The following is a 283,039-nucleotide window of genomic DNA, read 5'->3' as shown; positions in this document are numbered from 1 at the left end:
TTTGATTTGATTTGATTTGAGGCTGCAATAAGGGTGCCATGGCAACAAATTGACGTGGCAACATTGGCACTGTATATTATTTTCTGAGATACTGAGCAACATGGCTTTGTTGTCTATTGTGCAGTCTGAATATCCAGAACCATTTTGCTCAAAGTGTGCTGTGTGCTACCATAACAACTCTTTTTACAGTGCCTTCATTGTAAGAGTAACACAAGGCTGGCCCTGACAGATACAATATCCAATATTCTCTAATGACCACATAAATCTGTAATGACATATGAAACTAAAAGCATGGTACGTTTGACAGGCACCATGTCATTATGACATTGTTATAGAGCAGAGAGGCATTTTGTCTTTTCAGGTATGTCACCTAATGCCCTACTATCATACTATTCTACAAATGAGCGATATGATGATGGGTATGGTGTTTGATGCGTTTATATGTAAGGTATGTTTCCCAGGGTAGGCCTATAGCCCATTTCCTCTAGTTTGTTAGGCCATGCTTCGCCTGTGCAATAAATACATGTTGTAATGATTCACTTGAGCATTTTAATGAGCCTCTGCCGGGGATGGTTACCATAGAAGCCAGACGTCACAGTCTGGTCTGCTGAGTTTATTGGTTTCTAATAACCTGACTGCTCATAGTGTTTTGGTTAGAGCTACTGTGTAGGCTACTAAGTAGTGACAAAACGGAGCACCAAATCATTTTCTTTTTAAATGTTACATTCATATGGAAATCGCAGGAGTTGATGCACTGTGCTACTATGCAACTATATCTTTGGTAATCAATTTGTGCAACTAAAGTGAATGTGTGGTAAAACAATTTATCTTTCAAATGTGTTTTATAGGTGTGAGGACACAGTCTTCTAACCAAAGGATATTACACAAAGTGTATTTATTGGTTCAATCTCTAGTTATATGGACACCATGATAAAGGAGTCAAAGTTACCAGAGAGCCACTGGACGATGGAAATCCTTGCATAAGCTAGCTGTTATGTGTCACTGTCGGGAACTAATGTTGGAAATCTATAACTGTAAATAGGAAAAATACCAGAGCTAAGTAAGGTTTACTTCTACAGCCAACTAAGGGCTCAGACACACAAATAGCATTTGCGAAACAAATGTGCTCCGATTTTACATGTAGAATCATGTGAAAAATGCCTGCACTCAGATGTCTACTGCGGGTGGTCCCTAAAATACAGCGCGCTAAATGATCGGCAGATGAACGCTCAGTGACCTGTATTCATGTATGCCAAGGGAAGCCAGCCTCCCCCAAAAATTGATAAAGAAAAATAAAAAATAATGGTTTGGCGGTGGGTCAGTCATGGTGTGGGGTGGCATTTCTTTGGGGGGCCGCACAGCCCTCCATGTGCTCGCCAGAGGTAGCCTGACTGCCATTAGGTACCGAGATGAGATCCTCAGACCCCTTGTGAGACCATATGCTGGTGTGGTTGGCCCTGGGTTCCTCCTAATGCAAGACAATGCTAGACCCCATGTGGCTGGAGTGTGTCAGCAGTTCCTGCAAGAGGAAGGCATTGATGTTATGGACTGGCCCACCCGTTCCCCAGACCTGAATCCAATTGAGCACATCTGGGACATCATGTCTCACTCCATCCACCAACGCCACGTTGCACGTTGTTATCTCTGTGCTTCATAATTTTCCTTCAATTCGCAAGAGGCTGAATATATCTCACCGGAGAAAGCATCCGAGCAAGCGAAACAGCACCCCTCTGTCTCTGTATATATAGGTAATCTATCTGATGCTGTCTGGTCAAAAAGAGTATGACATTGTTACCGCCAATAGCATTGAATCCAAGGGAAACCAGCAAGCATTTGGCCTGCCTTGATAAAAATAGTTGTAAAATAATAGCCAATTAGCGCTGAGTTAAACTGATTGAGCTCAACTGTGAATGGTTCTGGCGCACCAAAAAAAGTGTCAAAGGAAGCCAGTTTGGATTTGATTTCACTCCAATCACATCGAGAGCAATACGTCATTGACAGGACAGAAACAACTTGAGTTGCTGCATCTTGTTGTCCTTCGGTGGCTAGCTAGCTAAAATTGTAAATTTCCTAAATTAGCCATGAATGGAGATAGGGATTTGGATTTGTGGTTTTACTTAATTTGCTGTACTGGCCAATGATTATAACAGCGATTCTGTTCCAACCATAAATTCATACATTGTGCCCCTGGCCTGAGAGGATGGAACTTCATTATGTCGCTAGATGTACAGTAGAATGATAATAGCTAGTTAACTAGCTGATGTTGCCCATGAAAGGAAGTTAGGCTAGTGAGCAAGCAATTTAGCCAGGTATCTGAGGACAACCAAAAATAAAAGCATATACTGTATGACAGAGTCATAGACAGTTTCGTCAACATGAATGAGAGGAGGATGGCATTGGTGTTTCTCTACAGGTAGGGTGAATCAACATGTTTTTTCGACTTGCGCACACACACACGAAACATGGTACAAACATTACTGCGCACAGACAACAGCACAAAGGGCAAGAAGGTAGAGACAACGTTTCATGTTATATGGTTATTGTCAGTTTCTTTAAGAAACCACTTGAACTCAAACAACTCATTTTGCTCAGCAATAAATTGGAAACTGTTTAAATTTTCCCGTCCATGCTGATCAATGGTCTAGACCAGGTATTCCCAAACTGGGGTTTGGCACGCGCAATGCCGTTGGGGGTATGCCAAATAAAAATGGGATTCACTTAAAAAAAATATATATATTTAAATCATTTTCAAACAGTACATTTATATTTTCCAACGGGGCTATACATTTGATTAGTTTTTTTTCTTGTCTGAGTTGCCTCGTTTCATAAAATTAAACAGTCTAGTGTTCAGCAAAATAACAACACAATATCAAATATAGGTAGCTTAGTCAAATAATTAACATCCAATCACATTAACCGTTACTCTCTCGAGGGAAACCTTCACTCTTAAGCAGACATTTAGAAACGAAACATGTCAATTTGAAGAAAAAAAGCCACAGGAGTTTTTTGAGCGTGAATAAAGACGACTTTTGAGTAAAAGCAACAGATACCATTAATAAGAAGGGGCTAGAAACGTCTTATATGTTGAGCTACCGAGTGGCTAGAACAAGCAAGCCCCATACTATAGTGGAGGACTTCATTCTTCCTGCTGCCGCGGATATGCCTGGGACAATGCTGGGAGAAAAGGCCCAAAAATCGATACAGACAATGTCTTCATCAAACAACACTGTTTCACGGCGCATCGGTGACATGGCAGGAGATGTTTTGAAACAATTACTGCTTCACATACAAGCCTGTGAATTACATGTGTTACAGCTGGATGAGTCAACAGATGTGACGGACCTGGCACAGCTCCTGGTATATGTCTGTTACGTTTATTGGGGGTTAATTAAGGAAGACATCCTTTTCTGCAAACCACTAGAAACCAGGACAACATGAAAGTATATGTTTAAAGTACTGCACAGCTTTGCGACATCAAATGGACTTTGGTGGTCAAGATGTGTTGGTATCTGTACTGATGGCGCAAAAGCCATGAAAGGGAGACATAGTGGAGTGGTAACGTGTGTGCAAGCAGTTGCTCCCGATGCCACTTGGGTACACTGCAGCATCCACCGAGAGGCTCTTGCCACCGAGAGGCTCTAAGGGAATGCCTGACAGCTTGAAAGACATTTTGGACACTACAGTGAAAAGCAAGGCCCCTGAACTCTCGTGAATTTCTGCATTATGCAATGATATGGGCAGCGACCATGTAACGGTTTTACAACATATAGAAGTGCGCTGGTTATCAAGGGGGAAATACAGTGCCTTGCGAAAGTATTCGGCCCCCTTGAACTTTGCAACCTTTTGCCACATTTCAGGCTTCAAACATAAAGATATAAAACTGTATTTTTTTGTGAAGAATCAACAACAAGTGGGACACAATCATGAAGTGGAACGACATTTATTGGATATTTCATACTTTTTTAACAAATCAAAAACTGAAAAATTGCAAAATTATTCAGCCCCCTTAAGTTAATACTTTGTAGCGCCACCTTTTGCTGCGATTACAGCTGTAAGTCGCTTGGGGTATGTCTCTATCAGTTTTGCACATCGAGAGACTGACATTTTTTCCCATTCCTCCTTGCAAAACAGCTCGAGCTCAGTGAGGTTGGATGGAGAGCATTTGTGAACAGCAGTTTTCAGTTCTTTCCACAGATTCTGATTTTCCACTGTGACTCTTCGTACCAAAACTCCAAATTCTTCCTTCAAGCCTGACACCTTGAACAAAGACGGTTGACATCTATTGGAAGCCATATGAATTGCAATCTGGGAGCTGGAATTACATAGGACCCATAGCTTTCCATTGAAAGAGCATGGGATCTCAAAAAGCAAAACATTCTGGTTGCTTTTTCTTCGGATTTTCGGCTACCATATCAATTGTGTTATAGTCTCATACATTATTTTTACATTTTTACAAACTTAAAGTGTTTTCTATCCAATGATACCAATTAAATGCATATCCTGGCTTCTGGGCCTGAGTAAAGGGCAGTATACTTTGGGCATGTCAGTCAGGCGAAAATTCTGAAGAAAGGACCCTAGCCTGAAGAAGCTTTAGATTTCTAATTAGACTAAGACTCTCTCCAATACAACACAACATTGCAGAGTTATGTGCATCCTTTCAAGCACACCCTTCTCATTAACCTGTGGTGAGTTATTTATACATTTTGATGAACAAATAAGGATTTATATGTAAGGTGGCTAAATAAAGAGCAAAATGATTGATTATTATAATAATATTATTCGTGCCCTGGCCCTATAAGAGCTCTTTGTCACTTCCCACATTTGGGAGTGTGCTGACCCTGGTACTAGAAGGGGTACGCAGCTGGAGGTTGAATGTTTGAAGGGGTACGGGACTATACAACGTTTAAGAAACACTGGTCTAGAGCCTCACTCCGGGAGGCCTTCTGTTGAACTCCATGTAAATAATGAATTCCTTTTCATGTGGGTTAGTGTAAATGTCTGCATGTTATGTTTCTTAGGAGCTAGAGGGAGATCATAGAGGGATAGCACTTGTGTAACAGTATCTCTGACTCAAGCTGTAATGTAGTGCCGTTTCCACCAATAATGTGTAGCTCTCTCTAAAGACAGTGCTGACTTATGGTAATGTTCTTCCAGATTGCATGCTATATTCTAAGATAAAGCACACCTACCAACCGACATGCCAGCCCACTCCATAACATACGTAAACAACTGAAAGCAGTGGGTTTTTATTGTGGGAGTTCTCGTCTAAACGTGATAATCTTCAACTACAGTATATGGCACTTCCCCCTACCTCTAGCGGCTGTCTGTGCGTATGTGTATATATTTCTCTGTGTTTCTAGTGCGTAAGTGTGCATGGGAGTGGGACTGAGTATCTTGTCTGTATGTCAATATCATTGAGTGTTCTGCATGTGTGTGTGTATGTGTACAGTACCAGTGGACATACTCATTCCAGGGTTTCTCTTTATTTTTTACTATTTTCTACATTGTAGAAAAGTAGTGAGGACTTCAAAACAATGAAATAACACATATGGAATCATGTAGTAAGCAAAAAAGTGTTAAACAAATCAAAATATATTTTCTATTTGAGATTCTTCAAAGTAGCCATCCTTTGCCTTGATGACAGCTTTGCACACTCTTGTCATTCTCTCAACCAGCTTCATGAAGTAGTCACCTGGAATGCATTTCAATTAACAGGTGGGCCTTTATGAAAAGTTAATTTCTGGAATTTCTTTCCTTCTTAATGCGTTTGAGCCAATCAGTTGTGACAAGGTAAGGGTGGTATACAGAAGATAGCCCTATTTAACCAGGTAGGCCAGTTGAGAACAAGTTCTCATTTACAACTGCGACCTGGCCAAGATAAAGCAAAGCAGTGCGACAAAAACAACAACACAGAGTTACAGATGGGATAAACAAAACGTACCGTCAATAACACAACATTAAATTCTGTATACAGTGTGAGCAAATTAAGTAAGGAGGTAAGGCAATAAATATGCCAATAGTGGTGAATCATTTATAATTAAGCAATTTACACTAGAGTGATATATGTGCAGATGAGGATGTGCAAGTAGAGATACTGGTGTGCAAAATAACATAAAAACAAAAACAAATATGGAGATGGTTATTTCCAGATGGTCTGTGTACATCTGCAGCGATTGGTAAGCTGCTCTGACTGCTGACACTCAAAATGAGTGATGGAGATTTTTGTAATTCGTTCCAGTCATTGGCAGCAGAGAACTGGAAGGAAAGGCGACCAATTAGGTGTTGGCTTTGGGGATGACCAGTGAAATATACCTGCTGGAGAGTGTGCTAAGGGTGGGTGTTGCTATGTTGACCAGTGAGCTGAGATAAGGCGGAGCTTTACCTAGAAAATACTTACAGATGGCCTGGAGCCAGTCAATCCGGAACATTTCAAGAACTTTGAAAGTTTCTTCAAGCAGAGTCGCAAAAACCATAGAGCGCCATGATGAAACTGGCTCTTATGCCGACCGCCATAGGAAAGGAAGACCCAGAGTTACCTCTGCTGCAGAGGATAGGTTCATTAGAGTTAACTGCACCTCAGTGGGGGTGCTTTGCTGGTGACACTGTCTGTGATTTATTTAGAATTCAAGGCACACTTAACCAGCATGGCTACCACAGCATTCTGCAGCGATACGCCATCCCATCTGGTTTGTGCTTAGTGGGACTATCATTTGTTTTTCAACAGGACAATGACCCAACACACCTCCAGGCTGTGTAAGGGCTCTCCGAGAAGGAGAGTGATGGAGTGTTGCATCAGATGACCTGGGCTCCACAATCACCCGACCTCAACCCAATTGAGATGGTTTGGGATGAGTTGGACCGCAGAGTGAAGGAAAAGCTGCCAACAAGTGCTCAGCATATGTCGGAACTCCTTCAGGACTTTTGGAAAAGCATTCCATGTGAAGCTGGTTGAGAGATTGCCAAGAGTTTGCAAACCTGTCATCAAGGCAAAGGGTGGCTACTTTCAAGAATCTCAAATATATGTTTAACACTTTTTTTTGGTTACTACATTATACGTTATTTCATAGTTTTGATGTATTCACTATTATTCTACAATGTAGAAAATTGTAAAGAATAAAGAAAAACCCTTGAATAAGTAGGTGTTTCCAAACGTTTGACTAGTACTATACGTGTGTACTGAGGTGGTGGGGGGTGGGGGTTCTCTGAGTGTACAGTACATGAGTGAACAAGCACGAGAGGGGTGCTTGGCTGGGGATCTGCTCCAACCTCAGTTGGCTGAAGACCAGCAGCACATTTCCTTATTCTTATTTAGGGTGTGACGTCAATGGCAGTGCCAGGGGCAGTTTCTCAGGTAACTACTTGCAGATGGAGCTGTTTGACTGGCTCACTGGCTGGACCTCCCATAGCACTGTTCCTGGAACTGAGCAGCCACCGGGTAACCTGACAACAAAACAACACACAGTGTAGTACAGTAAACAGAACTGTTTGGTCAGAGAGAGTCTTTACTGTGTGTGTGTCAAGGTTTTTATAGTTTTTTCTATTAGATTATTTAAAATTAAGTTTAGTATCAGTTCGTTTTCATACTTGATTTACTAGTTTTTATCCAGTTTCAGTTTTTATATTATTTAGTTTCAGTTTTAGTGTTAGGGAAAGAAAGTTGTTTTATGCATGGGAGGCTAACACCGGTATACGGAGCCATTTATGTTTTGTAGGCCTATAGCAGGGGTACTCAAGTACTATTTGTGATTGTCCGGTCACACAAATGTCCTAGGTGACAAAAGTCCTAATGGATTTGATCATTTATTGGCATAGTAACAAACCCTTACCTCAAACCCATATGACCCCAAACTGTCTCAAACTGTTCAAACCAGTCTTTTGTTGGCAGAGGGAAAAATTTGCAGTTTTAAATTAAATATTCTGCAATTCTACATGTTAGGCCATCAAGCGAAAAGAACATTGAGAAGTTTTAAAGCTAATTTCTTGCAATTCTACACATTTTCTATGTCTTATTTGTATTCATGTGATACCAGGAGTCGAATTCTGACCAGATTCCAAAAATGTGACCGATTTATATTGCAAAATTTGAAATGGTGTTTTTTACATTGGATAAAAGCAGAGACACAGGGCTATAAAATTGTATATCATACACTGCATTGGATGAACAATGGGAAAGTAATTCTGCTTTGAAAGTTTATATACTTGTAATCTCACTTTTGAGAAAATGGCCTTTGAATGTTTTGTTACCTACTGGAGAACTCTTCTTTGTTTACACCCATTCAGCATCGTTCACATATTTTTAAGCTTTAGCCCCACACATCTCTTTAAGGGTTGATCCAAGCATTCTGTTCTAACAACAGCAGTCAAGCACCCAAGCTATGTTGGCTAGCTTGCTAGCTACTTCCAGACGCAAATGAGAGAACAGCTTGCTGACCATTTTATTCACCCTAGCAGCACTGGTTAGGCTGCTTTTATGTTATCCAGAGTGTTGGTGACTGCAACTGTGCTGCTGGCAAAAATTTGCACTTTTTTGCCAACGTTTACTGACACCGGCCATATTCAACAGGTGTTGAGCGTTTGTAAATTCATCAGTTATTTACCAGCTGCGTCTATCAACAGTTGTCGCAGTGACATTCTATTGATGTGGTTACTTAATAATAATAATAATAATAATATATGCCATTTAGCAGACGCTTTTATCCAAAGCGACTTACATGCATGGTGGAGTCTTTTGTTAAGACATGTAGCTAGCTAGCTAGGTAAACAATGAACCATAATCCCAACTCATGACGTTACTACCCTGCATGAATCTGCAGGTAGCTAACCAACCAGGTTCAATGTTAGCTAGCTAACATTAAGCTATAACAAGCAAAACAAATGGCTTATGTGAATAATAAGATCATACATGTAACGTTATCTAGCAAGCCAGCCAGCCAGCTAACATTAGCTAGCTAGCTAACAGTACATGTTAACTTGAAATGAAAATGACTTTCTGTCAAAATTAAAAACATGTAATGTCTGAAATGGAGCTATCTACACTATCTTACATGGAATGGCTGTCAGGATTTGGCCAGGGTTGTTCCGGTTTTTGGTCACTAGATGCCCCCATTGTGCCTTTTGACCTTTTGTTTTCCCTTGATCCCCATTATTATTTGCACCTGTGCCTCGTTTCCCCTGATTGTATTTAAACCCTTTGTTTTCCTCTGTTCTTTGCTCTGTGTTTGTATGTTAGCACCCAGCCCTAGTACTCTGAGAACTCTTGTTGATCCCGGTGGACTCTCTTGTGGAATTCTGTTTTTTGTTCTTGTTTTTTTTTTGAGTATCTTTTGAGGCTTTTTGTGCTTTACCTTCCACCTTGTGGATTTACCTTTTTTGTCTTGGAGGATTACCTTTGTTCTTGTAGGATTCCGTTTGAGGTTGTGGAGTTACATGTTTTCCTGAAGAACTTCACTTTTTACTTCATTAAATACACCGTCTCAAGTACTGCTGTGTCTGCCTCATCTTCTGGGTTCTGCCGACTATTCGTGGCTCAGTTGGTTAAGTGACTGTTTCTCACTCCGGAGATCCGGGTTCGTAACCGGGTCCTGACAATGGCCACTTCTCCCTATCACTGATGCCATGGTTGCCCTTAGTTTGAAGATGTAATCCGTATACCGGTGTTTTCTCCATCTCCTTAGCTATCACACTCTAATTCCGTAGAATTAGTACAGTGGAGAGCACACTTATGCAGATCTACAATGCAATATATATTTTAAAAAGCATAATTAGACAGGATTACCTACACGTACTGACCCACTCAAATAGACAGAAGCACGCTATATTACCAATCCAAACTCATCTTTGAGCATGTCCAGCCCACTCATTATCTCAGCCAATCATGGTTAGCGGGAAGGTTGGTATATCCTTTTCTGTGGCTAAACCAGCTAGGCTTATAATTTAACCATTTTATTCGTGTCAGGGTTTTCCTGTGGTGAAGTAGAGGAGGACCAAAACGCAGCGTGGTTATATTGACTCATGTTTAATCAAAAACGGATAAACATGAACACTACAAAACAATGAACGTGGAAAACCAAAAACAGCCCTATCTGGTGCAAAACATAGAGACAAGAAAAATCACCCACAAAACCCAACACAAAACAGGCTACCTAAATATGGTTCCCAATCAGAGACAATGACTAACACCTGCCTCTGATTGAGAACCATATCAGGCCAAACATAGAAATAGACAAACCAGACACACAACATAGAATGCCCACCCAGCTCACGTCCTGACTAACACTAAAACAAGGAAAACACATACGAACGATGGACAGAACGTGACAGAACCCCCCCCCCCCCCCCCCCCAAGGTGCGGACTCCGAACGCACAACCTAAACCTATAGGGGAGGGTCTGGGTGGGCATCTCTCCGCGGTGGCGGCTCTGGCGCTGGCGCTGGACGTGGACCCCACTCCATAATTGTCTTAGTCCACCTCCTTAGTGTCCCTTGAGTGGCGACCCTCGCCGCTAACCTTGGCCTAGGAAACCTAACAATGGGCCCCACTGGACTGAGGTAGCTTGGGACCGAGGGGAAGCTCGGGACCGAGGGGAAGCTCAGGAGTGAGAGGAAGCTCAGGAGTGAGAGGAAGCTCAGGCAGGTTGATGGATCTACCAGATCCTGGCTGGCTGGTGGTTCCGGCAGATCCTGGCTGGCTGGCACTTCTGGCGGATCCTGGCTGACTGGTGGATCCTGGCAGACTGGCGGATCCTGGCTGAATGGCGGATCTAACTGATCCTGGCTGACTGGCGGATCCTGGCCGACTGGCGGATCCTGGCCGACTGGGGGATCCTGGCCGACTGGCGGATCCTGGCCGACTGGCCGGATTCTGGTTGACTAGCGGATCCTGGCCGACTGGCGGATCCTGGCTGACTGGCACTTCTGACAGATCCTGGCAGACTGGTGGATCTAACTGATCCTGGCTGACTGGCAGATCCTGGCTGACTAGCAGATCCTGGCTGACTGGCAGATCCTGGCCGACTGGCAGATCCTGGCCGACTGGCGGATCCTGGCTGACTGGCAGATCCTGGCTGACTGGCAGATCCTGGCCGACTGGCAGTTCTGGCGGATCCTGGCAGACTGGCAGATACTGGCCGACTGGCAGTTCGGGCAGATCCTGGCTGACTGGCACTTCTGGCGGATCCTGGCTGAATGGCGGATCTAACTGATCCTGGCTGACTGGCAGATCCTGGCTGACTAGCAGATCCTGGCTGACTGGCAGATCCTGGCCGACTGGCAGTTCTGGCGGATCCTGGCAGACTGGCGGATCCTGGCTGACTGGCGGATCCTGGCTGACTGGCGGATCCTGGCAGACTGGCGGATCCTGGCAGACTGGCGGATCCTGGCAGACTGGTGGATCTAACTGATCCTGGCTGACTGGCAGATCCTGGCCGACTGGCGGATCCTGGCTGACTGGCAGATCCTGGCTGACTGGCAGATCCTGGCCGACTGGCAGTTCTGGCGGATCCTGGCAGACTGGCGGATCCTAGCTGACTGGCAGTTCTGGCGGATCCTGGCTGACTGGCGGATCCTGGCTGACTGGCGGATCCTGGCAGACTGGCGGATCCTGGCAGACTGGTGGATCCTGGCAGACTGGCGGATCCTGGCTGACTGGCGGCACTGGCGGCGCTGGGCAGACTGGCGGCGCTGGGCAGACTGGTAGCTCAGACGGCGCTGGGCAGACTGGCGGCACTGGCGGCGCTGGGCAGACTGGCGGCACTGGCGGCGCTGGGCAGACTGGCGGCACTGGCGGCGCTGGGCAGACTGGCGGCACTGGCGGCGCTGGGCAGACTGGTAGCTCAGACGGCGCTGGGCAGACTGGTAGCTCAGACGGCGCTGGGCAGACAGGAGAAAAAGGCTCTGGTAGCGCTGGACTGAGGAGCACTGGTGCCTCTGGAATGAGGGGCTCTGGCGCCTCTGGCATGAGGGGCGGTAGCTCTGACAACGCCGGACAGGTGGGAGACTCTGGCTGCGCTGGAGAGGAGGAAGGCTCCGGCAGCGCTGGACAGGCGGGACGCACTGTAGGCCTGATGCGTGGTGCTGGCACTGGTATGCCGTGCATACTATGCCAAACCAACAGCTTTCTTTCTACTCTGTCCAATAGATCCTCCATACTCTCAGACTCAGCACTCTGCTTCACCGACAGCTCCAATTCCATCCATGGCTCTGCCCAGGGTCCTTCTCCATCAAGGATCTCCTCCCAAGTCCATTTATCCAAATAGTGCAGCATCTCCCACTGCTGCTGCTGCTGCTCCTGTTGCTGCTGCCTCTGTTCCTTCTCCTGCTGCTGCTTTTGCCCGATACCACGCCGCTTGGTCCTTGGTCCTTGGTTGGTGGGTGATTCTGTCAGGGTTTTCCTGTGGTGAAGTAGAGGAGGACCAAAACGCAGCGTGGTTATATTGACTCATGTTTAATCAAAAACGGATAAACATGAACACTACAAAACAATGAACGTGGAAAACCAAAAACAGCCCTATCTGTACAGTATCCTACTGTACAGTAACACACCTGTCATTGCATGGTATGTGTGTACACATAATTATCTGTCTTTTATATATTCCTGAGGCAATAACACAGTTAGTGAGTAAACCTCTGACAATTCCATATGCTCATTGTAGGTGGGCCTACTCATTGGGTCAATATTTTCTAAAAATCCAGTTTCAAAGATAGCAGATGTTAATCAAGTGTTCATTAAGAGGGTGCTATCTGGGGTGTAATAAGTCCTATTGTCACAGACCTGCATAATCAGTTGTGCTGCCCATTGACGGTAACACTCAAGATATGAACAGGAGTTTCCAGGAAAAGGCCATTAAAGTGTTTTTGGAGTAGGCAGTGGAATCCTTCTGTGACTGGTTTTAATTTGCAATGTGGTAGAAGGGGCAGGCTGACTCGTTCATTCATCTTTGTAGTGTATCTGAGGCCTTTGTAAAATGTGATCTAACACTGTTATACAAGAATACCATTATATTATACAGAGGTTTATGGTATTGTTATAGCAACTTATAATCAGATTTTTTATATAGTATAAGAAAAGGGACAAACATAATTTTTGTATGTAGCACATTAGATAGGCAGCTACTGAGTTCATAATATGATACAGATACATCTAAGTTATATAACCGAGATAAATAACATGCCTCAAGGCACCATCTGATTTACCATTATTTATAAAGAAAGACTCACGGTGGTGGGCTAGATTTTGTTTCGTAAGCGCCATTTTGTCTTTTCAGTTGTGGGGGAGGTGTTTTCTCTCCCACACGGATTGCCAGTGAAGGCAGATGGAGATGTTAACCTTTATTGCTAACATACACTCAGTAATGCTACTGTGCACTGCCATCCTTACTGTATGGGCCAGTGTGGAGACAGGACTGTAATGTCTGTGTCTCTGTGGAAGTGGGAAGGTCTGTTACTGTGTGACTAAACTCAATCCGTGAGGTCCAATAACTTTAACGGGGCTCCTCAAGGTTCAGTATTTAAGTCCACTTCAATTCCATTTACATGAGTTGTTTTTGAACACTGGAACAATGTTTTTTTGTAGAAATGAAACGTCAAATATCCAACTATGTCATTTTGAAGCTGCAACATGAAAGTGAGACATTATTATTACATGTGATTGGTTTGGATAAACCACGCTCAGTTCTATTTGCTATCTATCATACCTTGCATCTAAATAAACAAGTGTCTTTGAAGAAAACTCTGTCTGACAACCTGCTCATTTTGACAGGCACTTGGAGGTTGACTCTCATAGACACACACTTCCAGTATGTTTGCATAAGAACAAAAAAAACCAATGATACCTATATTGTGATTCATTTTAAAATGTTCTTAGTGAACTCAGGGATACATGTAAGTGAAGCCAACAAGAGTGTCGGTTTTATGGGTGATTTGTGTGACCTCTCCCAAATTCTATGTTATTCGCTTAAAGCCATTTGCAATCTGAATTTGCATATTTACTATGGAAAAAATAAAGTAATTTATAATATTAATCATACGTTACCGAAATAGCCATCTTACTGTTTTCTTTCAACTTTATACATCCACAATTTCACGATAGACCAAGTTAAATGACCATAGTGTTGTCTAACAGGTCCCCCGTATTCAGTAAGACTAAGGTATGATCCATAGAAATGAATTTAAATAGAATATTATTTTTATATCAACAGTATATCTATAGGTTTTCTACTTGAAGATGTATTCATAGCCGTAGGCTTCAGTCACTTTCAGTTGACAGTTCTCTATCTGAGCATGAATCACATAACAGAGGGTGAAGCAGCAGTTGTTCAGCAATTGCCTGTAGATGACAGACTTCTACTCCTTCAAACCATATATACTGCTAGTTCTTCCACACACTCATTCATAAGAAAACATGTTCTGTACACTTCAGTGTTGTCCTTCACTGTAGAACAGCATGTTCCTCAAGGGGCCGATTCAGAACCAGGTTAAGCGTGCGTAAATGGAACTTCATTGCTTTTTTATGGACTTTTCTCTCTACGTGTATTCTGACCCTCAACTTAAGCATGAGAATAGCATGCTATTCAGCTGCTATTTGTTTGAGGTGGAGATCTGTGCCGGAGGCGTATCTACAGATATGCCATATTCTGACCTTGACTTAATTCCCCAAAATTCCCCCACCTTTAAAAGTGAGAAAACCATGAATAAGGTCAAGTGAAAAAATATAAAATATGAATAATAGCATTCCCCATACACTGTCATTTATAAATTCATAAGAGCTATTAAAAATAACTAGGTAAAGAAGTAATCCATTTGGAGAAGTGGAATCTCCAAACCCCCTCAGGGTTGCGTGCTTAGTCCCCTCTTGTACGTCCTGTTCACCCACGACTGCATGGCCGCGCACGACTTCAACACAATCATTAAGTTTGCAGACACCATGAAGCTGATAGGCCTGATCACCAAAGACGATGAGACAGCTTATTGGGAGGATATCAGAGACCTGGCAGTGTGGTACGAGGACAATAACCTCTCCCTCAACATCAGCAAGACAAAAGGAGCTGATCGTGGACTACAGGAAAAGGAGGGCCGAGCACACCCCCATTCACATTGGCGGGGCTGTAGTGGAGCAGGTCGAGAGCTTCAAGTTCCTCGGTGTCCACAACACTAAGGACCTATCATGGTCCAAACACACCAACACGACAACGCCTCTTCTCCCTCAGGAGACTGAAAAGATTTGGCATGGGCCCTCAGATCCTCCAAAAGATCCTCCAAAAGTTCTACAGCTGTGCCATTGGGCATATTGACCCCCTTTTTTTTTGCAATGACTCTATGCACACTCATTGGACTCACATATACTACACTGACACACACACACACACACACACACACACACACACACACACACACACACACACACACACACACACACACACACACACACACACACACACACACACACACACACACACACACACACACACACACACACACACACACACACACACACACACACACACACACACACACACACACACACACACACACACACACACACATAAACATACTTTCACACTCTTTCACACACTTTACATACGCTGCTATTACTCTGTTTATTATCTATCCTGATTGCCTTGTCACTTTTACCACTACCTACATGTACATATTACCTCAATTTCCTCAACTACTTATATCCCTGCACATTGAGTCGGTACCGGTACTCCTTGTATATAGCCTCGTTATTATTATTTAGTGTTACGGTTTTTAATATTTTTTTGTCACATTTTTTGTCACATTTTTCTTACTTTTTCACTCTGCATTGTTGTGAAAGGGCTCGTAAGCATTTCACGGTAAAATCTACACCTGCTGTATTTGGCGCGTGACAACTAATTTGATTTGATTTGTTTTTTTGATTTGATTGTAAATACACATTGCAATTTCTGGGGGGGATTTTCCCACTTTGATAATTGGAGACAAATGTGAAACCAGGCAAACTGAAAATCACATCAACATGACATGCATTGTGGCCCCTTTAACACAGTGACATAAGCTATAAATAGCTGGGCCGTTATTCAGAATTTTTATTATGTGCCCTCATAATTTTAGTGTATGAAATTTGGAGCCCCAAGCTATAAGCTTCTTTAGGGCTGAACTTGCCGAGTTGATGTATGCCCTTTAGAATGTTTTAATTATATACCCAGGCTTTTCTCCATTTTATTTTAAAATTTGAAAAATGTTAAATATTAGCCACTATTGGGAGCCATCATCAGTAGCTAATATCCACATACAAAGAAAAACCCTTTTGACTGGTAATATATACAGTTGAGCAAAAATGTATTTAGTCAGCCACCAATTGTGCAAGTTCTTCCACTTAAAAAGATGAGAGAGGCCTGTCATTTTCATCATATGTATACTTAAACTATGACAGACAAAATGAGAAAAAAAATCCAGAAAATCACATTGTAGGATTTTAAATGAATTTATTTGCAAATTATGGTGGAAAATATGTGAGGGTGCCATGAGGGTGCTAAGCACAATATCATTCTCCATCTGCAGTACCCCTCAAGTTTGAGTTTGTTGAGACCGTGTGTATGTTTTGGCTCTACAAAGCTGTCCATCATTTTACACTTAGTTTACCAGGTAAGTTGACTGAGGACACATTCTCATTTACAGCAACAACCTGGGGAATAGTTACAGGGGAGGGGAGGGGGATGAATGAGCCAATTGTAAATTGGGGATGATGAGGAGGCTATGATGGTGTGAAGGCCAGATTGGGAATTTAGCCAGGACACCAGGGTTAACACCACTACTCTTACGATAAATGCCATGGGATCTTTAGTGACCACAGAGAGTCAGGACACCCGTTTAACGTCCCATCCGAAAGACGGCACCCTACACCAGGCAATGTCCCATTGATAATAATAATCAATTAATTGCATTTATTCATGTGATCAATTACCAGTTTTAAACATGTACTTTTCTTCTCTATGCTGTTATTGCTGCCTGTGCCTTCAACATGATCTATTTTACAGTATTTCGTTCAGAGCACTGGGAGCACGTCTCCGGAGCCAGAGGAGTGCATATTAAATCTGCTGCCATTGAGGCCAGCAAGTCAAATGAACAACAAAATGAGAGTCACTCAGAAAAACAAATCATGAGTCAGTAAAAAGAGTTGTTAAAAAAGAATGAATCCTTTGCGAACTGCACATCACTACTGCACAAGGTAAGTCTGAATACCAACTACTGAGAAGTGCGTAGGAAAGGTGTTCAAATCAAATCAAATCAACTTTTATTTGTCACATACACATGGTTTGTGTAGTGAAATGCTTGTGCTTCTAGTTCCGACAATGCAGTAATAACCAACAAGTAATCCAGCTAACAATTCCAAAACTACTAACTTATAGACAGAAGTGTAAGGGGATAAAGAATATGTACATAAAGATATATGAGTGAGTGATGGTACAGAGCGGCATAGGCAATATACAGTAGATGGTATTGAGTGCAGTATATACATATGAGATGAGTATGTAAACAAAGTGGCATAGTTAAAGTGGCTAGTGATACATGTATTACATAAAGATACAGTAGATGATATAGAGTACAGTATATACATATACATATGAGATGAATAATGTAGGGTATGTAAACATTATATTAGGTAGCATTGTTTAAAGTGGCTAGTGATATATTTTACATCATTTCCCATCAATTCCTATTATTAAAGTGGCTGGAGTTGAGTCAGTGTGTTGGCAGCAGCCACTCAATGTTAGTGGTGGCTGTTTAACAGTCTGATGGCCTTGAGATAGAAGCTGTTTTTCAGTCTCTCGGTCCCAGCTTTGATGCACCTGTACTGACCTCGCCTTCTGGATGATAGCGGGGTGAACAGGCAGTGGCTCGGGTGGTTGTTGTCCTTGATGATATTTATGGCCTTCCTGTGACATCGGGTGGTGTAGGTGTCCTGGAGGGCAGGTAGTTTGCCCCCGGTGATGCGTTGTGCAGACCTCACTACCCTCTGGAGAGCCTTACGGTTGTGGGTGGAGCAGTTGCCGTACCAGGCGGTGATACAGCCCGACAGGATGCTCTCGATTGTGCATCTGTAGAAGTTTGTGAGTGCTTTTGGTGACAAGCCGAATTTCTTCAGCCTTCTGAGGTTGAAGAGGAGCTGCTGCACCTTCTTCACGATGCTGTCTGTGTGGGTGGACCAATTCAGTTTGTCTGTGATGTGTACGCCGAGGAACTTAAAACTTACTACCCTCTCCACTACTGTCCCATCAATGTGGATAGGGGGATGTTCCCTCTGCTGTTTCATGAAGTCCACAATCATCTCCTTAGTTTTGTTGACGTTGAGTGTGAGGTTATTTTCCTGACACCACACTCCGAGGGCCCTCACCTCCTTCCTGTAGGCCGTCTCGTCGTTGTTGGTAATCAAGCCTACCACTGTTGTGTCGTCCGCAAACTTGATGATTGAGTTGGAGGCGTGCGTGGCCACGCAGTCGTGGGTGAACAGGGAGTACAGGAGAGGGCTCAGAACGCACCCTTGTGGGGCCCCCGTGTTGAGGATCAGCGGGGAGGAGATGTTGTTGCCTACCCTCACCACCTGGGGACGGCCCGTCAGGAAGTCCAGTACCCAGTTGCACAGGGCGGGGTCGAGACCAAGGGTCTTGAGCTTGATGACGAGCTTGGACAGCACTATGGTGTTAAATGCCGAGCTGTAGTCGATGAACAGCATTCTCACATAGGTATTCCTCTTGTCCAGATGGGTTAGGGCAGTGTGCAGTGTGGTTGAGATTGCATCGTCTGTGGACCTATTTGGGCGGTAAGCAAATTGGAGTGGGTCCAGGGTGTCAGGTAGGGTGGAGGTGATATGGTCCTTGACTAGTCTCTCAAAGCACTTCATGATGACGGAAGTGAGTGCTACAGGGCGGTAGTCGTTTAGCTCAGTTACCTTAGCTTTCTTGGGAACAGGAACAATGGAGGCCCTCTCTTAATTTCCTAAGTCGGAATCCGCCCCCAAAAGAGTAGTGCCATTTACTGGCACACAATGCCAGAGAGACAGTCATGTGCTCACTTCATTCAATAGATCAACACAATAGCTGCACCATGTTTGGTTAAGGTTGGGTGTGGATACACTTGAGTTGGATCTTGTTTGCTCCTGTCACATGGGAGCCACCTCCAGACTGGTTATATGTCCGCAGGTTAGGTTACTGCTACCAGTAAACACTGATGTGTTTATTTTTCATCAGCAGTATTAGTCAGCTATCTTCTACCAATATTATTTGTCAGACCGTAATAGGAGGGAAAGTTTGGGAAAATGTTGTGAAAAATATTATTGTAATTCATGTGGCATGTATTCTGTTAACAAGACCAAAATCATAAGAGGTATGATAATTCAAGGCAATGTACATTTATTTACTGACCTTCACGATTGTTTCCACTGTATGGTTTCTGAAATGGCCTTTAAATGTAACATTATTTCTGAGTTTGTGAATGTATGAGAAGTGAGCCAAGGGCAATCTTAGTGGGCGCAAAACTTAGTGCACAGCCAATTTGCAGTTGGATCAACTATGTATGTATTAGGCAATGGCATTTGCATTTAGGGACATGCCTAAAATGTTCATGAGATCACACCAACTTGTAGTTTGTGTATTCCAAAGTTGAGCAATAGAGGTTATTAAATACACACATAACTCATTGTTCTCATAGCATTGACAGTAAACCATGCCCATATATGTGCACGCACACACAAACACACACACACGCACGCAAACACACGCACACACACACACACACACACACACACACACACACACACACACACACACACACACACACACACACACACACACACACACACACACACACACACACACACACACACACACACACACACACACACACACACACACACACACACACACACACACACACACACACACACACACTTTATTGCAGAGGTTGTACTGTGGTCGATGTTGACACACTCACACAATCACTCTCACACACATGCACGCTTTATTGTGGATGCAGATGTTGACAGTTAGGCTTTGAGTTGTGTAGGTGAATACCCATGACTAGGAATAGGCCTTGTGTCAGCACAGCTGTAGGAGGCTAGCTGGACTGTGTGTGTAGAGTGTTAAACTGGTTGTGTGCAGAGCCGGGACGTGGGTGCTGTCTGGACATGATATCAGATATGTGAGAGGTCTCCCTACATGCTCTCACAAGAAAAGAGGCACCACATCTCACTTGCATGTTCTCTCACTTATATGATGGGGGGTAAGTGATGTGTCAAGATGTCAGGGAAGGTGGTAGAGTCTTTTCCAGAGTTTCTGATTGATTAATGAATGTAACTAGAGTTTCACATTATTATTTCACGTTTCGAATAGTGAACATGGGAACTTCCCCTTCTTCAACCAAGGAGTGTACTAGCTACAATTTGTTTTAATACTTTTGAGTAATTGCTTTTTAATCTTTGAATATGGCATTCAAATTAAACTTCTGGACTTGAGCAGTGTTAGTATGCATATGTCTGTGTAACAAACTATCTTAATAAATTAAATTGGAATGCATCCATTTTAAGTGGGAGTTTTTGCATGGAGCAATCCGCTCAGATATGATGTAAAACGGGGTAGTGTGCATTGACAATGACGGCCTAGGAACAGTGGGTTAACTGCCTGTTCAGGGGCAGAACGACAGATTTGTGCTTTGTCAGCCCAGGGATTTGAACTTGCAACCTTCCTGTTACTATTCCAACGCTCTAACCACTAGGCTACCCTGCCGCAGCCACTTAACTAAGTGTTAAGTGTTCTTTCAAAACTTGGCCAATATAATTATCTACTACTCACTATAATTAAATATCAACTGTCAATAAAAGCGTCATAAAAAATGAAGCTTTTATTAAAATGTCATAAAGCCATTTTCCATTTGAAAATCACAGAAAGGCTGACAATGTAATTTAACTAAAGTAATTATGATGAATAAGTTCCACGGGTATATGGCATGCCGATGGCATGCACAGCTTAAGTTACAGCAAACAGCACAGCATGTCGCACTGCCAATGATATATTCAGAGCTCAGACTTTGTAACAAGACCGAAATTCGATTAGAACATTTTGTTTTACAATAACCCTGTTGCTTCACATGTCTATTCAAAATTTTAATAATCCAACAACAGAATTCTTAAATTGATCTTCATTTTTCATTGTGTTATACAATATCAATCAATAGAAGAAGAGGTCTAAAATTATTCAGAGAACATATACACAACCCTTTTGTTTGAGAAATAACATTGCGCACATGCCAAAATTGACTCCATCTTTGTGTGGCCGTCATCAGTACAACAACTTGAAAAGGGCTGCCTTATTATCTTCAGTGAATATACAGTGAATATGAATTGTATTACAAGTACAGTAGTCTAATGTTTTTAAATATAAAAACAAAATACACATATAGTTTAGAAAAAAACATATAGAGTGCCTTCAGAAAGTATTCACACCCCAGTGTGTGGTGAAAGTAGACTAAACCAGTTTTTCCTCTAGGATTTTGCCTGTGTTTAGCTCCATTTTGTTTGTTTATATTTGAATATTTGTATTCTGTACAGGCTTTCTTCTTTTCACTCTGTCAATTAGGTTAGTATTGTGGAGTAACTACAATGTTGTTGATCCATCCTCAGTTTTCTCCGATCACAGCCATTAAACTCTGTTTTAAAGTCACCATTGGCCTCATTGTGAAATTCCTAAGCAGTTTCCTTCTACTCTGGCAACTGAGTTAGGACGGATGCCTCTATCTGTGTAGTGACTGGGTGTATTGATACACCATCCAACATGTAATTAATAACTTCACCATGCTCTGATTTTTTACCGATCTACAAATAGGTAGAGGTATTCATTAAAAAACTGTGTTAAACATTATTATTGCACACAGTCCATGCAACTTATTATGTGACTTGGTAAGACCTTTTTTAATCCTAAACTTATTTAGACTTGTAATAACAAAGGGGTTGAAAACTTATTGACTCAAGATATTTCAGATTTGACATTTTTATTCATTTGTAAATGTTTTGAAAAAACATCATTCCACTTTGACAATATGGGGTATTGGGTGTAGGCCAGTGACAAAGAAAACTCAATGTTATCCATTTTAAATTCAGGCTGTAACAACAAAATGTGGAAAAGTCAAGGGGTGTGAATACTTTGAAGGCAGTGTACATGTCGCTTTGGCCACAGAAAAAGAAATAAACAATAATCGAGGCCCAAACAGATCCCTTGATAGACATACAACAAAACATAATTACGATAGCTGCTACACCATTACATTCAACCTTATATGCATATTCATAGAATATTTATTTAACTAGGCAAGTCAGTTAAGAACAAATTCTTATTTACAATGACGGCCTACCCCGGCCAAACCCAGATGACGCTGGGCCAATTGTGCGCCACCCTATGGGACTATGGGACCCAAATAACAATTGTCCTTTTCGATAGAGTTAAAATGCAGTAACCACAATGACTGGTATTCCAGTTGAGCTGCAAGCTGGTCAGCAGGACAATGCATTACGAAGCACAACAGTAAAGGCAATCTTAGCTATTCCATAAAATCAAGAAAAAAATACATTCTACATCGAAACTCCAGGCACCATTTTTCATCTACCTATCAATTGAGATTTGTTGCTATTTTGATCCATTAAAATTTTCAAAAAGTAAACAGAAAATGTAAAGATCTTGATGAAAATGTATATATGTATACTTATATATGTATATTTTTATGTATATATGTATACTTATATATGTATATTTTTTCATCAAGATTTTAATGAATTTCAACCACTTTAAAATGGACATACAGCAATCATTTCATAGCTCACTACATTAAATAACACATGATTTAAAATCACATTTCATAGAGAATGTTACACACTGGATTATATTTAGTTAGTAACTTACTCTGAAGAGATAGTGATTGTGTCTAAATAGGCATTTGGTATTTGGTAGTCAAAATTCAGTGTACTTGTCTTTAGCTGCCATTTTCCATAAGTCAGACTCTTCCCACACGCCAGCTTCAGAAGCATCTGCATTTACCAAATTTTGTTTGGTTATCCTTAGATATATTCTCAAGACTTGCCCAGAGGGAATTGTTGATATGATGTCAATTTTGTATTTTCGATAAAAAATAAATCAGGAAAATGCACCAAATGGATGTCTTCAGTATTTTACAGATAGAAAGATTTTTTAAAAGTATTTATCTACAACCTGCTCTGTACATGTCCGGTCCTGGAGTGTCTTAACAAAATGAAACCAAAATATTTAAACTGACTTTATCCAGTGTCCAGAAAAATGGATTTGCGCGATATGGAAATATGAGATATTGCCTCGTTTGTATAATTTAATAAAATATTTTGGAATAATTGTAATACAAAAAAGGATTACATGTGTCTACATTCAACTGGTAAAAGTTGATTGTGAAAATTACACCATGAGGGTGTGGTGCCTAACCTTATGGTGCTGGAGCCGCCACCTCAAAAGCATTCTCATTTGGTAACCCCAAGATCATTCACAGTATGTAAAAATGTCCACTATTCAGACCCTGTAAACACCACACTTGCTGAGTATCAGGCTTGAATTAAAAAATCTGCTATGTTACATTGATCGCAATTATCATCTGTGCAATCGACAGCTTTCCACTTTGCAGATGGATACAGAGCTGATCCATTACAATTTGCAGAACAACACTTTCACCCAGAGGGAACGCTTGATTTAAATACTGGCACCCCTCTCAACCAAAAGCTTGCACAACAATGCACATTGATGGCACAAGAGCCAAGGCAGGAGCGGCTGCTCCAAATTAGAGATGTTCGCTGTCTGTCCACCAGTGTAGCGACTGTCAGTGCACATCACTCAGTGCCACCTGTTTAATGACCAGAAATGACCTTCAGGTGGCCGGTACCATTAGCAACTTTTGCTAGGTTGGGGTAGTGAAGCCCCATTGACTCCATCTCCAACCCCTTCCCTTTCGATAAAACGGAAATTGATTCAATCCTCGGTGTCAGGCTGGACCCCCAGCATGATGTGGAGCTCTTCGGCCGAGTAGCCCAGAAGGTTCTGCAGGTCGCAGACGAAGCGGTAGACGTAGCGTTTGCCCGATGTCTTGTGGATTATGTTCTTGTCGTAATAGTATCGCAGGCCACGGCTCAGCTTCTCATAATTCATCTTGGGTTTGTTCTTCCTGCGTCCCCAGCGTCTAGCCACCTGGGGGGAGAGAGAGAATGATAAACACCAATGGAAAACAGAACCGTTTACTTCATATTGATATTCTCTGATAGCTCGTGTTGAATACTTTTCTGGTCCTGTAAACCCTTTTGGCCATATCCTCCACAACCTGATATACACATATTGTATGAGGACAATTGACACTCACCTCATCTGGGTCGGTGAGTTTGAACTCCCAGCCGTCTCCGGTCCAGCTGATGATGGCCTGACAACTCTTATCAGTCAGGAGCTCCAGCAGGAACTGCCACAGCTGGATAGGACCACTTCCTGTTGAGAGGAAAAAAAAGGCAGAGGAGTCAGAAGGCGATCAAAAGGCATCGTTTGCTTATACTCAACTGCAGTGTACTGTTTTGAACTGGGGTTGACAGAAAGATGGATAGTATTCCATACAAGATGAGATGTGTTTGATTGTGTCACCGGGTTCATGAACTCACCAGTAAAGCCAGCCAGCACTGCAGCAGCTATGACAGGCTTTCCCAATTCCACAGGCTCGTTCCTCTCCTGGACGTAGTCCTTGAAGGACAGGCCCTGCTTCTCCAGACTCAGTGGGCTGCTGTTGTACTCGTCCTCAAAGCTGTCGTGGGACGGCACCCTCTGGTTGTCTGCCAGGGAGGATTGGCTGCCCCAGGAGTGCAGCATGGACTCTGGCCCCTCGATGCTATCCACACTCTCCAATGAACACAAACTCTGGTCCTGGGACAAGACTGTGGTTAAACAAAAAAGAAGAATGTTTAGTTCACCTGAAACTGGATTAGGTTTAGGAACTATCACTGAAACCAAACACCTTTTAGGAATCGCTTACGTGTTGCCTTGTTTTTTTTTCTCTAATGTGACTTTGATGGAAAATGAACACTAATTAACATTGATGAATAGTTTCTAGTCAACAGTGGGTTTGCCTACTCACAGGCTTTGGAGAACTGCCCTGTGCCTGGGTTGCTCCTGACATAGCCGACGTTGACCGTGCTCAGCTGGGGCTTGGAGAACATGGAGAACTCCTGATCTGGAGTCAGCAGGGCGGTCTTGTCTGAGGTCTCAAACAGCTCTCTAAGCAGACTGTCGTTGTTGTCAGGCACCTGCAGGGCACACTGGGTCTCCTCCAGACTAAAGCCTGCAGAAAGAAGAGAAGAACAAACAAACGCCCACTTAGCTCATCTCATCACATCTACCTCAGAGACATCTCTGGACAGCTTAAGGCTTCTGTTGTTCAAATGAAGCTGAAGCCAAACTGTTTTGTCTATCTGATGTTTAATTAGATTTGAAGCCTCTGGTGGTTAGTTTGTTTTTCTAATGGACACTCACCGCTAGAGCTCATCCAGTTAGTTACGGAGGGCACAACACTGCTGAGGCTTATGGATTCTTCTTTCTCTTGACACTCTGGAAGAGAACAATGGAGGACAAAAGTCAGGAACCAGCAGAAATAATGTTATTTGATTTTAGCGTGTATCTTTAAGCCAAAAGGTACAGTAATTCCACAGGACAAAAAAAACATTTCCACCCAAATATAACATTTTGATAGGTGTCAGAAACCTACTCTTTCCGCCATCTGCCTTCCACACAAACACCATCTGACTAAAACGTTCCAATGCCATTGTTACCTTTCATCATCTGGTCCAGGTGCTCCCACAGGATGTCGCCCACAAAGTCTGGAGCCAGGTCCAGGAAGCTCTCCTTACCCAGGTCATACAGCTCCTGGCCGTTCATGTCAAACTTAAAGAAATGGACGTTGGCCAGGCTGAACTCACTGGCCGCCCAGTGCAGCCACTGCATCACATGCTGTTTGGTCCACTTACGAGGGTCTGTGAAAGAGATAAAGTAAAAAGATATAAGGCTTAATATAATTTCAAATGACTAAAAATTTCAAGCACAATTCTATGGACACCTCACCAAAATACACCAGTCTTCATCTTGATTTGACTTAACTAAGCTTACTTTTTAGTGATTAAAGAAAACTCGAAAATGAGCCCAAAATGTCTTTGACCTCCAATCCAAATTGGGTAGAAAATTAGCAGGAAATACAGCAAGGAAACAAGCACAAAGTTAACTTAATAGCATCCTTGTAATAAAAAAAATAGAATGGAAAGTGAGAAAAAGGGAGGACGATAAGTGATAGAATGAGCAGGTGTAGAAGGTGACTCACTGTTGGAGATGCCATAGCAACGTTGGACCTTGGAGAAGCCACTGAAACTGTCCTTCAGGGCCTGACTCATCACTGCCTTACTGCAAGGGGTCAACAGGGGAACAGAGCAGGGGCCCATGTCTGGAGAGAAAAAACAAATGTTTGCTTACTCTATGAATCAACCATTCTAGACCTTTCTTGTGTCATAACATAGTTTAATGTTTCCACAGCACCCGCACCCCTCCTCAACCCAACCCCCCCAAAATAATAAATAATCATTTTAAAAAACTTTTGTGAACTAACACTCACACTTGACTTTGCTACTTTATTGAGGAAAAATATATTTACTATGACTGTGATATGTGGTTGTTCCACCTAGCTACCTTAATATCAATGTACTAACTGTAAGTTGCTCTGGATAAGAGTGTCTGCCAAAAGCCCCAAAATAAATGTTAAACCATATATATTTAAATAGGGTTCAGATAGACTAAAATGGCTAACTGCCATGGACCTGGATGGGAGTTTCACTTACAACGTTTGGGTTAATTGTTAATCAAAAACTATGTAACCACAAATCAACACTTGTTTTTCTGTTAATCATTAATGAAAAATAATTTGTATGCCAGCAATCAGTTGATCTACATTGTTAACTTTGTGACATAATGTCTGGCTAATAACTGACTAATAGAGTTGTGAAGAGTTTGGTCTGACTTTGGGCTAGGGTGATTAGTTGGTATAGGTGTTATGAAAGTGACTGGTGTAAAGTAGAGGGCTCTCTCTAGTGATGTGACACTCATTCGTAGGGTGTGGTGGTGGCATACCGTGTGAGAAACAGTTGAGGCCAGAGGGCACCTCCTGAAGAGACTGGTCATCGTCTGAGGGGAGGAAGTATCCAGAGAACAGAGACATGGGATCTTCAAACAGGTCAAAGGCTGCCTGCCGCTGTAGAGGACAAACACATAGGAAAACAACACACTGTTAGTTAATAAGAAAAGACACAAATTGTTTTCTTTGGCCTGATCATTTGAGAAAGCCCCATACTACTGTATGTCTACATAATTGGATAAATTAGGTGAGACAAGTATAGCCCTGTCCTGATGACCAACAGCTGATCACCCATAGATACTGTGAATCATTTAGGAAAAACTTAATTCACTTCTTCAAACAGAGTCTTATAAGATAACAGAGCAGGCAAAAGCAAAGAGGGAAAAAATGCTTTATGTGGGCACTCCCTTTCAGCAGAACCAATCTGTCATCATTAGTCAAACACATCAGGCTTTTCATATTCTCCCAGCCAGGCTGGACGACCATATATGGTGTTCCTGTTCCGTAGCGTAGCAGACCTAGAATCTTCCCTTGAGGCAGCTGGCATCCGTTCAGCTCTGAGCAGTTCAGCTCTGAGGGTTCACACAAACAGCTTGGGCGGCTGCTGTGTGAGAAGAAAACAAACTCCACCCACTCCTCCCCCTCCATCAGCCTCTCTCTCTTTTCCCTCTCTCTCATCCCCTCTTCAAATCAGGTTAGGGAAACCAGACTCTTCTTCACAATTTGATTAGCTAAGATGGAGCCCCTTTGAGACGAGCTCACTGTTTGAATCTACACTGTAACCATCTCAACATTAGCCCTTTACAGATGCAGATGAGACTTCTAATGACGTTATACTACCAAGCCGCACATGAAACCTTAACAAATCACTAGGACATTGATAGGAGTGATGTACGCTAAAGTGGCATAGATGCGCCTGTAAGTCTAATACTGTAAGGCACTTATGATTTTTTATTTAAAAAAATTGAGGGCTAACTCCCCAGACTCGAGGTGGAGAAACAAACACCATCTCCTTTGATCCATAAAGTGTTTAATGATTCATCTATTCGTCCTTAGAAAAGGTAGGCTGCCACAAACAGGGCCCTCAAGGTCCCGAGAGCCTTTTTTCTTCCTAGTTGCCAAGGGGACTAATTACTTTTGTGGCAGTAGAGAAGGTGGAAAAGACAGAGACTCTCGTCCATCAGCTCCCCAATTATCCTCACGTTTAATATGTTTGGCTTTATCATCTTTCCTTTCATCTCTTCTCTTATGGAGAAGGAGAATAGCAGCCCCGAGTGTGCTGCGAGACATGCTTGATTTGAAAATAAATCTCTGCTGACATTTGATCTTTGGAAATGTACATTCTTAACTAAGTAGCCTCGAGTAAAGGGTGGTCCAACTCCAGTCCTTAAGAGCAATTTGGTGTGCATGCTTTTGATCCAGCCTTGCATTATCAGTTGTGATACAGTAGTCCTATATGTACTATACACAACCATCTCCAGCATTACAATGTATGCAATTGTCCTACTCATCTACTGTAGTAGTGGCACAGCCTTGTGAAGTATCACCTTGAGGCTGGACCGGTAGCAAGTCGACAGAGGGGCCACTTGGTCCATGCTGAGGTCACACATCAGGAATCTATAGGTCAATTCAACAGAAAAACTTTATGAGTAACACTAATACACATAAGTAATGACATCACACTGGATGGAAATTAGTATCATATCTTTCTCTAATGGTTGTAATACATTTTACTATAATGATATTGAATTATATGCAGCCTTTAGATGAACTGTTCTCCTAAATAGTAACAACTGCAACAACTACATATTATATTACAATGTCTTATTATATACCGAGCACATAATGGCTTAATAGAGCCTGAATTGCTAGACTAAATGATAATACATAATATGCATAAAGCCTGCACATTGAATTCAATAGTCTAATGGACATTGACACACCTATTCAAAGGAACCTGAACATATTGATATGGCTAGCTTGGGGAATTACTTACACATGTAAAAATAAAAAAAATCTACAATTTCACACACACCATAATTTCCATTACATCACAAATTGGTGAGACAGAAAATACGCATAATTGTCTCATCGGTCAAAAATGTAATGTTTCTCCGAAATGACTCGGCCCCTCGTCATAGTGCACCGTGGTTCCTCATATTAGATTAGCGGCCGCAAATTCAATAGTGTTTCCATTGATATATTCAATAATTCGTAAAGATTAATATCAGTGTTAAATTAATAATTACCCCACCATAAACCATGGAATCGATTTATCTTTGCGAATTCCACCCCCCAAAATGTTTTCGAAAATATTATGCAGAACAAAAACAAACTATTAACGAAAGCGGTATTGAGTCAAATGCCACATTGACAGATTGTCTGGGAATATATCAAAGAACGGGGGAAGATAAACAAATAAGGGAACAACCTACCTACCTGTTGAATTGATCGGCGGCTTCTTAAAACAGCAACAGTGTAAATTACAATCCTTTTCGATATGGAAAAATTATCCTATTCAATATTGTATGTTCACAAGCCTTTTGTAGCCTACTTTCCAGATACAGTGACCAGTGTAAAATGCAATCAAAACAATGCAGTCGTGTTTGTTCGTGTGTGTGCGTGTGTGTGGCGAGTGTATCCAGTCAACGAGGAAGTGCAGCTCTTTTTGCTGTTGCTCATAGCGCGCTGTGTTGCACATTCAGTGGGAGGAGCGAGCAGTAAACAAATGGCCAGCAGCAGTGCGTGGATAAAATCTTTCAAGCCAAGCCAAGCCAGGGGGGGAAATACTTATAACTAACTGTGTTGTGATAACTGCGTTGTTTGCTATAAAATGTTTCATATGCCTTACCACCGTGATATATGGGCCTAAGGGCAGAACAACAAGAAGACACAGTGGCAGAATACATTCAACCATACCTTTGTTTCATCACAAAACCGGAGAGTCCACAGAGCGAATTGCATGTAAACAAACAGTTAGATGACCTAACATGGTCAATCAAGATAATGTTAAGGGCAGTTTTGGACTAATAAACAACTATTGATTTATAGTGTGTGTGTGTGTGTGTGTGTGTGTGTGTGTGTGTGTGTGTGTGTGTGTGTGTGTGTGTGTGTGTGTGTGTGTGTGTGTGTGTGTGTGTGTGTGTGTGTGTGTGTGTGTGTGTGTGTGTGTGTGTGTGTGTGTGTGTGTGTGTGTGTGTGTGCGTTCGTTCGTCCAAGTAGAAGTCAGAAGTTTACATACACCTTAGCCAAAGACATTCAAACTCCGTTTTTCACAATTCCTGACATTTAATCCTAGTAAAAATTATTCCCTGTCTTAGGTCAGTTAGGATCACCACTTTCTTTTAAGAATGTGAAATGTCAGAATAATAGTAGAGAGAATGATTTATTTCAGCTTTTATTTCTTTCATCACATTCCCAGTGGTTCAGAAGTTTACATACACTCAATTAGTATTTGGTAGCATTGCCTTTAAATTGTTTAACTTGGGTCAAACGTTTCAGATGGCCTTCCACAAGCTTCCCACAATAAAATGGGTGAATTTTGGCCCATTCCTCCTGACAGAACTGGTATAACTCAGTTAGGTTTGTAGGCCTCCTTGCTCGCACACGCTTTTTCTGTTCTGCCCACACATTTTCTATAGGATTGAGGTCAGGGCATTGTGATGGCCACTCTAATACCTTGACTTTGTTGTCCTTAAGCCATTTTGTCACAACTTTGGAAGTATGCTTGAGGTCATTGTCCATTTGGAAGACTCATTTGCGACCAAGCAATAACTTCCTGACTGATGTCTTGAGATGTTGCTTCAACATATGCACATAATTTTCCCTACCTCATGATGCCATCGATTTTGTGAAGTGCACCAGTCCCTCCTGCAGCAAAGAACCCCCACAACATGATGCTGCCACCCCCGTGCTTCACGGTTGGGATAGTGTTCTTTCGGCTTGCAAGCCTCCCCCTTTTTCCTCCAAACATAACGATGGTCATTATGGCCAAAGAGGTTTATTTTTGTTTCATCAGAGCAGAGGACATTTCTCCAAAAAGTGCAATCTTTGTCCCCATGTGCAGTTACAAACCGAAGTCTGGTGTTTTTTATGACGGTTCTGGAGCAGTGTCTTCTTCCTTGCTGAGAGCCCTTTCAGGTTGTGTTGATATTGGACTCCTTTTACTGTGGATATAGGTACTTATGTACCTGTTACCTCCAGCATCTTCACAAGGTCCTTTGCTGTTCTGGGATTGATTACACTTTTCTCACCAAAGTACGTTCATCTCTAGGAGACAGAATGCTTCTCCTTCCTGAGCGGTATGACGGCTGAATGGTCCCATGGTAATATAATAATAATAATATATGCCATTTAGCAGACGCTTTTATCCAAAGCGACTTACAGTTATGTAAGTGTGCATACATTCTACGTATGGGTGGTCCCGGGAATCGAACCCACTACCCTGGCGTTACAAGCACCATGCTCTACCAACTGAGCTACAGAAGGACCAATAGTACTTCCGTACTATTGTTTGTACAGATGAACGTGGTACCTTCAGGTGTTGGGGAAATCATCCCAAAGATGAACCAGACTTGTGGAGGTCTACAATTTTTTTCTGAGGTCTTGGCTGATTTCTTTGGATTTTCTTTAGATTTGTGTCTGGACTATGTCTTGTGGAAGGATGAAATAGTATGAATAAATTCATCAAAATAACGTTTTTAATGAAAATATGTCAATCATTATTTGAGTATGTATTGGCACGAACAACACCTGTGCCAATATTTTGTCCAAACACCGGCTTCTTGGACATTAACACTTAAGTGTGTGTGTGTGTGTGCTTGGGCTGTGTTCAGTAGAGAACAACATTGTTTAAAGTTCAGATAGAAATGAATTGTCTAGATATGATCTTTTTTGTCTCTCTGTCAAGTAGGTCTAGCAATGAATCATATCACCTCTATTCATTACATATGGACTACTAGTATCTTCAATGTGTATATTGTCATCCACCTGAACTCAACTCTGTTGATGCTGTGCTGTATTGAAGGTTTTTGTTGAAGCTGGGTTGTGTTCGTTAAACAAGCAAGTTCCGATAGTATTATACCTCCTGTTTCACTGTGTTTTCTTACATGTTGTGCCTTCTGAACATTACCTTGTCCTTTATTGACTTCTTCTCTGTCCGTCTCTGTAGAGGCCTATTGTTATTATTGCTGTATTGATGATGTTGTCTTCTGTTGTTATTTCCCCAGTGGCCTGGCTGCGTTGGGCCGGGTTGTGAGGTGGTGGTGGTGGTCTCTTTGCGCTGGTTTAGGTGGAGAGGCAGAGGCTGGAGGAGTGGCTTTGGGTGTTGAGGTGGTGTCCGTGCCAGACCATGCCAGGGGCCAGAGAGGGCTGAGTGGATAGCAGCTGAGGCGCTCTGCTTTGCCCTCCCTACAGACACTGGTAGGAGGCAGCCTCAGCAATGGCAAAAGACCCTGGAACAGGTGAGGAACGGATGAGGGGAGACGACACAGAGAAATACACAAACGGACGTGGTACAGGACTGTACTACAGCAAGCAGGCTTCCCCAAACACGCTCACACACACACACACACACACACACACACACACACACACACACACACACACACACACACACACACACACACACACACACACACACACACACACACACACACACACACACACACACACACACACACACACACACACACACACACATTACTTTTTAGGCAAGGCTCATTCCATTGGAAATGAAATGTGTAGGCATATTTGATCCGACCCCCTTTTGAGAAACAGCTGACTCAGTCTCCAACTACAATAAGACAGTCATATCTTATTCTTTCACTTCCTGACTGTGATTTACATTTTAGTAATTTAGCAGATTCTCTTATCCAGAGCAACTTACAGGAGCACATCAGCAGATGTTTTACCTTGTCGACTCTGGGATTCAAACCAGCAACATTTCGGTTACATGTGACTGAGGAGGAGGAGATATTATTTATCTTGTCTAAAATATTTCCCCTGAGGGGTAACAAGGTATGGCAACACAGATAGTAGGAGAGATATCTTCCACTGTTCTGTTCTCGCAACAACATGCTCTTCCACACTCTCCCTCCCTCACGCACACACGCACACACACACACATATACACACACACATTCTCACACAGTCCTCGCTGCTGCAGATCTTAGCCTGTACCAGTCTGTTTGTGCCATCATGCCAACTCCTTGTCACTCATGGTGATGCCAAATGTTTGGGTTGACAATGACATCAATGGAGTTGGCAAGAGCACAAGTCTATGACCAGGCTACAGACACCTAGGCTTATTCCTGTAACCAACTCACACTGTACCCCATACACACACACTAACCCCACTACCTGTATGTGCCCCTAGGAGCAGTAACTGTGTGGGTGTCTCGGCCCTGCCCCTCTTGGCCCTCATCATGCCGGAAACTGTCCGTCACTCCTGGATCCCTGACCTCCCATTGGACAGCAGCCTGCTGTTTGAGTTCCTACTCTTCCTCTACCTGCTTGTGGTACTGTTCATTCAGTCCACCAACATCTAATGGACTGTGTGGTGGTATCCTTACAGCCATCCTGCCACATCCACGTCTCTGGTGGGTTTTAGTACAGACACACACACACACACACACACACACACACACACACACACACACACACACACACACACACACACACACACACACACACACACACACACACACACACACACACACACACACACACACACACACACACACACACACACACACACACACACTAATATCTACAGGACCGTGTGGTGGTAACGCTATAGTCATCCAGCAGCCTTAACGTCTCTGGTTAGTAGTAATATAGACACACACAGGAGCACGAAGTCACACACACCTGCACGCAGTCACACACACACACACACACACACACACACACACACACACACACACACACACACACACACACACACACACACACACACACACACACACACACACACACACACACACACACACACACACACACACACACACACACACACACACACACACACCTGCTGCCTCTACCTCTCTGGTGAGCAAACACACACACACACACACACACACACACACACACACACACACACACACACACACACACACACACACACACACACACACACACACACACACACACACACACACACACACACACTAATATCTACAGGACCGTGTGGTGGTAACGCTATAGTCATCCAGCAGCCTTAACGTCTCTGGTTAGTAGTAATATAGACACACACAGGAGCACGAAGTCACACACACCTGCACGCAGTCACACACACACACACACACACACACACACACACACACACACACACACACACACACACACACACACACACACACACACACACACACACACACACACACACACACACACACACACACACACACACACACACACACACACCTGCTGCCTCTACCTCTCTGGTGAGCAAACACACGCACGCACGCACGCACACACACACACACACACACACACACACACACACACACACACACACACACACACACACACACACACACACACACACACACACACACACACACACACACACACACACACACACACACATTACTTTTTAGGCAAGGCTCATTCCATTGGAAATGAAATGTGTAGGCATATTTGATCCGACCCCCTTTTGAGAAACAGCTGACTCAGTCTCCAACTACAATAAGACAGTCATATCTTATTCTTTCACTTCCTGACTGTGATTTACATTTTAGTAATTTAGCAGATTCTCTTATCCAGAGCAACTTACAGGAGCACATCAGCAGATGTTTTACCTTGTCGACTCTGGGATTCAAACCAGCAACATTTCGGTTACATGTGACTGAGGAGGAGGAGATATTATTTATCTTGTCTAAAATATTTCCCCTGAGGGGTAACAAGGTATGGCAACACAGATAGTAGGAGAGATATCTTCCACTGTTCTGTTCTCGCAACAACATGCTCTTCCACACTCTCCCTCCCTCACGCACACACGCACACACACACACATATACACACACACATTCTCACACAGTCCTCGCTGCTGCAGATCTTAGCCTGTACCAGTCTGTTTGTGCCATCATGCCAACTCCTTGTCACTCATGGTGATGCCAAATGTTTGGGTTGACAATGACATCAATGGAGTTGGCAAGAGCACAAGTCTATGACCAGGCTACAGACACCTAGGCTTATTCCTGTAACCAACTCACACTGTACCCCATACACACACACTAACCCCACTACCTGTATGTGCCCCTAGGAGCAGTAACTGTGTGGGTGTCTCGGCCCTGCCCCTCTTGGCCCTCATCATGCCGGAAACTGTCCGTCACTCCTGGATCCCTGACCTCCCATTGGACAGCAGCCTGCTGTTTGAGTTCCTACTCTTCCTCTACCTGCTTGTGGTACTGTTCATTCAGTCCACCAACATCTAATGGACTGTGTGGTGGTATCCTTACAGCCATCCTGCCACATCCACGTCTCTGGTGGGTTTTAGTACAGACACACACACACACACACACACACACACACACACACACACACACACACACACACACACACACACACACACACACACACACACACACACACACACACACACACACACACACACACACACACACACACTAATATCTACAGGACCGTGTGGTGGTAACGCTATAGTCATCCAGCAGCCTTAACGTCTCTGGTTAGTAGTAATATAGACACACACAGGAGCACGAAGTCACACACACCTGCACGCAGTCACACACACACACACACACACACACACACACACACACACACACACACACACACACACACACACACACACACACACACACACACACACACACACACACACACACACACACACACACACACACACACACACACACACACCTGCTGCCTCTACCTCTCTGGTGAGCAAACACACACACACACACACACACACACACACACACACACACACACACACACACACACACACACACACACACACACACACACACACACACACACACACACACACACTAATATCTACAGGACCGTGTGGTGGTAACGCTATAGTCATCCAGCAGCCTTAACGTCTCTGGTTAGTAGTAATATAGACACACACAGGAGCACACACACACCACACACACACACACACACACACACACACACACACACACACACACACACACACACACACACACACACACACACACACACACACACACACACACACACACACACACACACACACACACACACACACACCTGCTGCCTCTACCTCTCTGGTGAGCAAACACACGCACGCACGCACGCACACACACACACACACACACACACACACACACACACACACACACACACACACACACACACACACACACACACACACACACACACACACACACACACACACACACACACACACACACACACACACACACACACACACACACACACATTACTTTTTAGGCAAGGCTCATTCCATTGGAAATGAAATGTGTAGGCATATTTGATCCGACCCCTTTTGAGAAACAGCTGACTCAGTCTCCAACTACAATAAGACAGTCATATCTTATTCTTTCACTTCCTGACTGTGATTTACATTTTAGTAATTTAGCAGATTCTCTTATCCAGAGCAACTTACAGGAGCACATCAGCAGATGTTTTACCTTGTCGACTCTGGGATTCAAACCAGCAACATTTCGGTTACATGTGACTGAGGAGGAGGAGATATTATTTATCTTGTCTAAAATATTTCCCCTGAGGGGTAACAAGGTATGGCAACACAGATAGTAGGAGAGATATCTTCCACTGTTCTGTTCTCGCAACAACATGCTCTTCCACACTCTCCCTCCCTCACGCACACACGCACACACACACACATATACACACACACATTCTCACACAGTCCTCGCTGCTGCAGATCTTAGCCTGTACCAGTCTGTTTGTGCCATCATGCCAACTCCTTGTCACTCATGGTGATGCCAAATGTTTGGGTTGACAATGACATCAATGGAGTTGGCAAGAGCACAAGTCTATGACCAGGCTACAGACACCTAGGCTTATTCCTGTAACCAACTCACACTGTACCCCATACACACACACTAACCCCACTACCTGTATGTGCCCCTAGGAGCAGTAACTGTGTGGGTGTCTCGGCCCTGCCCCTCTTGGCCCTCATCATGCCGGAAACTGTCCGTCACTCCTGGATCCCTGACCTCCCATTGGACAGCAGCCTGCTGTTTGAGTTCCTACTCTTCCTCTACCTGCTTGTGGTACTGTTCATTCAGTCCACCAACATCTAATGGACTGTGTGGTGGTATCCTTACAGCCATCCTGCCACATCCACGTCTCTGGTGGGTTTTAGTACAGACACACACACACACACACACACACACACACACACACACACACACACACACACACACACACACACACACACACACACACACACACACACACACACACACACACACACACACACACACACACACACACACACACACACACACACACTAATATCTACAGGACCGTGTGGTGGTAACGCTATAGTCATCCAGCAGCCTTAACGTCTCTGGTTAGTAGTAATATAGACACACACAGGAGCACGAAGTCACACACACCTGCACGCAGTCACACACACACACACACACACACACACACACACACACACACACACACACACACACACACACACACACACACACACACACACACACACACACACACACACACACACACACACACACACACACACACACACACACACACACACACACACACACACACACCTGCTGCCTCTACCTCTCTGGTGAGCAAACACACGCACGCACGCACACACACACACACACACACACACACACACACACACACACACACACACACACACACACACACACACACACACACACACACACACACACACACACACACACACACACACACACACACACACACACTAATATCTACAGGACCGTGTGGTGGTAACGCTATAGTCATCCAGCAGCCTTAACGTCTCTGGTTAGTAGTAATATAGACACACACAGGAGCACGAAGTCACACACACCTGCACGCAGTCACACACACACACACACACACACACACACACACACACACACACACACACACACACACACACACACACACACACACACACACACACACACACACACACACACACACACACACACACACACACACACACACACACACACACACACACCTGCTGCCTCTACCTCTCTGGTGAGCAAACACACACACGCACGCACGCACACACACACACACACACACACACACACACACACACACACACACACACACACACACACACACACACACACACACACACACACACACACACACACACACACACACACACACACACACACACACACACACACACACACACACACACACACTTGCTTATGGTAGTCTATCGTATCCGATGATGACTTTCAGTTCTGAGTTAACGGTGAATTCTTTGGTGACTGTAGAGTCCAAACCGAGAACGTAAAATTTATTGCAGGTGGGGCATATGCAGTCTGTGTTGGCGTGGACAGCTTTCCTGAGCTGTTTTTGCTGTCTCTTTGTGCTCCTCTCCTCCTCCAACCTCTTTACACCGCTCTGTCAGAGCTGCCGTGAGGTGGAATGGTCAGCAGCAGCATCCTCTAGGTCTGTGGGTTTGATGTTGCACTTCTTCAGCCACGTTTTTAGCTGGTCCTTGTAGCGCTTCATCTGCCCCCCTGCAGCCCGCTGGCCAAGATGTAGCTGGCCCCCCCTGCAGGTCATGAAAAGGTCCTGATGTTGTTCACGGCACTTCTCCTGGAGTTGCCGGGCCGTGAATATCATGTCGACCATACTCCTGCTCTTTCTGAAGCCGCATTGTGACTCTGGCAGCAGTTCCTCTGTGATGTTGTTCACCAGCATGTGTATTTGTATTTGTATTTATAATGGATCCCCACTCTTCCTGGGGCCTGGCAAAATTAAGTCAGTTATACAATTTTGAAAACATTACAATACATTAATTACAGAATTCACAACACACTAAGTGTGTGCCCTCAGGCCCATACTCCACTACCACATATCTACAGTACAATGCAAAATCCATGTGTACATGTGTGTATAGTGCGTATGTTATGGTGTGTGTATGCATGTGTTTGTGCCTGTGTTTGTGTTACTTCACAGTCCCCGCTGTTCCATAAGGTATATTTTTACCTGCTTTTTAAAATCTGATTCCACTGCTTGCATCAGTTACCTGATGTGGAATAAAGTTCCATGTAGTCATGGCTCTATGTAGTGCTGTGTGCCTCCCATAGTCTGTTCTGGACTTGGGGACTTTGAAGAGACCTCTGATGGCATGTCTTGAGGGTATGCATGGGTGTCTGAGCTGTGTGCTAGTATTTTAAACAGATAGCTCGGTACCTTCAGCTTGTCAACACCTCTGAGGAAGTGAATCTCTCTTCCACTTTGAGTCATGAGAGATTGACATACATGTCATTAATGTTCACTCTCCATGTACTTTTAAGGACCAGCCGTGCTGCCCTGTTCTGAGCAAACTGCAATTTTCCCAAGTCCCTCTTTGTGGCACCTGACCACATGACTGAACCGTAGTCCAGGTGCAACAAAACCAGAGATGGTAGGACCTGCCTTTTTGATGGTGTTGTTAAGAAGGCAGAGCAGCGCTTTATTATGGACAGACTTATTCCTATCTTAGCTACTGTTCTATCAGTATGTTTTCACCATGACAGTTTAAAATCCAGGGTTACTCCAAGCAGTTTAGTCACCTCAACTTGCTCCATTTCCACATGATTCTTTATTTGTTCCAAATACAATGCTTTTAGTTTTGGAAATATTTAGGACTAACATATGCCTTACTACCCATTCCGAAACTAACTGCAGCTCTTTGTTAAGTGTTGCAGTCATTTCAATCACTGTAGTAGCTGACGTGTATGGTGTTGAGTCATCCACATACATAGACACTATGGCCTTACTCAAAGACAGGGGCCTAAACAGCTACTCTGGGGAATTCCTGCCTCTACCTGGATTATGTTTGAGAGGCTTCCATTAAAGAACACCCTCTGTGTTCTGTTAGACAAGTAACTCTTTATCCACATTATAACAGGGGGTGTAAAGCCATAACACATATGTTTTTCCAGCACCAAACTATGATCAACAATGTCAAAAGCTGCACTGAAGTCTAACAAGACAGCTCCCACAATCATTTTATCATCAATTTCTCTCAGCCAATCATCAGTCATTTGTGTAAGTGCCGTGCTTGTTGAGTATCCTTCCTTATATACGTGTTGAAAGTCTGTTGTCAATTTGTTTATCGTGAAATAGCATTGGATCTAGTCAAACACAATTTTTTCCTGAAGTTTATTAAGGGTTGGTAACAGGCTGATTGGGGTAGCGGATTGACTAGCTTCCCTCCAGGCCTGAGGGCACACAATTTCAAGTATGCTTAAATTGAAGATGTGGCAAATAGGAGTGGAAATTTAATCCGCTATTATCCTCAGTAATTTTCCATTCAGATTGTCAGACCCCGGTGGCTTGTCATTGTTGATAGACAACAATACTTTTTTCACCTCTTCCACACGGAATACAAAAGTACAATTCCTGTCTTTCATAATTTGGTCAGATATACAGTACTTGGATTTGTAGTGTCAGCATTTGTTGCTGGCATGTCATCCCTAAGTTTGTTTTCTTGCCAATGAAAAAGTAATGAAAGTAGTAATGTCGGTGGGTTTTGTGATAAATGAGCCATCTGATTCAATTAATGATGGCGCCGAGTTGGCTTTTCCCCCCAAAATGTCATTTAAGATGCTCCAAAGCTTTTTACTATCATTCTTTATATAATTTATCTTTGTTTCATAGTATAGTTTATTTTTATTTAGCTTAGTCACATGATTTATTTATTTGCAATAAATTTGCCAATCTGTTGGGCTGCCAGACTTATTTGCCATATCTTTTGCCTCATCCCTCTCAACCAGTAGCCAGTAGCCAGTAGCCTCTGTGTCTAGCATCACCTAGCCTCACCTTGGCCAGGACCTTGGGACATCCCAGAAGGGATATCCCCCGTCTGTAGCTGCAGATGGACTTGTCATCCTTGTTCTTATAGATGGTGACAACGTTTGCATCCCGCCACTGTTGGAGGACGATCTCCCGGTCCCAAACCTCAGTGATGTACGGGTGCAGAAGTAACCTCCCTTTTTAAGTAGCTCTCCTGGGATGCTGTCAGCACCAGGAGTCTAGTTGTTCTTGAGGGAACAGATAGCTGATAACACCTCTTGTAAGGTTGGTGAACGGTTGAGGTCTTGAATGGGTGGATGGACAAGGCAGTTCTTCCAGGATGGAGTGGTCTGTAGGAGAGTGCTGATTGAGTAATGCTTTAAAGTGGTCAGCCCACCTCATTAGGATCTGGTTTTAGTCGTTCAAAAGAGTCAGACCATCAGCTGTTTTCATCGGGATGATGGAGTGACTTCTAGGGCCATAGCTTTAATTGAATTGTATAAATTGTTAATGTTGTTTTTGTCGGCATAAATGTGGATTTCCTGTGCCTTATTCGTCCACCATTCGTTCTACAGAGAACGCACAGTTGTTTGCATATCCTTGCACGATGCACACCATTGCTTGGGTATGGTAGCAGATGTGGGGCTGTTAAGAGCAGCCCTGTGCGCTTTGTGCATATTGTCCAGTAAGGTTGTGATGGTGTCAGAGTTCTCATCGAACCAGTCCTGATGTTTCCTACCTCTGTAGCCAATGGAGTGGGCTGCTGCCTGATGGAGCACTGAGCTAATAGATTCTCACTTCTGGTCCATGGGGTCTTCTGCGCTCAGAAGAGCCTCAGCCTCCCTTAGCCTTTCGAGCCGGATACAGTGCAGACGCCTCTTACTGGACTTCTCTAGGTGTTGGGGGGACGTATTCTCAACTGGAGTTTAGCCAGTATCATACGGGGATCTCTCCAGCATTCTGCACCCCTCATGGCACATGTCAGCAGAACGTCATTAGTGTCAGAACGTCTCACTATGACGTAGTCGATCAATCTCTTGTTCCCAGCTTTGATGCACCTGTACTGACCTTGCCTTCTGGATGATAGCAGGGTGAACAGGTCGTGGCTCGGCTGGTTGATGTCCTTGATGATCTTTTTGGCCTTCTTGTGACATCGGGTGCTGTAGGTGTCCTGGTGGTCTGGTAGTTTGCCCCCGGTGATGCGTTCTGCAGACCTCACTACCCTCTGGAGAACCCTGCGGGTTGCGAGCGGTGCAGTTGCCGTACCAGGTGGTCATACAGCCTGACAGGATGCTCTCAATTGTGTATCTGTAAAAGTTTCTGAAAGTTTTAGGGGTCAAGCCCAATTTCTTCAGCCTCCTGAGGTTGAAAATGCATTGTTGCGCCTTCTTCACCATGCTGCCTGCATGGGTGGATAATTTCAGATCGTCTGTGAAACTTGAAGCTTATCACCTTCTCCACTCCGGTCCTGTCGATGTGGATAGGGCCGTGCTCCCTCTGCTATTTCCTGAAGTCCACGATTAGCTCCTTTGTTTTATTTAGATTGATTGAGAGGTTAATTTCCTGGCACCACTCTCCCAGGGCCCTCACCTCCTCCCTATAGGCTGTCTTGTCATTGTTGGTAATTAAGCCTACTACTGTTGTGTCGTCTGCAAACTTGATGATTGAGTTGGAGGCGTACATGGCAATGCAGTCATGTGTGGCACAGGGAGTACAGGAGGGGGCTGAGCATACACCCTTGTGGCCCCCAGTGTTAAGGATGAGCAAAGTGGAGGTGTTGTTTCCTACTTTCACCACCTGGGGGCGGCCCGTCAGGAAGTCCAGGACCCAGTTGCACAGGGCGGGGTTCAGCACCAAGGCCCCGAGCTTAATGATGAGCGTGGAGGGTACTATGGTGTTACTTTGCTTTCTTGGGTACAGGAACAATGGAGGACATCTTGAAGCAAGTGGGGAAAGCAGACTGGGATAGGGAGAGATTGAATATGTCCGTAAACACTCCAGCCAGCTGGTCTGCGCATGCACTGAGGACATGGCTAGAGATGCTTATTTCGTTCATTAGCCTTGTGAGGGTTAACACACTTAAATGTGTTACTAATGTCAGCCATGGAGAAGGATAACCCACAGTCCTTGACAGCGGGCTACATCTGTGTCACTGTGTTATCCTCAAAGCGGGTGAAGGTGTTTAGCTTGTCTGGAAGCAAGACGTTGGTGTTTGCGACGTGGCTGGTTTTCCCTTTGTAGTCCGTGATTGTCTGTAGACCTTGCCACATACGTCTCATGTCTGAGCCGTTGAATTGCGACTCCACTTTGTCTTTGAACTAACGTTTTGCCTGTTTGATTGCCTTACTGAGGGAATAACTACGCTGTTTGTATTCGGCCACATTCCCAGTCACCTTGCCATGGTTGTATGTCGTGGTTTGCGCTTTCAGTTTTGCCTGAATGCTGCTATCTATCCACGGTTTCTGGTTTGGGTAGGTTTTAATAGTCATAGTGGGTACAACATCACAACAATACACTTCCTGATGAACTCAGTCACCATATCCATGTATTCGTCAATGTTATTTTCAGAGGCTACCCAGAACATATCCCAGTCCGTGTAATCAAAACAATCTTGAAGCATGTATTCCGATTTCCTGTTTGAGTTTCTGCCTATAGGAAGGGAGGTGCAAAATGGAGTTGTGATCAGATTTGCTGAAGGGAGGGCGGAGAGGGCCGTGTAGGCATTTCGAAAAGTTTGGTAGCAGTGGTCCAATGTTTTTCCAGCGTGAGTACTACAGTCAATGTGTTGGTAGAACTTCGGTATCGTTTTCCTCAAATTTGCTTTGTTAAAATCCCTAGCTACAATGAATGCGGCCTCAGGATATGTGTTTTCCGGTGTGCACGCCTCCTGAGTCGGGCGAGAAGTCCTCTTAATACCGCTTCTCCGCTGTCGGTGTTTTGGAGCACCCTCTGGGGGGGGGGTACTAACAAAGGATCCAATTTGGGAAGTCATATTCCTGGTCATATGGTTAATGCTCTGATATCCAAAAGTTATTTCCAGCTGTATGTAATAACACCAGCACATTTCTTGGCTAATAATGTAAGAAATAACACACAAAATCCACTAAATACTGCAAAGTTGCTTAGGCGTTAGAAGCAGAGCTATGGTAGCACCCAAGGGTCTAGAATTTTCAATTTAGATTTTGCAGTGACGTGGTGTCCCCATGAGTGACAGAATACTGAGTCAATCAAAGCGCAACTAGAGAACATTACCAACCCCTACGCTCCGTATTTTCCACTGGCTGCCCCACCACCACAGAAAGCAGTGAGCTAGGGTGAAACATCTCCATTTTGGAGCTACCTTACTCAAGAAAGCAAAAAAGAGACCAAGTTTGTATGCGGCTTTATTAACTCAGTGTAATTGTACTTATTTGTACGTTGTTTGCAAACTGATATGTGACACGTATTAATGCCAAATGACATGTAAAAGAGGCACAACAGGTGGTTAAACATGTGGGGCTCTGCAACCAGTCATGGAGATATGTCAGTCACCATGGAAGTTGAAGAATGTTTCCTCTGGCAACGAGGGTCTCCTTGGAGATGTTAAGCTCGGACCCAGACCAGAAATGGCTTTGCCGCCCTGGATACAGAGGTTCTGGCGCCTTCCTCCTTAGGGGCTTCCGATTCGAGATCAGATCCGAAGTTACTTGCACCTTCGTCCTCTGTTCTGTCTCTCTCTCTGATTGTGTCATGACGTGACTAAACATTAATCTGATGACTGTTATGTATTGAATTAACTAGCCAGGCTTAATTGTTACACGATTAAATTAATCATGTAACAATTAACTCATTAAGATTTGGGGCACCACCGAAGAAGTTGTTTAACGAGTTACCATCTCCCGAATTAAACGCTCGATGATATATCAGATACATATCAGTAACAGTCATTTATTAATCATTACCTCATATCAGTCTCAAAATTCTGAACGTCGCATATTCCTTGCATCTGCACAAACCCCAGCTTTACTGAACATTCCGTACCACAGAAATTGATTCAATTATTTATTTACTAACTAATTGATAACAAAGGATACACACACACGGCATAGGTTATTGATTAGAAACTTAATACGATGGAAACAGGTCCTTAGCAGACTAACGACAACATGACTGCTTGTTTATCAAAAGAGGGAGGATTAGAGAGGAACAAAGGGAGAAAGAGAGACAAACACTTGGAACTACGCTCACAGTAATCATAATACTTTGCCCCGAACCGCCGCCTGTTTGGGGTAAGAAGCAATGAATGCATTTACATGTTCCTTCATCATTTATCGCTGTTTGACCAAGGCCTACATGAAAAGGGTTAGAGGGGTCCTCTGAAGACAGCTAACCAGCTGTGTCGGTTATCCCCAGTGGGGTGATGAGAGTAGTGTAGTTGACGATGATTTGAAGAGTGTAACAAGATGGTCTTACTTAAATTAACTTTCTTCGATACACTACTTAGAACAGCTACTCAGCCATAACCTTGATTGTTTTAACATTTATATAAAAATGTCTTCACCTCATGTTGATTTTCAGGGTCGTAACCAATGGAGACCTAAGCTGCAGCTTGAGTCCTTCTGGTCTGATATGTTAATTCTCAACTCATCCTTTATACACTCTGGTATAAAGGGACATTCCCGTCATGCTGACATTCTCTCTGAGCTCCCTCGGGTTGGCTACTTACTGGGCAAAGTCTCATCAAAACTATAATCTTGTTCGAAAACTAAAATCACATTCATATCTTAACAAAAATATAATTATCATCTTTGAAATGTCTTACACAACGTAAAGGATGAAAACCTGACATATACAGTGTGTATATTGTTGAAGTTACAATATTTTCGTTTTAACATTTATATTAAAATGTTAATGACTTCACAAAATCAACATTAGTTTTCCATAGACCATCTCTCACCATTCTCCACATCCAGATGTTAGAAATATTGTCCCAGTGTTCACTTGTGGACGTTAGAGTTTTTGGGCGGCAAAATGTCTCTGTAACAAAGACACATTCCAATCACCACTACTAAAGACCAAAAAGAGTCCTCTGCTGCATATAATTTACGACCGGGCATGAGGTGTCACAAAACCCCCACATCAATCCCTCCTCCCCTCTGCGGGTGAGAGGGATCTGGTAGACATTGATCCATTGTAACCTAATCTTTGGATCCTCACAGGAGAGTCATGACAGTGGCTTCTACCTCAGGTTCAGATCCTCAGAGCTTCCACCCATCAGATCATGAGGCTGCCTGAGGGACCGGCCCATTCATCATCCACGATGGATACTACAGCTGGCTTGGGTCCACTTATGGAATCTTTACAATATAATATAGCTGACTAGAATTTAAAAGCCTGTATGGTTCTTCAAAAGAATCTGCAAAGAACCTTTCAGATCGAGAAAGGTTATTTATAGAACCATTCTCCATAAGGGTTCTCTGTAGCCACAAAAAGGGTTGTAAACATAGCATAACCCTTTTTTGTGCTATATAGAACCTTGTTTAATCTTTATTTATATAACCGTTGGAAAGGGTTCTTTATAGCACCATACAGGTTCCGTTTAGAACCGTATGAGAATGGTTCTTTATTGAATGTTCAAAAAAGGGTTCTTTATACCACCAAAAAGGGTTACACTATGGTTACAAGCCAAAGAACCCATCTGGTACTATTTAGACTTTTTTTGTGTGTGTAGAATAGTAGAGGGCCTGATTTGGGTGGCCTAAATGGTGAATCGTTTATTGGACTTATAACAAGAGGGCTGAAATAAAGTGTTGCCACTTGTGTCTTAGTGAGTATGAGGTATTTCTTCCTATGATGAGATCTGTAATCCTGCAGTGACCTCCTTTAAAAGTCACACTTACATAAAACACCAGGAAAGGTCAGAATAAAAGGAAACCATTTCAGACTGCTGGCACATAGCCTTGGAATTAAGTGCAGATCCACAAAAGATGTGGAGCACAGTGCTAACCATTATAATTGTTACCTTGATATTGTAGACAAAGCCCCAATTTTACATAAATCCTCACTCAAGGACTCCATGCTCAATTTCCCCCTATTCTGCTATTGAAACCAACTTGTTGATTCATACATACTGTATGAGGATGACGATCCCAATGACTATTTGTTCACTTCAATGGAGAGCAGCCCTGTATTGAAATGACCATGAGAGGTCAGATGATTGTGAGAACGTATGTAAAACACTCATTTTTATGTAACATCGTTCAACTGAGGAAAATATAAATCTGGACAACTGAGACCCTTTTTGGGTGGCAGGGCAAGTTGGTCTGCAAAATGTGATTTGTCTGTTCATTGCATTCATTGCAACCACTGTTACTAAGCACCTCACAACCTGCCTTCTCTGTCTGTTTCACTGCTCAATGTGAAAAGGGAGGGTGAGAGAAAGAGAGCGATGAGGGAGAGAGAGAGAGAGAGAGAGAAGGGGATGAGAGGGAAGGGGAAAGACAAAGAGAAAGATTAAGGAGAGACGTGTTGGAAAGAGGGAGTGGGAGAGATTGTGATTGTGGCTATATCAAAAGAAAAAAAGAGCAGCATGTGGAAAACAGTTATATTGTGAACGCTGGCCTCTGACCTGCTCAGTTATGGATGTTGGGAGAGACTAGGTAAACAGTGGAAGTAAAACATTTCTCAGACTCCTGATCAACCATCACGACCAATCACTCATCTTTATGGATTGGTACACATAGTGTCTAAGTAGAGGGAAATGTGTTTAATGTCCCTATACAGAGACCTCTCAAACTACTCCCCCTAAGAAATTCTGTGTTTCCCAGATAAGCTTATACTACCAAATCACGACACGTTATAACATGACTAACACATCACACCCAGAGTGATGCTAGCTGTTTTTAGCGTTGATGTATTTTTAACTGGCGCGGCAGGGTAGCCTAGTGGTTAGAGTGTTGGACTAGTACCTGAAAGGTTGCAAGATTGAATCCCCGAGCTGACAAGGTAAAAATCTGTTGTTCTGCCATTGAACAAGGCACTTAACCCACTGTTCCTAGGCTGTCATTGAAAATAAGAATTTGTTCTTAACTGACTTGCCTAGTTAAATAAAGGTTTAAAAAAAAGCTTTTCTTTGGCCTCACCTTTTGCTTTTGCATGAATCTTCAAGTTTTTTACCTTTTCTGTTCTAGGAGTATTCGCAAAGGCCTGAACGATGGAGCGTCCAAGTTCAACAGAAATAAAAGCTGAGTGCAATGCGCACACAGCAGTGAAATGTGCTCAGGCACCTGGAAGGACAAACCCCTGGCCCACCGTCAGGCCCTTCTGGAGAGAACCCACCGTGAGAAAATCCTCCATAAAATCATCTCTCAGACTTGACCTGCTGCTTCGACAGAAAGCCGACGGCTGTGTAGCGTACTGAAATAGAAGGAGTTTGCATATTTTTGTATTTTCCCCTGGCGTCTTTTTCAGTCCTGAATGCATGATGGCTTTTCCGTGCAGAACGGCAGATGTTGAAGCTGATACTTATTGTATAGTAATGGTTCCCCCTTTCTTGATGTTTTGCTGAGGCGTTTCACACTTAAGAGGCAGTCACTGTTACCATAATGGCTCCTGGAAAGACTGGTGCCATTGTGTACCATTAAAACCATTGTGTATCACATCTGATCATAAATTAGCTACAGTAGGTTGGACTCAGATGTTCCTCTACTTACTGAATATCTCCCCTGATGAGCACTAGTCTAGTTCTCCACAGAAACACATAGCCTCACCAGAGACCAAATAAGGGTTCAATCTGTGCACCTAACGTAAGCCCAAAGGCCATTGTAAAGGTAGAGTACCAAACACATTTAAAACTGGACACTAAATCTAGCTACTCATCTGTCCATATTATTACTGACATCATCGGTCTGTGATCGATTTCTACATCTCCACTCAGCTGACAGCTCTGTGAAAAGAACATGCAGCCATTTGTTTTGATTGTCTGGGGTTGATTTGCTTGGCTATACTTCCCTCTGCTGGCGAAATGAAATGAAAATAGACTGCAAACGTTTGCCCCCCAAAATGACTGCGCTTCATTTTATGGCATTTTATTTCACATATTTATTCTCATATATTTATTCAATATTTTGATGAAATAACACTACTGATCAAGTCTTATCAAGTCCGATCAAGTCTGAAAAATACCACATTTCGGTTTAAGGAGTCCTTGTCAAGGGGCTCACATGATTTGACACACTAAGCGGGGATATTCAACTCTTACCCATCAACAGGATTTCACAAACTCGGTCCTCGGGACACCAAGGCGTGCACGTTTTTGGTTTTTGCCCTAACACTACACAGCTGTTTCAAATAATCAGTTAATCATCAAGCTTTTATTATTTGAATCAGCTGTGTAGTGTTAGGACAAAAAACAAAATGTGCACCCCTGATAATTAATTGCACCCACCTGGTGTCCAAGGTCTAAATCAGTCCCTGATTAGAGGGCAACAATGAAAAAATGCATTGGAACTGGCTTCGAGGTCCAGAGATTAGTTTAGCTGCACTAGAGCAGGGGTGTGAAACTCATTCCATGGAGGGCCGACTCTCTGTAGGTTTTTGGTTTTTCCTTTCAATTAAGACCATGACAACTCGGTGAGGCGAGTTCCTTACTAATTAGTGACATTAATTCATCAATCAAGGTCAAGGGTGAAGCGAAAATCCGCAGACACTCGGCCCTCTGTAGAATGAGTTTGACACATGTGGACTAGAGTTTTCAACATGATATCATAGGAAAACATAATCTTGGTATGTTTTTGAGAAAAGGTCAAATGTCACAGTAGCTATTGCTTTTCTCAGTACATCGCAGTCAATGGGAAAAGAAGAGTTTCACAGGGTTGATATTTTTCTCAATGCTTTGAAGTCAATGGGAAAAGATGAGTATCACAGTGTTGAGATTTTTCTTGTTTATCTCATGTCTCTCTCACTCTCTACCTTCTCTTGATACCACCTTCATTCTCTTCTCTCTCTCTCTCTCTCTCCATTTTTTCAGCCCCTCCACCCTCTCCGCCTCTCTCCCTGTCATGCAGGTGAAAGAGGACCCAAACGCGACTTAACAGAAACAGAGTTTATTAAAGTCCAAAACGGAATAACAGAAATCCTCTAGATTTGTAGAGGGGAAAACAACTGGAGAAGCGGCCACAGACTGCAGGTCGCTTCGGGTAGGCGCAGGCCGTAGTCGACTGAGACACCTGCTCACACGCAGCATCTGATGAAGGCACAAAACACGACAGGACAGGGTGATACACAATCACGGCAAAAACACGACAGGACAGGGCGAAACGCAATCACAGCATGGTGAATACAATACAAGGAACCGACGGAACAGGAACGGATCACAAAGGAATAAATAGGGACTCTAATCAGGGGAAAGGATCGGGAACAGGTGTGGGAAGACTAAATGATGATTAGGGGAATAGGAACAGCTGGGAGCAGGAACGGAACGACAGAGAGAAGAGAGAGCGAGAGAGTGAGAGAGGGAGGGGAGAGAGAGGGATAGAACCAAACAAGACCAGCAGAGGGAAACGAATAGCATGGGGAGCACAGGGACAAGACATGACAATAAATGACAAACATGACAGTACCCCCCACTCACCGAGCGCCTCCTGGCGCACTCGAGGAGGAATCCTGGCGGCAACGGAGGAAATCATCGATGAGCGAACGGTCCAGCACGTCCCGAGACGGAACCCAACTCCTCTCCTCAGGACCGTAACCCTCCCAATCCACTAGGTATTGGTGACCCGTCCCCGAGAACGCATGTCCATAATCTTATGTACCTTGTAAATAGGTGCGCTCTCGACAAGGACGGGAGGGGGGAGGGAAGACGAACGGGGGTGCGAAGAAAGGGCTTAACACAGGAGACATGGAAGACAGGATGGACGCGACGAAGATGTCGCGGAAGAAGCAGTCGCACAGCGACAGGATTGACGACCTGGGAGACACGGAACGGACCAATGAACCGCGGAGTCAACTTACGAGAAGCTGTCGTAAGAGGAAGGTTGCGAGTGGAAAGCCACACTCTCTGGCCGCAACAATACCTTGGACTCTTAATCCTGCGTTTATTGGCGGCTCTCACCGTCTGTGCCCTGTAACGGCAAAGTGCAGACCTCACCCTCCTCCAGGTGCGCTCACAACGTTGGACAAACGCTTGAGCGGAGGGAACGCTGGACTCGGCAAGCTGGGATGAGAACAGAGGAGGCTGGTAACCCAGACTACTCTGAAACGGAGATAACCCGGTAGCAGACGAAGGAAGCGAATTGTGAGCGTATTCTGCCCAGGGGAGCTGTTCTGCCCAAGACGCAGGGTTTCTGAAAGAAAGGCTGCGTAGTATGCGACCAATCGTCTGATTGGCCCTCTCTGCTTGACCGTTAGACTGGGGATGAAACCCGGAAGAGAGACTGACGGACGCACCAATCAAACGACAGAACTCCCTCCAAAACTGTGACGTGAATTGCGGGCCTCTGTCTGAAACGGCGTCTAACGGGAGGCCATGAATTCTGAATACATTCTCAATAATGATTTGTGCCGTCTCCTTAGCGGAAGGAAGTTTAGCGAGGGGAATGAAATGTGCCGCCTTAGAGAACCTATCGACAACCGTCAGAATCACAGTCTTCCCCGCAGACAAAGGCAGACCGGTAATGAAGTCTAAGGCAATGTGAGACCATGGTCGAGAAGGAATGGGGAGCGGTCTGAGACGACCGGCAGGAGGAGAGTTACCCGACTTAGTCTGCGCGCAGTCCGAACAAGCAGCCACGAAACGGCGCGTGTCACGCTCCTGAGTCGGCCACCAAAAGCGCTGGCGAATAGACGCAAGAGTGCCTCGAACACCGGGATGACCAGCTAACTTGGCAGAGTGAGCCCACTGAAGAACAGCCAGACGAGTGGAAACAGGAACGAAAAGGAGGTTACTAGGACAAGCGCGCGGCGACGCAGTGTGCGTGAGTGCTTGCTTAACCTGTCTTTCAATTCCCCAGACTGTTAACCCGACAACACGCCCATAAGGAAGAATCCCCTCGGGATCAGTAGAAGCCACAGAAGAACTAAACAGACGGGATAAGGCATCAGGCTTGGTGTTCTTGCTACCCGGACGGTAAGAAATCACAAACTCGAAACGAGCGAAAAACAACGCCCAACGAGCTTGACGGGCATTAAGTCGTTTGGCAGAACGGATGTACTCAAGGTTCTTATGGTCTGTCCAAACGACAAAAGGAACGGTCGCCCCCTCCAACCACTGTCGCCATTCGCCTAGGGCTAAGCGGATGGCGAGCAGTTCACGGTTACCCACATCATAGTTGCGCTCAGATGGCGACAGGCGATGAGAAAAATAAGCGCAAGGATGAACCTTATCGTCAGACTGGAAGCGCTGGGATAGGATGGCTCCCACGCCTACCTCTGAAGCGTCAACCTCGACAATGAATTGTCTAGTGACGTCAGGAGTAACGAGGATAGGAGCGGACGTAAAACGTTCTTTTAGAAGATCAAAAGCTCCCTGGGCGGAACCGGACCACTTAAAACACGTCTTGACAGAAGTAAGAGCTGTGAGAGGGGCAGCAACTTGACCGAAATTACGAATGAAACGCCGATAGAAATTAGCGAAACCTAAAAAGCGCTGCAACTCGACACGTGACCTTGGAACGGGCCAATCACTGACAGCTTGGACCTTAGCGGAATCCATCTGAATGCCTTCAGCGGAAATAACGGAACCGAGAAAAGTAACGGAGGAGACATGAAAAGAGCACTTCTCAGCCTTTACGTAGAGACAATTCTCTAAAAGGCGCTGTAGAACACGTCGAACGTGCTGAACATGAATCTCGAGTGACGGAGAAAAAATCAGGATATCGTCAAGATAGACAAAAACAAAAATGTTCAGCATGTCTCTCAGAACATCATTAACTAATGCCTGAAAAACAGCTGGCGCATTGGCGAGACCGAACGGCAGAACCCGGTACTCAAAATGCCCTAACGGAGTGTTAAACGCCGTTTTCCACTCGTCCCCCTCTCTGATGCGCACGAGATGGTAAGCGTTACGAAGGTCCAACTTAGTAAAGCACCTGGCTCCCTGCAGAATCTCGAAGGCTGATGACATAAGGGGAAGCGGATAACGATTCTTAACCGTTATGTCATTCAGCCCTCGATAATCCACGCAGGGGCGCAGAGTACCGTCCTTCTTTTTAACAAAAAGAACCCCGCCCCGGCCGGAGAAGAAGAAGGCACTATGGTACCGGCGTCAAGAGACACAGACAAATAATCCTCGAGAGCCTTACGTTCGGGAGCCGACAGAGAGTATAGTCTACCTCGAGGAGGAGTGGTCCCCGGAAGGAGATCAATACTACAATCATACGACCGGTGAGGAGGAAGGGAGTTGGCTCGGGACCGACTGAAGACCGTGCGCAGATCATGATATTCCTCCGGCACTCCTGTCAAATCGCCAGGTTCCTCCTGAGAAGTAGGGACAGAAGAAATGGGAGGGATGGCAGACATTAAACACTTCACATGACAAGAAACGTTCCAGGATAGGATAGAATTACTAGACCAATTAATAGAAGGATTATGACATACAAGCCAGGGTGACCCAAAACAACAGGTGTAAACGGTGAACGGAAAATCAAAAAAGAAATAGTCTCACTGTGGTTACCAGATACTGTGAGAGTTAAAGGTAGTGTCTCAAATTTGATACTGGGAAGATGACTACCATCTAAGGCAAACATGGGCGTAGGCCTGTCTAACGGTCTGAAAGGAATGTTATGTTTCCGAGCCCATGCTTCGTCCATGAAACAACCCTCAGCCCCAGAGTCAATCAAAGCACTGCATGTAGCACCCGAACCGGTCCAGCGTAGATGGACCGACATAGTAGTACAAGATCTAGATGAAGGGACCTGAGTAGTAGCGCTCACCAGTAGCCCTCCGCTTACTGATGGGCTCTGGCCTCTTACTGGACATGAATTAACAAAATGTCCAGCAACTCCGCAATAGAGGCACAGGCGGTTGGTGATCCTCCGTTCCCTCTCCTTATTCGAGATGCGAATCCCTCCCAGCTGCATGGGCTCAGTCTCAAAGCCAGAGGAGGGAGATGGTTGCGATGCGGAGCAGGGAAACACCGTTGATGCGAGCTCTCTTCCACGAGCCCGGTGACGAAGATCTACCCGTCGTTCTATGCGGATGGCGAGAGCAATCAAAGAGTCCACATCTGAAGGAACCTCCCGGGAGAGAATCTCATCCTTAACCACTGCGTGGAGTCCCTCCAGAAAACGAGCGAGCAGCGCCGGCTCGTTCCACTCACTAGAGGCAGCAAGAGTGCGAAACTCAATGGAATAATCCGTTATGGACCGTTCACCTTGGCATAAGGAAGCCAGGGCCCTAGAAGCCTCCCCACCAAAAACTGAACGGTCAAAAACCCGAATCATCTCCTCTTTAAAGTTCTGGAATCTGTTAGAGCAATCAGCCCTTGCCTCCCAGATAGCTGTGCCCCATTCTCGAGCCCGGCCAGTAAGGAGTGAAATGACGTAAGCAACCCGAGCTCTCTCTCTAGAGTATGTGTGGGGTTGGAGAGAGAACACAATCTCACACTGCGTGAGAAAGGAGCGGCACTCAGTGGGCTGCCCGGAGTAGCAAGGTGGGTTATTAACCCTGGGTTCTGGAGGCTCGGCAGGCCAGGGAGAAACAGGTGGCACGAGACGTAGACTCTGGAACTGTCCAGAGAGGTCGGAAACCTGAGCGGCCAGGTTCTCCACGGCATGGCGAGCAGCAGACAATTCCTGCTCGTGTCTGCCGAGCATGGCTCCTTGGATCTCGACGGCAGTGTAACGAGCGTCTGAAGTCGCTGGGTCCATTCCTTGGTCGGTTCCTTCTGTCATGCAGGTGAAAGAGGACCCAAACGCGACTTAACAGAAACAGAGTTTATTAAAGTCCAAAACGGAATAACAGAAATCCTCTAGATTTGTAGAGGGGAAAACAACTGGAGAAGCGGCCACAGACTGCAGGTCGCTTCGGGTAGGCGCAGGCCGTAGTCGACTGAGACACCTGCTCACACGCAGCATCTGATGAAGGCACAAAACACGACAGGACAGGGTGATACACAATCACGGCAAAAACACGACAGGACAGGGCGAAACGCAATCACAGCATGGTGAATACAATACAAGGAACCGACGGAACAGGAACGGATCACAAAGGAATAAATAGGGACTCTAATCAGGGGAAAGGATCGGGAACAGGTGTGGGAAGACTAAATGATGATTAGGGGAATAGGAACAGCTGGGAGCAGGAACGGAACGACAGAGAGAAGAGAGAGCGAGAGAGTGAGAGAGGGAGGGGGAGAGAGAGGGATAGAACCAAACAAGACCAGCAGAGGGAAACGAATAGCATGGGGAGCACAGGGACAAGACATGACAATAAATGACAAACATGACACTCCCCATCCCTCCCCTTTCTCTTTCTCTCCCTCTTCCCCCTCAATTCCCTCTCCCTCCTTCTTTCCATTCCTCCCTCATCACTCTCTCTCAGGCCTCTGTCTGTCTGTAGTCTCTCTCCCCTCTACCCTCCCCCTCCCTCCTTCACCCTCTCCCTCTCTCACCCCTCTTTCCCACTCCCTCACTCTCCCCATTTTCTCTCTCTCCTCCCCCTCCATTCTCACTCCATCCTTCTTTCCCTGTCTCCCCTTTTCTCTCATTTGTTGCTTCCTTTCCCTCCTCTCTTTCTCTCCTCTCTCCTACAGTCAGGCTGACAGACAGACAGACAGACAGACAGACAGACAGACAGACAGACAGACAGACAGACAGACAGACAGACAGACAGACAGACAGACAGACAGACAGACAGACAGACAGACAGACAGACAGACAGACAGACAGACAGACAGACAGACAGACAGTTTCGAGTTTCAATCTAAAAAATAGAACAGTAACCTCTTCAGATTTCCTTCAAGAATTCATAACAAGGCTGATAGTTTCAAAAATAGAGGTCAAAAATATTTTTAAGTCAATTGACTTAAAATTTCATATCCCAGGTCACAAATATGTACAATTTGGTAAGATTAAACCTTTTTAACCCTTCGAAACCCCCCTATGACACCCAATTATGTGACTTCCTGTAATCGCAGGAAGCTGGAATTCAATGTACGACCTGCTGGGAACACACCCTAACGTTGCCCTGAGTTTCACGTCTTTACCTTAAGAATTTACCATTCTAAAGAGGATAGAAGACAGTGTTTTTGTGTAACTGTAGGCAGAGAATGAAGGACTATGTTGAGGATGAATTATGACACTTCCTGTTGCCACAGGAAGCTGAACCTCAACACAGTGCATTTCTATAAGGTCTCGATTAGTTGTATGCAAGGATGGTTAGCTAGCTCAATAGCAATTAACGAGGAGCATCATGGTTATGCAAGGGCTGTGGGTAATGCTTTTATATGGAAGAAAAGCCTCGTTTTCTGTAGGACCCAACTTTTCACTGTGAAGAGTTAGTTTCACATGGTCAGATGTAGGCTTGCATTCATCGGGAGTGTCTGTTGAACACTGATGTCACTCAAAAGCACATTAACCCTTGGTCAGTCTTCAAGTAAGGCTTAACTTTCTGCCATGTAATGCGTGGAGGGGCAAAAATATTAATTGTTAATTGGATTAAGGTTAGGGTTATGTCTAGGATTAAGGCTCTAACCCTAACTCTAACCATAGCTTCATGTCGACATCCCGGTTCAACCCTAAATTTAGCCTAAACCCTAACCCTAGCTTCATATCAATTCCCAGCACAACCCTAACTCTAAACCTAACCTTAACCCTCACTTCATCTCCACATCTTGGCTCAACCCTTCTGCCGGTGTCACTCAAAAGCACATTAACTCTAGGTTAGACTTCAAGTGAGGCCTACCTTTCTGTCATGTAATGGGGGGAGAGGCAAATAAATTAATTGTTAATTTGATTAAGTTTATGGTTATGTCTAGGGTTGAGGCCCTAACCTTAACCCTAGCTGAATGTCCACTTCCAGCTCAACCCTAACCGAAACAGTAACCCTAACTCTAGCTTCTTGTCCACATCCCGGCTCAACCTTAACTCCAAGAGCTGAGTCAAGATTTGCAGGGCTAGGGTTAGGGTTAGTGTTATGGCTCAGGTTGAGCCGAGATGTGGACATGAAGTTAGGGTTAGGTTTAGGGGTGAGTTTAAAGTTTCTCCCTGTCTGCCTCCCTGCCTGCCTGAATTTTGTATTGCTGCTTTTTGTTCTATGTTGCTCTGTCTGTATGCTACGTCTTGCTTGTCCTATGTTGCTCTGTCTGTATGCTATGTCTTGCTTGTCCTATGTTGCTATGTCTATGGTGCTATTGTCTATATTGTAATTGTTTTTAATAACCTGCCCAGGGACTGTGGTTGAAAATTAGCCGGCTGGCTAAAACCAGCACTTTTACTGAAAAGTTGATTAATGTGCACTGTCCCTGTAAAAATAAAATAAACTAAACTAAACTGTCTGTGAGTTTATGTCTGTCTGCCTGCCATCTGCCTGTCTCTGTCATTCTGTCTGTGAATGGATATGTCCATCTGTCTGTTTGTCTGAGTCTTTTACAAATGTACCCATTGCAGCGCTATCTCTAACTTCTTTGCCATGTAAGCAATGTATTGACTTATGCGCCAATACCCTTGATGTATATCTATGCTTCAAGATCCTATCTGTGGTGGTGGGAAAGTGGAGAGAGAGGTGAAGGTAGGAGAGAGAGGAGAGAGAGATGGAGGGATGGAAAGAGAGAGAGAGAGGAGGGTTTCATGTATGTGATGCCTTTATGAGTCCATATTGTGATATTAATCTTTCCCAATTGAATGCTATGTATTGACATAAGCATTAAACCTGTGACACTCATGTTTTCCCATTGAACCCAATGTATTGAGATAAACATCAACCCTGTGACACTCATATTTTCCCATTGACTGCAATTTATTGACAAAAGATTAGATTGGTTGACGCTTATATTCTCCTATTGACTTCAATGTATTCGAAGTAAGCATCAATATTGTGACCCTAATCTTTCCACTTTGACTGAAATATATTGACATAAAGATCAACCCCGTGACACTCATCTTTTCCCATTGACTGCAATGTATTGAGAGAAACATCAACTACTGACATTTTACCTTTTGCAAAACAGGCCAGAATTACATTTTCAGGCTGATAATGGACTGACAGTGTACATGAAACATTTAGAATAAATGTATCCAGGGAAAACCATATGAGTACACAATACATCCATACAGCATATTGCAGGTCAGTTGAGATATTCCAAAACATTGTCTGGGTACAACAACAGCTTATTCAGAGAGCCAGCATGCCCACCCAGTTTTTTATGTTGAGAAAGCGAAAAAAAGCAGAGTGAAAAAATTGTGACCCTTTTCATTTGTAATTAGGCAGTGAAATGTGATCCCTCAGTGCAGAGAGAGAGAGGCAACCCCGAGCTCTGAGCTGGAGTCAATGGCTTCCAGATTTCCATCCTAACCTCCTCTGTCTAGACTTGACGTTGCTCTTTTCTCTACCCCCTCCCACTCCTCTCCCCCTCTTCTCCTCCCTCCCTCCCTCCCTCCCTCCCTCCCTCCCTCCCTCCCTCCCTCCCTCCCTCCCTCCCTCCCTCCCTCCCTCCCTCCCTCCCCCCTCCCTCCCTCCCTCCCTCCCTCCCTCCCTCCCTCCCTCCCTCCCTCCCTCCCTCCCTCCTCCCTCCCTCCCTCCCTCCCTCCCTCCCTCCCCCTCCCTCCCTCCCTCATCCCTCCTTTCTATCTCCAGGTTGAAAAAACAGACTATTTACACAAAATGTCAAGAAGCCAGGAGATTCGGTTCTCTGCCCCCACCCCCCCACATCTTCTTCTCTCTCTCCCTCTCTCTATTTGTAGGGAGAGAGTGATCTGAGACACATTGTGGCAGGGCCAAATGTGAAAGTGTTGTAGCTCTCTCCCTCCTCTCACACAACACATGCCATCTAGGAGAGGCAAGAGTGACTTGTCCTGGGGGCCAGTGTGGGGTCACACAGACCCACCTCTTCACCCATCTGAACAGTCTATCCCAGGTCCCCATCACTCAACACTAACCCCTTGACTACAGATGACATAGCTACTGAAAAATGCCCAAAAGTGCAACGTCAGCAACATTCATGCATTGTGAAAATTTAATTGAGCATATATTTTTAATGTGGAGACAAGGCAAATATGGTTATGAAGGACAACAGATCAACTGTTTTTGTTTCCTTCAACAGATCATTTGATTGTCTTCATTTAACCCAAAAGAGGTCAGTTCAAGGGTCCTGCTGGTATACGCAATAAGATATTGTACATAGGTCGCCATTGCAAATCAAGACTTTTAGCTGTCCGAGCTAAAGCCTAGATATTAGCTCTGGGGACTAACTTCACTATGCAAATGTCAGGCAATGCTACACATTTTGGTAGGCTAGCTCTGCGAACTAAGTGTTATACACAGGTACAACAAAACTATCTCAGACAGCACAGTGTCTTTGAGCCATCTGGGTACTTCTTCATATTGCTTGAGCCAGTGTTCATTCATGCCATCTGGTAGTTGTCAATTCTGCTTCAGCCTCACTGTGCCTCAAGCTACATACAGGAGGATTTCAATTCCCTAAATATTTAACTTTTGTTTGTTCAGAGCGAAGAATGATCTTCTACGTCTGCATTCTTTGTGTACATATGGTTTGATGTTTGTTTCCATGATTTGACTAAAGTGGAACGTCCTCTGCTTGACTGTCTGTCACAGGAAAGGAAACCGTGTCGCAGTCTGCCAAGATTCTGTTTACTGACTCACTGGGACAAGAGATACTGGGAGGAAGGTCATTGCAGTATTTCAAGCACACCTTACCTGGAAGCATTGCTGGCCTGGGACAAATGTATGGAATATGTCTGATGCTTTTTAATATGTCTGATGCACTTTTTTTTTTTAACCTTTATTTAACCAGGCAAGTCAGTTAAGAACATATTCTTATTTTCAATGACGGCCTGGGAACAGTGGGTTAACTGCCTGTTCAGGGGCAGAACGACAGATTTGTACCTTGTCAGCTCGGGGGTTTGAACTCACAACCTTCCGGTTACTAGTCCAACACTCTAACCACTAGGCTACGCTGCCACTTGACCTAGCTTGGCCAGCATAATGGAACCAAAGAACAGTCCCAAACTTGAAAACTCCACCTCTGACTAGCTTGCACTCCGGTCAAGCTTATTCAAGTGCACCACAAGTAATTAAAAGTACTGTATTTAACAAAGGTGCAGTAATGCCCTAATGTCAGATTACAATATACTATGTGATTCACAATTGAACTATCCATCTACCGAGACATTACTGGTGGGTGGATCTTTTCAGTGTGAAAGTGCTCATTATATTCCTCTGGCGTCTCTCATGTTGACAATGGTGCAAATGATTATAGAGCATCTAAAAAAATATGTACAATTGATAAAAGTTTTTTGGGCACAAGCGATAAGTATAACTGTTCTCTGTGTTTTGGAGAAGGTAGAGATCAGAATGATTGAGGGTGTTCAAACAGAGGTGGGGCGAGGGGAAGAGGGGGAGGACAATGGAGAAGGGAGGACGGGGCCCTTCGTGCCTTTTGCGTCTCCCCTGACCCAGACTTGGGGGTCCATGTGTGTGTGTTTCTTTATATTATTTTTAAAATCCTCCTTCTCTGCATTTTATGTCACTGAAAGAATGTCTGGGTGCTGAGGGGATTGAGCCTTTGCTCGTGGTGCAGCATTCTGAAATGAGAGAGGGGGAAAAAAGGGAAAGAGGGAAAGTTAGAGACTAAACCACAGAAATGTAAACATGTCTGGAGCTAAAATAACTTTGCTTTCATTGAAAACACCCCTCCGTCACAAACAGACTTCTGTGTTTTACACCCTGTCCAAAACGGTCACCAAAGGCCAGTTTGTTCTGCAGAAGGGTATTGTTTTACAAATAAAAACACAACAAGTATTTTCCTTTTGGAACCTTAAACCTTGAAAACAGAGTGCTGAAGTAGATATTACTAAAATAATCATTACTAAAGTGTGCTCTTGAGTAATATAAGATTTGTGATTATTACCATGACCTTTTCTGTTTTTCAATGTTTGACAAATAATTATTTGTATCAATAATTGTGGTTATTTCAAAGACAAAAAACTTGCATGTTAATATGCATTAACATTTGGACACTTTTAACATTAAAGATGCACTATGCAGAAATCGCTCCACCATTTCCTGGTTGCAGAAATTCTAATTGTTTGCCTAATTTCAGTTTATGCAACAAAAATAAGCAAGTATAATGTAGAGAAACACTGTACCATCTAAACTGCTGTGAAATATCTTTTCCATAACCAAAAAATATAAGCTGTTGTACAAAACCAAAAATAATAGATGTAAAAATGAAACTTAAGAATGGGAAGCATACAAATAGCACACATAGAACATATCTACTGCATCTTAGACTTGCTTTCAATGAAAATGACAGATCTATAACTCACATTTTTATGTGAATTTAGTCCGGTCACCAAAAAAGTTACATATTTAACATTTTATTTAAAATGTAAGTCAATGTCATTAACATAAATTATTACAAATCATTTTGTGGTCATGTCCTATCATTGGGCCTTAGAATATATCTTGCTTATTGCTGTTGGTTATCACTTCTACTACATCTCTGCTCTAATGGACCTTATTGTTTTAATAGGGAAGGAGACCTCTCTCACCAGGACCTGATGCTTGACCTCACACTGTGGGGGAACTCTTTAAGCCTGGAGAGTTGGTAATTTGACACAATTATGTTATCATTCAAGTCAATTAGCTCTTTCCAGAAACTGGTCAAGCACAAACCAATCTTTGTCTCCAACTCCACCAAAGAACATTGGTGGTCTAGGCACAAGAGCTGGCATTCTTCAAGGTTCTGAAGGGGTTCACTGTAGCCTACACATTCCCATCCACACCCTACCTACCTGTCAATACATTAAATTCCACTTTCACAGGTTGAATCAAAATAGTTTTTACTATTTGATATGAATGAAGTAGTCACATGCCATAATTTTTAAACTATAGGCGTTTTAATATATAGGCTACTTTATACTACAAATGCAGTATACATTTACACATACTAGAAAAGCATGCTCACTAAAACACATTTAGATTAAAAATCTGTTTTTTCAAAAGAGGTAGTCGTGATAAATAACATTCAGAGATAACAAACAAAAAGTTATTGTGCGCTCTCTGTCTCTCTCTCGCTCACGCTTTCTCTCTCTCTCACGTGCGCACAGTGGTGTGTTGTGTATGACTTGCCTCCATTCTCCAATATCATAGTAGTAGATGCCGTTTGGCCGCATTGAACCAGCAGTTAGTTCATTAAGACAACAAAAAACTAAAACCTCGTTCTTTATTTTTTCCCTCGGTGTGGCACCTTCTGTTTCCTTCACCGAAAACGATTCAACGTTTCACGACCAAACTGTAAGTCGAAGCGTTATTATCAAAACTTTTACAACTAAAAGTTGATGTATCGGCTTGTGCCTGTTTCGCCGTAGCTGATCTGGACCGAGCAGCTTTATCTCAATTATAGTGTATTACATTATAAAGTTTCTATCAAACTTTTTCAATGGAAAAGTTTGTAGTGAATTTTAGGAAGGGAGGGCATTGAGCATGTTCAATGATGATGCATTATGCCCCGAAGTGATGGTCCGCGAGTGACAGTTGACAGGTCAGATAGTTTGTTCGCTCCCTGATGAGTAGGCTAGCTACATTTATGGCAGACCTTTTAGTGAAACTGCAAAGAAACCAAAGGTCAATTAGAAACTATAATTTTATTTGATGAATTGTCATTAGTTCATAACATTACAAGTTTCCAATTTCTGAAGCATTTTTAAGAATAAAGAAAGTCCTAAAGGAGATCAAATAAGTAGACTAAATAGGTTAGAAAGACTTCAAATACAATGTGTTATTGTTCTCTTAAAAAGCCTACCATCCTGTATCAAAACCTTTCACATGAGAAGGTTGAATTTCAATTGAGTATGCTATGGATTTGTCACGTAGCCTACTATTATTGATGCAATACTGACAAAAGTTGCTGTGGATATGTGGTAATTGTGGGCTATTATTAGTATTATCTTTAGTGGGTTTTGAGTCAAACATTTCATAGGACATAACAACAATCTGACAATTAGGCCTATATGATGTTTGGATTTTTTTTAAACTAAGCTGAATGCAACAACAGATTTATAGGGATTTTCATAGACTATTCTGAAATATTCCTGGAATATTGAGCAGCCAAGGCCAATTTACTCATGTACTAATCATAATGATTAGTATACGATAGCTCTAGTTATGATCAATACAAGACTGCAACAAACTAACACAACTTACAACTGAAATTGTCTCCCTGTATAATAATATCAACAATGTGAATACTTGTTCACCACTGACTGCTAAATCAGGTTCACACAGAGGGATTCTTGGTAGACTTAAACAAATCTACTTTGAAACAAAAGTATACACCTCAAACACATGGTTATTGGCTTAAAAAAAGAAGACACCTGTACCATGTCAGGCATAGAGTTCAAATGTATTCCATTTTGAGGTTGCATCCAAATATTCTACTTTATATACATCACAGAAGATTGAAATATATCAAAACTGTTTAACATCAAAACACCGGATTTTCATCTGTTTTTTAAAAAGCATTATTTATTAAGTATGATATTATGAAAAATTTGAATAACATTCCACCCATGAGACTATAGATGGTGCTTTTGGTCATTGACCACAGGACAGAGCTATGAGATGTCTCCCACGCTACCTCCGGAGGTAGTGTGGGAGACATCAACACCACATACTCCCCTCTGAGTCGTACAGTAAAGGCAACGACTCTCCCACACCACATGACCCTGCAAGACAGCATTTTTGCTCTGTTAGCCAAATTGAATTAAAGGCTTTTAAAATACCCACACATTTGTGAATAATTGCATTAATCAAGTGTGCAACATTATGTGCAATATGGTTTAGATGAGAAGCTCCTGTATAGTTTGATTTGCTATCATTATTTTGTTTGTCTATATACTATGGTATTTACGGTACGCTAATAGCTGCATTCACACATGAAGCAGCAATGTGGCAAAATACAAGGCTAGTGTAAACAGAGAAGTTGCAAATCTGAGCATGAAGAGAATCCACCATAAGGAAATATACATAGCCTATGTCTTTCATTTGTCAGTTAAATAATGAGTTATCAGTCCATCAGCTGCTTTTATAATGAGAACAGTACAGTACTGTCATAATTTTTAAAACTTAGCTTTCAGTGCAGAATCACAATTTATTATATATATTTATAATTAAATCTACACATTGATTTATATAGTGGGCAGTGAAGTTCGACATGTGTATGTATATACAGTATATTATAAAAACATCACATGCGACTCGTAATGAGACTAAGCAATTAGCCTATTAAAATGTTTATCTGACTCCATAAAGATAATTAAAATATACAGTACAACATTTACATTTACATTTAAGTCATTTAGCAGACGCTCTTATCCAGAGCGACTTACAAATTGCAAGCAAGCATTAGGCAATGAGTTGATGCTGACTAGCAGGAATTGGTCTGAGAATTGTCTATATCAAAGGCAGATATTTAATTAACATTATCCAATGAATGATAACATTATACAAGGCATAAACCTAAAGTTTCAAGCATTAACAAGCATTACAAAGCATACTTCTAGGCATATACACTACTGTTCAAAAGTTTGGGGTCATTGAGAAATGTCATTGTTTTTGAAAGAAAAGCACATTTTTGTCCATTAAAATAACATCAAATTGATCAGAAATACAGTGTAGACATTGATAATGTTGTAAATGACGATTGTAGCTGGAAACGGCAGATTTTCTTATGGAATATCTACATAGGTGTACAGAGGCCCATTAAATAATAACAGCAACCATCACTCCTGTGTTCCAATGGCACGTTGTGTTAGCTAATCCAAGTTTATAATTTTAAAAGGCTAATTGATCATTAGAAAACCCTTTTCAATTATGTTAGCACAGTTGAAAACTGTTGTACTTATTAAAGAAGCAATAAAACTAGCCTTCTTTAGACTAGTTGAGTATCTGTAGAATCAGCACTGGCTCTAACCAGAATAGAAAAGGGAGTTGGTGGCCCCCTGTGCACAACTGAGCAAAAGGACAAGTACATTAGAGTGTCTAGTTTGAGAAACAGACGCCTCACAAGTCCTCAACTGGCAGCTTTATTAAATTATACCCGCAAAACACCAGTCTCAATGTCAACAGTGAAGGGGCGACTCCGGGATGCTGGCCTTCTAGGAAGAGTTGCAAAGCTAAAACCATATCTCAGACTGGCCAATAAAAAGAAAAGATTAAGATGGGCAAAAAAACACAGACACTGGACAGAGGAACTCTGCCTAGAAGTCCAGCATCCCGGAGTCACCTCTTCACTGTTGATGTTGAGACTGGTGTTTTGCAGGTACTATTTAATGAAGCTGTCAGTTGAGGACTTGTGAGGCGTCTGTTTCTCAAACTAGACACTCTAATGTACTTGTCCTCTTTCTCAGTTGTGCACCGGGGCCTCCCATTCCTCTTTCTATTTTGGTTAGAGACAGTTTGCACTGTTCTGTGAAGGGAGCAGTATACAGTGTTGTATGAGATCTTCAGTTTCTTGGCAATTTCTCTCATGGAATAGCCTTCATTTCTCAGAACAAGAATAGACTGACGAGTTTCAGAAGAAAGTTCCTTGTTTCTGGCCAGTTTGAGCCTGTAATTGAACTCACAAATGCTAATGCTCCAGATGTTCAACTAGTCTAAAGAAGGTAAGTTTTATTGCTTCTTTAATCAGTACAACAGTTTTCAGCTGTGCTAACATAATTACAAAAGGGTTTTCTAATGATCAATTAGCCTTTTAAAACGATAAACTTGGATTAGCTAACACAATGTGCCATTGGAACGCAGGAGTGATTGTTGCTGATAATGGGCCCCTGTACACCTATGTAGATATTCCATTAAAAATCTGCCGTTTCCAGCTACAATAGTTATTCACAACATTAACAGTGTCTACACTGTATTTGTCATCAATTTGAATTTATTTTAATGGACAAAAAATGTGCTTTTCTTTCAAAAACAAGGACATTTCTAAGTGACCCCAAACTTTTGAACGGTAGTGTAGATCCTAAGGTTAACTTAGAAGACAAAGCATGAACAAAGAGATGCCTATTAGGCCAGAGGCCTAGAAGCCTAGGAAATGAGGATTGATCATACAACCCTCCTCCATGGACTGGAACCAGGATAAGCGAGCGAACAAAGGTATTTCATTCCATTTATAACATCTGAAGGTGCAACCTTTCAACCCAAAACCAACCACCACTGACCACTCAAACGATACCAATTTTACAATAACCTAAACACTGCCAGGCCCGATCTCCACAGGATGTCACAGCATTTAAAGGCTTGTGTGGGAGATCAGACTAATGTAAATAAGACAGAATTCCTGAGAAGACAATGAAAACCATTGCATAATACAGTCATCCTGTACAGATACAAGTAACCATAGAGATAATACGTCCATATAAATAGCATCACAGTTATCCTCAGTGAACACGTTTCAGGGCGATATCAAACATGGATACTATATCATTATTCAGTCACATTAGTCAGATACTGTAACAGAGAGATACACAATGGTGAATAGTCCTTGGGCATTGTCCTTTGTGCTTTCCTTGTGTTCCTGGACCATTTGCATTGCTGCTCCAGGTGACAGAGAGCACATAAATTATGGCCAAACCTACATTTATAGAGATTATCAACTGTTTATAAGCCATTTATAACACAATAATGTATAGATATATACATTAATACATTTTTTAAACTACTTTTGAACCAGTATAAACTATATAAGATATTTCCACAATATCATGTCTTAAAATTTCCTCCAATCAACTTTTTCTTCTCAAGGCTAGTAGTTAAGGCCCATTTATCCCACATACACATACACGTAACACACACAGCCACTAACACCCCAGACCATTCTGCATAATTAAATCATTTACGGCTGTTTTGTAAGCTTATGTCTTGGTGATTTATGTGGTGGGGATCGCTTCTGCAACATCTGGTTTACTCCTTTATCGTATAAAAATGTAGATCACCATTCCAAAGGCAACATTTAACATTGGGTTGCCAGGTCTTTTCCGGCCCATGTGTCACGTCTTCTGAATTAGATTTTGGCGGAACATTTACCCAGTAGGCTCTTTGTTTCTGAGTGAAATAACTGATCCAATAATTCAACAAAGTGCATGTTCAAAAATTATGACTTCGATTTAGTTTTTTTATTTACTCGTAATTCCAAAATTGGTTACTTATGGGTAATTCCACGGTAACGGAATTACGTTTGAAAAAAAAAACCCATTGATTTCAAAGTTTAACAAACCATACAACTCTATACACACAGACTTATTTTAATAATTTATATCGAAAAATTTCCAAAAACAAATTTAGTGGAAGAACTGTGCAGACGCTAACTTAGGTATCAGAATTCTATAAGAAGTCAAAAGAAAAATTACAGCTGAGCAAAGCTTATGAAAGAAACGATCTGTAGAGGCTTATTTCCATAGCCTATTATTAGGAATGTGGGTACAACCTACCTACAACGTATAGAAGTCTAGACCTAATAATAGAGGAAGATTAGGCAAAAATGCTAATTATTGAATAATTCTGGGGACAGCAGAGTTGCGTACTCTGCAGCCAGGCTCTTTATGATTTGGTCAATAGAGGGCGATACCATTATATATCAGAATGTTTTATGGGTACTTAGTCAAGATAGGACAAAGGTTGACATCGCCCAACTGTACTCAGTACTGTACTGTGTTGTACTGTATTGTACTGTACTATAATGTACTCTACTCACTGTACTGTGCTCTAAGTAGTGTACTGTACTGTGCTATCCAAACTTGTGAAACATACGTCTATAATAGGTTCAGATTTGGTCCAGTCTGGTCTGTCTGTGGACATTGACATCAAGACCAGGGTGGACTGACCAAATTTCAACTACTTTTCAACATCCATGGATATCAAATCAAATCAAAATGTATTTTATACGATATCAAATGATCTCCATCCAACCTCACTGAGCTTGAGCTGTTTTGCAAGGAGGAATGGGAAAAAAATTCAGTCTCTCGATGTGCAAAACTGATAGAGACATACCCCAAGCGACTTACAGCTGTAATCACAGCAAAAGGTGGCGCTACAAAGTATTAACTTAAGGGGGCTGAATAATTTTGCACGCCCAATTTTTCTGTCTTTGATTTGTTAAAAAAGTTTGAAATATCCAATAAATGTTGTTCCACTTCATGATTGTGTCCCACTTGTTGTTGATTCTTCACAAAAAAATACAGTTTTATATCTTTATGTATGAAGCCTGAAATGTGGCAAAAGGTCGCAAAGTTCAAGGGGGCCAAATACTTTCGCAAGGCACTGTATATTTTCAAACCTGCATATTTAGCTAAAAGAAATCCAGAAATCCAGAATTTTATGTAATTATGACATAACATTGAAGGTTGTGCAATGTAACAAGAATATTTAGACTTAGGGATGCCACCCATTAGATAAAATATCCAACTGTTTCGTATTTCACTGAAATAATAAAAGTTTTGTTTTTGAAATGATAGTTTCCGGATTTGACCATATTAATGAACAAAGGCTCGTATTTCTGTGTGTTATTATGTTAGAATTAAATCTATGATTTGATAGAGCAGTCTGACTGAGCGATGGTAGGCAGCAGCAGGCTCGTAAGCATTCATTCAAACAGCACTTTTGTGCGTTTTGCCAGCAGCTTTTCGCAAGCACAGCGCTGTTTACGACTTCAAGCCTATCAGCCCAATGGCTGGTGTAACAGATGTGAAATGGCTAGCTGGTTAGCGGGGTGCGCGCTAATAGCGTTTCAAACGTCACTCGCTCTGAGACTTTGAGTAGTTATTCCCCTTGGCTGTTGTCGATGTGTTCCTGGTTCGAGCCCAGGTAGGGGCGCGGAGAGGGACGGAAGCTATACTGTTACACTTGCAATACTATAGTGCCTATAAGAACATCCAATAGTCAAAGGTACATGAAATACAAATGGTATAGAGAGAAATAGTCCTATAAATACCATATTAACTACAACCTAAAACCTTTTACCTTGGAATATTGAAGTCTCTGTCACGCCTTGGTCATTGTATCTTGTGTTTTTGTTATATGTTTGGGTAGGCCAGGGTGTGACATGGGTTTATATGTTGTATTTCGTATTGGGGTTTGTATTAATTGGGAGTGTGTATTAGTAGGGGTGTGTCTAGTTAGGCTTGGCTGCCTGAGGCGATTCCTAATTGGAGTCAGCTGATTCTAGTTGTCTCGGATTGGGAACCATATTTAGGTAGCTTGAGTGCGCGTTGTATTTCGTGGGCGATTGTACCTGTCTTAGTGTTAGTCACCAGATAGGCTGTTTTAGTTTCACTCGTTTGTTGTTTTTGTATTTTCAGTTATTTCAGGTACCGCATATATCTTCATTAAAAGTCATGAGTAACCTACACGCTGCATTTCGGTCTGACTCTCTTCAAACAGCAGACGAAATTCATTACAGAATCGCCCACCACCATTCACAGACCGAGCAGCGTGTGAACTGGCAGGAGCTAAAGGAGGACGATATGGACGGCAGAAGCAGGGATTATACGACGTGGGAAGAAATCGACAGGTGGGCGGCCGACCCAGAGCGAGTGCAGGAGCCCGCCTGGGATTCCCTACAGCAATGCGAAGAGGGCTATACACGTATGGAATCGAGAAGGAAAGCATTGCTATACAGAGCGAAAACCGAAGGTAAAGGGGGAAAGCGCAGAGAGAGAGTGGCTGAGTCAGAGAATAGACCTGAGCCTACTCTCCCTGTTAATCGTGAAGAGCAGTTGCAATGGGAGAGACTGCATCATTTGGAGATTTGGACATGGGAGGAGGAATTAGACGGTCAAGGACCCTGGGAGCAGCCGGGAGAATATCGCAGTCCCAAGGAGGAAATAGAGGCAGCTAAAGCGGAGAGGCGCATGTATGAGGAGGCAGCACGGCGACGCGATTGGAAACCGGAAAGTCACCCCCAAAAAAATATTGGGAGGGGGCTAAAAGGGAGAATAGTTATGCCAGGTAGGAAACCTGCGCATACTCCCTGTGCTCACCGTTGGGCTAGAGAGACCGGGCAGGCACCGTGTTATGCTATGGAGCGCACGGTGTTTCCAGTGCGGGTGCAGAGCCAGCTGCGACACATACCAGCCCTTCCTATTGGCCGGGCTAGAGTGGGCATCGAGCCAGGTAAGCTTGGGCAGGCTCGGTGCTCAAGAGCTCCAGTGCGCCTGCACGGTCCGGTCTATCCAGAGCCACCTCTACACACCAGTCCTCCGGTAGCAGCTCCCCGCACCAGGCTTCCTGTGCGTGTCCTCGCGCCAGTACCACCAGTTCCAGCACCACGCACCAGGCCTCCAGTGCGCCTCGCCTGTTCAGCACAGCCAGTGCTTTTCTCCCCTCCTGTGCTATCGGAGTCTCCAGCCTGTTTAGCGCAGCCAGAGCCTTTCTCCTCTCCTGTGCTGCCGGAGTCTCCTGTCTGTCCAGCGCCACCAGTGCTACCAGTCGGCCCAGCGCGTCCAGTGCGCCTCGCCTGTTCAGCGCAGCCAGAGCCTTTCTCCTCTCCTGCGCTGCCGGAGTCTCCTGTCTTCCCAGCGCCGCCAGTGCTCCCAGTCGGCCCTGCGCGTCCAGTGCACCTCGCCTGTTCAGCGCAGCCAGAGCTTTTCTCCTCTCCTGCACTGTTGGAGTCTCCCGCCTGTTCAGCGCAGCCAGAGCCTTTCTCCTCTCCTGCGCTGCCGGAGTCTCCTGTCTGCCCAGCGCCGCCAGTCGGCCCAGCGTCACCAGTCTGCCAGGATCCACCAGAAGTGCCAGTCTGCCAGGATCCGCCAGAAGTGCCAGTCTGCCAAGATCTTCTAGATCGGCCAGACAACCTTAATCATCCAGGTCCACCAGCCAGCCAGGATTTACCGGAGCCTACTACCTGCCTGAGTTTCCTCTCAGTACTGAGCTTCCTCTCAGTATTAGGCTCCCTCTCTGTACTGGGCTCCCTCTCAGTACCGGGCTTCCCCTCAGTACCGGGCTTCCCCTCAGTACCGGGCTGCTTCGGTCCCGGGCTGCCCCTCTGTCCCGAGCTGCCCCTCTGTCCCGAGCTGCCCCTCTGTCCCGAGCTGCCCCTCTATCCCGAGCTGCCCCTCTGTCCCGAGCTGCCCCTCTGTCCCGAGCTGCCCCTCGGTCCCGAGCTGCCCCTCGGTCCCGAGCTGCCCCTCTGTCCCGAGCTACCCCTCGGTCCCGAGCTACCCCTCGGTCCCGAGCTGCCCCTCGGTCCCGAGCTGCCCCTCAGTTATGTGGGGATCAGGGTGAGGACTATTAGGCCATGGTCGGCGGAGAAGGTGGATTATCCTAGGACGCGAAGGGGAGGAACTAGGACACTTATGGAGTGGGGTCCACGTCCCGAGCCAGAACCGCCACCATGGATAGATTCCCACCCGGACCCTCCCTATGCTCTTGAGGTGCGTCCCGGAGTCCGCACCTTAGGGGGGGGGGGGTTCTGTCACGCCTTGGTCATTGTATCTTGTGTTTTTGTTATATGTTTGGGTAGGCCAGGGTGTGACATGGGTTTATATGTTGTATTTCGTATTGGGGTTTGTATTAATTGGGAGTGTGTATTAGTAGGGGTGTGTCTAGTTAGGCTTGGCTGCCTGAGGCGATTCCTAATTGGAGTCAGCTGATTCTAGTTGTCTCGGATTGGGAACCGTATTTAGGTAGCTTGAGTGCGCGTTGTATTTCGTGGGCGATTGTACCTGTCTTAGTGTTAGTCACCAGATAGGCTGTATTAGTTTCACTCGTTTGTTGTTTTTGTATTTTCAGTTATTTCATGTACCGCATATATCTTCATTAAAAGTCATGAGTAACCTACACGCTGCATTTCGGTCTGACTCTCTTCAAACAGCAGACGAAATTCATTACAGTCTCATGTTAAAAGGAACCACCAACTTTCATATGTTCTCATGTTCTGAGCAAGGAACTCAAACGTTAGCTTTTTTACATGGCACATATTGCACTTTTACTTTTACATATTGCACTTTGTTTTTGCATTATTTAAACCAAATTGAACATATTTCATTATTTATTTGAGGCTAAATTGATTTTTATTGATGTATTATATTAAGCTAAAATAAGTGTTCATTCAGTATTGTTGTAATTGTCATTATTACAAATAAAAAAATTTAAATCAGATTTTTTTGGTCATCCAATAATCGTATCGGTATTGGCGTTGAAAAATCATAATCGGTCGACCTCTAGTTGAGGTAGTATGTACATGTAGGTAGAGTTAATTAAAGTGACTATGCATAGATGACAACAGAGAGTGGCAGTGCTGTGGAGGGGGGGGTGGGCAATGCATATAGTCTGCGTAGCCATTTGACTAGATGTTCAGGCGTCTTATGGCTTGGGGGTAGAAGCTGTTTAGAAGCCTCTTGGACCTAGACTTGGCGCTATATGGTACCGCTTGCCATGTGGTAGCAGAGAGAACAGTCTATGACTAGAGTGGCTGAAATCTTTGACAATTTTTAGGGCCTTCCTCTGACACCGCCTGGTATAGAGGTCCTGGATGGCAGGCAACTTGGCCACAGTGATGTACTGGGCCGTTCGCACTACCCTCTGTAGTGCCTTGCGGTTGGAGGCCAAACAGTTGCCATACCAGGCAGTGATGCAACCAGTTAGGATGCTCTCGATGGTGCAGCTGTAGAACGTTTTGAGGATCTCAGGACCCATGCCAAATCTTTTCAGTCTGGGGGGAGAATAGGTTTTGTTGTGCTCGCTTCACAACTGTCTTGGTGTGCACGGACCATGTTAGTTTGTTGGTGATGTGGACATCAACGAACTTGGAGTGCTCAACCTGCTCCACTGCAGTCCCGTCGATGAGAATGGGGGAGTGCTCGGTCCTCTTTTTCCTGTAGTCCACAATCATGTCCTTTGTCTTGATCACGTTGAGGGAGAGGTTGTTGTCCTGGCACCACATGGCCAGCTCTCTGACCTCCTCCCTATAGGCTGTCTCGTTGTTTTCGGTGATCAGGCCTATCACTGGTGTGTCATCGGCAAATTTAATGATGGTGTTGGAGTCGTGCCTGGCTGTGCAGTCATGAGTGAACAGGGAGTAAAGGAGGGGGCTGAGCACACACCCCTGAGGGGCACCTGTGTTGAGGATCAGCGTGGCGGGTGTGTTGTTACCTACCCTTACCACTGGGGGCGGCCCGTCAGGAAGTCCAGGATCCAGTTGTAGAGGGAGGTGTTTAGTCCCAGGGTCCTTAGCTTATTGATGAGCTTTGAGGGCGCTATGATGTTGAACGCTGAGCTCTAGTCTATGAATAGCATTCTCACATAGGTGTTCCTTTTGTCCAGGTGGGAAAGGGCAGCGTGGAGTGCAATAGAGACTGCATTATCTGTGGATCTGTTGGGGCGGTATGCAAATTGGAGAGGGTCTAAGGTTTCTGGGATGATGGTGTTGATGTGAGCCATGACCAGCATTTCAAAGCACTTCATGGCTACAGACATGAGTGCTACGGGGCGGTAGTCATTTAGGCAGGTTACCTTAGTGTTCTTGGGCACAGGCACTATGGTGGTCTGCTAAAATATGTTGGTATTACAAACTCGGACAGGGAGAGGTTGAAAATTTCAGTGAAGACACTTACAGTACACGTCCTGATAATCCGTCTGGCTACTACGGCCTTGTGAATGTTTACCTGTCTAAAGGTCTTACTCACATCGGTGGCGAGAGCGTGATCACACAGTCTTCTGGTACAGCTGGTGCTCTCATGCATGTTTCAGTGTTATTTGCCTCGAAGCAGCTCGTGTCACTGGGCAGCTCTCGGCTGTGCTTCCCTTTGTAGTCTGTAATGGTTTGCAGGCCCTGCCACATCCGATGTGCGTCAGAGCCGGTGTAGTACGAATCGATATCAGTCCTGTATTGACGCTTCGCTTGTTTGATGGTTTGTCAGAGGGCAGTATTTCTTATTAGCTTCTGGCTTACAGTTCCGCTTCTTGAAAGTAGCAGCTCTAGCCTTTAGCTCAGTGCGGATGCTGCCTGTAATCCATGGCTTCTGCTTGGGTTATGTACGTATGGTCACTATGGGGAGGGAGTCATCAATGCACATATTGATTAAGCCAATGACAGAAGTGCTGTACTCCTCAATGCCATTGGAGGAATCCCGGGAACATATTCCAGTCTGTGCTAGCAAAACAGTCCTGTAGCTTAGCATCTGCTTCATCTGACCACTTTTTTATTTATCTAGTCACTGGTGCTTCCTGCTTAATTTTGGCTTGTAAGCAGGAATCAGGAGGATGGAATTATGGTCAGATTTGCCAAATGGAGAGCAAGGGAGAGCTTTGTATTAATTTCTGTGTGTGGAGTATAGGTGGTCCAGAGTTATTTTCCCTCTGGTTGCACATTTAACATGCTGATAGAAATTTGGTAAAACTGATTTAAGTTTCCCTGCATTAAAGTCACCGGCTACTAGGAGCGCCCCCTCTGGGTGAGCGTTTTCTCACTTGCTTATCGCGGAATACAGCTTATTCAATGCTATCTTAGTGCAAGTCTCGGACTGTGGTGGTATGTAAACAGCTACAAAGATTATAGGTGAAAACTCTCTCTGTAGGTAATGTGGTCTGCAGCTTATCATGAGAAACTCTACCTCAGGTGAGCAATAGCTCGAGCCTTCCTTAGATATCGTGCGCCAGCTGTTGTTTAAAAAAATACATAGACCTTGTCTTACCAGATGCCGCTGTTGTATCGTATAGCCAGCCAGCTGTATGTTGATATTGTTGTCGTTTAGCCATGACTCCACAAAGCATAAGATGTTACAGTTTTTAATGTCCCGTTGGACATAATAACTTGTCCATTTTATTGTCCAAAGATGGCATGTTTGCTAGCAGAATTGAGGTGAGTGGGGATTTATTCGATCGCCTCCGACTCCTCAGATGGCAGCCCGCCCTCCAGCCTCTCTTTCTCCACCTCCTCTTCATGCAGATCACTGGGGACGGGGCCAATGTTCCCAAGGGAGCCGTATATCTTCCACCTCGGGCTCGTCAGATTTTTGAAAGAAGAAAAAGGATTCTGCTAGTCTGTGGTGAGTAATCACAGTCCTGATGTCTAGAAGTTATTTTTCGGTCATAAGAGGCGGTAGCGGCAACATTATATTCAAAAAATGTAACAAAATAAGTTACAAACAATGCAGATAAACAAACAAAAACAATCGGTTGGGGGCACATAAAACATCTGCCTTCTGCTCTGGCGCCATCTTAGTGTGATGGTGGTGTCAGTCGGGGGCTCAGTGGGTGAAGATGCTGGTTACAGTAAATGGAAAGAGAGGGGGCTTATTGCCACAGACCTCACAATATTATCATAATACTTAGGTGCCGATACAATATGTATTGTGATTCTCACAAATCACCTGATTCTCACAATGTATTGCGATTCGACACTGCGATTCTATTCCGATATGATGTTCCAAACTTATTGCTCACTATATGTCTGCTGAAGAGAGATGAGAGAGAGTATAAGAATGTTTTGATCAGTCATGGAAATAAAAGTGCTGAAAACATGTTGGCTCACTATTTTAAAACAATTTGGACAGCAAGCTATATGATACAAATTCTGCTGTTTTGGCGCAGGTACAGCTGGCTAAAGATGGCTAACGTTACCTACAGTAGAACATTTAAAAAAATATATATATGTACAGTACATTCGGAAAGTATTCAGACCCCTTGACTTTTTCCACATTTTGTTACATTACAGCCTTATTCTAAAATGTATTAAATATTCATTTATTCTCAGCAATCTGCACATACTACTCCATAATTATATTATTTACATAAGTATTCAGACCCTTTGCTATGAGACTCAAAATTGAGCTTAGGTGCATCCTGTTTCCATTGATCATCCTTGAAATGTTTCTACAACTTGATTGGAGTCCACCTGTGGTGAATTCAATTGATTGGAGATGATTTGGAAAGACACACACCAGTCCATATAAGGTCCCACAGTTGACAGTGCATGTCAGAGCAAAAACCAAGCCATGAGGTTGGAGGAATTGTCCATAGAGCTCCGAGACAGGATTGTGTCAAGCCACAGATCTGGGGAAGGGTACCAAGACATTTCTGCGGCATTGAAGACCCCCAAGAACACAGTGGCCTCCATCATTCTTAAATTGAATATATTTGGAATCACCAAGACTCTTCCTAGAGTATGTGGAGATGGGATAACCTTCCAGAAGGACAACAATCTCTGCATCACTCCACCAATCAAGCCTTTATGATAGTGGCCAGACATAAGCCACTCCTCAGTAAAATGCTCATGACAGCCCACTTGGAGTTTGACAAAAGGCAACTGAAGGACTCTCAGACAAATAGAAACAATACTTTTCTCTTTGGCCTGAATGCCAAGCATCACGTCTGGAGGAATCCTGGCACCATCCCTACAGTGAAGCATGGTGGTGACAGCTTCATGCTGTGGGGATGTTTTTCAGCGGCAAAGACTGGGATAATAGTCAGGAACAAGGGAAAGATGAACGGAGCAAAGAACAAGGGAGATTCTTGATGAAAACCTGCTTCAGGGCTCTCAGGACCTCAGACTGGGGCAAAGGTTCACCTTCCAACAGGACAAGGACCCTAAGCACACAGCCAAGACAACACAAGAGTGGCTTCGGTACAAGTCTCAGAATGTCCTTGAGTGGCCCAGCCAGAGCCCTGACCGGAACGCGATCGAAAATCTCTGGAGAGACCTGAAAATAGCTGTGCAGCGACGCTCCCCATTCGACCTGACAGAGCTTGAGAGGATCTACAATGAAAAATGGGAGAAACTCCCCAAATACAGGTGGGCCAAGCTTGTAGCATCATACCCAAGAAAACTCAAGGCTGTAATTGCTGCATAAGGTGCTTCAACAAAGTACTGAGTAAAAGGTCTGAATAATTATGTAAATGTAAATGTAACGAAATTAGAAATTTTTTAAAATTTCAAAAAACCTGTTTCTGCTTTGTCATTATGGGTTGTGCTGTCTAGATGAATGAGGGGGGAAAAACTATTTAATCCATTTTAGAATAAGGCTGTAATGTACTTTCCTATTGCATGTGTATGTAATAGAATAAACGTGTCAAAAACGAATGAAGACATGAATAAATGCATTTCTATAGCTTCCAAAATGTTTGAGTACCAAGATAGCTGCACAGGGGCTTCAATACAGCGCCCCCTGTCATTCATCCAGGATTTATACACATCATTGGTACCGCCCAGGGGTGGAATTAGGGAAAAATCACTCGAAAAACTCACCACTGCCGGAGCACCTGGCAGACAGCTTAAACAATTCAACCTCGATGCCTCGATATTGAGCAACACTTACTGAATGAGTGTGAAAAAGTATGTATGAAAAGTGTGAAAATGTATCCCCTTACTGTAATTCACTCTGGATAAGAGCATCTGCTAAAATGACTAAAATGTAAAAATGTATGGTTGGACTGGTGATGGTGAGAAAGATGTGATGGGATTGCTGAGAGGTGTGGTGTCGCAATGTTTATTCGTAGTTGCCTATGGGGCTGTATAGATTTATACAAGTCATATTGCACCCCAACACCCAATCTATCAACCAGTCTAGCCCAGCTCTGTCCTCGCTTCAGCCACAGCCCTGTCTGGGCACACACAAGCTGTGGCATGTATGGGGAAAGGGAGGGTGCAGAGGACATGAGAGTGGCTCAGGAAGGTCCTCATACAGTAGAAATACAGTAATGATAGTGTGTATACAATTATTGAGGCTGTCCATGAGAATGCATTTTTGTCAGGGTTGTTGGTTCAGTGTCAGAGAAAGAGAGATAGAGAAAATCAAGAGAGAAAGAGAGACTCACTTTCTGTCATTTCCCCAAGTAGCCGACAGATTATATTTTATCTTCCTCTCTTCCTCTTCCATCTCAGGTATAGATGGACAATTGGGAAATATGATAGACTTACTTAGCCAGACAACGGTCAATTACAAAGACCAAAGAAAATACTGTAATGACTGGTTTACTGCAAACATTTTTTTTGTCAATATTGAGATATGGAAACTGTATTTCTTACAATTATGGGTTCAAGTGTCCTCTTCTGCTGAGGTGATGGGAAGGCACTCTGATGCATTCTAATCCTCACAGCCACCATACACTGTATTACTGTGTGTGTGTGTGTGTGTGTGTGTGTGTGTGTGTGTGTGTGTGTGTGTGTGTGTGTGTGTGTGTGTGTGTGTGTGTGTGTGTGTGTGTGTGTGTGTGTGTGTGTGTGTGTGTGTGTGTGTGTGTGTGTGTGTGTGTGTGTGTGTGTGCGACTGTGCATGCAAGAGAGAGTGAACTGAGGCACAGCAATGTCACAGAAAAGGTGCAATAGAATCTTCAGATTCACAGCCATAGGGTAGTACAGTGTGAATACCTGTCTGTGTATCAGGGTAGCTGTGTGCATGTGCACATGTGCGTCTACTTTTATGTGTGAAGTGAAGCGCAGCAATGTCGCAGTCGGCCACTGTGACACAATAGAATGCATGCAGCTACCATATAAAAGCCGAGGAATGGTGCTGTAGACGGCCATAAAGGCCAGGCCTGGCTGAACCAGGGGGAAGGAATGAGGTGGTAAACCCCACACTTGGCCCTGCACATACACAGCAGAGGCCTGGCTGGCTGGCTAATTGAAAACGTGTGTGTATGTCTGTATATGTTTGTGCGTGTGTGTGTGTGTGTGAGTGTAAGTGCAGTGTGAGCCTGTTAAAGTATATGTGTATAAGTGCGAGCGAGACATCGCACAAGTATGAGTCTGTCTGCGCTCATGGCGATATGTCCACCAGTGCCTTAGCCACACCAACGTCACCTACCCCTCTAACCCAGCTTCACCATCCCCATGAACCAGGTCCAGCATCTTTGTTTTTGTCAGCGAGCTGCAGTTTCTTCGCCCTGTGACTGCTAATTAAACCATCCCGTAAATATTCCATTATAGGTAGTAAAACTTAATTTTAGATTTCCTGCTCAGCACAGCGTTGCGTCTGATTGCTAGCACACTTGCAGGAGGGGGCCCAAGGGGTTACGAGAGGGGCAGTGGCTATAGTGTGGCGTGCACAGGGGCCATGGTAAACCTTGGTAAAGAAGGGCTTTACGGGCTGCCTCTCGCCCGTTAAAGGTCTTTTATCACGTGGTAAACCTGCTCTCTGCTGGTCCACACTACTGTACACTAGAGCCTACTGATCAACTCAATAACCACAGGAACAGTAACAGCAAAGAAGGTCACGTTAATGATGAGAGGGTCACACTAATGACAGTACTTACTGTCACTTTAATGACAAGAGTGGCTGATGTCAATAGTTTACAACCCAAAACCAACCCATTGACTTATCGTCAACAAAACTAAGGAGATGATTGTGGACTTCAGGAAACAGCAGAGGGAACACCCCCCTATCCACATCGATGGAACAGTAGTGGAGAGGGTAGCAAGTTTTAAGTTCCTCGGCATACACATCACAGACAAACTGAATTGGTCCACTCACACTGACAGCGTCGTGAAGAAGGCGCAGCAGCGCCTCTTCAACCTCAGGAGGCTTAAGAAATTCGGCTTGTCACCAAAAGCACTCACAAACTTCTACAGATGCACAATCGAGAGCATCCTGGCGGGCTGTATCACCGCCTGGTACGGCAACTGCTCCGCCCACAACCGTAAGGCTCTCCAGAGGGTAGTGAGGACTGCACAACGCATCACCGGGGGCAAACTACCTGCCCTCCAGGACACCTACACCACCCGATGTTACAGGAAGGCCATAAAGATCATCAAGGACATCAACCACCCGAACCACTGCCTGTTCACCCCGCTATCATCCAGAAGGCGAGGTCAGTACAGGTGCATCAAAGCTGGGACCGAGAGACTGAAAAACAGCTTCTATCTCAAGGCCAACAGACTGTTAAACAGCCACCACTAACATTGAGTGGCTGCTGCCAACACACTGTCATTGACACTGACCCAACTCCAGCCACTTTAATAATGGGAATTGATGGGAAATGATGTAAATATATCACTAGCCACTTTAAACAATGCTACCTTATATAATGTTACTTACCCTACATTATTCATCTCATATGCATATGTATATACTGTACTCGATACCATCTACTGTATGCTGCTCTGTACCATCACTCATTCATATATCCTTATGTACATATTCCTTATCCCCTTACACTGTGTATAAGACAGTAGTTTTGGAATTGTTAGTTAGATTACTTGTTGGTTATCACTGCATTGTCGGAACTAGAAGCACAAGCATTTCGCTACACTCGCATTAACATCTGCTAACCATGTGTATGTGACAAATAAAATTTGATTTGATTTGATTTTGATTTGATTTGAATCAGCTGCTGTGAAGGTATTGTTACTTTGGTCCTGTTCTTCACCAATGGTAAGGTGTTAACCTGAGGAGTTTGTAATTTGAAAAACTTGGTTAGCATAATCACCCTTCTCATAGTGGAAGTATCTAGTCTCCATGAGACGAAGAAGCAAAATACACTGCTTTCTTTACATAGTTGAATGTGCTGACAACAAAATCACACAAAAATTATCAATGGAAATCAAATGTATCAATCCATGGAGGTCTGGATTTGGAGTCACACTCAAAATTAAAGTGGAAAACTGTCAGGACCCGGTTACGAACCCGGGTCTCCGGAGCGAGAAACAGTCACTTAACCAACTGAGCCACAAATAGTCTGCAGAACCCAGAAGATGAGGCAGACACAGCAGTACTTGAGACAGTGTATTTAATGAAGTAAAAAAAGTGAAGTCCTTCCAGGAAAACATGTAACTCCACAACCTTAATTCCACAAGAACAAAGGTAATCCTCCAAGACAAAAAGGTAAATCCACAAGGTGGTAGGTATAGCATAAAAGGCCTCAAAAGATACTCAAAAATAAATAAACAAGAACAAAAAACAGAATTCCACAGCGAGTCCACCGGGATCAACAAGAGTACACAGAATACTAGGGCTGGGTGCTAACATACAAACACAGAGCAAATAACTGAGGAAAACTAAGGGTTTAAATACAATCAGGGGAAACGAGGCACAGGTGCAAATAATAATGGGGATCAAGGGAAAACAAAAGGTCAAAAAGCACAATGGGGGCATCTAGTGACCAAAAACCGGAACAACACTGGCCAAATCCTGATAGAAAACCACACTTCAGGCTGATCCAACTTTGATGTAATGTCCTTAAAACAAGTCAAAATGAGGCTCAGGTATGACCTCCCTACAACGCCTGGGCATGCTCTTGATGAGGTGGCGGATGGTCTCCTGAGGGATCTCCTCCCAGACCTGGACTAAAGCATCCGCCAACTCCTCGACAGTCTGTGGTGCAACGTGGCGTTGGTGGATAGAGCGAGACATGATGTCCCAGATGTGCTCAATTGGATTCAGGTCTGGGGAACGGGCGGGCCAGTCCATAGCATCAATGCCTTCCTCTTGCAGGAACTGCTGACATACTCCAGCCACATGAGGTCTAGCATTGTCTTGCATTAGGAGGAACCCAGGGCCAACCACACCAGCATATGGTCTCACAAGGGGTCTGAGGATCTCATCTCAGTACCTAATGGCAGTCAGGCTACCTCTGGCGAGCACATGGAGGGCTGTGCGGCCCCCCAATGAAATGCCACCCCACACCATGACTGACCCACCGCCAAACCCGTCATGCTGGAGGATGTTGCAGGCGTCTCCAGACTCTGTCACGTTTGTCACGTGCTCAGTGTGAACCTGCTTTCATCTGTGAAGAGCACAGGGCACCAGTGGCGAATTTGCCAATCTTGGTGTTCTCTGGCAAATGCCAAACAGGTGGGGGTTGTGCTTACAGCCCAACCCCCACCTGTGGACGTCGGGCCCTCACACCACCCTCATGGAGTCTGTTTCTGATCATTTGAGCAGACACATGCACATTTGTGGCCTGCTGGAGGTCATTTTGCAGGGCTCTGGCAGTGCTCCTCCTTGCACAAAGGCGGAGGTAGCGGTCCTGCTGCTGGGTTGTTGCCCTCCTACGGCCTCCTCCACATCTCCTGACGTACTGGCCTGTCTCCTGGTAGTGCCTCCATGCTCTGGACACTACACTGACAGACACAGCAAACCTTCTTGCCACAGCTCGCATTGATATCTCATCCTGGATGAGCTGCACTACCTGAGCCACTTGTGTGGGTTGTAGACTCCGTCTCATGCTACCACTAGAGTGAAATGGCAGGTGGTATTTCACCCAGTAGATATGGAAGTTTATCAAAATTGTTTTAGTTTTATTTAAATTCTTTGTGGGTCTGTGTAATCTGAGGAAAATATGTGTCTCTAATATGGTCATACATTTGGCAGGAGGTTAGGAAGCACGGCTCAGTTTCCACCTCATTTTGTGGGCAGTGTGCGCATAGCCTGTCTTCTATTGAGAGCCAGGTCTGCCTACAGCAGCCTTTCTCAATAGCAAGGCTATGCTCACTGAGACTGTACATAGTCAAAGCTTTCCTTAATTTTGGGTCAGTCACAGTGGTCAGGTATTCTGCCACTGTGTACTCTCTGTTTATGGCCAAATAGTATTCTAGTTTGCTCAGTTTTTTTTGTTAATTCTTCCCAATATGTCAAGTAATTATTTTGTATTTTTCTCATGATTTGGTTGGGTCTAATTGTGTTGCTGTCCTGGGGCTCTGTGGGGTCTGTTTGTGAACATAGCCCCAGGACCAGCTTTCTTAAGGGACTCTTCTCCAGGTTAATCTATCTGTAGGTTAAGGCTTTGTTATGGAAGGTTTGGGAATTGCTTCCTTTTAAATTGTTCTAGAATTTAACGGCTCTTTTCTGGATTTATATAATTACCGGGTATCGACCTAATTCTGCTCTGCATGCATTATTTGGTGTTTTACGTTGCACACTGAGGATATTTCTGCAGAATTCTGCATGCAGTTTGGTGTTTGTCACATTTTGTGAGTTCTTGGTTGGTGAACAGTTCCCAGACCTCACAACCATAAAGGGAAATGGGTTAACGGATTTAAGTATTTTTTGCCAGATCCTTAATTGGTATGTTGAATTTTATGTTTCTTTTGATGGCATAGAAGGCCCTTCTTGCCTTGTCTCTCAGCTCGTTCACAGCTTTGTGAGAGTTACCTGTTGCGCTGATGTTTAGGATGTTTAGTTTTTTGTGTGCTCTAGGGCAAAGGTGTCTAGATGAAATTTGTATTTTTGGTCCTGGTGACTGGACCTTTTTTGAAACACCATTATTTTTGTCTTATTGAGATTTACTGTCAGGGCCCAGGTCTGACGCTGTAGGCCCTCCTTGGTTGGTGTCACGTTCTGACCTTGGTTCCTTTGTTTTGTCTTTGTTTCAGTATGGTCAGGGCGTGAGTTGGGGTGGGCAGTCTATGTTTGTTTTTCTAGGTTGGTTTTTGAGGTTGGCCTGGTATGGTTCTCAATCAGAGGCAGGTGTCGTTAGTTGTCTCTGATTGAGAATCATACTTAATGGCCGGGGTGGCGCAGTGGTTAAGGGCGCTGTACTGCAGCGCCAGCTGTGCCACCAGAGACCCTGGGTTTGCGCCCAGGCTCTGTTGCAAACTGTAGTCAGGCTTTTTTAATCACAGTTTTGACTGTGACTCGTTTTACTGTGGATATAGGTACTTTTGTACCTGTTTCCTCCAGCATCGTCACAAGGTCCTTTGAGTTTGTTCTGTGATTGATTTGCACTTTTCGCATCAAAGTACGTTCATCTCTTGGAGACAGAACGCGTCTCCTTTCTGAGCGGCATGATGGCTGCGTGGTCCCATGGTGTTTATACTTGCGTACTGTTGTTTGTACAGATTAACGTGGTACCTTCAGGCGTTTGGAAATTGCTCTCAAGGATGAACCAGACTTGTGAAGGTCTACAATTTTTTCTGGGGACTTGGCACTGAGTTTGAATGTAGGCCTTGAAATACATCCACACGTACACCTCCAATTTACTCAAATTATGTCAATTGGCCTATCAGAAGCTTATAAAGCCATGACATCATTTTCTGGAATTTTCCAAGCTGTTTAAAGGCACAGTCAACTTAGTGTATGTAAACTTCTGACCCACTGGAATTGTGATACAGTGAATTATAAGTGAAATAATCTGTCTGTAAACAATTGTTGGAAAAATTACTTGTGTCGTGCACAAAGTAACCGACTTGCCAAAGCTATAGTTTGTTAACAATGAATTTGTGGAGTGGTTGAAAAACCAGTTTTAATGACTCCAACCTAAGTGTATGTAAACTTCCGACTTCAACTGTATGTTGAAGGGGGGGAGGGGGGGGGGCTTAAACTGCATCCCTGTCTCACCCCAAGGTCCTGTGGAAGGAACTATGTCTGTTTTTTGCTAATTTTAACCAATTTGTCTCCACTTTTGTGGATTGAGGTGAACAGTCCTTGGCTCTCTCTCTCTCTCTCTCTCTCTCTCTCTCTCTCTCTCTCTCTCTCTCTCTCTCTCTCTCTCTCTCTCTCTCTCTCTCCAATTCAAGGAGCTTTATTGGCTTGGGAAACATATGTTTACATTGCCAAAGCAAGTGAAATGGATAAATAAAAGTGAAATTAACAATTAAAAGTGAATAGTAAATATTACCTCAAAAGTTCCAGAAAAGTAGAGACATTTCAAATGTCATATTATGTCTACAGTAGTGACTACAGTGTTGTAACAATTTGCAAATAGCTAAGTACAAAAGGGAACATAAATGAGTTGTATTTACAATGGTGTTTGTTCTTCACTAGTTGCCCTTTTCTGGTAGCAACAGGTCATTCTCTTTCTCCTCTATGGTGGATTGATGCACCTTGTTGTCTAACATCAGTGTTTAGTGTTTTGCTGGACATGTTCTATTAGATTGGTAGTCAAGTTCAAAGATATGACGCCTGCCAACAGTCCTCGGGTTACTACCTGAGAACTACATTTATTTAGGCGAATGATACCAGCTACAGTGCATTTGAAAATTATTCAGACGCTGTCATGGAGCGCATGTCGTTTGCCAACAATACTTTGACATATGGCGCCAAAGTTGAGTGTTTGTTTTGCATGCCAGTTACAGGATCTGCATACAGGTGTGCCAAGCTTGTAGCATCATACCAAAGAAGACTCAAGGCTGTAATCGCTGCTAAAGGTGCTTCAACAAAGTACTGAGTAAAGGGTCTGAAAACTTACGTAAATGTAATATTTCAGTTTCGTTTTTTTTTTTTTTCATTTCTAAAAAACTGTTTTTGCTTTGTCATTATGGGGTATTGTGTGTAGATTGATGAGGGGGAAAAAGTCAAGGTGTCTGAATACTTTCCGAATGGACTGTATGTCAGATAATGTCAGAGAATATCCAGTCAGTCAATGTATTGGTGCTGTACCATTTGTTTGATTGTCCCATAGAAATAAATATACACTGACTATAGTATGGCTCATGCATATGTTTCTCTATTTACTTCAATTTGACTGAGTCATTGTATTGTGGTTTAGTGTGTAGGCTATATTTATTTGGCTTAATTGTTTTGCATAAGCCTCTTTGACTCTTATATTATAAACACAGTTTTGATCTTACATGTGATCAGCCCTTCAGATAACCTTTGTTTTTCCAAAGTCCATTTGTCAATGTAAAGTGTCACAGTGTTCAAGCTTTTCCTCGTATGACATCTGATTCCCTTTTAGCTGTATTAAGTCATTAAGTTGTATTCTTGTTTTTCCCTCTCAGAAAACTGACACTGTTACATTTCAAATGAAAGACGTTTGTGGTTAGCTGGAAAGGCTGAATAATTTGGCGCACTGCTCTAGAAATATGTAATGCATGCGTAGGTGGAGTCAAAGCAATGGTATTGTTACAGCTTTCCATGAAGCTTTAAATGCATTTATTTGCCCCAGGCTTAAATTCAACCATCCCTGCTAAACTCAGGGAAGTGATAGAGCTTCTCTGCACATGATCAGATTGTCCATGTATTGATTTAATTTCTGTGAAGCTATGCACATAGACAGACAGGCAAACAGGAAGCCAGATAGACAGCCAGCCAGCCAGCCAGCCAGACATACAGACAGACAGAGATTGACAGACTCACAGACACACAGAGAGCCAGCCAGCTGGCCTGATGGTTGGATGGATTTATGGTGAGCTTTATTAGATTGCATACAAAATCAATCATTTCCACCATGACAAATTCTACCTGGCAGTCCTCTTCCTATACTTGAGAGAGAAAAAAGAGATTATTTGTTAAGTGAAATTTGTCATAATGTTAGTGGTTCACAGGGAGTGAGAAGGCTGGATTCCCTGTCTGTTTTTAGCCTATATGTGGAGAGGACTATAGACCATGAGGGCCACAGGCATGTATGGGGTTAGAATGCTATGCTTTATGACTCCAGGCAGCCAGATGAGATGACGCACTGTGAAAAGCCAAAATAACCCAAAGTTATTGGTGCTCATTATACATTTGTTTAGATCTTGTGTTTACCAGATAAGCATAGTTTTAAGTTGCCAGTTTTATTAGTTGTATGTACAGTTTACACATGGTACACCTTCCAACAAAATGCTTCCTTGCATGTTCCTTCTCAACAATTCAACAATAAGAAATAACAACAATAAGAAATAATAAAAGAGAGGAATACAAACAAAGTAAATGGCTCAGTGGAATTGAATAAATATTTTAGCATCAGTATAATACAGGAAGGCATCATTTATAGTACAATATTTACACATGCATCAGGAAAGGGCATGTGTGCTAAGTTGTGGTGATTCAATGGAGGAGGTCAGTCCAGTTCAAGTGTTAGTCTGATGGCTTGTAGATACAAGCAGGCTCAGAGACTGTTTCTATTAGACCTCATGCTCCGATACCATCTGCCCGACGGTAAGGGAGTGAACAGATCATGGCTGGGATGTGTGTGGTCCTTCATGATGCTGTGGGATTTCTTTAGGCACCGTTTCAAGTAGATGTCCTGGATGGGAGAAAATAACATTGATGTGGATCCCTCAAATGTTAATGTGGATCGGGGCGTTCCCTCTGCTTGCTGAAGTGAACAGTCAACTCCTTTGTTTTGCTGACGTAGAGGGAAAGGTTGTTGTCATGGCAGCACAATGTCAGTTTACTTACCTCCATTATAGACTGACTCGTTGTTGTTGGTTATCAGGCCTACAACTGTTATCAGGCCTACAACTGTCAGCAATGTTGATGATGGAGTTGGTGTCGTGCAAAGCCAGGCAGTCATAGGTGAACAGGGAGTACAGCAGAGGACTGAGGACACAACCCCAGTGGGCCCCTTTTTTAAGTCAGTGTGGGTGATTCTCATGAAACCAACTGAAACCATGTTTGTGATGAATTCAGCTATATCGTCTCTAAAAAGCGTAAACAATTTACTATCATATTAAGGCTCACTATATTTGATTTCTGGCTCTTTAACTTGTTTTGGGCTTAAATCTTATTTTAGTGTTTTTTAAATAAAATGTTTTCTCAAAATCTCATTACTGTAATGCTTCCAGGTCAATTTTGTAGGACTTCACATGCATTTAATTTATAAAAATAACTAACATATTTAATTAAAACCAATTAAATATTGTTTTAAGTGGTACAGTACATATTCAAAGACAGTTATCATTTCTGGGTATTCACATTACAAACTAGTCATATTTTAGAAACAAAACATGTGTCCAAGCCATGGTTCTCATTACTGTAGAATTTCTTCAAGTTCCTGTACAAGTACAGTGTTTTTTTGTTATACATTTTTTTCGACCCATAATACATTTCCAAGAAGAGAAGATCAAATATGTCTACAATTTACATTTGATAATTGCTCTCGTACACCCCATTTACCCATTTTATATTGTCATTACCATAACTGTGTAATACTTGATGTTTGAGCAAAGTTATTTATTTAACAATTTACAGTATAATAGATTAGAAAGAGTATGAGTTGATGATGTCATTTTTTTTGTTGCTGAGTCCTAATTGCTTCTGCCATTGTTAGCAAAATTTGCGAAGGGCTTCTCATTACCGTAATACCCATTTCTCATGACCGTTTCTCATTATGTGTGCAACAGATACACGCTAACCAAACAGCAGTTCTATGTGCATGCACAATTTTATTAAAGGGTAACTACACCATTTTTTTTATTGTTGATTTTTCCCAGACCTAAAACATTGTCTCCTGGTGTGATTTAAGCATTGTTAGCACATGCATTCCTTATTTGAAAAGTGTGATTTTGCTAGCAAAAACCTGAATATATATGTTTTTACCAACCCTGCCCCTTTCACGACACTTTTGCATTTCACCACTGCTAAAATCAAATCTGGGGGAAACACTGAGTTATAATTTATAATTTAGAGACTTTTAAAAGGCACATTACACTTCAAATCTAAAGTTGTATAATGTTGTCAAAACTCAAAGTGGTCTTCTGTTAACAAATGTCCCTATCCTAGACCATCTGTTTTGCTACTCATTCACTCAGCCTATTGAGTCCACTAGTCTCATTCACACAGAACTACCCTACGCCTCCAGGTGACTAGTGAGGTCGGCCGCCCCACAACCTGCCCACTCGACCCCTTCCCCTCCTCCCTTCTCCAGACCATCTCTGGAGACATTCTCCCATTCCTTACTTCCCTCATCGACTCATCCCTGACAATTGGCTATGTCCCCTCTGACTTCAAAATGGCCGAGTTGCTTCCCTACTAAAGAAACCAATACTCGACTCATCTGACGTCAAAAACTACAGACCTGTATCCCTTCTTTCTTTTCTTTCTAAAACACTTAAGCGTGCTGTCTCTGATTAACTATCTCGTTATCTCTCTCGGTACGATCTTCTTGACCCTAACCAGTCAGGCTTTAAGATGGGTCACTCAACTGAGACTGCTCTTCTCTGTGTCACGGAGGCTCTCCGGACTGCCAAAGCTGACACTCTCTCTCCTCTGTTTTCATCCTCCTAGATCTATCCACTGCCTTCGACACTGTGAATCATCAGATCCTCCTCTCCACCCTCTCAGGGCTGGACATCTCAGGCACTGCACACTCTTGGATTGCATCCTACCTGGCAGGCTGCTCCTACCAGGTGATGTGGAGAGGATCTGTGTCTGCACCATGTACTCTCACTACTGGTTTCCCCCAGGGCTCAGTTCTAGGACCTTCTTTCTATACACCAAGTCACTTGGCTCCATCATATCCTCACATGGTCTCTCCTATCATTGCTATGCGGATGACACTCAACTACTTTTCTCTTTCCCCCTTCTGACACCCCGGTGGCGACACACATCTCTGCGTGCCTGGCTGAAATCTCAACTTGGATGTTGGCCCACCACCTCAAGCTCAACCTCGACAAGACAGAACTGTTCTTCCTCCCAGGGAAGGCCTGTCCGCTCAAAGTCCTCTCCATCATGGTTGACAACTCCACAGTGTCGCCCTCCCAGAATGCAAAGAACCTTGGTGTAACCTTGTACAACACCCTGTCGTTCTCTGTAAACATCAAAGCAGTGGCCCGCTCCTACAGGTCCATGCTCTACAACATCCGTCGAGTACAACCCTACCTCACACAGGAAGCGGCGCAGGGTCCTAATCTAGGCACTTGTCTTCTCCCGTCGGACGACTGCAACTCGCTGTTGGTTGGGCTCCCCGCTTGTGCCATCAAACCCCTGCAATTTATCCAGAATGCTACAACCCTCCTAGTTTTCAACCTTCCCAAGTTCTCTTATGTCACTCCTCAACACACTCCACTGGCTTCTAGTCTAAGCTCGCATCCACTACACGACCATGGTGCTTACCCACGGAACAGCAAGAGGAACTGCCCCTCCCTACCTTCAGGTTATGATCAAACCCTACCCCCCAATGCCACCTCAGGTCTCTTGGCCCACCCACCCCTACTTTCTACGCCTGTGATATGTGGTTGTCCAACCTAGCTCTTAAGATTAATTCACTAACTGTAAGTCGCTCTGGATAAGAGCATCTGCTAAATCACTCAAATGTAAATGTAAAATGTAGATTCAGCTGTATGCAATCCAAAATTAATGGTTAAGACTAAACTTCTTGATGATATATTAGATTGTAAACAGTCATGGTCAAAACATATGTATTCTATTGTATTAAAGATGGGGATAGGTTTGTATGTGATAAATAGATGTTCTGCTTTTTTAACCTTACATGCAACCAAACAAGTCCTGCAAGCTTTGGTTTTGTTGCATCTTGACCATTGCACAGTTGTATGGTCAGGTGCGGCAAAAAAGGAACTAGAAAAGCTGCATCTGGCCCAGAACAGAGAAGCACGTCTGGCCCTGAAATGTACATAGAGGGCCAATGCCAATAACATGCAGGTTAATTTCTCCTGGGTCAAAGTTGAGGAGAGATTGATTGCACAATGCTTGTCCTTGTAAGAAGTCTTGATGTTGAAGTTGTCTGTTCAACCAGTTAACACACAGCTCAAAACCTACACATACACGCAATCAGGGTTCTCTTCACAGTCCCCAAGTCCAGAACAGAGGCTGGGAGATGCAGAGTACTGTATAAAGCAATGACTACATGGAAATCTCTTCCATCTCAGGTAACTCAGGCAAGCAATACAATCAGTAAAAAAACAGATAAAACATAACCTCATGGAACAATGCAGACTGTGAAGAGACACACACACACACACAGACTCAACACAGATTCAACAGCCTTTGTTTCTCAAATGACTGAGAGTTCAGTGGATCAAATCGGAGGGCCTGTTGCCCAGACCTCTGGCAAGTCTCTATGGGGGTGCCACAGGGTTCAATTCTCGGGCCGACTCTTTTTTATGTATACATCAATGATGTCACTCTTGCTGCTGGGGATTCTCTGATCCACCTCTACGCAGACGACACCATTCTGTATACTACTGGCCCTTCTTTGGACACTGTGTTAACTAACCTCCAGACGAGCTTCAATGCCATACAACTCCCCTTCCGTGGCCTCCAACTGCTCTTAAATGCAAGTAAAACTAAATGCGTGCTCTTCAACCGATCGCTGCCCGCACCTGCACGCCCGTCTAGTATCACTACTCTGTACGGTTCTGAGAATATGTGGACAACTACAAATACCTAGGTGTTTGGTTAGACTGTATACTCTCCAGACTCACATCAAGCATCTCCATTCTAAAATTAAATCTAGAATCGGCTTCCTATTTGGCAACAAAGCATCCTTCACTCATGCTGCCAAACATACCCTCGTAAAACGGACTATCCTACCGATCATCGACTTCGGCAATGTAGTTTGCAAAATAGCCTTCCACACTCTACTCAGCAAATTGGATGTAGTCTATCACAGTGCCATCCGTTTTGTAACCAAAGCACCATATACTACCCACCACTGCGTCCTGTATGCTCTCGTTGGCTGGCCCTCACTTCATATTCTCACTGGTCACCATAGCAGCACCCAACCGTAGCATGCGCTCCAGCAGGTATATCTCACTGGTCACCCCCAAAGCCAACTCCTCTTTGGCTGCCTTTCCTTCCAGTTCTCTGCTGCCAATGACTGGAACAAATTGCAAATATCACTGACACTGGAGACTCATATTTCCCTCACTAACTTTAAGCATCAGCTGTCAGAGCAGCATACAGATCATTGCACCTGTACATAGCCATCTGTAAATAGCCCACCCAACTACCTCATCCCCATATTGTTATTTATTTTTTTGTTCCTTTGCACCCCAATATCTCTACTTGCACATTCGTCTTCTGCTCATCTATCACTCCAGTGTTTAATTGCTGAGTTGTAATTGTTTCGCCACTATGGCCTATTTATTGCCTTACCTCCATAGTCTTACTTCATTTGCACACACTGTATATATACTTTTATATTGTGTTACTGACTGTACGTTTGTTTATTCCATGTGTAACTCGGTGTTGTTTGTATCGCACTGCTTTGCTTTATTTTGGACAGGTCGTAGTTGTAAATGAGAACTTGTTCTCAACTGGCCTACCTGGTTAAATAAAGGTGAAATAAAATAAACACACACACACACACACCCGTACACACTGACACACATACTCTACACAGACTCACACTGTTATGCTGGTGAATGAGGACCCAAAAGCGACTTAACGAAAACAGAGTCTATATTCCAGTATATGACAAAAGTAATAATCCTGGAAAAATCAAGAAGAAAACAAAACAGGAAAAAACTTAAATCCACTCGTAGTAACGAGGACAGACTGGAGACTCGACCATTGACTGCAGGTTGCATCGGGAAGGCACCGACCGTAGCAGACTAAGACACCTGCTCACACGCAGCATCTGAAGGAGACAAAACACGACAGGGCGAGACAAGGACACAGCACAGCGAACATCATACAAGGATCCGACAAGGACAGAAGCGGAAAACAAGGGGAGAAATAGGGCTCTAATCAGAGGGCAAAATAGGGGACAGGTGTGAAAAGAGTAAATGAGTGAGTTAGGAGAATGAGGAACAGCTGGGAGCAGGAACGGAACGATAGAGAGAAGAGAGAGAGGGAGGGGAGAGAGAGGGATAGAAAAAGGGAACGAACCTAATAAGACCAGCAGGGGGAAACGAACAGAAGGGAAAGCACAAGGACAAGACAATATATGACAAAACATGACAGTACCCCCCCACTCACCGAGCGCCTCCTGGCGCACTCGAGGAGGAATCCTGGCGGCAACGGAGGAAATCATCAATCAGCGAACGGTCCAGCACGTCCCGAGATGGAACCCAACTCCTCTCCTCAGGACCGTAACCCTCCCAATCCACTAAGTACTGGTGACCACGTCCCTGAGAACGCATGTCCATGATCCTACGTACCTTGTAAATAGGTGCGCCCTCGACAAGGACGGGGGGGGAGGGAAGACGAACGGGGGCGCGAAGGAAGGGCTTGACACAGGAGACATGGAAGACAGGATGGACGCGACGAAGATGTCGCGGAAGAAGCAGTCGCACAGCGACAGGATTGACGACCTGGGAGACACGGAACGGACCAATGAACCGCGGAGTCAACTTACGAGAAGCTGTCGTAAGGGGAAGGTTACGAGTGGAAAGCCACACTCTCTGGCCGCGACAATACCTAGGACTCTTAATCCTACGTTTATTGGCGGCTCTCACAGTCTGCGCCCTGTAACGGCAAAGTGCAGACCTCACCCTCCTCCAGGTGCGCTCACAACGTTGGACAAACGCCTGAGCGGAGGGAACGCTGGACTCGGCGAGCTGGGATGAGAACAGAGGAGGCTGGTAACCCAGACTACTCTGAAACGGAGATAGCCCGGTAGCAGACGAAGGAAGCGAGTTGTGAGCGTATTCTGCCCAGGGGAGCTGTTCTGCCCAAGACGCAGGGTTTCTAAAAGAAAGGCTGCGTAATATGCGACCAATCGTCTGATTGGCCCTTTCTGCTTGACCGTTAGACTGGGGATGAAAACCGGAAGAGAGACTGACGGAAGCACCAATCAAACGACAGAACTCCCTCCAAAACTGTGACGTGAATTGCGGACCTCTGTCTGAAACGGCGTCTAACGGGAGGCCATGAATTCTGAACACATTCTCAATGATGATTTGTGCCGTCTCCTTAGCGGAAGGAAGCTTAGCGAGGGGAATGAAATGTGCCGCCTTAGAGAACCTATCGACAACCGTAAGAATCACAGTCTTCCCCGCAGACGAAGGCAGACCGGTAATGAAGTCTAAGGCGATGTGAGACCATGGTCGAGAAGGAATGGGAAGCGGTCTGAGACGACCGGCAGGAGGAGAGTTACCTGACTTAGTCTGCGCGCAGTCCGAACAAGCAGCCACGAAACGGCGCGTGTCACGCTCCTCAGTAGGCCACCAAAACCGCTGGCGAATAGAAGCAAGTGTACCTCGAACGCCGGGATGGCCAGCTAACTTGGCAGAGTGAGCCCACTGAAGAACAGCCAGACGAGTAGAAACAGGAACGAAAAGAAGGTTACTAGGACAAGCGCGCGGCGACGCAGTGTGAGTGAGTGCTTGCTTAACCTGTCTCTCAATTCCCCAGACAGTCAACCCGACAACACGCCCATAAGGAAGAATCCCCTCGGGATCGGTAGAAGCCACAGAAGAACTAAAGAGACGGGATAAGGCATCAGGCTTGGTGTTCTTATTACCCGGGCGATAAGAAATCACAAACTCGAAACGAGCGAAAAACAACGCCCAACGAGCTTGACGTGCATTAAGTCGTTTGGCAGAACGGATGTACTCAAGGTTCTTATGGTCAGTCCAAACGACAAAAGAAACGGTCCCCCCCCCAACCACTGTCGCCATTCGCCTAGGGCTAAGCGGATGGCGAGCAGTTCGCGGTTACCCACATCATAGTTGCGTTCCGATGGCGACAGGCGATGAGAAAAATAAGCGCAAGGATGGACCTTATCGTCAGACTGGAAGCGCTGGGATAGAATGGCTCCCACGCCCACCTCTGAAGCGTCAACCTCGACAATGAATTGTTTAGTGACGTCAGGAGTAACGAGGATAGGAGCGGACGTAAAACGCTTCTTGAGGAGATCAAAAGCTCCCTGGGCGGAACCGGACCACTTAAAGCACGTCTTGACAGAAGTAAGAGCTGTGAGAGGGGCAGCAACTTGACCGAAATTACGAATGAAACGCCGATAGAAATTAGCGAAACCTAGAAAGCGCTGCAACTCGACACGTGACCTTGGAACGGGCCAATCACTGACAGCCTGGACCTTAGCGGGATCCATCTGAATGCCTTCAGCGGAAATAACAGAACCGAGAAATGTGACAGAGGAGACATGAAAGGCGCACTTCTCAGCCTTCACGTAGAGACAATTCTCTAAAAGGCGTTGGAGTACACGTCGAACGTGCTGAACATGAATCTCGAGTGACGGTGAAAAAATCAGGATATCGTCAAGGTAGACAAAAACAAAGATGTTCAGCATGTCTCTCAGTACATCATTAACTAATGCCTGAAAAACAGCTGGAGCATTAGCGAGACCAAACGGCAGAACCCGGTACTCAAAATGCCCTAACGGAGTGTTAAACGCCGTTTTCCACTCGTCCCCCTCTCTGATGCGCACGAGATGGTAAGCATTACGAAGGTCCAACTTAGTAAAGAACCTGGCTCCCTGCAGAATCTCGAAGGCTGACGACATAAGGGGAAGCGGATAACGAGGCATAAAGCATGATGTTTCCATTGTTGGCATGCATAGTGGACTCTTCTTGACATTACACTACTTTTACACTAGAAACATTGATATAAATTGTGTTAAAGGGGCATTACACAAAACAATTCAAAGATTAATTGTCAAGATGAATACAAGATGATGCCAAACCTTTGGTGGTTTACACACTAGATTACTGGGAGTTATACTGTATATAGAGTGTGCGACTCTTTTTATTTTTGATAACCTACAGCTTACTAGCTGTTAGTCAGCACCTGTACTAACTTTTAGTGTGTGTGCCAGATCATGCTTTTCACAAGATAAATACACACCCCATGCCATTGATTGTGTAGAGCCAGCTGTATGCCTCAACACCAACAGGAAAAGATGAACACCATATCATTTCCAGATCTTATTCGGTGCTTATCGTTTTAATTTATTTGTAATTTTTTTGCACATGTTTATCTACACAATGAATGGCCTGGGATGTGGACTTAAAGGGGTATTTCCCACAAATTAAGAAAATACATATTGGCTTCCTTACCCTGTACACAGTCCATGAATGAGTTAAGACAGCAAGTCCTTCTGTAGCTCAGTTGGTAGAGCATGGTGCTTGTAACGCCAGGGTAGTGGGTTCGATCCCGGGGCCACCCATACATAGAATGTATGCACACATGACTGTAAGTTGCTTTGGATAAAAGCGTCTGCTAAATGGCATATATTATATATATTAATTCATGCTTGGGTTTTCTTTAGCTTGTCACTGTCTCCAACTTTTTTGCATTTATAGCACGAAACCAATGTAGGTGAATTTTTTTCTCATTTCATTTACAAATCATCTTAAAGGAGCTATGCAATACATTTTTGACACTTTGGGATGATTTGGAGATGGAATGTGGAAATGCTTATATCGGGGATATCACCTTGCATTCGTTTTGTGCTTTAAATTCTAAAAGAAAACTAAGCATGGATTGCTGTCTTACCTTGTCCATCAACTGCTTACAGGGTAAGGAAACCAATGTACTGTACCAATGTCATTTTGTAATTCGGGTGACCTATGCCCATAAGACTACTTTTGAGGTATAAAAGATTTAACAAACATAACATTTGAGTGTAATGCCACTTTAGGGATTGTGTAATAATGAGGTAGTCTAATAAACAGAACAATTGGATTAATCTAAACTTGGTGTTATTAAGATTGGCAGATAAGGAAAGAAGAGGGCTGCATCAAAAGCATTGAGAGCAACTGTACAGATATCCAGAGCTGCTTGAGGAGTACAGAAGAAAGGAAATTGAGGAAAATTGTAGACAAGAGTGTTATTGAGACCTTTTATTTAACTAGGCAAGTCGGTTAAGAACAAATTCTTACTTACAATGACATCCTAGGAAGAGTGGGTTAACTGCCATGTTCAGGGGCAGAACAACAGGTTTTTACCTTGTCAGCTCGGGGATTCGATCTAGCAACCTTTCAGTTACTGGCCCCAACGCTCTAACCACTAAGCTACCTGCCAACCTTACAAAAAGTTTTGGTAACAATGCACATTACATTGCCTTTATACACCCGTGTTGTAACCAGGGCTCTAAATTACACATTTTCATTGGTAACAGTGGTTTTCATTGGTAGAAAAGTTAGGAGCACAACATAATATTAGATTTTTAAATTGATTGAGATGTAGCCTACATTAGGCCTATGTGAATCCTACTTACTTTTTAAGCACTTCCCCTGAAGAAGATACACATTTTCCTTTCTTTCTGTGCCAACAAATGGTTGCATATACTAGTAAAGTTACCAGGTTGTTAGTATGGCTGCACAATATGGGTAAATAATCTACTTGCAATTTTTATACCAAATATTATTATTTGACTTGCAATATAGATCAAAACACTTGGATGAACTGTTGGAATCATAGAAATAGGATTATTCTAATGCTATGGTTGGTGTTATTTGGCATGACAACAAATTCAAAAGCCAATTAGGAGTTATGACAGCGTAGGAACTAAAGTGTTGGTCGGTGTTTAATCACATTCGAATAGCATTTAGGCAAACATTTTAGAATAGGCTATCTGATTCAGAAAATGCCGTTGCACAAACAGCATACTGATTTCGGGCGGCAGGTAGAATTAGTTAATATGGTTAAAAATGATATTTTTTGCTCTTGATGAAGTACCGTTTGCTCATTTGATCATTACCATAATGCGGTCTCTACCGTAACATGGATCTCATTACTGAAATGTGTCATCAATTATCAAATATTCCTTGAATAATATGACACAATTAAAAATATTTAAGCTGTGCATAAAATGGGTCATTTGTGTACTTTTTATATTAATTAACATAAATAAATATAAAAAAACAGGTTATGAACATGCCACGCGTTACAGGAATGAGATAACTGATTTAAATGAAATATTGTTGTAGTAACCTTGCTATGGGTTTTTTCAATGAGATTGTTCAATGAGATTGTTCTGTGCACAGTCTTGGAAATCTGAACAGTTAAGATAATTTAACATGGACAATAATTTGAGATGGTATTTTATCCATAATATATTGTATAATATACTGTATCTTTCTAAAGAATATCATAGTAGCATTTTGGTAGCAAAAATGTAGAATGGTGTATTTTCCTAAACAGTAATCATATAGCATTTGTGAGGAATAATCTGTTGAAGCCTTGCACTTACAGAGCACCTTCATCATATGGCAAAAACAATGCAACACCACAACAGTGAGGAACACGCCAACATTTCTGACTGCAGAATCACGAGACCAAAGTGTGCCTGTGTGTGTCTCTGTGTCTGTCTGCGTCAGTGTGTGTGCAGGCCAACCTTTCTCCACAACCAAATGTGCCTAATTTGCTGAAAGTTCTGTATGCTAAGTAGTGTAATTCTTTAAGGACTATAAGAGCAAGGCTGGAACTTGCGTATGCTGACTACTCTATCAAAGACACAGTTCACCCCACAAAGACATAGTAGTTCACCCTACAACTTCCCAATAAACTCTCCAAGATCTACCAGTGTTTTTTCTAAATTAATTATCTTGTGTGTGTCACTGTAGAACAACACCATCAGTCAGCCATGCAGCACAGCCCCAAACTGAGATCATGGGGCAATTTTAGAGAAATAAAATTAGATAAAATATGAATGAGATACAGATGACTGAAAACGCTCGAGATCGCTGATCCATGCCAGTGTGCTTTTTTCCTTTCTTTTAAAGGACATATAAATAATAAAGAGGGCTGTGCAAATGGCATTTTATGTGAATGTGGGTGGCTTCCTCTAAGTAGGACTCGCTAAATGCCTTTAAATGTTTTTTTAAATAGCTAAAGATAGGTTGCGTTGGAGTCTGGGAGAGGTGATCGGGCACATTTAGTTGTTTTCCAACTAATGTGACATTAAATGGTGGAGTTTGTGGTCTCTGTAACCTAATGATGGCACCACTGAGATTGACTGGGGCCAGTGATGTCAGTATGACCAGCACACAATGCCCATTGGCTTTGGTTGTTAATATAACAGGCTGGTTCTGAGTTTACATTTACAACACACACTGTCATCAGCAGCACAACAGCTATTCAAAATATGATGTGACAAACACTGGTTGAATCAATGTTGTTTCCATGAACTTTCATTGAACAAACGTGGAATAGACATTGAATTGACGTCTGTGCCCAGTGGGACTCCATTTCGGGCCATTTGGGAATATTTTGATCCACATTGCTGATCTATCGTGTCTGTCAACATCAAGGACAAATGAGCTATCAAAGCTGTTTTTTGTGGACATAGATATGGACTTGGCAGAGTAGTCAGAATAGTCCGGCCTATCATTTAACTAAATGGAAGAAATTAGGCCATAGTAACCAAGTCAATTTGTTGACCAAGACGTTTCCCATCTTCACATATAGTATCAGTAGGATATTGAGCTCTATTTTCGTCTGGCATGAAGCCAGCGCAAATGTCAAACTCTCGCTTGTTTGAAATTTCGACCTATTAAAGCCGGCATTCTTCTATTTTCGAACCGTAGCGCAAGAATTGTCAATTTACCTGTCTTATATGAGCTCACTTGCGCTGGGGTGGGAGGAGTGGCAATATCTGAGGTGTGTCCATAAAAACGTGTGCCAGAGTGCCAATTTCATTATGCGCTGGTGGAGATATTTAAGACCAACTGAAATCTGGCATGGATTTTGACAACGGAAGCACAGCCTATCCAGCTGTGATGCACACTGCCCGTATGCACATGGATCAAGAGAGATGTGCTTTTTGTGTCTGTAAATCTCGCATTTAGAAACATATATATATATATATTGATTTTTTCTTCCTAAAAACCAAGCGTAGCCTCCTCTCAATGAGGGCTGTTTTTTTGGTCATTCCCAATACATACTATGTAGGCTATTACATTATTTTAACCAGATCGTGTTATTATTTTGGATGTGCCTAAAAAACCCACCATGTGCGTATTGAGAACATGCCTCACACATACAGTGTATTCAGACCCCTTCAGTTTTTCCATATTTTCTTGTTACAGGTCAAATGGATTAAATAAAATATTTTCCTCGTCAATCTATACACAATACCCCATAATGGCAAAGTCAAAACAGGTTTTTAGAAACCTTTTCATATTTATAAAAAATCAAAAACACCTTATTTATATAAGTATTCAGACCCTTTGCTGAGACTCTAAATTTAGCTCAGGTGCACCCTGTTTCCATAAATCATCAACTGTCTATATAAGGTCCTACAGTTGACAGTGCATGTTAGATCAAAAACCAAGCCATGAGGTCAAAGGAATTGTCTATAGAGCTCAGAGACAGGATTGGGTCGCACAGATCTGGGGAAGGGTGCCAAAACATTTCTGCAGCATTGAAGGTCCCCAAGAACACAGTGGCCTCCATCATTCTTAAATGGAAGAGGTTTGCGACCAAGACCTGGCCGCTCGGGGGAAAAGGGCCTTGGTCAGGGAGGTGACCAAGAACCCAATGATCACTCGGACAGAGCTCTAGAGTTCCACTGTGGAGATGGGAGAACCTTCCAGAAGGACAACCATCTCTGCACTCCACCAATCAGGCCTTTATGGTAGAGTGGCCAGACGGAAGCCACTCCTCAGTAAAAGGCATGACAGCCCGCTTGGAGTTTGCCAAAAAGGCACCAAAAGGAATTTCAGACTATGAGAAACAAGATTCTCTGGTCTGATGAAACCAAGATTGAACTCTTTGGCCTGAGTGCCATGCGTCACGTCTGGAGAAGCATGGTGGTTGCAGCATAATGCCGTGGGGATGTTTTTCAGCAGCAGGGACTGGGAAACTAGTCAGGATAGAGGAAAAGATGAATGGAGCAAAGTACAGAGAGATTCTTGATGAAAACCTACTTCAGATTGCTTAGGACCTCAGGCTGGGGCAAAGGTTCACCGTCCTTGAGTGGTCCAGCCAGAGCCGGGACTTGAACCAGATCGAACATCTCTGGAGAGACCTGAAAATAGCTGTGCAGCGACGCTCCCCCATACAACCTGACAGAGCTTGAGAGGATCTGCAGAAAATAATGGGAGAAACTCCCCTAATATAGGTGTGCCAAGCTTGTAGCGTCATACCCAAGAAGACTCGAAGGCTTTAACTGCTGCCAAAGTTTCTTCAACAAAGTACTGAGTAAAGGGTCTGAATACTTATGCAAATGTTATATTTCAGTTTTTTATTATTAATAAATGTGCAAACATTTCTAAAAAAACAGTTTTTGCTTTGTCGTTATGGGGTTATTGTGTGTAGATTGATGAGTGGGAAAAAACAATTTAATATATTTTAGAATAAGACTGTAACGTAACAAAATGTGTAAAAAGTCAACCGGTCTGAATTATTTTCGAATGCACTGTACAATACAATATACGGAAGCCTAGTATGTTTTATTTTGAGGAGAAGTGCGATGCGTAAAGGACTATACACGTTGAAGCCAATTACAACAATGTTGGCTGTCAACATTCCAAACATATTAAAACTGACAATGGATGTTACTATCACTTGTTACTGCAGTTTATGCTAATTAATCATCTGTAGTATCATTTCACAATGGACTACAATGAGAATATTTCGTCATTGTAGTTGATGACAACGCAAAGACAGTCATTAACCTACAGAATTTGAGACAAACGCATGCAGTATTAAGACATGGAACGTCTTGATTGGCCAGTGAATGGCCAAGCCCTCATCACGCCTACAACTTGTTTAATCATCAAAACCCAGCCCTTTCACGCCACTGCAAGCCATTGCACTCATAATAACGGCTGTGAAAATAGCAAAAACATTTGCGACACCCCCCCTGGACCTATAGCGCTACCGCCAGAGCTTAGATTTACTATTGCATTAAGCTTGTTAAAATAGAGCCCAAAGTGTACTCTTGTTAATTTTTTCTTACCGCCATACCTTTTCAATTTAGTGCTTAATCTCAATCTTAATCTGAGCCACTTTAAAATGAATTACTTGGCTGTGATGTCACTCGCCACTCTTTTCCTTGCCTGGAGCATTTTTACTCTCTGGAAAGTTTTATTTCTCTTAAAGAAAACAGGGCATAATTATAAGTGCTCTGGCTGAAATGACATGCCACTGGCTGCTGCAGCAGCAGCATAACTCTATCCCTGGCTGGGTATGCCTGTCACTCACTCTACACCAGGGATGGGCAACTTTGATGGGGTTGGGGGCCAAAATAAAATCTGAATTCATCATGAGGGAAATTTTGTTGGAGTGCCCCCCACCCGCCCCCCCCCCCCCAATTTGTGAGCAAAACATTTTAGCGCCATCCATCTTGGCAGCGGTGAGAAAGTTAATTTCCTGCAATTCTACACATTTTTGCAATGGGGCGGAGAGAAGATTTAGCAATTTTATAACTAATTTCATGTGGTGGAGAGAAATGTTTGCCGTTTTTGAATGTGATATCTAAGTGACTGAGTGACTAACATTATGTCTAACTGGCCATGAAAGAGATTATTGGCAGATTCCAATATCATGTTTCTTATAGGCCAACACCAACCAATTATGAATGTGGCATATTGCACAAAGAGGTATTATTCTGTGGTATCTTTTTCTTGCTTTATTTGAGTTTCAGGAGTACCTTTCCCTGGTATATTGTGTGTGTGTGTATGTGTGCTCCGTTTGCTGTGGTGGCTTGCCTCCATGGGTGTTCTGGAATATGTTGGGATGTTCTCTGTGTTCTCTGTGTGTCGTGGCTCCCTGCTCTGTGTGTGCTGTTATGATAAGTGTATGTGCTCTGGCATGTATGTGTGTGATGATAAATTGGCCCTCCTGGTTGCCTTTGGTTCCCCACAGGGTATCAGAGTACTGCAGGCAGTAGGGCGACAGAGTGAGTGGGAGGCCACTATGTTGGGCCAAAAGGGCACCCATTATGACATCCTCAGGGTATGATGTCACCTGGCCTGTTGGCCATCACCTTAGCAATGCCTAACTTGAATCCATGCTTCACTGGTACCTGCTGGATACCAGTGTCCCTCAGAGAAAGAAAAAGGAAGCAGACACTCTTTGGGCAAGATGTTTTTTTCTATAAATAATATGTAGTGTAATTGTTGGAGGTCAGTGGCTTGTACATACGGCCCATCGTGGTTAGTGTGGGCTGTTCAAGAGCTGCTTAGACTGCATGCCTCCCTCTCCTACACACACACACACACACACACACACACACACACACACACACACACACACACACACACACACACACACACACACACACACACACACACACACACACACACACACACACACACACACACACACACACACACACACACACACACACACACACTCTCCCCTCGCCCCACCCCTCCGCACACTCCCCTCCTCTCCATGACAATGATAATGAAGTAATGACACGGGATAATCAGAGCGTCCCGTTGCTTAACGAAGTATAAATAATAAACAAGTGCGGCGGTGGCGTCTGGGCCCAGCCTATGATTAACATGCGTAATCATGCGTAAGTAATTACAGCCGGCCTAGCTCCCAGTGGCCGGGGGGCCGCTTGCTGTCTGTGCCCTGATGGCTCCCAGATGTGGCTGGTGGGACGGAAGAGAGGCGAGGAGAGCCCAGGGCGAGTGGGAGACGTGCCTACCTCTCCAGCCCCACTGGTTAACCCTAATGGGCCACATATTATGACCCAATGGAGCTTTTATGTGCCTGACATTCACAGCGACAGTCGTCCGTGACCGTACAAGCTGTTTATTTATGGAACTGGGGGGATTGCCCCGTTACGCTAAATGGAGGTCTCTGTCTAGAGTCGTTTCCCCATGGCGCGGTTAGTGCTCATCCACGGTGTCAGCATTGTGTCGTCTATGTGGGTCCTGCCAAGGCTGTACGCCCTTGTTAACCGATGGGTGTCCCCCAGTGGCTAGGGGACACAGGTCATTACCCAAATGATTAGAACAGTCCCTTTAATACACAGTAATACAGTACACACAGAAATATATTAGTAATGATTTCACAATATTATTGATATTGAATATCCCCATCTCTTTCTCTCTCTCTCTCTCTCTCTCTCTCTCTCTCTCTCTCTCTCTCTCTCTCTCTCTCTCTCTCTCTCTCTCTCTCTCTCTCTCTCTCTCTCTCTCTCTCTCTCTCTCTCTCTCTCTCTCTCTCTCTCTCTCTCTCTCTCAGGTAGAAGGCTTTGTGTGTTGCTCGTGTCTCTGATGTCAGCCGGGGGTCATGATTCAGACTGGAGCAGATCCTGCAGGCCCCACCAAAGTAAGTCCACTGGTCCAGGCAACATCTCTACACTTAACCTTGTCTATACTGCATTGGATCAGCTGTACCATTAAAACCTCTCAGACGTAAAGTCCCCTGTTTTGGGGACCTGCGTTGTTCTGGTACCGGTTCCAACCGACATTTCCGCTTATAAATCGACATGTGGACACCATATATCGAAATGGCTTGCATTGAGCAGTAGCCCTGATTCTCACGGCACGTGAGTATGTCGCTTCTGCCTGTGTGATGGTAGGAGGATGTCCTTCCTACCATTTAATTCGCTCTTCTGACTGTCCATTAACTCCTGGCTGAACCCTACATCACAACGTATATGCCTAGAATCCTTACATGGTAATGCAGCAGGAGAGTATCACATGCAGAGATCGATTTATAGCCAGTAATCTAAATCAATAGATTTTAAACAAAACCCTTTTTCTGTTCGTCATAGACAGACAATATTAATACGAAGTGAAAGGCAAGTTCTTAACAAGTTCAGGAAGCCAAGCTAGAGCTCTGCGAGATGTTCACAGCGATGAGGGCAGACATTTTAATCATTTAAGACCTTTAGAAAATATGCACATTTCCTCTAACACTAATTATACAAATATGTATTTTACAGTTATAAGGAAGGTGAAAACTTATCGTGTCATTTTATAAATTGATTATATTATATTTAGACAAATATAAGTCATTTCAGGCCTTATTCATCCAGTTTTGTTGAATAGGAAATACATCATGCGGCCTACCAAGTGGTGCATCAGTCTAAGGCGCATCCAGGTTAGGGGAGGGTTTGGCAGGGGAGCTTTACTTGGCTCCTTGTGGCGGGCGGGCACCTGAAGGCTGACTACGGTCATCAGTTAAATGGTGTTTCCTCTGACACATTGATGCAGCTGGCTTCCGGGTTAAGGGAGTTTCAGAGGACGCATGACTTGACATTCGCGTCTCCCAAGCCCGTTGGGGATTTGCAGCGATTAGACAAAATCTTAATCACAAAAAAAAGATATAAATTATTTCATATTTTCATATTTTGATCATTTTTGTACTGTGTACTTGAGCTTGTGTCCTTAGAAGTGACTACACCACAGCAATGTCTAATTAGTTTTAACTGAAAGCTGAGAAGTTAACCTTTCTTGGAGTATGCAGCATTACTAGTTATTGTTTATTGCCCTCATGATAAATAATTACATTTGGGGATTACGTAGATAACATTTTCAATTTTAGTCAATTGCTTGTCACTTATTAAATCAAATCAAATCAAATCAGCAGTGTTAGTCAGAGAGAGTACTCTGTTGGACATATTCTGTGACTGAAAGAGTCTCCTCAGTCCATTTGGATACTGTGAATGGAGAAGATGCACAAGTGTATCAAAGCAGAGAAGTAGAGTGTGGAATCCGTATACACTGTGTGTGCGTGCATGCGTGCTTGTGTGCATGTGTGCACTGCACATGCATGCCGTAAGTGTGTGAGTGACCGGTATGTGTGTGAGTGAGTAACTCCATGGCCTCTTCTGGGAATGATTGAGCTGGACTGCTTTTCCCATCCTCTTCCTTTCTCTCCATACCAGTGGATTAGAGTGGGCCAACTGACTCTCTCCAGCAGTGTTATGTCTGTTTATTTTAAAGCCATGACAGTGTACTGTGTGACTGCTGGGCGTTAATTTTACTAGCTGCAGAGCCGCTTTTTATCTCCATAAATTCCCCTTCTCTCCTCAGTAATACAGATGGGGGTCCCCCAAGGATCCTATTCACAGGATAGGGTTTCATATCAGCCTGGAGAATACTTTTCCAAAAGGAAATAGTCCAGGTTTGTAGCTATTCATGGTCCAGTATTGGACAATGAAACCTGATGTTTACGTTTCCCTTGTGGTATTGTCTGCAGGTCTGGGCTCCCTGTTAGCCTCACACCTATGTGTAGCGCTATTGTGACGTTATCGTAGCATTATTTCAACCTTTTAACGTTTTAGGTTAGTAGATCTGTGAATGCATTGGGTTGACTCAAGTGAATGATAGGGAGATTGTGTCTTTTGAGGGAAGCAATAGGGCCATTGTGGATGGCTCCAGTGTGTGATCACTCCTATTTGGTTTGGCTGCAGGCCCGGGACCGTGGAGTCTGCAGATTGCAGTCTACGTCGTTGTCTACATGTACTGCATCTGACATACTATTAACAAGTCTGCATGTCCCAGCATTTGGTCGTAACAAGTGACAATTTAATGCCAACAGTCATGAGACTGTGTCATATGACATAAGGCAGTTAGGACATTAATAAGTTATGTGTGATTTGATGTCCTCCATAGGTCTGTGCTTCCTAATGGTGCTGAATGATGGGTAACAGTAGGTTATAAAAAGTAGGTTATATCTCATGCTCTCTCTTGTCTCTCTGCAGCAGACATACAATGAGTGTACAGAACATTAGGAACACCTTCCTAATATTGAGTTGTCTTCAGAACAGCCTCAATTCATTGGGCATGGGATGCTGGGATGCTGGCCCATGTTGACTCCAATGCTTTCCACAGTTATGTCAAGTTGACTGGATGTCCTTTGGGTGGTGGACCATTCTTGATACACACGGGATACTGTTGAGTGTGAAAAACCCAGCACCTACTACCATACCCCGTTCAAAGGCACTTAAATATTTTGTATTGCCAATTCACTCTCTGAATGGCACATATCCATGTCTCAATTCACTCAAGGCTTTAAAATCCTCCATTAACTTGTCACCTCCACTTCATCTACACTGATTGAAGTGGATTTAACAAGCGACATCAATAAGGGATCACAGCTTTCACTTGGAACCACCTAGTCATGGAAAGAGCAGGTGTTCCTAATGTTTTATGCATTCAGCTGGTCCATTCTTAGTACCAGAAGCAGCAACATCAGCAGTCAGGAATGAGCTTCATACATATATAATTGTGAGAATCTCAATACATATCGTATCGGCACCTAAGTAGAGTTGTAATATTGTATTGTGGGGCCCAGCCCTATCTAATATCACTGTAAAAGACCTCAAAGTATGTGTATGAGTGGAGGACTGGTGAGTTGTGGGAGTAGGGGACAGACTGGGAGAGACTGTGGAGACAGAGACTCAGTGATCTGTGTGTTATATCCACCTCTGTTTTCTCTTCAGGGGATCTGCTTCCTCTGTGGAAGTATATTCTAAATGGGAACATTGTACACATTTCCAGGGACTCTGCAGTCACCATTGAGTTGAATGGACTGCTACCCTGTGGAAACCATAGATCCTCACTGACTGGTTGATCCTGTGTTTTGCTGGTCTATAAGCGTGTCTATACATGCTATTCCCACATGTCAATTCCTCACACTTCCAAGTCTGACAAAGAGGAGCAGGTTAGACTTCTCGCCCATCGTTCCAAGAAATCTGAGACACTGAGAATCTGACATTTCAGGAATTTTATTTGCGCGGGGATCAGACCATAGCCCTTCTCTCTCTCTCTCTCTCTCTCTCTCTCTCTCTCTCTCTCTCTCTCTCTCTCTCTCTCTCTCTCTCTCTCTCTCTCTCTCTCTCTCTCTCTCTCTCTCTTTTTTCTTTCTTTGGATTCTTCGGTCATGTGTATTTTTTAAGACCAAGGAGGGGGAGTGTGGGGTAGAGGGAGAGAAACTTGCGGTCTGGTCACGTTTCAATTCAATTCTGTGCAGGCCCGGCATGTGGAGCAAACCTGGGTAGATATTTCAGTCATTTGTTACCCGGCAGCCCCGGCGCAGGGTGGGAGTTGTTGCCAAGTTGTGACCAAGACGCTGACACACGTGCTCAGATCTGTACATGGCCCCGGCTGCAGGCAGTCAGTCAGCCAGGCCAGATGTGCTGCTAAGCGTGGCAGCTAGAGAGAGATATAGACAGACAGTGCTCCACAGCACACAGAGGTAATCCATCCCGCACTCCTCCTCTCCTATATTCTATCTCTCCTCTGTTGTGTCTACACTCTCCTGTTGACATAGTTTACTCTCTTGTGCCCACTCTTTCTTTCCTCTGTCATGTATTTTCTTCTCTACCTCCTCTCTTTTCCTGCCTCTCATCTCCTCTCTGTTCTCTCTTAGTATTATTCTCTCATCTTTTGTCTCTCACCCTGTTTCTGTTTCACTGACTCTTTGCTTTCTCAGGATCTCAGTCTGTGTATCCTGTGTAAGGCTCTGGGTTAGAGACCACAGGTTGTTTTATGTGTTCCTGTGTGAGTGAGGGGGTCTGGGAGGCAATCTCTGGCTTCCTGTGCTATTTTCAGCAGTCTATATAAAAAGTCCCAAATTAATGCTGCAGTTCTTCAGTGGGCGATTGCTTTTTCTTCTCTGAAATAGATCTTATCATGTAGTCTACAAAGGCATGCATTTTTGTGTCAGTGGGATAGTTGTGTGCGCAAGTTTGGGTTATACAGTGCATTCGGAAATATCATGTTTACATACGTTTTCAGAACATTTACTCAGTACTTTGTTGAAGCACCTTTGGCCGCGATTACAGCCTTGTGCTTTCTTGGATATGACTCGACAAGCTTGGCACGTCTGTATTTGGGGAGTTTTGCAGATCCTCTCTAGCTCTGTCAGGTTGGATGGGGAGAGTCGCTGCACAGCTATTTCCAGGTCTCTCCAGAGATGTTAGATCGAGTTCAAGTCCGGGCTCTGGCTGGGCCACTCAAGGACATCCAGAGACTTGTCCCGAAGCGACACTTGTCTGTGTGCTTAGGGTTGTTATCCTGTTGATAGGTGAACCTTTGCCCCAGACTGAGGTCCTGAGCGCCCTGGAGCAGGTTTTCATCAAGGATCTCTCTGTAATTTGCTCCGTTCATCTATCCCTCGATCGTGACTAGTCTCCCAGACACTGCCGCTGAAAAACAACCTCTCAGCATGATGCTACCACCACCATGCTTCACCGTAGGGAAACTGCCAGGTTTCTCCAGGTGTGACGCTTGGCATTCAGGCCAAAGTGTTCAGTCTTGGTTTCAGAAGACCAGAGAATCATGTTTCTCATGGTCTGAGACTCCTTTAAGTGCCTGTTGGCTATCTCCAAGCAGGCTGTCATGTGCCATTTACTGAGGAGTGGCTTCCGTCTAGTCACTCTACCATAAAAGCCTGATTGGTGGAGTGCTGCAGAAATGGTTGTCCTTCTGGAAGGTTCTCCCATCTCCACAAAGGAAATCTGGAGCTCTGTCAGAGTGACGATTAAGTTCTTGGACACCTCTCTGACCAAGGCCCTTCTCCCCCAATTGCACAGTTTGGCTGGGCGGACACCTCTAGGAAGAGTCTCGGTGGTTCCAAACTTCTTCCATATAAGAATGATGGAGGGCACTGTGTTCTTCGGGACCTTTAATGCTGTAGAAATGTTTTGTTACCCTTCCCCAGATCTGTGCCTTAACACAATACTGTCTCTGAGCTCTACGGACAATTCCTTCCACCTTATGGCTTGGTGTTTGCTCTGACATGCACTGTCAACTGTGGGACCTTATATAGACAAGTGTGGGCCTTTCCAAATGATGTCCAATCAATTGAATTTACCACAGGTGAACTCCAATCAAGTTGTAGAAACATTTTAAGGATGATCAATGGAAACAGGATGTACTTGAGCTCAATTTCGAGTCTCCATATCAAAGGATCTGAATACTTATGTAAATAAATTATGTCACGTAACAAAATGTGGAGAAAGTCGAGAGTTCTTAATACTTTCTGAATGCACTGTATGTGTTCGTAAGCCTCAAGTTAAAATTCAGGCTTCATTACGCAACAGGCCTGTCAATTACAGTGGAATAACTAGAACATGAACTGCAATCCTATATGTAAAAATAACCAGGTGTAGACTCTTAGAAAAAAAGGTGCTTTCTAGAACCTAAAAGGGTTATTTGACTGTCCCCATAGGAGAACCCTTTGAAAACCCCTTTTTGGTTCCAGGTAGAACACTTTTGGTTCCAGGTATAATCCTAGAGGGTTCTACATGGAATACATTGTGTTCTACCTGGAAGCAAAAAGGGTTCTCCTATAGGGACAGCCGAGAACCCTTTTGGAATCCTTTTTTCTAAGAGTGTAGCTATTCCATCCTCCATACAATAGCAATTCCTAGTCATTTTCTGCCTAATTGGCAGAACAAGCCTCTGGGTTCATGGATGTGAGGAGCATAAATAAACCTCAGAGTCTCTCTAGGCTCAATGTGCAGGCTCTGTGTCCAGGCTCTGTCACAGGCTGGGCCAATCTTAGCTCCAGAAGCAGCAACAGCAACAGTCAGGAATGACTGTTTATTTCCACCATCAGGATGACTGATGCTATCCCACTGAGGACTCCAAGTTTTCAGCACACTGTGTGTAGTGTCTCAGGGCCCCGGCCCTGCCGGCCCTGCTCAGCTAAAAACATTAAGTCCTCCATTCCTGGCATGGAGCGAGGGACAAAGGCAGAGGCCCTGCCTGGAAACCAGCCTGCAGCAGGTTGCTCTCAAAAGGACCACTTTGCAGGGTGCCAAATGACTCTATTGGAGTGTCTGGTAGAGTGACCCGAACAGACAGCTAGAGGGTTGGACTGGAGATTCTGGGAAATTCCACTGGTTGGGTTTGGTTGGGGTTGGGAAGAAAGGTTACGCTATGTTGCTGTTTTTCCTCTAGCATGGATTGTTTGTTTGTAGGCTCGTGACCCTGTGTTGAAGCTTTTCACAGTGTGCTCTTAAAATGTCAAATCATACCATCAATACATCTTGGTTACACTCTCTGTTTAGGATCTATTGCACTTTGCCTATGCCGCTCGGCCATCGCTCATCCATATACTTGCATGTACATATTCTCATCACCCCTTTAGATTTGTGTGTATTAGGTAGTGGTTGGGGAATTGTTTGAGTACTCGTTAGATATTACTGCACTGTCGGAAATAGAAGCACAAGCATTTCACTACACTCACATTAACATCTGCTAACAATGTGTATGTGACAAATCAAATTTGATTTGATTCGATTTGAAATAGTTAATAAATATGCATATGCTTTATGAATAGTACTTTCTTCATAATAAATCACAATTATAAAGGAAGGATGTATGACATGCACCCATCATGTATTGATCATTTGGTATTGGTGACATGACTGTCTGTTCTCACATTTGGCAGATACGTACAGGTAACTGCCAAAATAAAGGAAACACCAACATAAAGTGTCTTAATGGGCCACCACGAGCCTGAACAATTTAAATGCACCTTGACATATATTCTACACGTGTCTGGAACTCTATTGGAGGGATGCTACACCATACTTCGTTGATAAATTCCATAATTTGGTGTTTTGTTGATGGTGGAGGAAAACGCTGTCTCAGGCGCCACTCCAGAATCCCCCATAAGTGTTCAATTGGGTTGAGATCTGGTGACTGAGATGGCCATGGTATATGGTTTACATAATTTTCATGCTTATTAAATTATTCAGTGACCACTTGTGCCCTGTGGATGGGGGGCATTGTCATCCAATAGCCATGGTAGCCAAAATAATAGCCTGCCCAGTATTTTTATGCCTGACCCCTAAGCATGATGGGATGTTAATTGCTTAATTTCTCAGGAACCACAACTGTGTGGAAACATCTGCTTTCAATATACTTTGTATCGGTCATTTACTCAAGTGTTTCCATCAGTTTCCTGCAGGTTGCCAAAGAATGTAAAAGCATCTCTTGAGATGTGAATTCAAAAGAAGCATGACAATAGACCATTGATGATTTCATCATCATGCCCCATTTATAATATCATACTTCATAACCTGCTCAGCACAATACAAAACAATACATGAGGACTACATCCGTTGTTTATTGTTGACTTGGTCCTAGCTGAATATACAGTATAAATTGGCAAGGTGATGTGAGAAGGCAGGAATTCTGTCCCTCTCCCCTCCTGGCCATGGACATTCTTTCCTGCTTCGTGGCTTCACCCCGCCAGTCTTGTGGCGAGACTCACGGAGGGCTGGCGTGCCAGTGGTCTGGGTCTAGCCGAATGAAATATGTCAGAGTGGCAGGCAGTCTGCCTGGGTCTCTGCCCTTGTGATAACACAGGTAGACTTATAGGTAGCTACTTCAACCTGGATAGCTAGAAGAGAAGAACAGATCCCCTTCAAGAATAAGGTACCTTCCATTGGTGTATAGAGAATTATGAATTATGGAGGAAGAACAGCACTCTTCCTTAATCAACTTAAAGGAGGTTAGCTGGAGAGGAATGTAGAGTACCAGTCAAAAGTTTGAACACCCCTAATCATTCAAGGACTTTTCTTATTTTTTCTACATTGTAGAATAATAGTGAAGACATCAAAACTATGAAATAACATATATGGAATCATGTAGTAACCAAAAAAGTGTTTTTTTTATATTTGAGATTCTTCAAAGTAGCCACCCTTTGCCTTGATGACAGCTTTGCACACTCTTGGCATTCTCTCAACCAGCTTCATGAGGTAGTCAACTGGAATGCATTTCAATTAACAGATGTGCCTTGTTAAAAGTACATTTGTGGAATTTCTTTCCTTCTTAATGCATTTGAGCCAATCAGTTGTGTTGTGACAAGGTAGGAGTGGTATACAGAAGATAGCACTATTTGGTAAAATACTGTAGTTTCTTTAAGTGCAGTTGCAAAAGCAAAACCATCAAGCGGTATGAAGAAACTGGCTCTCATGAGGACCGCCACAGGAAAGGAAGACCCAGAGTTACCTCTGCTGCAGAGGATAAGTTCATTAGAGTTACCAGCCTCAGAAATTGCAGCCCAAATAAATGCTTCACGAAGTTCAAGTAAGAGACACGTCTCAACATCAACTGTTCAGAGGAGACTGTGTGAATCAGGCCTTCATGGTCGAATTGGTGAAAAGAAATGACTACTAAAGGACATCAATAGACATTAGACCAGTGGAAACTGTCCTTTGGTCTGATGAGTCCAAATTTGAGATTTTTGGTTCCAACCACTGTGTCTTTGTCTTTGTGAGACGCAGAGTAGTTGAACAGATGATCTCCGCATGTGTGGTTCCCACTGTGAAGCATGGAGGAAGAGGCGTGATGGTGTTGGGGTGGTTTGCTGGTGACACTATCTGTGATATATTTAGAATTTAAGGCATACTTAACCAGCATAGCTACCACAACACTCTGAAGCGATTCACCATCTCATCTGGTTTGCACTTAGTGGGACTATCATTTGTTTTTCAACAGGACAATGACCCAACACACCTCCAGGCTGTGTAAGGGCTATTTGACCAAGAAGGAAAGCGATGGAGTGCTGTATCAGATCCACAATCACCGGACCTCAACCCAATTGAGATGGTTTGGGATGAGTTGGCCCACAGAGTGATGGAAAGCAGTCAACAAGTGCTCAGCATATGTGGGAACTCTTTCAAGACTGTTGGAAAAGCATTCCAGGTGAAGCTGGTTAAGAGAATGCCAAGAGTGTGCCAAGCTGTCATCAAAGCAAAGGGTGGCTACTTGGAAGAATCTCAAATATAAAATATATTTTGATTTGTTTAACACTTTATTTGGTTTGTACATGATTCCATATGTGTTATTTCATAGTTTTGATGTCGTCACTATTATTCTACAATGTTGAAAATAGTAAAAATTAAGAAAAACCCTTGAATGAGTAGGTGGGTCCAAACTTTTGACTGGTACTGTATATCTGTAAAACTTTGGCTTTTCTCATCCTAACAGTTATACCCTACTTTAACCCAAGGTTTTCTTTTAGGATAGTTTCTAGTTTGTTTGCTTGTCTTTAATCTCATCACTGTAGAATAAATACAAATAGATTGTAGCTAGGAAGTGAACATGCTGGGCTGGGCTCCAAACGACCTCTCTGAGTTAACCTTTTCCAAACTTTCAACCACCTCTCCTCCCGGACTGTACAGAGGCAGGTCGTGTGGTGTACCACTTCCTGGTTCGCCCCTACACATCTAGGGTGAGATTACTCTTCGACTGCACACATCATGCCTACACTGTAACTTGCGAGGCCAAATTTGGAACACAGTAAAGCCTGATCTGTGCTTGTTTTGATATGGTTTAATATCTCCCATTGAAATCAGTGTAGACACGTGCTTCGTTGTATTATGAGTCGATCACACACACTGTGGACAAAACCTTCTTTGTATTACGAATGAGTGACATGATGTTGTGTCTAAAACCGTATCCCATCACTTCAAGGTCAGGTTCCATAGAGCCTGTGCTGTGACTGGTGCCCTGTGCCATCCAATCCTGTCATATATCATTGTGATGATGTCGCGTAGCTAGATTGGATGGCTCCTGTCAAATAGAAAACACATGACGCTCATGTGGCTTGCCAGAAAGACCCAGAGAGCGCCCACAGCCCCTTATAACGTCAGCTTCAGGCCAGTGTTTTGGCAAGCAACAGACGAGCCATCATGACCGAAGGCAAAAACATTTATGTTATTTTTAATATAATTGTCTGGCCATAGTGATTCATTCAAATAATATGGGGTTCTCTCTCTCGCTCTCTCTCTATCTCCTTCTCTCCCTCCCTCCCTCTTCCTGTATGAATACAATGCTTACAGGAGGCTGTGGAATGCTAAATGAGCATCCATGTAGTGCTGCTGCAGGATACTGCCAGGCTGTGTTTAGGTGTAAGTGATCCTTAAATGTCCCCCTTCACTCCTTCAGTCTCAACAGGCTCAGGCAGTGTTTTACAGTGCTTAGGAACCGAGATAGAGCTGGGCTGAGGGAAACTAAAAGTTAGAATTTATTTGTATATACTACTGTTCTGTAATGGAAACGATACATGCCCATCAGTTTTGTTTTATACCTAATAGCGAGTAATATTGCTAACTTTATTTACAGTCCTTTTCATACATTGAGCTCAAAGCTTTCACGCAGTGGCTTTCGAGAGAGATGAGCTGCTGTTAAATCCAATGCACATTCTTTGAAATGTTGTCTATCTGGATTGTGGGCAGGAACTTTTTAGTATTTATTTGTTTAATGGGACTGCTGAAGTAATACTCACAGTGAATAAGAAAACCAATTATTTTATTTATTTGTACACAAGAAAATACCACCAAAAATGTATGATTAAATGTTTAAAAGGTCAACAAAAATAACATGAGCAGGAGAGGTAAGAAACCCTGATCTTGCTTGTAATCACCTTCCCCTATCAATGTTTATAGAACAAAACCATAAAAAAATAACAGAATTAGATTCTACGGGAGATCAACAAATGATTGGAGATTTACACAAAGAAGAAGGAAAACATGGTGAATTAGGGGGTAAAGAAGAAAAAAAGAAAATCTGGTGAAGTGAATAATAAAAAATAAGAGGCTGATAACCACACAGACAGTGTGGTGAAGAAGGCGCAACAGCACCTCTTCAACCTCAGGAGGCTGAAGAAATTTGGCCCTAAAACCCTCACAACCTTTACAGATGCACAATTGAGAGCATCCTGTCGGGCTGTATCGCCGTCTGGTACGGCAACTGCACCACCCGCAACCGCAGGGCTCTCCAGAGGGTGGTGCGGTCTGCCCAACTCATCATTGGCAAACGACCTGCCCTCCAGGACACGTACAGCACCCGATGTCACAGGAAGGCCAAAAAGATCATCAAGGACATCAACCATCCGGCCTGTTCACCCCACTATCATCCAGAAGGTGAGGTCAGTACAGATGCATCAAAGCTGGGACCTAGAGACTGAAAAACAGCAATCAGGCCATCAGACTGTTAATTAGCATTCACTAGCCGTCTTCCACCTGGTTACGTAACCCTGCACCTTAGAGGCTGCTGCCCTATATACATAGACTTGGAATCACTGGCCACTTTAATAATGGAACACTAGTCACTTTAATAATGTTTAAATAATGTTTACATACTGCTTTACTCATCTCATATGTGTTACGGTAAATGAGTGAAGAGGTGTGGAGTCAGGCGCAGAGAGCAAAAGATGTGGGAAAAACAACACGCTTTAATGTCCCGGAAACATAACATGTACAAAAGTGGAAACACAAATTAACAGAAATATAAATGGACAGCGTGAAACCCAAATGCCAACAAAAATACACTCAAACAACAAAACAGACAAACAAGCCCGCACGAAACAGAAGCGGGCTGAACAGACTATATATAACCCTATCCTAACAACCAAACTAGAAACAGGTGCTACCAATTAGACAAAACGAACACAGAACAACGGATCGGCGATAGCTAGTAGACCGGCGACGACGACCGCCGAGCGCCACCCGAACAAGAAGGGGAGTCACCTTCGGTAATATTCGTGACAGTACCCTCCTCCTGACGTGCAGCTCCTGCAGCGCGCCGACGCCGGCCTCGGGGACGACCCGGAGGCCGAGGCGCTGGGCGATCCGGACGGAGGCGATGGAATTCACTCAACATAGATGGGTCTAGAATATCCCTCACCGGAACCCAGCACCTCTCCTCCGGACCGTACCCCTCCCAGTCAACGAGGTACTGCAAGCCTCTCACCCGGCGTCTCGAGTCCAGAATAGCTCGTATCTTGTACGCCGGGGACCCCTCGATGTCCAGAGGGGGCGGAGGAACCTCCGGTACCTCATTTTCCTGCATGGGACCAGCTACCACCGGCCTGAGAAGAGACACATGAAATGAGGGGTTAATACGATAATACGAAGGAAGTAATAATCGATAACAAACCTCATTTATTCTCCTCAGGACTTTAAATGGCCCTATACACTGCGGACCCAGCTTCCGGCAGGGCAAGCGGAGAGGCAGGTTTCGGGTCGAGAGCCAGACCCTGTCCCCAGGTGCAAACACGGGGGCCTCACTGCGGTGACGGTCAGCGCTCTTCTTCTGCCTTATACTCGCTTGGCGTAATGACTCTTGGACTGCCCTCCAGGTCTCCTTAGAGCGCTGTACCCACTCCTCCACCGCAGGAGCCTCAGTCTGGCTCTGATGCCACGGTGCCAGGACCGGCTGGTACCCCAACACGCACTCAAATGGTGACATGTTGGTAGAGGAGTGGCTTAGTGAATTCTGGGCTGTTTCAGCCCAGGGAATATATCTCGCCCACTCCCCTGGCCGGTCCTGGCAATACGACCGCAGAAACCTACCCACCTCCTGGTTAACTCTCTCCACCTGACCATTACTCTCCGGGTGATACCCTGAGGTAAGGCTGACCGAGACCCCCAGACGTTCCATAAATGCCCTCCAAACACGGGAGATAAATTGGGGGCCCCGATCAGAAACTATATCCTCGGGCACCCCGTAGTGCCGGAAGACATGGGTGAAAAGAGCTTCCACAGTCTGTAGGGCCGTAGGGAGACCGGGCAATGGGATAAGACGGCAGGACTTAGAGAACCGATCCACAACGACCAGGATAGTAGTGTTACCCTGAGAGGGGGGGAGGTCAGTAAGAAAATCCACCGAAAGATGGGTCCACGGCCGTTGTGGAACGGGAAGAGGTTGTAATTTACCTCTTGGCAGGTGTCTAGGAGCCTTACTCTGGGCGCACACCGAACAGGAGGAAACATAGAATCGCACATCCCTCCTCAAAGTGGGCCACCAGTACTTCCTCTCAAGACCTCTCACTGTCCTATAAATACCTGGGTGACCCGACGAGGGTAGACAATGTGCCCATCGAATCAATTGATCACGGACAGCCAGCGGCACGTACCTACGACCCTCCGGACACTGTGGAGGCGCAGGTTCCCCCCTTAGCGCCCGCTCGATGTCCGTGTCCATATCTCCCATACTACCGGTGCCACCAGCTTAGCTGCCGGAATGACGGGAGTAGGATCGATGGACCTGTCCTCAGTGTCATAGAGTCTTGACAGCGCGTCAGCCTTAGTGTTGAGGGAACCTGGTCTATACGAGATAGTGAAACGAAATATGGTGAAAAACATGGCCCACCTTGCCTGACGAGGATTCAGTCTCCTAGCTGATCAGATATACTCCAGGTTACGATGGTCAGTCCAGATAAGGAAAGGGTGCTTAGCCCCCTCAAGCCAGTGTCTCCACACCTTCAGGGCCTTAACCATAGCCAACAACTCCCTATCCCCCACATCATAATTCCACTCCGCTGGCCTGAGTTTCCTAGAAAAAAAGCCACAGGGGCGGAGCTTCGGTGGCACACCCGAATGCTGTGAGAGCACCGCTCCAACCCCAGCCTCGGATGCGTCCACCTCTACTATAAACGCCAAAGAAGGGTCCGGATGTGCCAACACCGGCGCCTTAGTAAACATCGCCTTCAACTTATGAAAAGCTCCGTTCGCCTCTGCTGACCACTGTAAACGCACCGGCCCCCCCTTCAGCAGTGAGGTAATAGGGGCAGCTACCTGACCAAAACCCCGGATAAACCTCCGGTAGTAATTGGCAAATCCCAAGAACCGCTGCACCTCCTTTACCGTGGTCGGAGTCGGCCAATTACGCACGGCCTTAACGCGGTCACCCTCCATTACCAAACCAGAGCTGGAAATGCGATAACCCAGGAAGGAAACTGATTGTTTGGAAAACTCACATTTCTCCGCCTTCACATACAGGTCATGCTCCAGCAGTCGTCTAAGAACCTTGCGCACAAGAGATACATGCGCAGTGAGTGTAGCGGAGTAGATAAAAATATCGTCAATATACACCACTACACCCTGTCCGTGCAGGTCTCTGAGTATTTCATCCACGAAGGATTGAAATATAGCTGGAGAATTCTTTAAACCGTATGGCATGACGAGGTACTCATAATGGCCCGACGTAGTGCTAAATGCAGTTTTCCACTCATCTCCCTCCCGAATACGCACCAAATTATAAGCACTCCTGGGATCCAGTTTAGTGAAGAACTGCGCTCCGTGAAATGATTCCACTACCGTAGCAATGAGAGGTAGTGGGTAACTAAAACCCACTGTGATGGAATTTAGACCTCTATAATCAATGCACGGACACAAACCACCATCTTTTTCTTCACAAAAAAGAAACTCGAAGAGACAGGTGACATGGAGGGCTGAATGTACCCCTGTCCCAGAGCCTCGGTGATATAAGTTTCCATAGCCACCTTCTCCTCCTGGGACAAAGGATACACATGACTCCTGGGGAGTGCAGCGTTAACCTGGAGATTTATCACGCAATCCCCCTGCCTATGGGGTGGTAATTGGGTAGCTTTCTTTTTACTGAAAACGATAGCCAAATCGTCATACTCAGCTGGAATGCGCACGGTGGAAACCTGGTCTGGACTCTCCACCATTGTAGCACCGATGGAAACCCCTACACACCTGCTTGAACACTCATCAGACCACCCCTGTAGAGTTCCCTGTTTCCACGAAATCGTAGGATTATGAATAGCTAGCCAGGGAATCCCCAGAACAACTGGAAACGCAGGTGAATCGATAAGGAACAAACTAATTCGCTCCTTGTGATTCCCCTGCGTAATCATCTCCAACGAAATTGTGGCTCTCTTCACCAGCCCTGACCCTAATGGTCGACTATCTAAAGAGTGCACGGTAAAAGGGGGGTCTACTTTTACTAACGGAATCCTCAACCTCTGAGCGAGTCCGCGATCCATAAAGTTTCCAGCTGCGCCTGAATCTACCAGTGCCTTATGCTGGAGAGAAGGAGAATAATTAAGGAAACAAATAAATAGAAACATGTGACCAACAGGAAACTCTGGGAGAGTGCGGTGCTTACTCACCTGGGGTGACCGATGAGTGTTCTGCCTGCCCTCATGATTCCCAGATGAATTCCTCCAGCACTGACCAGACGTGTGCCCTCTCCGGCCACAACTGGTACAGGAGGAGCTTCCTCTTCCGATCTCCCTTGACGCGGTACCTCCTAGCTCCATCGGGATAGGGGCAGGAGGATCAGGAGGTAGAACTGACAGGACCCTTTCAGAACGTCCACGAGCAGCTAGCAGATGGTCCAACCGGATCGACAGGTCTATCAGTCCATCCAGGCCAAGTGTAGTATCCCGACAGGCCAGCTCCCTACGGACGTCCTCTCTCAGGCTACACCTGTAATGGTCTATCAAGGCCCTGTCGTTCCACCCTGCTCCCGCAGCCAAGGTCCGGAACTCCAGCGCGAAGTCCTGCGCGCTCCTCGTCCCCTGTCTAAGATGGAACAATCTCTCACCCGCCGCTCGACCCTCTGGAGGGTGATCGAACACGGCCCTGAAACGGCGGGTGAACTCCGGGTAGTTGTCCTTCGCCGAGTCGGGCCCGTTCCAGACCGCATTAGCCCACTCCAGGGCTCTACCGGTCAGGCAGGTGATGAGGACCCCTACTCTCTCCTCCTCCGAGGGGGCCGGCCGAACGGTGGCCAGGTAGAGGTCTAATTGCAGCAGGAATCCCTGGCACCCCGTCGCTGCTCCATCGTAATTCCTCGGAGGCGTCATGTGCAGAGCGCTGGAACCGGATCCAGATAGGGTAGATGGTAGAGTTGCTGGTGGGAGGGTCGGTGGGGTAGTAGGGAAACCATTCCTCTCCCAACGATCCATCCTCTCCATCATCTGATCCATCGCTGATCCTAGGCGATGGAGGATGGACGTGTGATGATGGACTCTCTCCTCCATAGTGGGAAGAGGAGTGGTCGCTGCTCCTGCTGACTCCAATTCGGGGTGCGGGCTTCTGTTACGGTAAATGAGTGAAGAGGTGTGGAGTCAGGCGCAGATGAACAGAAATATAAACGGACAGCGTGAAACCCAAATGCCAACAAAAATACACTCAAACAACAAAACAGACGAACAAGCCCGCACGAAACAGAAGCGGGCTGAACAGACTATATATAACCCTATCCTAACAACCAAACTAGAAACAGGTGCTACCAATTAGACAAAACTAAACGAACACAGAACAACGGATCGGCGATAGCTAGTAGACCGGCGACGACGACCGCCGAGCGCCACCCGAACAAGAAGGGGAGTCACCTTCGGTAATATTCGTGACAGTACCCTCCTCCTGACGTGCAGCTCCTGCAGCGCGCCGACGCCGGCCTCGGGGACGACCCGGAGGCCGAGGCGCTGGGCGATCCGGACGGAGGCGATGGAATTCACTCAACATAGATGGGTCTAGAATATCCCTCACCGGAACCCAGCACCTCTTCTCCGGACCGTACCCCTCCCAGTCAACGAGGTACTGCAAGCCTCTCACCCGGCGTCTCGAGTCCAGAATAGCTCGTATCTTGTACGCCGGGGACCCCTCGATGTCCAGAGGGGGCGGAGGAACCTCCGGTACCTCATTTTCCTGCATGGGACCAGCTACCACCGGCCTGAGAAGAGACACATGAAATGAGGGGTTAATACGATAATACGAAGGAAGTAATAATCGATAACAAACCTCATTTATTCTCCTCAGGACTTTAAATGGCCCTATACACTGCGGACCCAGCTTCCGGCAGGGCAAGCGGAGAGGCAGGTTTCGGGTCGAGAGCCAGACCCTGTCCCCAGGTGCAAACACGGGGGCCTCACTGCGGTGACGGTCAGCGCTCTTCTTCTGCCTTATACTCGCTTGGCGTAATGACTCTTGGACTGCCCTCCAGGTCTCCTTAGAGCGCTGTACCCACTCCTCCACCGCAGGAGCCTCAGTCTGGCTCTGATGCCACGGTGCCAGGACCGGCTGGTACCCCAACACGCACTCAAATGGTGACATGTTGGTAGAGGAGTGGCTTAGGGAATTCTGGGCTGTTTCAGCCCAGGGAATATATCTCGCCCACTCCCCTGGCCGGTCCTGGCAATACGACCGCAGAAACCTACCCACCTCCTGGTTAACTCTCTCCACCTGACCATTACTCTCCGGGTGATACCCTGAGGTAAGGCTGACCGAGACCCCCAGACGTTCCATAAATGCCCTCCAAACACGGGAGATAAATTGGGGGCCCCGATCAAAAAATATATATTCTCGGGCACCCCGTAGTGCCGGAAGACATGGGTGAAAAGAGCTTCCGCAGTCTGTAGGGCCGTAGGGAGACCGGGCAATGGGATAAGACGGCAGGACTTAGAGAACCGATCCACAACGACCAGGATAGTAGTGTTACCCTGAGAGGGGGGGGAGGTCAGTAAGAAAATCCACCGAAAGATGGGTCCACGGCCGTTGTGGAACGGGAAGAGGTTGTAATTTACCTCTTGGCAGGTGTCTAGGAGCCTTACTCTGGGCGCACACCGAACAGGAGGAAACATAGAATCGCACATCCCTCCTCAAAGTGGGCCACCAGTACTTCCTCTCAAGACCTCTCACTGTCCTATAAATACCTGGGTGACCCGACACAGAACAACGGATCGGCGATAGCTAGTAGACCGGCGACGATGACCGCCGAGCGCCACCCGAACAAGAAGGGGAGTCACCTTCGGTAATATTTGTGACAATATGCACATACTGTCTTCTATTCTACTGTATTTTAGTCAATTGCACTCGGTCATTGCCCAATCTAATATTTATACATTTCTTAATTCCATTATTTTACTTTTAGATTAGTGTGTATTGTTGTGAACTGTTAGATACTACTGCACTGTTGGAGCTAGGAAGACAAGCATTTCGCTACATCCGCAATAACATCTGCTAAATAAGTGTATGTGACCAATACAATTTGATCTGATTTGATATGCAGAGAAGGCAGGCTAACATGATATACCCGACCCAGAATTATAATACCCGTCATGAACTGTAATCTAACCTACAAATCTTTTATGCACGATATGCCACTTTGGAGGCTTATTAACGTTAACAATAGGTCATAAACATGCTTATAAAGCATCAGAATGGGTATACTACTACTCAATATATGCCATTTAGCAGACGCTTTTATCCAAAGCGACTTACAGTCATGTGTGCATACATTCTACGTATGGGTGGTCCCAGGGATCGAACCCACTACCCTGGCATTACAAGCGCCATGCTCTACCGACTGAGCTACAGAAGGACCTCTCACTCTGTAAGTCTCCATAAATGTCTGTGCCAGCCGGGCATATAGTGTAAGTCGGATGGCAGAGGGATGCTGGTTTCCTGCTCTCTCTCTTGTGACCACCCTGCCTCCCCACAGGGCTACCACAGGCAGACCAACAGGCAGACCACCAGCACACAGACTGGGATCTGTTCAACTCTCTGCTCTCAGACGGTAATGGAGGAGCTCTAGCCATCAGCCAACTGTTAATGGAGTTTATGAGCCCTGTGCCACAGGAGGCACACATACCTGGTCATTAGGCTGAACATAGAGAGCAACGTTTGGTTGTTTACAGCAGTTTACGTCAGAGGGTGTTCGATGGAGAACCTCTGTTGAGGCCCTTTACTCCACTAGGAGCTGAACACGAACAAGCCATGTAGACAGCGCAGAGTGTGAGTCATTCATTGATGGAGGGAGAGGGAGAGAAAGGTAGATTGATCATTAGAGCCTTAACTTGGTCTGCTATGTCAATATTTTTCATTCAGTTAACACTTTTGCCTCACCTATTTACATGGAGGACTTTTCAGAGTCACGTACCATTGAGACACATCTTAGGAACACTTCCACTTTTACCTGCAGTAGGTTATCTGCCAATGCCCTGCCCTTGTACTGGGATTAACAGACAATTCCCATTAGCATTAGCCGTGTGCCCAAGTGCTCCACAATCCACACATACTGTACCCAGCATGTGACCAAGCCCTTCACACTCTTCCTCTATTGTTCAGGTCCAAATACACTAGCCCATACAACCAGACATTCACTTGTGACACCAAGCATTTTGCCCAAGAGCATCAATATGGCTTTTTACGCACACAAGTCTATAGTGGAGCTTCCTCCTCTTCTGGAGTCCCTGAAGTGGAGGATGTGCTGCTTGGAGCAGGGCTGCTGTATTTATAAACGGGCCAAGTGAAAGTGTGTGTGTGTGTATTTGTGTGCGTGTGTGCGTTAGTGCTGAGCAATTAGTGCTTTTTGAGGTCATGGTTTTCGTGAAATAATTATGAAATAATGACAGAAATAAAATATTCTAGAGCTTTTTTATGGAAATTCCAAAGCCAGATATAGTGAACGTTCAATGAAATAGTTGCCAAAACATTAAAAACATTTAATTGTCTCTGTCAGGTCCACATTGGGTAGATATCAATAGAAAAAAAGGAAATTACTATACATTAAATACAATATTTCATATTGTGTATATTACTTTGTTTTTATTTGATTACTTTATTATTTTTCATTTCTTAAAGTCATCATCTGATCTTTGCTCAGACAGTAACAGCCAACCAGCCAGACAATCATCTAACATTATCTCAGTGCTCCCCATACTGTCCTGGATGTTGGCCCACCACTTCAAGCTCAACCTCGACAAGACAGCGCTATTCTTCCTCCCAGGAAAGGCCTGCCTGCTCAAAGTCCTCTCCATCATGGTTGACAACTCCACAGTGTCGCCCTCCCAGAGTGCAAAGAACCTTGGCGTGACCCTGGACAACACCCTGTCCTTCTCTGCAAACATCATAGCAGTGACTCGCTTCTGCCGGTTCATGCTCTACAATATCCGTAGAGTACGACCCTACCTCACACAGGAAGCTAATCTAAGGTCCTAATCTAGGCACTTATCCTCTCCCTTCTGGACTACTGCAACTTCCTGTTGGCTGGGCTCCCCGCTTGTGCCATCAAACCTCTGCAACTTATCCAGAACGAAGCAGCCCGCCTGATTTTCAACCTTCCCACGTTCTCTCATGTCACCCTGCTCCTCTGCACACTCCACGGGCTTCCAGTCGAAGTTCTCATCCACTACAAGACCATGGTACTTACCTACGGACAGCAAGAGGAACTGCCTCTCCCTACCTTCAGGCTATGCTCTTCTCTGTCCTGGAGCCCCAATGGTTTCCCCCTGCCCATCTTCCGAAAACATTTGGAACCCTACCTATACAAAAGGTAGCTTAAATAATGCTCCTCCTCACCTCGAGCCCCCCAAATGTTTTTTTTAAATACATAAAAACACTTAACTAGCACTTTCACTTGCACTTTAATGTGGGGCTATGACAGTCAATTGCAAATTAGTCTGACATAAAATATCTTATCTCACCACCACTAATGAAATGGGTGTGTTTGTTGTATGTCGTGACGGAGCATCTCAAAGTCAGGGGATGTGGTCGACTGTGCGCACCTCATCTCTGCTGTCACAACCAACCTGAATCAATATTTGGGTTTAATGTAGACGAGAGCACTGATGGTGCTTTCAAGACAACTGGGAATGCAAGGTCAAATCATGATATCAGTGACCATTAGGCTGGAAAGTCAGAGCTCTAGAAAGAGGCCAGAGTTCCCAAGTTGAACAGAGTCCCCGAGTTCCACATTTTTTTCCCCCGAGATCCCAGTTGTCTTGAATGCACTGAAGTTGGAAATCGGAGATTTCCAAGTTCCCAGTTGTTTTGAACGCGGCATTAATGCTTAGAGGGAGACAGCAGGGTATTAACTTTGAGTCAGGAACCAAAACTTGTCCACAGTGTCCCGTGAATGCATTAGATCACATGACAGCTCAATCAGCTGTTCGATTTCACTTACCGGCATGTCAACTGAGCCAGGATCACAGTAAAATGGATTGGGGAGTAGGTCCCAAAGTGCTCTTCGAAGCATTGTAGGTGAGCATTCATCACTCGTGTGGGACACTTACTGATGCTGTTTTCTGTTAGAAACATGCACAGCCAAGGGAAGGGGGCACAGTTCACTTTTAAAAGACTCTCTCCTATAATAATGATTTCCTCTGAATCCACTGATTTTGTCACTCACCTGTAGAATGTTTTTGTATTTCCCCTGCACACTTGCGTTCAGTTTGTTCAGTTTACCAAATATGTGTCTTACATAGGCACGGAGACACATTTCCTCTGACAACAGTTCCTCTCTCAAACACTCCCCCTCAATAACCACCCCCTCGATAGCGGGCCTAGCCATTCACTGTAGGAAAGATTCAAGTGCAACGGTCAAGTGCCGCCTTATCCCATTATCTAAGGGCACTCTCTGGTTGAATTTTCATTTAGATTTTTAAGGTTTACCACATTACAATGATTTTGAGATACAAAGATGATATTATAATACATATTATTGCATATAAACTCAGCAAAAAAATAAACGTCCCTTTTTCAAGACCCTGTCTTTCAAAGATAATTCGTAAAAATCCAAATAACTTCACAGATCTTCATTGTAAAGAGTTACATACGGTTTCCCATGCTTGTTCAATGAACCATAAACCAATGAACATGCACCTGTGAATTATCGTTAACACACTAACATCTTACAGACGGTAGGCAATTAAGTCACAGTTATGAAAACTTAGGACACTAAAGAGGCCTTTCTACTGACTATGAAAAACATCAAAAGAAAAGACGCCCAGGGTCCCTGCTCATCTGTGTAAATGTGCCTTAGGCATGCTGCAAGGAGGCATGAGGACTGCAGATGTGGCCAGGGCAATACATTGCAATGTCTGTACTGTGAGACGCCTAAGACAGCGCTACAGGGAGACAGGGTGGACAGCTGATCATCCTCGCAGTGATAGACCACGTGTAACAACACTTGCACAGGATCGGTACATCCGAACATCACACCTGCGGGACAGGTACAGGATGGCAACAACAACTGCCCGAGTTACACCAGGAATGCCCAATCCCTCCATCAGTACTCAGACTATCCATAATAGGCTGAGAGAGGCTGGACTGAGGGCTTGTAGGCCTGCTGTAAGGCAGGTCCTCACCAGACATCACCGGCAACAACGTCGTCTATGGGCAAAAACCCACTGTCACTGGACCAGACTGGAGTGGCAAAAAGTGCTCTTCACTGACGAGTCGCGGTTTTGTCTCACCAGGGGTGAAGGTTGGATTTGCGTTCATCGTCGAATGGATAAGCGTTACACCGGGGCCTGTACTCTGGAGGTGGTGGATGGTCCGTCATGTCTGGGGCGGTGTGTCACAGCATCATCGGACTGAGCTTGTTGTCATTGCAGGCAATTCCAACGCTGTGCATTACAGGAAGGACATCCTCCTCCCTCATGTGGTACCCTTCCTCGATGCTCATCCTGACATGACCCTCCAGCCTGACAATGCCACCAGCCATACTGCTCGTTCTGTGTGTGATTTCCTGCAAGACAGGAATGTCAGTGTTCTGCCATGGCCAGCGAAGAGCCCGGATCTCAATCCCATTGAGCACTGGGACCTGTAGTATCGGAGGGTGAGGGCTAGGGCCATTCCCCCCAGAAATGTCTGGGAACTTGCAGGTGCTTTGGTGGAAGAGTGGGGTAACATCTCACAGCAAGAACTGGCAAATCTGGTGCAGTCCATAAGGAGGAGATGCACTGCAGTACTTAACACAGCTGGTGGCCACACCAGATACTGACTGTTACTTTTGATTTTGAACCCACCCCCCTTTGTTCAGGGATATTCACATATTAAAATTTCTGTTAGTGACATGTCTATGGAACTTGTTCAGTTTATGTCTCAGTTGTTGAATCTTGTTATGTTTATACAAATATTTACACATGTTATGTTTGCTGAAAATAAACGCAGTTGACAGTGAGAGGACATTGTATTTTTTGCTGAGTTTATATATATTTATTTTTCAAGATTTTGGAAATTCTCCCACGATCCCGTTTTCATATCAGGCGACCCCACATGGGAAGAACAGACGCACACAACAAGCTTCCATTTCCCAGGGGATTTATGGCTGATTTAAGATACATTTGGGCACTTAATAGGCACTAACAACAGTATTTGAGATGGGAAAAAATATATTTTTAATGAAGTTGAACATGTGTTCTTTATGACAGAATGTTAAAATTAGATGAAATCAAACGTTTTGTGTGTGTGTGTGTGTGTGTGTGTGTGTGTGTGTGTGTGTGTGTGTGTGTGTGTGTGTGTGTGTGTGTGTGTGTGTGTGTGTGTGTGTGTGTGTGTGTGTGTGTGTGTGTGTGTGTGTGTGTGTGTGTGTGTGTGTGTGTGTGTGTGTGTGTGTGTGTGTGTGTGTGTGTGTGTGTGTGTGTGTGTGTGTGTGTGTGTGTGTGTGTGTGTGTGTGTGTGTGTGAGTCGGCAGTGTTGGGCGGCCCAGGATTAGTGAGAGAGGGGAGCAGGGGTTATATCCTACAGACTTCCTTAAAAATGCTATCATGTGTTTGTTGGTTTTGGTACAAAATAATGCATGTAATGTATTTTGCCCCCTCCCAAACTCAATTTGTTGCATAAACAACAGCCTTGTATTCAATAGCAGACAGTGGTCACATATCAGGTGTTAAATTACTACATTTCTTTCAAAATTGAGAAAACACTGTTCTTGTCACAGCCACTTCCTCTCTTTGTAACTGATATGATGCAAAGCCACAGTCGGTTTACAATGCAATGTGAACTCTTGTCATGCTGTCTCGGACCACAGAACCACTGCAGTCAGTAGAATGGAGTCCTACTGAGAGGAGGGCTTGCAGGTTTGAACCATGGTTCTACCGCACACCTGAGAGTGGTCTCAGGTCAGAGATCACAGTGCAGCTGGGTATGCCCCCGCCTGTTTGTTTGTGTGTGCGTGAAATCTTTTGACAGAGGTCGGCAGCAGGATGTCAGGCTGCGCTCTGATTTCCTCTCCTTTACTTGCTCCTTGACTCCACCTCCTTATCAGGGCTGCTCAGCTTTGCTGCTTTCTCAATTCTAGTCTTCAGACCCAACCAGACCCTCCTGAAGAAAGGAGGGGCTGAGCCGCTCACATCCCTTTCTCTATTCAATTACCATTAAAGGTAAAATATCAAATAATTTCTGTGTTACAATTAAGAACCTTACTGTGACTGTTTTGAAATAAAATTGTCAAAAATAAACATATAGCTTCTTAGCAAAGATCCATTTCTCAAGCAAGAATTTTGCTAAGACTTTCTGGGAGTGGGGGAAAACTGGAAACTAGCTGTTATTGGCAGAAAGGTTTGTAACTCTGTTTTGCATCGATCTATTAATTAATTACCAACTGGTGATGTCCCCAGTCCCCAGTCAGGTCAAAACAGGTATTTTTCAAACAGCTCCTACACTGAAAGGGCATTATCATAATTTTCATAATTTCACAGTATTATTCCAACCTCATAGTGTGGAAATATATATAAAATGTTTTTGACTGCACGGGGCCTTTAATTGCACAAACCTTTTTTTTTACTCATCACATATACTGCTGCTATTGTTTATTATCTGTCATTTATTCTTAGTTACCTTGTACCCCTGCACATCGACTCGGTACTGGTACCCCATGTATATCGGTACGTATTGAGTATTTATTATTACTTTTATTATTATGTGTTTTACTTTTCTATTATTTCACTATTTTCTTTCTCTCTGCAATGTTGGGAAGGGCCCATATGTAATAATTTCGCTGTTATCTACACCTGTTGTTTACGAAGCATGTGACAAACATTTGATTTGTGTGATTTGATTAATGTGACAAACATTTGATTTGATTCGATTTGAATTCATTGTGAGGATGTTCAGTTGTTCTCTTTATTATGTAGGTAGTGTACTAAATTGAGGCATAAATGTGACCTGACATGCTACTCAATTGAGTTTATATAAGTAGATTATATAAAGTATATAAAAACCTGATAAAGTATATAAAAACCTGCTAAAAAAATTAAATGTGTAGTAATGTTGAAATGTCCCTTGTTCAAAAGTGGTGAAATGAGCTTCTCGAAAGTGTTGAGTGCTCTGTGTCAAGGTTAGTGATGTCCTCACTGTAGCTATCCTCAACTGTTAGGCAAGCGTGTCAAGTATGGACCGTAGGATCAGACATCTGCATCCTGTCATGGGTTTATGTCTGTCTGAGACACACACAGACACACACTTCGCACCTGCCTGTGTCAGTAGAGACCCCCTCAGATCAGCCTTCTTGGCTAGTTCCACCCTACAACCTTACCCCTCCTAACTAAAAAATAAAACTTCTAACACACATCATCAAGAATAACAACTTTTTTTAACACTTCTTATCTCCTCACTCCCAAATATCCTGTTTCTTGGAGTTGCGGTGGCCAGAACCAATAGAAACCTCTTCCTGCTATTGGCTGACTTCACTTCCCAACGTTAGCACAATCTCATCCGCTCCAAACGGCGCTTAGTGGAACCTCAACTAGCTTGCTGTCCAGAAAAAAATTGTATTCAAATTTACATCATTGTGTTTTACCAGGAGTGAAAGGTCCTGAACAAATATGGCCAGCACCATCAAGGTAAATCCATTTTAGAACGTTTTCGCAAACTTTGGGTGATTTTATTGGTCCTTTTCTGTAATGCTTGGGTATTGTCTTTAGTTTGTGTGGCACTGTACAGAAATACGTACCAAACAGGCAGGGGTAACACCCTTCTGCCATAGTGGTACGACAAGATTTCTTTGCAAATGTCCTTTTTCCTATTCGGCTGGCCTGCACAGATTTAAAAAATCTTTGGGGTAATGACAAAATCTGCGATGTCATTCTTTCGGATGCTAAAGTGATTTGAGCTTGTCTTTTAAACAAATGAAGCAGATTATACATTTGTATCCATTATTATTTGGAGGGACACCACTATTTAAGTTAACATATTTTTTCTGTGATATTTTTACCAAAGAAAATCAAATAATTTGTATTGTTCTCTATTTTGTTTCAGGGAAGTCATGCAGTTTGATATGTTCTATGTTTTCTGAGATTTGCACATTTTCATACAAATATTTTCAAAATCTGTGGTATTTGTAAAAAGAACCATCTAAAAAAATTATGCTTTGAACTGAAAAATGTAATCCTGTTCTGAAGAAACTGAAAATGATTGGAGGTTTACATTTTTTGAAGACTTTGTCATGCTATTGTTGCATTAATGCCAAAATCTAAATTAATTGTAAATAGTTGTAAATACTGCAGTAGTAAATAGTTAATACTTTGATATGGCTATCCTAGTCTATCAAGTAACTAGCTTTGTTGAGTTACTGTAAGAAGACCTATAAGACAATGGACAGAGGAGGAAAGCAGCAATTGGTGTCTCGCCCACATACTGAACAAACTGGCTAGGGAGTCTAAGTCACCTGGAAACCTAATTAAACACGGCATCTAAGCTTTCCACTCTCAAGTGCATCTGCCATTGTCAGCACAAAGATGTTTACAACCTGATCCTAAACACAGTGTGAACAATAAAACCAAAGCAGGGAAGGAATTACATAATCAGCTGTCTTGCTGGCATTGGATGTAAACAGTTGCAGTTTGGGAGTAGAATCCAAATGTTTGGAGAGGGAGCTTGTTCCTTTGTGACCTGTTATATTGTGGCACTGGTTCTGCGGTTCAGTTGAGGTCCCAGGGAGAAAGGAGTGTGACTGGTGTTTATAAACTCCTTCTTGGTGCTTTGGCTGGCTTTGTGTGGAACTGATTTAGAAATGTTAAAACATTGTTAAAACAGTTCTAAAGCAGGCTGCTTTGTCGTCGACCTCCCCCTGTTAACTTTGGCAGGGTTCATTCCAGTTATCAACGCTTCTTCTGGTTTGTAACTGATGGAGATGCATCATATTTTATGGATTGCAATAAAAAGATTTCAATCGAATCAAATTGTATTTGTCAGATGTGCCGAATACAACAGGTGTTGTACACCTTACAGTTGACTTACAAGCCCTTAACCAACCATGCAGTTTAAAGATACATAAGTGTTAAGATAATGAAAAAATAAAAATAAAAGTAGAAACTAGAAAAATAGCAAATAATTAAAGAGCAACAATAAAATAACAGCAACGAGGCTATATACAGGGTTACCAGTACAGAGTCAATGTGTGGGGGCACAGGTTAGTCAAGGTAATTCACGTAATATGTACATGTAGGTAAAGTGTATATGCATAGATAATAAACAGAAAGTAGCAGCAGTGTTAAAAATGGTGGTGGGGGGTGGGGGGTCAATGTAAATAGTCCGGGTAGATATTTGATGAGTTGTTCAGGAGTCTTATGGCTTGGGGGTAGAAGCTGTTAAGAAGCCTTTTGGACCTAGACTTGGCGCTCCGGTACCGTTTGCCGTGCGGTAGCAGAGAGAACAGTCTATGACTAGGGTGGCTGGAGTCTGGCAATTTTTAGGGCCTTCCTCTGACACCGCCTGGTATAGAGGTCCTGGATGGCAGGAAGCTTGGTCCCAGTGAATGTACTGATCCGTACGCACTACCCTCTGTAGTGCCTTGCGGTCGGAGGTCAAGCAGTTGCCATACCAGGCAGTGATGCAACCAGTCAGGATGCTCTCAATGGTGCAGCTGTAGAACTTTTTGAGGATCTGAGGACCCATGCCAAATCGTTTCAGTCTCCTTAGGCAGAATAGGCATTGTCATGCCCTCTTCACGACTGTCTTGGTGTGTTTGGACAATGATAGTTTGTTGATGATGTGGACACCAAGGAACTTGAAGTTCTCAACCTGCTCCACTGCACCCCAGTCGATGAGAATGGGGGCGTGCTCGGCCCTCCTTTTCCTGTAGTCCACGATCATCTCCTTTGTCTTGATCACATTGAGGGAGAGGTTGTTATCCTGGAAGAACACTGCCAGGTCTCTGACCTCCTCCCTATAGGCTGTCTCATCGTTGTCTGTGATCAGGCTGTTGTGATCAGACTGTTGTGTCGTCTGCAAAGTTAATGATGGTGTTGGAGTCGTGCTTGGCCAAGCAGTTATAGGTGAACAGGGAGTACCAGTGAGGACTGAGCGTGCACCCCTGAGGGGCCCCCGTGTTGAGGATGATTATTTTTTTAAACTTTAGTTGGTAAATATTTTCTTAACTCTTCTTGAACTAAACTGTTGGTTAAGGGCTTGTAAGTAAGCATTTCACGATAAGGTCTACACTTGTTGTATTCGGCGCATGTGACAAATCAAGTTTGATTTGATTTTGATCACCTCACTTAAGTTGTGCTGCAGGAGTGCTCCCAGTTTGCTCGTTGTGTTTCTTTGTAAACAAACACACATGACTGGCTTGAACAGCTGTTTTGGGAAACTAGTACCGGCAAGCTTCATAGTTATCTAGTTATCTAACAGGCGAAATAATGAACGCGATCTGCTTGATCTATTATCTAGTGCACAACTTAACTGCAGATATTTATTTTAAAAGTATAAAAGATATATATATATATATATATATATATATATATATATATATATATATATATATATATATATAATAATTTAAAAAACGTATTGACACTATTGGAAAATCATACCTAGGGTATTTCGAAATACCCCAGGATACGGTATATATATTTATTTAAAAAGTATAAAAGATATATATATATATATATATATATATAAATATATATAATAATTTAAAAAACGTATTGACACTATTGGAAAATCATACCTAGGGTATTTCGAAATACCCCAGGATACGGTATATATATTTATTTAAAAAGTATAAAAGATATATATATATATATATATATATATATATATATATAAATATATATAATAATTTAAAAAACGTATTGACACTATTGGAAAATCATACCTAGGGTATTTCCAACCTTCGTGGACAGTCTATAGTCTTAAACAGTGTTTTTTCTGAGGCCAGTGAGTTGGGACTTCTAGTATGTATGTAGGACACAGCTAGATAACAGATCGTATCCCGAACCAATCAGAAATGTTCATGGTAGACCTACCTGTTAACTTTGCATGGTTGTTATTGTTTGAAAAGAAAAAAAAGAAAAATGGTTAAAAAAAATGTGTCAGTCCATAGCCACTTCTTTAGTCCTAAATGTACAAAAATAAATATAAGCTAACTTCATACATTGTACAAGATTCATTGAGTCAACCACATCAGGATATCAGGACACAAACAAAACAGCTTATCATGCCCGCCTGTGGACAGAACTGAGACAAACAATGCAGATGACTTGTATGTGTGTGTGTAATGCACATACCAGAGGGGAATACAGGAAGTTGTGGCTAACCAATCTCTGTAGCACTGTGGCTTTGTGTCTGAGGCCGTGGCCAAACTTTGTCACTGACCTATGAAAATAAATGCACCCATAATTTTTCAAACTGCAGCTTTCCAAGCTTATTGTGGGCCACAGCCAAGTTTCACACTGTATTATAGTTTCACACATCACAAGTAGCCTGTACCACATGCAACAGCTCCGTCTCTTTCTCCATAACATGTGTTACTGCCAAATCAAGACCTCTGAAAATGATTCATCATAGGACATCAACGATGCAACAACATTCATTCTGTTCTGAAACAAAACACTCTTTCCAGCAGTAATGTACAGACCATACTGCTTTTCTATGCTAAGGAAATGGCTTTTGTGGAAATGTAACACAGGAGATCTTCCTGTTTTAAGAAGAATGGATCTTGTGTTTTGGACTAGTAAGGTTTGTCTCTGTCAAGTTATAGTAGGGTTCATGTACAGTCAATGAACTAAGCAGACCAGACACAGCTGCTAAGGCACTGGTGCCTATGGGAGAGTCACCTTGTTAATTAGACCGGAACTTACATTTATTTTCAATGGTAAGCAGCCTGATTGGGACATCTTCATTCATCCACCATTTTTGGTGGAATCAGGGTGAGGGCTGCTAAAACAACATCCAGAATGGGTGCCCCCCAGTGGTGTAGTGGTGCCTGGAGATGTGGGTGTACTCTAATTTGTTTTTTAAAGGGCCCACCCGGGAAAGGAAAGGAGCCCTTTAAAAAAATGATATGAGAAACAGTGACATACATTCTGAATTACATAAAATGATCATTCCCGTATTGGTCTTTCATAGTCAGGCCAACCCAAGCTGTACTGTGCAAGTAGGCTAATAGTATTCCTACTATTGAAAGAGATAAATGAGGCTGTCAACAGAGTCAGAAATTCATAGGTTTGGCCTCAAAGTCACACTTTTTTTTATAGAAAAACACCATTTGATCTTCTAAGTCCATAACAATATGCAGAAATTGCGCTGCCATTTCCTGGGTGCTAAGATTCTAATAGTTCGCATAATTTCAGTTTATGTGAGAAAACAAGCAAGTATAGTGTAGAGCAGTGATCCCCAAACTTTTTATAGTCCCGTACACCTTCAAACACTCAACCTCCAGCTGCGTACCAGGGTCAGCGCACTCTCAAATGTTGTTTTCTACCATCAGTGTAAGCCTGCCACACACACACTATGATACATTTATTAAACATAAGAATGATTGTGAGTTTTTGTCACAACCCGGCCCGTGGGTAGTGACAAACAGCTCTTATAGGACCCGGGCACAAATAATATTGTAATAAAATCAATAATTTTGCTCTTTATTTAACCATCTTACATATAAAACCTTATTTGTTCATTGAAAATTGTGAATAACTCACCACGGGTTAATGAGAAGGTCTGTCCACACACAGGTCTGTGCCTGTATTTAGTTTTCATGCTTGTGAGGGCCGAGAATCCACTCTCACATAGGTACGTTGTTGCAAAGGGCATCACTATTGAAACAGTTTTAACAAAGTTAACCATTTTCACTCTAGTGTCCAAAACGTTTATCAAGCTGCCAGGCATTCCCTTGGCAGCAAGAGCCTCTCGGTGGATGCTGCAATGTACCCAAGTGGCTTTGGTAGCACACACGTTACCACTCCACTATGTCTCCAGATATCAGTCCAGATACCAACCAATCTTGAACACCAACGTCAGTTTGATGTCACAAAGCTGTCCAGTACTTTAAAAATATCCTTTCCTGTTTTCCTGGTTTCCAGTGGTTTGTAGTAGAGGATGTCTTCCTTAATTAACCCCCAATAAAAGCAACACACATATACCAGGAGCTGTGCAAGGCCCGCCACGTCTGTTGACTCATCCAGCTGTAAAACATATAATTCACTGTCTTGTATGCAAAGCAATAATTGTTTCAAAAAATCTCCTGGCATGTCACTGATGCATCATGAAACAGTGTTGTTTGATGAAGGACTTGTCTGTATAGTTTTTTTGGCCTTTTCCCCCAGCATTGTCGCATCCATATCTGTGGTAGCAGGAAGAATGAAGTCCTCCACAATAGTATGGGGCTAACCTGTCCTAGCCACTCGGTAGCTCACCATATAAGACACTTCTAGCCCCCTCTTATTAAAGGTATCTGTTGCTTTTATACATGTCTTTCTACTCAAGAGTCATCTTAATTCTCGCTCAAAAACTCCTAGGGCTTATTTTTCAAATTGGCATGTTTTGTTTCTAAATGTTTCATCAAGTTGTGAGATAGTACTTTATCACATATAACACACTGTGGCTGAGGAAAGGCACTACTCCCAATATAAGTGAACCCCAAATCAATGTAGTTCTCATCATATTTGCGCCTCTTCGATGGTCCAAAGTCCCTGTCTGTTGTTCAGTGCTTTCCCGGGTAAGGTGGCAGTAGCTCTTTCGGCTGCATGAGATTCACAACTGTCAGTGTCCATGCTAGCTGGGCTAACGACAAATGTAAAATTACTGATACTAGCATTGGATGTGCTCATGGAAGCAAAACAACTTGTGTTGTCGACAGGTGCACTACTGCTGGTAGTGGTAGCAGTACTACCTGTAGAACTGGTATGTGTCTCTATGGACACAGGCCTTACTTGTTTTTGGACCATTTATCCATTTTCGAGCAAACGGAATGAGCAGCAGCTACGTTTGGCTACATACAGACCGTTGTGGAATTACTGCGAGAGAGTAACAGTTAATGTAATTGGATGCTAATTATTTGACTAGGCTACCTGCATTTCACATTGTGTTGTTACTTGATTGACGCAAATAATCATGATATCATTCTGCCAGGTATGCATTTTTTATTTAACCTTTATTTATCCAGGGAGATTTGAGATTTGAAATATCTTTTTCAAGAGCATCCTGGCCAAGATAGGCAGCACCAAGTCATTACACAATTACAGACAGACAACATGAACAACTACAGGAAATCTAGTAAAAAACCATAGACTTCACAAGAGAGTATCAAAATCATGAAACAGCTAATTAAAAGCAGAGGCTATTTTGAAGCTAGTTAACTTTTAAGTTAGGTTTTTGGGAAAGCCTTTCTATCTAACAGAATATGGTTAGGCTAGGGCTCTGGCGGTCACGAAATTTCGTCAGGTGGTTATTTTCAAGCAAATAACTGTCGGTCTCACGGTAATTGACCGTTTATTAACATAAACACATTTAGCATCTCCTAGCTTCCACACATAGCCTACAAGTCACTGATGCAGACCTTTGGAACATCTACATTTTGAAAAGTCTAATAAATCCATGTAATATAGCCTACATCTTCACAATAAATACATTATTTATTTTAGACAGGTCTAAATAAACATGATGTAAAGAAAACGTAGTCTATTTCAGAAGAACAGAATTACATATTCTTTGTTAGGTCCTTATCTGGCTATGCCAAATGGCTGTGGGCTACACTAGCTCATTTAGCAGACAAGATTTGCTTAGGATTCTGTGGCATTAATTTATATTATTTTATAATATGAAGAAAAAAATTAAACAAAGCTGGATGAAATAGAAATGATATTTTCTCCAAACATGCGGCCATTCTGTGTTGAGTGGTTAACAAAGAAATAGGTACTCATGTATGCTTAATTTAGAGTTATTCATGTAACTTTAGTTGTTCTACAAATGTTGGGCTATATGTTTTGATTTTTAATACGTTGTAAGACTGCTTGATGCGACTCTAATGATGATTTGAAAAAAAAGGTGCTTGAAAGGCATGAGCTCTGCTTTGTTTTTTTGCGCAGACTTCATTAGTCTCTCAATTTGACAAGCATTTGCTAATGCCTCGAATTTCCTGGCGGCATCCCCTTTATGTGGCGGTAATGCACACAAAGAAATCCATGCCCTTTGCAGCCATTGTGCCCTTAGCCCAGTGTGCGGCATACATGAGGTGTGCAACAATGATTAGACAAAGTAGTAAAAAAAAAATATTGTTTCTTGATTTACTCTGGGCATCATTCACAAGTGATAATATATAATTGTGATAGGCTAAATATTGTTACCCATCAGACTATTCTTAATACAAAATAATGTGTGAAATTAGTTTAGATTTAGAATGGACCATTATCATCTCGAAACAGGGTAAGGGGAAAAAATACATGTCATCTATGCACTTAAACAGCAAATGCAGGACACTTTTCCTGTGCCAGTCAGGTAGGCTATACTTCTGTTGTAAAAATAAGCATTGTGCTTAATATTATGAAAGTTGAGAAATAAATATAGCAGGCCTAGCCTATGGAAAGCTGATGGGGTCAATAGAGGCCATCACAAACACATTTGCATTGATGTCAGAGTGATTAGAGGGACAGTAGAGTGCTGAGTACCAGGCAGTTAGCAAGTTTGGTAGGCTACTAATGACTATCAGCAGCATCAGAGAAGCCTAATTACCTTGACTAAATGGTCACGTTGAATTTGACTGCCTTCATGACTTGTGACCACCGTGTGGCGGTAATATGGTCACCGCAACAGCCCTAGGTTAGGTCTATCATTAGCATCATTATTTTGGAACATTTGTGTGTAGGCCTATGCCGGGTGCATAATTATGCTCCTAAAATGTAAGGAAATAATAGTTAAAATGTTAGGCTAAATATTGTGATCTATACAGCGTATACCTCCACTACACTATTTTGAAATGCAATGTGGGGATTAGGAAGTGGGTATACCCAATGCCCACTGAAAACTAAGCGGGTATACGGCATATACCCTCCACTACATCACTGATGCGCCCGATGGCAGGAGGGGGAAGTGTGAGGCCTTAACCTGCACTACTGACGTTACGGCAAGGTTGACTGCCCAATGTCCTGCTGTGTTAAAATGGTAGGAGGTACTCCCTCCCCTTTTCTCTCTATTTCTCCCTCTCTTCATCCGCCCATCAATTCTATTAGTGTTTCAAGTCTTTCAGCCACAATCAAAATGCTGATGGACGAGCACTTCCTCTTGTGCACTCCCCACCTCCTGATACCCCTCTTGCACTATCAGGAACTTTCAATGTAGGAAATGCTGGGAGAAGGGGAGCTTCCTGTGAGCAGCCACACCACACCATATCTCATTGGGAAGGCTTCCTGGGACATTCTGCATGAATGAGTCCAATTGCCTCATTGAGAGGGACGACATGACTTGAGGGACTAAAACACTGTGGCTATGTCTCTGTATGTTACTTTATATGGTCAGAATTACCCAGGAGACACTGGAGCTAAAGGGACAGGTTTTGGAAGGAATGTTTTATGACAAAATGGCCACCAAAAAGTACTGTAAACCAGCTCAGGCTAACATTATTTTGACTGTTACTAAATGTGATTTGCACAGCATTATATGAAGTGAAATTAACAGTGTACTACACCAATTTTCCACTTATAAAGCTCAATATTTATGGAGGATAATCTACTATAAATGCGTTGGAGGGGCTCAAGTTCTGATTTGAACCAGCTGCCCTCTGGTCACCAGCTCATTTCCCTACCCAGAAGGCCATGTTGCTGCCCATTTGAGTGTCAGCCTGTGAAACTCCACTACATGCTACCATAGAGGACCTCCCTGAATGTATACATTATATAAATTATTTTCTGGTGGATTCAATGTTCAGTTGAAACACTGGGCTTAGAGCAGACTGTTTCTTCCCTGGCTAATTCGGGGTTCATTTTCTTTGGCCCGGGACACTAAGGTTGTGAAACAATCTCTCACTTTCCTCAGAAGAGGGATAATGGGCCATAGAGGAATGCACTGTACTGAGTTTTGGGCAAGACAGACTCTTGTGCTGTTGTTCTCTCCACTAGTTTAGTTTTCTCACATATTCCTGTTGTCTTGATGACGGCCAAATATTTTCCAATAACTACTTTCCAGTGTTTTCCATAACTTGTTTCCCAGACACAATGTAAACTGACTGCATTAAAATGCCACGAATTGGTTTTATTCCACACGTTTATCAAAAATCCCAGCTGTGATTGATGACGGATCTCTCAGTTAGCCTGTCAGTTGGTTGCTTTTCTTTTACATAGGATAATGGCTGAACATACTGTAAGCTGTGAGTGGATTTGGTTTTGTTCTGTTTGTGTTGGATGAACAAAAGCTGTGTGTGTGTGTGTGTGCCCCTTGTTCATGCTGGCTGGGGTCACCTCGTGTATATCATGCTCTACTGTCCTCTATCTCTAACCACTGGACCCTCTTTCTCTGTTTTTCTTTCTCTCTTTCAATGTTCCTATCCCTTTCCATCTCTCTCTCTCTCTCTCTCTCTCTCTCTGCCCCCCTCTCTCCTTCCTCCCTCAGGTGAGGGTCAATGTGCCTGGCCTGCTCTGCTCTGTAATGTGGTTTGCAGCTGACATATCAGGGAAGACCAGTCCCCACTAGAATAACCTGCTTTCCGAGAAGGCTTCCTTTTCCTCCTAAATGATTTGAGGCCAGGTTCTAGACCTGTCACCAGATCAGGGCGGGTCACTTACGCCGAGATGTTCAAGGGGCACTTCTTCCGCAATAGAGAGGAAGGGCAGGTTAAGGAGGGCTAAGGAGCACAGAGGAAGGAACTAAGGAAACGGTGGGACTCTGGTATATGTAACCAAAATACAGTGTTTTGGCAAAAGGAATTTAACAACAATACTGGGAAAATTAGAGACAGGTTGCTACGTCATGGCATTTGTGGGAAAAGGTGTATGCTTGTGTTAGTCATAGGTGTTTAATGGACTTGGTAACTGTGGGGTCCCATTGATTTGTTATGGACGGGAAGAAACAGGAAGAACTTTGAAATATAAACAGTAGACAAATCAACATTTATGATAGATAGATAGAACGTGCATTTAATCTTTGAATGTGGAAAAAAATCCTAAAGATTTACTGTGCACTGTAAAGATAGTTGTTATATTCTAGGCCTTTTCCAATGGTTTGTGTTTTGGACTGTATGTGATTCAATCTTTCTTGGAGCAAGATGCGTCCAAGGACGTATGGGGACATGAGTGAGGCCTTGACACCATTGCGATTTCAGGGAGGATACCCGGTGATGAGATTCATATTAGCAGGACTGTGGTCTCCTATCATCACAACAAACTCCTGACATGCTTTCGCTGTCTCTGTCAGTCTGTAAGAACATGGAGCGGTATAATGAAACTCCTCTGCAGTTGTACCAGTCAAAGTGTATGAGATGAATACAGAGTATCCTCTCTATTTCCTTACCAAACCCAATAGCCTAAATAATACCTGGGCACAAAACCTGATTCTCTCTCCATCTGTGTCAGTGCATTACCACACTATCCTGCTTTGCCTTGAGTTATTTTCATAGCTAAATCGGGGGAGAGTCTTTGGAGATTCGGAACATTTATGATAGCTTGAAAAGTTTAATTAAATTCATACTGAATTCAATGCCATTGGTGCAGACTACTTAATGTGAAGTCAGAAGTGTAAACCCCCTAAGGCAGTCATTGGGCGACAGTGGCCAGCAGGGGCACCTCAAAAGAAAGAACAGGAAGTTACCTTGGAAGAAGCCAGACTCTTAAGGAGGCCTATCCACATCTGGTTGGCTCTGGGTGAATGTTACCTCAGTTTTGTGATGCCAAGATGTAGCTATTGTCCTATGAGGAAGACGAAAGGTTGGACACAATGCCTCTGAAATGTTAGTGGTTACTAGGGTTAGCATTTGGAGGCTAAGTTAAGAGGGTCAGGTTGGTTAATATTGGTGCTCTTTGCCCATGTTCTCGATCATTTGTGGATATTATTAATTTATAATGAGAACTTTATGTATTATAAGGACTGGTAGACACCCTGCTGGTTTAATCATAACGTATACTTCTGTGCTGTGCTCTAATTCAACCCAGGTAGATGTGAGTGAAACTAGAACACTTTTATTGGCCATGGTAATCTCTCCATAATTAGGGGGCCTAGTTTTCAGGTGCACTTTCCAGGGGTCATTCTGTCTGCCATTTTATCAACAAAACAATGAGCGCACAAGGAGGTATTCATCAGACTGCAATCTACTATTATATCCACCATATTATTTGTGTAGAGCTTACTGTTTAAATCACAGACTGGTCACACATTACCTGTAATGTTTGCAGAGCCCCATAGGATCCCAAATCAATCAATTGTACTTGGTTAATGGCAAAAATACACACTTAATGAATCTGAACCAGTTGATTGTAAACCAAGTTAATGAAGCTTTGATTGTAATGGAGAACTAAGAGGGATGTGTCTGTGTTTTTTCTTTCTACCTACAGGAAGCATTGTCAGTGGTGAGTGAGGACCAGTCGCTGTTTGAGTGTGCCTACGGAACTCCCCACCACGCCAAGGCGGAGATGACGGCAGCGTCGGCCAGCGAGTACTGCCAGACGGCCAAGATGAGCCCCAGGGTGCACCAGCAGGACTGGCTGTCCCAGCCACCCGCCCGCGTCACCATCAAGATGGAGTGCAACAGTGGACAGGTCAATGTCAAAAGGTACAGCAGTCCACCATTAACTTTATTTCTACATTGACTTTCATGTTGGTTTAATGCCAAACTAATAGTTTCTTTGGATAGATATTTCAAATTGTATTCAAATGTAATTTGTTTGAAACCTAACTACTTACTTATGAGTCTGTTTGGTCAAGTCATTGAAGAAAGTGTTTCTTCAGTAAAATATCAGGAGTGCTGAGCAACTGCAGAAATATCTGCTCAGTGAGCCAATACAAAAGGACCTGCTTTACATGACAGATCCATTAGCCGTTACTGTTTTGGCTTAGCACAGAGAATTTTTGGCTAACCTTAACTTGAAGATACTGTCTTCATTCTTGATTCGGGCCAAACAAAATGTCTGTGTCCAGTTGCAGGTGGATCTTTTGAATTAAATAAATGCTCCGTATTAAAATAAATAAATACAATTTACCATGAAGTAATACAACAATGTATACACTACCATCTTGTCTATTTCGTCTCTCATTGATTGAGACAGGTGGGTCTGCCCCAAAGTTATGTCATTATGGCACTCACCTGTCTCGATCAGTGATAGATTTTAAATTGACAAGATGGCGGTAAATACATTGTTGGATTACTTCATGGAGCAAGAAATGTATTAATTTTATGAATGGAGCTGTACAAAAGGCCGGCCGACTCAATCCGATTGGCCTGTAACCCTGTCAATCACCCTTCACACCTCTGTTCATCCAACCAATCAGGGTGCTTGGATGCACTCCAGGGCTCCGCTCCGCACATCTCAAATTAGAGTCAGCCTCAGTCAGTAAACAGTCAGCTCCCCCAGTGCTACACACCACACCTCCTGCCCTAGCTCCTGGCTCTGTGTCTTCCGTCTCGCTAGGCTCAGAGTTATCTGCTTCTCTAGGTGTGCAGTCCTTTCCCCTAGCCAGTTCACAGCCTAGAGCTAGGCTAGAAGTTCTCTGCTCAGGAAAGGTTTGCATTCCTTCACTGCAGTAGTTGAGCCACCGCCTCTAGCTATGGCCAGCCTCCTGCACTGCTGACTTAGAGGGTCCATGGGGCGGCCCAGAACTGTTTCTGAGCCTCTGTGCACCTCCCTCACGGGGCGGCCCCTAAGCCCTTACGTGTACCTTTGCCGGCACCCCAAATGGTCCTCTAAAGTGACAGTATCAATCAGCTGCCCTTCTAGTTCAGCCAGATGCTCACTTATCTGGTCCAGTCACTGCTCTGCCCCTCTGCCCCGCCTGTCCTGTAGGATAGGACTACGCCCTTTCAGGACTAAGCCCCCCACTGAGGTCTTTTAAGTTTTGTGGATTTCCAAAGAAATCCAAGGGAGGCTGTACAAAAGGCCGGCCCCCTCCATCTGATTGGCCTGCAGCCCTGTCAATACCCTTCACACTTCTGTTCATCCAGCTAATGCTTGGACGCATTCCGGCTTCGCCCGCACACCTCAAGTTAGAGCATGTTCACCTGCCATCTCGAAAAGAGCAAGTATTGTGTAATGACAGACTCCAACATGCTGTTTTCCTATCTTGAAGTTTTGTGCATCCATCGAACATCTAAGTGTTGTGAAATATGTATAGGTGTGTGTAATGTCTGACCGTTGCAGGTCTAGGCCTATTTGCTAGGTTTCGGGTGTTTGAGAGTGAAGTTTGTTAAGGTTATCTTGTAGCTAATGCTAGTGTTATTGTTATTCATTAATGTCTTTGTATTGCCATATTATCAGTAGGCAATTGCATTTCTACCTATTGAGTGTTGCTAAAGACCTTTATATTATAAGTGTTTATCACATGCTACCACAGTGATTTATTTAGCATTATTTGCTACTGTTATTAAAAGGAACTTTCCAGCCTGCTCTCACGCGCCAGCACATACACAGTAACTAATTGCCTTATATAAGATCTGTAGCCAGGCCATAGAGCGAACCATGCTTTAATGGCCTTAGGTCTTCCATTTCTCTCTTTCTGTCACATGGTTATTTCTTATGAGGTGTAAATATGTGACTCACCACTTGGATGTGGTCTTATGTAGCAACATTTGAAATGGTGGTTTTTATATTGGATAAAAGTGGAGAGCTACAAAATGGTATTTCATACACTGCATTCGAGGAACAATGGGAAAGTAATTCTGCTTTGAAAGTTGATCAACTTTTGGTATCTGTTTTGGTATCTAGTGAAGAGCTTTATTTTGTCTACACCCATTCAGCATCGTTCACACCCTCTTAAGCTTTTGCTCCACCCATCGCGTTTTGCTCTCGGAGCGCACACTTGACATTCTGGCCGATGATTTGTTTATCTATGGATAACATGAAACAGCCTAACCAGCTCAGCTGGCAACAATTTCAATATGCTTTTTTGCTGACGTTTACTGACCCCGGCCATATTCAATGGGTGTTGTACACACGTCACGTAACGTTAGCTAACGAGCCAGCCAGCCAGGTAAGGTTAGCTAGATAAACAACAATGAACACAGTGCCAACAATGCCACAGTGCTGGGAGCTAACCTACTAGGTTCAATGTTAGCTAGCTAACATTAGGCTCTAACTAGAAAAGCAAACGGCTCTGGGATACAAATAATAACATCAGCTAGGGAGCCAGCCAGCTAATATTAGCTAGCTAACAGTACACTTTAGCTTGAAATGAAACCACTTTCTGTCAGAATTAGAAATGTGTAATATCTGAAAATGTAGCTAGCTAACATTAGACCATCTTACCTGTATACTTTTTTTATTTTACCTTTATTTAACTAGGCAAGTCAGTTAAGAACAAATTCTTATTTTCAATGACGGCCTAGGAACAGTTCAGGGGCAGAACGACAGATTTGTACCATGTCAGCTCGGGGGTTTGAATTTGCAACCTTCCGGTTACTAGTCCAACGCTCTAACCACTAGCCTACCCGGTTGCCCTTAGTTTGAAGATGTAATCTGGAGACAGGTGTTTTCTCCATCTCTTTATCTATCATACTAATTCCACTGATTTCAAAACTTGATCCTCCAGAAAGTGAAGGGCAACACTTATGCAGCTCCACTACACAATACATTTTCTGTAAACTGCGTTCGGCAGGATTACCAACACGGACTGACTAGCTCAAATTAACAGAAGCCTTCTATATGGCAGACCAATCCGAAATCATCTCTCGGCATGTCCAGCTCACTCATTATTGGGAAAGTTGCTGGCTTTTCTGTGGCTTAACCAACAAGGAACAAGGCTCGTAATTTAACAATTTTATTCATATTTACAGATGGCATGCACATTTGTTATTAAGTCACATGAAAATTCAAATGTTCGAGAAGGCATTTCTGCCAAAAACCGCATTTTGATAAAATAATATTTTTTTAACGTTCAAACGGCTCTCCTGTGAAGTCATGACTTGTGACATATGCCTAGTTTCCTGAATCGGGTCACATATCCATGTATTGCATGCTATATTACAGCAGTCATTTGTAGGTATACTATAATGCATTATGTTTATACATCTCCTTGACTTGCATGTAGACTTTGTATATTATTACAATGGTGTAGGCCTATATTATTGTGTATTTCTCTGAATGGATCCTAATGATAGTTCACTCCGCCTTTTGTAGAACCACATCTATTTAAAAGCCTTCAATGGAAGCAGCTGTGTCAGCATTTGTGTGTGGTAGTGACAATTAAGACAGTAATGGGCCTCAACATGGTGTTCTGACCGGACAACACTGTAGTGAGCAGAAGTTAATAGCAGGCCGACCACTCAGATGAACTCCAGCTAGCTGTTTTTTCATGGTACTAGGTCTCACTGGAAACTGTTTTTTTTTCAGGAGCATTTTCTCAATTCAAAACAAACCACCTGCAACTGGACATGGACATTTTAGAAGACACATGTTTTGCCAAATCAAGAATGAAGATAGTATCCAAGTTAATGTTGGTGAAAAATTCTCTGTGCTACGCCAAACAGTACCTATCCTGTAACTGCTAATGGAGCATCACATTAGCTTGTTACAATCTGCTAACTAAGATCCCACTTACATGCAAATTCTATATAATTTAGTTTGAAGGATGGCTTGCCTAAGGTTCTACCCTAACATATACTTATCTGTCTGGACAGTGTAATCCAACTGAGCTACATGATACCGTAGGATATGTCTGGCCCATATCCTGTGTGCTCTGGAGAGTACTAGCATTACAAGGGGTGTAGTAACAAAGAACCACCTCTTCCTAAGGGTCACAATGCTACACCCTGGGGTCCCCTGTGCACTGTGCTGCAGCCGCACTGCCTGTGGCCTTGATTTCCTGTCTATTGTCTGCATTTCTATGAATGTTCTTTAAACAGGCGGGTCGCTGCGGCCTGAAATCGAAACTCACAGTGTAAATATTTTGAACTACGGGGGCAGAAAATGTAATGCGGTGGTGTAGAGTTAGTTAAAGGAACGTCTGTTGTTTAAACCCAAAGCCGCCCTTCAATAGTAAAGAGTCTTGCTTGGCCTACACAGTGACAGTCAGCAGCCGAACTACTTGCCAAACAGACGAGGAACTTGAATGACGTTTTCAGAGGAGGGAAGGAAGCAGAGGGAAAAATACAACAGGCAGAGCCGCCTGAGTCCCAATCCAAGACAGAGTTGCTGCTGTTTGAATCCCAAACTCAAAACAGCTGTACCCCTCCAAAACAAGTGCCGCCAGTAATATTTATAACGTATCACACGCGCAAGAACCCCCCTCCATCCATCCATTCAGCCCTACCATCCCTACACAGCCATCCCCAATCCTTGGAGCAGGAAACTCCACAGACACCCCGGCAGAGTGCCTTATTTATCTGGCGGTGAGACACGGGAAAGATTGTTCCATTTAATGACGAGTCAGGGATCAGAAGAAGATTTACAGCAGAGATCAACACTTAGACAGCACTGCTTCTCCTGCACACACCACCATCCTCCCCTGTATTCACTAGGTTAGAAGGAGGCCTACTGCAACGCCAAATAAAGATACAGCATGTGTGTGTTTGGAGGGAGGAACACTGCAGGTGTTTGCACGCCGGGAGCTGTGTGTGTGCTCGCATGCGTGCATGGTACATGTGTGTGTACACCCATATGTCTGTGTGAAGGTGTGCGTGTGTGTGTGTGTGCATCTGGGGACCCAAAGCTCAACCCGGAGTGTTCCAAAGCATGCCAGGAGTTTGGTCCAGTTTCTAGAGTGGATCATTTTAAAGATCCCGTTACATGCAATGGCAGTGGGGTTCTTCGGCCTGAGTTATGGCTTCGAAATGGGAGGTGTAAGGGTACAGATGGGTGACAGATAGCCTCAGCGATGGAAATTATTGCGGGGAATGTTGAGGTGGGGGCTAGCGGGGGTCCTGAGACAACCCTCATTATCTGGATTTAATGGGTGTGTGGACCACCACTCCCATGACCCCCTCCATTGCTCCCCCACTCCAGTACCCTCAGTGAGCAGCAGCAGGGTTTATGGGGAGTGAAGTGGGCCCAGGAGCCCAACCTCTTGGCAGATTAATTAGCCGACCCAAACCTGTAGAAGAATGAACAATGTTATATTCAAGACAGGGCCGATGGGACACCTGCACTCTTCTACACTAGGTTTGCCTTGGATTGTTTGTTCTTTTTCTTTGTCTCTCTTGCTCTCTCTCACACACTCTATCTAGCTCACCCTCTTTCTTATATCTCTCTCTGTCTCTCTCTCTATAAAGTGATAGAGAGGGTTAAATGTGTCTGGGCCTTGTGGACAGTAGTTTAACCTCTTCAGTCGACCCTCTACTTTTTCGAACATTCTGTTAAAAATCGCGCAACATTTCAGCGCCCTGCTACTCATGCCAGGAATATAGTATATGCATATGATTAGTATGTGTGGATAGAAAACACTCAGACGTTTATAAAACTGGTTAAATCACGCTGTGACTTTAACAGAACGTGCGTTTCATTGAAAAGTGCAGGAAAATCTGATCACTGAAAGTGGAAAAATATATCCATCCGCCGCTTCAACCCATTGTTATGGGCGAAATACATTAAATAGGGCTGAGGTTGCAGTACCTACAGCTTCCACACGATGTCAACAGTCTTGTCATTTGCCAATTCTTTGTTTCTTGGTCAAACGAACAAGAGACAGGCTTTTTCTTCAGGTCTCCGACCGGATATTTTGGTTGAGAAATACACGGACAGTATTTCAAGACGGACCCCTATAGAAAACACTTCGTCTCGTGATTAATTTGATCGCTTATTAACATTTACTAATACCTAAAGTTGCATTACAAAAGTATTTCGAAGTGTTTTGTGAAAGTTTATCGTCGACTTTTTGAATTTAAAAAAATGACGTTACGTTATGAAACGCTATTTTTTTCCGTTTATCACACAGTCTTCATAGATCGATATCTAGGCTATATATGGACCGATTTAATCGAAAAAAATACCCAATAGTGATTATGGGACGTCTAGGAGTGCCAACAAAGAAGATGGTCAAAGGTAATGAATGTTTTATATTTTATTTGTGCGGTTCGTGTAGCGCCGACTATGCTAATTATTTTGTTTACGTCCCCTGCGGGTCTTTTGGGGTGTTACATGCTATCAGATAATAGCTTCTCATGCTTTCGCCGAAAAGCATTTTAAAAATCTGACTTGTTGCCTGGATTCAGAACGAGTGTAGCTTTAATTCAATACCCTGCATGTGTATTTTAATGAACGTTTGAGTTTTAACTAATACTATTAGCATTTAGCGTAGCGCATTTGCATTTCCAGAGCTCTAGATGGGACGCCTGCGTGCCGGGTAGGAGCAAGAGGTTAAAGTCGCCTCTGATGGTGACTCATATTGGGTGGGAGGCAATAGAGAAAGTGTGCTGCCTACGTGAAAACATACTATAGTATACTATGTATAAATACTGTAATATTCACAGTAGTGTTTTTGCGGACTAAAATCTAAAAAACACTACAGTGAAAACTGTAGTATTTACTGTAGTATACTGTAGTATTTACAGTTAACTATAGTATAAATACTGTAGTAAAGCCTCCCGGGTGGCGCAGTGGTTAAGGGCGCTGTACTGCAGCGCCAGCTGTGCCATCAGAGACTCTGATGGCCCAGGATCTGTCGTAACCGGCCACGACCGGAAGGTCCGTGGGGCGACGCACAATTGGCCTAGCGTCGTCCGGGTTAGGGAGGGCTTGGCCGATAGGGATGTCTTGTCTCATCGCGCACCAACGCCTCCTGTGCACGCTAACCAAGGTTGCCAGGTGCATGGTGTTTCAACCGTGCATGACTTTCAACCTTCGTCTCTCCCGAGCCTGTACGGTAGTTGTAGCGATGAGACAAGATAGTAGCTACTAAAAAACAGTTGGATACCACGAAATTGGGGAGAAAAAGTGGTTAAAAAAAGTCGCTCTGGATAAGAGCGTCTGCTAAATGACTTAAATGTAAATGTAAATGTTAAAAAAATAAAAATAAAAATAAAAATACTGTAGTAAAATAAAATGGTAGTCAAATCAAATAAAACTTTATTTGTCACATGCGCCGAATACAACAAGTGTAGACCTTAAAGTGAAATGCTTACTTACAAGCCCTTAACCAGCAGTGCAGTTCAAGAAGAGTTAAGGAAATATTTACCAAATAAACTAAAGTAAAAAATAATAAAAAGTATCACAATAACATAACAGTAACGAGGCCATTTACAGGGGTATATTTGTATTTTTATTTATATATATTTTTATGGTACTGAGCCAGTGTGGGGGTACAGGTTAGAGGTAATTGGTACAAGTAGGTGGGTAGGTATGCATAGATAATAAACAGCAAGTAGCAACAGTGTACAAAACAAATGGGGGGTCAATGTAATAGTCCGGTGGCCATTTGATTAATTGTTCAGCAGTCTTATGGCTTTTGGTCCTAGACTTGGCGCTCCGGTACCGCTTGCCGTGAGGTAGCAAAGAAAACAGTCTATGACTTGGGTGACTGGAGTCTCTGACAATTTTATGGGCTTTCCTCTGACACCACCTATTATATTGGATTGCAGGAAGCTTGTCCCCAGTGATGTACTGGGCCGTACGCACTACCCTCTGTAGCGCCTTATGGTCAGATGCCGAGCAGTTGCCATGCCAGCTGGTGATGCAACCGGTCAGGATGCTCTCGATGGTGCAGCTATATAACTTTTGGATCTGGGGACCCATGCCAAATCTTTTCAGTCTCCTGAGGAGGAAAAGGTTTTGTCATGCCCTCTTCATGACTGTCTTGGTGTGTTCGGACCACGATAGATCAGTGGTGATGTGGACACCAAGGAACTTAAAACTCTCGACCCGCTCCACTACAGCCCCGTTGATGTTAATGGGGGCCTGTTCGGCCTGCCTTTTCCTGTAGTCCACGATCAGCTCCTTTGTCTTGCTCACATTGAGGGAGAGGTTGTTGTCCTGGTACCACACTGCCAGTTCTCTGACCTCCTCCCTATAGGGTGTCTCATCTTGTCGGTGATCAGGCCTACCACTGTTGTGTCGTCGGCAAACTTAATGATGGTGTTGGAGTCGTGTTTGGCCATGCAGTCGTGGGTGAAAAGGGAGTACAGGAGGGGACCAAGTACACACCCCTGAGGGGCCCCAGTGTTGAGGATCAGCGTGGCATATGTGTTGCTGCCTCTCCTTACCGCCTGGGGGCAGCCCGTTAGGAAGTCCAGAATCCAGTTGCAGAGGGAGGTGTTTAGTTCTAGGGTCCTTAGCTTAGTGATGAGCTTCGTGGGCTCTATGGTGTTGAACGCTGAGCTGTCGTCAATGAACAGAATGTTCCTTTTGTCCAGGTGGGAAAGGGCAGTGTGGAGTGTGATTGAGATTGCGTCATCTGTGGGGCGGTATGCAAATTGGAGTGGGTCTAGAGTATGATGTTGATGTGAGCCATGGCTAGCCTTTCAAAGCACTTAATGACTACCGACATGAGTGCTACGGGGCGGTAATCATTTAGGCAGGTTACCTTCGCTTCCTTGGGCACAGGGACTATGGTGGTCTGCTTGAAATATGTAGGTATTTCAGACTCAGTCAGGGAGAGGTTGAAAATGTCAGTGAAGACACTTGCTAGTTGCTCCGTGTGCACATCCTGGTCATCCATCTGGCCCCGCGGCTTTGTGAAGGTTGACCTCTTTAAAGGTCTTGCTCTAATCGGCTACCGAGAGCGTTATCACAACCCACAGTTGACCTCAGCTCATCACTGATTGCAATTGTTTTTATCAAGTGAGGCCAAATACTTGCTGGCATCAATCAAGCAAATGCTACAGCGGCAACATGCCATACTCTTTTGTTCCAGACTGCATCAGATACTTGGGCTACACGCACTGAGACAAGGGCGTTGTTTCCCTCTCTCGGATGATTTACAAATTGAAGTAAAATTATGAAAACACAGACGAAAACACAGACATTTTTTATTTTTTATTGGTCAAATATTTGGTGAAGCCTGGCTTCTCATGGCATTCATGAATACATGCCACTGCAGATAGGCCTACTTTCACAATTAATTAGGGGAAGGCTGCAGCAGTATGATCTTCTGCCCAAAGTCTTAAACTCAATCAAGTGTAAATTGATCACAGACAGATAATTTGGTTGTCTACCTCTCCAGTTGGAAAGAAATCTGCATTGACTGATATGACATATGATTAGAAATCTTGAAGTATGGGCTATGTGCGTTACATTTTGGGAATGCATGTGAAGTATGATTTGTGTGCAAATGTTCTAGAAAACGAATTGTTTTAGGCTTATTTGATTGTGAAAACATGGCTGCGATAGAATATATTTTTCGTGGGTACGTTTTATAATAATTTGGGCCATCTGAATTCTCCCCAAAATCATTTTCGTATGGGAAGTTTTATTATGGCCGAGTTTAGTATCAGGCATTCTTTTGCAACAGCTTGAAACTTCACTCCTAATACTCCCCAATATGATATTATATTTTGTTTTTGTTAAACAAATATGACATTATATTTTGTTTTTGTTAAAATGTTTTTCAATCAGGTAAATTTCGAGGAAATTTTTAGTCCCAAGTCACACCTTGGACATCTCTCACCTCTTGTTCAACTCATAGATCCAGATATGACATCCTTATGGTGTCACGTCTAATCAAGGTGGGTGGAATCAGGCGCAGAGAGCAGATAGCGATATGAAAGTTTATTCTCCGGTGAACAAGAAACACGGTCAACCCAATACACACAGGGTGAACAATCCAACACAGGATAAAAGACGAACTGGAGAATAAGAACACAAGATACACTGACAGACATAGATGACAAAATAAACAATCCCGCATAAAACAAGGGCGGGACAACCTACTATATATACAGACACTAATAAACTAAACAACACACAGGTGAAACAAATCAGACAAAACCAACAGATACACGAAAAGGGATTGGTAGTGGCTAGTAGGACGGTGACGACGACCGCCGAGCACCGCCCGAACGGGCAGGAGAGCCAACCTTGGCGGAAGTCGTGACAGTACCCCCCCTTACGCGCGGCTCCGGCAGCGCGCCGCCACCGTCCTCGAGGACGACCCGGAGGACGAGGTGCTGGGCGATCCGGGTGGAGGCGGTGGAATTCTATCAGGAGAGAAGGGTCCAAAATGTCCCTCACCGGAACCCAGCATCTCTCCTCCGGGCCGTACCCCTCCCAGTCCACGAGGTACTGTAGGCCCCCCACCCGGCGTCTCGAATCCAGAATGACTCGAACTGTGTACGCCGGGGACCCCTCGATGTCCAGAGGGGTGAGGAGGGACCTCAGGCACCTCACCTTCTTGCAGGGGACCAGCCACAACCGGCCTGAGGAGAGACACATGAAACGAGGGGTTAATACGGTAATACCTAGGAAGTTGTAACCTGTAACACACCTTGTTTATTCTCCTCAGGACTTTGAACGGCCCCACACACTGCGGCCCCAGCTTCCGACAAGGCAGGCGGAGGGACAGGTTTCGGGTCGAGAGCCAGACCCTGTCCCCCGGTGCAAACACGGTGGTCTCACTGCGGTGCTGGTCAGCGCTCCTCTTCTGCTGTTCTCCCGCTAACCGTAATGAGTCCTGAACGGCTTTCCAGGTGTCCTTGGAGTGCTGTACCCATTCCTCCACCGCAGGAGCCTCGGTCTGACTCTGATGCCATGGAGCCAGGACCGGCTGGTAACCTAACACACACTCAAAAGGAGACAAGTTAGTAGAGGAGTGGCGTAAGGAGTTCTGGGCTAGTTCGGCCCATGGAACATACCTTGACCACTCACCAGGCCGGTCCCGACAATAGAACCGCAGAAAGCTGCCCACATCCTGGTTTACGCGCTCCACCTGCCCATTACTCTCGGGGTGAAAACCTGAGGTTAAGCTAACCGAGACCCCCAGTCTCTCCATAAACGCCCTCCACACTCTGGACGTGAATTGGTGACCCCGATCAGAGACGATGTCCTCAGGCACCCCATAGTGCCTGAAGACATGGGTAAACAAAGCCTCAGCAGTCTGCAGGGCCGTAGGGAGACCGGGCAACGGAATGAGGCGATCCAAAACGACCAGGATCGTAGTACTTCCCTGGGACAGGGGAAGGTCGGTAAGAAAATCCACCGATAAGTGTGTCCACGGCCATTGTGGAACGGGGAGGGGTTATAATTTCCCTCTAGGCAGGTGCCGAGGAGCCTTGCTCTGAGCACACACTGAGCAGGAGGAGACATAAAATCTCACCTCTTTAGCCAGTGTGGGCCACCAGTATCTCCCTCTCAGACTCTGCACTGTCCTCTTGATACCAGGATGACCCGAGGAGGGAAGAGTATGAGCCCACCGAATCAGCCTGTCCCGGACCACCCTCGGCACATACTTGGTCCCTACTGGACAGTTAGGAGGAGCCGGCTCTGACCGTGAGGCCCTCTCTATCTCAGCGTCCACCTCCCATACCACCGGTGCCACGAGACATGATGGTGGAATGATGGGAGTTGGCTCAACTGATCGTTCCTCGGTAGCATAGAGGCAAGACAGTGCGTCAGCTTTGGTGTTTTGGGAGCCTGGCCGATATATGAGGGTAAACTGGAACCTGGTAAAAAAACATGGCCCATCTAGCCTGACGTGGATTTAGTCTCTTAGCTGCCCGGATATACTCGAGATTACGATGGTCAGTCCAGATGAGAAAAAGGTATTTAGCCCCCTCAAGCCAATGTCTCCACATCTTCAGAGCCTTGACTACAGCTAACAACTCCCGGTCCCCCACATCATAGTTTCTCTCCGCTGGGCTGAGCTTGCTCAAAAAGACAGCACACGGGCGGAGCTTGGATGGCACGCCCGAGCGTTGGGACAGCACGGCTCCAACCCCAGGCTCGGACGCATCCACCTCCACTATGAACGCTAAAGAGGGGTCCGGATGCGCCAACACGGGCGCATTGGTGAACAGCTTCTTCAGACGACTGAAAGCTCTGCCCGCCTCTGCTGACCAGCGCAAGCGCACCGGTCCTCCCTTCAGCAGTGAGGTGATGGGAGCAGCCACCTGACCAAAACCCCGGATAAACCTCCGGTAGCAATTGGCAAACCCTAAGAACCGCTGCACTTCTTTCACCGTGGTCGGAGTCGGCCAATTACGCACGGCTGTAACGAGATCATCCTCCATCACCACCCCAGAGGTGGAAATACGATACCCCAGGAAGGAAACGGACTGTTTGAAAAACTCACATTTCTCCGCCTTGCAATACAGGTCATGCTCCAGTAGACGCCCAAGTACCTTACGCACCAGAGACACATGCTCCGCGCGTGTGGCAGAATAGATCAAGATGTCATCAATGTACACTACCACTCCCTGCCCGAGCAGGTCTCGGAGAATCTCATCTACGAAGGATTGGAAAACGGCTGGAGCATTCTTCAACCCGTATGGCATGACGCAGTACTCATAATGACCAGAAGTAGTACTAAATGCGGTTGTCCACTCATCTTCTCCCCGGATACGTACCAGATTATACGCGCTCCTCAGGTCCAGTTTTGTGAAGAAGCGCGCCCCGTGAAATGATTCCATTGCCGTAGCGATGAGAGGTAGTGGGTAACTTAACCCCACTGTGATGGAATTTAGACCTCTATAATCAATACACGGACGCAGACCTCCATCCTTCTTCTTCACAAAAAAGAAACTCGAGGAGACGGGTGATACGGAGGGCTGAATGTACCCCTGTCCCAGCAATTCAGAAACATATGTTTCCATCGCAACTGTCTTCTCCTGGGACAATGGATACACGTGACTCCTAGGAAGTGCAGCGTTTTCCAGAAGGTTTATCGCGCAGTCTTCTCGACGATGAGGTGGTAATTGGGTCGCCTTCCCTTTACTAAAGGCGATAGCCAAATCGGCATATTCAGAGGGAATGCGCACGGTGGATACTTGGTCTGGACTCTCCACCGTAGTCGCACCAACGGCAACTCCTATACACCTACCTGAACACTCCTCTGACCACCCCTTAAGAGCCCCCTGTTACCAAGAAATCACCGGGTTGTGTTGAGCTAACCAGGGAACCCCCAACACCACTGGAAACGCAGGTGAATCGATAAGGAACAGGCTAATCTGCTCCTTGTGATCACCCTGCGTTACCATGTCCAGCGGCACCTTAGCCTCCCTAATTTCTCCTGACCCTAATGGTCGGCTATCTAAGGAGTGCACGGGGAAAGGTCGATCGAACGACACCAGGGGAATCCCTAGCCTTAACGCAAGACCACGATCCATAAAATTCCCAGCTGCGCCTGAATCGACTAGCGCCTTATGCTGTAGAGAGGGGGAAAACCCAGGGAAAGAAATCAATACAAACACATGACTGACAGGAAGCTCTGAATGAGTTTGGTGCTTACTCACCTGGGGTGATCGAGCAGTGTTCCGCCTGTCCTCCCGACTCCTAGACGAGTTCCTCCAGCACCGGTCGGACGTGTGCCCTCGTCGACCACAACTGGTGCAGGAGGACACTCCTCCTCCGGTCCCCCTCGAAGCCGTACCTCCTAATTCCATAGGGATAGGGATAGGGGGGCTGGGGATAGGAAACGACAGGACCTGATCCGAACACCCGCGAGCAGCCAGCAGGTTGTCGAGACGGATAGCCAGATCGATAAGTCCATCCAGTGTGAATGTGGTGTCCCGACATGCCAGCTCCCTGCGGACGTCCTCCCTGAGACTACATCTAAAATGATCAATCAAGGCCCTGTCGTTCCATCCTGCTCCTGCTGCCAAAGTCCTAAACTCTAAAGCAAAATCCTGTACGCTCCTCGTCTCCTGATGCAGGTGGAACAGCCGTTCACCCGCCGCCCGACCCTCGGGTGGATGGCCAAAAAAAGCTTGGAATCGGCGGGTGAACTCTGGGTAATTATCCTTAGCCGAGTCCGGACCATTCCACACTGCATTGGCCCACTCGAGGGTTTGCCCAGTCAAACATGAGACTAGGGTGCACACACTCTCCTCTCCAGAGGGAGCAGGACGCACGGTAGCCAGGTATAGTTCCAGTTGAAGGAGGAAACCCTGGCACCCAGCCGCCGATCCGTCATACTCCCGTGGGAGTGTCAGCCGAAGAGCCCCGGAGCCAGATGTGGTTGCAGAAACAGGAGGTGCTGGAGAAGGGGTTGCTCGAGATGAGGTGGGGAGGCCACTCCTCTCCCATCGATCCATTCTCTCCATCATTTGGTCCATAGCAGAACCAATCCGGTGAATCACGCTGGTATGATGGAGGACCCTCTCCTCCATCGATGGGAGAGGAGACGTTGCTGCTCCTGCTGATTCCATGGGTGGTGCGGGATTCTGTCACGTCTAATCAAGGTGGGTGGAATCAGGCGCAGAGAGCAGATAGCGATATGAAAGTTTATTCTCCGGTGAACAAGAAACACGGTCAACCCAATACACACAGGGTGAACAATCAAACACAGGATAAAAGACGAACCGGTGAATAAGAACACAAGATACACCGACAGACATAGATGACAAAATAAACAATCCCGCACAAAACAAGGGTGGGACAACCTACTATATATACAGATGCTAATAAACTAAACAACACACAGGTGAAACAAATCAGACAAAACCAACAGATACACGAAAAGGGATCGGTAGTGGCTAGTAGGAAGGTGACGACGACCGCCGAGCACCGCCCGAACGGGCAGGAGAGCCAACCTCGGCGGAAGTCGTGACATATGGCTTAATGATGGAATCCCTAATGATGAGAGTTGCATATTCTGGGAAGGCAATCACTCAGGTTATGCTATTTGGCTGAAAGTGACATTTTCTTCCACCTGAAATATTTGTAGTGAAGCATTCACCTTTTTTTTTAATATGTTGACCCTCTGAACCCCATTGACTCTAGTGTCTGCTGCCTAGTTGCTAACGTTTATGGACATATGTAAGAGAGACCCCCTCTGGGAGGCCGCATTTCTGCCAAGTGAAAAAAACAGAAGGTATTTAAGGCGGTCTATGTTGCAGCAGCAATGTGGTCATTTCAGTTGAAAGTCTCATGTTAACATTCCAATCTGGAAACTGGATCAAAAGAAATGGACACCAACATGTTGTCAATGGACAGTCTTTGGGACTACCAGCACTACAGGCAGTTAAATCCTGAGAATAAGTATAAAACCTCTCTCAATGAAAGTGCCATAGAATAGTTACTGTAAATTTTAGGACTAACATTAATCATTAGCGTTCACGCTATTGAAATAAGACTGGATTAAAAAATCCCTCTAACAACAGATCTGACAAATCACTTTTGTGTTTTTTCAAAACTTTGAAACAGCTATTCCCAAATCACATGCATCTGGCCTGTACCCGTGGCAGGGCAGCCTCTCCATCAAGGCTGGGTCGGTAGAGGCCAACAGTTGGTTGACACATGACTTTGATTCCAATAAATGATCCCAAAATGGTTAATATCTTGGCCAAGGGAGGTTGATATGAATTTATGTGACATTCCATGGGTAATCTGTCCCATCTGTTGACTGCGCCCTGGGGGAATCAGCAGCTATAATAAGGGGAGAAGAGTAATTTGGAATGGGGTCATTTATGGGGTCCAGGGCCTCTGGCACTACTCCCTCCCCTCTACTTTATTTTAGTGGAGATCCCTCTCTTTTTATGTGGCTTCAGGAGAGCTGCGGGGCATAGGTTGCAGCCTTAGCTGGTATAGATGAAAAATCTGAGACTGCTTTGTTTCGCAGTCTGTGGTGGGAGGAGAGTTGAAATCACAATTACACTGTCTCCTCTGTTTGGGCATTGAGGCACATGCTAGCATTGTTATGGGGAGATTTTTGCGTAAACATGAATGCATGTTATAAATACATGAACAACAGATAATAATAATCAACAAACAGTTTACTAATGGTTAACAAACAGTTGATAAACAGATGTTCCAATGTAGTGTTATCAGTTAGGGCCTAGGTCTCAGAGAATGCTGCCGTGAGTGTGATGAATGGACGGCGTTTCTGATTATCTGAGACTGCTACAATATCAGCAATCAAAACCCTTTGGTTTTGGTAGCCTGAGATCGCTAACCAACGGAAGACCTGGCTAATACGCATGAATGTTCACAATATTGTATTTCACTGTCCTAGATGTTTTTTATTTGTGTAACTTTGTCCTCAGGCTAGAATGTCTGGTCAGACTATGATTTGTGCCTAGTGGGTCTACTGCGATGCCTGATATGTCTGTGTTTTTTGTTGTAACTTTCGTCTTTTTGAACCACTCCAAACAAGAAGTTCCTTCACTGGAAAAATAAAGTTATTCTAATTCTAATTCTTGATGAACATTGCAAGGGTGGTTGATTTCACCCCTCTGGGATTGACTCTGCCCATATATGGGTGACTCCGCCTCTTTTTGACTGACCTCATCACTCTGTGTTCTGTCCCGACAGGAACTCTCCTGATGACTGCAGTGTGGGGAAGAACAGAAAATTGTCCAGTGGAGGTGAGGGCGCTGCCCCCGTCACATACAGCAGCTACCTGGAGGACAAGCTCATCGCTCCCCCCAACATGACCACCAACGAGCGCCGCGTCATCGTTCCCGCAGGTAACAGAACAGGTCAACACCCCAAATTACACCACTGTGATCTGAACACCAGAACACTTTTCTATAGACAGCTGAAGCGCTTAGTTGGATCTGCTCAATTACATTGGGTTGACTCACCTGTCTTCAATTGAGATGATAATCAATATGCACATGTAAACATAGCTTAAAAGGACCCACTTTGGAATGAGAAGCAGGACGTTGCCATCTCTGGTTAAAGAAGCCTTCAATACCAGTCAGTCAGGTCCAGTATGTGGTCACTCACTGCCTTTGATAAGGGGATCTCATGTCTCCCACGTACAGTGCATTCATCTGTCACAAGGAGAGACTTCCTGTGATCTGCAGCACAAGAAGCTCTAGCATTTTGTTGCCGAGTGTGCTGTTCATTGTCTAGACCATTTCCTATGGTTCTGGTCCAAAGGGTTGGAGTAAGGATCAGGGTGAAGGAGGGGGCTGTGAGTCCTTGCCAAACTGGAGAAAGGTATTATTATAATTTCCCCATTCACACACCTAGAATACAATACCTGAATCCTGACTGGAACACACATAAGACTGTAAAGCAGCCAAATAAAGCCAAAATCTTTGAAATTAGATTAATGTAGATATTTTCCAGAATGAAATTGACATACTAAGGTTTTTCTTTGATTTAAAGATCGACAATGCATAGTCACTAGATGTATACATTTTCTATTCCTGGCCTATGTGCATCAGGGTTTTGAGGACTACACTTTTATGAATTACATGAAGCGCAAACCAAAGATCACACTAGATCATTCTCCATGTTAGCCTTTGTCACTGAAATGTTTCCAATGGAAAAACACCATAGAGTAACTTTCTTAGAGTAATTTCCCCACAGAAAAACCTGTCCATTGAGGGCATGCAGCACTGTATTCTCTATCTGGGGGTTGTGCATCACAGTTTTTCTGGGGTAGCGCAACTTCCTCTTCAACTGAAGCTGACAAGGACAATGACACGGCATGTTAAGAACATCCTGTTTTTGATGTTTAGTTAGAGGAGGACAATAGGCACACACTGCTTCATGGAATATAATGGGAGGTCATCATTCAACTGGCTTTTCTTCTCTACATATAGGAAACACATTCCTGATATTTTGGTATAGGGACTTGGGGATATAATCTCAACTTCAAATACATACAGAGCTGTTCCTATATGATGCATAATGCATCCCTTAGGGCATTTAAGAAGCCTCAACCCCCGTCCTCGACCCACAATCTCTGCCATATAGGAAAATATTGTGTTGTGAGAAGATCACTCTGGTTACTTTTTATAAAGGCATTATACTCCAAAACTAAATGATGTTGACACCATCTGAAATATAATTTTCCCTTTTAAAACATTATAACCTGTAGCCCAACTTATGCTTGCCTTGCTACCCACACTCCCTGCTCCAGCCAAACGCCCGCGTACATTTGTTTCTTCTCCGCAATGAGTCTGTATCTGAGTACCTCCCCGGCGATTTCTAGGACGCAAACACATTCTAACCGTTCTGATTGGTCCCAGAAACGGATGTGTTGTGCCAGAGTCAGAACACTTGTGGGTAAAGCGGTTATTTGAAAGTTTGTCATTGGATTTCATACTTGTTTTGTGCTATACCCCACATTTTGACCTCACCACAAACAACTTCAACGATGGCAGTCTCAGACTGAAGTATGTTGCAAAAGATAGAGCAGCGGAAGAATTCCGTTTGAGTTGTCAGGCAAATCTGATGCGACTCATCGGCAATAAATAATAGGCTAAAGCATGGGGTTGCCCATCTGCATTTACCTAATTGAAAACCCCCAAAAGACTCAATGCATCAAATGCTACAAATCAGTCAGTCCTGTTTAAGATCAGGAAGGACTATTTTTTATTATTCTCATGACCATGGCTTTATTTCTATTACAGTCTATTGGATGGGTGTCATCCATGTCCCATTCACCCAGTTCAATGCAACATCGATAGGCTTAGGCTGCTACATGATACTTACATTGTCCCTATACCCATCATGAAGTTGCTACAACCTAGCCTATGAATTAAAGTTTACAATGAAAAATGTAAGGTGACAGACAGTGACACATTCAATACCGCCTTGCACACTCTTGCCTGCATATACAGTACCAATGAAAAGTTTGGATACACCTACTATTTCAAGGGTTTTTCTTTATTTTTACTAAACCCTGTCTTTCAAAGATAATTCGTAAAAATCCAAATAACTTCACAGATCTTCATTGTAAAGGGTTTAAACACTGTTTTCCAAGCTTGTTCAATGAACCATAAACAATTAATAAACATACACCTGTGGAACGGTTGTTAAGACACTAACAGCTTACAGACAATAGGCAATTGTGATCACAGTTATGAAAACTCAGGACACTAAAGAGGCCTTTCTACTGACTCTGAAAAACACCAAAAGAAAGATGCCCAGGGTCCCTGCTCATCTGTGTGAACTTACCTTAGGCATTCTGCAAGGAGGCATGAGGACTGCAGATGTGGCCAGGGCAATAAATTGCAATGTTCGTACTGTGAGATAGCTAAGACAGCACTACAGGGAGACAGGACGGATACCTGATCGTCCTCGCAATGGCAGACCACGTGTAACAACACCTGCACAGGATCGGTACATCCGAACATCACACCTGCGGGACAGGTACAGGATGGCAACAACAACTGTCCGAGTTACACCAGGAACACACAATCCCTCCATCAATGCTCAGACTGTTTGCAATAGGCTGAGAGAGGCTGGACTGAGGGCTTGTAGGCCTGTTGTAAGGCAGGTCCTCACCAGACATCACCGGCAACAACGTCGCCTATGGGCAAAAACCCACTGTTGCTGGACCAGACAGTACTGGCAAAAAGTGCTCTTCACTGACGAGTCGCGGTTTTATCTCACCAGGGATGATGGTCAGATTCGCGTTTATCTTCAAATGAATAAGCGTTACACTGAGGCCTGTACTCTGGAGCGGGATCGATTTGGAGGTGGAGGGTCCTCCACACTGTTTATATTTATTTACTTTTCTGCTCTTTTGCACACCAATATCTCTACCTGTACATGACCATCTGATCATTTATCACTCCAGTGTTAATCTGCAAAATTGTAATTATTCGCCTACCTCCTCATGCCTTTTGCACACATTGTATATAGACTCCCCTTTTTTCTACTGTGTTATTGACTTGTTAATTGTTTACTCCATGTGTAACTCTGTGTTGTCTGTTCACACTGCTATGCTTTATCTTGGCCAGGTCGCAGTTGCAAATGAGAACTTGTTCTCAACTAGCCTACCTGGTTAAATAAAGGTGAAAAAAAAAATGGTCTGGGGAGGTGTATCACAGCATTATCGGACTGAGCTTGTTGTCATTGCAGGCAATCTCAATGCTGTGCATTACAGGGAATACCTCCTCCTCCCTCATGTGGTAACCTTCCTGCAGGCTCATCCTGACATGACCCTCCAGCATGACAATGTCCCCAGCCATACCTCTCGTTCTGTGCGTGATTTCCTGCAAGACAGGGATGTCAGTGTTCTGCCATGGGCAGCGAAGAGCCCGGATCTCAATCCCATTGAGCACCTCTTGGACCTGTTGGTTTGGAGGGTGAGGGCTAGGTTCATTCCCCCCAGATATGTCCGGGAACTTGCAGGTGCCTTGGTGGAAGAGTGGGGTAACATCTCACAGCAAGAACTGGCAAATCTGGTGCAGTCCATAAGGAGGAGATGCACTGCAGTACTTAACACAGCTGGTGGCCACACCAGATACTGACAGTTATTTTTTATTTTGACCCCCCCCCCCCCCCCTTTATTCAGGGACACATTGCTCCATTTCTGTTAGTCACATGTCTATGGAACATGTTCAGTTTATGTCTCAGTTGTTGAATCTTGTTTTGTTCATACAAATATTTACACATGTTAAGTTTGCTGAAAATAAACACAGTTGACAGCGAGAGGACGTTTCTTTTTTTGCTGAGTTTATTTTCTACATTGTAGAATAATAGTGAAGTCCTGAAAACTATGAAATAACACATATGGAATCATGTAGTAAGCAAAAAGGTTTTAAACAAATCAAATGTATTTGATATTTGAGATTCTTCACTGATGGACTTCAACGCACAACACATCAGATGTGACCAGATGAAAAAACCTTTCCAAGCCTAACCATATTATACCTGCTACACACAGCCTACATCGTTATCACCATATTAGCTAAAGCAATGTCATAGTCAACATAGCTAATAGAACTAACGCCTTAGTCTGGCCTCCCGAGTGGTGTAGCGGTCTAAGGCACTGCATCTCAGTGCTGAGGCGTCACTACAGACCCGGGTTCGATCCCAAGCTGTATCACAACCAGCTGTAACCGGGAGTCCCAAAGGGCAGCGCACAATTGGCCCAGTGTTATCTGGGTTATTTGTTCAAAACTATTTAACTATTGCCTCTTTCTCTCTTTGAGTCAACTACTCACCACATTTTATGCACTGCAGTGCTAGCTAGCTGTAGCTTATGCATTCAGTACTAGATTCAATCTCTGATCCTTTCACTGGGTGGACAACATGTCAGTTCATGCTGCAAGAGCTCTGATAGGTTGGAGGACATCCTCCAGAAGTTCTCATAATTACTGTGTAAGTCTATGGAACGGGGTGAGAACCAAGAGCCTCCTAGGTTTTGTATTGAAGTCAATGTACCCAGAGGAGGACGGAAGGTAGCTGTCCTCTGGCTACACCATGGTGCTACCCTACAGAGTGCTGTTGAGGCTACTGTAGACCTTCATTGCAACAGTGTGTTTTAATAAATTATTTGGTGACGTGAATACATTTAGTATAGTTTTATTTAAAAGTATAACTTTTTAAATGTTTTACTATAAAAATGTAATGAAATTCACTGAAGAGGATGGTCCTCCGCTTCCTCCTCTGAGGGGCCTCCGCTGCTACAAATATACTGTACGTTGTAACATGTCACCCCAGGGTTTTTTTCTGGAACAAAATGGCGAATAGGTGGTGGGCGTGGTGGGGGCATTATAATGGACATGGTCTCCAACCAAACATTTTAGAGGCCCTCCTCTTGGCTGCAGTGAGAACATTTAACTTTTAGTTACAAGTCCTGCATTTCTACCATATTTTGTCATGGGGCTGAGAGAAAAAATGCTGTTTTATAGCAAATGTTCAAAAAATTCTACACATTTTGCCATGGCTTATGCCATGTTCTTATGCTATCTGAGTGATCCAACCATTATAACAAAATCAATGGAGGCTCCATGCCATCACATTTTTTGAATGTTAGATTATCCCTGACTGTCTAGTTAATATGCTGGTGATTTTTTTTGTTAAAAAATATATAGGTTCATTATTTTCTCTACATACTTTATATCTGGTGTTAGTCGTTTAGGTTTACACTGAAAACGTTTTACCATCACAAAAAGGATTAGTGGCCTGCTGTTGCTAAATGAATAAAGGGGAAACACTGCGAGTGCCAGACCCACTGATCGACCCACGACCCTTGCCTCGTGGTGCTGTAGAGATGTATGCTCACGGAGTTACCGTTGCCTCTTGCTCCTTGCTCTCTGAGCCAGTGTAAGTTATCCCGTTTTCTCCATAGGGCTCTGGTCAAAAATAGTGCACTATGTAGGGAATAGGGTTCCATTTGGGACACTGGGCCGGAGCTGCTAAGTATGGCTGGAAAGGAGGGTCAGACGACAGTGTGGTTTGTTTCTGTACGTGTCAGCTGTTTTTGGATCCTGTTATGTGTGTGCCAAAAGAAGGTGTGACAAACTGGTGGGTTCCTGTGAGTGAGTGGGATGTTTGGTACCAGGTGCATGATCTCTGGGAAAGAGAGTGTCACGGTTCTAAACACATTCTCAGCAGTCATCTAATTGGACAATTTTAATTTCAAAATGTTAAATTAATTTAGAAAATGTTGGTTAGTAAAACCAATTTCATTACAAATGTACACTCAAACCTGTTATCATATAAAGAATGGGAGTAAGTATGAACTGTAAGAAAATAAGTAAGAATGTAAGAATGAAGGTAAGAGTTTTCCCTGTGTTGTGTCCATGGCCTGGCAGATCCCACACTGTGGTCCACGGAGCATGTGCGCCAGTGGCTGGAGTGGGCAGTAAAGGAGTATGGCCTGCTGGATGTGGATATGGCTCTCTTCCACAACGTGGATGGCAAAGACCTGTGCAAGATGTGCAAGGAGGACTTCCAGAGGCTCACGCTCAGCTACAACGCAGACATCCTGCTCTCCCATCTGCACTACCTCAGAGAGAGTGAGTCTAGTATCTTCCTTCTCCTCCTCATCATCATCCCTCTCTCCTCTCCTCCCTCTACATGCTCCCGCCTTCTGCCCCCCTTCCCTAGCTGGCCAACACAATGCAATGGCAGGCAGTAAAGAAAGAGGCTACAAAGGGATACTATTGAAGGGCTGCTGTGGTCTGGTGGTCCATCTTTTTCTACCTCTATACCAGGGGTAAGGTTAGAGAACTTGTCCTGGTGGGTAATAAGTTAAGCAGGCTTAAGGTGCTTTATAGCCGGCATCCAACTGAGCTCTCACTGACATTCCCCGGAGGGCCTCAGCTACTTTGCTTGACTGCAGATTAGAATGAAACCTGGTGAAGGAGTCCCTGTTGTCACTGCTTCTGCTGCTTTGGCTGAGTGACTCACTGCTCCAAGACCTGCTTTCCTGTCCACTGACACCTCACCTCCTCTCTCCAACACATGCATTGGTGCATGTCGTCCACATGCTTCTTCACATGCATACACACACATTCTGGTTTTAAGTTGTTAACATTAGATGTTACAGTGGTAGCTATGTAGTAGCAGTAGGAGTAATGGTGGCAGTAGTGTAACAATAATAAAATAATTAATAATATGTTTTAAAGAAGAATAGGTACACTACATCAATAAAGCCATCATTGGCACCCATCGTAAGAAGCATATCTGTTTATAGTCATTGGAGAAGGTTTGTCAGACTCTTGAGATTATGTTTATCTTTGACACTCTCTCTCTCTGGTCTCTCTTGAGTCCAAGTTCCATTTGATTGTGCAGAGAACCTTCCAGTGAACCATTACTCTTCTCATAGTGACTGCTTGTGGGTTTGTTTGTTTGATATCAGTGTCGGTTTCGGTAGGGTTCACCCACAGATGTGCAGAGGAGGTGAGTGATGGGAGAAAGAGGAAAACCAAACAGATAGAGCCAGCCAGACAGAGAAATGAGAAAGCCAGATAGCTTGAGGAGTTCAGAGTTGAGTGATGTGTACCACCACCTTCTGAACATGGGTGTTGTTCATTTTTGTGTGTCATCATTATGTGCCAAAAACTGTCCCCATTCAGACTAAATATAGGTACAGTATAACATTGGGGGATTCCATGTCAGGACATCCAGAAAATATTTTGGGTATCTCAGATTGTTCTGTGAATTCTGACATAGAAACTTCATTGGGAGGAAGGATGTTTGACATGCTTTTTACATTTGTATAATGAAAGTGTCCGATTTAGGCCCTTTTTAGACCACTGTATACATGGCTCCTGTAAGACCCAACGATCCATGAACTGTATGATACAGATAACATATTTTTGCCATTGTACTCCTTATAGTGTGCTCTCAAATATGGAGTATGTCTCGATTCTGAAATTTACACATTCATATATTCAACATAAAATATATTCATATGAAGACCAATTTTATACATTGACGTTATAGGTCATTTACCAATCACAGCCCACCTTTAGGATTGCACATTCAGCAAATCACCAACAGCAAACCCATTCACTGTGTTGGTGGTGCTCATTAAATTAATCATAACTTCAAAACTAGGAGAGAGCCCACTATGGAAATTTGATGTAATTTTAGAGTTTATTGTTGCAAACATTGTCTTAAAATTAACTAAATCAAAAAGGGCACTTCATATTAATATGTTGAATGTTGAATAAATTAATGTTAACATTTTTCTTTTAGAATCTTGAAATTCTCCATATGTTAGAGCACGCTATAAGGAGTATAATGACACCAAGATGGTGTGTATCATGTACAGTTCACATATCATAGGGTCTTATAGGAGGCAAGGGCCTAAACTGGCCACTCTCATCCTTTCTCCTGATGGTGTTTCTATGTAGATATTGCCAGAACCATATGACATACCCAAAATATCGCCCCCATTGCATTATTCCACAATCCTGTGCTTGAATCGCTCTTGATATGCATGAGTCTCACGAAAATCTTTTGAAAGGCCTTTTCTTATACATTACTTTTAGTGTAATCACCAGTTCCCACACCCTCATTGAAATACTGTGGGCAGTTTGAAATTGATCAGAGAGAATTGCCAATAGGCATACTTAGTGTCACTCCAAAGACTTGTTTTTTGCTGGCCCTATATTAAAAATAGTTGCTGGATTTGGCTTTGAGGTCTGCTTGACTGGAAAATACACTAGTGATGGGGGGGGGGTGAAGAAAGCCCTCACAAGCTTTCCTTTCATCCCCCTCTCCTCCTTTTGTTTTTGGCAATGGCTGCTGCTTCTCTTTCCCCCTCATGTGTACACACGCTCACCGAATTTACTCTGGAGGAGGGAAAGCGATGGATTCTCACGGACGAATGTGGGCACGAGTGATTAACTGTTTATTTGGGTTGGCCCTCCCTACCATTGTCTTACTTACAAGTTCTCTCTCTCTCTCTCTCTCTCTCTCTCTCTCTCTCTCTCTCTCTCTCTCTCTCTCTCTCTCTCTCTCTCTCTCTCTCTCTCTCTCCCCTCTCCATTTCCTCACCACTCTATCTCCCTGTATCGCTCCTTGCCTGTTGAATGTTGCCTCTAATGGTCTGTGTTTGTGTTATGGCTGCCCCCTCCCCCCTCCCTCCCAAAGCATCACTCCTTGCACATCATAGGTTGTTTGAGCTGTTCTATTTTTTTGGTTCATCTCTTTTTCAAAAGAATGTTTTATTTCTCAGCTCCACTTCCTCACTTGACTTCCGATGATGTTGACAAAGCCTTACAAAACTCCCCGCGGTTAATGCATGCTCGCAACTCAGGTAAGGAGTCCCCTGCCCCCCTTCTCTACCTCTGGCTTTGCTCCCGCCACCACAGTATCCGCACACTCACACAGTGCCCACCTATGTATATACAGTGTACTCTTTATATACATTCACACTGATTTGTTGGTATTCATATGAGTATCAGATTATGCATCAAGTAATCAAATTGTATCTTTTGTTGTTATTATTTCTAATGTATTTTTGTTATGTGGTGCAGAAGTTACTGTATGCTGGTGCAGTAATGCATTGTGACTGTAGAGCGTAGATGACAGCATGTGCTAAAGTCTAACATTGATGCATTCTGCTGTAATTGTCCTTGTGCTGCACAAAATCACTCCCCATATGGATATTCGTCAAAGCAATTAAATTGGAACATTCAGGAATTGTGTCATGAGAAGTTGTCATTACGGGTACATAGTCATTTACATAATTTATTAATGATCCTCTCTTTCACTCTCTGCAGGAGGTGCGAGTTTTATTTTCCCCAACACTCCTGTTTATCCCACTGACAACTCCCCCAGAGTCTCCACTAGGCCAGGTGGGTGATTCATCACTCCTATAAATTTATGTAGATGAGGCATAAGAGCACACTGTAAGCACATCCAATTACACTTGTAGAGTAGCAAGGTACAGGGAGGAGAAACAAGGAACCACATACCTTGGAGACAAAGTACTACATTTTGCAAATTGCCCAATGCCCATGTACAAATACACATAAACAAAGATATATTTAGAAGTTTGTCGAAAAATGTTTTAGAGGTTTTATTTATATTTCAACTCAAGCATCCCTTGCCCTTAAAATAATACTCCAGAATGCAGTAGTTGTGTCTCTGTGTTTGGGCCTCTTGTATTATGGGAAGTTTCTGGCAATCCACAACTCTTGCCTCAGACCGATGAGGTGAACCACAGAAATGCACTCATCCATCAGCATGTTTTTGTTTTTATCATAGCGCCCTCTAGGGTTAAGGTTCATAGCCGCAGGCAGCAGGTACATTTGTCATTTATGATATTTTACAGACCTGGCTTATGAAGCAGCCAGAAGATCTGGCTGGGCTCCTCAAGCTGTGTCTTCCACCAAAGGTAAGGAGTCACAATGTACTGCACATTGGTCCTTTGTCAAAACATGGCACTCCCTTTGGTTTTCATCTATTGGGAAATGTGTATAAGTACATTACAGTGAATTTAAAAGATTTAAAAGCTCTTTACAAGCCTGTAGACGAAACATAAACAAAACAGGTCAGGCAGAAAACAGGAATTTGGATACCTCAAGATAAGAAGCTATTTATCTACTGTATACACTTGGAACTTTGCACTCAGGGAAACCCCCTGTTAATAGTTTGGGAACTTTATCCCTCAAGGTTCCCAGCCCTCCCCAACCATTGTCACCAAAACAGAGGAGCAGAGGCCTCAGCTAGGTAAAATATAAGCTTGAACAGTACTCTGAAATAGATGTTGACTGAGCCGAAAAAATACATTTATCCTACTAATGTGAATGTTTTTCACTTCTTAGATCCTTACCAGATCCTGGGGCCTACAAGCAGCAGGCTGGCAAACCCCGGTGAGTTTTAGGGTGGGTGGAAGTGATTATCACTTCATTAGACAAGATTAAAGATTTTAGATATTCATATTACAACAAATGCACCATTTATATAAATAGTTGTTTGTTGCTATTAGTTATTGTGGTGTTGACTGTAGCACACCTTTTTGTAGTTGTTATGGTGATGACCACCTCTTCTATCTCCAGACTGTATTATAATTGTTACGATATTGACTCCCTGACTCTGTCCAGACTGTATAAGTAATTGTTACATGTTGACTTCCTGTCTCTGTCCAGACTGTGGCCGGGACTCAAACAAACCGCAATCCGCCGACATCGCACTACTCTTGAGCTTTAAAGGTAATTTACGTTTGAGCTGACATCCGTAGCATTACCCTGAATGCGATCGTGATCTTCAAGGAAATTGCCTTTGAAAGTGAAGTGCAGTGTGATGTCGGCGTAGTGAGGTTTGAATCGCAGCCAGTATTAGTAATTGTGACTGTGCTGACACCCTTTCTGCCTGCAGGCTCGGGACAGATCCAGCTGTGGCAGTTCCTGCTGGAGCTCCTGTCAGACAGCGCCAACTCTGGCTGCATCACTTGGGAGGGCACTAATGGTGAGTTCAAGATGACCGACCCTGACGAGGTGGCGAGGCGCTGGGGCGAGAGGAAGAGCAAGCCCAACATGAACTACGACAAGCTGAGCCGCGCCCTGCGCTACTACTACGACAAGAACATCATGACCAAGGTGCACGGCAAGCGCTACGCCTACAAGTTTGACTTCCACGGTATCGCCCAGGCCCTACAGCCTCACCCGCCAGAGTCCTCCATGTACAAATACCCCTCCGACTTATCCTACATGAGCACCTATCATGCACACCAGCAGAAGGTCAACTTTGTCACACCTCACCCCCAAGCGCTACCTGTCACCTCCTCCAGCTTCTTTGCTGCCCCCAACCCCTATTGGAATTCCCCCACCGGGGGTATCTACCCCAACACCCGGCACCCAGCCACTCACATGCCCTCTCACATGGGGACTTACTATTAGACCTGCCAGGGGGAGGTTGTCTCACAACTCTAAAACTGGGGGAAGAAACGGGAATAAACCGGCAAACACAAAGGGCAGTTTAGGAACCAAATGAAAAGCGGGCAGGATCAATAATGAAGGAATAATGTAGAGGTAGGGTGTATGAGGTAGAGGTAGGGTTTCATGCCCTATAATTACTTGTGTAATTCTAGAGCATGAGCAGGTAAGGGAACTCAAGGTTTTTTAAAGGATTGAGAGGAGGACTACAGACATGTCGCTCGCTATAAGACGATATAGGAGGGCACACTGTAAAAAGGGCAATAGAGGATGTTGCTATGACCAAGGGCATTGTGCGACATGTAGTTACTGAGAACATTGAAAGACAAGTCTTTGAGTAGACGTAAAAGGGAGTTATCAGTGGACTATTTAACATGAACATGTCCTTTTTATGAAGGGCGATAAATATACCCCAAAAATAACATATCTGCATGAACAGTTGCTTATTATATATTATTTTTTTAAACTATTAAACTACCTTATTTAAAAAAGTTAACATATCAAAGACTGTACAGATTAGGCAAGGTAAGTGAGATGTAAGTGAGGAGAGGGGTGTGGTGTTGCAAATGAGTGTGTACTTTAGAGTACACAGAGGAAGTAGGGAGGAGTACTAAACTTGGCTGTGGTAAACTGTGAAATTAGCACCAGCAGGAAACACCTTGGGTAGACTTGTGCTAGATGGTCATGTCATATGACCATGGATGGACTCACAGACTGTTTGTGACCAAGGGTGGGGAAACATCAAGAGAGGATGGCGGATCATCAAAAGACAATGAAATATGTGAAAAAGTAAGTATTATTCCTTTGGATATTATTAGCCTTATGTCTTATCAGTATTATTATACTATGTGGTAGTCCATATGGCATTATTGAACGTAAAGGAACTTTTTAAAACTTGATTGTTATTCTTGAAAACAATTCATCAGTGTTTTGGAAATTGAGAAAAACTGGAAATAAGATTCGTAAAATGTAATGTGAGACCTCAAATCTTTTTAGAAGGAAGGAGGGTTTTTCTTGACCAGTGCCTTACCACAGAAACTCCCAGTTCAGCTGAAGAGATTTTATGAAGTGCCAATTTTGTATTATTGTTTTTCTGAGTCACGAACGCTGTGCGTTTGTTAGATTGAAGTATACAAGTCAGTGTTATATTTCTTTTTATATGATAAATATATAACTTATGCATTTATACACTACGAGTTGATCTCAGCCAGCCAAAGACACATGCAACGTTTTAAAATTAGATATAGTGACAAAAAAAGTAATTGAAATGGACCAAAGCGGGCAGTAAACAAAAAATTGTTTTTTAAACTATTGTTGCCTTTGAACTTTAATCTCTGTAAACAGTTTACAACATAAACTATATATACTAATCTAAAACGGATTGTGTTGGCCAGGCAAGGCATTTCAGACCTGTTCAGTATTATTTTATGGGATGCAGGCTTGGGTAGGACACCTATAAACTGGCAGCCTTGTAAACTGAGAAACAGGACTGAGATACTGAGATTGTTGACTAAAGGGACGATAAAAATCATATACTTTGATAGATTTTCTACAGTGTAATTTCTAATAAAGTATTTTCAACCAAAGTGCTGTCCTCTCTTGTCTTGGAAGGTCAAATATTGTGTGTTATTGTGCTCTGTCTGCATACAGTAAAGAGAAGTTGCTCCCATTGTTTTGACCCAAAACGTTCAGTGTGTGCCAACAACCAAACGACAGACCTCGAGTTCGATTCAATCTGTATCGCTGAAGCATTGCAGATTGCACAATAGAAATGTAAAGGTAATTTCCGATTGAGCCGACAAATGCAGCGTTTGCCGTGAATGCAGTCTCCATTGCCTTTAAAATTCAATCACGCTGTAACTTGGAAGTTTTGCGATACAGATTGAGGAGAGCCCTTAATTGGCGCGACCCTAAGTGATGGGGAGTAGAGCAGTGTGTGATGGGGGTAATGGGAAGGGGGATAAAAACATCCCTTCAATCTCATAATGGCATATGAAACATCTCTTCTTCAAAGTCAATGGTTTATTCATAGACAGAAAAAACACAGCTCTTAAGCGCTACACAAAAAAGTTTTGTTCTATCCCCATCTGCTCTTAGTGTGAAATTTGTATAATATATTAAAATATCCAACTTGAGTGATACAAAGAAACAACATCTTGAATCTTCTTTCCTGGAATCCTATGTACAGGTGAAATATTTCTAGTACAGCAATAATTGCTGCTACAGTTCCACTCAAACACTGGCACCTGAGACTCAGTCCTTGTTTTGCCTGTATGTCTATATTCTCCTATTATATGGCTTGTGGATCCAAACGATGTGCTAGTTATATACTGCACCTGAATTTACTCTGTCCAGATAAATACTGATCATGTTGAACATTTGAATTTGCCTAAAATGTCATCATTCAACTATGAGTATTGGGTTTAGCAGTTATATGAAATAAAAACAGATATATTTCCGTAATGCGTGTTTACAAATTGTTTCCAGACAGTAACTGTGGGTCATGTTTATTACCAGTGTCCAACATGTTTGAGGGACCTCTTATTCCTTCTTGTACTCTAGTTTCAGCTTATCTTTGTTGTTGCTGGGGAGTGTCGGGTCGCTGCTCACCTGCACCTTGTCAAAGAAGTTAAAGTCGGCCACATACTGGCCACCAGGGGTGCTGAAGAGCACAGGCTTGAACTTGTAGTCCCACAGGATCTCCTGGGGAACGTACGAGGTGCGGCTCTGACAAGTGGCTGCCGTGGACTCCATGGTGGCATTAAGGGTGACCAGCAGCTCAAAGTCACGCGTCCGCAACCTCTCGGCAGTCAGCCCCGCCAGGGGGCTACTCTCATCCAGCACGTGGTAGAATGTGAGGGGCAGGATTAGGAAGGGGCACTCCCCGCACGAGTCTATGTAGAAGTCCACAGCCGTCTGGCGGATCAGAGTCTTTTCGCCCTCCTCAGTCACATTGGGTGAGAGCAGCTTGCCCATCAGCTGGATCTGGATCAGCAGGCTCTTCCTCAAGTTGGCCACACGCACCATCAGACATAGTTTACCATTGTGGCGGCAGATCACTGCCAACTGGCTGAACTTGATGGTCTCGGCCCGCTTTTTGGGCCGCGCCAGCTTGGCAAGCAAGGCCCCGGTTACAAAGATCTCAGCCAGGCCCGTGGTGACCAGCTGGACCAGCAGGACGAAGATGGCCAGCGGACACTCGTCGGTGATGTAGCGGAAGCCATAGCCAATGGTGGTCTGAGACTCCAGGGAAAAGAGGAAGGCACCGGTTAGGGTCGCGACGTTCATGACACAGGGCGTGTGGTTGGACAGCAACTCACCCTCGAAGTCACCGTTGCCCATGCCAATAAAGTAGAAGATGACGCCAAAGAGGAACCAGGTTATTATGAAAGTGGAGGAGAAGAGGGTGAGCTTATAGCGCCACTTCATGTCCACCACCGTGGTCCAGATGTCGTGGAGGTAGATCTTCACCATGCCCTCCACGTTGTCAATGTGCACTTGGTTGTGCCCATTCTTGGAGATGATCCTCCGTTGGACATCTGCCTTCTTGGTGGTCATCTTGGTCTTAAGTGTGTTCTCTGTAGTTTCCACTTTGTTGTCACCCTATTTGCATTGCAAGCAGTGGGACTGAAAAAGAAGAAGCAATGTTAGTCAATGGCAACAAACTAGGACACAGTAGGTAACACAGTTCAGGAATAGTTCAAGCATTAAATGAGCCCTTTGGACAAATGTCAGTTACAAAAACATTCTCACTAGAGCTACTGTGGCTGGTTGGTTTCATCCAGAAATTAGGCAATTGATAAGATATTTCCACACACCTAATTTCACAACACATATATTTAATCTGTTAGATACTGTATGTCCTCCCTCTGATGTTCAAATATGTACAGTATATCACTGGCCCAAAAACATTTCCTCTAAGTAATGTCTAAATATTATGTTATATGTATTCCCCACTGAAACACACTATTTTTACATTTAAACAAGGTTTCTTTTAGAATATATGCAATATATGACATCAATGTAAATCTAGATTCTTAATTTTGCCAGTTGACACGGCAACTACAAAAATAGAGCTCCTCATGACAGAAAGCTCAGGATTATTATTTCTATGGTTAATAAGAAATTATGGAAAGTTGTAAATTCACTCAGTAGCATGCAGTAACACTTTCTGTAGAACGTCTTACAAAGTTCCTAACTTCTCTAAGTTACTTTTAAAATGCAAGGAAGTTGTATAATACTTACATTCAGTGTTGATGCCTTCTCAGGTGTGTCTTCATTTGCTCTCAGTAGTTATAATCTGCAATGTGAACCTGCTGTAAAAAAAAACTTATTGAGAGTTCCACAATGTCCTCTCCTCTTTGTCCTCTTTGGCACAATGATATTTAGGACAGTTTGTGAGAACAAAAAGGAGAGAGAAGGAAAAAAGCTTATTCAATGAGTTCTTGGCTACCTGTAGGTAAGCTTTTATTTCAAGTGTGGGACAAACTCCACCTATCTACCCCACCCTACCAGGGGCAGGTATGCAACAAGTGCTCCCTTTCACACGTTTTAAAAATTCTCTGAACTCATAGTTTGTTTTGTAGTTCCATGCATAATTGTTGTTTCTTTATACACACACCCTGATTTACTATCTCCAAGGCTTAATAATAATAATACTGACAGATATTCTAAATCCTTGAACAGAACAGAAAATGAAATGACCCTGATCTCAGCCTTTTTTATTTGACTATGGTATTGTATTAAAGGGAAGATATGATGCAGTTGAAAGCTAAAGACAAATGGAAAAGTTGGGTTCAATATAATGACATGTATTACCATTAATAAAATGGCAAGTCAAATCATAAATCACACCGTATATAAAATCACCACATCGAAAATGTAACAATTGTTTTTCAAAGTGCATGTACTGTATGTAGGGAACTAGAAAGTGGGGTCCCATGACCCATATCTAGCCAATAAGGAATCTGTATAATCGGTAAACACAAGAAGTCTCTCTCCAGATTTAATGCAATCCTCTGTGTAACCATTGCGCTGTGACCTTGGATTACATTACAAGAGGTGCAGATAATAGCTCCTTGGGTTATTCATTAACTGATCTGAGGGCTGGTGCTAACAATATACACTCGGTGTACTGCTCTTTCCATGACATGGGCTGACCAGGTGAATCGAGCTGAAAGCTATGATACCTTATTGATGTCACTTGTTAAATATACTTCAATCAATGTAAATGAAGGTGAGGAGACAGGTTAAATAAGGATTTTTAAGCCTTGAGACATGGATTGTGTATGTGTTCCATTGTGAGGGTGAATGGGCAAGACAACATATTTAAGTGCCTTTAAATGGAGTATGATAGATGGTGCCAGGCACATCGGGTTGTTTTAAGAAATGCAACGCTGCTGGGTTTTTCACGCTCAACAGTTTCCTGTGTTTATCAACAATTTGTAATTGTATTTATTATGGATAAATAAATGTATTATGCCAAGGCAGCAGCTACTCTTCCTGTGGTCCAGCAAAATTAAGGCAGTTATACAATTCTAATATCATTAAAATACATTAACAACAGATTTCACAACACATTAAGTGTGTGCCCTCAGGACCCTACTCTACTACCATGTATCTACAGCACAAAATCCATGTGTACGTGTGTATAGTGCATATGTTATCGTGTGTCTGTGCCTATGTTTGTGTTGCTTCACTGTCCCCGCTGTTCCATAAGTTGCATTTTTGTATCTGTTTTTTAATCTGCTTGCATGAATTACTTGATGTCGAATAGAGTTCCATGTAGTCATGGCTCTTTGTAGTACAGTGCGCCTCCCATAGTCTGTTCTGGACTTGGGGTCTGTGAAGAGACCTCTGGTGGCATGTCTTGTGGGGTATGCATGGTTGTCCGAGCTGTGTGCCAGTAGTTCAAACAGACAGCTCGGTGCATTCAACATGACCTTTCACAAATACAAGTAGTGATGAAGTCAATCTCTCCTCCACATTGAGCCAGGAGAGATTGACATGCATATTATTAATGTTAGCTGTCTATGTACATCAAGTACATCCAAGGGCCTTTCGTGCTACCCTGTTCTGAGCCAATTGCAAAATCTCTCTTTGTGGCACCTGACCACGCAACTGAACAGTCAACAAAACTACGGTCTGTAGGACCTGCTGTAATGGTGGGTGAGTGATGGGTGTGGAGTCAGACGCAAAGAGCAAAAGTAAACGGGAAAAAACGCTTTAATATCCTCTACAAAGTAACAGGTCCAAACAGGGGTGAAGCCATAAACACAGGTGCAAACAAACCCAAAACCTACAAAACCCGGACAGCCAAAATGCCAAAAACAACGATAACCACAAACGTAACAATAACAACAAGCCCTCACAAACACCAGTGGGCTAAATTAACTTAAATAACACCCATCCCAAAACCCCAACAATGAACAGGTGAAAACAATTAGACAAAAACAAACGAAAAGGAAAAAGGGATCAGTGGCAGCTAGTAGACCGGCGACGACGACCGCCGAGCGCCACCCGAACAGGACGGGGAGCTCCCGCAGCGCGCCGACACCGGCCTCGGGGACGACCCGGGGGGCGAGGCGCAAGGTGATCCGGATGTAGGCGATGGAACTCCCTTAGCATAGTGGGATCCAATATATCCCCACCGGGACCCAGCACCTCTCCTCCGGCCCGTACCCCTCCCAGTCCACGAGGTACTGCAGGCCCCTCACCCGGCGTCTCAAGTCCAGAATGGCCCGTATCATGTACGCCGGGGACCCCTCGATGTCCAGAGGGGGCGGAGGGACCTCCGGAACCTCACTTTCCTGCATGGGACCAGTTACCACCGGCCTGAGGAGAGACACATGAAACGAGGGGTTAATACGATAATACGAAGGGAGTAACAATCGATAACAAATCTTGTTTATTCTCCTTAGGACTTTAAATGGCCCTAAACACTGCGGACCCAGCTTCCGGCAGGGTAGGCGGAGGGGCATGTTTCCGGTCGAGAGTCAGACCCAGTCCCCCGGTGCAAACACGGGGGCCTCACTGCAGTGACGGTCAGCGCTCCTCTTCTGCCGTCCACTCGCCTGACGCAATGAATCCTGGACGGCTCTCCAGGTCTCCTTAGAGCCCTGCACCCACTCCTCCACCGCAGGAACCTCGGTCTGGCTCTGATTCCACGGTGCCAGAACCGACTGGTACCCCAACACACACTCAAACGGTGACATGTCGGTAGAGGAGTGGCTTAGTGAGTTCTGGGCCATTTCAGCCCAGGGGATGTATCCCGCCCACCTCCTGGCCGGTCCTGGCAATACGACCGCAGAAACTTACCCACTTCCTGGTTTACTCTCTACACCTGCCCATTACTCTCCGGGTGATAACCCCAGGTCAGGCTGGCCGAGACCCCCAGACACTCCATAAATGCCTTCCATACTCGGGACATAAACTGGGGACCCCAATCAGAAACGATATCCTCGGGCACCCCGTAGTGCCGGAAGACATGGGTGAACAATGCTTCTTCAGTCTGCAGGGCCGTAGGGAGACCAGGAAACGGGATAAGACGGCAGGACTTCGAGAACCGATCCACAACGACCAGGATCGTCATGTTCCCCTGAGACAGGGGAAGAGACGTAAGATCCTCCCCTAGTGCCCGCTCGATGTCCGCATCCACCTCCCATACTACCGGTGCTACCAGCTTGGCAGCTGGAATGATGGGAATAGGATCGATGGACCGGTCATCAGTGTCGTATAGGCGGGACAGCGCGTCGACCTTAGTATTGAGGAAACCTGGTCGATACGAGATCGTAAAACGAAATCGGTTGAAATACATGGCCCACCTTGCCTGACGAGGATTCAGTCTCCAAGCTGAACGGATATACGGATATACAGGTTACGGTGGTTAGTCCAGATGAGGAAAGGGTGCTTAGCCCCCTCAAGCCAGTGTCTCCACACCTTCAGGGCCTTAACCATGGCCAACAGCTCCTTATCCCCCACATAATAATTCCGCTCCGCTGGCCCGAGCTACTTTGAAAGCACAGGGGCGGAGCTTCGGTGGCATACCCGAGCGTTGTGAGAGCCCCGCTCCAACCCCAGCCTCGGATGCGTCCACCTCTACTATGAATGCCAAAGAAGGGTCCGGATGCGCCAACACTGGCGTGTCGGTGAACAGCGCCTTCAAACGACAGAAAGCTCCATCCGCCTCTGCTGACCAACTGCAAATGCACCGGCCCCCCCCTTCAGCAGTGAGGTAATAGGAGCCGCTACTTGTCCAAATCCCCGGATAAACCTCCAATAGTAATTGGCAAACCCTAAGAACCGCTGCACCTCCTTTACCGTGCTCGGAGTCGACCAATTACGAAACGGCCTTGGTGCGGGTCCCTCCATTACCACCCCCGAGGTGGAAATGCGATAACCCAGGAAGGAAACGGCTCGTTTGGAAAACTCACATTTCTCCGCCTTCACGTACAGATCATGCTCCAGCAGTCGCCCAAGAACCTTGCGCACCAGAGACACATGCGCGGCGCGTGTAGCGGAGTAGATCAAGATGTCGTCAATATACACCACTACACCCTGTCCGTGCAGGTCTCTGAGAATCTCATCAACAAAGGATTGAAAGATGGCTGGAGCATTCTTTAACCCGTACGGCATAACGAGGTACTCATAATGGCCAGATGTGGTACTAAACGTGGTTTTCCACTCATCTCCCTCCCGAATATGCACCAGATTATATGCGCTCCTGAGGTCAAGTTTCGTGAAGAATCGCGCCCTGTGAAATGATTCCACTGCCGTAGCGATGAGAGGTAGTGGGTAACTAAAACCCACAGTGATGGAATTTAGACCTCGATAATCAATACACGGATGCAAACCACACTCCTTTTTCTTCACGAAAAATACATTCGAGGAGATGGGTGACATGGAGGGCCGAATGTACCCCTGTCCCAGGGCTTCCGTGACATATGTCTCCATAGCCAACGTCTCCCCCTGGGACAAAGGATACACGTGGCTCCTGGGTAGTGCAGCGTTTACCTGGAGGTTTATCACGCAATTCCCCTGTCGATGGGGTGGTAACTGGGTCGCCTACTTCTTACAGAAGTCGATAGCCAAATCGGCATACTCAGCAAGAATGCGCACGGTGGAAACCTGGTCTGGACTTTCCACCGTTGTCGCACCGATGGAAACTCCTAAACACCTACCTGAACACTCATCAGACCACCCCTGGAGAGCTCCCTGTCGCCACAAAATTTTAGGATTGTGAATAGCCAGCCAATCCCCAACACCACCGGAAACGCAGGTGAATCGATAAGGAACTGACTAATCCGCTCCTTATGATTCCCCTGCGTAATCATCTCCAGGGGAATCGTGGCCTCCCTGACCAGCCCTGACCCTAACGGTCGACTATCTAAGGAGTGCACGGGGAAGGGGGGGGGGGGGGTCTACCTTAACTAATGGAATCCTCTGGGCGAGCCTGCGATCTATAAAATTTCCCGCTGCGCCTGAATCGACTAGCGCCTTATGCTGGAGAGAAGGGAAAAACTTCAGGAAACAAATGAACAAAAACATGTGACCAACAGGAAGCTCTGGGAGAGTGTGGTGCTGACTCACATGGGGTGACCGAGGAGTGTTCTGCCTGCCCTCTCTACTCCCAGATGGACTCCTCCAGGACCGACCGGAAGTGTGCCCTCTCAGGCCACAATGGGTACAGGAGGAGGCTCCTCCTCCGGTCTCCCTAGACGCAGCCACTCCTAGCTCCATCGGGATGGGAGCGGGGGGGACCAGGAGGTGGAACTGACAGGACCCTTTCAGAACGTCCGCGAGCAGCCAGAAGGTGGTCTAGCCGGATATCTCAGCTCATCCAAGCTGAGTGTAGTGTCCCACAAGCCAGCTCCCTGCGGACGTCCTCTCTTAGGCTAGACCTGTAATGGTCTATCAGGGCCCTGTCGTTCCACCCTGCTCCAGCGGCCAAGGTCCGGAATTCCAGCGCAAAGTCCTGCGCGCTCCTCGTCCACTGCTGGAGATAACAACCTCTCACCCGCCGCTCGGCCCTCCGGAGGATGATCGAACACAGCCAGGAAACGGCCCACTCCAGGGTACAACTAGAGCTCTACCTGGTCACCGTTCGGCCAGCTCCCTCGGAAGAGGAGAGAGCGAGTGTCCTCGTCTCCTGCCTGATGGGTAGGGCCCTGGAGTGAGCCTTGAGTGGGATAGGTAGCGATTGAATATGTCTATAAACAAACACACCAGCCAGCTGGTCTGCACATGCTCTGAGGATGCGGCTAGGGATGCCGTCCGGGCCAGCAGCCTTGCGGGGGTTAACAAGTTAAATGTTTTACTCAAGTCAGCCATGGAGAAGGAGAGGTGGGGAGCAGTCTTTGTTAGCAAGCTCCGATGGTGGCACTGTATTATCCTCAAGCGGCCAAAGAAAGTGTTACGTTTGTCTGGAAACATGACGTTGGTGTCCGTGGTGTGGCTGTTTTTGTTTTAATAGGCTGTGATTTCTTGTAGACCCTGCCATATACATCTCGTGTCTGAACCACTGAATTATGACTCCACCTTGTCCCTGTACCTGTGCTTGTTTGATTGCCTTGCGGAGGGAATAACTACACTGTTTAACTTCTGACATATTTCCAGACCTTTTTGCCATTGTTAAAAGTGGTGGATCACGCTTTCAGTTTTGTGTGAATGCTGCCATCCATCCATTGTTTCTGGTTAGGGTAGGTTTTAATAGTCACACTGGGAACAACTTCTCCAATGCACTTCTTAATAAATGCACTCACTGAGTCAGCGTATAAGTCCATGTTGTTCTCTGAGGCTGACCGGAACATATTCCAATCCGCGTGATCAAAACTATCTTGAAGCGTGGCATCCGATTGGTCAGACAAGCGTTGAATGGTTCTCGTCACTGGTACATCCTGTTTGAGTTTCTGCTTATAAAACGGAACGAGTAAGATGGTGTCGTGGTCGGATTTGCCGAAGGGAGGGCGGGGGAGGGCTTTGTTTGCATCGCGAAAGTTAGAGTAGCAGTGATTGAGAGTATTAGCCCTGCAAGACATGCAATAAATATGCTGATAGAATTTAGGTAGCCTTGTTCTCAAATTTGCTTTGTTAAAATCCCCAGCTACAATAACTGCAGCCTCCGGATATATGGATTCCAGTTTACATAGAGTCCAGTGAAGTTCCTTGAGGGCCGTCTTGGTGTTCGCTTGAGGGGGAATGTACACAGCTGTGACTATAACTGACAAAAATTATCTTGGTAGGTAAAATGGCCGGCATTTGATTGTAAGGAATTCTAGGTCGTGTGAGCAGAAGGACTTGAGTTCCTGTATGTTGTTATGACTACACCATGAGTCGTTAAGTTGACGTTGCTCTTAGTCCAATAGTTCTTCCCGGCTGTATGTAATAAGACTTAAGATTTCCAGGGGTAACACTGTAAGAAATAATACATAAAAAAGCGAAATACTGCATAGTTTCCTAAGAACGCAAAGCAGTATATTTGCCAGTTGGTTGTGTAGCCAGACTTATTTGCCGTTCCTTTTGCCTCATCCCTCTCAACCATACAATTTTTCAATTCCTCATCAATCCATGGGGATTTAACCACTGTTACAGTAATTGTCTTAATGGGTGCGTGCTTACTATAATTTTATCGATGTGTCAATTGCAGCGTCTGGTTGCTCCTCATTACACACCATGAACCAACAAATATTCTTTACATCAACAACATAGGTATCACTACAAAACGTATTGTATGACCTCTTAGACACTATATTAGGCCCAACCTTTGGAACTTTGGTTTTCCTAGATATGGCTACTATATTGTGATCACTACATGTTTTAAAGCACATTTCTACAGCATTAGTAAAGTTGTGATCAATACATGATGATTTCATTCCTGTGCTGTTTGTAACTACCCTGGTCGGATGACTGATAACCTGAACCGGGTTGCAGGCACTAGTTACATTTTGAAGCTTTCTCTTAAGTGAGCAGCCTGATGAAAGCCAGTCAATATTTAAATCACTCAGAAAATATACATCTCTGTTGATATCACATACATTATCAAGAATTTCACACATGTTATCCAGATATGGACTGTTAGCGCTTGGTGGTCTATAGCAGCTTCCCAACAGAATGGGCTTTAGGTGAGGCAGATAAACTTGTAGCCATATTACTTCAACAGTATTTAACATGAGATCCTCTCTAAGCTTGAAAGGAATGTGGTTATGAATATAAAAATGGCCACACTTCCACCTTTGGCATTTCTGTATTTTCTGTAGATCTTATAACTATGTATTGCTACCACTGTATCATCAAAAGTATTATTTAAGTGAGTTTCAGAGATTGTCAGAATATGAATGTTAATGTTTTTCTAGCAAATGAATGATTTCATGACACTCGTTTCTTAAGCTACGGTTGAAGTCTGAAGTTTACATACAGTTAGATTGGAGTCATTAAAACTCACCACTCCACAAATTTCTCGTTAACAAACTATAGTTTTGGCAAGTCGGTTAGGAGATCTACTTTGTGCATGACACAAGTAATTTTTCCTACAATTGTTTACAGACCGATTATTTCACTTATAATTCACAGTATCACAATTCCAGTGGGTCAGAAATGTACATACACTAAGTTGACTGGGCCTTTAAACAGCTTGGAAAATTCCCGAAAATGATGTCATGGCTTTAGAAGCTTCTGATAGGCTAATTGACATCATTTGAGTCAATTGGAGGTGCACCTGTGGATGTATTTCAAGTCCTACCTTCATACTCAGTGCCTCTTTGCTTGACATCATGGGAAAATACAAATAAATCAGCCAAGACCTCAGAAAAATTGTAGACCTCCACAAGTCTGGTTCATCCTTTTGAGAAATTTCCAAATGTCTGAAGGTACCACATTCATATGTACAAACAATAGTACGCAAGTATAAAGACATGGGACCACGCAGCCGTCATACCTCTCAGGGAGAAGACGCTTTCTGTCTCCTAGAAATGAACGTACTTTGGTGTGAAAAGTGCAAAATCAATCCCAGAACAACAGCAAAGGACCATGTGAAGATCCTGGAGGAAACAGGTACATTTACATTTACATTTAAGTCATTTAGCAGACGCTCTTATCCAGAGCGACTTACAAATTGGTGCATTCACCTTATGACATCCAGTGGAACAGCCACTTTACAATAGTGCATCTAAATATGTTAAGGGGGGGGGGTGAGAAGGATTACTTTATCCTATCCTAAGTATTCCTTAAAGAGGTAGGGTTTCAGGTGTCTCCGGAAGGTGGTGATTGACTCCGCTGTCCTGGCGTCGTGAGGGAGTTTGTTCCACCATTGGGGAGCCAGAGCAGCGAACAGTTTTGACTGGGCTGAGCGGGAACTGTACTTCCTCAGTGGTAGGGAGGCGAGCAGGCCAGGGGTGGATGAACGCAGTGCCCTTATTTGGGTGTAGGGCCTGATCAGAGCCTGGAGGTACTGAGGTGCCGTTCCCCTCACAGCTCCGTAGGCAAGCACCATGGTCTTGTAGCGGATGCGAGCTTCAACTGGAAGCCAGTGGAGAGAGCGGAGGAGCGGGGTGACGTGAGAGAACTTGGGAAGGTTGAACACTAGACGGGCTGCGGCGTTCTGGATGAGTTGTAGGGGTTTAATGGCACAGGCAGGGAGCCCAGCCAACAGCGAGTTGCAGTAATCCAGACGGGAGATGACAAGTGCCTGGATTAGGACCTGCGCCGCTTCCTGTGTGAGGCAGGGTCGTACTCTGCGGATGTTGTAGAGCATGAACCTACAGGAACGGGCCACCGCCTTGATGTTAGTTGAGAACGACAGGGTGTTGTCCAGGATCACGCCAAGGTTCTTAGCGCTCTGGGAGGAGGACACAATGGAGTTGTCAACCGTGATGGCGAGATCATGGAACGGGCAGTCCTTCCCCGGGAGGAAGAGCAGCTCCGTCTTGCCGAAGTTCAGCTTGAGGTGGTGATCCGTCATCCACACTGATATGTCTGCCAGACATGCAGAGATGCGATTCGCCACCTGGTCATCAGAAGGGGGAAAGGAGAAGATTAATTGTGTGTCGTCTGCATAGCAATGATAGGAGAGACCATGTGAGGTTATGACAGAGCCAAGTGACTTGGTGTATAGCGAGAATAGGAGAGGGCCTAGAACAGAGCCCTGGGGGACACCAGTGGTGAGAGCGCGTGGTGAGGAGACAGATTCTCGCCACGCCACCTGGTAGGAGCGACCTGTCAGGTAGGACGCAATCCAAGCGTGGGCCGCGCCGGAGATGCCCAACTCGGAGAGGGTGGAGAGGAGGATCTGATGGTTCACAGTATCGAAGGCAGCCGATAGGTCTAGAAGGATGAGAGCAGAGGAGAGAGAGTTAGCTTTAGCGGTGCGGAGCGCCTCCGTGATACAGAGAAGAGCAGTCTCAGTTGAATGACTAGTCTTGAAACCTGACTGATTTGGATCAAGAAGGTCATTCTGAGAGAGATAGCGGGAGAGCTGACCAAGGACGGCACGTTCAAGAGTTTTGGAGAGAAAAGAAAGAAGGGATACTGGTCTGTAGTTGTTAACATCGGAGGGATCGAGTGTAGGTTTTTTCAGAAGGGGTGCAACTCTCGCTCTCTTGAAGACGGAAGGGACGTAGCCAGCGGTCAGGGATAAGTTGATGAGCGAGGTGAGGTAAGGGAGAAGGTCTCCGGAAATGGTCTGGAGAAGAGAGGAGGGGATAGGGTCGAGCGGGCAGATTGTTGGGCGGCCGGCCGTCACAAGACGCGAGATTTCATCTGGAGAGAGAGGGGAGAAAGAGGTCAGAGCACAGGGTAGGGCAGTGTGAGCAGAACCAGCGGTGTCGTTTGACTTAGCAAACGAGGATCGGATGTCGTCGACCTTCTTTTCAAAATGGTTGACGAAGTCATCTACAGAGAGGGAGGAGGGGGGGGGGGAGGGGGAGGAGGATTCAGGAGGGAGGAGAAGGTGGCAAAGAGCTTCCTAGGGTTAGAGGCAGATGCTTGGTATTTAGAGTGGTAGAAAGTGGCTTTAGCAGCAGAGACAGAGGAGGAAAATGTAGAGAGGAGGTACAAAAGTATCTATATCCACAGTAAAATGAGTCCTATTTCGACATAACCTGAGAGGCCGCTCAGCAAGGGAGAAGCCACTGCTCCAAAACCGCCATAAAAAAGCCAGACTACGGTTTGCAACTGCACATGGTGACAAAGATTGTACTAAATGGAGAAATGTCCTCTGGTCTGATGAAACAAAAATATAACTGTTTGGCCATAATGACCATCATTATGTTTGGAGGAAAAGGGGGGGCCTTACAAGCCGAAGAACACCATCCCAACCGTGAAGCACGGGTGTGGCAGCATCATGTTGTGGGGGTGCTTTGCTGCAGGAGGGACTGGTGCACTTCACAAAATAGATGGCTCATGAGGAAGGACAATAATGTGGATATATTGAAGCAACATCTCAAGACATAAGTCAGGAAGTTCAAGCTTGGTCGCAAATGGGTCTTCCAAATGGACAATGACCCCAAGCATACTTTCAAGTTGTGGCAAAATTACCGAAGGACAACAAAGTCAAGGTATTGGAGTGGCCTTCACAAAACCCTGACCTCAATCCTATAGAACATTTGTGGGCAGAACTGAAAAAGTGTGTGCAAGCAAGGAGGCCTACAAACCTGACTCAATTACACCAGCTATGTCAGGAATTTGGGCCAAAATTCACCCAATTTATTATGGGAAGCTTGTGGAAGGCTACCCGCAACATTTGACCCAAGTTAAACAATTTAAAGGCAATGCTACCAAATGCTAATTGAGTGTATGTATCTGACCCACTGGGAATGTGATGAAAGAAATAAAAGCTGAAATAAATCATTCTCTCTACTATTATTCTGACATTTCACATTCTTAAAATAAAGTGGTGATCCTAAACTGACCTTAAACAGGGAATATTTACTAGGATTAAATGTCAGGAAAGTTTAAATTAATTTGGCTATGGTGTATGTATACTTCCGACTTCAACTGTACTAAACAACCAAAGATTTCAAGACTAAAGGCTGGGTTATACTACGGGTGTTTTCGTAAATTTAATCTGGAGTGACAGAGTTTGCTCTGAGCGTTCGTATACTCAGAGCATTGTCAGATTGGCTGTTCGTAAATTCAGAGCATTTCCTTAGTTTAAAGATATAATCCAGAGACAGGTGTTTTATACACGCCTTCTGTGCGCTCTGTTTTTGGCTACGTCTGCATATTTGCAATCAAACGCCAGAATTTTCTCCATCTCCTTAGCCATCATACTCTAATTCCACTGATTTCAAAACTCGGTCCTCCAGAAAGTGGAGAGCAACATTTATGCAGTTCTACTACGTGATATCTTTCAAAAAAGCTGAGTTAGAAAGGATTACCTACACGTACTGACCAGCTTATATTATAGACAGAAGCGTGCTACATGGCATACCAATCCCAACTCATCTCTCGGCATGTCCAGCCCACTCATTATCTCAGCCAATCATGGCTAGCGGCGAAGGTTGCTCCCTTTTTCAGTGGCTAAACCAACTAGGCTCGTAATTTAACAATTGTATTTGTATTTACAGATGGCGTACACGTTTGTTATTAAAAGCACATAAAAGTTCACATTTTCCAGAAGGCACATCTGCCCAAAAAAACACATTTTGATTTTAAAAAAGGTTGTTCAAATAGAACTCATGTGAAGTAGTGACATGCAACATACACCTAGTTTCCTGAAACGAGTCACAAATGCCATACAACAGCATGCTACGTTTTTACAGTAGCCAACATGCTTTACAATATCCTATTCCTGATGATTTGTCCTACCTATGTATTGTATAAGGATAATGAAACTGTAAGACTAACATATTTCGTTCATAATTTAAATGGGATATCCTATAGTATACATACCAGTTTCATTACTATGCATACTACTTGTTATTTTTTATTTGACTTTAGAATATAATTTATATTGATATTTATACTGCACTGTTGAGGGAGCTTGCAAGTAATAATTTTGCTGCACGGTTTATACATGATATAAACTGTGTAGGTGACAAATAAACTTTAATTTGATTTAGAAGCAGCAGCGGGATCTCAACAGAACTGAGACAGAGAGGTAATCTCCCAGCCCTCCACAGCCTGCATGTCAGCTACCCATGCAGGAGAAAATCACAAGCAGGGTATACTGTGTATAGTGGGCCAAAGAAGATATTGATATCCTCACATATTTGTTCACAGTGGATTTATTCCCCACCTGAATTATATAGAACCACTCATGTATTTTCCAAAGCTTTTGTAATAGAGTCCCTCTGTCCCTGTCATCAACAGCGTAGGAGTTAGCTGACTGTGATCAATTGACAATCAGGGAGGATACATTTTTTATCGATGGGAATCAGCATGGTGAGGAAAATGTTCCCTATAAGCCAGATGCTTGTTGGGGACCCATGGGAAAGAACAGGGCTATTATTGTAGTTATTGAAAGAGTGCACAGCCCCACTAAAAATTAATTGGCCATTAGTCACGTCACACATTTAATTGAATCTGCGAGTGTGCCGGGCATGTTGAATGAGATGGCCTCTGGATTAGCTTGTACCTGAGAGTCCCTATCAAAGGGACCAAGTCCATATTGGGGGGAAAAAAGAGGCTATGATGGCCAATGTTATTAATCTGTGAATTATAACTCTGATTTAGACCTTGTTGACATGTACTGAGTAAATGGCTTCCATTGGTGCTTCTATTGGAAATAACAGTCGTTAACATTACAACTTTCACATAATATTTTTATGTAGCTCTTTTATTGGTCTTTTTTTTTAGCAAATAGAGGTTGCTGATGCAGTTTGAACTGACACGCAGAGCAATAGCCTCCTTAGATGTGAAGAGACAACAACTAGAAATTGATAATGCAACAGTAGACCAATACAAAGATTTAAGCACAGCTCACTAAGTGTAGATCATGGTCATATACTCTAATCTACTCTAGTTTCTACTGCTACTGTATACTTCTTGCATTTGGTGTAAACCATAGAACCACCCCATCGACCATTAGTATGATGTTGTGTTTAGTCTGCTTCAATATGCTACAGTTTTATTCTGTAATGTCCATTTTGGTGAATCCTTATTGTCATTTAGCCAGAAGAAATGTACACTAACCAACTGTTCCGCATTTTACTGATAGCCTATACTGCATACATTCACTTGCACTCTTCAACTTTCTTTAAATGTCATCATATGCATGACTAATACTTAACTTGGAAGGGTTGATTAAATGCATAAAGGTATCCACCTGTAAATAAAAAATAAATCTTTATGAATACAAAATATTCTCACAACGCTTACTGTGAAATGAAGATAGAATGCATCATACGAGTCACGAGTTAAATATTCATTTTCCAACAGCTCTATCCCCAGTCTACCATTCTGGGTCTATATTTATGTGACGGCTCATATCATTATTATTATTATTTGTGCAATAAACAGTCAAATTCATAGTTGCGGCCAAGTACACTGAACAAAAATATAAACGCAACATGCAACAATTTCAAAGATTTGACTGAGTTACAGTTCCTAAAAGGAAATCAGTCAATTGAAATAAATTAATTAGGCCCTAATTTATGGATTTCACATGACTGGGAATCCTGATAAACAAGTGTTGGTTACAGATATCTTAAAGAAAGGTAGGAGCATGGATTTAAAAAACGGTCAGTATCTGGTGTGACCACCATTTGCCTCATGCAGTGTGACACATCTCCTCTGCATAGAGTTGATCAGGCTGTTGATTGTGGCTTGTGGAATGTTGTCCCACTCCTCTTCAATAGTTGTGTGAAGTTGCTGGATATTGTCGGGAACTGGAACACGCTGTCGTACACGTCGATTCAGTGCATTCAAAACATGCTCAATGTCTGGTGAGTATGTAGGCCATGGAGGAACTGGGACATTTTCAGCTTCCAAGAATTTTGTACAGATCCTTGCGACATGGGGCCATGCGTTATCATGCTGAAACATGAGGTGATGGAGGCAGATGAATTACATGACAATGGGCCTCAAGATCTCATCACGGTCTCTGTGCATTCAAATTGCCATCAATAAAATGCAATTGTGTTTGTTGTCCGCAGCTTATGCCTGCCCATACCATAAACCCATCACCACCATAGGGCACTTTGTTCACAACCTTAACATCAGCAAACCACTCGCTCCCACGACACCATACATGCTGTCTGCCATGTACCTGCCATCTACCGGGTAAAGATGAAACTGGGATTCAACAGTGAAGACCACACTTCTCCAGCATGCCAGTGAGCATTTGCCTACTAAAGTCGGTTACAACGCAAACTGCAGTCAGGTTAAGACCCTAGTGAGGACAACAAGCATGCAGATGAGCAAGCTTCCCTGAGACAGTTTCTGACAGTTTATGCAGAAATTCTTTGATTGTGCAAACCCACAGTTTCAACAGCTGGCGGGTGGCTGGTCTCAGACGATCCTCCAGGTGAAGAAGCCAGATGTGGAGGTCCTGGGCTGGCGTGGTTACACGTGGTCTGCGGTTGAAAGTACACCCTCCCTACAATCAAAGACGGGGAAAGTTTGATAATGCTGTGAGTTTGCTATGCTGTCTCTGGCGCTGGGGGCCTAGAAAGTGTGCAAGGCATCATGAAATCAGCAGATTATCAGGTGTTTTGAAGTCCAATGTTTAACCGAGTGTTCAAAAACTGGGTCCCCATTGAAGGTTATGGGCCTTCCATCAGGACAACGACCCCAAACACATAACGAAAGCACCCAGGATTTAGTTCAAGAAGAGATGGTGTACTGTTCTGGAGTGGCCAGCGAAGAGTCCAGATCCAAATTACATCCAAAACCTAAGACGAGATCTGAAAACAGGAGTTGGAGGAGGGCAACCCTCAGATATTGACATTTTTTTGCAGTTTGCTGCTGCAAAGTCGGCGAAATTACTAGTAGAAAGGTGTAGCAAGCTCATTGATGGCTACAATAAGTGTTTTTATCTTGACCAAAGAATGAGTCAAGATGGCGCCATACTGTATGGTTGCCGTCTTGTGAGCTCTGACCAAGCTCTGACCCAACAAATTTCAACTCAACTGCCCAGGGCTCTTTGTGTTCCTCCGACCCAATCTTCAGGCTAACCATGAGGAAACCGTGGCGAAAAAGAGGTGAGACTAGGTGTTAGAGGAATTTCTAAATTCCTATATGTTTTATAGCCAAATCAAATTCACACTCGCTCTAGTTCATTAATGAGGTGTAAGTTCATTAATTATGCATGAAGTAGATTGAGACCAGTCTTAAAAGCCAGGTAAACAGCGTTTAATTCCAGAGAGTACTGCCACATACACATATTTCCACAGGTTATAAACTGAAAATGACGTCAGCGTTTTCTAAACGTTCTATCTATTTCACCAGTAGAGGGTCCCTCTAGCTCTCGAGCCTTCGCGTTATCAGCACGAAGTCAAGTCAAGGTCAGTCAGTATAAATCAACATTCTAGACAGTCTGGAGATGGGCCGTTCCTGCCACCTGGAGATTGTACAAATGTATGAACTAAGGAACAGACCTTCATTGTTACTAAACTCCTGACTACATTATATACAATTGGGAATGGGAGCAAGAGAGAAAATTCACATGTACAGTACATTATAGCATTTGGACTAGTCAGTTCCGATTGGAATGTATACATAATTAGTCATTTCAACCATAATTTCCTCTAACACTAGGCCAAGGGAAAACAGTCCACCACTTAACTCCATTCTATTGACCAGTCACTTGATAATAAGATGGATGACCTCTGATCACGGATTTGGGACTTTCGGACAAGATACCGCCCATGGCTAGCCAACTCAACAGATTCTCCATTCAATAAGAGGGACAGGACATTGGATTCAGGGAAGTCCAAAGGGTGAGGGGTATTATTCTTCATCAAAACAAATGGTGTACAGCCTCTAGCGCAGTGGAAGTCTCAACCTATTTTTCACCTGTCTTGGAATACCTGATGGTCAAATGACGAATGTTATTGTGCTAATAGGGGGTGCAATAGTAGTGAGTTATGGTTAATTTATCATGCAGTGTAACTGTGTAGACACGTTTGCAAGTAAGAAGTTGCAGTGTTGTTTGCTAGCTCTCGGCTAATGCCCCATTAGTACAGCACCATTATGCGAGATACAGGAGACAATATGAGACAGTGTTTAGTGTGTTTCAACTGTGAAATATTTATTGTAACAGTTTTCTATGAACATGGTATTAAATCATGTTTGAAGCATATTCAACAACTCAACTAGTACACCACTGGAATAAGAGATTACAGGAGACTATGAGAAACTATCAGTGTGCTAATGGCTGTAGCTGTCATGACATTTTGTCAGCAGGTTATTGTCAGAATTTAATATGAATTGGCGTACTCTATGTTATCCAGCTATGCGCCATGCCATAGGCTGTAGGCTAGTTCATTTAGCATACAAGATAAAAGTGCCCTTATTTTATATTATATGATTTTATTGTAAGAATAATATAATTTAACTGAAAGAAAGTGGCTATGTTGAGCGTAAAAGTGATTATTAGAGTTATTTGGCTAATTTAGGGTTGAATGATACAAACCTTAGAATCTTGGGAGACAGGCGCAGGAATGCGTAGTAGGGTTTTTTATTATGCCCAAATGATATTATGCCCACAAGCGCACAATGATTAACACACGGGACGAGACCCGTAATTATCTGCGCAATCCACAATGGCACGAAAACTCACAGCACAGGTACTCACACGCACCAATGGACATGGGAACAATAATCGAACAGGATATTGTAACAATAATCGACAGGACATTGTAACAGTAATCAACAGGACAATGGTAAACCAAGGACACACTTATACAATTACTAATCACTGGGAATAGGGGCCATGTGTGCGTAATGAAAGTTCCAAAGGGATCCTTGACACATAGGCTATTGACTATTTGAAAAAGTTGCAAAATAAGCTTGCGCTCTGCTCCTTACCTCCAGCTGCACACCCTGTTCTCTAATCAAGTTATCATATTTTCACCGATCAGACTATTCTCAATTGAATCTTGTCTTTACTAATATATCAAATGTATATCGATTTAGAATGGCCCATTATCAAATGGGTCAGGAACAGGGGCAGGGGAAAAAAGACATGTCATCCTTATGCACTCCAATAGCAAATGGAGACTGCTTTCCCACAGTTTAAATCATGCAAGGTAGGCTACTACGGTTTTATAGAAGAGCAGCTGAGAAATAGGCCTAAAGAAATAGGCCTAAATATAGTAGCAGCTGGGATCCTCCTTTTTTTAGTGGCAACCATCAAAACACTGATTTCAGGCGCGATTGCATATACTGTAGAAATGTCTGGGCTTATAAGAAGACTTATTTCACTTCATGTACCACTGTTTGAGGAGCATACAGCCTCTAGCTACACGACAGGTGATATTCCCCCAAAACTCTGTATGCCATGGGCTCTCTAACAATGTTCCTGCAGCTACCCAGTGCTTCATTTGGGAAACCAAGTTAAGTCAGGGGACATCGGTAGTAACATGATTTTACACTGAAACATATTTAATTAAACTGTTGACAGCCCCTATCTCTGCTTCCTCGAGAAAGGAATGAAGGAGAGAGAGGAGGACATGGAAACGCAGGATGGTGAGATATTCTGTAGTTAAAGATAATGATTCAGCCTATTAACTATGGTAAAAAATGTATCTTACTAAGCTATTCAAAATCAAATACAAATTCACTGTAATTGTAGGCAAACTCTGTAAGACACCCTGCACAATCAATAAACCAACAGTTTCGCCTAGGCCTGTACGTTCCCTCCCAGACTCATGAATTGACCGTTTGGAGCGTAGCATAAGGTAACGAGTCCACCCAGAATGCATAATAATACAGTCCACACTCAAAGGCGATTACTAGAATTTGTTTCATTTTTGGAATATAGGATAGACCAATTATGTACCAAAGACATCTTAAGTCTATGTTTATTGGGGGGGGGGGGGTGCTATTAGGCTAGGTATTGGCTATATATTGTCAAACAACACAATCATTATTGTTTTTCGGGCTTGGGCTCATTTATAGGCAAATGTGTATAAGCTCAAATATGAGTATGGGTGTTCTAGATGCAACGTCTTAAATGCCTTTAAGTAATCATCACCTTAGAAAGTGCTGTCCATTTCGTTGTGTTTGGCTTAGAAAAAACATCCACAATGACCATGTATTCCACTCAGTTTCAACCTGGGGTTGAAGTTCTTTCTTCAAATAGAATTTTAAAACTTTTATTGCTTTATCCAGTCATCTTCTTCAATATAGACCATACATCCCCCAGCTCAGTACCCCTGCCTATTGTAAAGCAGAACTGTCTCCATGCATTTCTCTATGACAGACTTAAAAACCCTGCAAACTAAAACTATCTTTCCTTTGGAAGTCAACTAGATTCTCAGTAGTCATATTCCTATGCAACACTCTGTAAGCACTATTTCTTTCTTGAATAGCCGCAGTGCACTCTTCAGTCCACCAATGAACCACCTTCCTTTAGTCACCCACTTCACTCACTGGTACATATAAATTCTCAGCACTTAAAATCAGATGGCAAGTCAATTAAGAACAAATTATTATTTACAATGACGGCCTACCGGGGAACAGTGGGTTGACCGCCTTGTTCAGGGGCAGAACGACATATTTTTACCTTGTCATCTTGGGTAGTCGATCTAGCAACCTTTCGGTTACTAGCCCAACGCTCTAGCCAATAGGCTACCTGCCGCCCCAAAATTGATCATCACAGTAGGACAAAAAATGGGGCCTAAAGGTGAGTTTTAAAAGCATAATACTGTTCTGATGTAAAGTGTTTGATTGCATTTGCAGTGATGTCAGAGTGGTTAGAGGGACAATAGAGCACTGAGTAAAAGCCCATTAATGACCTGATGGTCGTTAGTGAGTTGGGTACTACCAACGTGTCCAGAGTGCACAGTTTTGACTGCGTTCATGGCTCATGACCGCTGGTGTGGCGATAATATGGTCACCACAACAGCACTACCTGTGCACTTGCGAGTCACTACAGAGCATAAATTGAAATAATGTGCTTATTTATTTTACTGGACTTATGGTAAATGCATCAGATGGTAATGGTGCTTTCAAGACAACTGGGAACTCAGGGAAAAAAACTAGGTCAAATTAGGGCATCAGTGATCTTCAGGTCGTAAAGTCGGAGCTCTAGAAAGATACCCAAGTTTCCTTATTGGAATTCCGAGTTGGATGACTGTTCAAAAATATTTTTCCTAGTCGGATCTTGTTTTTTCTTTTTTCTTTCCCAGTTGTCTTGAATAAGGTCAGCGGGGTGGTGGCACCGGGATCCTCATCTCTCCCAAGTGGTCATTCTCTCTTTCTCCCCTTACCCATCTGTCTATCGCCTCCTTTGAATTCCATGCTGTCACAGTTACTAGCCCTTTCAAGCTTAACATCCTTATCATTTATCGCCCTCCAGGTTCCCTCGGAGAGTTCATCAATGAGCTTGATGCCTTGATAAGCTCCTTTCCTGAGGACGGCTCACCTCTCACAGTTCTGGGCGACTTTAACCTCCCCACGTCTACCTTTGACTCTTTCCTCTCTGCCTCCTTCTTTCCACTCCTCTCCTCTTTTGACCTCACCCTCTCACCTTCCCCCCTACTCACAAGGCAGGCAATACGCTCGACCTCATCTTTACTAGATGCTGTTCTTCCACTAACCTCACTGCAACTCCCCTCCAAGTCTCCGACCACTGCCTTGTATCCTTTTCCCTCTCGCTCTCATCCAACACCTCCCACACTGCCCCTACTCGGATGGTATCGCGCCGTCCCAACCTTCGCTCTCTCTCCCCGCTACTCTCTCCTCTTCCATCCTATCATCTCTTCCCTCCGCTCAAACCTTCTCCCACCTATCTCCTGATTCTGCCTCCTCAACCCTCCTCTCCTCCCTCTCTGCATCCCTTGACTCTCTATGTCCCCTATCCTCCAGGCCGGCTCGGTCCTCCCCTCCCGCTCCGTGGCTCGATGACTCATTGCGAGCTCACAGAACAGGGCTCCGGGCAGCCGGCGGAAATGGAGGAAAATTCGCCTCCCTGCGGACCTGGCATCCTTTCACTCCCTCCTCTCTACATTTTCCTCCTCTGTCTCTGCTGCTAAAGCCACTTTCTACCACGCTAAATTCCAAGCATCTGCCTCTAACCCTAGGAAGCTCTTTGCCACCTTCTCCTCCCTCCTGAATCCTCCGCCCCCCCCCCCCCTCCTCCCTCTCTGCAGATGACTTCGTCAACCATTTTGAAAAGAAGGTCGACGACATCCGATCCTCGTTTGCTAAGTCAAACGACACCGCTGGTTCTGCTCACACTGCCCTACCCTGTGCTCTGACCTCTTTCTCCCTCTCTCTCCAGATGAAATCTCGCGTCTTGTGACGGCCGGCCGCCCAACAACCTGCCCGCTTGACCCTATCCCCTCCTCTCTTCTCCAGACCATTTCCGGAGACCTTCTCCCTTACCTCACCTCGCTCATCAACTCATCCCTGACCGTTGGCTACGTCCCTTCCGTCTTCAAGAGAGCGAGAGTTGCACCCCTTCTGAAAAAACCTACACTCGATCCCTCCGATGTCAACAATTACAGACCAGTATCCCTTCTTTCTTTTCTCTCCAAAACTCTTGAACGTGCCGTCCTTGGCCAGCTCTCCCGCTATCTCTCTCTGAATGACCTTCTTGATCCAAATCAGTCAGGTTTCAAGACTAGTCATTCAACTGAGACTGCTCTCCTCTGTATCACGGAGGCGCTCCGCACTGCTAAAGCTAACTCTCTCTCCTCTGCTCTCATCCTTCTAGATCTATCGGCTGCCTTCGATACTGTGAACCATCAGATCCTCCTCTCCACCCTCTCCGAGTTGGGCATCTCCGGCGCGGCCCACGCTTGGATTGCGTCCTACCTGACAGGTCGCTCCTACCAGGTGGCGTGGCGAGAATCTGTCTCCTCACCACGCGCTCTCACCACTGGTGTCCCCCAGGGCTCTGTTCTTGGCCCTCTCCTATTCTCGCTATACACCAAGTCACTTGGCTCTGTCATAACCTCACATGGTCTCTCTTATCATTGCTATGCAGACGACACACAATTAATCTTCTCCTTTCCCCCTTCTGATGACCAGGTGGCGAATCGCATCTCTGCATGTCTGGCAGACATATCAGTGTGGATGACGGATCACCACCTCAAGCTGAACCTCGGCAAGACGGAGCTGCTCTTCCTCCCGGGGAAGGACTGCCCGTTCCATGATCTCGCCATCACGGTCGACAACTCCATTGTGTCCTCCTCCCAGAGCGCCAAGAACCTTGGCGTGATCCTGGACAACACCCTGTCGTTCTCAACTAACATCAAGGCGGTGGCCCGTTCCTGTAGGTTCATGCTCTACAACATCCGCAGAGTACGACCCTGCCTCACACAGGAAGCGGCGCAGGTCCTAATCCAGGCACTTGTCATCTCCCGTCTGGATTACTGCAACTCGCTGTTGGCTGGGCTCCCTGCCTGTGCCATTAAACCCCTTCAACTCATCCAGAACGCCGCAGCCCGTCTGGTGTTCAACCTTCCCAAGTTCTCTCACGTCACCCCGCTCCTCCGTTCTCTCCACTGGCTTCCAGTTGAAGCTCGCATCCGCTACAAGACCATGGTGCTTGCCTACGGAGCTGTGAGGGGAACGGCACCTCAGTACCTCCAGGCTCTGATCAGGCCCTACACCCAAACAAGGGCACTGCGTTCATCCACCTCTGGCCTGCTCGCCTCCCTACCACTGAGGAAGTACAGCTCCCGCTCAGCCCAGTCAAAACTGTTCGCTGCCCTGGCCCCCCAATGGTGGAACAAACTCCCTCACGACGCCAGGACAGCGGAGTCAATCACCACCTTCCGGAGACACCTGAAACCCCACCTCTTTAAGGAATACCTAGGATAGGTTAAGTAATCCCTCTCACCCCACCCCCCTAAGTTTTAGATGCACTATTGTTAAGTGACTGTCCCACTGGATGTCATAAGGTGAATGCACCAATTTGTAAGTCGCTCTGGATAAGAGCGTCTGCTAAATGACTTAAATGTAAAATGTAAATGTAAATGTATAGCAAAGGGGGTGAATACATACGCACCCATCACTTTTCCGTATTTAATATTTTTTATTTCTTTTTTGAAACAAGTAATTTTTTTTTCATTTCACCACCAATTTGGCCTATTTTTGTGTATGTCCATTACATGAAATCTAAATAAGAATCTATTTAAATGACAGGTTGTAATGCAACAAAATACGAAAAACTCCAAGGGGATGAATACTTTTGCAAGGCACTGTATACTGTATCTAAGAAAGCAATACTAAGCGTAGGTTGTGTAATAAGCTGTTAGTAACCCATGTGCCTCAGCCAAATTTGTTCTATTTTTCCCTCTTAACTTCGCCTACTGTTCTGACTTGGTGTTGCACATGTAGCCTATAACCTGTTTTAGAAAAATGTAATCATTGAATATTGTAATCATATTTTTTATTTCACCTTTATTTAACCATGTAGGCCAGTTGAGAACAAGTTCTCATTTACAACTGCGACATGGCCAAGATAAAGCAAAGCAGTGCGACAAAAACAACAACACAGAGTGCTTTCATTGTCTGCTTTTATGCCCCCTTTATTTATTATACGGTTCTGACTTGGTGTACAGGGAGATTACTGTAAGAACGGCCCAATTTCTGAATTTTGTTGCTGTACATTTCAAAAGTGCTGAACAAATATCTTAATCGAAATTACGGATTGCCTCTTATCCGTTTGTCTTTCCCTTATGGCATTGTTTGCACATCTCAATTGTCAGTAGAAACTACCGTTTAACAAGTCAGGGTTATCAGCTATGTTATCCTAAAAGCCAGTTAATGAGGCTGTTTCGCTGACAGACAATGCTCTGCTGATAGCCAGCTATAGCAGTGGTAAGGTTTTGGGACTGCTGTTGCGACTCTGTTGTTGGGACAGATTTATGTCACCGTTATAGTGCAATTAGTGTATTGTTTAGTGTTGTGTTGTGTAGTGGCTTTGCTGGCATGCATCCCTCCCAAAAAATGGTTGTTTGCCCCACCAAGATTCTCATGCTAAAATCGCCACGCGCAGGGCTATCAATATACTCTGCTTCTCATTCATTGCAGTAAGTAAGGAGAGTAAGGAGAAGCACATTTTATGTTTTGTAATATGTTGACAGTGCTGAATAAAAACTTAAACATGAACTCACTCATAAAGAGCAGCTCTTTGGTGTAGTCTCTCTGTGGTCATGGTTTTAAAAGTGATTCAATCTTACATAGGCTAGTAGCAAACTTTTCTTTGGCCGTGGTCGTGGAAGCGCTATAGGCACAGTGTTTTGAGCTATCCGATTGGCTAGCGCAGCAGGCGCACTCGATTTAGCCACAGATCTCCCGGTCTGGCGGGTAGGCGGAGTTTGTATTTTCAGACAAATTAAATGGTTAAAAATGGGAATGCTTTGCTTACCCCGTGCACAGTGCATCTGAATCAAGTCTAACTACCAACAACAGCGCAGCACAAATAATTTAAAAAAGGAGCACAAGGACTTATCATCTGCTTTCTACAGAAATGTTTGGTGATCGACTAGGAATGCCTTGAAGATCAAACAGTTGATTTTGATCGACCGGTTGGCAACCACTGTTCTAATGGATACGAATGACTGTATTGTTTCCCTTTTAGCACCACACAATCATATAAAACATTGGTAGAACTTTACTTGACATCCACTATCATAACACGTTATGACACAGTCATAACCTGTCATAATATGGTCATAACCCATATACACCTGTTGTGACATATATTGCATTATTTTATGGCTGGTTATGACACCTACATAGGGACTGAGCTGCAGAGGGACTACGAGTGTCACGCCTTGGTCATTGTATTTTGTGTTTTTGTTATATGTTTGGGTAGGCCAGGGTGTGACATGGGTTTATATGTTGTTTTTCGTATTGGGGTTTGTAGTATTTGGGATCGCGGCTGATTAGGGGTGTTGTTAGGCTTGGCTGCCTGAGGCGATTCTCAATTGGAGTCAGGTGCTATTCGTTGTCTCTGTTTGGGAACCATATGTAGGTAGCCTGAGTTCGCTTTGTATTTTGTGGGTGTTTGTTCCTGTCTCTGTGTTGTAGTCACCAGATAGGCTGTAATTAGTTTCACGTTCCGTTCTGTTGTTTTTGTATTTCTGTTATTTCATGTACCGCTATTCTGTTCATTAAAGTCATGAGTAACCTACACGCTGCATTTCGGTCCGACTTTCTTCACTCAAAAGACGAACGCCGTTACAACGAGGAGCTGCTCTATGAGAGGGAAGAGATCAGGAGGGCGTACACTCCCGGCTTGAGTCACTGCCGCAAGAGCACCGTTATTGTCACTACTATCCTGACTGTCACCCTATGGCTAGAGTCATCAGCACCGCCACGGGAGCGCAACCACTGCCGATACTACCTGAGTGGGCCAGGTTACTCCCCCTGAGAGACACTGCTCGAGGCCTCCCTGGTGAGATTATTCGCCAGCTCCACGGGACCGTTGACATGGCATCTACCAGAGCAACTGGAATGACACTTTCCCTCGAGGTGGCCCAGATGCTCTCCAGATGCTCTCTGGCCGTTCCCCACGGCCAGAGGCAGAGGAGAGCCGGGTCCGCTTTAGCTCCCCAGCAGATGAAGGCAACGCCAGAGTGCACAGTCCACCACGCCAAGGTCTGCACCCCCCCTCAGGAAGAGCCTCGACGAGCCATAGTTATGGAGGCTCCCACTTCAATCGTGGAGCCACAGCCACCCGCGGCAATGGGGACCATTTTGGTTACCTTTGCGGAGTCGTCTTCTCCTCCCATTGGGGATCCCCTGCTAGTCCATGCAGACACTCGGGTGCCCGAGGTTTGACTGTCTGCTATCCTGGAACCTTCAACCACAAAGCCTCCACCTGCCTCTCCCCCTCCTGGCCCGGATCCCAAGCCAGCGGTTGATTCTTCACCTGCTCCTATGATGGAGCCACAGCCTGCAGCTACGGTAGATGTCAAGTGCAGCCAGGACATTGAGGCCTCTCCAGCCCCCGCCTAACAGTACGTTGCTAGTTCTAGCCCAAATGGTCATGCTAACTCCAGACCTTGCAGACTTCACCTCTGGGGACCAACCAGATCTCCCCCCGGGTGACCTACCAGAAGTCACCCCTGATGTCCCCCCTGACCTACAGTAGCTGTCCAGTTCCCTACCTCCATGGTAGGGTCAGAGTTCCCTTTTTTCCTGGTAGGGGTAGAGTTCCCTTCCCTCCTGGTAGGGTCAGATTTGCCTTCCCTCCTGGTCGGGTCAGAGTTCACTTCCCTCCTGAAAGGGTCAGAGTTCCTTTCCCTCCTGGTAGAGTCAGAGTTGCCTTCCTTCCTGGTAGGGTCAGGCCCTAGTTGCAAACTTTTCTGATTTAGGTTCCGAGACCCCAGACATTGTGCTAGGCCCCCAGTCCTCAGTCAGAGTCGTTCTCACTGTCAGGTTGAGATTCGTTCTCCCTGTCAGGTTCAGATCGTTCTCCTTGTCAGTCCCAAAGCTATCAGAACTAAGCTTCCAGCATTCAGCCATTCTAGTTTTGCTGTATCCAGTTGTAGTCGGCCCTCAGACTCAGTCAGTCCTACTGTTCCACAAGACTTTACAGTAGGTTCTCCACTAGCCTTTGCCCTCAGTTGGTCCGCAGCCCCAAACCTCAGAAGGCAAGCAATCAGCTCCCTCAGTGCTGCACACCAAACCTCCTGCCCTAGTTCTAGGCCCTGGGTCACCCATCCCGCTAGACTCTGAGGTATCTGCACCTCTAGGTGTGCAGTCCCTACCACTAGCCAGTTCGCAGCCCCCATCCTTAGCCAGTGACCAGTCACCTATACTAGCGCTAGGCTGTAAGTTCCCTGCTCAGCTAGGTTTGCAGCCTCCTGGTCCTTACCTGGCTTGCAGTCCTCAGTCTTAGTAGAAAGTTCCAAGTCCCCTGCCCTATCAGGCCCTGAAGTTCCTGCCCTGCTAGGCCCTCAGACCCCCTGACCAACCGTTCGCTGACCCTTGGTGACACTTCCTGCACTGGAAGACCCTCCGGCCCTTGCACCTGGGGAACCACCTGACCTCGTCTCTGGGGCCCAGCTGGCCCCTGCCCCCAGATTCCTGATGAGTCTCGCCCAGGTGTGGTGAGAGAGTGGTGAGAGAGTCACCAACCCCAGAAGCAAGTGCCAATGACAGTTGTGGCCGGTGTTCCACATTCCTCCTCCATTCCTACCTGTCAGTCACCCATCAACCCTCCACTCATTCAAACCAATCAGGGTGCTTCGAGGCACTCTAGGGCACCGCCTCCTATCACTTCATGTTAATGCATGGCATCTGTCATCCAGAGAAGAAGCAAGAGCTGTGTTGCTGACAGACATTTGGACATGCTGTTCCCTAATTGAACTGTTGTGCATCAATTGACAAGTGAGTGTTGGAAATGTTATTGTGCTAATAGGGGGTGTAATAGTAGTGAGTTATGGTTACCTTATCATGCAGGTGTAACTTTGTGGATACTTTTGCAAGTAAGAAGTTGCAGTGTTGTTTGCTAGCTCCCGGCTCATGCTAGCTCTACTGTTTGTACCTGTGCATGCTACTTTGTCTAGTATTGTTATTAATTGCTACAAGTGTGTTTATTGAGTGCAACAAGCTCACTCATTACTATTCTATTAGCAATGTTTTGTATTACTTGCATGTGTATATTTAACTTAGTATTTTCTAATGCATATGAATGATTGTATTGTTTCCCTATTAGAACCACACAATCTGTCACTTCGGGTGGCGCTCGGCAGTTGTCGTCACCGGCCTACTAGCTGCCACCGATCCCTTTTCCCTTTTCTGTTTGTTTTCTCTGTTTAGTTTCACCTGTTCCTTGTTGAGGTTGATTAGTTGGGTTATTTAAGCCGGTAGGCCCGCCTGCTCTTTGTGCGGGTTTAACTATTTTTCCCACTGTGTTACTGTGTGGCAGTACGTAATGTGTTGGGCATTTGTTATTGTGTTCCCGGTATTCTTGGCGAGGGCGATTTTTTTTCCCTGTGCGTAATAAACGCTATCCTGAACTTTATGCCTCCTGCGCCTGACTCCGCACCCACTACGCCCAGATCGTTACACAATCATATAAAACATCTTAAAATGGAAACGTGTGTGTGTGTGTGTGTGTGTGTGTGTGTGTGTGTGTGTGTGTGTGTGTGTGTGTGTGTGTGTGTGTGTGTGTGTGTGTGTGTGTGTGTGTGTGTGTGTGTGTGTGTGTGTGTGTGTGTGTGTGTGTGTGTGTACACTTGTGCGTGCGTGTGGTGGTGACCATCAAGAGTACAGTGATGGGCCTCAACATCATGTTCTAACCAGACAGTATTAGAGTGGGCAGAACCAAAACCGGCATTGTTGTTACTCCACAATATTATCCTTATTAACAGAGTGAAAGAAGGAAGCCTGTAAAGAAGAAAAATATTCCAAAACATGCATCCTGTTTGCAACAAGGCTCTAAAGTATTACTGCAAAAAATGTTGCAAAGCAATTCACTTTTTGTCCTAAATACAGAGTGCTGGGGTAAATCCAATACAACACATTACTGAATACCACTCTCCATATTTTCAAGCATATTGGTGGCTGCATCATGTTATGGGTATGCTTGTAATGGTTAAGGACTGGGGAGTTTTCAAAATAAAATAAAAACGGAATGGCGCTAAGCACAGGCAAAATCCTAGAGGAAAACCTGGTTCAGTGTGCTTACCACCTGACACTGGGAGATTCATTCACCTTCAGCAGGACAACAACCTAAAACACAATGCCACATATACACGGGAGTAGCTTACAAAGAGGACAGTGAATGTTGAGTGCTGAGAGGCCAAGTTACAGTTTTGACTTAAATCTCTTTGACAATCTATGGCAAGATTTGAAAATTGTTGTCTAGCAATGATCAACAATCAATTTGACAGAGCTTGAATAATTTTGTAAATAATAATGGGCAATTATTGCACAATCCAGGTGTGCAAAGCTCTTAGTGACTTACCCAGAAAGACTCACAGTTGCAATCGCTGCCAAAGGTGATTCTAACCTGTATTGACACAGGACTGTGAATACTTATCTAAATTAGATATTTTTGTATTTAATTTTCAATATATTTGCTAAAATTGCTGAAAACATGTGTTTTCACTGTCATTATGGGGGTATTGTGTGTAAATGGGTGAGTAAAAAAAAACAATGTAATCAATTTTGTATTCAGGCTTTAACACAACACAAAGTGTGGAATAAATCAAGGGATATGGATACTTTTTGAAGGCACTGTATCTACCTCATCTACTCCAGCATCCCTGCACACTATATAGCATACAATCTCCTGTTTTATTTTTTTCTAGTTATACTATTTTGAATACTGCATTGTTGGCAAGTTAAGCATTTCACTGTACTTGTGCATGTGACAAATAAAACTTGAAACTGCAACGAAGTAGAGGCTCCTTGGTGCTTATAATTTTGTCCATGCCATTTGTCTTTATTTTCTATGTCAAAACTGTAAACTTAAGTTTACAAAAATAAAATTGTTTCTGCAATGCTGAAATTCAAATAACAAGGTGTGGTGACAAAGTTTGTTTCAAATGTTACTTAGAAGAAAAAGGGAATTATGCAGACGTTTTTATCAAATCATTTCTTGGTAACAACTAAGTATCTTACTGTTATTTTTTTCAATTAAAAAGGTAAAAATAATAATACCTTCTTAGCAAAGATCGGTTTCTCAAGCAAGACTTTTGCTAGGACTATCAAGAAGTGGTCTGAGTGGGGAGGGGAAAACTGAAAACTAGCTGTTATTGGCAGAGATGTTTGGAACTCTCTTTCTTATTGGTCTATGAACTACTACAGTGAACAAAAATATAAACGCAACATCCAACAAATTCAAAGATTTTACTAAGTTACAGTTCAAGGAAATCAGTCCATTCAAATAAATTCATTAGGGCCTAATCTATGGATTTCACATGACTGGTCAGGTTCGCAGCCATGGGTGGGCCTGGAAGGGCATAGGCCCACCTACTTGGGAGACTGGCCCACCCACTGGGGAGCAAGAATCAGAATTAGTTTTTCCCCACAAAAGGGTTTTATCACAGACAGAAATACTCAGTTTCGTCAGCTGCCCGAGTAGATGGTCTCAAACGATCCTGCAGGTGAAGAAGCCAGTTGTGGAGGTCCTGGGCTGGCGTGGTTACACATGGTCTGCTGTTGTGAGACCAGTTGGACGTACTGCCAAATTCTCTAAAACGTTGGAAGCGGATTATGGTAGAGAAATGAACATTAAATTAGCTGGCAACAGCTCTGGTGGACATTCTTGCAGTCAGCATGTTAATTGCACGCTCCCTCAAAACTTGAGACATCTGTGGCATTGTGTTGTGTGACAAAACTGCTCAGTTTAGAGTGGCTTTTTATAGTCCCCTGCTCAAAGTGCACCTGTGTAATGATCATGCTGTTTATCAGTTGGATGGATTATATTGGCAAATTCAAAATGCTCACTGACACGGATGTAAAATCATTTTATGCACAAAATATGAGAGAAATAAGTTTTTTGTGCGTATGGAAAACAAATTGTATGCATTGTCCAGTATAAACTAATATATAGCATTTATTACACAAGACACAAAAAACAAATTATAAAGCACAACGGCAGAGTCATGTCTTAAGTGTAAAACTAACAATGACTCAATAATTCAAGATTTTTGGGAACTCTATAAAGTCCTAAAGTTATGGACGGAGTTAGCTGTCAGAAGTATTACAATATAAATGTACTTTCTGTCTGCATATTTCAAGACATGAGGGTGCAGTGAGATACCCTACGGATTGGATGATGGGTTGGATGATACTTTTATTGTTAATTGTCTTGAAAAAACGTATACTTAAAAATTCGAAATCAGCCAATGATCCATCTTTAACACAAGGGAACAGTCAAATGCTTTATTGTCTAAATATTAAGTGTGTGGGCGACGGAGAGAAACAAAATGTTACTGTTTGAGGTCATGTGGTGGAGAGTTATGCGGGCACTTGTAACGGCGTTCGTCTGTTGAAGGAGAGTCGGACCAAAATGCAGCGTGGTGGTTTCTCATGTTCTTTAATGAAGAATATTTCGATACATGAAATAACAAAATAAATACAAAACAACAAACGGAAGGTGAAAAACCTAATTACAGCCTATCTGGTGAACACTACACAGAGACAGGAACAATCACCCACGAAATACACAGTGAAACCCCGGCTACCTAAATATGGTTCCCAATCAGAGACAACGAGAATCACCTGACTCTGATTGAGAACCGCCTCAGGCAGCCAAACCTATGCTACACCCCTACTCAGCCGCAATCCCAATGCCTACAAAACCCCAATACGAAACACAACAAAATAAACCCATGTCACACCCTGGCCTGACCAAATATATAACGAAAACACAAAATACTATGACCAAGGCATGACAGCACTGAATTTGGGGTGTCAGCAGATGTGTCTGGGCAGGGAGGATGTTGTGGATATTTGTGAGCATCTATGTTGTCATTTGTGTATTGTTTAAAAAATAAAATAATATCACGTCTTTGATGCACTAACGCCTTTAATTATATAGAAATTGCTATGCCATTTTCTGGTTGCTAAAACTGTATTAGTTTGCCTAATTTCAGTTTCTTTGAAAAAATAAGATAGTGTACCATTGTACCATCTAAACCGCTGTGAAATGTATTTTGTTTTTCAGATTTTGTTTCTGTTGTTTCAGATGTTTGAAGCTGGTGTACAAAACTGACACAAAAACACAAAACTTAAGAATGGGAAGCACAGAAATAGCGCACATAGAACATATCTACCGCTTCTTAGATTTGCTTTCAAGTGGAATGATGTATTTATAACTCACATTTCTATGTACATTTGGTTGGATCGCCCAAAAAGGTTACATATGGCCTATTTAAGAAAAGTGTGAGGGTGCCAATATATTTGGCTGAAACTGTAAATATCCTTCTACCACAGCATTAGCACCACATCAATCATGTAACTGACGCAGGATATGAGAGAGTGATACACAGTGATGTTACCACAGACAGACTGGGGAGGCAGAAGTTGCCATTTCATCTTAAAGCCCCTCATATGAGTCTCTGTTTTATCAATACACCGGGATCCATTTTCTCCTGGGCGGCAGTGGTGGCGACAGGATCTGCTGGCTGGTTATTTGAGCTGGGATGTTGACTTGTCAATGTCACATGTTTTTCTCTCTCTCTTTCTCTATGTCTCTCAGTTTAGATGCTAGAGGTTTGAAGTCACTGTCATATAATTTAATTTAGATTGAACAATGTCTATACTGAATACTGTCTGCTTTCTGGGAAATAGGTTTAGAGGTGAGTCATTAATGTCTCTCCCAGTTTATGGATTTGTACTGAATGTGAAGCCACCATTCACACAAATACTTACTAAAGAACCCTTACACCCTGATGAAAATATTTATCTCAAAGTTTTCAGAGCAGATCAAATTGTCTTTACTGTCATTTGCGTTGTTTCGCTGGTAAACTATAGTGAAACTCTTCCTGGAAAGTCTCAGCAGAGGGCACTACTGAATAGGATAAAATAAATCCTAGTCTAGCAGCTCAATGGGCTGTAACAGTGCATTTACTAAAACCCTTCACCTGAATTCAGATTGTACGAACAGGAGGAGTGATTGAATATTTTCTGCAAACATTTGGGATCCAATGGTGGTGGTGTGTCTGTGTGTGTGAGTATGTGTGTGTGTGTGTGTGTGCACTGTGTGTGTTAGTGAGGAATGTTGTAAGGTGCAGCTGAACTGCAGATGGTGAGGATGAATATACCAGGGCTGGCATGCAGGGATCAGCCTCTTCCAGAGCCATACTCATTTCTGTGTTTTTTCCATAACACTCTAAGTATTCTCCTGCTGCTGAGGAGATAGGCGAGGCACGGGCCAGGCTGATGGTAGTACTGTATTTCCTAGGTGTGTGTGTCCACGTGTGTGTGTGTGTTTGTGTGTGCGCGCCTGCCTGCCTGCCTGCATGCATTTGTGTCTGCGTGTGTGCTGTAATAGATGAGACAATGCCTGTCAGGAATGTCTGGGCTAAGCCATGATGGACTGCGCTGAACTGGTCTGTGCCATGTGGCCCTCAGACCAAGCAGTTTATTTTAGCCATTTATCTTTGATTGGTCCAATCAACCTTGATGATTTTTCAGAGAGCCCATTACCGGAGCCTGGCAGAGCTCTCTCTCGCTCTCTATGGGCAGCAGCTCCACTGTATTGACATCCAGGCTTGGGAAGAAGAGCCTCTCTCTACCCTCTTCCCAGCTACAGCATGTACATTATAGTCGGCCATGGTCAGGTGCAGTCAGGAGGATAGGATGGAGGGAATTCAAATCAAATCAAATTTTATTTGTCACATACACATGGTTAGCAGATGTTAATGCGAGTGTAGCGAAATGCTTGTGCTTCTAGTTCCGACAATGCAGTGATAACCAACAAGTAATCTAACTAACAATTCCAAAACTACTGTCTTATACACAGTGTAAGGGGATAAGGAATATATACATAGGATATATGAATGAGTGATGGTACAGAGCAGCATACAGTAGATGGTATCGAGTACAGTATATACATATGAGATGAGTGTGTAGACAAAGTAAACAAAGTGGCATAGTTAAAGTGGCTAGTGATACATGTATTACATAAGGATGCAGTCGATGATGTAGAGTACAGTATATACATATGCATATGAGATGAATAATGTAGGGTAAGTAACATTATATAAGGTAGCATTGTTTAAAGTGGCTAGTGATATATTCACATAATTTCCCATCAATTCCCATTATTAAAGTGGCTGGAGTTGGGTCAGTGTCAATGACAGTGTGTTGGCAGCAGCCACTCAATGTTAGTGGTGGCTGTTTAACAGTCTGATGGCCTTGAGATAGAAGCTGTTTTTCAGTCTCTCGGTCCCAGCTTTGATGCACCTGTACTGACCTCGCCTTCTGGATGATAGCGGGGTGAACAGGCAGTGGTTCGGGTGGTTGATGTCCTTGATGATCTTTATGGCCTTCCTGTAACATCGGGTGGTGTAGGTGTCCTGGAGGGCAGGTAGTTTGCCCCCGGTGATGCGTTGTGCAGTCCTCACTACCCTCTGGAGAGCCTTACGGTTGAGGGCGGAGCAGTTGCCGTACCAGGTGGTGATACAGCCCGCCAGGATGCTCTCGATTGTGCATCTGTAGAAGTTTGTGAGTGCTTTTGGTGACAAGCCAAATTTCTTCAGCCTCCTGAGGTTGAAGAGGCGCTGCTGCGCCTTCTTCACGACGCTGTCAGTGTGAGTGGACCAATTCAGTTTGTCTGTGATGTGTATGCCGAGGAACTTAAAACTTGCTATCCTCTCCACTACCGTTCCATCGATGTGGATAGGGGGGTGTTCCCTCTGCTGTTTCCTGAAGTCCACAATCATCTCCTTAGTTTTGTTGACGTTGAGTGTGAGGTTAATCAAGCCTACCACTGTTGTGTCGTCCGCAAACAAGATGATTGAGTTGGAGGCGTGCGTGGCCACGCAGTCGTGGGTGAACAGGGAGTACAGGAGAGGGCTCAGAACGCACCGTTGTGGGGCCCCCGTGTTGAGGATCTGCGGGGAGGAGATGTTGTTGCCTACCCTCACCACCTGGGGGCGGCCCGTCAGGAAGTCCAGTACCCAGTTGCACAGGGCGGGGTCGAGACCCAGGGTCTCGAGCTTGATGACGAGCTTGGAGGGTACTATGGTGTTGAATGCCGAGCTGTAGTCGATGAACAGCATTCTCACATAGGTATTCCTCTTGTCCAGGTGGGTTAGGGCAGTGTGCAGTGTGGTTGAGATTGCATCGTCTGTGGACCTATTTGGGCGGTAAGCAAATTGGAGTGGGTCTAGGGTGTCAGGTAGGGTGGAGGTGATATGGTCCTTGACTAGTCTCTCAAAGCACTTCATGATGACGGAAGTGAGTGCTACGGGGCGGTAGTCGTTTAGCTCAGTTACCTTAGCTTTCTTGGGAACAGGAACAATGGTGGCCCTCTTGAAGCATGTGGGAACAGCAGACTGGTATAGGGATTGATTGAATATGTCCGTAAACACACCGGCCAGCTGGTCTGCGCATGCTCTGAGGGCGCGGCTGGGGATGCCGTCTGGGCCTGCAGCCTTGCGAGGGTTAACACGTTTAAATGTCTTACTCACCTCGGCTGCAGTGAAGGAGAGACCGCATGTTTTCGTTGCAGGCCGTGTCAGTGGCACTGTATTGTCCTCAAAGCGGGCAAAAAAGTTATTTAGTCTGCCTGGGAGCAAGACATCCTGGTCCGTGACTGGGCTGGGTTTCTTCTTGTAGTCCGTGATTGACTGTAGACCCTGCCACATGCCTCTTGTGTCTGAGCCATTGAATTGAGATTCCACTTTGTCTCTGTACTGACGCTTAGCTTGTTTAATAGCCTTGCGGAGGGAATAGCTGCATTGTTTATATTCAGACATGTTACCAGACACCTTGCCCTGATTAAAAGCAGTGGTTCGCGCTTTCAGTTTCACGCGAATGCTGTCATCTATCCACGGTTTCTGGTTTGGGAATGTTTTTATCGTTGCTATGGGAACGACATCTTCGATGCACGTTCTAATGAACTCGCACACCGAATCAGCGTATTCGTCAATATTTTCATCTGACGCAATACGAAACATGTCCCAGTCCACGTGATGGAAGCAGTCTTGGAGTGTAGAGTCAGCTTGGTCTGACCAGCGTTGGACAGACCTCAGCGTGGGAGCCTCTTGTTTTAGCTTCTGCCTGTAGGCAGGGATCAGCAAAATGGAGTCGTGGTCAGCTTTCCCGAAAGGGGGGGCGGGGCAGGTCCTTATATGCGTCGCGGAAGTTAGAGTAACAATGATCCAAGGTTTTACCACCCCTGGTTGCGCAATCGATATGCTGATAGGGAGTCTTGTTTTCAGATTAGCTTTGTTAAAATCCCCAGCTACAATGAATGCAGCCTCCGGATAAATGGTTTCCAGTTTGCAAAGAGTTAAATAAAGTTCGTTCAGAGCCATCGATGTGTCTGCTTGGGGGGGGGGGGGTATATACGGCTGTGATTATAATCGAAGAGAATTCTCTTGGAAGATAATACGGTCTATATTTGATTGTGAGGAATTCTAAATCAGGTGAACAGAATGATTTGAGTTCCTGTATGTTTCCTTCATCACACCATCCCGTTAGTCATGAGGCATACGCCCCCGCCACTCTTCTTACCAGAGAGATGTTTGTTTCTGTCGGCGCGATGCGTGGAGAAACCCGTTGGCTGCACCGCATCGGATAGCGTCTTCCCAGTAAACCATGTTTCCGTGACGCAGAGAACGTTGCAGTCTCAACCAGCACTTACTGTAGATGAATCCTACTGAGTCTTTCCTTGGTCCTACAATGTACAGTTGAAGTCGGAAGTTTACATACACTTAGGTTGGAGTCATTAAAACAAATTTTTCAACCACTCCACAAATTTCTTGTTAACAAACTATAGTTTTGGCAAGTCAGTTAGAACATCTACTTTGTGCATGACACAAGTAATTTTTCCAACAATTGTTTACAGACAGATTATTTCACTTATAATTCACTATATCACAATTTCATTGGATCAGAAGTTTACATACACTAAGTTGACTGTGCCTTTCAACAGCTTGGAAAATTCCAGAAAATGATGTCATGGCTTTAGAAGCTTCTGAATTACATAATTTGAGTCAATTTGAGGTGTACCTGTAGATGTATTTCAAGGCCTACCTTCAAACTCAGTGCCTCTTTGCTTGACATCATGGGAATGTTATGCAGGTGAATGAGGACCCAAAAGCGACTTGGCGAAAACAGAGTTTTTAATCCAGTAAAGTTACTTTACAAACAAAAGGCATAATACTACTCGTAATGACGAGAACAGACTGGAGACTTGATCAAGAACTGCAGGTTGCCTCGGGAAGGCACTTGAACGTAGCAGACTCAGACACCTGCTCACCACGCAGCATCTGAGGGAAACACGACACGACAGGGCAATACATAGACACAGCACGGTGAACAATAGACAAGGATCCGACAGGGCAGGAACGGAAAACAAGGGAAGAAATAGGGACTCTAATCAGGGGAAAAGATAAGGAACAGGTGTGGGAAGACTAAATGATGATTAGGGGAATAGGAACAGCTGGGAGCAGGAACGGAACGATAGAGAGAGGAGAGAGAGGGAGGGGGAGAGAGAGGGATAGAAAAAGGGAACGAACCTAATAAGACCAGCAGGGGGAAACGAACAGAAGGGAAAGCATAATGACAAGACAATCTAAGACAAAACATGACAGTACCCCCCACTCACCGAGCGCCTCCTGGCGCACTCGAGGAGGAATCCTGGCGGCAACGGAGGAAATCATCAATAAGTGAACGGTCCAGCACGTCCCGAGACGGAACCCAACTCCTCTCCTCAGGACCGTAACCCTCCCAATCCACTAAGTATTGGTGACCCCGTCCCCGAGAACGCATGTCCATGATCTTACGTACCTTGTAAATAGGTGCGCTCTCGACAAGGACGGGAGGGGGGAGGGAAGACGAACGGGGTGCGAAGAAAGGGCTTGACACAGAAGACATGGAAGACAGGATGGACGCGACGAAGATGTCGCGGAAGAAGCAGTCGCACAGCGACAGGATTGACGACCTGGGAGACACGGAACGGACCAATGAACCGCGGAGTCAACTTACGAGAAGCTGTCGTAAGAGGAAGGTTGCGAGTGGAAAGCCACACTCTCTGGCCGCAACAATACCTTGGACTGTTAATCCTGCGTTTATTGGCGGCTCTCACAGTCTGTGCCCTGTAACGGCAAAGTGCAGACCTCACCCTCCTCCAGGTGCGCTCACAACGTTGGACAAACGCTTGAGCGGAGGGAACGCTGGACTCGGCAAGCTGGGATGAAAACAGAGGAGGCTGGTAACCCAGACTACTCTGAAACGGAGATAACCCGGTAGCAGACGAAGGAAGCGAGTTGTGAGCTGGGTTGTACCGTGTCGGAGATCTTTGTGGGCTATACTCGGCCTTGTCTCAGGATGGTAAGTTGGTGGTTGAAGATTTCCCTCTAGTGGTGTGGGGGCTGTGCTTTGGCAAAGTGGGTGGGGTTATATCCTTCCTGTTTGGCCCTGTCCGGGGGTGTCCTCGGATGGGGCCACAGTGTCTCCTGACCCCTCCTGTCTCAGCCTCCAGTATTTATGCTGCAGTAGTTTATGTGTCGGGGGGCTAGGGTCAGTTTGTTTATCTGGAGTACTTCTCCTGTCCTATTCGGTGTCCTGTGTAAATCTAAGTGTGCGTTCTCTAATTCTCTCCTTCTCTCTTTCTTTCTCTCTCTCGGAGGACCTGAGCCCTAGAACCATGCCCCAGGACTACCTGACATGATGACTCCTTGCTGTCCCCAGTCCACCTGGCCATGCTGCTGCTCCAGTTTCAACTGGCCTGGGCCCTAGGACCATGTCCCAGGACTACCTGACATGAGGACTCCTTGCTGTCCCCAGTCCACCTGGCCATGCTCCTGCTCCAGTTTCAACTGTTCTGCCTTACTATTATTCAACCATGCTGGTCATTTATGAACATTTGAACATCTTGGCCACGTTCTGTTATAATCTCCACCTGGCACAGCCAGAAGAGGACTGGCCACCCCACATATGCTCTCTCTAATTCTCTCTTTCTTTCTCTCTCTCGGAGGACCTGAGCCCTAGGACCGTGCCCCAGGACTACCTGACATGATGGCTCCTTGCTGTCCCCAGTCCATCTGACTGTGCTGCTGCTCCAGTTTCAACTGTTCTGCCTTATTATTATTTGACCATGCTGGTCATTTATGAACATTTGAACATCTTGGTCATGTTCTGTTATAATCTCTACCCGGCACAGCCAGAAGAGGACTGGCCACCCCACATAGCCCGGTTCCTCTCTAGGTTTCTTCCTAGGTTTTGGCCTTTCTAGGGAGTTTTTCCTAGCCACCGTGCTTTTACACCTGCATTGTTTGCTGTTTGGGGTTTTAGGCTGGGTTTCTGTACAGCACTTTGAGATATCAGCTGATGTACGAAGGGCTATATAAATAAATTTGATTTGATTTGATTTGATTTGAGCGTATTCTGCCCAGGGGAGCTGTTCTGCCCAAGACGCAGGGTTTCTGAAAGAAAGGCTGCGTAGTATGCGACCAATCGTCTGATTGGCCCTCTCTGCTTGACCGTTAGACTGGGGATGAAACCCGGAAGAGAGACTGACGGACGCACCAATCAAACGACAGAACTCCCTCCAAAACTGTGACGTGAATTGCGGGCCTCTGTCTGAAACGGCGTCTAACGGGAGGCCATGAATTCTGAACACATTCTCGATGATGATTTGTGCCGTCTCCTTAGCGGAAGGAAGTTTAGCGAGGGGAATGAAATGTGCCGCCTTAGAGAACCTATCGACAACCGTAAGAATCACAGTCTTCCCCGCAGACAAAGGCAGACCGGTAATGAAGTCTAGGGCGATGTGAGACCATGGTCGAGAAGGAATGGGGAGCGGTCTGAGACGACCGGCAGGAGGAGAGTTACCCGACTTAGTCTGCGCGCAGTCCGAACAAGCAGCCACGAAACGGCGCGTGTCACGCTCCTGAGTCGGCCACCAAAAGCGCTGGCGAATAGACGCAAGAGTGCCTCGAACACCGGGATGACCAGCTAACTTGGCAGAGTGAGCCCACTGAAGAACAGCCAGACGAGTGGAAACAGGAACGAAAAGGAGGTTACTAGGACAAGCGCGCGGCGACGCAGTGTGCGTGAGTGCTTGCTTAACCTGTCTTTCAATTCCCCAGACTGTCAACCCGACAACACGCCCATAAGGAAGAATCCCCTCGGGATCAGTAGAAGCCACAGAAGAACTAAACAGACGGGATAAGGCATCAGGCTTGGTGTTTTTGCTTCCCGGACGGTAAGAAATCACAAACTCGAAACGAGCGAAAAACAACGCCCAACGAGCTTGACGGGCATTAAGTCGTTTGGCAGAACGGATGTACTCAAGGTTCTTATGGTCTGTCCAAACGACAAAAAGGAACGGTCGCCCCTCCAACCACTGTCGCCATTCGCCTAGGGCTAAGCGGATGGCGAGCAGTTCACGGTTACCCACATCATAGTTGCGCTCAGATGGCGACAGGCGATGAGAAAAATAAGCGCAAGGATGAACCTTATCGTCAGACTGGAAGCGCTGGGATAGAATGGCTCCCACGCCTACCTCTGAAGCGTCAACCTCGACAATGAATTGTCTAGTGACGTCAGGAGTAACGAGGATAGGAGCGGACGTAAAACGTTCTTTTAGAAGATCAAAAGCTCCCTGGGCGGAACCGGACCACTTAAAACACGTCTTGACAGAAGTAAGAACTGTGAGAGGGGCAGCAACTTGACCGAAATTACGAATGAAACGCCGATAGAAATTAGCGAAACCTAAAAAGCGCTGCAACTCGACACGTGACCTTGGAACGGGCCAATCACTGACAGCTTGGACCTTAGCGGAATCCATCTGAATGCCTTCAGCGGAAATAACGGAACCGAGAAAAGTAACGGAGGAGACATGAAAAGAGCACTTCTCAGCCTTTACGTAGAGACAATTCTCTAAAAGGCGCTGTAGAACACGTCGAACGTGCTGAACATGAATCTCGAGTGACGGTGAAAAAATCAGGATATCGTCAAGATAGACAAAAACAAAGATGTTCAGCATGTCTCTCAGAACATCATTAACTAATGCCTGAAAAACAGCTGGCGCATTGGCGAGACCAAATGGCAGAACCCGGTACTCAAAATGCCCTAACGGAGTGTTAAACGCCGTTTTCCACTCGTCCCCCTCTCTGATGCGCACGAGATGGTAAGCGTTACGAAGGTCCAACTTAGTAAAGCACCTGGCTCCCTGCAGAATCTCGAAGGCTGATGACATAAGGGGAAGCGGATAACGATTCTTAACCGTTATGTCATTCAGCCCTCGATAATCCACGCAGGGGCGCAGAGTACCGTCCTTCTTCTTAACAAAAAGAACCCCGCCCCGGCCGGAGAGGAAGAAGGCACTATGGTACCGGCGTCAAGAGACACAGATAAATAATCCTCGAGAGCCTTACGTTCGGGAGCCGACAGAGAGTATAGTCTACCCCGAGGAGGAGTGGTCCCCGGAAGGAGATCAATACTACAATCATACGACCGGTGAGGAGGAAGGGAGTTGGCTCGGGACCGACTGAAGACCGTGCGCAGATCATGATATTCCTCCGGCACTCCTGTCAAATAGCCAGGTTCCTCCTGAGAAGTGGGGACAGAAGAAATGGGAGGGATGGCAGACATTAAATACTTCACATGACAAGAAACGTTCCAGGATAGGATAGAATTACTAGACCAATTAATAGAAGGATTATGACATACTAGCCAGGGATGACCCAAAACAACAGGTGTAAAAGGTGAACGAAAAATCAAAAAAGAAATAGTCTCACTGTGGTTACCAGATACTGTGAGAGTTAAAGGTAGTGTCTCAAATCTGATACTGGGAAGATGACTACCATCTAAGGCAAACATGGGCGTAGGCTTGTCTAACTGTCTGAAAGGAATGTCATGTTTCCGAGCCCATGCTTCGTCCATGAAACAACCCTCAGCCCCAGAGTCAATCAAGGCACTGCATGTAGCACCGAACCGGTCCAGCGTAGATGGACCGACATAGTAGTACAGGATCTAGATGAAGAGACCTGAGTAGTAGCGCTCACCAGTAGCCCTCCGCTTACTGATGAGCTCTGGCCTTTACTGGACATGAATTGACAAAATGTCCATCAAATCCGCAATAGAGGCACAGGCGGTTGGTGATCCTCCGTTCCCTCTCCTTGGTCGAGATGCGAATACCTCCCAGCTGCATGGGCTCAGTCTCTGAGCCAGAGGAGGGAGATGGTTGCGATGCGGAGCAGGGAAACACCGTTGACGCGAGCTCTCTTCCACGAGCTTGGTGACAAAGATCTACCCGTCGTTCTATGCGGATGGCGAGAGCAATCAAAGAGTCCACACAGGAAGGAACCTCCCGAGAGAGAATCTCATCCTTGACCACTGCGTGAGTCCCTCCAGAAAACGAGCGAGCAGCGCCGGCTCGTTCCAGTCACTAGAGGCAGCAAGAGTGCGAAACTCTATAGAGTAATCCGTTATGGATCGATCACCTTGGCATAGGGAAGCCAGGGCCCTAGAAGCCTCCCTACCAAAAACTGAGCGGTCAAAACCCGAATCATCTCCTCTTTAAAGTTCTGGTAATTGTTAGAACAATCAGCCCTTGCCTCCCAGATAGCTGTGCCCCACTCTCGAGCCCGGCCAGTAAGGAGTGAAATGACGTAAGCAACCCGAGCTCTCTCGCTAGAGTATGTGTTGGGTTGGAGAGAGAACACAATATCACACTGGGTGAGAAAGGAGCGGCACTCCGTGGGCTGCCCGGAGTAGCAAGGTGGGTTATTAACCCTAGGTTCCGGAGGCTCGGCAGGCCAGGAAGTAACAGGTGGCACGAGACGAAGACTCTGGAACTGTCCAGAGAGGTCGGAAACCTGAGCGGCCAGGTTCTCCACGGCATGCGAGCAGCAGACAATTCCTGCTCGTGTCTGCCGAGCATGGCTCCTTGGATCTCGACGGCAGTGTTACGAGCATCTGTAGTCGCTGGGTCCATTCCTTGGTCGGATCCTTCTGTTATGCAGGTGAATGAGGACCCAAAAGCGACTTGGCGAAAACAGAGTTTTTAATCCAGTAAAGTTACTTTACAAACAAAAGGCATAATACTACTCGTAATGACGAGAACAGACTGGAGACTTGATCAAGAACTGCAGGTTGCCTCGGGAAGGCACTTGAACGTAGCAGACTCAGACACCTGCTCACCACGCAGCATCTGAGGGAAACACGACACGACAGGGCAATACATAGACACAGCACGGTGAACAATAGACAAGGATCCGACAGGGCAGGAACGGAAAACAAGGGAAGAAATAGGGACTCTAATCAGGGGAAAAGATAAGGAACAGGTGTGGGAAGACTAAATGATGATTAGGGGAATAGGAACAGCTGGGAGCAGGAACGGAACGATAGAGAGAGGAGAGAGAGGGAGGGGGAGAGAGAGGGATAGAAAAAGGGAACGAACCTAATAAGACCAGCAGGGGGAAACGAACAGAAGGGAAAGCATAATGACAAGACAATCTAAGACAAAACATGACAGGGAAAATAAAAATAAATCAGCCAAGACCTCAGAATAAAAATTGTAGACCTCCGGATTTCTGGTTCATTCTTGGGAGCAATTTCTAAATGCCTGAAGGTACCACGTTCATCTGTACAGAAAATAGTAAAGAAGACGCGTTCTGTCTCCTAGAGATGAATGCACTTTGGTGAAAAAAGTGCAAATCAATCCCAGAACAACGGCAAAGGACCTTGTGAAGATGCTAGAGGAAACAGGTACATAAGTATCTATATCCACAGTAAAACGAGTCCTATATCAACATAACCTGAAAGGCCGCTCAAGGAAGAAGCCACTGCTCCAAAACCGCCATAAAAAAGCCAGTCTACAGTTTGCAACTGCACATGGGAACAAAGATCGTACATATTGGAGAAATGTCCTCTGGTCTGATGAAAGAAATATAGAACTGTTTAGACATAATGACCATCATTATGTTTGGAGGAAACGGGGGAGGCTTACAAGCCGAAGAACACCATCCCAACCGTGAAGCACGGGGTGGCAGCATCATGTTGTGGGGGTGCTTTGCTGCAGGAGGGACTGGTGCACTTCACAAAATAGATGGCATCATGAGGCAGGAAAATGATGTGGATATATTGAAGCAACATCTCAAGACATCAGTAAGGAAGTTAAAGCTTGGTCGCAAATGGGTCTTCCAAATGGACAATGACCCCAAGCATACTTCCAAAGTTGTGGAAAAATGGCTTAAGGACAACAAAGTCAAGTTATTGGAGTGGCCATCACAAAGCCCTGACCTTAATCCTATAGAAATTTTGTGGGCAGAACTGAAAAAGCATGTGTGAGCAAGGAGGCCTGCAAACCTGACTCAGTTACACCAGCTCTGTCAGAAGGAATGGGCCAAAATTCACCCAACTTATTGTGGGAAGCTTGTGGAAGGCTACCTAAAATGTTTGACCCAAGTTAAACAATTTAAAGGCAACGCTACCAAATACTAATTGAGTGTATGTAAACGTCTGACCCACTGGGAATGTGATGAAAGAAATAAAAGCTGAAATAAATCATTCTCTCCACTATTATTCTGACATTTCACATTCTTAAAATTAACTGACCTTAGACAGGGAATTTTTACTAGGATTAAATGTTACGGACTGTGAAAAACTGAGTTTAAATGTATTTGGCTAAGGTGTATGTAATCTTCCGACTTCAACTGTATTGTAACCTTCCTCTTAGTGCAGATAGTACCACAATGCCACGTGTGTTTGGCAGTACTTTACGTATTAAACATATTGGCCCTTCATGGTGCACTCCATTTGGCACTCCATTGGTGGTACCACTGTGATGTTGGAGAGAATAGGAACCAATCAGAATGCCAACATTTTGAAATCTGCCATGCCCAGATGACCGTGCTTGCTATCTATGGTGCCTAAAATCTATAGTAGATCACTCTGCCAGCCATCTATGGTGCCCTGATGGCAGCTTTAGCATCACAGACTGCTTGCTCAATTCTCATGGTGTCATAATCAAAATGTGGTTCTGGAAACTGTTGATGCCTCCAGAGAAAGAGTGCCCCATTGAACTTCCTGTCTTCAGTATTTGTGGGTGTCACCCTCTCAGACCCCCCCCCCCCCCCTCCTCTGAACCTCTATTTTTGGTGCTCTGATTTTCCCTCTGAAACAGGTAACATGCTCCCATTTTTCCGGTGAGAAGGCTGTGGCTTCCTTCGCCTTAATCTGCCTGGAAGAAAGGTGAGAGTCTCATTCTAGAGGCCTGATGTGTCTCTGGGTGCATTTCAATAGTCTGAAGTGGTTTCCTCTCTGCGTTTCCTCTCCTTCATCTTGTCTAATTATGAAGAAAAAAAAATCATTTAGACTGTCCAACTTATTTCCCATCAGAAGAAGAAGCCACTATAGTAAGTAGTTGGGGATTGGTCATCTCTTCATACATTTTATATTAACATTATGTTAGCCAATATTGTGCCATTTTTTTATCACTGAAGATTATTATTTCCCTGACCCCATGTATTGAGTAAACAAGGGATTGTTCTGGTCCAAACACAGTATATTATGGAGGAACCTTGAGGTGCACTATTGCACTTGCTCTTGATGTGGAGGGAGGCCTGGAGGGGCATGTCATAAAGCATTTAAATTGATCTCTTTTGGGTACATACACTATGAAAAACATTTCTCCTACCAGGATACCAAGGAGGACATGTGGGAATGGCGCTGCATGGAAAAATCTGATCTGGGCAGGAGAAACCATTAACGCTGGCTCTGTGCTGCTGGCACTGTTCCACAAAGCAAGTAAGGATTTGTTGGGTGGGAAAAGGCGATGGGGGATGGGTGTGAGGACTCAAATCCAGCGGGGAGCTTTAGAGCAGTGCATTGTGGTTTGAAATACCTTAAACTACTTGGGGAACTCCCCAAGGACCAGAGAGTGTTCTGGTGAATCTGTGAAAATGCTGGCGTGTCTGAGCAAGAAGTAATGTAAGAGCTGTGCTGCTCATTTCTAACTTGAGACAAACTGAAATACTGTCAGGGCTACAGTAGTCAAAGTAGGCTGACTGAGAAGGTGTGTGTGTGTGTGTGTGTGGTTTTGTCTTAGGGTCTTTAGTTCACTTCTCATGTGGTGTTTCACACATTTCAAGACAAAATGTTGTCTTTGCACGTACTTATTAATAATTCATGTTTATTATATTTTGCCCATACTGCACGCCATCTGCTAACCAGTGCATGCATAACCCAACCTACATTTCACATATGAACACTATCTATGCTGGCTGGGTCTGTTATTTCACCCTAAAGATCTGTAGATTTCCTACAGAAGTATATGCAGATACTGTATAGGACCCACACGAGTGACATCTTGTCACCTGTTTATCTTCCCAAACATCCACCCACAAAGGATAATTAAGTTACCACTTCAAGTTGACCTAAGATCACTATTGTGTTTTCCCCTTGAAATGGTTGAGGTTTGGTTTGGGGGTAAACTGATCCTAGATCGGTCTCTACGGACAACCACTATATGAAAAATATGATTCATTCTGAAAAGCTTTGCACTTTAAGGCAGAGGGACAAGAGCATTAAGTCTAAGGTTGTAGTTATTATCTGACATGTCAAAACGTAAGACATTTCACAAGTCAAAGGATCACTAGATGGACCAAATTCAGCGCTGACCCAAATCACATAGATACTAGAGCTAGAAGAAAAACAGAAACTCACAAAGCAGAAGAGAAAAAAAGGCTTTACTGAGGGATTAGACTTGGTCACTCAGTCTGGGTCCAGTTTATTTGTGTAAGGCACTCTGGAGCATTTGTAGGGCAGTCAGGCCGCTAATTTTAGAGGGAACATTGATCGGAGGAAGCTGAGTGTTCCAGGATCTGATCTCCATGCACGTCCCTGCTAGATGATCAGGGTCAGATGGAGGGACGGACAGACAGACTGACTGACAGAAAGATACACAAAAACACATGCACACTTAATCACTGAGCAGTAAGCTAAGCATCTCCACCCAGTGACATTGTCTGTCGAAAGCTGAAGACAAAATGTGCCAACTGTTGAATGTGTGGACAAGTGTGGAAGAGTGATGGATTTGTGAACAGATAGGTATTGACATTTCTGCAAATCTCACATGTTATCAGTTCCATTTAACATTTTACATTACATTTAAGTCATTTAGCAGACGCTCTTATCCAGAGCGACTTACAAATTGGTGCATTCACCTTATGACATCCAGTGGGACAGTCACTTAACAATAGTGCATCTAAAACTTAGGGGGGGTGGGGTGAGAGGGATTACTTAACCTATCCTAGGTATTCCTTAAAGAGGTGGGGTTTCAGGTGTCTCCGGAAGGTGGTGATTGACTCCGCTGTCCTGGCGTCGTGAGGGAGTTTGTTCCACCATTGGGGGGCCAGGGCAGCGAACAGTTTTGACTGGGCTGAGCGGGAGCTGTACTTCCTCAGTGGTAGGGAGGCGAGCAGGCCAGAGGTGGATGAACGCAGTGCCCTTGTTTGGGTGTAGGGCCTGATCAGAGCCTGGAGGTACTGAGGTGCCGTTCCCCTCACAGCTCCGTAGGCAAGCACCATGGTCTTGTAGCGGATGCGAGCTTCAACTGGAAGCCAGTGGAGAGAACGGAGGAGCGGGGTGACGTGAGAGAACTTGGGAAGGTTGAACACCAGACGGGCTGCGGCGTTCTGGATGAGTTGAAGGGTTTAATGGCACAGGCAGGGAGCCCAGCCAACAGCGAGTTGCAGTAATCCAGACGGGAGATGACAAGTGCCTGGATTAGGACCTGCGCCGCTTCCTGTGTGAGGCAGGGTCGTACTCTGCGGATGTTGTAGAGCATGAACCTACAGGAACGGGCCACCGCCTTGATGTTAGTTGAGAATGACAGGGTGTTGTCCAGGATCACGCCAAGGTTCTTGGCGCTCTGGGAGGAGGACACAATGGAGTTGTCGACCGTGATGGCGAGATCATGGAACGGGCAGTCCTTCCCCGGGAGGAAGAGCAGCTCCGTCTTGCCGAGGTTCAGCTTGAGGTGGTGATCCGTCATCCACACTGATATGTCTGCCAGACATGCAGAGATGCGATTCGCCACCTGGTCATCAGAAGGGGAAAGGAGAAGATTAATTGTGTGTCGTCTGCATAGCAATGATAAGAGAGACCATGTGAGGTTATGACATAGCCAAGTGACTTGGTGTATAGCGAGAATAGGAGAGGGCCAAGAACAGAGCCCTGGGGACACCAGTGGTGAGAGCGCGTGGTGAGGAGACAGATTCTCGCCACGCCACCTGGTAGGAGCGACCTGTCAGGTAGGACGCAATCCAAGCGTGGGCCGCGCCGGAGATGCCCAACTCGGAGAGGGTGGAGAGGAGGATCTGATGGTTCACAGTATCGAAGGCAGCCGATAGATCTAGAAGGATGAGAGCAGAGGAGAGAGAGTTAGCTTTAGCAGTGCGGAGCGCCTCCGTGATACAGAGGAGAGCAGTCTCAGTTGAATGACTAGTCTTGAAACCTGACTGATTTGGATCAAGAAGGTCATTCAGAGAGAGATAGCGGGAGAGCTGGCCAAGGACGGCACGTTCAAGAGTTTTGGAGAGAAAAGAAAGAAGGGATACTGGTCTGTAATTGTTGACATCGGAGGGATCGAGTGTAGGTTTTTTCAGAAGAGGTGCAACTCTCGCTCTCTTGAAGACGGAAGGGACGTAGCCAACGGTCAGGGATGAGTTGATGAGCGAGGTGAGGTAAGGGAGAAGGTCTCCGGAAATGGTCTGGAGAAGAGAGGAGGGGATAGGGTCAAGCGGGCAGGTTGTTGGGCGGCCGGCCGTCACAAGACGCGAGATTTCATCTGGAGAGAGAGGGGAGAAAGAGGTCAGAGCACAGGGTAGGGCAGTGTGAGCAGAACCAGCGGTGTCGTTTGACTTAGCAAACGAGGATCGGATGTCGTCGACCTTCTTTTCAAAATGGTTGACGAAGTCATCTGCAGAGAGGGAGGAGGGGGGGCGGAGGATTCAGGAGGGAGGAGAAGGTGGCAAAGAGCTTCCTAGGGTTAGAGGCAGATGCTTGGAATTTAGCGTGGTAGAAAGTGGCTTTAGCAGCAGAGACAGAGGAGGAAAATGTAGAGAGGAGGGAGTGAAAGGATGCCAGGTCCGCAGGGAGGCGAGTTTTCCTCCATTTCCGCTCGGCTGCCCGGAGCCCTGTTCTGTGAGCTCGCAATGAGTCATCGAGCCACGGAGCGGGAGGGGAGGACCGAGCCGGCCTGGAGGATAGGGGACATAGAGAGTCAATGGATGCAGAGAGGGAGGAGAGGAGGGTTGAGGAGGCAGAATCAGGAGATAGGTGGGAGAAGGTTTGAGCGGAGGGAAGAGATGATAGGATGGAAGAGGAGAGAGTAGCGGGGGAGAGAGAGCGAAGGTTGGGACGGCGCGATACCATCCGAGTAGGGGCAGTGTGGGAGGTGTTGGATGAGAGCGAGAGGGAAAAGGATACAAGGCAGTGGTCGGAGACTTGGAGGGGAGTTGCAGTGAGGTTAGTGGAAGAACAGCATCTAGTAAAGATGAGGTCGAGCGTATTGCCTGCCTTGTGAGTAGGGGGGGAAGGTGAGAGGGTGAGGTCAAAAGAGGAGAGGAGTGGAAAGAAGGAGGCAGAGAGGAAAGTTCCCCCTGTTGTTGAGCCTTCCTGATACACATAGATGGGATAGGAGAGCCTGTAATCTCACTGACAAACACAAATGACTGATCACCTCTTCTGTCATTCTCCTGGATGGTAAGACTGTGTCAATTTAGAAATTACTACATCAGTATCACTTTCTCAATGCTGTTTACAGTCCATCCAAATCAATCCAATGCATAGAGCGCACTTCAATTGAAATATACAGTGGTGATTCAAACATTTAAAAGCCTACGATATATTTTGATATTAGATGTTGAGCTTTACAATATCAATATTATCAAATAACCAACTTCTACTGCAAAACAGTGAAATACACTTTCCACTGAAAGTGTAGAAAGTCTGAAAAGTTTGGCTTTCACTGTTTGGCAGTAGAAGTTCTGGATGCCTCGGTTCTTGACTTGTCAGAGGCTTGAGTTGAGAGTAATCTCAGACACAGCAAGTGGAGTGGTTCTGAGGGAGCCCATTTTGGATTGACAGGTGTACCTGGGATGGAGATTGCTTTTGGAGAGCCTGAGACTCAGGCTAAAGCTTTCATCTTCCCTTCACTTTGTTGTTTTCCCTGTCTTGAATGACAATGACATAGTGCAACAAAACCAGAAGCACTATGTTAAGAGGAGTGGTGTATCTTCTCATAGGGGTACTATAGCTTGTCATTGAGTGATAAATTGGGTTGTTTCACTTCTGGTGAACACTACATATTTCTTATTCAAATCACTACAGAATTTTCCCTTAATGACTTCTGCATAACTATTGAGCTTTTGGGTATCTACTACTTAAAACGTACACATACCTACATGCTCACCATTGAATTACTATGTAATGCATACACATTACTGCTGTATGCCTACTCAATCCCTTGAATTACTGGGGGAGAATACTGGGACGAAAGTAACACTTTTAGTTTTTGTTCATAATCAGAGATCGATAGAGCTAGAATCACCATATTTTATGACAAACAACTTAACATTAGCAACTGTAATTTCATTTCTAGGGTAAATGAGTTTAAATGAAATAGACTGAGAACAGAACTACCGCAACGTTACTTTTGTACCTGCCGGCGGGTGTGAGTAACACAGCCTTGGGACGAAAGTAACAGCTGGCAAGAAGTGCACAATATCTGTCTTATCTCAATGTTATTGTTTTGTAATGCTTGTTACTTTGAACAAATGTACTATCAGACATAATATCATGTTTGTGTCGATTTGAATAATAAACGCTAGGTTAAAAATGAATGAAAACTAATCATGTGTCAACAATGCAGTCTGGTGCAACCACAATATTTTGTCCTACAATATTAATCGGACTAAAATGTATCACATAATAGTTATTTATACCATAATTTTCTCTTCTCAATTTAATGGGAATGTAGTAGGAGATGTTTTTCACAATGTTCAATGACTATTCATGTTTAGCTCGACCAATCAGGTGCGCTACAGCTGTCATTGTCATGCTCGCTCCAAGTGTCTGTCACGTTCTAACCTTAGTTCTGTTGCTATATCTTTGTTTAGTTTATATTGAAATATACACTGCTCAAAAAAATAAAGGGAACACTAAAATATCACATCCTAGATCTGAATGAATGAATTCTTATTAAATTATTTTTTCTTTACATAGTTGAATGTGCTGACAACAAAATCACACAAAAATGATCAAATGGAAATCAAATTTATCAACCCATGGAGGTCTGGATTTGAGTCACACTCAAAATTAAAGTGGAAAACCACACTACAGGCTGATCCAACTTTGATGTAATGTCCTTAAAACAAGTCAAAATCAGGCTCAGTAGAGCGTGTGGCCTCCACGTGCCTGTATGACCTCCCTACAACGCCTGGGCATGCTCCTGATGAGGTGGCGGATGGTCTCCTGAGGGATCTCCTCCCAGACCTGGACTAAAGCATCCGCCAACTCCTGGACAGTCTGTGGTGCAACGTGGCGTTGGTGGATGGAGCGAGACATGGTGTCCCAGATGTGCTCAATTGGATTCAGGTCTGAGGAATGGGTGGGCCAGTCCATATTATCAATGTCTTCCTCTTGCAGGAACTGCTGACACACTCCAGCTACATGAGGTCTAGCATTGTCTTGCATTAGGATGAACCCAGGGCCAACCGCACCAGCATATGGTCTCAAAAGGCGTCTGAGGATCTCATCTCGGTACCTAATGGCAGTCAGGCTACCTCTGGCGAGCATATGGAGGGCTTTTTGCGGCCCCCCAAAGAAATGCCACCCCACACCATGACTGACCCACCGCCAAACCGGTCATGCTGGAGGATGTTGCAGGCAGCAGAACGTTCTCCACGGCGTCTCCAGGCTGTCACGTCTGTCACATGTGCTCAGTGTGAACCTGCTTTCATCCGTGAAGAGCAGAGGGCGCCAGTGGCGAATTTCCCAATCTTGGTGTTCTCTGGCCAATGCCAAACGTCCTGCACGGTGTTGGGCTGTAAGCACAACTCCCACCTTTGGACGTCGGGCCCTCATACCACCCTCATGGAGTCTGTTTCTGACCGTTTGAGCAGACACATGCACATTTGTGGCCTGCTAGAGGTCATTTTGCAGGGCTCCTCCTGCTCCTCCTTGCACAAAGGCGGAGGTAGCGGTCCTGCTGCTGGGTTGTTGCCCTCCTACGGCCTCCTCCACATCTCCTGATGGACTGGCCTGTATCCTGGTAGCGCCTCCATGCTCTGGACACTACGCTGACAGACACAGCCAACCTTCTTGCCACAGCTCGCATTGATGTGCCATCCTGAATGAGCTGCACTACCTGAGCCACTTGTGTGGGTTGTAGACTCCGTCTCATGCTACCACTAGAGTGAAAGCACCGCCAGCATTCAAAAGTGACCAAAACATCAGCCAGGAAGCATAGGAACTGAGAAGTGGTCTGTGGTCACCACCTGCAGAACCACTCCTTTATTGGGGGTGTCTTGCTAATTGCCTATAATTTCCACCTGTTGTCTATTCCATTTGCACAACAGCATGTGAAATGTATTGTTTAATCAGTGTTGCTTCCTAAGTGGACAGTTTGATTTCACAGAAGTGTGATTGACTTGGAGTTACATTGTGTTGTTTAAGTGTTCCCTTTATTTTTTTAGCAGTGTATTTCACATCACTAAACTGTCGATAAAAGCTTATGTGTGATGCTCATTCATCAAGTCAATTGATTAAGGCACAATTCTAATGATATAATAAATAATATTCAAACATTCAGTCACTTGTTGATATTTTGCGGTAAATTAGGGGAAAAAGGGATACCATCCGTGGTGACCCGTCATTCAGAGAAGGTGGGGCAGAGCGCCACCTGTTTTGAGCCCCTGTCACGTTCTGACCTTTATTTCCTTTGTTTTGTCTTTATTTAGCATGGTCAGGGCGTGAGTTGGGGTGGGCAGTCTACGTGTGTTTTTCTATGTTTGGGTTTTGATTTCAGCGTAGTATGGTTCTCAATCAGAGGCAGGTGTCGTTAGTTGTCTCTGATTGAGAATCATACTTAGGTAGCCTGGGTTTCACTTTTGAGTTGTGGGTGTTTGTTTCCGTGTAGAGTGTTTGTTGCCACACGGTACTATTTTGGTTTTTGTTTGTTTCACGTTTATTGTTTTGTAGTGTTCAGTTTATGTCTTTAAATAAACGTTATGGGAACTTACCACGCTGAGCAGTGGTCCTCCGATCCTTCTCGCTTCTCCTCTTCAGAAGAGGAGGAGGAATGCCGTTACAGCCCCACCTGTGTCTTGAAATGTGTAAAAATTGGGCCTGTTTTGAAAGTAATTCTGGCATAAATTTGTGTTATCAGTTTAGAAAACAGTGTTAAAAAATTATTTAGTAAATAAAGCAGCACACAAACTTGGTATTTTTCTTTAAGGCAGCTCCAAAATGCAGCTGTTTCAGCCTAGTTTAGCGCTCTCTGTGGTGGAGTCGGCGTTGTTAATCTTAATCTGGTTGCTACATGATTGGCTCAGGGTTCTGTCACTCATTAGGACACTGCGTCATTGCAGAATCTACAGGGAGAGCTAGGCTGTTCAATCCCCCTTGGGTGATGCCATAGATTTACAGTAGAAGTGCCGGTCCAAGAAAGCTCAAGGTAATTGGCCACAGATAAAATGACAACAAATCATGTACAGTTGAAGTCGGAAGTTTAGCCAAATACATTTAAACTTAGTTTTTCACCATTTCTGACATTTAATCCTAATAAAAATTCCCTGTCTTAGGTCAGTTAGGATCACCACTTTATTTTAAGAATGTGAAATGTTAGAATAACAGTAGAGAGAATTATTTATTTCAGCTTTTATTTCTTTCATCACATTCCCAGTGGGTCAGAAGTTTACATACACTCAATTAGTATTTGGTAGCGTTGCCTTTAAATTGTTTAACTTGGATCAAACGTTTCGGGCAGCCTTCCACAAGATTCCCACAATAAGTTGGGTGAATTTTGGCCCATTCCTCCTGACAGAGCTGGTGTAACTGAGTCAGGTTTGTAGACCTCCTTGCTCACCCTAGTTTTTTCAGTTCCGCCCACAAAATTTCTATAGGATTGAGGTCAGGGCTTTGTGAAGGCCACTCCAATACTTTGACTTTGTTGTCCTTAAGCCATTGTACCATGTTTTGTGCTGCTACCATGTTGTGTTGTCATGTGTTGCTGCCTTGCTATGTTGTTGTTTTAGGTCTCGCTTTATGTAGTGTTGTCTCTCTTGTCGTGATGTTTGTCCTATATTTATATATATATATATATATATTTTTTTTTTAAATCCCAGCCCCCGTCCCCGCAGGATGTCTTTTGCCTTTGGTAGGCCGTCATTGTAAATAAGATTAACTGACTTGCCTAGTTACATAAAAGGTTAAATAAATACAATTAAAATAAAACATCAAATTGTGTGGCAATTGTGAGACAGCACTGGGGGGTCATGATGAGTCGAGCAACTCCTTGAACCCATGTGTTTTCAGGTGTATTTTTGAGACCATGCATGAAGGAGATTACAGGAACAAAGGCCTTATGACGACCAACCTCTCCCAAAACGTTAATCATTTAGACAGGTTACTTTCGTTTCCTTGGGCATTTGGACTATGGTGGTCTGTTTAAAACATGTACTATAGATATTACAGACTCAGCCAGGGAGAGGTTGTAAATATCAGTGAAGACATTTGCCAGTTGGTCCACACATGCTTTGAGTACACGTCCTGTTAATCCGTCTGGCCCCGCGGCTTTGTGAATGTTGACCTGTTTAAAGGTCTTGCTCACATCGGCTACGGAAAGCGTGATAACACAGTTGTCCGGAACAGCTGGTGCTCTCATGCATGCTTCAGTGTTGCTTGCCTCAAAGTAACACTGGGATGTGATTACCATCAGCGGGGCATATGGCTTTTCCATTAAACTCAACGATCCCAAATTTCAGCAACTGCTCAAGTTCTTTTATTTGGTCATGCCAGAGGTGGATGTTTTGGACAACATCATGCAGAAACTAACCATTGGTGCAACAGGAATCGCAAGAACAATCGATAACTTCAAGGTGAACATTCAAAACATTCGCAAGCAAACTGATGTACTGGCCACAGGACATGTTGATGCCACTGAATCAAGGTGGAGAAACCATAACACTGCACCCATGATTTTTTTTTAAAAGTGACTATTTAATTGCTGTAAAGTTTGTGGACAGCTAGTTTCCCCCAGTATGTACATTCCTTTCCGACTGCAGAACTCCAGTGTGCTACCAAGCTACGGCTCACGTGTGGGCAACCAGGAGAAGTTGAAAACGGAGCTGTCCACTCTCTACCGCCTTGTCTGAGATGGTTTGTCTTCTCATTATCATCATCAACACCTTCACACGCAACACCATGGGCTAGAAAAGGATGAACGTATTGACCATGCTTTCATTCCAGCATGACAGACTTTGATGAGTAATTGAGTAATTGATTCCTACAAGAAGGGCCACCGTGCATACTGATTTAGTTAAGAAAGTAATACTAAGTGTATGTTGTGTAGTAATCTGTTTGTAACCTATGTGTCTCACCATAAGAATTTGGTCGATCTCCCCCCCAGAACTTAGCCTACTGTTCTGACTTGGTGGTGCACATGTAGCCTATAGCCTGTTTTAGAGAAATGTCACCATAGAATATTATAAGAGTTTTCAGTGTCTGCTTATGTGCCCTGTTATTTAGCCTACTGTGTTGACTTGTGTACAGGGAGAATACTTTAAGAACTGCATATGTTCTGAATTCCTTCACTGTCCATTTCAAAAGTGCTGAATGTAGGCTACGTCTGTCTCAGCGCACTCATGTCTTAATCAAAATTACCGCTTGCCTCTTATCCGCTTATTGTCATATATGCCATAGTTTGTACATACATTGTTATATTGCTTATATACTGTAGATCTATATCATTAGTATCTTATTCAATGATAGAATGATGCATTTAATTGTTTTGCTTACTTTGTGTGTTATGATAAGCACAGGTGCTTTTCTCCATGAGAAGGGGATACTATAATATCATGTTGTTGTAACCATATTTGCCAGTGACAGTCTCTTCCTATTCAAATGTTTTTGTTCAACAGAAAGTTAATTAATACGAGGGTTGTTTTCATTGTGCAATGTGCTGTCTGTGGGTCGGTATAGCTCAAACTCTCTCTCTCTCTCTGTGTGTGTGTGTGTGGTGATTTAAAGAAGAGTTAAGGCCTCAGCATCTTGCTGAATTAATCTGAGCTAAAAATCTATCTGAATTTCTGTTGCTGTCTGTAACGTCTACGCAGGGAATCATGAAGCAGGTGCAGTTAGTCAGTTTAATATAAACAAACATAGAACGATACAAAACAAGAGAAATGTCTGACAAGGAAACATAACCAATACTGCTTGATAACTGTTAACAAAGAGTGCTATATAAAGAGTAAGTTATCAGGAAGTAATGAAGTCCAGCTGTGACTGATGATAAGGCGCAGGTGTGCGTAAAGATGGGTTACCAGGACGAGCGCAGGAGAGAGGGTGCGGGAGTAGACGTGACGTATCTCATTTGTTTGCACTTGCTTAAACTTAGAGCTGAGTATTAATTATATTAGAACAGACATTATGAATTTACTGAACATAAATGTAATAATGTTTGTGTTATGCGGGTGAATGAGGACCCAAAAGCGACTTGGCGAAAACAGAGTTTTAATCCAGTAAAGAAAAATACAATCATAAACACAATTCCACAAGTAATGACGAGAACAGACTGGAGATCGATCTTGAACTGCAGGTTGCCTCGGGAAGGCACTTGGAATTAGCAGAATCAAACATCTGCTAAAAACTGTCAGCATCTGAGGGAAACACGACACGACAGGGTGTATCCACAGACACAGCACGGTGAACAATAGACAAGGATCCACCGGGCAGAAACGGAAAACAAGGGGAGAAATAGGGACTCTTTAATCAGGGGGAAAGATAGGGAACAGGTGTGGGAAGACTAAATGATTGATTAGGAATAGAACAGCTGGGAGCAGGAACGGAGTCAGAGAGAAGAAAGAGGGAGGAAGAGATTTTCTTTACTAAAATCTAAAAGACCAGCAGGGGGAAAATCAAATGGGAAAAGCAAAATGACAAGACTTTAAGACAAAACATGACAGTAGCTGTCAGCCTGCAGCCTTTTCTCCTGGCGCTCTCGAGGAGGAACACAGTGCCGGAGGTTTCTTTAGATCACAAATGTCCAGCACGCCCGAGAAAGAACCCAACTCCTCTCCTCAGGACCGTAACGGAAAAAACGATAAAAAGGGAAACTAGGGTACTACAGTGGTTATGTTAATTGAGCATTAAAAAAAAATGAGACAGGGTAGAGAACTGAAAGCTTTAGCAAACAGGACCAAACAGGCCAGGAGAGTAACAATTTAGGGACAGACTGAGACACAGCAAGGGCAGGAACAAGAACAGGAGAGATGCGTAAATGGCAGGGAACAGACTGAGACCCAGCAAGACCAGGAGCAGAAGCAAAAAAAAAATTACCAGTGTTACTTTGCGCGCAGTCTGAACACGCAGTTTACGAAACTAGTTCACTGTCTGAGTAAATAAACCATAAACCAGCTTGCTATTTAGAGCATTTCCCCAAAAACGCCGGGATGGCCAGCTGACAATTGGCAGAGCTGAGCCCACTGAAGAACAGCCAGACGAGAAGAAACAGGAATGCAAAAGAAGGTTACTAGGATAGCGCGCGGCGACGCAGTGTGCGTGAGTTTAACCTGTCTCTTCCCCAGACAGTCAACCCGACAACACGCCCACAGGAAGGATCCCTCGGGATCGGTAGAAGCCACAGAAGAACTAAAGAGACGGGATAAAGCATGAGGCTTGGTGTTCTATATGCATTTCCACCCTTGGTCTTGCTGAATAAGAAATGACAATTCGAAACAGAAAAACAATCTTGCTGAGCATGAAGGTCATTAAATATTGGCAGAACGGATGTAGGGTTGTTTTGGTCATCCAAATGAGCAAATAGGAACTGTCGCCCCACTTAAACCACTGTCGCCATTTGCCTAGGGAAAAACGGATGGCGAGCAGTTACTATGTTGCACATCATCAATACGTTCCGACGGTGACAGTTAATGAAAAAATACAGTATTCTCAGGGTGGACCCCTTTCGTCAGTATCAATGCTTGGGACAGAATGTTCCCACGCCCACCCCGAAATACAAGGTTCAACAATAAACTGTTTAGTGACGTCAGGTGCAACAAGGATAGGAGCGGATGCAAAATTTTTCTTGAAGAGATCAGAACAACAATCATACGACCGGTGAGGAGGAAGGGAGTTGGTTCTGGACCGACTGAAGACCGTGCGCAGACCATGATATTCCTCCGGCAACTCTGTCAAATCACCAGGTTCCTCCTGAGAAGAGTGGGACAGAACAAACAGGAGAAATAGCAGACATTAAACACTTCACATGACAAGAAACGTTCCAGGAAAGGATAGAATTACTAGACCAATCAAAAGAAGGATTATTTTACATGTTGCCAGGGATGAAAAACAACAGGTGTAAAAGGTGAATAAAAATCAAAAAGAAATGGTCTCACTATGGTTACAGATACAGTGAGGGTTAAAGGTAGTGTTTCATATAATATACTGGGGAAACTACCATCCAAGGCAAACATGAGTGTGGGCTCCCTAACTGTCTGAGAGGAATGTCATGTTCCCGAGCCCAATATCCATAAAACAGCCCTCCGCCCCAGAGTCTATTAATGCACTGAATATATTTCAAAACACAGATGGAAGTGTTAAACTACTGAATATATTTCAAAACACAATGGAACAGGTATTTCAAAACGGAAGGAGTGTTCTAGTACACTGAATATCATTTCCCTCCACACTGATGAGCTCTGGCCTTTAACTGGACATGAAATGACAAAATGACCAGTGAACACTGAATATATTTCAGAGACACAATGTGATTCTGTTATACTCTCCTGAGTAGATTTCAAAACCCAGCTGCATGGGCTCAACACCTGAATAGTGGGGAAAGATGGTAGTGTCGGGGAGAGGGGGACACACACTGAGCTATATTTCAAAGCACAATGACGAAGATGTTACCCACCTCACTGAATAGCGATTTCAAAAATCAAAGAAGTGTTATACACACTGAATGGAACCTTTCAAAACAGAATCTCATCCTTAACCTTAGCGTGGAGTCCCTCCAGAAAACGAGCGAGTAAGCCTGTTCAGTCCAGTTACTGGAGGCAGCAAATGCGAAAGTGTTAGACTAATGAATTATTTCGATTACTTGACATAGGGAAGACAGGGACCAGGAAGCTTCTTTCCCAAAAACTGAACGATCAAAAACTCTTATCATCTCCTGTAAGTTTAAAGTTCAGATAATTGTTAGTACACTCAGCGCTTGCCTCCCAGATAGCTGTGCCCCACTGCCGAGCCAAACCAGTAAGGAGTGATATGACGTAGGCAATCCGAGCTCTCTCTTGAGTATGTGTTGGGTTGGAGAGAGAACACTATATCACACTGGGTGAGAAAGGAATGCACTCAGTGGGCTGCCCAGAATAACATGGTGGGTTATTAACCCTAGGTTCCGGAGGCTCGGAAGACTAAGTAGCTTGGCACGAGACGAAGACTCTGATACTGTCCTGAGAGGTCGGAGACCTGAGCGGCCAGGGTCTAAAACGGCATGCCGAGCAGCAGACAAAATCCTGCTCGTGTCAGAGCATCGTCTCCCTGGAACTCGAGAGTAGAGTAGAGAGAATCCATAGTCGCTGGGTCCATTCTTGGTCGGATTTGTTATGCGGGTCCAGGACTTTGAATGAGGACCCAAAAGCGACTTGGCGAAAACAGAGTCTTTAATCCAGTAAAGTAAAAATACAATCATAAACACAATTCCACTCGTAATGACGAGAACAGACTGAGACTCGATCTTGAACTGCAGGTTGCCTCGGGAAGGCACTTGAACGTAGCAGACTCAGACACCTGCTCACCACGCAGCATCTGAGGGAAACACGACACGACAGGGCGATACACAGACACAGCACGGTGAACAATAGACAAGGATCCGAAGGGCAGAAACGGAAAACAAGGGGAGAAATAGGGACTCTAATCAGGGGGAAAGATAGGGAACAGGTGTGGGAAGACTAAATGATTGATTAGGGGAATAGGAACAGCTGGGAGCAGGAACGGAGCGATAGAGAGAAGAGAGAGAGGGAGGAAGAGAGAAAGAGGGGAACGAACCTAAAAAGACCAGCAGGGGGAAAACGAACAGAGGGAAAAGCAAAATGACAAGACAAAATAAGACAAAACATGACAGTTTGTGTATGGTTCAAAACTCAAAACTCATGTCGGCATTCATTATTATTGAAGGAGAATGCGGTTCTTATCGAGTTACACAAATCCACAAGAAGTCAGTAGAAACCATATTTATTTAACCCCATAGAGTGGATGTCCACGCCAATGTGGAAATCTAATTAGCATAATACAAACATCTACATAAAAATCTGTCAGTTTAAGCTAGAGATATTTCAATCGATGTGCAGGCTGTGTATCCATCAACAGCGTTGTTGTCCTTCCAACCTGGAGATTTCACTCACACATCACCTGTTTCCACGATGGTGTTGTTATCATAACCTTTCTTTTTCTTTCTAAGGTTAGGCCTACGTTAGCCATTTTCACGTGAGCTAAGCTATCCAGGCAGAGTGTCAGTTGGGTATAGTAGGGCAGTCACCATACCATAAGCTCGAAAATATTTTCTTTACTAAAATCTACTCAAATGATTCCAATCCAGATTAAAATCAAATGGCTGTTTAGGGTATTGGTTAGCTGGCTTTAGGACCATGGGAGCATTGCTCGGTGAGAATAGCTGTCAGCCTGCAGCCTTTTCTCTCACTTGTAGAAAGCAGAGACAGTGCCAGTTTGTTTTGCAGGTCAGCTGTTTAGGCAGCGCACCGATTGCTTTGAATTTGATGTCGGCATTTGAACTCGGCCCTGTAAACCTTTTTGTAATCTGATAGCCAGTGGTTATGTTAATTGAGCATTAGAAACCGAAAGCTATATAGGTTTTGATAGATGTAGGCCAAATTTATCATTTAATTCATTCACCGAGTAGGGTTGTGCAATTTTGGTTTCATGTATTGGCAATGGTGTAGTGGAGGGTAAACACAAGTAAATGCTGTTTACCGACTTACATTTTTTTCCCCCAACATTTTTCACACGTTTTGCAAAACAATGCATTGAAAGTATAGTGAGTGTTACTTTGTTTTACCGTGACCAGTGATCACGGTTTACCACTAGTTCACTGTCTATTGGTATGAAAATAAACACATATAACTGAACAGCTTGCTATTTAGAGCATTTCCCCAAAATACATATCCAGTATTTGGCTTCAAAGACAATAACAATTGTAGGCTATAACAAATGTGGATTGTCATGCAGTGACAGAATGATAATTACGATCATGCAAATCATTAATGATTACTTAGTTGTGATAACTTTTTTTTAAACTTCTTGCTGCAGGCCTACATCATCATTCATCATCCTCTGCCTGCATCCCTAATCCCTATTTGTAGCCTACCTTCCTCTGGTATAATGCATTTCCACCTCTTGCTTCCTGAATTAAAATGAATTAAAATGACATATTCTAACAGATCAATCTTGCTGGCAGAAGGTCATTAAATATTTAGCTGTAGTGTGAATGTAGGGCTGTTGTTGTATATAATGAGCACCCATATAGTGCAACTGCTACATAGGGAACACATTAATATCAGACTGAGACAAGATGGCCCAGGGAAAAAATGAGTCCCCTCGTTGGCTACTATGTTGCAATATCAATATTCTCGCAGCTGCCTTGTTAATAAAAAAATATTCAATATTCTCATAGCCACCTTTCGGATACAATGCTTCAATACACAATGTTAGTACCCGAAATACATAGGTTTGACATGGTGACATGTTAAGGGGCTTTAGCTCCATTTAAAAAGGCATGTGCAGATTTTCCTTTTGTATTTCATGATTTTCGTGATGACATAGTTTGTCGTGCTTCCTTGTCCTTGTTCATGCATCCTTGTCCTTGTCGTGACTATGTAGAGACTTGTATGGGGTTGTGTAGTTAATGTGAAGTTTATCCACAACTCAAGATACATAAGTAGAGTTTTGCAGTGTTGATTCAGTAGGAAAACAGTAGTGTTTCCAGTACACTGTTAAAATAGAAAGACTCAAAACACCATGTTTGTGTACTAAAACCATGAAAAGTAGTGTACCTAAACTGATATGTTTTTTTAATGTTGTTTGATTGTAAACACAATGTAAGTGTTATACAACACTGAATATATTTCAAAACACAATGTAAGTGTTACACTACACTGAATATATTTCAAAACACAATGTAAGTGTTACACTACACTGAATATATTTCAAAACACTGAATATATTTCAAAACACAATGTAAGTGTTACACTACACTGAATATATTTCAAAACACAATGTAAGTGTTACACTACACTGAATATATTTCAAAACACAATGTAAGTGTTACACTACACTGAATATATTTCAAAACACAATGTAAGTGTTACACTACACTGAATATATTTCAAAACACAATGGAAGTGTTATACTACACTGAATATATTTCAAAACACAATGTAAGTGTTATACTACACTGAATATATTTCAAAACAAAATGGAAGTGTTATACTACACTGACTATATTTCAAAACACAATGTAAGTGTTATACCACACTGAATATATTTCAAAACACAATGTAAGTGTTATACTACACTGAATATATTTCAAAACACTGAATATATTTCAAAACACAATGTAAGTGTTACACTACACTGAATATATTTCAAAACACAATGGAAGTGTTATACTACACCGAATACATTTCAAAACACAATGTAAGTGTTACACTACACTGAATATATTTCAAAACACAATGTAAGTGTTACACTACACTGAATATATTTAAAAACAAAATGTAAGTGTTATACTACACTGACTATATTTCAAAACACAATGCAAGTGTTATACTACACTGAATATATTTCAAAACACAATGTAAGTGTTATACTACACTGACTATATTTCAAAACACAATGTAAGTGTTATACTACACTGAATATATTTCAAAACACAATGTAAGTGTTATACTACACTGAATATATTTAAAAACACAATGTAAGTGTTATACTACACTGACTATATTTCAAAACAAAATGGAAGTACTCTGAAACACCCAAAGTCGTCCTTAAATCTGAATAATTGTGTTTTTAAAACAATGCATGTAAAAAGAAGCATCAAAACACAAAATATTGTTTTGTCAGACTGTGTCTCTCATAGCATAAATAGTGATTGATGATGATTTTCAGTCAATATGTTAATTAACATTTTAAAGAAGACTCTGGGAATGGAATACTTTTCCTAGGGTAGACTTTATCACTATGTTAATAAACATATTGACTAAAAATCATCATCAGTCAATATTTGTACTATGAGAGACACAGTCTGCCAAAACAATCTTTTTGTGTTTTGATGCTTGAGCCAACTTTACCATAACTTTCAGCCTATGTTAGAGAGGGTGCACTGGGAGGGCGTACGATTGACTCTTGTGGCTTCCCGTTGGCCATGGTAGCCTTGGTTTGTGGAGATCATTCACCTTTTATGTGCGGCCCCCATTGAGCTTATGGAGTCATTGGATCTGAAGTGGATTTCTTACCAAACCTCCCTGCTCAGGACTTTGGCCTTGGCTAAACATGTTGGGGAACTATATGCGTTATCTGTACACCCTTTCTGTACTCAGTTCGCCCTGGGCGACTGTAAGGTGACTTGGCGTGCAAATGTGGCCTTCACCCCGAATGTCATGTCTATGTCCTACAGGTCCTTAGCTTTGAGCTATTTCCCTTTTCACCTCATTTTGCTTCTGAAGAGCAACAGAGGTTACATGCCCTGTTTCCTGTGCGAGCTCCACCGGGGTCTGGCAGCATATTGGGTGTTGTTTAAAGTGGTGACTATGGAAGATATTTGTGCTGCGGTGAGTTGGGCATCACCACACACTTTTGTGAGGTTTTATCGCTTGGATATCAATCAATCAATCAAGTGTAATTATAAATCCCTTTTTACATCAAAAAGTGTGCTTACAGCTGGGACAGGGGAAAGACACTAGGCTCGGTGCCGTGTGGCAATACCCAGACTGCTGCATCTGGCGGGGTCAGGTCTGGGTGGTTTGCCATGGCTCTTTTAATTTAGTATCTGTTGGGGTTGGCTCAGGTGTTATTATATTCCCCATAGTATGTTGTACCGAATTTGATTGACTGAAAGGGAACGTAATGTTCCCTGAAGGACGGACGCGAGATACAACACCTGTTTGGCCCGTTTTTTAAAGATTCCAAACATATGTCATTTTCTTAACCCATCTAGTGACTAAATGTCAGCATAGGTTTCAAATATCATGCTAGATAGTCTTGGGTGTTAGCCTGTGAGAAGTTACAGGGGAGAGACAAAAGTAAAACAATGTTAACTAATGACCTGGAATAAAATCAAATAAATGTTTAAGTACAGGCCATTGTCTCCTCTAATTTCACATTGCTTTTATAATGTATCCAGTGGCGATTTTAGCATATAAATCTTGGTGGGGCAAACAACCAATTGTTTTAGATGAATGACGCGAAGCCATTACAACACACTAAATAAACAGCACATTAAATGTACATTAAATAATGTGACAAACGGTGCCCACAAACTGTTAGGGCTAACATAAAGCTGACTGTCCTGACTGTGGAGCTTTCCTTTCAGCCCCATGGAGTCAAATCAAATTCTATTTGTCACATACACATGGTTAGCAGATGTTAACGCGAGTGTAGCGAAATGCTTGTGCTTCTAGTTCTGACAATGCAGTAATAACCAACGAGTAATCTAACCTAACAATTCCATAACAATACCTTATACACACAAGTGTAAAGGGATAAAAAATATGTACATAAAGATATATGAATGAATGATGGTACAGAACGGCATAGGCAAGATGCAGTAGATGGTGTCAAGTACAGTATATACATATGAGATGAGTAATGTAGGGTATGTAAACATAAAAGTGGCATAGTTTAAAGTGGCTGGTGATACATGTATTACATAAAGATGGCAAGATGCAGTAGATGATAGAGTACAGTATATACATATACATACACATATGAGATGAGTAATGTAGGGTATGTAAACATTATATTAAAAACTTCTTGCGACTAGCAATCCCGTATCCGGGAGCGTAATCATAGCCTCAAGCGCATTACCATAACGCAACTTTTCCTATTCATGAAAATCGCAAATTAAATGAAATAAATATATTCAAACACAAGCTTAGCCTTTTGTTAACAACACTGTCACAAAATCTCACAACACAAAATCTCAGATTTTCAAAATATGCGTTACAGCCAACGCTAGACAAACATTTGTGTAAGTTTATCATGGCATAATGCTATGCTAGGCTCTGCTGGCAGCAGGCAACATTTTCACGAAAATAAGAAAAGCAACCAAATTAAATCATTTACCTTTGAAGAACTTCAGATGCTTTCACTCAGGAGTTGTCCTTGATGATCTTTATGGCCTTCCTACATCGGGTGGTGTAGGTATCCTGGAGGGCAGATGATGCCCCCGGTGATGCGTTGTGCAAACCTCACTACCCTCTGGAGAGCCTTACGAGCAGTTGCCGTACCAGGCGGTGATACAGCCCGACAGGATGCTCTCGATTGTGCATCTATAGAAGTTTGTGTGCTTTTGGTGACAAGCCGAATTTCTTCAGCCTCCTGAGGTTGAAGAGGCACTGCTGCGCCTTCTTCACAACGCTCTCTGTGTGGGTGGACCAATTCAGTTTGTCCGTGATGTGTACGTCGAGGAAATTAAAACTTCCTACCCTCTCCACTACTGTCCTGTCGATATGGATAGGGGGGGTGCTCCCTCTGCTGTTTCCTGAAGTCCACAATCATCTCCTTTGTTTTGTTGACGATGAGTGTGAGGTTATTTTCCTGACACCACACTCCGAGGGCCCTCACCTCCTCCCTGTATGCCATCTCATCGTTGTTGGTAATCAAGCCTACCACTGTAGTGTCGCCCGCAAACTTGATGATTGAGTTGGAAGTTTGCATGGCCATGCAGTCGTGGGTGAACAGGGAGTACAGGAGAGGGCTCAGAACGCACCGTTGTGGGGCCCTAGTGTTGAGGATCAGCGGGGTGGAGATGTTGTTACCTACCCTCACCACCTGGGCGGCGGCCCGTCAGGAAGTCCAGTACCCGCTTGCACAGTGCGGGGTCGAGACCCAGGGTCTCGAGCTTGATGACGAGTTTGGAAGGTACTATGGTGTTAAATGCTGAGCTGTAGTTGATGAACAGCATTCTCACATAGCTATTCCTCTTGTCCAGATGGGTTAGGGCAGTGTGCAGTGTGGTTGTGATTGCGTCGTCTGTGGACCTATTGGGGCGGTAAGCAAATTGGAGTGGGTATAGGGTGTCAGGTAGGGTGGAGGTGATATGGTCCTTGACTTGTCTCTCAAAGTTACCTTAGCTTTCTTGGGAACAGGAACCATGGTGGCCCTCTTGAAGCATGTGGGATAAGGACAGCAGACTGGGATAAGGATTGATTGAATATGTCCGTAAACACAGCAGCCAGCTGGTCTGCACATGCTCTGAGGATGCGGCTGGGGATGCCGTGTAGCTACACTGTTTGTATTCGGTCATGTTTCCGGTCACCTTGACCTGGTTAAAAGCAGTGGTTTGCACTTTCAGTTTCGTCCGAATGCTGCCATCAATGCACGGTTTCTGGTTTGCGAATGTTTTAATAATTGCTGTGGGTACGACATCACCGATGCACTTTCTAATGAACTAGCTCACTGAATCAGTGTATTGGAAGCAACAAAATGGAGGGCGGGGGAGGGCCTTATCTTATATGCCTCGCGGAAGTTAGAATAACAATGATCCAGGGTTTTACCAGCCCTGTTGCGCAATCGATATGCTGATAGAATTTAGGGAGTCTTGTTTTCAGATTAGCCTTGTTAAAATCATCAGCTACAATGAATGCAGCCTCAGGATATATGGTTTCCAGTTTACATAGTCAAATAAAGTTAGTTCAGGGCCATCAATGTGTCTGCTTGTGGGGGTATATATACGGCTGTGATTATAATCGAAGAGAATTCCCTTGGTAGATAATGCGGTCGACATTTGATTGTGAGGAATTCTAAGCCAGGTGAACAGAAGCACTTGAGTTCCTGTATGTTGTTATGATCATACCACGTCTCGTCACAAGGCATACCCCCTCCCGCCCCTCTTCTTACCAGAAAGATGCTTGTTTCTGTCGGCGCGATGCGTGAAGAAACCAGCTGGCTGCACCGACTCCGATAGAGTCTCTCGAGTGAGGCATGTTTCCGTGAAGCAAGAACGTTAGTCTCTGATGTCTCTCTGGAAGGAAACCCTTGCTCTGATTTCATCAACCTTGTTGTCAAGAGACTGGGCATTGGTGCGTAGTATGTTAGGGAGTGGTGCGTGATGTGCCCGTCTCCGGAGCCTGACCAGAAGGCCGCTTCGTTTTGCCCCTTTTACGGCGACGTTGTTTAGGTTCGCCGAATGGGATCCGATCCATTGTCCTGGGTGGAAGGCGAAACACAGGATCCGCTTCGGGTAAGTCATATTCCTGGTCGTAATGATGGTGAGTTGACGTTGCTCTTATATTCAGTAGTTCCTCCCGACTGTATGTAATGAAACCTAAGATTACCTGGGGTACCAATGTAAGTAATAACACGTAAAAAACAAAATACTGCATATATTCAGTAGTTCCTCCCGACTGTATGTAATGAAACCTAAGATTACCTGGGGTACCAATGTAAGAAATAACACATAAAAAACTAAATACTGCATAGTTTCCTAGGAACGCGAAGCGAGGCGGCCATCTCTGTTGGCGCCGGAGTGAATCCTTCCCACAGCTTCACCTACTGTACACTTTTGGCCTTACTGGTAATGCTGTCGGAGGAGATGACTGCTGTTTTACGTGCTCCTAAACAATTGTGCTATTTTGTGTGTTTTTGTAACTTATTTTGTACATAATGTTTCTGCCACTGACCAAAAAGAGCTTCTGGATATCAGAACAGCGATTACTCACCTCGAACTGGACGAAGAGTTTTTCTTTAACGAGTCAGACGCGAAAGATTTACTGCTGACACCGGACAAGGCCCAAATCCCGTCATTTACATGAAGAAAAGACGCCGATACCAAGGACACAGGTCCGGGTGCCTTGTGAGAATTTGTCAGTGAGTGGGTAACCCGCCTCTACCATCTGTCCTATTGGCCAATGTGCAATCATTGGAGAATAAACTGGATAAGCTTGGTTCAAGACTATCCTACCAATGGGACATTAAAAACTGCAAGTCGTGGCTGAACGAATAGTGGTTGAATGACGACACGGATAATTTACCATTTTCGTGGTTTTCCGTGCATCGGTAATACAAGCTGCGGCGGTCTGTGTCTATTTGTCAATAACAACTGCTGCGTAAAATCGAATATTAAGGAAGTCTTGAGGTTTTGCTCACCTGAGGTAGAGTATCATGATAAGCTGTAGACCACATGACTTACCAAGAGAGTTTTCATCTATTTTTTCATAGCTGTCTATTTACCACCACAAACCAATGCTGGCACTAAGTCTGCACTCAACAAGCTACATAAGGCCATAAGCAAACAAGAAAATGCTCATCCAGAGGCGGTGTTCCTAGTGGCTGGTGACTTTAATGCAGGGAAACTTAAATCCGTTTTACCTGATTTCTACCAGCATGTTACATGTGCAACCAGAGGGGAAAAAACTCTAGACCACCTTTACCCACACACAGAGATGCGAACCAAGCTCTTTCTCGCCCCACAATTTGACAAATCTGACCATAATTCTATCCTCCTGATTCCTGCTTACAAGCAAAATCTAAAGTAGGAAGTACCAGTGACTTGCTCAATACGAAAGTGGTCAGATGATGCAGATGCTAAACTACAGAAATGTTTTGCTAGCAAAGACTGGAATATGTTCCTGGATTCATCAGATGGCATTGAGGAATATACCACATCAGTCACCGGTTTCATGGATTACAGTCAACAATCCTTACTGAGCTGAAGGATAGAGCTACCACTTTATAATATAATAATAATATATGCCATTTAGCAGACGCTTTTATCCAAAGCGACTTACAGTCATGTGTGCATACATTCTACGTATGGGTGGTCCCGGGGATTGAACCCACTACCCTGGCGTTACAAGCGCCATGCTCTACCAACTGAGCTACCAGCGTCAATACAGGACTAAGATTGAATCCTACTACACCGGCAGGGCTTGCAAACTATTATGGACCACAAAGGGAAGCCCAGCTGCTAGCTGCCCAGTGACAAGAGCCTACTAGATGAGCTAAATAACTTCTCTGCGCTTTAAGGCAAGCAACACTGAAGCATGCATGAGAGCACCAGCTGTTCCGGGCGACTGTGTGTTCATGCTCTTCATAACCGATGTGAGTTATTCCTTTTAAATAGGTCAACATTCACAAGTCTGCAGGGCCAGACTGATTACCAGGACGTGTACTCCAAGCACTGAAATTTTCAACCTGTCCCTGACCGAGTCTGTAATACCTGCAATACATGTTTCAAGCAGACCACCATATGTGCCAAAGAACAAAGGTAACCTGCCTAAATGACTTCCAACCCATAGCACACACGTCTGTAACTATGAGGTGCTTTGAAAGGCTGGTCATGGCTCACATCAACACCATCATCCCAGAAGCCCAAGATCCACTCCAATTTGCATACCGCCCCAACAGATCCACAGATGACCCAATCTCTTGTCAGGACCCAGTTACGAACCCGGGTCTCCGGAGTGAGAAACAGTCACTTAACCAACTGAGCCACGAATAGTCGGTCAGAACCCAGAAGATGAGGCAGACACAGCAGTACTTGAGACGGTGTATTTAATGAAGTAAAAAGTTAAGTTCTTCAGGAAAACATGTAACTCCACAACCTCAAAAGGAATCCTACAAGAACAAAGGTAATCCTCCAAGAAAAAAAAGGTAAATCCACAAGGTGGAAGGTAAAGCACAAAAAGCCTCAAAAGATACTCATCATATTCATAGACTGTTTTCTTTGCTACAGAACGGCAAGTGGTCAAGGTCCAAATGGCTTCTTAAGGTCTGTTCTTAGGCACAATGCAACACCATATATCACAAACACCATACCAATTATATGTGGGTGGGTTGGGTTATGGAGAAAAATCTGTCCTGATGTTGGGTATCAGGTGGGGCTCAGAAATGATGCGGCTGGGGTAGGGCGGGTGCAGCTCCAAAAAACTGACCCGAGCAGGACAATTTCCAGTAGATTCTATTATAGCCACACAGTCAAAATCCCTAATTGGAATCAGCTCTATTTCCAAGCCCCTATCCAAACAATTGTAATATCTTGAATTTGGTGTGATTTTTTGTTGTTGTTGTTTTCTGGTTGTTTGAATAATCCATCTTTTTCAGGGTCTTGACTGCACGTAATGGATTCCTCGAACAGTAGGGTTTACAGTGATGAATCAATGCTGCAGCATACCTTCATTAATCACACACCATGCAGCCTTCGCTAGATAGTTTCCATGGTTTTGTGGTTTGGATGTTCGGTTATTACTTTACTTGCTGATACATGACTAAGCCCCTTGTAACAAGGGCAGTTACTACACCATTCCCAAAATATATAGACGATATTGAAACCCTATTGCTTCAGCTAAAGTAAATTAACTGAATATATTTTCAGGGAATTCTGGTACATTATATCAATTTGCTAATGGTGTGCACATCAGGTTTGTACATCAACATATCTGAATCCGATTTTCAGCTGTTGTAACGGGTGTCGTCGTCTGATGAGGAAGAATCGGACCGAAGCGCAGCGTGGTAAGGGTTCATGACTTTTATTGTACTGAACACTAGAACAAAACAACAAAGTGAATAAACGAAACCGAAACAGTCCTATCAGGTGCAGAATACTAAACAGAAAACAACTAACCACAAAACACCGGTGGGAAAAAGCTACCTTAGTATGGTTCCCAATCAGAGAGAACGATAGACAGCTGTCCCTGATTGAGAACCATACCCGGCCAAAACAAAGAAATACAAAACATAGAAAACTGAACATAGAATACCCACCCAAATCACACCCTGACCAAACCAAAATAGAGACATAAAAAGCTCTCTAAGGTCAGGGCATGACAGCAGTTGATTTAAATGTCTTGTTTATTGGTAGTATTCTGTCTATATACCATATATCTTAGGCTATAAATATCTGGTGGACATCATGTATATGGCTGCTGCTGTAGGCTAATGTAAGCAGGCTGCATGCATATGTTATTAACAGCCATATGTCCAAGCTAGCTTTGCTTAGCACAGCTCTGCACACAGGGTTATGGTTCACTGAATATTTTCTCAGCATTCTCCACTTCAAATAGCTACAGAGAGCTATTTATGGGCCACAGACAATGGGAGGTATTCTGTTTCGTCTCGCTGCAATCAAAAGCATTTTTGGCTGAGCTAAGTTTACTGCACTGAGTTGTGTATGTGTGTTTGTACACTTACATATGTGTGTGTGTGTGTGTGTGTGTGTGTGTGTGTGTGTGTGTGTGTGTGTGTGTGTGTGTGTGTGTGTGTGTGTGTGTGTGTGTGTGTGTGTGTGTGTGTGTGTGTGTGTGTGTGTGTGTGTGTGTGTGTGTGTGTGTGTGTGTGTTTTTCAGCAGATGTATCTCTCTGTGTCTGTGACAGTAACAGTAAATTATTTCGGTATGTTGTGAAACGCAGGTCATATACAGTACATAGACATGGGCCAGATCAGGATGGCTTGTGCCCGCACTGTGGCGTGGGGTTCTGAGCTACAGTGCCTTCATAACATTCACACCCCTTGACCTTCTTTTCTTCACATTTTGTTGTGTTACAACCTGAATTTAAAACTGGCCTACACATAATACCCCATAACAAATTTGTAAAAACATTTAAAGCTGAAATGTCTTCAGTCAATAAGTATTCAAACCCTTTGTTTTGGCAAGCCTAAATAGGTTTAGGAGTACAAAAGTGCTTAACAAGTCACATCAAATTTGCATGGACTCACTCTGTGTGCAATAGTAGTGTTTACCATGATTTTTGAGTGACTACCACACCTCTGTACCGCACACATACAATTATCTGTAAGGTCCCTCATTCGAGGAGTGAATTTCAAACAGAGATTCAACAACAAAAACTGGGGAGGTTTTCCAATGCCTCGCAAAGAAGGGCAGCTATTGGTAGATTGGTGAAAAATTTAAAAAGCAGACGTTGAATATCCCTTTGAGCACGGTGAAGTTATTACACTTTGAATGGTATATCAATACACCCAGTTGCCGGAGAGGAAGGAAACCGCTCAGGGATTTGACCATGAGGCCAATGGTGACTTTAAAACAGTTACAAAGTCGAATGGCTTTGATAGGAAAAAACTGAGGATGGATCAGCAACTAGTCCAAGATGGCATAGCAGTCAGACGTCTTTGTCTTTGACTTTGTCTTGTCTCGTCCCACGTATATATCTTTTTATATCTTCTCCTTGCATTCTTTTTAATATTTTTCCTAAACCTCAACTTCAAAATACTCTCCTGCAACCCGCCTCACCCAATGTGGTGTGGATCTGTTTTTTTCTAAAGTATTTCTATTTACCTCCGAACTGGAATACCTCAAGCTACCAGCTATCAGTCAGCTAACCACTGCCAGCGGTCATCAGCTAACCTTTAGCTCGGAAATCTCTTGCCAGTTCATACAACGTGTTTCAAACCAGAGCATACCGGATCTATTTTTCTCTCCATATCCCCGGATTCCTACCGCAAAGTCCGAACCTTTTCATCTGGATCATCGCAGCTAGCTAACCACAACCCGGGTTGACTACTCCTAGCTAACGTTTCCATCCCGGAGCTAGCACCAACTAGCCCATCTAGCCCATGCTAGACCCATCTCCCTTTAGGGCTCCTGGGCTACTCCTGAAGCCCACTCCTCGGCTACAATATCCGGACCCCGTCTACTGCCGGTACGGGGCACGGAACCCCGCCGATCCTTCACGACTGGAATACCGACATAATCTGCCTGAGGATCCTAACAGGCCCCTCAGGCGCGACGTCCCCTGAGAGTCCATTCTGCTAACCGCGGCCTGCTAGCTATCTAGAGCATATTGGACTGTTAGCTGATCAATCGGTCAGTTTCTCTGACCACAATACCCATTTTGCCAATTGGACTTGGACCCCTCTGCTACTTGGAACCCTACTAATTCCACGACTGGTCTATCGACGTCACCGCACGAGGAGGCAAAAACAGACTTTCCCCCATCATGACATCCATCTAAGGCTCTTATCCTAGCTTGCTAGCCCCGGTCTGCTAACTGCTAGCTTGCAAGCCCCTGCCTGCTAACCGTGTGAATCGCCGTGTCCCCAGCAAGCCCAACCACTCACTGGACCAATATGATCACTTGGCTATGCATGCCTCTTCCTAATATCAATATGCCTTGTCCATTACTGTCCTGGTTAGTGATTACTGTCTTATTTCACTGTAGAGCCTCTTGCCCTGCTCAATATGCCTTAACCAACCATTTTGTTCCATCTCCCAGATATGTGATGACATCACCTGGTTTAAACGTCTCTAGAGACTATATCTCTCTCAGCATTACTCAATGCCTAGGTTTACCTCCAATGTACTCTCTTCCTACCATACCTTTGTCTGTACATTATGCCTTGAATCTATGCTATCGCGCCCAGAAACCTGCTCCCTTTACTCTCTGTTCCGAACGTGCTAGACGGCCAGTTCGTATAGCCTTTAGTCGTACCCTTATCCTACTTCTCTTCTGTGCCTAGCTCCACTCCTACTCCCCAGGTGCTCTCATTTGTTGACTTCTGTAACCGTAAAAGCCTTGGTTTTATGCATGTTAACATTAGAAGCCTACTCCCTAAGTTTGTTTTACTCACTGCTTTAGCACATTCTGCCAACCCGGATGTCTTAGCCGTGTCTGAATCCTGGCTTAGGAAACCACCAAAAACCCTGAAATTTCCATCCCCAACTACAACATTTTCCGCCAAGATAGAACTGCCAAAGAGGGAGGTGTTGCAATCTACTGCAGAGATAGCCTGCAGTATTCTGTCTTACTGTCCAGATCTGTCCCAAAACAATTCAAGCTTCTACTTCTAAAAATTCACCTTTCCAGAAACAAGTCTCTCACCGTTGTCGCTTGCTACAGACCGCCCTCTGCCCCAGCTGTGCCCTGGACACCATATGTGAAATTATTGCCCCCCATCTATCTTCTGAGCTCGTGCTTCTAGGTGACCTAAACTGGGACATGCTTAACACCCCGGCCATCCTACAGTTTAAGCTTGATGCCCTCAATCTCACACAAATGATCTATGAACCTACCAGGTACAACCCCAAATCCGTAAACACGGGCACCCTCATAGATATCATCCTAACTAACTCGCCCTCCAAATACACCTTTCTGTTTTCAACCAAGATCTCAGTCGATCACTGCCTCATTGCCTGCATCTGTAATGGATCTGCGGTCAAACGACCACCCCTCATCACTGTCAAACGATTCCTAAAAATCTTCAGCGAACAGGACTTTCTAATCGAACTGGCCAAGGTATCCTGGAATGACATTGACCTCATCCCGTCAGTAGAGGATGCCTGGTTATTCTTTAAAAGTGCTTTCCTCGCCATCTTAAACAAGCCTTGCTCCATTAAAACAATGTAGAACCAGGAATAGATATAGTCCTTGGTTCACCCCAGACCTGTCTGCCATTGACCAGCACAAAAACATCCTGTGGCATTCCGCATTAACATCGAATAGCCCCAGTGATATGCAACTTTTCAGGGAAGTTAGGAACCAATATACAATGGCAGTTAGGAAAGCTAAGGCTAGCTTTTTCAAACAGAAATTTGCATCCTGTAGTACAAACTCAAAATGTTCTGGGACACTGTAAAGACCTTGGAGAATAAGAGCACTTCCTCCCAGCTGCCGATAAATCTACAGTAATTGAGAATTTCAATAAGCATTTTTCTACGGCTGGCCATGCTTTCCACTTCCCCGGTCAACAGCACTGCGCTCCCCACAGCAACTCGCCCAAACCTCCCCTACTTCTCCTTCACCCAAATCCAGATAGCTGATGTTCTGAAAGAGCTGCAAAATCTGGACCCATACAAATCAGCCAGGCTAGACAATCCGGACCCTCTCTTTCTAAAATTATCTGCCGAAATTGTTGCAACCCCTATTACTAGCCTGTTCAACCTCTCTTTCGTATCGTCTGAGATTCCTATAGATTGGAAAGCTGCCGCGGTCATCCCCCTCTTCAAGGGGGAGACACTAGACCCAAACTGCTACAGACCTATATATATTCTACCCTGCCTTCCTAAGATCTTTGAAAGCCAAGTTAACAAACAGATTACCGACCATTTCGAATCTCACCGTACCTTCTCCGCTATGCAATTTGGTTTCAGAGCTGGTCGTGGGTGCACCTCAGCCATGCTCAAGGTCCTAAACAATATCTTAACCACCATCGATAAGAGACATTACTGTGCAGCCGTCTTCATGGACCTGGCTATTGGCAGACTCAACAGCCTTGGTTTCGCACTCTACTCAGCAAATTGGATGCAGTCTATCACAGTGCCTTGCATTTTGTCACCAAAGCCCCATATATTACCCACCACTATCCGTAAAACTAAACCTGTATGCATTCTCGGCTTCCTATTTTGCAACAAAGCATCCTTCACTCATGCTGCCAAACATACTCTTGTAAAATCGACTTCGGCGATGTCATTTACAAAATAGCCTCCAACACTCTACTCAGCAAATTGGATGCAGTCTATCACAGTGCCTTGCATTTTGTCACCAAAGCCCCATATATTACCCACCACTGCAACCTGTATGCTCTCGTTGGCTGGCCCTCGCTTCATACCAAACCCACTGGCTCCAGGTCATCTACAAGTCTCTGCTAGGTAAAGCCCTGCCTTATCTCAGCTCACTGGTCACCGTAGCAGCACCCACCTGTAGCACGCACTCCAGCAGGTATATCTCACTGGTCACCCCAATTCTTCCTTTGGCCGCCTCTCCTTCCAGTTCTCTGCTGCCAATTATTGGAACGAACAGCAAAAATCTCTGAAGCTGGAGATACTTACCTCCCTCACTAGCTTTAAGCAACAGCTGTCAGAGCAGCTCACAGATCACTGCACCTGTACATAGCTCATCTGTAAATAGCCCATCCAATCTACCTCATCCCCATATGATATTTATTTATTTATCTTGCTCCTTTGCACCCCAGTATCTCAAATTGCACATTCATCCTCTGCACATCCTACCATTCCAGTGTTTCATTGCTATATTGGAATTCCTTTGCCGCCATGGCCTATTTATTGCCTTACCTCTCTTATCCTACCTCATTTGCACATGCTGTATATAGATCTTCCTACTGTATTATTGATTGTATGTTTGTTAATTCCATGTGTAACTCTGTGTTGTATGTGTCGAACTGCTTTGCTTTATCTTGGCCAGGTCGCAGTTGGAATTTATTTTCAACTAGCCTACCTGGTTAAATAAAAGTGAAATAAAAAAAAATAAAAAAATTGTAGTTACTTCACAATACTAACCTAATTGACAGAGTGAAAAGAAGGATGCCTATACAGAATACAAATATTCCAAAACAAGCGTTATGTGTGCAATAAGGCACTAAAGTAAAACCGCAATAAATGTGGCAAAGAAATTAACTTCATGTCCTGAATACAAAGCATTACATTTGTGGAAAATCCAACACAACACATCACTGAGTACCACTCTTCATATTTTCAAGTATAGTGGTGGCTGCATCATGTTTATGGGTATGCTTGTCATCAGCAAGGACTAGGGATTTTTTTGCATGAAAAGAAACAGAATAGAGGAAAACGTGCTTCAGTCTAGTTTCCAACAGACACTGGGAGATGAATTCACCTTTCAGCAGGACAATAACCTTAAACACAAGGCCAAATATACACTGGAGTTGCTTACCAAGTTAACATTGAATGTTCCTAAGTGGCCGAGTTACAGCTTTGTCTTAAATTGTCTGGAAAATCTATGGCAAGACTTGAAAATGGCTGTCTAGCAATGATCAACAACCAACTTGACAGAGCTTGAAGAATTGAAAAAGAATCATTTGCAAATATTGTACAGTGTGCAAAGCTGTTAGAGACTTACCCGGAAAAACTCACAGCTGTAATTGTTGCCAAAGGTGATTCTAACATGTATTGACTCAGGGGGTTGAATATTTATCTATTCAAGATATATTAGTGTGGAAGTTATTATACTTTCTTTCAAATGTTAGAAATGGTATTCCACTTTGACATTACAGACAATTTTGCGTAGATCGTTGACAAAAAATGACAATTAAATCCATTTTAATCCCACTTTAAGGGTGTGAATACTTTCCGAAGGCATTATATCTGACTGACTGACAGTGCGTGTGTGGAGGAGGGTATAGTATTTCTGGGAGTATGTGACTGGGGGAGACAGATACAGTAGCTGTCCTCATTTTATTCCCCATCTGAAAATAACTCTGTAACTAGAACATGAAATTGTCATTTATGTCATTTCTTATTCATGCAGTCTGACTCACACACACAATGGCGGCTTATCGAGTTGTTTTGAAGAATGCACACATGAATAAAGCCACAGTATTGTAGAGTACAGCGTTGGCTGCAGCCCTATCGACCATCCTGTTGTCCCTGTGGATAATAATACATATGGTAAACACTGTCTACCTCCCGATGGTAAATAGTGTAGTGTCTACGTTGTCTAGGGGGAAAACCCTTCACACAAGAGTGAGGCTGACAATGCAAGGCGAAGGTAACATAAGGTCCAATTGTCAAGAGATATAAGCACTATGTGGTTCGAGAACACCTGAGCTAAAGGCTCTGAGTCAGAACCCTCTCTCGCCCTCCCAGGTCAATACTGCAGTACATTAAGATTTGTGAACATTCAGACTTGTTTGCCTTTGGCAGGTAAAATGAGGTGAGTGTGAAAAGAGCAGGTCCTTGGTGAATACTGAGATGTGCTGTCAGGCAGTGAAAGCAGGGAAAACAGACAGTTGTTTTTACTCCTGCAACTCCTCGTATCGGCATTTCTTCTAAAAAAGTTTGGATTTGCTGAAACCCCCGTTAAAGGTAGCAGAAATCCCACAGACCCTAAGTTATTACATTCACTTAGGCTCCCAGACCCTTACCTTCCTGTCAAGAACATCACTCTTCTTTGAGACAGGATATTGTGTGTACTGTATTATGTTAGTGTTGGGCAGGGTGATTAAGTAACCTGGCCTTAGCAAGAAGTAGGTGTGATGCAAACTCTTGTAACACTGTTTCATCCGAACACCACACTTGGACTCCAGCCAAGCCTCCGAACTCCAGACAAGCCGTGAAGAAGGCACCCTAGGCTGGCTGTGGTTCTGCAGGCAACAGTGAATTGTTCTGCTCTAACTAACTCCACAGTAATAATGCTCCCAATCCTTCTGCATGAATAGTATCTGATTGATAGTCCCTCTCCTTGACAAATAAACTCTCTGGGCCCAATAAGATCGGAATGATTAGCTTCTCCTTGGCTGGAGTAGGAGATGGGAACTGGCAGCCCCACCATCGTTGGAAAGGCAGGCCTGCGTGACTAAGGAGTTTGAGGAGGTCTAAATGTTATTTATTTCCATAGGGAGAAAACCTAGTCTGTTCTCCTAATGCTTATGTGGAAGATGTGTCTGTGACTATTCTTGCTTTGTTAACTCAGAACAGGTCAAATTAAATAATATGTTTTCAGACTTTAAAAGATTGCTCTGGAAGTGTTATGTGCATGTGTGTCTGCGTTTGGAATTGCATTATACAGATGTAGGATTTTCATTTGAGCCAGTTTGCTACAGCAGGAAAATAACCCTGCAGCAACAGATAATTATTTTGATTATTATTATTAATGGGAATTTTTGTAGGGGTTCGGTTTGATACTGCTAGCCTTCCTATCGACCCAGTAAGGTCAGCGGGCTAGTCTCTTTTATTGGTATGTAACTGTTATGAAAGTTGTGTTGTAAAAAAAATGTATTTAAACGCCACTTTAAACGTGTACATGACACTGCAACAAAATTTCCCCATGGGGACTATAAAGTCAGTAAAGTAAAGATACATTCTTTGTAAGAGAAAATCTCAAAATGGAGATTACAAACTTCATAAGCTTTTTTAAACCTCAAATACACTACAAGTATTTCATTTCCTGTATCGCAGGAAAGTTCTCCTGCAACAGGTTGATCCAATTAAGATCCTACATCTGTATTTTCATGAGTTCTTTGAACAGTGGGGGTCAAAGAGGATGTCATAATATCTGTAAAATACCCAAAATAAGATAACTAGCTTTAGCAAAATCAAAAAATTACCTTTGCTAAAAGATTGTGCAACATACCACAGAGCTAATTAACTAACCTTACCCACAAAATGTGTATTGATACACAAACTAATAAAAAAAAATCACAAAACATGATAAGCATACCAAGCATCATCAAACAAATTGTTGATCTCTCCTCTATAGAAAATATCTCAATCCCCAAACTCATTGCAGATTAAGCCGTGCATACTCACTGGCCATGTCTATCCCTGACTCCATAGCCTCAATCAAGCTGCTGCTAAATTCTGCTGCTAAATTCTGCCACCCCATGGGAAGGATATTTCAAAATAGGTTCCCACAACAAGCTGCAGCTTTCAAAGACTTTCTCTCCACGTTCCTGCTCCAGCTCCAAACAACTTCTCTCTCCACCTCTCTCTCTCTATCTCACCCAGTTTGTACCATTCCTCCGTGTATCTGATTTATAATTTCGTTGACATTGATTTCTCTATGAATTTCAAACATCGTTTTAGAGGCACAATACATGATATTTTACCCTTTTATATTGAGTTTTAACAACCACACTATAGGTAATGGCCTGTTTTCATCCAATTCTTTGGATCAACTTTAAAAAAGGAGCCCTGCAAACACGGTGGAGGGAGATGATGACAGTACATTTGATTCAGTGGTGTAAAGTATACTGAGCAAAAATATAAACACGACATGCAACAATTTCAAAGATTTTACTGAGTTACAGTTCATATAATGAAATTTGTCAATTGAAATCAAATCATTAGGCCTTAATCTACGGATTTCACGACTGGGAATACAGATATGCACCTGTTGGTCACAGATACCTTTTTAAAAAAGTAGGGTCGTAGATCAAAAAACTAGTCAGTATCTGTTGTGACCAGCATTTGCCTCATGCAGCGTGACACATCTCCTTTGCATAGAGTTCATCTGGCTGTTGATTGTGGCCTGTGGAATGTTGTCCCACTCCTCTTCAATGGCTATACAAAGTTGCTGGATATTGGCGGAGAGTGGAACACGTAGTCGTACACGTCTATCTAGAGCATCCCAAACATACTTAATGGGTGACGTCTGATAAGTATGCAGGCCATGGAAGAACTGGAACATTTTCAGCTTCCAGGAATTGTGTACAATCCTTGTGACATTGTGCATTATGTGCATTTGCCAGTAGCATACCACCCTCAATACCACTGTTGGCTTGCTTCTGAAACTAAGCAGGTTTGGTTCTGGTCAGTCCCTGGATGGGAGACCAGATCCTGCTGTAAGTGGTGTTGGAGGGCCAGTAGGAGGCACTCTTTCCTCTGGTCTAAAAAAACATATCCTAGGGCAGTGATTGGGGACACTGCCCTCTGTAGGGTGCCATCTTTCGGATGGGACGTTAAACGGGTGTCCTAGCTCTCTGAGGTCATTAAAAATCCTGTGGCACTTATTGTAAGAGTAGGGGTGTCCTGGCTAAAATTCCCAATCTGGCCCTCAAACCATTCACGGTCACCTAATAATCCCCAGTATACATTTGGCTCATTCATCCCCCTCCTTTCCCCTGTAACTATTCCCCAGGTTGTTGCTGTAAATGAGAATGTGTTCTCAGTCAACTTACCTGGTAAAATAACTTATTCATAAATAAAATGATCATGCTGAAACATGAGGTGATGGCGGCAGATGAATGGCACGACAATGGGCATCGGGATCTTTTCACGGTATCTCTGTGCGTTCAAATTAACATTGATAAAATGCAATTATGTTTGTTTTCCGTAGCTTATACCTGCCCATACCATAACCCCACCACCACAATGGGGCACTCTGTTCACAACGTTGACATCAGCAAACCGCCCACACGATGCCATATACGTTGTGAGGCCGGTTGGACATATTGCCAAATTCTCTAAAATGACATTGGAGGTGGCTTATGGTAGAGAAATTAACATTCAATTATCTGGCAACAGCTCTGGTGGACATGATAAAACTGCATATTTTAGTGTGACCTTTATTGTCCCCAGCACAAAGTGCACCTGTGTAATGATTATGTTGTTTGATCAGCTTCTTGATTCGCCACACTTCTCAGGTGGATGGATTATCTTGGCAAAGTAGAAATGGTCACTAACAGGGATCTAAACAACTTTGTCTACAACATTTGAGAGATATGAGCTTTTTTTGCATATGGAACATTTCTGGGATCTTTAATTTCAGCTCATGAAACATGGTACCAACACTTGACATGTTGCACGAGCCTTGGCGTGTGTGAGCCGGAATGGCTCATTCTGTAGCATGAGGCAGTTTGATATACAAGTACATTTTTTATTTATTTTTTATTTCACCTTTATTTAACCAGGTAGGCCAGTTGAGAACAAGTTCTCATTTCAACTACGATGTGGCCAAGATAAAGCAAAGCAGTGTGACAAAAACAACAACACAGTTACACATGGGATACATTTACATTTACATTTAAGTCATTTAGCAGACGCTCTTATCCAGAGCGACTTACAAATTGGTGCATTCACCTTATGACATCCAGTGGAACAGCCACTTTACAATAGTGCATCTACATATTTTAAGGGGGGGGGGGTGAGAAGGATTACTTTATCCTATCCTAGGTATTCCTTAAAGAGGTGGGGTTTCAGGTGTCTCCGGAAGGTGGTGATTGACTCCGCTGTCCTGGCGTCGTGAGGGAGTTTGTTCCACCATTGGGGAGCCAGAGCAGCGAACAGTTTTGACTGGGCTGAGCGGGAACTGTACTTCCTCAGTGGTAGGGAGGCGAGCAGGCCAGAGGTGGATGAACGCAGTGCCCTTATTTGGGTGTAGGGCCTGATCAGAGCCTGGAGGTACTGAGGTGCCGTTCCCCTCACAGCTCCGTAAGCAAGCACCATGGTCTTGTAGCGGATGCGAGCTTCAACTGGAAGCCAGTGGAGAGAGCGGAGGAGCGGGGTGACGTGAGAGAACTTGGGAAGGTTGAACACTAGACGGGCTGCGGCGTTCTGGATGAGTTGTAGGGGTTTAATGGCACAGGCAGGGAGCCCAGCCAACAGCGAGTTGCAGTAATCCAGACGGGAGATGACAAGTGCCTGGATTAGGACCTGCGCCGCTTCCTGTGTGAGGCAGGGTCGTACTCTGCGGATGTTGTAGAGCATGAACCTACAGGAACGGGCCACCGCCTTGATGTTAGTTGAGAATGACAGGGTGTTGTCCAGGATCACGCCAAGGTTCTTAGCGCTCTGGGAGGAGGACACAATGGAGTTGTCAACCGTGATGGCGAGATCATGGAACGGGCAGTCCTTCCCCGGGAGGAAGAGCAGCTCCGTCTTGCCGAAGTTCAGCTTGAGGTGGTGATCCGTCATCCACACTGATATGTCTGCCAGACATGCAGAGATGCGATTCGCCACCTGGTCATCAGAAGGGGGAAAGGAGAAGATTAATTGTGTGTCGTCTGCATAGCAATGATAGGAGAGACCATGTGAGGTTATGACAGAGCCAAGTGACTTGGATAAACAAGCTGTATAGTCAAATTACACAATAGAAAAGGCAATATACAGTGTTTGCAAATGTGGTAAGATTAGGGAGGTAAGACAATAAATTGGCCATAGTGGCAAAATAATTACAATTTAGCATTAACACTGGAGTGATAGATGTGCAGATGATGATGTGCAAGTAGAGGTGCTGGGGTGCAAAAGAGCAACAAAAAAATAACAATATGGTGATGAGGTAGTTGGGTGGGCTATTTACAGATGGGCTGTGTACAGGTGCAGTGATCGGTAAGCTGCTCTGACAGCTAATGCTGTCAGTCTACAGTATCTCAGGGCCTGGTGTAAAGTACTTAAGTAAAACTACTTTAAAGTACTACTGAAGTAGTTTTTTGGGGTATCTGTACATTACCATTTATATTTTTGATTACTTTTACTTCACTACATTCCTAATGAAAATTATGTACTTTTTACTACATACATTTTCCCTGACACCCAAAACTACTTGTTACATTTTGAATTCTTAGCAGGACAGGAAAATGGTCCAATTCATGCACTTATCAAGAGAACATCCCTCATCATCCATACTGCCTCTGATCTGGCGTACTCACTAAAGACAAATGTGTTGGAGTGTGCCCCTGGGTATCCGTAAATAAAAATAGCAAATATATTTGTGCTTTCTGGTTTGCTAAATATAAGGAATTTGAAATTATTTATACTATATTTTAGCAATTACTTTTGATACTTAAAATATTTAAAACCAAATACTTTTAGACTTTTATTCAAGTAGTATTTTACTGGGTGACTCACTTTTACTTGAGTCATTTTCTAGCAAGGTATCTTTACTTTTAGTCAAGTTTGACAATTTGACACTTTTCCCCCCACTGATTTGATTCAGGAGCATGGCACTCTAAAGAGATTTCCATTTAGCACTGAAACAGAAAATCTATCCCACCATGCCATAAATGTGCCACTGCCTGTACTGTGACATCCACATCCACCCATCTAGAGGCAGCTTCGGCCCAGGCTGTAGCAGAGAAAAGCCACTGTGGCTGACAGCTCCACTCTCACTCAGTCACAGGGATTGAACTGATAAAGGGATCATATCTAACCCCGAAGGACAGCCGTGTCACAGCCATGACACAATGCTGTATGATCTCCCCTCATGCCCAATGGCTGACCGTGAAAATAGTTATCATAAGAAAACAAAGACAAAAGTTACACAAAGATCGTCCAGTAGTGACCTCTGAAAAGTTAATTAAACAGTTGTGTTAAACTCACTGCTTGGTTAGAGTGAATCCTGACAGGGAAACCAAAATGCTGCCTTTTCTTCCACAAGACATATTCTTTGGTCACTTGTAACCATATGGAAAGGAATATCCTTGGAGGATATGTAATTTTTCTGGATCTTATACACCCTAGAGCCTGGATTCTTCCCAGAGATTCCTACTGATATACAGTGGGAATGGAGAGTTGGAGCTTTGTCATAAAAATTTAACTGAGTTGAAGTTGTAAACAGAATGCGATCAATCACTGGTTGAAAAAAAGGTGCTAGTTGCGAATGGCACTGCAATGGATAGCCGCTGTTTTACGGGCTACTAACCACTTTTTTTGTACATTATGTTCCGCCATCATTTCTATGACCGAAAAGAGCTTCTGAACATCAGAACAGTGTTCACTAAACTCGATTTGGATTAATAATTTCTACTTCAATGAGTTGGTGGCGCAAGACATACTGCTCACCCCAAACCAGGCCCTAATCCTGACACTCTGAAAATGAAGAGATGGCGTAAGACAGGTCGACGTGCAAGCACCCTGACGAAACTACATCGGTGAGTAAATAAACAGCCTCTACCCTCCGTTCCACTGGCGAACGTACAATCACTAGAGAACAAACTGGATGAGCTCCGTTCGAGACTATCCTATCAAGAAAGGAAGAACTTTAATATCCTATGTTTATCATAATTGTGGCTGAACAAGGACATGGATTAAAAAAAAAAGTTTTATTTCACCTTTATTTAACCAGGTAGGCTAGTTGAGAACAAGTTCTCATTTACAACTGTGACCTGCCCAAGATAAAGCAAAGCAGTGCGACACAAACAAAAACAGAGTTACACATGGAATAAACAAGCGTACAGTCAATAACACAATCGGAAAAAAATAAAGTCTATGTCACGGCTGTTGAAAGTAGAGGACCAAAGTGCAGCATGGTGAGCGTACATTTTCTTTTATTAATCAAATTGACGCCGAACAAAACAAATAACACTACAAAACAAACCGTGAAGCTCAAAGGCAATGTGCCCTAAACAAAGTCACCTTCCCACAAAGAAAGGGAAAAAGGGCTACCTAAGTATGGTTCCCAATCAGTGACAACGATAGACAGCTGTCCCTGATTGAGAACCATACCCGGCCAAAACATAGAAACACCAAATCATAGAAAACAAAACATAGAATGCCCACCCCAAATCACACCCTGACCAAACCAAATAGAGACATTAAAAGGCTCTCTACGGACAGGGCGTGACAGTCTATATACAGTGTGTGCAAATGGTGTGAGGAGGTAAGGCAATAAATAGGCCATAGTAGAAAGTAATTACAATTTAACAAAATTAACACTGGAGTGAAAGATGTGCAGATGATGATGTGCAAGTAGACATGCTGGTGTGCAAAAGAGCAGAAAAGTAAAATAAAAACAATATTGGGATGAGGTAGGTAGATTGGATGGGCTATTTACAGATGGGCTATGTACAGCTGCAGCGATCGCTTAGCTCTCGGATAGCTGATATTTAAAGTTAGTGAGGGAAATATATGTCTCCAGCTTCAGCCATTTTTGCAATTCATTCCAGTCATTGTCAGCAGAGAACTGGAAGGAAAGGTGGCCAAAGGGGGTGTTGGCTTTGGGGATGACCAGTGAGATATACCTGCTGGAGCGTGTGCTACGGGTGGGTGTTATCATGACCAGTGATCTGAGATAAGGCAGAGCTTTACCTAGCAAAGACTTATAGATGACCTGGAGCCAGTGGGTCTGGCGATGAATATGTAGCGAGAGGCCAGCCGATTAGAGCATACAGGTCGCAGTGGTGGGTGGTATATGGGGCTTTGTTGATACAGATGGCACTGTGATAGACTGCATCCAGTTTGCTGAGTAGAGTGTTGGAGGCTGTTTTGTAAATGACATCGCTGAAGTTGAGGATCGGTAGGATGGTCAGTTTTATTTTATAGGCTTTGTTGCAGATTAGAAAGCCGATTCTAGATTTAATTTTGGATTGGAGATGTTTAATTTGAGTCTGGAAGGAGAATTTACAGTCTAGCCAGACACCTAGGTATTTGTAGCTGTCCACATATACAAGTCAGAACCGTCCAGAGTAGTGATGCTAGTCAGGCGGGCGGATGGGGGCAGCGAACGGTTGAAGAGCATGCATTTAGCTTAACTAGCATTTAAGAGCAGTTGGAGGCCACGGAAGGAGTGTTGTATGGCATTGAAGCTCGTTTGGAGGTTTATTAACACAGTGTCCAAAGAAGGGCCAGATGTATACAGAATGGTGTCATCTGCATAGAGGTGGATCAGGGAATCACCCACAGCAAGAGCAACATCGTTAATATATACAGAGAAAAGAGTCGGCCCGAGAATTGAAGGGTACTGAATTAAAGCTACACTCGTTGTGAATCCAGGCAACAAGTCAGATTTTTAAAATGCTTTTCGGCGAAAGCATGAGAAGCTATTATCTGATAGTATGTAACACCCCAAAAGACCCGCAGGGGATGTAGTAAACAAAATAATTAGCATAGTCGGCGCTACACAAAACGCACAAATAAAATATAAAACATTCATTACCTTTGACCATCTTCTTTGTTGGCACTCCTAGATGTCCCATAAACATCACTATTGGGTCTTTTTTTCGATTAAATCGGTCCATATATAGCCTAGATATCGATCTATGAAGACAGTGTGATCAACGAAAAAAATTGCGTTTTATAACGTAACGTCATTTTTTTTAAATTAGAAAAGTCGACGATAAACTTTCACAAAACACTTCGAAATACTTTTTTAATGCAACTTTAGGTATTAGTAAACGTTAATAAGCGATCAAATTGATCACGAGGCGATGTATATTCTATAGTTGTACGTCTGGAAATAATGTCCGGGTAAATCTCAACCAACCGATCGGAGACCAGAAGAACTGCGCTGCCTTGTGTCTGTTTGACCAAGAAACAAATCGTAGGCAAATGACAAGACTGTTGACATCGTGTGGAAGCTGTAGGTATTGCAACCTCGGCCCCATTAAATGTGGATCACGTTGAACAATGGGTTGAAGTGGCGCATGGATATATTTTCCCATTTTCAGTGATCAGATTTTCCTGCACTTTTAGATGAAACGCACGTTCTGTTATAGTCACAGCCGTGATTTAACCAGTTTTATAAACGTCTGAGTGTTTTCTATCCACACATACTAATCATATGCATATACTATATTCCTGCCATGAGTAGCAGGGCGCTGAAATGTTGCGCAATTTTTAACAGAATGTTCGAAAAAGTAGGGGGTAGGAGTAACAGGTTAACTTGGCTTTCGAAGACTTTAGAAAGGCAGGGCAGGATGGATATAGGTCTTTAACAGTTTGTGTCTAGAGTATCACCCCCTTTGAAGAGGGGGATGACCGCGACAGCTTTCCAATCTTTCGGGATCTCGGACTATACGAAAGAGAGGTTGAACAGGCTGGTAATAATAATGACTGTAAGTCGCTTTGGATAAAAGCGTCTGATAATTTTAGGTAGAGAGATTCCAGATTGCCTAGCCCAGCTGATTTGTTTGGGTCCAGGTTTTGCAGCTCTTTCAGAACATCTGCTATTTGGATTTGGGTGAAGGAGAAATGGGGAGACTTTGGCAAGTAGCTGTGGGGGTGCGGAGCTGTTGTCCGGGGTTGGGGTAGCTAGGAGGAAAGCATGACCAGCCGTAGAGAAATGCTTATTGAAATGATCTATTATCGTGGATTTATCAATGGTGACAGTGTTACCTCGCCTCAGTGCAGTGGGCAGCTGGGAGGAGGTGCTCTTGTTATCCATGGACTTTACAGTGTCCCAAAACGTTTTGGAGTTAGAGCTACAGGATGCAAATTACTGTTTGAAAAAGCTAGCCTTTGCTTTCCTGACTAACTGCGTGTATTGGTTCCTGACTTCCCTGAACAGTTGCATATTGCGGGGACTATTCGATGCTATTGCAGTCTGCCACAGGATGTTTTTGTGCTGGTCAAGGGCAGTCAGGTCTGGAGTGAACCAAGGGCTATATCTGTTCTTAGTTCTACAGTTTTTGAAAGGGGCATGCTTAATTAAGATGGTGAGGAAATTACTTTTAAAGAATGACCAGGCATCCTCGACTGACGGGATGAGGTCAATATCCTTCCAGGATACCCGGGCCAGGTTGATTAGACAGGCCTGCTCACAGAAGTGTTTTAGGGAGCGTTTGACAGTGATGAGGGGTGGTCGTTTGACAGCGGACCCATAGCGGATGCAGGCAATGAGGCAGTGATCGCTGAGATCCTGATTGAAAACAGCAGAGGTGTATTTGGAGGGCAAGTTGGTCAGGATAATATCTATGAGGATGCCCATGTTTACGGATTTTGGGTTGTACCTGGTGGGTTCCTTGATCATTTGTGTGAGATTTTGGGCATCTAGCTAAGATTTTAGGACTTCCAGGGTGTTAAGCATATCCCAGTTTAGGTCACCTAACAGAACGAACTATGATGATAGATGAGGGACAATCAATTCACCTATGGTGTCCAGGGCACAGCTGGGAGCTGAGAGGGGTCTATAACAGGCGGCAACAGTGACAGATTTATTTCTGGAGAGATTCATTTTTAAAATTAGAAGCTCAAACTGTTTGGGCATGGACCTGGAAAGTATGACAGTAGATTGCAACTCCTCCCCCTTTGGCAGTTCTATCTTGATGGAAAATGTTGTAGTTGGGGATGGAAATCTCAGAATTTTTGGTGGCCTTCCTAAGCCATGATTCAGACATGGGAAGGACATCAGGGTTGGTGGAGTGTGCTAAAGCAGTGAGTAAAACAAACTTATGGAGGAGGCTTCTGATGTTAACATGCATGAAACCAAGGCTTTTTCGGTTACAGAAGTCAATGAGAGGGCCCGGGGACACGCAGGGCCTGGGTTAACCTCCACATCACCAGGAGAAGTAGGATGAGGTTACGGCTAAAGGCTATCAAAACTGGTCGTCTAGTGCGTTTGGGACAGAGAATAAAAGGAGCAGATTTCTGGGCATGGTAGAATAGGTTCAGGGCATAATGTACAGACAGTGGTATGGTGGGGTGCGGGTACAGTGGAGATAAACCCAGGCATTGTGTGACGATAAGAGAGGTTGCATCTCTGGACGTACTAGTAATGCTGGGTGAGGACACCGCATGTATGGGAGGCGGAACAAAGGAGGTGGCTGAGGCATGTTGAGTGGGACTAGGAGCTCCGCAGTAAACTAAAACAATGATAACTATCCTAAACAACAATATACAAGGCATATTGACATTTGAGAGAGACATAAAGCGAGGCATAAAGCAATCACAGGTGTTGATTGGGAGAGCTGGCTAAGACAACGGGTAAGATAATAACAACTAATCAGCTAAGACAACAACAACAAGTAAAATGGCAATGAATGGGCAGAGAGGGTCAGTTAACTACACACAGCGCCTGAGTTCGAGGCTGGGGCCAACAGATAAACACAAAATAAACAAATTGGAGTACCATGAATAATGAACAGTCCAGCAGGCATCAACTATGTAGCCATGTGATCATAGGGTCCAATATACATCTAGCTGGTTTTTCTTTGCATTGGCAGGACCAAACAGCAGCTTTGGGTAAGCTCAAGGGGGAGGTGTGTGTCTCTTTGTTAACAACAGCCGTTGCAGAATCTGTATATTAAGGACGTCTCGAGGTTCTGCTCGCCTGAGTTAGAATACCTCATAATAAGCTGTAAACCATATTATTTATTTACCATCGCTACTGCTTCTCCTTACATTTTTAAGAAATTAATTTGTTCAACTATTTCCTTTCTATCTCTTTGAGTCAACTACCCACCACATTTTATGCACTGCAGTGCTAGCTTGCTGTAGCTGATGCTTTCAGTACTAGATTTGTTTTCTTATCCTTTCATTGGGTGGACAACATGTCAGTTCATGCTTCAAGAGCCCTGATTGGTTGGAGGATGTCCTCCAGAAGTCGTCATGATAAGTGTGTAAGTCTACGGAAGGGAATGAGAACCATGAGCCTCCTAGGTTTTGTATTGAAGTCAATGTACCCAGAGGACGACGGAAAATAGCTATCCTCTGGCTACACCATGGTGCTACCCCAGATAGTGCTGCTGAGGCTACTGTAGACCTTCATTGGATGTTACAGTCTTCTCCCATCGATGCAACTCCCTTACAGACTTGGGAGAGGAGAGGGTCGAGAGCCATGCGTCCTCCAAACCACGACCATGCCAAGCTGCCAGAAGTACCAATGTGTCTGTAATAACACCCCAAGCACTGTGAGGATTAAAAAAGTATTACTTTTTTAATGTTTCAATATTTTTTTCTTCCTGAAATTCACTGAGTAGGATGGTCCTCTGAGGAACCTCCACTGCTCGACACACAGAAATGCATTCAAATCTCTCCCTCGCCCTCCATTTGGCAAATCTGACCATAACTCTATCATCCTCATTCCTGCTTACAAGCAAAAACTCAGGAAGTACCAGTGAAGAACTCAATGCCGGAGTGGTCCGATTAAGTGGATGCTAAACTACAGGTTTTGTTATCAGAGACTGGAATATGATCCGGGATTCATCCGATGGCATTGGAGGAGTTTACCACCTCAGTCACCGGCTTCGTTACTAAGTACATCAACAATGTCGTCCCTACAGTGACCATACATACATATTCCATCCAGAAGCCATGCATTACAGGCAACATCCGCACTGAGCTAAAGGCTACAGCTGCCACTTTCACGGAGCGGGACCCCAATCTGGATACTTATAAGAAACGACCTCAGACAAGCCATCAAACAGTCGACGTGTCAATACAGGACTATGATCGAATCCGCTCTGATGCTTGTTGGATATGGCAGGGCTTGTAAACTATCCCGTATTACAAAAATAAATCCAGCCGCGAGCTGCCCAGTGACGCGAGCCTACTAGACAAGCTAAATTCCTTCTATGCTAACTTCGAGCCAAGCAACACTGAACCATGCAGAATGCGTGTTCCGGACGACTGTGTAATCTAATCATGCTCTTTAATCTTTCTCTGACCCAGTCTGTAATACCTTAATGTTTAAATCAGACCACCATATTCCCTGTGCGAGAGCAAATGGCTTTAGAAGCCATGACATCATTTGAGTCAATTGGAGGTGTACCTGTAGATGTATTTCAAGGCCTACCTTCAAACTCAGTGCCTCTTTGCTTGACATCATGGGAAAATCAAAAGAAATCAGCCAAGACCTCAGAAAAATAATTGTAGCCCTCCACAAGTTTGGTTCATCCTTGGGAGCAATTTTTTTACCACATTCATCTGTACAAACAACAGTACGCAAGTATAAACACCATGGGACCAAGCAGCCATCATACCGCTCAGGAAGGAGACGTGTTCTGTCTCCTAGAGATGAACGAACTTTGGTGCGAAAAGTGCAAATCAATCCAAGAACAACAGCAAAGGACTTTGTGAAGATACTGGAGGAAACTGGTACAAAAGTATCTATATCCACAGTAAAACAAGTTCTTTATCGACATAACCTGAAAAGCCGCTCAGCAAGGAAGAAGCCACTGCTCCAAAACCGGCAAAAAGCCAGACTACGGTTTGCAACTGCACATGGGGACCCAGATTGTACTTTTTGGAGAAATGTCCTCTGGTCTGATGAAACAAAAATAGAACTGTTTGGCCATAATGACCATCGTCATGTTTGGAGGAAAAAGGGGGATGCTGGCAAGCCGAAGAACACCATCCCAACCGTGAAGCACGGGGGGTGGCAACATCATGTTGTGGGTGTGCTTTACAGCAGGAGGGACTGGTGTACTTCACAAAATAGATGGCATCGTGAGGAAGGAAAATTATGTGGATATATTAAAGCAACATCTCAAGACATCAGTCAGGAAGTTAAAGCTTGGTCATGAATGTGTCTTCCAAATGGACCATGACCCCAAGCATACTTCCAAAGTTGTGGCAAAATGGCTTAAGGACAACAAAGTCCATGTATTGGAGTGGCCATCACAAAGCCCTGACCTGAATCCAATAGAAATTTGTGGGCAGAACTGAAAAAGTGTGTGCGAGCAAGGAGGCCTATAGACCTGACTCAGTTACACCAGCTCTGTCAGGAGGAATGAGCCATAATTCACCCAACTTATTGTGGGAAGCTTGTTGAAGACTACCCGAAAAGTTTGACCCAAGTTAAGCAGTTTAATGGCAATGCTACCAAATACTAATTGAGTGTATGTAAACTCCTGACCCCCTGGGAATGTGATGAAAGAAATAAAAGCTGAAATAAATAATTATCTTTAATATTAGTCTGACATTGCACATTCTTAAAATTAAGTGGTGATCCTAAACTGAGTTTAAATGTAGTTGGCTAAGGTGTATAACTTCCGACTTCAAATGTATGTGTGGGAATGAGTGATTATTATTATTATTATTTTTAGATATGGACCCAAATAGCTAATTCTGCATAAAGATCGGCCATCCTGAGACTGTAGCAGCATGAGGAGGAGGGACCACAGTTTGATATCCTGTCTGAAGTTCCGCTCCCCAATAGAAAGGAACACAGCAGCGACTTTGGCTGACTGGCACCATATGGTCTCTGTGTTCTACCAGCTGGGCTCAGTTCTGTGTGGCTGCATTTCAATGCTTAGTCCTCTGAAAACAAAACATGGAGCTACTCAACTGCAGCTAGGATGACATTACATTCTTGGGAGAGAGAACATTTGTATAATAATACAACTCCGTTCCCATAAGATTTGCCTTACAGTATGTTTAATTGAGTGGTCTCGTTCTCAAATAAACATTTCACCCATTTCCAATTGGTATGATAACTGCTACAGCACTGCTATAAATGAGCACATTGCTCTAGACATATTTTACAGTACAAGTACAGTGCTCCTATCCGTTCTGTCTTAGTGTGCAGTTTCTTAGCAGTAACACCTGTCCAGTTCTCCTCCTCCCATTATTTCATTTCCACTCACCCAGGCTTCTCCTGGCAGTGACAATCATTAGATCAGTAAATGTCAGTGTTAGATTCATTTCCTGGCACAAGCTGTCGCTCTGCTCTGCTCAGGAAGAACAGCCGGCTGGCCTTTGGTGACGGAACCAGTCATTTCCTCCACTCGAAGTGTCTGGTTAGGGGATATATTTCAGCAGAGAGGTTCGGTGCTTCTCAGTTAGACCCATATGCAGAGATTGAAGGAAATGGAGTGGTACTTTGTGGCATAGATGTGGATGCATGCAACAGGAAGCTGCTGAGGGGAGGATAGCTCATAATATAGCAGGAATGGAGTGAATTGAATGGTATTAAAAACATGGAAACCATGTGTTTGATGTATTTGATACCATTCCACTCATTCCGCTTCAGACATTACCACGAGCCTGTCCCCCCCAATTAAAATGCCACCAACCTCCTGTGGTGTGTGCGGGCTGACACACAGATGTAGGATCTTAATTTGATCACTCACACTTTGAGTTTTAAAAAGGCTTCTACGGTTTGTAATTTCCACATTGAATTTCAGACCTTATTATGCCTTATTAACGAAAAATGTGTCCAGTAAATTAAAATCCACAAAATAATTTACATTTACTGTTGCTATAGGATTATTTTCCTGCTGTAGAAAACTGACTCAAATTAAGATCCTACATCTGTAGTGTGGGTGTATGAGTGTGTAATGCTAAATGTGTGCAGGCCAACACTGCCTGGTGTGTTTATGTGTTTGCCAACATGGATGCATGTACATGCACTAGCATGTGTGTGTTTGTGTTTACCGGAACAGATGGGTGTTAATCGTTTGTAGGGGACAGAAATAATGGCTCAGGTTAATACTTCTGATTAAGTGCCAGCTTGACAGATGATGCCTGGCTTTGTTGAGCAGTGTTGAGTCAAGGCCCTTTTTGCCAGGCGGATTTTTCCAGGGAAGGATGCACATTGACATATCTGTTACGAATATCATTATGTATTTAAGCCATTTAAAATACTGATTGACTTTCATTCAGTGGTTTCATATAATTATTCACCTATCAATGATGAGGACCGCAGTCCCATTAGAGAGCACGTGTGCCAGTAAAATTACTGCTTGAGTGACTGGTTTTAAATGTGCTGAAGTACAGTGGTGAAAAAGTACTCAATTGTCATACTTGAGTAAAAGTAAAAAGTACAAGTAAATGCTATTCATCAAATTCCTTATATTAAGCAAACCAGATGGCACAAGTTCCTTTTTTGGGGGGGGGGGGGGGGCAACCAGGAGCACACTTGCAGAGCACACTTGCACAAAAATGCAGTTTTTGTGTTTAGTAAGTCCGACAGATCAGAGGCAGTAGGGATAACAACACATTATATTAACAGCTGCATGAATTGGACCATATTGCTGTCCTTCCTGAGCATTCAATATGTAACAAGTACTTTTAGGTGTCAAGGGAAAATGTATGGGAGTAAATAGTACATATTTTATTTTGGAATGTATTGGAGTAAAAGTAAAAGTTGTCAAAAATATACACAGTAAAGTACAGATACCAAAAAACGACTTAAGTAGTACTTCAAAGTATTTTTACTTAATTACATTACACCACTGGGAAATATCCATGATGTAGTTATTGAACCAATAGTTACAGTACACTTCTCATGTAAACTAAAACATAATGTCACAGACTGAATATGCTTGGATAAGAATAATAAAGTTTAGTAATCGTTGCCACTTTCTTGTCTCTTTCAATATGCATACAAAGTAAATGAGTTTTCAATTATACATGAACCCAATTCAGGTACCATTATTCATCATTGACTGCAAATATGCTGATTTTACATTTTCTCCTTGAATAGGGGAGAGTGGTGTAAGTTTAGTTAAGCCGCCCCTTTTTTCTAGGAAACCATACACTAAATTAGTCAGGTGACCAAATATTTAGGAAGACGTCATCATTTCATGAAGTCTGTGAAGGATGAAAACGTGGAAAAGGTACTTAGCAAGTTAGGTCCAAGAAACATATTTTCAAGTCAAATGAATGAATTGTGTTATAGGTTTAATGATGCTTGTATCTAAACCAAAGTAGATTGTTTTAAGAATTTTTTATACATCAGATGGGGTCTCTATCAGCTACAATATGAGGTTTAGCATGAAAGTGTGCTTCCTTATAACTGTGTTGGCGAATGTAGTCAAAAAGTTTGCCTTGGGGTGAATAGAGTCAATGGTCACCATACCCCATACCAAATGATGATTACAAGAGGAGAGAGAGAGGGAGATGCAGGAGAGGAGATGAGATAGAGATCGGGTGAAAGAGAGTGCTGGAAAATGAAAGAGTGAGAAAGAGGGAGAGTGCAGGAGGAGGAGAGAGAAAGAGATTTGTGCTGGATTTGAGCTACTTTGCATATAGGATTTCTCTCATCCCTGGAAGACTCCTACACAGCTGGAGTGAGAGAGTGATGAGAGGGCTTCTTCATGTGAACAACGAAACACAGACATCAACTAAATGCTGGAGAGAAAATAAATGCTTACAGCACAGCAAGTGAAACGGAAGCATAAAACAACAATGATTTTTACCATTTTTATAACCTCCGTATTTGACTGACACATCCTACAAAATGCATCTCATAGAGGGATACCACCAAGTTGACTCACAATAGAAAGCATCATTGAGCTCTCTGACTAGTTAGTTCAACCTGAATAATAGATGAAAATACAGAGTTACATATACCACAACCTATATACCTTTAACCCTAATCCTAGAAGGAACCTGTAACCACTTTACTCAAACAGAGAAGTGCCTGTAATCAGCAATTCGACATCAGACAAGATAGGAAAGATAAACAAGAAACAAGCTATCGCTCCTTTACTTATAATTAGATGTTAATCTGTCTGCAAACTCAAACTATTGGCTCATACGTGATTAGCAAAGTGTAAACCTGCATATCCAATGAAAAGTGCTAGGGAAGATACATTAACAAACTAATAAAATGTGAACAGGTCTTGGCTCCCAGAAAAGTTGTCCAAGGCAAAGACATCAAGCTCCGTAACCACAAAACCTCCTCTTGTATATTCCCATCTTCCCATCTAGGAATATTTTCTCGGCCCCAGCACTGCAGGCAATGCCAGACTCCAATGAGCCACTGTGCTTGAACGAGCTCTCTCATTTCTCTCTCCAAGAACCACAAATAGAGAAACTGAAACAGATACTACACTAACTCTCTGATTGAGGTGAAGGGTTAATTTCAGGGGCAATGTTTTTCAGTTCTGTAAGATGACAGGGGATGTTTATGTATACTGTGCCATTATGGTTGCAAATCACTTGGGAAGTAGGACTCGTTCCCAGTGAGCACAGAGCGTTGAATCAATGATCTGCCTGTGCTGTAATCAATTTCCATAATGGCCCTTGAAGGCCATCAAAACCAAATTGTAATTGAAAGATCCAATAAGATTTCAAGAGACACAATTACTAGAGAAACAGCAGGTGGGAGTAGGGATTAAGTGGAATATAGTACCTGTCTGTCTTTTCGCAATGTACTCTTCACAAAACAGAACTAAGTGAACACAGTAGATGGTCCCTTGGAGAGCTCCCAAGAAAGGAATGAGAAGCCTTCCATTTAAATCTTTTTGGCCACCATTTAGCTTTTGTCCAATGGGAGCAAACATCCCGACAGGACTTATAAACAAATGTTGAGCTCCAGAAGGTGTGAATTAGCCCAGCAGTGTTCCCGTCCCCCCTCCTTCACACCCCCAAACCCACCATTCACAACACACCTGCTCTGGAAACCCCTACAACCTTGGAGTGTGCTAGATCAGCTGCCCTCAGTGAGAGGGAGACACTTAAAGGTAAGACAGGGGCCACAGTGCAGGTGGCCGTGTTAAAACGCTTCTTGCAGGACACCGTCAGTATGATTAGGCTTTAGCCCTGTTGCTGCTGAGTGACAGATGTTTTTATTTTCCAGCAGAAAGACTTTGGTTCACTTCTGTGATATCCAAGAGGTCCCCTTATACATGCCCCTCCTGTCAGATGGGGGGGGGGGTCATAGTGGATGAATTGTGTGCTCTAGTTAAAGTGACAGCCATCCACTCCCTAATGTTGGTAGCCTAGTGGTTAGCGTGTTGGGCCAGTAACCAAAAGGTTGCTGGAACGAATCCCTGAGCTGACATGGTAAAAAGCTGTTGTTTTGCCCTTGAGCAAGGCTGTTCCCAGGGCATCAAAGACATGGAGGACGATTAAGGCAGCCCCCCGCACCTCTCTGACTCAGAGGAAGAAGATACATTTCAGTTGAAGGCATTCAGTTGTACAACTGACTAGGTATCCCCATTTCCCTAAGGTGATCAAGAATAGACATAAACGAGGGACAGACTTCACATCAAAAAGGCTTGCCACAGAGGATTGCAATGAAGACGATTTGTTATTGAGACAAGGATCTACGATGGGTTGCGTGTTCACCTTTAATGAAATATGACAGTGAAGTAGATAGGACTAGAATAGAATGACTGGGGAAATAGAAAGCATTTAGTTAGGCATATAAGGATTACAGCTACAGATAATATTTTACTATGGCCATAAGACAAACCATTTTGTTGCTGTCACAGTCAAGTTTAAGATGAGTTAGCCTTGTGTAGCCTACCAGCCATGAAAGATTGTTTTTTTAAATAAGATTTTACTGCTCGCTTGAGTTACTTGATGTGGAAGAAAGTTACATGTAGTCATGGCTCTAGGTAGTACTGTGCATTTCTTGGGGACTGTGAAGAGACCCCTGGTGACATGTCTTGTGGGGTATGTATGGGTATCTGAGGTGTGTGTTAGCTTTAAACATGTCAATACCTCTCACAGAGACAAGAAATCTCTGTATGTCAGAAGAGACTGACATACAGTGCCTTCAGAAAGTATTCAGACCCCTTGACTTTTTCCACAATTTGTTAGGTTACAGTCTAATTTAAAAAAAAAGGTTTTTGTCAAATTCCTCATCAATCAAGTATTCAGACCCTTTATTCAGTACTTTGTTGAAGTACCCTTGTGTCTTCTTGGGTATGACGCTACAATACATCCGTATTTAGGGAGTTTCTCCCATTCTTCTCTGCAGATCTTCTTGAGCTCTGTCAGGTTGGAGGGAAAGTGTTGCTGCACAGCTATTTTCATGTCTCTCCAGAGATGTTTGATCGGGTTGAAGTCTGGGCTCTGACTGGACCACTCAAAGACATTCAGAGACTGTCCTGAAGCCACTCCTGCGTTGTCTTGGCTGTGTGCTTAGGGTCGTGGCCTGTTGGAAGGTGAACCTTCTCCCAAGTCTGAGGTTCTGAGCGCTCTGGAGCAGGTTTTCATCAAGGATCTCTCTGTACTTTGCTCTGTTCATCTTTCCCTCAATCCTGACTAGTCTCCCAGTCCCTGCCACTAAAAAACATCCCCACAGCATGATGCTGCCAACAATATGCTTCACCGTGGAGATGTTGCCAGGTTTCCTCCAGATGTGACGCTTGGAATTCAGGACAAAGAGATCAATCTTGTTTTCATCAGACCAGAGAATCCTGTTTCTCATGGTCTGAGAGTCTTTAGATACCTTTTGTCAAACTCCAAGTGGGCTGTCATGTGCCTTTTACTTCGGAGTTGCTTCCGTCTGGCCACTCTACAATAAAGGCCTGATTGGTGGAGTGCTGCGGAGATGGTTGTCCTTCTGGAAGTTTCGCCCATCTCCACAGAGAAGCTCTAGAGCTCTGTCAGAGTGACCAGGCCACTGTATTCTTGGGAACCTTCAAGTCTGTAGAAATGTGTTGGCACCCTTCCCCAGATCTGTGCCTCGACACAATCTTGTCTCGGAGCTCTACGGACAATTCCTTCGACCTCTTTGCTTGGTTTTTGCTCTGACATGCACTGCCAAGTGTGGGACCTTATATAGACAGGTGTGTGCCTTTTCAAATCATGTCCGATCAATTGAATTTACCACAGGTGGACTCCAATCAAGTTGTAGAAACATCTCAAGGATTACCAATGGAAACAGGATGCCTCTGAGCTCAATTTCGAGTCTCATAACTGAATACTTCGAGTCTGAATACTTATGTAAATAAGGTATTTCTGGTTTTGTGTTTTAATACATTTGCAAAAATTCATAAAAAATATTTTTTCTCTTTGTCATTATGGGGTAATGTGTGTAGATTGCTGAGGATTTTTTATTAATTTAATCCATTTTAGAATACGGTTGCAATGTAACAAAAATGTGGAAAAAGTCAAGGCACTGTACATGTTATTGATATTAGCCCTCTGTGTACATTTAAGGGCCAGCTGTGCTGCTCTTTTCTGTGCCACATTTAATTTTCCTATGTCCTTTCTTTGTGGCAGACCTCTCCCCATCTTAGCTACCGTTGCATCAATATGTTACAATCCAGAGTTACACCAAGCAGTTTAGTTTGTTTACTGTGAAATAGCATTTTATCTGGTCAAAACGGAGGCTGATTGCTCAGCTGTTTCAACCAGTAAAGGTGCTTTGCTATTCTTGGGTAGCAAAATGACACACTGGGCACACACTTTGGATAGGGTACAGAAAAGGGCAAGCAAGATAGCAACAAAAACCAGATACTCCCCACTGACCCTTCCGCCACTAGAGTCGCGAAGAGAGCAAGCAGCAGTAAGATTGATAACTGGGATGCACCAACCTGACCACTCTCTATGATCTCCTACCACAGAGAAGGGGAGACAGTACTTGCATAGTCCCCCGAAACAAGAACCAACTGTCCAGCATCAACACAAGGACAAATAAGCTGAGCAATTCCACCATAGCCACTTCCATCAGACTTTTTAATAACCAAATGTGACTTTTTTAACTGTAATTTCTTGTAAGATAGCATATTTGTTATTTACTGTAATATCTAGCGTTTTTAACGTATTTCCTAAATGTGCATTCTGCATAATTCAGTCTTGTCGACTGCAAGCATGAATAAAATAAATCTAATCACATGATCTGTGTCTTCTGCAGTTGAATGACTTATTGATGTGGTCCCCTTGTCTGGACTTTGACTTGTTTTTTTACCTTCTGGTTCAGCCTGGTCTCATAGACTAGATGTAACATAGTAAAAGTAAAGCCGAGACACTTAAATAAGTATGATATGTTACGTTTGGTATGGTTACATAAGACAATACGGTGGTTGGTCAGGGTGGATGGGTGTATTTTATTATAATTTATTTTATTTTATTTAACCTTTATTTAACTAGGCAAGTCAGTTAAGAACAAATTCTTATTTACAATGACGGCCAACCAAAAGGCAAAAGGCCTCCTGCGGGGGCGGGGGCTGGGAATCAAAATATAAAGATATTAAATAAAAATATAGGACAAAACACACATCACGACAAGAGAGACAACACAATACAACATAAAGAGAGACCTACGACAACAACATAGCATGGCAGCAACACATGACAACACAGCATGGAAGCAACACAACATGGCAACAACATGGTAGCAACACAACATGGCAGCAGCACAACATGATAGATGCACAAAACAGTGCACAAACATTATTGGGCACAGACAACAGCACAAAGGGCAAGAAGGTAGAGACAACAATACATCACGCAAAGCAGTCACAACTGTCATTAAGAGTGTCCATGATTGAGTATTTTGAATGAAGAGATTGAGATAAAACTGTCCAGTTTGAGTGTTTGTTGCAGCTCGTTCCAGTCGCTAGCTGCAGATAACTGAAAAGATGAGCGACCCAAGGATGTGTGTGCTTTGGGGACCTTTAGCAGAATGTGACTGGCAGAACGGGTGTTGTATGTGAAGGATGACGGCTGCAATAGATATCTCAGATAGCCTGAAGCTTTGTTATGTGCTGAGAGAAGGACAGTGTACCATCTAGCCATACTCCCTTGTATGAGGTGACTCCTTCATGCTCTAAACCCTCAGAGGTAGGAATCACACCTGTGGGGAGAGGTGCATTCTTCTTACCAAACCACATGACCTTTGTTTTGGAGGTGTACAGATAAAGGTTAAGGGCAGAGAAAGCTTGTTGGACACTAAGAAAGCTTTGTTGTAGAGCGTTTAACACAAAATCCGGGAAGGGGCCAGCAGTGTATTAGACTGTATCATCTGCATATAGATAGATGAGAGAGCTTCCTACTGCCTGAGCTATGTTGTTGATGTAAATTGAGAAAAGCATGGGGCCTAGGATCGAGCCTTTGGGGGTACACCCTTGGTGACAGGCAGTGCTGAGACAGCAGACTTTATACACTGCACTCTTTGAGAGAGGTAGTTAGCAAACCAGGCCAAAGACCCTTCAGAGACACCAATACTCATTAGCTGGCCCACATGAATGGAATGGTCTACCGTGTCAAAAGCTTGGGCCAAGTCAATAAAAAAATAGCAGCACAACATTGCTTAGAATCAAAGGAAATGCTGACATCATTGAGGACCTTTAACCTTTTTACGAGTACCAACAAACGGGTGTGATCATTCTATAGTGGTCCCTGTTGCATAAAATCAAACCAGTGTGATTAGAACGCTTGATTAGAATGCTTATTTAGAACATCCATTTTCAATTGATGCAACAATTAGCATTTGAGCTGGCAACAGAAACATTTTGCACAAACACGGTCTTTACAAAGTTAGGTCCAGAATGTGATCAGTTTATTTTTGGATGCAATGTTCAGACATTCACAGAAGTAGCTACAGCATAACACAATCATCCAAACCGGAAAATGTAGGTTACATTTGTCCTTGTGCTAACTGAGGAAAGATTGACCTAACACAAAGAGTCATATGTTTATAACTCTCGGATGACAGAAACTACAATATGAATTATCTTTTTTATTTTTTATTTTTTTATTTCACCTTTATTTAACCAGGTAGGCTAGTTGAGAACAAGTTCTCATTTGCAACTGCGACCTGGCCAAGATAAAAGCATAGCAGTGTGAACAGACAACACAGAGTTACACATGGAATAAACAATTAACAAGTCAATAACACAGTAGAAAAAAAATGGGCAGTCTATATACAATGTGTGCAAAAGGCATGAGGAGGTAGGCGAATAATACAGTTTTGCAGATTAACACTGGAGTGATAAATGATCAGGTCATGTACAGGTAGAGATATTGGTGTGCAAAAGAGCAGAAAAATAAATAAATAAAAACAGTATAAAAAACAGTATGGGAATGAGGTAGGTGAAAATGGGTGGGCTATTTTCCTATAGACTATGTACAGCTGCAGCGATCGGTTAGCTGCTCGGATAGCTGATGTTTGAAGTTGGTGAGGGAGATAAAAGTCTCCAACTTCAGCGATTTTTGCAATTCGTTCCAGTCACAGGCAGCAGAGAACTGGAACGAAAGGCGGCCAAATGAGGTGTTGGCTTTAGGGATGATCAGTGAGATACACCTGCTGGAGCGCGTGCTACGGGTGGGTGTTGCCATCGTGACCAGTGAACTGAGATAAGGCGGAGCTTTACCTAGCATGGACTTGTAGATGACCTGGAGCCAGTGGGTCTGGCGACGAATGTAGCGAGGGCCAGCCGACTAGAGCATACAGGTCGCAGTGGTGGGTGGTATAAGGTGCTTTAGTAACAAAATGGATGGCACTGTGATAAACTGCATCCAGTTTGCTGAGTAGAGTATTGGAAGCTATTTTGTAGATGACATCGCCGAAGTCGACGATCGGTAGGATAGTCAGTTTTACTAGGGTAAGTTTGGCGGCGTGAGTGAAGGAGGCTTTGTTGCGGAATAGAAAGCCGACTCTAGATTTGATTTTAGATTGGAGATGTTTGATATGACTCTGGAAGGAGAGTTTACAGTCTAGCCAGACACCTAGGTACTTATAGATGTCCACATATTCTAGGTCGGAACCATCCAGGGTGGTGATGCTAGTCGGGGGTGCGGGTGCAGGAAGCGAACGGTTGAAATGCATGCATTTGGTTTTACTAGCGTTTAAGAGCAGTTGGAGGCCACGGAGTGTTGTATGGCATTGAAGCTCGTTTGGAGGTTAGATAGCACAGTGTCCAAGGACGGGCCAGAAGTATACAGAATGGTGTCGTCTGCGTAGAGGTGGATCAGGGAATCGCCCGCAGCTAGAGCAACATCATTGATATATACAGAGAAAAGAGTTGGCCCGAGAATTGAACCCTGTGGCACCCCCATAGAGACTGCCAGAGGACCGGACAGCATGCCCTCCGATTTGACACTTTTTGACACTGTCTGCAAAGCAGTTGGTGAACCAGGCAAGGCAGTCATCAGAAAAACCGAGGCTACTGAGTCTGCAGATAAGAATATGGTGATTGACAGAGTCGAAAGCCTTGGCAAGGTCGATGAAGACGGCTGCACACTACTGTCTTTTATCGATGGCGGTTATGATATCATTTAGTACCTTGAGCGTGGCTGAGGTGCACAAGTGACTGGCTCGGAAACCAGATTGCACAGCGGAGAAGGTACGGTGGGATTCGAGATGTTCAGTGACCTGTTTGTTGACTTGGCTTTCGAAGACCTTAGATAGGCAGGGCAGGATGGATATAGGTCTGTAACAGTTTGGGTCCAGGGTGTCTCCCCCTTTGAAGAGGGGGATGAATGCGGCAGATTTCCAATCCTTGGGGATCTCAGACAATATGAAAGAGAGGTTGAACAGGCTGGTAATAGGGGTTGCGACAATGGCGGCGGATAGTTTCAGAAATAGAGGGTCCAGATTGTCAAGCCCAGCTGATTTGTACGGGTCCAGGTTTTGCAGCTCTTTCAGAACATCTGCTATCTGGATTTGGGTAAAGGAGAACGTGGAGAGGCTTGGTCGAGTAGCTGTGGGGGGGGACGGAGATGTTGGCCGAGGTTGGAGTAGCCAGGAGCAACGCATGGCCAGCCGTTGAGAAATGCTTGTTGAAGTTTCCGATAATCATGGATTTATCGGTGGTGACCGTGTTACCTAGCCTCAGTGCAGTGGCAGCTGGGAGGAGGTGCTCTTGTCTCCATGGACTTCACAGTGTCCCAGAACTTTTTGGAGTTAGAGCTACAGGATGCAAATTTCTGCATGAAGAAGCTGGCCTTTGCTTTCCTGACTGACTGCGTGTATTGGTTCCTGACTTCCCTGAACAGTTGCATATCGCGGGGACTATTCGATGCTATTGCAGTCCGCCACAGGATGTTTTTGTGCTGGTTGAGGGCAGTCAGGTCTGGAGTGAACCAAGGGCTATATCTGTTCTTAGTTCTACAGTTTTTGAACGGAGCATGCTTATCTAAAATGGTGAGGAAGTTACTTTTAAAGAATGACCAAGAATCCTCGACTGACAGGATGAGGTCAATATCCTTCCAGGATACCCGGGCCAGGTCGATTAGAAAGGCCTACTCACAGAAGTGTTTTAGGGAGCATTTGACAGTAATGAGGGGTGGTCGTTTGACTGCGGATCCGTAGCGGATACAGGCAATGAGGCAGTGATCGCTGAGATCCTGGTTGAAGACAGCGGAGGTGTATTTGGAGGGCCAGTTGGTCAGGATGACGTCTATGAGGATGCCCTTGTTTACAGATTTAGGGCTGTACCTGGTGGGTTCCTTGATGATTTGTGTGAGATTGAGGGCATCTATCTTAGATTGTAGGACTGCCGGGGTGTTAAGCATATCCCAGTTTAGGTCACCTAACAGAACAAACTCTGAAGCTAGATGGGGGGCGATCAATTCACAAATGGTGTCCAGGGCACAGCTGGGAGCTGAGGGGGTCGGTAGCAGGCGGCAACAGTGAGAGACTTATTTCAAGAGACAGTCATTTTTAAAATGTGTAGTTTGAACTGTTTGGGTATGGACCTGGAAAGTATGACATTACTTTGCAGGCTATCTCTGCAGTAGACTGCAACTCCTCCCGCTTTGGCAGTTCTATCTTGACGGAAAATGTTATAGTTGGGTATGGAAATCTCCGAATTTTTGGTGGCCTTCCTGAGCCAGGATTCAGACACGGCAAGGACATCAGGGTTAGCAGAGTGTGCTAAAGCAGTGAGTAAAACAAACTTAGGGAGGAGGCTTCTGATGTTGTCATGCATGAAACCAAGGCTTTTTCAATCACAGAAGTCAACAAATGAGGGTGCCTGGGGACATGCAGGACATGGGTTTACCTCCACATCACCCGCGGAACAGAGGAGGTGTAGTATGAGGGTGTGGCTAAAGGCTATCAAAAATGGTCGCCTAGAGCGTTGGGGGACAAAGAATAAAAGGAGCAGATTTCTGGGCATGGTAGAATATATTCAGGGCATAATGCGCAGACAGGGGTATGGTGGGGTGCGGGTACAGCGGAGGTAAGCCCAGGCACTGGGTGATGATAAGAGAGGTTGTATCTCTGGACATGCTGGTTGCAATGGGTGAGGTCACCGCATGTGTGGGAGGTGGGACAAAGGAGGTATCAGGGGTATGAAGAGTGGAACTAGGGGCTTCATTGTAAACTAAAACAATGATAACTAACCTGAACAACAGTATACAAGGCATATTGACATTTGAGAGAGACATACAGCGAGGCACTAGGGTAGCCTAGTGGTTAGAGTGTTGGACTAGTAACCGGAAGGTTGTGAGTTCAAACCCCTGAGCTGACAAGGTACAAATCTGTCGTTCTGCCCCTGAACAGGCAGTTAACCCACTGTTCCCGGGCCGTCATTGAAAATAAGAATGTGTTCTGAACTGACTTGCCTGGTTAAATAAAGGTTTAAAAAAAAATTTAATCACAGGTGTTGATTGGGTGAGCTAGCTAAAACAGTAGGTGAGACAACAACAGCTAATCAGCTAGCACAACAACAGCAGGTAAAATGGTGTAGACTAGGCAGAGAGGGTCGGATTAACTACACACAGAGCCTGAGTGCGGCTGGGGCCGACAGATAAAACATAAACAAACAGAATGGACTACCGTGATTAATGGACAGTCCAGCAGGCATCAGCTATTTAGCCAAGTGATCACAGTGTCATACATACAGTGGGGAGAACAAGTATTTGATACACTGCTGATTTTGCAGGTTTTCCTACTTACAAAGCATGTAGAGGTCTGTCATTTTTATCATAGGTACACTTCAATACTTATTTTCCACCATAATTTGCAAATAAATTCATTAAAAATCCTACAATGTGATTTTCTGGATTTTTGTTCTCATTTTGTCTGTCATAGTTGAGGTGGTACCTATGATGAAAATTACAGGCCTCTCTCATCTTTTTAAGTGGGAGAACGTGCACAATTGGTGGCCTACTAAATACTTTTTTGCCCCACTGTATATGTCTGCCCTTCATAAAACCAGACTGGGTATCATCAATGATTTGGTCAAGACTGTTACGTAAAATATGTCAAGAGGTGTGGAGTCAGGCGCAGACAGCAAAAGGATGTGGGAAAAACACGCTTTAATGTCCAGGAAAAAATACATGAACAAAAGTAGTAAAACAAAAATGAACAGAAATAATAACGGACAGAGCGAAAACCCGGAAATACAAACAACATACACTCTAACACAAAAACAGACGAACAAGCCCGCACGAAACAGAAGCGGGCTGAACAAACTTATATAACCCCACCCTAACAACCAAACAAGAAACAGGTGATACCAATCACACAAAACCAAAGGAACACAGAACAACGGATCGGTGATAGCTAGTAGACCGGCGACGACGACCGCGGAGCGCCACCCGAACAAGAAGGGGAGTCACCTTGGGTAATATTCGTGACAAAGACCTTTTTTAAGTCTTTCTGCAAAGATGGATGCAATTCACTGATAATGCCATCATTCCCTGGAGATTTGTTCTCTTTTAACTTGCTGATACATTTTTTTATTTCATTGATAGCAATAATTTCATCACAATACTTTTGGAAGTATTCAACTATGAATTTTGCATAGTCTTTGACAGAGTCTAGAAAGGCAGATACGTCAGTACAGGCATTCACTGGTATAAACGTTACCATAGAATTCTGAAACATATTTTGAAATATCTTTGGGGTTTTAATTTTCTTTTCCATCTATATTAAGGCTATCAATAGATGTAAATTCAGATTTTTTTATTTCTAAATTGTAAAAGTATTTTGTATTTCTTTCACCTTCCTCCAACCATCTCCTTCTTGATCTTACAAATGCCCCTTTTGCTCTCTCTTCATACATTCGGTCCATTTCTAGTTGTAAAGAGAATAACTGACACTTTCCTTCTTCATCAAGGTCATTCATAGAGTTTAGAGAAAGTATTTGCATAACAAGTTTATCTTCCCTCAATCTTTTAAGTTTAGCAATTTCTTTGCCTCTCTTCATGGCTATTTGTCTTATTTCATACTTCATTAATTCCCAATATTTCCCGTAAGACTTAAGTAGTTGGGCTTTCCTCCAATTGTCTTGTATAATATCTTTGGCATCCATCTTGAAATTATAATCTTCCAACAGTCTACTATTGAGTTTACAATAACTTCGATTCGGTTTAACTTCAGATCCAATAATATTTAAAGATAAGAATATAACTTCATGATCAGTAATAATTGATGGTTCAATTGATACCTTGACTACAGAATTATCTAATGAATTAGAAATCAATCAGAAGTAATTTCTTGACTGTCTGGACATGTCCTTGTTACTCCAAGTGAATTCCTTTTTATCAGGATATTTAGATCTCCAGATATCGACTAATCCAAGACCAAGACATATGTTATTAAACTCAGGATTAGCAATGCTGGATCTGTTACATTAGATACAGAATTAAAATCTCCACCTAAGATAATTTTGATATCCTGGAATACACCTATAACAAATTCTTGAAATAATATAATGTGGTTTTGTTTGTTTTTGGATTCATAAATATTCCCTAATAAAAATAAATCACTGTTGAAATTTACTGTTAAAATTAACCAACGTCCAGAGCGGTGAGTCTTACTACTGATGACCTTCCCTTTAAATGCACCTCTTAAAACTGCTACACCTGCAGAGTGGTTGTTGCCATATGATAGCCAGATATCGTTACCCCATTGATTTTTCCAAAAAGATAGATAGGAAGAACAAGCATGAGTCTCTTGTAAAAAGTAAAAGTCTGCATTAAACCGTTTGCAATACAGGAAAATAGTGTTACGCTTGAGTAAATTACGAATTCCCCTGACATTAATTGAACAAAGAGATAAAGACATAAACTTCAACCAACAACCTTGTTATGCTAATATAGGATTTTCCTAATGATATGTAAGTCAAAAGGATTTCCATCCCATTATTAACCTCTCTAACAAAAAACAAACAAATATTGGTCATAAAGTTACCAAAGTATTATTTTTCTCACAAGGGGGTGACATTGTGTAGACTTTACAATACGCAGTTATTCACCTTTAGTTACTGTTTAGTTTACCAGTTCTCGGGTCAGTCATTTCTCATTCATGTGTTTGTGCACATTTTTTATAATAAAAGGCTGCTTTTCACCTGGCAATCAATTTTTTGGCCTGACAGTTCTGTCCGAGT

The 283,039-nt window shown here is 44.0% G+C and overlaps 3 protein-coding genes across 7 annotated transcripts; 1 reads left to right on the top strand and 2 right to left on the bottom strand.

The window, feature by feature from the left end:
* Positions 1-20,855: 20,855 nt before the first annotated feature.
* On the bottom strand, positions 20,856-29,847 carry LOC123999671 (protein C-ets-2-like). 2 transcript variants are annotated; one of them, XM_046305651.1, is made up of 10 exons: positions 29,621-29,847; positions 28,733-28,802; positions 27,182-27,302; positions 26,382-26,501; positions 25,840-26,040; positions 25,544-25,618; positions 25,149-25,352; positions 24,679-24,948; positions 24,393-24,511; positions 20,856-24,223 (listed from the first exon to the last, which is right to left on the bottom strand). In XM_046305651.1, the coding sequence occupies exons 2-10, from the start codon at positions 28,793-28,795 to the stop codon at positions 24,008-24,010; spliced, it is 1,389 nt and encodes a 462-aa protein (XP_046161607.1). In that variant the 5' UTR covers positions 28,796-28,802; positions 29,621-29,847; the 3' UTR covers positions 20,856-24,007. The 2 variants fall into 2 exon arrangements, with proteins under 2 accessions (XP_046161607.1, XP_046161606.1); XM_046305650.1 differs by having other exon boundaries at positions 29,625-29,847.
* Positions 29,848-62,493: 32,646 nt separating this feature from the next.
* Positions 62,494-172,355, top strand: LOC124000297 (transcriptional regulator Erg-like). 4 transcript variants are annotated; one of them, XM_046306567.1, is made up of 12 exons: positions 62,494-62,624; positions 103,976-104,062; positions 142,004-142,221; positions 158,993-159,147; positions 165,190-165,393; positions 168,066-168,146; positions 168,613-168,687; positions 169,167-169,229; positions 169,508-169,564; positions 169,660-169,707; positions 169,984-170,046; positions 170,213-172,355. In XM_046306567.1, the coding sequence occupies exons 2-12, from the start codon at positions 104,024-104,026 to the stop codon at positions 170,731-170,733; spliced, it is 1,524 nt and encodes a 507-aa protein (XP_046162523.1). In that variant the 5' UTR covers positions 62,494-62,624; positions 103,976-104,023; the 3' UTR covers positions 170,734-172,355. The 4 variants fall into 4 exon arrangements, with proteins under 4 accessions (XP_046162523.1, XP_046162526.1, XP_046162525.1 ...); XM_046306570.1 differs by lacking the exon at positions 168,066-168,146; XM_046306569.1 differs by lacking the exon at positions 169,984-170,046.
* A 421-nt stretch (positions 172,356-172,776) lies between these two features.
* On the bottom strand, positions 172,777-175,235 carry LOC124000675 (ATP-sensitive inward rectifier potassium channel 15-like). The gene is made up of 2 exons (XM_046307228.1): positions 175,015-175,235; positions 172,777-174,396 (listed from the first exon to the last, which is right to left on the bottom strand). Exon 2 carries the CDS (start codon positions 174,325-174,327, stop codon positions 173,311-173,313), a length of 1,017 nt encoding a protein of 338 aa, XP_046163184.1. The 5' UTR covers positions 174,328-174,396; positions 175,015-175,235; the 3' UTR covers positions 172,777-173,310.
* Between the last annotated feature and the right edge of the window lie 107,804 nt (positions 175,236-283,039).

Source organism: Oncorhynchus gorbuscha, linkage group LG16, assembly GCF_021184085.1.
Source record: "Oncorhynchus gorbuscha isolate QuinsamMale2020 ecotype Even-year linkage group LG16, OgorEven_v1.0, whole genome shotgun sequence".
Classification (NCBI taxonomy): domain Eukaryota; kingdom Metazoa; phylum Chordata; class Actinopteri; order Salmoniformes; family Salmonidae; genus Oncorhynchus; species Oncorhynchus gorbuscha.
This window is presented reverse-complemented; position numbering and strand designations above follow the sequence as displayed.

What these genes read in the sequence shown, in the direction of transcription:
- LOC123999671 (XM_046305651.1), bottom strand. Translation starts at nt 28,795, where the DNA reads ATGTGTGACCTCAGCATGGACCAAGTGGCCCCTCTGTCGACTTGCTAC. An exon ending in TTGCTATGGCATCTCCAACA is followed by an intron (nt 26,041 to 26,381) that starts GTGAGTCACCTT and finishes TCTCTTTCACAG; the next exon opens with ACCCTCGTAAGTGGACCAAA. An exon ending in AGGGCAGTTCTCCAAAGCCT is followed by an intron (nt 24,949 to 25,148) that starts GTGAGTAGGCAA and finishes GTTTAACCACAG; the next exon opens with TCTTGTCCCAGGACCAGAGT.
- LOC124000297 (XM_046306567.1), top strand. Translation starts at nt 104,024, where the DNA reads ATGATTCAGACTGGAGCAGATCCTGCAGGCCCCACCAAA. An exon ending in TCTGCACTACCTCAGAGAGA is followed by an intron (nt 165,394 to 168,065) that starts GTGAGTCTAGTA and finishes TTTATTTCTCAG; the next exon opens with CTCCACTTCCTCACTTGACT. An exon ending in CAGCAGGCTGGCAAACCCCG is followed by an intron (nt 169,708 to 169,983) that starts GTGAGTTTTAGG and finishes GTCTCTGTCCAG; the next exon opens with ACTGTGGCCGGGACTCAAAC.
- LOC124000675 (XM_046307228.1), bottom strand. Translation starts at nt 174,327, where the DNA reads ATGACCACCAAGAAGGCAGATGTCCAACGGAGGATCATCTCCAAGAAT.